The following is a 283,839-nucleotide window of genomic DNA, read 5'->3' on the forward strand; positions in this document are numbered from 1 at the left end:
ACTCTGAATGCTTCAGCATACCAAGAGATTTTGGACAATTCCAAGCTCCCAACTTTGTGGGAACAGTTTGGGGATGGCCCCTTCCTGTTCAAACATGACTGTGCACCAGTGCACAAAGCAAGGTCCCTAAAGACATGGATTAGGGAGTTTGGTGTGGATGATCTTGACTGGCCTGCACAGAGTCCTGACCTCAACCCCATAGAACACCTTTGGGATGAATTAGAGCAGAGACTGAGAGCCAGACCTTCAGATCCAACATCAGTGTGTGACCTCACAAATGCGCTTCTGGAAGAATGGTCAAAAATTCCCATAAACACACTCCTAAACCTTGTGGAAAGCCTTCCCAGAAGAGTTGAAGCTGTTAAAGCTGCAAAGGGTGGTCCAACATCATATTAGACCCTATGGATTAAGAATGGAATGTCACATAAGTTCATATGCAAGTCAAGGCGGGTGAGCGAACACTTTTGGCAATATAGTGTATGACATGGCATTTTGCCTATGTGAGTATTGTGAAGCCTACAGCCTAAACCTAAAACCAGTATAAAACAACAACGCTGATATTGAGTGGTGAAATTGCTAATAACACTAGATAATATAACAGTGGACGGCAGAAATAATCTCCACTCATGGAAAACAAGAGTGTTTCTGATCATGGAGAACAAAGCGCTGACTTCAAATTTCTGGTAAAATCCTCAACTCCTCGCCACCCTCTGGGTTAGTGCGTCTTAGCTTTCACCTAGTAGGGGTTAGGTGTAAAATTTAAGTTAGAACTTAAGCCTATGTTGAAACTATCACAGCTGCTGCAACACCTTCAATATAAGGATAGCGTAAACTCCATCATAAGTAAGAACTTACATTCAAACTAGGCAATGTTTGAACTTATGCACAGCTGATGCAACCCATAGCTGGCCTGTTCACCTGCTCAGCACCTGTCAGTCAGCTGTCACTGTTTGCCTGTCAGCACACTGCGCTGTCCGCGGTGCTTAAATATTTGAACTGGAATCTTTTTCCTCTTGTTACCCTCCTGTTGTTCATCAGAACAAACTTGGCCAAGTGGCCTTATTACATGTTTATTATAAGCCCTTTACGCTCAGGATTACCTCTGGGAATTTAGTAATCATGTAGGATGTCTGTGTTTTTGTTCCCATGCATTCCACCATCTCTTCATGTAAATATAAAATTCTAGGGAAAATCGCTGTCCATTTATCAGTAAACATAGAGGTCCACACAGGCTGGTACTGGTACTGATCCCATGTTTCTCGGTAATTTGGGGTGGTGGGTTTTTTTACGGTGCACTTTTATCTGATAGGAAAAAAAAACATTACTGGCTGGGACATGGTAAACAAAGTTATGACACTGGTTGTTCCGTTAAAGTAGTTTTATTTCAGTATTTTATTTATATTTAACATTGACTTTAAATGCTTTTGAGATTTAAAAAAAAGGTCAAAAGTTAAAATCATGATTTTTAACAGTGAAAGTACTAAAAAAGAAAATCAAAATCATGAGTTTAAATAAGTCAAAATATGGGATAAAATTCAAAACCATGAGTTTAAAAGGTCAAGAGATGGGATTTAAAAATTAAAATTTTGAATCTCAAAGATCAATTTTTGTGATTGAAAGTTATGTTAAGAAGTTAAAAAAGTAAAGATGTGAGAAAAAAAATTCTAAATCAAGAGTTTAGAAGGTGAAAATATTACATAAAATTCAAAATCAAGAGTTTTCAATGTCAAAATATGAGATGAAATTAAAAATATTGAGTTAAAAAGGTCCAAAGATGAGCTAAAAATTTAAGATTTTAAACAGAGAAGGTTAATGTTTGCGATTAAAATTCAAAACCAGGAGCTGATAATGTCAAACATCCAAAGATGACTTAAAAATCTAAATGGTCAAAATATAAGATTAAAATCAAAAATATGCTTTGAAAAGGTCAAAATATGATATGATATTAGAACATGCGAAATGAAAACACAAATTTCTTTTCCAACATTCCAGATTTTTAATCAAATTATTTTAACTCTTTACTATTTCTAATTCTTATGACAAGGATATTTTCAATCATCAAGGTTAAGTTTACATTGTTATACTGGAGGAAATCTGCACACCTCATACTGGCGGGCCAGTTATAATTAAAATATGAAATGATCTGATGGGCTGGGTATAACTGTGCCACGGGCCAGATTTTGCCCCCTAGCCTTGAGTTTGACACCCCTCGCTTAGACGAAACACCTACACAAACAGCTGCATAAAACAATCATATTTCTCCCTGCTATTGATCAGTTTTCCTAAGAGGTCTCCATCAAAGATTCCTTTTATTGATTGGTAACCTCCACAGCAGTAGTTACATCAACACAGTGGCCTGTCAGTGTTAATGACAGGACACCTTTAAACAGCATGAGGTGGCCAAACATTCACATTAATTGTTCTACTTTCATTGTTAATGGTGAAGTTTGAGTTGCAAACGTATCTGAGAATCCATCTTCTATGTAGTGGCTGTGAGCTGTTTGGCCTTGAAAGTACCCCCTCTCCCCAGCGTTATTAATAATTGAATGTCCTGTTGAGACTGTCTCTTACCTTGGCGCCCTAAATGACTTTCCTGGATATTGTAATCATACTTGTCATACTAAAGTCCTTCTTCTTATAGTCAAAGTCACGGTTTCATCCTCCACTCTCAAATCCCATGGCTGTGGTTGACAATTCAAAAACAGAAGTGGGACTACTCTTTTTGTCCTTGTCAATCACATCGAGTCTGACTCTTTTCCTGCAGGCCACAGTCAAGACTTTGGGGAGCAATTGTCAGGTGGCATTACTGTCCCACTAACACTGCTAAAAGCTTGCTTTTTTACATTACAAAAAAGTTGTTGATGCATTATTTAACACGGAGATCAGGCGCAATTTCTTGAAGGATCTTGAGTTCTGAAACGGAGGGTTGTAGCTAAGACTCCTGGGTAATAGTGTGGCGGCTACAAGGCACTGTGACAGGGCTGCTTCACTTTGTCTCTCTCACCCCTCCATTATCTCTCTCTTTCTGCCCCCCCCCCCCCCCACACACACACACACACACACACACACACACCCCCCCACACCCACACACACACACACACACACGAACACCCCCCCACACACCCAACGAAGGACAAATGAGTTCTAGTTAGGGATGCATGATAAATAGTTTTGGGCTGATAAAGATAGTCGATAATTTTCTACTCCTGGTGGACAATAACCGATAAGAGATGGTATTTTTTTTTAATTGTTGTTTTTTAAAGAAGTTTATTTCCTGTATTTATGCAGATCTGGGGGTAAGAGGGGTCAATATATAGCAAGATATTTATTAGTTTATCACTTACTGACATCACTCGTGTTTTTTTATTTTAACTAGTATATTTCTGTGTCAAACAAATACACCATGAATAATCCACATACTGTGGTCTTAAGAGTTTTTTTCTCTTCTGTTATGATAAATGTCTTGATAAACTGTCAAATCTGAGACTTCAATCAACTAGCATAATTCTGCTGATATACTGTACGTCGAATCAGGGATGTTTACCCATAAAAAACAGATAATAAAATAGTAGAGGGCATTCCTTATTTTAAAAATTGAGGAACAAAAACCTGTAGCTTTTTTGTCTGCAGATAAAACACATCAGTGCATCCATCATAACACGCTGCCATGTTCAATAATAACTGTTGTGTTATTTTTAGTGCTGTTAATTAAAAAATTTAATCAAGTTAATCACATCCCTTTAATCACAGCATTTATTTAGTTTTACTAATTTTTAGATTTTTAAACGTTCTCATTATCAAGTGTTTATTTTCATAATTTTAACTTTATGTACACCACTTTGAAAGCCCTTTTATAAAAAATGTATTTTATTATCAAGTGTTTATTTATAAGTTGACATTTAAAATACTACTATTTACTTGCATTTTTGTTTGAAATAAATTAGTTCAAGTATGGTGTTTAAATGAAGAAATATTAAACTAAAGTTTTTAAACTTATTTGTGGTTTGTAAATCAGAGTGTCTTAATTCACTGAGCAGTAATATTTATAAACTGCAATAGAGCCCAGCAGACAGACACATCAGGTAGAAAATAACTTGTGCTGTAAAGTGAATGATCAGGTGTGCTGTTACCTCAAGGTAGCTGAGGTCGCTGACTGATGTCCAGTGGTCTCTGGTCAGTGTAACAAATGTAGCTCAGGCCAGCTGCTCCATTTTAGTTGCCTTTTTAGCTGTCATACAGTTCACGGATTCTTGTGACAGTAGCTCTCGTAGGTGTTCTGTGGTACGGGTCATCTGAGGTGACCCGGATGATGTCTGGAAGCCCCTTATCGTCAACGATGTCGATGGTGTGCAGTCTCTGGCGACCCATTAGTGATCGCATCAGTTAGCTTAGATGTTGTCGTTTTGGGGAAAAATCCAGGTCTGCTGGACTGCGCTGGTGTAGCTTGATGTTATGACTTGACCCTGTGTTGTTGTTGGTGTCTTTATTAACATTAGCAACATGAGCTATCATGGCTTGACCATGTGTTGTTGTAAACGTCTTTGCTATCATTATCAACATTAGCTATCATGTCTTGATTCCGTGTTGTTGTTGGTGTCTTGCTAACATTATCAACATTAGTTATCATGGCTTGATTACATGTTGCTGTTAGTGTCTTTGCTATCATTAGCAACATTAGCTATCATGGCTTGATTACATGTTGTTGTTGGTGTCTTGACAGGTCATCACCGCAGTATGTACACACAACATTTGTTTCATCCAGACTTCCACTAGACACCTTTTTAAATCCAAATTTGCTGTGAAGCAGACCTGGGTCTGTCTCCTCACTCATTACTGCTGGCTGCGTTTGACCCGCCTTTAACCTTTTCACCCCAGGGACATAAACTTCCACGCAGGAGGACTTCGGGAGGAAACTGTGGTCAAACTTAGTCATATGATTAAATCGCGTCATCATTTTTTTCAACAGGTTAAGCTTTCCGCTTTAATCACGAGCCTTAATATTGATATCAATATTAACAGGCCTAGTTATTTTTGCTGACATTATCAATCAGACTGAATTAAATCACGTCCAACAGAGCAGGCAGAAAAAGTAGCAACTGAATCTGATTTAGCTTTTCCTTTTGGCTGTCTCTGACAAAAGTTCTGCAGTTTCAGATGCCTGATAAATCGACACTTTGCCTGGCAATAGCCTTAAGCTTGGTCCAAATGCTAGCAGTGCTAATGCTAACCGCTACTGCCGCTTCTACTGCTGTTAATAGTCTGTCGCAGGGATGAGGAGTCATGGGACTCATAATATCCACTCTTGAGTTTTTTCCTCTCTTCAGGATCTTTGTGAAGCAAACACATTCATGTTATCCTCCTCTGCAACACTGAAAAACTCCCACTCTAGTAAAGGAAAGCTTATTGAAGACTGATAAAGGCATGTGTAGTCAGCGCTGTGGTCTCCTTGCAGCAAAGGCTTCTTCTTCCCCTTCTTTGGGTCTTAATGGCGGGCCACACACCACAACACCACTGACTGTTTCAGAATGTGCCGTCTCATGAGTAGTAAATAAATAAATGCCTTTATTATCCCTGGACTTTATTGGCTAATATTTATTATTGGAATAATGAAATTAGTCAATGTGCAATATAGTCTGATAATTACCAGCCCAGCCAAGACAAAGCATGCTTTACCAGGCTAATGAGCACATGTTAATGCTAGCTCAGACACTGTATTCTGCTCGCAGTGTATTTTGGACTGTGTGATGCTTATAAAGCTATTTTATTACTGTACACAGTACATTACTGTGCTGCTTTTTTAAATTGGAAAATTCAGTAAAAGGAAAGCTAACCGTATCCAGGCGTCCTGTGTGTGGTCTTAGGCCAGCCACACACTACAGGATTTTAAGCCCGATTTGGGGCAAGATTTGCCTCCCCCAACGATTGTGGGGGCATATCCTGAGAGGAGCCTCGTCGCAACACGGTTGTTTTACTTCTCCAAACCGCATTGTAACCTCCAAAATCCCTAATCGTAAACATCAAACATGTTTAATATTTACTATTTTAGGTCGTAGTGCCGCTGACGGCGTACCCACAACAACCAATGAGAGCGAGCAGTACTTTCACCACTCACAACCATGAACACAACTTTAACTGAATTTCAGCCAGGATTTCATCCCGAGTCTTCCCCTTGTTTTATGATTTTTGCTTCAACTGTAACGCATGCCAGGACAGCCTGTTGTGGAGAGACAGCAAGACGGTTTTGTTTTTTTCTGAAGTCACGTGATCACGTGAGGTCATAGGCAGCTCAGCAGGTGTGTGGTCTCCAGTGATCTGACAGTCTGGCTAAGTTATCTGGTGTGTGCATTCGAGGTTTAAAGATAGAAAATCTTTGGAAATTGTCCTGCAGTCTGCGGTCTCCCACAGTTTAAAAATCGTTCCAGATTTTAAAAAATCGTCTAGTGTGTGGCCAGCCTTACCGGCACTGCAGAGAGAATATCACTGCTTTTCCCAAACATTTGAGTTTTATTTTGGATGCTGAAACTATTTTACTTCACACACAGAAATGAAAATATTCCATAAAAACAAAAAACTGCCAGGGTCAAAATTAGTAGCCCCCCTGGTGGTAATAGTCAATTGTGTCTCCTTTTTGCTGGATAATAGGCTGCAGTTGTTTGTTTTAGTTTTCAACCAGTCTCAGGCACATCTTCTGAGGAATACCAGCCCATTCTTCTTTGGCAAATCTCTCCAGCTCCTCCAGATTTTATGGCCTTCTGGCATGGCAAGTTTAGTCTATCTGACCAAAGGACATGCTTCCAGGATTCATAATCCTTCTCCAGGTTGTCCTTATAGCAGATCTCAGTCTGTCAGGAGATACTGAAATTTGGGTTTTCATAGCTGTGAGCTAGAATTATCAAAATTAAAAGAAATAAAGACTTGGTATATATATATATATATATATATATATATATATATATATATCAGTCCGTGTGTAATGAATCTAGAAAATGTGACCTTTTTGAATTGAATTATTGAAATTAATCAACTTTTTGAAGGTATTCTAATTTATTGAGATGCACCTGCATTTCCTCAGAAAACTGGATTAAGTTCTTCTGGACAGACTGAGATGCAAACATCACTGAAGTTCTGTGAGGGCTTTATTCAGTGATTGAAATATTGTGATGTTCTATAACAGTTACAAGTGCCTGAAACGTACCGTTCTCAGTGTTTCTGCAGTCATCGTGGGTGATTGAACGTGTTTCATTTTTTAACAGATGGAAAACTAAAAAGTCTGTACTGCAGCCTTACATGGTGATTATAGGTGCTGCCCTCTGGGCCTCCATGCCAGTCACATGACTGAAATATGAAAATTGTTGAGCTACCCATAAAGTTTACTCTTAACTTGTTTTCTGGTCTTTTTATGACTGTTTTATGACTACATTCTAACTAAGTCACTCTGTTGCTGCCAGAAAGATGGTTGTAATTTTCTTCTAAAGGGGAAATAGGACAGGACATCCTGTTAGTTGGTTTCTTCAAACTTTATTTTGATAGGAATCATTATTTTTAGTGGTGTTATAAATCAGCAGTATTCCCTATTGATCTGTTGATAATGTCAATACTTTTTAATTATTTGGAAAAATGAGACATGGGTGGAATAGATTACATTTTAATCTATTTCAGCAGTGGTTTTCTAATCCCAGCCAATCCCAGCTTTCTATGGGAGGGTTCACCCTGGACTGGTTGCCAATCAATGAAAGGGTTGACATGTAGAGAAAAACAACCATGGCCAGTTTTAGGTCGTTTTCACACCTGATAGTCCTGGGGACTCGGTCCGTTTTGGAACAGAAATGGCAACATTGTTGCACTTTCCTTTGGTTTGGTTCGCATTCACACTGCTGTCTTGGTTAAGCGGACCAAACCGTCTGAACACCTACAATCTCTGCCTGCTAGGGGCACTGTCACCATGAACAAACGGCGACTAAGAAGAACAGAAGGCGTGGAAGAAGATGAAACTCCTCCCGCCGGTCTTTTCTTCCTCATAAAAAATGAAAAAACACAGAATTTAAACTGTCTTGTGTTTTCTGCTCTTGCATTGGGGCATTATGAGCAGCTAGCGAGGTGGTTAGCTGTCCAGCATGTCGTCCTTTACATAAGACGAATAAATCAGCACAGACTACGACATGTTGCCATGGCTACACAGACGCCAAGCAAGGTACCAACATGTATTTGAGCATATTAAATCACATATAAATCTGTATATTTATGCCACTTCCTGCCTTTGGTTCACAACTTGGTCCGTTTTGCTTTCACACCTCTAACGAACCGTAACAGGGTTTGTTTGGAAGCGGACTGAGACCCCCTGTTTTTAAGCGGACCAGAGTCCATTTGTTTGGTCCACACCAGAGTTCGTGTGAGCTTTCGCACCACTCCAAACAAACCAGACTATCCAGGGAAATGGATCAGAGTTTGTTTAAAGAGGACCAAACAGCTCTGGTGTGAGTGCGCCCTCAGTTAAGCCACGTGCATGTTTGTAACCTTACAAAGCAGATGGCTATGCCCATTTCCGTGTCCCTCAACAGCGAATCCATCTTGCAAAGATCCCATCTGAACCGTGTGGCCCCAGTTAGAAAGTGACAGAACCAATCAGTGATGAGGGGTAATACATTCTGGCATGGCAGAATCAAGACGTAAGCAAGCAGCAACAAGAGGCTGGTGCAATTATGGTGGAAGACATTAGCGTGGATGCTGCTCAAGTGCCAGTTTTATCAGAACTTGCCGACATTTCTTTGTTAAAGGAAGAACAAAGAACAGCAGTGAGTTGTTTCCTTTAAAAACCAATAAAAGTCGTGTACTGACATGTCTACAGTTGCCATGGTATGTGTTATTCCTCTGTAGCTGCACATGCGCACCTCAGTCACTACTACGTCACGTGTTTTGTTGCTCTGATTGGCCAACAGAACAATCATCCCATCACACCGAGTTGTTTTTCAAAGGCTCTGCCCTCTTAAACGCTGTCTTTGAGAGGTTTACCAGAAGGATGTGTAAAACAAATCCATATGGTGTGCCAGGTTAGCATATTTGTGGACTGTGGGAGAAAGGGGGTCTTTGGTGACACACTCATACGCTGGTGGTGATTTAAAGCCAAGCTGTGGATGTTTGGATGGAGTGGCTCGTCCCTGATCTGCAGAGCCAAAGTGAGCTGTATCTGGGTTCAGGCCTGCCTAAAGACTTGGCTGGCCCCTCAACAACCCAGGGAAAAGGCCCTCTACATTTGTGATTTGTTGATGATATCAGTGTGTGTTGGATCAGTAGCAGTGGTGCTAGCATCCTGACCAACAGTTTCCTCATTTTGGACTTGAAAAGTGTGTCAAGCTATTATTGGGTTCTGATGTTCAAATCACTTATTTATGCCACTTTATAACCCCTCTTCATCATAAGAGTGCTTCTCTGTAATTGTTACTCTGCTGATTATTTAAAAAAGTAATGGAGTAATGCGATTATCAGTAACACTTTGCTCCCAACACTGGCGTTTCCACTGGCTGCCATGAGTGAATGAAGAGGACGGTTGCCCTACAGCAGTTGTAGCAGAAACAGTCAGAAATACAAATTTATTTAGACCACCACCCAAAGTAAGGTTTATGCCACAGCTGCCCTAAATTAACAGCATTGGTAATTACCAAAATCATTTTATATGTTTCTGCAATGGTTAGTACACCAATGTGTAGAAGCTCTTTAACCCAAATGATATTTTTAATGCTTAAATATAATTATTATTGTTATCCATGAATTTTCAAATTTACTGATTTACAAAAAAACTAAAAAAAATAGTAAAGCACATTATTATTTCTTGATTAATATGTCAAATTATAGTTATTTACTTGCATTCCTGAAGAAAAAATTGAGTTTTAGTGGTTGAATGTCATGCTTGATTCATTTCTGACTTCTCAGAAAAGCCCATTGAGCCGGCTCAAATTTGGGTTTAAAAAGGTGAATTCAGTTTGAAATCCCTCATTCCTGTTCAAAATGGTAGAACATGGAGAGCTCACTGAAAATGAAAGAGTCCGCATTAAAGCACTTCATGGTGCTGGATGGTCTCTGAGACAAATATGACAGGTGGTCTCATAAGTTTGTTAAGCACTCTATGTGTGTGCATGATATTTACAGCCAGATTTGACTGGACTTAAGGCAGGCCATCCCATTGGTCAACTCTAGTCATTAATGTCTTTCTGGGGATTTTCATCTTCAGCTGATTTGTTGTTATAGTGAAGGCGAGACCCTTGCAGAGCACTTTTCACACGCATCCTTCTGGTGTCCACTCCATGGTCCACCCAGCGTCAGTGTCTCTGGAGTTTTGGCGTTACAGCAAGAGGTAAGCTGGTATGGTCAGGTACTTCCAAAGTGGCAGCCTGACCAAATCCACAGACCAAACCGATCAGTTTTTCACTTGCAGCATGCATATGTATTAGGCCTGTTAATATTAACGCGTTAACACTCGTGATTATTCCAGAAAGCTTAACGCTTTAAAAAAATAATAACGCAATTTAATCATATGACTAAGTTTGACCACAACTTCCTCCTGTAGTCCTCCTGCATGGATGTTTAGGTCCCTATGGTGTAAAAGGTTAAAATTGGGTTAAATGCAGCCAGCAGTGATGAGTAAGGAGACAGACCCAGGTCTGCTTCACGGCAGACCATCGACATCGTTGACGACAAGGGGCTTCCAGACATCATCCGGGTCACCTCGGATGACCCGTACCACAGAACACCTACAAGAACTACTGTCACAAGAATCCGTGAACTGTATGACAGCTAAAAAGGCAACTAAAATGGAGCAGCTGGCCCTGAGCTACATTTGTTACACTGACCAGAGACCACTGGACATCAGTCAGCAACTTCAGCTACCTTGAGGTAACAGCACACCTGATCATTCACTTTACAGCACAAGTTATTTTCTACCTGATGTGTTTGTCTGCTGGGCTCTATTGCAGTTTATAAATATTATTGCTCAGTGAATTAAGACACTCTGATTTACAAACCACAGATAAGTTTAAAAACTCTAGTTTGTTTAGTATTTCTTCATTTAAACACCATACTTGAACTAATTTTTCTTAAACAAAAAGTAAATGGCAGTATTTGAAATATTAATTTATAGATAATAATAATGATAATAATAATAATAATAAAAAAACATTTTTTGTTAAAAGCACTTTCAAAGTGCTGTACATAAAGTTAAAATAATGAAAATAAACACATGATAATAATGTTTTAAAATCTAAAAATTACAAAAACTAAGAAATGCTGTGATTTATCATCATTAATCACAACATAGGGATGTGATTAACTTGATTCATTTTTTAATCAATTAACAGCTCATATATACTGTATATGTTCTATGAAACCTACTTTGTTTGAATACATTTCTAGTTTATTTTGGTATCTCATACTCTAAAAGTGTCAGGTGGTGTGACCATCCAAGTAAAGATTACAGACTCTTTTAAAAATGGCATTTTAATTGTGAGAAACTCAAGGTAGAAAAATGTCAGCACAAGCTAATGGTTGAAATCTTTGAAATAAATTAATGTTATTTAAATTTATCGATATAATGCTACAAAGGAGGTCAGAAAAAAATTGGTTGCTCCTAAATTTGCACGTTCTTAAATGTCAGGGTGGAGCAACCTTATTCAGGATATTTTATTTCACAATAAAAGTGATAAAAACAGATTGTAGCATCATTTATCATCCTTCTATTGTAATTGTAGCAAAAAATGACAAAGTATTAGGCTCATATAACCAGCCCCTTTCACATCGCTGAACTATGGAGTGCCTATTTTGATAAAATAACAGTCTGTTTATGTGATTTAATAATTTGATGGGTAGTTTTGGACCTTTCTTGAAATTAACTCATTAATGCTGACAACCCTGGTTAAATGTTCCTCTGTGAATTCTATCCCATTTCTCTTCTGTCCCACATATACATAAAAAGACACACTCAGAATAAAAGCACACACATTGAAGTCCACTACAGCCATGCTCAGTGAGCTGCAAATGCAGAGTGAGCGGATGTGAAGTATCACTAGTGCAGTCGCACTATTTTACAGCGAGCGGCATCGTGGACAGACATCCATACCAGATGCCGTGTGTGCCCTGGGCTCAGAGGCATCACTGCGAGGGGAAAGCCAGTGCGGGGAAATAAGCACCTGTCATGTGCCAACTGAAGTGTTAAGTGCACAAATTGTGGAGGCGAGGGTGATGTTTCCGCAGGGGTGACAGCTATGGGTCTGGGTGCCATGTCAGGCCCTGGCATATCATGGCGGGGCCCCCCTCCCCTCCAGCCCTTCCCCAGCCTGCTGCTTGCCAAGGGGCACAATGGCAACTATTATTTACTGGATGTCTGCCTCATTTCCTTACATTCATCCTGGCTGGCCATCACAGGGCCATAGGGGGTGTGTTGCCCCCCCCCCCATGTCATTGCTTTGGGGCGGCAGTGGCAAAACAATCTTTGGCAAGCATTTAGATCATTTATTCAGAGTGCCGGGTGTCAGCCGCAAACCAAATTGCTCACATTTGTGGGCTGGGGTGCTGCCCTCGCCTTTCCCTTCAGGTTGAGCATGAAAGCCGTGAAAGGTGCATCAGGCTGGGTGTCAAGGGGCCTCTTTACAAACTAACACTAATGCCACACGAAGTTCCTTCTGTGAACAGTGTGAAAGTGCAAAATGTATTATAAATTGAGTGTGCCAGGGGGCGTTATGGCCATGAAGAACTGTGGCTGATTGCAGGCATTGTTATGACCATTGCTATTTAGGATCATGGGAGTTGACAGTGCACTACTGGCAGCCATAGAAGTAAAAATTTGTCAGGGTTTTGTGCACCAATGAGCAGCAGTCACAGTTAGAGGGAAAACTGAAAGTTTGAGAACATTTCAGTGTTAAAAAGAACTTCAAGGACACAGTAAACACCAGACTAATTTTATTAGCTGAAAAGCTTAATCCTACAAGGTGACAGTATCTTGGAACTATCTTTCTTTTCATCTGACCACCTGTTGTTAAGGTGTTAGCAGCTGAAAGATATGACTAAAGAAACTACAAGGACTATTCAAGATGAATAGCTGCAGAGATAGATAGAAGGCAGGTAATCATTTTGGGCTAATGGTTTTCTGGTGTTGAAAAAGCGGTACATGACACCAGCTGAGCAGGCTGAAAACATCTGCAGGAGACAGATGAGAACAAAGCAGCTCTTCATTTGTCTTTAGTCTTTGCTGCCATCTACAGTACAATGGCAAAGCTGTGCATGCATTTCTGCACGCGATACAAAACATGCTGCTGAACAGAAACATGTCTGGTTCCTAAAAAGACATCTGCTGTAACAGGTGATGTACAAATAACGAAAATTAAATCGTATTAAACATACATGATAAGAGGAGGGAGGAAATTTCCTTCACCACCTGCATGAAAAATTAAACATGGTCCTTTAAGATCCAAAAAGTATTTCTGATTTTTAAAACACCTGTATAAAATAACACTGTTATAAATGTCGACCATACAAAGTAAGAGAAGACACCTAATGTTTAGAGAACAAAGTAAATCATGGAATGCTCTGATTAAAGTTAAACATGGAGTTATAGAGGTATATTTGAAAAAAGCAGCAGTGCTTTAGTGCTGATGATCGTTCATCCTGTGAAAAGCTTTTATTTATAACTCTCAGTGATATTTGGTTGGATCAGCTTAAGCAACAGAAAAGGTCTGAAAATTTTCACATCATCAAAGCTTTACTATTTATTTTTTACTACATTTTTATTTATTTATTTCAGGCTCAAATGCAACCCCCTACCATCAGAGATACAGGCTTTTGAATGAGAGACCAACTGTATAGTCCCTCTCCTCTTTAGTCGGCAGGACACAGGGTTCATGGTTCCCTAAATAATTTCAAATTTTGATTGATCTGCCTACAGAACAGTTTTCCATTTTTGCCCTTTAAATGAGCTTTAGCCCATAGAAGACGGTTTTTCTGGATCCTGTTCACATATAGCTTTTTCTTTGCATGATCCAGCTTTAACTTGTCTTTGTGAAAAAGATAACGGCTTCTGAAGTGTTCCTGAGCCCATGCAGCAATGTCCTGTACAGAATCATGCCTTTTTATGCAGTGCTTCCTGAGGGCCTGAAAATCACCAGCATTTGACTTTGTCCCTTGCTCACGAAGATTTCAATTTTATGTTGAGGACATTTTTTTTTCCTGAAATTGTTCCACAATTTTGAGATATTTTTCGCAGATTGGTGAACCTCTGCCCATCTTTACTTCTTCTTTTTTTAAGGTTTAATTTTGGCATTTTTGTGCCTTTACTTGATAGAGGAGGATAGTGGATAGAATCGGAAACAAGGATGAGAGGTGGGGAGAGACATGAGGTAAGGGGCCTCCGGCCGGATTCAAAACCGGGCCCGTCTGCGTACATAGGGGGCGCCATAACCACTCAGCCACCTGCACCCCCTCATCTTTGCTTTTGAGAGACTACGTCTCTCTAAGGTCCCGTTCACACAGAGACGAATTCTAACCTTGCGAAGCAGATGGGTACACCCATTTCCTTGTTTATCACCGGCGAATCCATCTTGCAAAGCTCCCATCTGAACCGTTTGGGCCTGGTTAGAAAGTGACAGGACCAATCAGCGATGAGGGGCAGTACTTTCAGGCGCAGCAGAGTCGGGATGTAAACAAGCAGCAGCCAGAGCTGGTGCAGTTATGGAGGAAGAGATTGGCATGGATGCTGCTAAAGCGCCAGTTTTATCAGAACTTGAAAACATTTCTTTGTTAAAAGAAGAACAAAGAACAGCAGTGAGTTGTTTTCTTTTCAAAAAATGACGAAAGTCGAGTACTTACATGTCTGTAGTCGCCATGTTTCACGTAATTCTTCAGTAGCTGCGCATGCACAGCTTGATAGCGGCTACGTCACGTGCTTTGATCCTCTGATTGGCCCGTAGAGATGTGACAGACAGAACGTTCACCCAATCACACTACAAGTTTTTTTCAAAGCCTCTGCCTTTTCTCAAACGTTTCCTATTGAAGCTTTCCTAGATGGATGTATGAAACAAATCCATCTGGCGTGTCAGGTTAGACGAATTCAGGATTATACGCAAAAGTCTTGTAGCGTTTTGGCATTTGAGCCACACGGAAATGCCGTTTTGGGAGGCTGTAAACGCTACTTTTTGAAACCGGGTCCCAGAGTGAACAAATCCGTAAACACTCATTGTTTTGTCTTATCGTGGACAGCCAACCGCATCTTTCTTGAAACGATTACATCACACATAACGTAGACACTTACGTCGCATGCGTGTCAAACCAAAACAACATGGATGTGTGAAACAAATCCATCTGGTGTGCCAGGTTAGCTGTTAGTGTTTCAGAGTCCGAATGATCTGCAGTAGCACTCCCTGCAGGGTGGAGGTCTCAGTCTGCTGCTGCTGAAGGATCTGCCCAGGCCCCCCTAAAGTGTCATGCAGTGGGGGAGTGGGCTGGTCCATGGTGGATGTTGGCCCACAACACTGAGCTGAAGGTTAAGTTTCCCTCTGACACACTATTATGGCCATAAGAGACTGTGTCCATGTTTTCTTCTCTATCACTTTTTTGTAGTGAAGTTGTAATTAAATTATACCCTTAAAACAGTAATACTTAACGTGTGGCTTTTGAAAGATTTTTCCCCCAGAAAACCTTGAAAAGGTAAACTTAAACCTCAGAAATTATCCATTGCAAGTTACATTAATCAGTATTTTTTCCCACTCTTAATCGTCAGTCTTCATTTTTTTTCTGTCTGTATGTTTCCATCGCCCTTATTTACAGTTTTGCCCATTTTTTCCTTTTTGTTGCCACTTTTAATCCATTTGTAAGCCAAAGTTTGCCACTTCTTTTTGCCCCTTTTCAGCAGTTTTTTCCTCTTTTATCCTGCTTTTTGCTATTTGCAATTTCCCCCCCTGTTTTTGGCCTTTTTTTGCCCCTTCTCACCCATTTAAGCTGCTTATCATTGAATGACAATTTATTCCCCATTTTTGCCACTTTTGCCCATCTCAGTCTCTTTTTACTCATTTTTGCACTCTTTTTTGAGGTCTTTTAACCATTTTTGCCACTTGTAACTCGTTTGTTATCCATTTTTTACCACTTTTCCTTCCAATTTTTGCTATTTTCACCCAGTTTTTGTCATTTTATGCATACTTTGCCCCGTTTCACCCATTTTTTGCCATTTCATTGTCGCATTTTGACCATTTCGCCACTTAACTTATTTTTTCTTTTGCCACTTAAACCCAGTTTTCCCACTTTTCACCACTTAGATTGTGGCTCCTGCAAAGGTATTTTTCAGCAGTTTGGCACTTTGGTTGAGTAACACTGCCTTAAAAGATAGAATACCTGGAGGAGGCGATGTTAATAATTAGCCAGTACCTGTCTGTAAGGAGCAGGCTCCGATCAGCATGCCAACATTACTGAGTTAGCGCCGCCACCAAGTGGCTGCAATCCAGCATTAAACTTTAGGGAGACCGGTGAAACAACTCAACTGAAGTTCCATGTCTCAGAAAGATTAAGGAAGATTTCCCCAGTTTTAGGAAATGTTGTCATTTGTCATATCTTGTTAACGGTTAACTAAATAGTGTTTTTTCAGAATGGCATGAGGCGAATTTCATCCATTGTTACGTGGAATGAAACAGCAAAACTTTACTCTGTGTTTAATTCTATTTCACAAGAAGACTTTCATCGGAGAATTTAAGCCAACGACTTGAATTAACGACAGGGACAAATGTGCGTCAGTATTGCTTTAATTTCGAAAGCGGAAGTTTGATTTTTTTTTGTCCTATTCTGACATCGTTTCTCACAGGTACCCTGCTGCTACTCAAGCCATTCTCCATTACGTTTACACCTGATTTTGTGCGTAAGAGGAAAGCCCTGTTTCAGGCCCCGTTTTCCGCGTCTTTAATTATTTATTTTCGTGTAAACTGCAGTCTTGATATAAAAACATTGATGGTCGATAATTTAGCCCTGCGCTGAGGGCCCCGGGGAGAACAGCAAAGGATTACAGTCATCTCAGAGCTCCGTTTTTATCCGGTGATATGGCTCGACCACGGCCGCGGGAATACAAGGCAGGAGATTTGGTTTTCGCTAAGATGAAGGGATATCCGCACTGGCCGGCGAGGGTGAGTCTGGGATGCGGCCGGGCTGGGAGCACAGGGAGGCGGGGTTCACTTACACAATACAGCCGCTGCTTCGCTGGGGTAATGGGGGGGATGCTTCGGTACCTCGAGTTAAGCTGAGACTGACAATTATTCTGCGTCTGTCCGTTCCTCACATCCAAATCGTCTAAAATGTGCCTTTGTTTCCGCCAGCCCGAGTCAAAATGAAGACATGTTAGACATGGGAAAATACGTAACCCTTAATGGGCTCCATTTCGCAAAGCTCCGTTCAGGTGTTGCTTTGACTCGTAAAGCATTTTCATGGCTTTTTTCTTCTAGTAAATAGTTCAACACGTGTTTTCCCCCTTAGGTTTGCATTGTGCTGTCACCCTTAGACTAAAGGAGTTGACCTCAGGTAACCCACAGCGCCTGTTTAGCGCTTCTATGAGAGAAACAGTCTTACCAGCAGTAAATCGTGTATTTACTGTTTGATTAAGTGGTAGTAGACAGAATATTCAGCAGCACATGGACCATCATGCCTCGTGTTATTGTGAATCCCCACAGTGCAGCACGCTGCTATGCCCCATTTTAACCTCTTACATGAAGTTATCACTGGAGTCTCTAGGCTACGAGGTTATTCAAATCTGATCAAGTTCTGTTTAGATCATCCATGCTTTATTATGACGCAAATTCGTGGTAGCCCTCTTGTAATGTGGGTAAAAGGAACTGATGACTGCTAATTTTAAAGATAATAAGGTAGTGTCATAGGCTGAATATTCAGTAACAATGCCTCTCTCTCTCTCTCTCTCTCTCTCTCTTTCAGATTGACGAGCTTCCAGAAGGAGCTGTCAAACCACCGGCCAACAAGTACCCCATCTTCTTCTTTGGCACCCATGAAACGTAGGCCCCTTTTCTGGGATGTGAAGCCTTCCACCAACAAACACTTACACTGCAGTAAACAAATGTTATGGAGAATTAATACAGCTGCACTATACTGGACCTTTACTGATTTCAGCTTTGCTGCAAATGTAGGATTTAACAAGTGTTGCTTGAAAACTTGAACTTGAAAAACTTAAAATGCTGAGGAAGTTGTTTTTATAACCTTCATTCTCGAAAGAGATTTTAAAAATTTCTAACTTATAGTCCAACAGCATTTCCCCACGTTTTCAAACACATTTTACAAACCTTACCCAAACATTGAGCGTGTGTAGTTGGTGGGGATTTGGGTCATGTGATGATGAATAATCCAAAACCACCACCTGTAACCATGTAGCCTTTACATATGTTCTCAAGCTTTTTTGAATTAACTATTTTTGATTAATCATTTAAAAATGTGCAAAAATATCACAGAACTGAGCAAGTCAACAACCAGCTTCAGTATTTCACCTATTTTAGATTTCATTCATATTTGTGAGAATACTGGTAACTCATGATGTCTTCTACTTCAGTGTAAAAACTAATAAAGTTGTTTTTGCTGGAATAAGTACATCTCAAAAAATTAGAATATCATGAAAAAGTTCAATATTTTTTATCACTCATTTCAGAAAGTTAAACCCATATATTATATAGACTTATTACACATAGAGTGAAATATTTCAAGCCTTTACTTCTTGAAATGTTGATGATTATGGCTTACAGATAATGAAAACCCAAAATTCTATGTCTAAGAAAATTAGAATATTACATAAGATCAATAAAAAGGGATGTTTCAAACAGACATGTCAGGCTCCTGAAAAGTATGTCTATTATTATGCACTCAATACTTGGTTGGGCCTCCTTTTGCATGAATTACAGCATCAATGTAGCGTGGCATGTCAATGACTGTCTTCTTGACATCTGTCCAGTCTGCAGTCTTCCCCATGATTGTGTTGCCTACTGACCCAGACTGAGAGACCATTTAAAGGCTCAGGAAACCTTTGCAGGTGTTTGGAGTTAATTAGCTGCTTAGGGTGTGACACCATGACTTCACAATATTGAACTTTTTCACAATATTCTAATTTTCTGAGACACAGAATTTTGGGTTTTCATTATCTGTAAGCCATAATCATCAACATTTCAATAAATGAAGGCTTGAAATATTTCACTCTATGTGTAATGAGTCTATTTAATATATGGTTTTACCTTTCTGAAATGAGTGACAAACAATATTGAACTTTTTCATGATTTTCTAATTTTTTTAGTTGTACCTATAGACTCTTGAAAGATCTTGTGTTTTTCCTGAACAAGTAGTAGTTGTAATTAACTCCCTCTTATCTTCTAGTGCCTTCTTGGGTCCCAAGGATCTTCTGCCCTACAAAGAATATAAAGACAAATTTGGCAAATCCAACAAGAGGAAAGGCTTCAATGAGGGCCTGTGGGAGATTGAGAACAACCCTGGAGTCAAGTTCACTGGCTATCAGGTCAGTCAAGAGTCTGTTACATCTGTGGTCTGGAGAGAAGACAGAGAGGTAACATTAGGGGGTAGTGGAGATATCAGATAGGCTTCATGGTCAAAAAGCACATTGTTGCCTTGCCAAAACCATGAGACACATGAAAAGGCTTTTTAAAGCAAACCGTGTTTGGGTAAGAGAGATGGATAAAGTCTACTTTAAATGTGGGATTTCTGACAGCAGCGGATCCAGGTTTTAGCTTAAAAACCATTGAATGTCATTCATATGCAGGCCATCCAACAACAGAGTTCTTCAGAAACAGAAGAGGGGGGAAACACTGCTGATGGTAGCAGCGAGGGGGAGGAGGGTGACTCTGTTGAAGAGGAGGATGACAAGGAAAAGCTGAAGGGAGACAAGACTGGATCCAAACGGAAAAAGATGGCTTCATCTAAGGTACTGTATATCAGTGAGTCAACATACCCACACTGCAGTAGAGAAGGATTGGGTCAAATATCTCTAAAGATGATGAGGCAATACAAGAAAGGTCATGAAAATGAAACCATCACCTTTGTTGCTAAAGTGCACGAATGTAAAGGCTAACTGATCAACTCCCATCTATTTTTGAATTTGGCATTTAATATGAATAGTACAGTTAGAGGTCATTGGATTTGTTTTATTTGTGACACCAAAATAGAAATCAAGCATCGCATTTTCAGACGACATGTAGGACAATGGACTTTGCCTTGCTGCACAAAATGCTTCTTTGGAGTTAATTCCTTACAAACAAGATAGGCTTACTCAATTTACCTGTAATAAATTTGTCTGCATGACTTATTGTCTGACCTGGACAAAAGGCCAACCCATTACTTTACCTGCATGAAAACCTGCTGTTTCTGTTGCACCCAGCACATACTCCTGTATCATCATTCAGTAACACACTGTTAATAATTTTGACCTGGTCCCTTTGGAAATATTTACTATAACATCATGATCCCTACCAGATGCTTTACTGATCCTGTTTGAGTATTATTAAAATGTAGAATGCCAAACAGTTTTATAAATTCTGAAGAGAAAATTGAATGCATTTTTGTTTTTTGTCTGGGTTTGGGTCTCCCAGTGAAGGCTGACATATTTCAATAGAGTGATCCATCTGATTTTCTTTCTGAAAATATGTGTGACATTTCATTCAGACTGTCTTGTCAGTTCTGTTGCTGATGTTTTTACCGTATTCATAACACCGCCCTCTCCTGTTTGACCTTTCTGTATTTTAATAAAAAGCTTTTCTGTTTGAATAGATGGAGCCATGTTTTTGCTGCCGACTGAGGACAGTGTGTAACTGTAGTGGTGCAAAAGCCATCGCTTCTGTAAATGGAAGCAGGTTGAAAAAGTCACTCGCATCCTGCTCTTCTCTTAGCAACCACTGTTGCCTAGCAACTGGGGTCCATTATGTACAGCACATGTGCATCCAAAGGAATCTGGCGCTGCTGGGGTGCGGTGTGCTGATGTGTGTATCCCATCACATCGTTCAAACACAAAAAGTGCTGGTTCTTATTACGAGCCTTACACAGAGGAGGTGAAGTCACCCCAGATTAGAAATGTAAAATGAGATAAGAGCTAGGGAAATTATTTGATCCTGATTCCCCTCGCAGCCCCACCCTCTTTCAAATGCACACAAACACACTAACCAGTGATTAAGCTGCTGACATTAAGATCAAGCTCTGAAGTATTTAAGCTTTTACAAAATGGCTGATAGTTTAAGTTACTGCTACTCCCAGTGCAAGTGCTGCTGTTTTTCTTACTAAAATGTAGAAGACCCTCTTAAATTGGGTCACTTTTGAAATAGTTAAAATTGGGAGGAAAACCACATAAACCACAGTCATTGAATGATTAATGCAATGGGGAAAACACCGCTGTGAAAAAGTAGCTCCACCCTCCTGATTTGTTATTTTTTACATACTTGGCACTCTTAAATGTTGAGATCTTTAAAAAACAGACAACGGTAACTCAAGTAAATACAAAATGATTCAAACCTTTAAAAAATTCAACCCTTTTAGCTCTATGCTATTTCTTAACCATTGTGTCTCGTCTGTGCTTTTTGTCTTAAAAAAGCTTGTAAAAAATCAACCCTGTGGTGCACGGTCTTAAAGCACTATCAAACAGCTTTGATCTCATACAAGTTATCAAAGAACCCACTAGAATAACAAACTCGTCAGCGACATGTATAGATGTGGTCTTCAGTAACAAACATGAAAGGATACAAAAAAATCTTCAACATGGTCACAGGACTGTCTGACCACAACATGATCCTGTTCTCAAGAAAGTTAAAGAAAAACAGATGTACTTGCCCCCCCCCCAGTGTCAAGTCAGAACAGTTGAGAATACCAAAGTGTGAAACTAAGAATTTGAAAAATTGCCCTGAGTGAAATAAACTGGTCTGAGCACCAGTTTTTAATTTGAATGAAGTCTCTCAGTTGGATGTAGATTGAGTGCTCTGTGGCTTGAAAAACTCTCAAGCCAAGGACGCATTTCATATGTACACAATGTTTCTTAAAATGCATAAACAATCACTCATTGCTCCAATGACCAGCATCATTAATAAATCTATAACTGAAGGTACATTTCCAAACTCATGGAAATCTTCAGTTATCACTACGATCTTTAAATCAGGAGACTTTGCAACAATCAGTAATAATAGACCGATAAGCATTCTCCCTGCAGTTTCCAAAGTAGCGGAAAACCTGGTGGCAGAGCAGCTTATTAAACATTTAAGTGACAGCCCTTACAACTTGAATCCAATGCAGTTTGGCTTCAGAAAAAAACACTACTGAGACGGCTATTTGCTTTTTTTTGTTTTGGAAAACTTAAAGTCTAAAATTGACATTGGTGGTATCATAGGAGCTGTTTTTCTTGTCTTAAGAAAGGCATTTGACACTGTGAATCATCAGACATTACTAATGAAGTTGTCATATTTTAACTTTTCTGTAAAAGCACTGCAATGGATAGAATCATATATTGGGCAGAGGAAACAGTGTGTTAGAATTCACAATACAACGTCCACAACTTCTGAAAATAATCTCGTGTACCTCAGGGCTTGGTCTTGGGACCACTTTTGTTTAGTCTGTACATTAATGACCTGCCTGATTGTTGTCCTTCAAATGTAGCTTTCCAGATGTATGCTGATGATGCATTTGTGTATGTGCACACTAAAACAAAAACCCAAGCTGCACAAGACTTATCAGCAGCTATGTCAAATGTGTCCAACTGGCTGAAACGTTCCCAATTGCATCTCAACGTGTCAAAAACTTTTTGCATGTTCTTTTCTTAAAAGGTAAATGTTGAAGTAGCCGCTGACGTGCTTGTACATGGAACAAAACTTGAAGTCTTACAGGAGTTTAAATATTTAGGAATTATTATTGATTCACACCTATGCTTCAAACAGCAAGTAAAAAAATTGTGAATAGAATAAGATTCAACCTGTCCAACTTTAGATACATTCGAAACAACTTAACTATTTACTCTGCAAAATTATACCTAAATGCTTTGATAATGCCGTGTATGACCTACTGTGTAACAACCTGGGCACTAGCATGCATACTAAAGCCTATAGAAATTGCATATACGCAGGCTTTAAAAGTTTAAGACAGAAAGCCCAACTCCCACCATCATTGTAACATCCTAAAGAAATATGAATTATTGAGTTGGGAAAATATGGTAACATATGCAGACGCCACCTTAGTCTTCAAGATTCTACATGGTCTAGCACCACCACCGCTAAAAGAATTTATGAAGATAAACACAAACAGGTCAACCAGAGCAGGGTCTAGAGGTGACTGGCTGGCTCCTTTTAGGAAAAGTGTCTTTGGGCAGTCAGTTTTTTCTTCTGAAGCATCTCATTCATGGAATCGAATACAAAGTAACGTACGTGACTTACCAACACTTACTTCTTTTGCTAAGCATCTAAAAATGTGGTTATTAGAGAATCAAAGCTGCAGTCACAATGAATGAATGGATATACTGTATTGTTATGTGTATTGTCAAGTGCACTAGATGTAATTGGTGTTATTTTTTATGTAATTGTTTGGTTGTTGGGGACTCTGTTTGTGACTAGCCAGTCTAGTGACCTTATCTGCTTACATAAATTTATGTATGCAAATCTTGTGATATAGTGCTTACATAATTAAACCTATGTATGCTAACCTGTGCAATAACACCTGCACACACACGTCTGTGTGTGTAAAATAAGTGCAATAGGGCAACGTGCAGTATACAACAGCACTTTAAAACTCTTGCACTCAAAGCACTTTAGCACGTAAAGCACTTTAACTGAACAAGCTAAATCCTCATGGTTTCTTTTTCCTGATCTGTCATGAGTCTATTGTCTGTCTAGGTTGTTTATTGTACTTTTCATTCTTATCTGTCATTTTATTCTTTACCTTTTATTTCTATTGTACCTCTGTTTTATTGATTGTACATTGTTAACATCAACCTGCCTAGGGTCAAAGGATGGAAATTAGCCACTGGCTACAATCCTACATATTTACATGCAAGTGTTTAATAAAATGTACTGACCCTGATATTTCAAATAAAAATAAATACAAATACAAATACGGTCAAGCACCAAACATGCTTTTTTTTCTAGGACAACCCGGGCTTTAAGAATATGTGTGCTGCAATAATGTCACTGTAATATTAAAGAAGTTTTGGGACCATAAAGACAAAAGCTAAAAGCAAACAGAAATCGGCATTCAAAGATTTTTATGTATTACACACAGCTAACAATATCACTAAGACTTTTTTGCACAAACATGTTCTCTTTATCTATTGGGGACTAAAAAATGAAAAATTTTCTCGGACAAAAAAAATATTCCCATAGTATAAAAAGTCCATGTACATTTTGGAATTAGCTTCTTTTGAGTGATTATTCATATCATTTCATGTCTGCGGAGATTCTGAGGGACACATCACAGACTTGCTGTGTCTCGTTCTCTCCATTATGAGTCATTAAGGCCGTTTCCTCCAGTTTTTAAGTGTTTACACGTGCTGTTTAGCTAAGCATGACATGACGACGGAAGACCCTCCCATTGTTTGTCACGGCCCGTCACAAGGCATTGTGGGAAATTGATATGGGTGGCAGAAACAATGAAAAAATGGATTATTAATGGATAAAACCATGTTCAATATCAGAGTTACTGGTTTGGATTTAATTTTTAAAGACCCTGGAAAGTCACCCAAGCTCCAGGAAACGCTCTGTAAGAGTTAAAAATGGCATGGATGACAGAGAGCTTTCAGAGGGAAAAAAGTAAGGGGCAATGTTCCAGAAGTTATTTAACTTTGAATAACGTGTCTCTTCTTTTCTTATGTGACATTGCCAGGCTCTGAGGGTTCATTTAAGAAAAGCCATCCAAACCTTCCTTATCCTATGTTGAAAAATTAATTGCCCCAACTAGTTGTGCCACCCTTGGCAGCAACAAGTGCAAGCAAGCATTTGTGATAACTGGCAATGGGTCTTTCCCATTGCTGTGGGGAAATTCGGGCCCTCTCTTCGTTGCAGAATTGTATTAATTCAGCCACATTTGAGGGTTTTTGAACATAAATGGCTGTTGTAGGACATTGTCCTGCTACTAGAGCACAACTTTTTGGGATTCTGGCCCCTTCCCCTCAGACACAAGTGAGTGCAGCAGCAGCTCTCCCCCACTCAGTGTTGCTAACTTAGCTACTTTGTCGCTATATTTAGCAAGTTTTCAGACCCCTCTAGTGACTCTTTTTCAAAAAAGGGACTAGCGACAAATCTATTGTTTGATGATCTGAAACATTTAAGTGGGATAAATATGTAAAAAAAAGAAATCAGGAAGGGGGAAGTACTTTTTAACAGCAGAGTATTACATTGAATCTGAACAGAACATCTAATAGTCAGTTTTCCAGAGTTTTCAACCACTTCTTTTGGTCTTAAAAAATTTAAAAATGTAATTTATTTAATTTTGTAGCACCATTACTCAAAATTCTTGATTGTTGTAGTACAAGTGTTTTCTTTTACAGGCTGAACTGATGCATTTGGGGCTTAAGAATACTTCTGTCCTGAAGCTTTACTTTGTTTGTTTGTTTGTTTTATTACGTGATGCCAAAAGTACAGGATGAGTGAAAAACGTAACAGTCAAAAATATGTGGACGGACACAATAAAACAATGTGAAAACAGTAAATACAACAGAGGGCAGGGAAAAAATTGTGACGAGCAGAACAAGTAGCATATCGTAGCATTTTTAGATGATGTTGTTGAATGGCTTGAATTTCCCTCTGGATTAATAAAGTATCTGTTTATCTAGCTTTATCTAAGTCTGTGTGTGTGCGCATCTTGGTGTGTCAGGTGGAAAAAATGTAAAATTATTTAAAGCCTATGGGGGTTTAAAAAAAGGAAAAATAAAAACAGAAGTACATATACTTATATATAAACATATATATTGGTATACACTGTAGGTATTTAAGATATATTCATTCAAGAGAAAGAGGAAAAAAATTAAACTGAGAAAATGAAAACCCCCTTCCTTCTCTCTCTCCAGTCCTTACCCTCTTCTGTTTCTCTCTTTAAGTTTAATTCTTGTTTTCCAGGTTTTTGTAATTTCTGTATTTCTTTTAAATTGTGTGACATGGAGGTGACCCCACCTCTTTTGCCCCCAGACCCATCAGAGGGAGCTGGCTGAGGGGTTCACTACCCAATAACCACTCATCCATCTGACCAACCCCCAAGTGGGAGGGAGTCTGTTTGGATGACCAGATTTAATCAGTTTATCAGATACATTTCCAGTCATAGTTGTTTTATTTCTAATTTTATAATTGTTGCTATTCTTACTGTCATCACCACAGTCTCTCTTTCCCTTTCACTGAAAATGGAGGAAGGAGGGCCTGAGGGGACAACTGGGGAGGCTAAGGAGGATTGATAATTGGATTCCAAATTTTTTCAAAGTCTGCAGTTTGTTTTTAAGAAAGGTGGACAGCTTTCCATTAATAAATGTTCCAGTAAAAGGTTTTCTGGATGGTTATGGTGATTTTTATTCCTTTATTTCATCAGGATGGTTTCCTTAGGGCTATAGGGATTAATCTGCTGGCTGGGATATTGAGGTTAATGTTTGACATATCTCCTATTAAAGTGTGAATGCTCGAGTGATGAAGCAGCTAGGGAGGGAGGAGAGGTAGTCAGTGATGTTCCAGGATTGTTTTGCCAGAGCAGTCCCATGTGGCATGCAAATAATTATCTGCAGTCTGTTGTGTACAATTTTGGCTTGGAAATTTGTAGAAGCTGTGTGTTTGTGTTGGTTGATATTGAGAATGTTTTTGCATATTTGGGTCCAAAAGTCAGCACCAGAGGTGATCTGCAGGTCCTCTTCCCATTTTATTGAGGGGGTTGAAAACTGTTAAGTGACAGTTGGTAAAGATTTCTTTGATTATTGAAAGTAGTTTTTCCATAAACTGATATTGATAAGATCTGGGGTTAATTCTGAAAGCTCTAAGTTGTCTAAGTTAAAATAGATTTTTGATATTATGGTGGATTTAATTTGATGGAATTCTGAAAAGTGGTTTTTCCTGATGCCGTTCTTCTGGACCAGTTGTGGAAATGCGGAAGTTGTGGAGCAGTTCACCGACCTTTGCAGTGTAATCCATCCATCTGCTGACTGCGAAGTGAGCTCAACTGCAGACTAGGACTTGTACATGGGGCGTTCACCTGGCACCTGGCACACTGCTGGGCCTGATGCAGCCCACCACATCCTGGGTGCCCAAAACCCGCTGTGTTAGTCCAGATGATGTGGGCGACTGTGTGTGTCATGGAGGGATCGGCTGGGAGGATACCTGGAGAACTGGGGCATGGACCTGGCACAGGCCTGGAGGATGGCAATCAGGAGGCTAGAGCAGGACAGGGTTGATGTGGCGAAGTACTGAACCAGCATATGCTTCCATACCTGACCCTGCCCTGAGAAATAGTGGCGTTAGTATTTGTTGAATTTTCCACCAGGCTGTCAGAGTTGTTTCTGTGGTTGGGTCCTTAAAACCGGGGTGGAGGTCTGATGAAGTCCATTTGTAAATGTGCTGAATTTGGTGAGCAAGACTTCCTTAGGTTTTGGACTTTTGCAGTGTTTCTAATTTAATTCTGGGTGTTTTATTTTTCCGGCAGAAATTTGTGATGGTAGAGTTGAGGGATTTGAACCAGGAAGGGGGATGGATTTATAGGAATCATGGAAAAGAGATTTGGGGTAATATGGTCCTTTTGATTGTTATGATCCTGCCACAAAGTAAGAGTTGAAGATTCATCCTCCATTGAAGGTCTGTTGTTTTTCAGGAGTGGGTTGAAGTCAACTAACTCTGACAGGCTGGGGGAAGTGTTGATTCCTAAATAAGTGATGTGAGTGTGATGAGAGGGAGGTGAGTTTCTGGCTGCCACATCCAGGGTACTAAGGTTAAGAGGGAGGATGGTGGATTTGGGCCAGTCAGTGGTGTAGTCAGAGATACAGGACAAAGTGTTGATGAGCTTAAAGGTCACATATTTTACCCATTTAAGACAAGTTTATATTGGTCTCAGAGGTCTCCAAAACATGCCTGTGAAGTTTGTTGCTGCAGCTGAGAAGAGGATCAGGAGAGGAGGGCGGAACTTTCTTCCAAACGGGGGGACCAACCGAACCTGGGGGCGGGGCTAACTCCCCTCATGACATCATGAGGGGATAATCTGAGAACGGCTTGTTTTAGCACACATTTTTTGGGGGGGGGGGGAGGGTGGATATGCAAAGTGTACTTTGCATAATATGTGACCTGTAATAACTTCAGGGAGGGATGATGATGGGTTAATTGAATATAGGAGGTCATCAATCATAGAAAGACTGATTTTGTTGTTTGTTTTGATACCTGCGATGTTTGGTTTCTGGTGAGTAGGTGCGGCGAGAGGTTCCATATAGACAGCAATTAATAACGGATAGAGTGGGCATCCTTTCCTGGTCCCCTCTGTGCAAAGTGAAGCACTGAAGCTTTTGTGAGGCTCTTTGAGGGGCACTAGTGTGTGTGAACGTTTCTCAGCAGTTGTAGTTGTACATCAGTTGATTTAAGTTTGAAGTTGACATAACTGAGAAATAAAAGATGTGGGGGAAATAAAAGGGAAAGTGATTTAAAAAGATTATTAAAGATTTTAAATCCTGCTGTTCGCCAGAACTTGGATTTTGTTGTTGTTGTCTGGATTAGACTAAATAAAAACTTAAGGTTGACAATGATCCATTAGCCATTGATGTTCTTGCTCCCTGATCTTCCTGTCTTTGGCAGAAATCCTCCAAACTATCCAGAATCTCATCTGGAGAGGATGACCTGGAGAAAGATGGGAAAGAAGATGACCAGAAGAGTGGTTCAGAGGGAGGAGACTGTGACAACGACATCATGCAAAACACCACTGACAGTAAGGTAGGATTCAGAATACAGTATATCAGGGCTATTCAATTACAAATTCAACTGGCCAAATTTGTGTGTTTCAGATACTGTTCTCCGGACTTTAAAAACTAAATTGCATCAAGAGATGTTATTGTAACGTTATATATGTTAATGATTTAATTAAAACTATTTAACTACACCTGTATTATTTAAACTAACTTTGTCCATGAGTTAATTCATATCATAATGCTGTATCTTTTTCTTTCAAAGACCCAGCTGCTCATAGAAGAACATTAAGAGATGGAAGCGTTAAAGGGAAATCATTCTTTGTAGCTCTGATACTGGAAAAGGAAATCTACAATATGATTTCTCATCAGCACCATCTACTGGCAGCCATCACCTCCACCACCTCTCTGTTGGACTTACAGTATGCTTTTGAAAAGTCATCCATACTGACACTGGTGTTATTGATCATGTGGATGCCTGGACACGTCTGAGTATTAGGTCAAACTTTTTTTTTTTAAATACAAAATCAAAAATCAGAGCAATGCATAGATTTCAAGGTCTCTAATATTGAAACAATTACTGATTTATAGAATTTTTAGCTGTAGACCTTTAATACTTGATACTGGTGTTAAAAGAAAGAATAGGATGATTGAGGGGGCATTAAGAACTTAAAGACTTTCATTTGTAACCATTGGGTGTTCTGATAACATTAAAAGCTTAACTCAGCGGTGTCAAACTCAAGACCTGGGGGCCAAATCTAGCCGGTGGCACAGTTATACCTGGCCCACCAGATCATATCATATTTTTAGTATAACTGGCCCACCAGTATGAGGTATGCAGATTTCCTCCAGTATAACAATGTAAACTTAATCTTGATTATTGAAAATATCCTTGCTAAGTCATAAGAATTAGAAATAGAATTAGAATAGAAAGAGTTAAAATAATTTGATAAAAAGTCAGGAATGTAGGAAAAGAAGTTTGTGTTTTCATTTTTGTATGTTCTAATTTGCATCTCACAATTATGACTTAAAGTTATGGTTTTGACTTTTTATATCATATTTTGACCTTTTCAAATCACAGTTATGACTTTAATCTCATATTTTGACCATTTAGATTTACAATTTTAACTTTAAAGTCATATTTGGACGTTTTAAAATCATAAAATTGAATTTTATTTTACATTTGGACATTTTTAACTCCTAACTCTCAATTTTAATCGCAAACATTAACCTTTTCTATTTAAAATCTTAAGTTTTTAGCTCTTCTTGGGACCTTTTTGACTCAATATTTTTAATTTTATCTCATATTTCCACCTTCTAATCTTTTGATTTGGAATTTTTTCTCATATCTTGACATTTTCAACTCCTAAATATAACTTATAATCCCAAATATTGATCTTTTTGATTCAAAATTTAAAATTTTTTCCCCCCATCTTTTGACCTTTTAAACTCATGGTTTTGAATTTTATCTCAGAATTTTGAATTTATTTCATATTTTGACTTTTTTAACTCATGATTTAGATTTTTTTTAGTACTTTAACTGTTAAAGGCCATGATTTTAACTTTTAACTTTTTTTCTAATCTCAAAATCATTTATCATCAATATTACATTTTTTTTCCCCCTATAATTCATTACCGCTGAAGATGAGGTTGACAGTTTATGGGAGATTTTTTACTCAGTTAGGCCCTCAGGTTAGACTCAGATTTAGAATTCGGCCCCTGCTGTGATTGAGTCTGACATCCCTGGCTTAACTGATGCTCTGCTGCCAGACTAACCTAAGCTAATACTAAAGACAAGTCCACAAGTTATTCTGAGTGAATCTACATGCTTTGAAAAAGTTAAAGAGGTTTGTGGCGGTTAGTTTTGACATATGATCCATGCAATCACCACATGTCCCATTGAGGCAAGATGAAAAGTGGACTGGAGAGTCTTGTGTTCAGTACTTCATTACAACACTTAGTGTAGTTAGCCATACTTGGCCATGTATATCTATCACAGTGTACCACTCATGATCACCCGTCACTGTGTACATATATACTCTCCTCCGAACTATGATATATGTTGGGTATTACAGTGAACTGATCACTCTAGTTGTAGCTTGAAATTGATTTTTTTACAATGATGATTATAGGAGAGACTAAATGAATATTTAGTAAATGTCAAACATTATCCATCACCCTATATGTTACTCTTTTATGTAATCCGAAACAGACGAATGGAAATACATAGATAAATGTATGACGTGTCGTGCACAACTGGGTTACACATTGTAACTCAATATTAACAATATCTGTATAATTTAATTTGTAGAATATAGGGCCATTATTGTTGGACTGCTCTAGGTAACAGCTCATCTTTTATGGACAAGTGATACATCTGTTCTTCTGTGTATCTGTGGAATAGATCACTGTATATTTCAAAGCTTTTTAAAGTGGCATGTTGTTCTCTTCTCTACTGTTGTACTCCGATCATTCTTTTATGAGAGTGTCCATTGGTTTGTACTATAAATGAGGTATTTTTTGGTTTACGAGGGACTTGAAAAAGAAGTGGAAAATCCTCTACTGTGTTACTTAAAAACTAAACCTGACAGCAAAGTGAACCACCTGATCATTGTAAGGGCACTGATGAGGTTCTTAATTTGATCAGTAGTAGAGCCGGTGTGATGCATAATGCATTAATAATGCATTTTGAAATATCCTGTTATCCCTGAAACTGTTTTCTTAGACCGATAAAAGATGACACCACGCTACATCGTCTTTTAACTCTGTGCCTGTTGCCTTTACTTTGCTTCTACTCTTGTTGTCATGAGATATAGGCCTATTTATTTTTGATGATAGCTGAATTAGACATCTACTGTATGTAAATTCATGCTTTTTTTATTGTTTCAGATCTTTGTTATGCTTGTATTTGGAACATGTTTTGCATTTTCAGAGTTTGTAATTTACTGTAAACTGTTTTTGCTGTTTATGGATAAGACTTTTGCAAAATAAACTCATTGGAATGCACACTGGGATGGCCATTATTCTTTACACACCATAAAAAATGTTGCATGTGTAAAAAAAGTACACACAATGCTTTCTCTGAGGGTGGGGCTAAAAACAAAGGTTTGTTGTTACCTGAATCAATCATGGTGATTAGATGGCTTGCTGTGGTTCAGTGGGAGAGGGGGTCCTGTCTAAGTTAAAAGGTTTGCAGTTTGATCTCAGTTCCTTCAGTCCGGATGTTGCAGACCGTGAATCTCATGTTGCCTCTTGAATAAACAATAAGTTCTGGTGAGCAGCCAGGCTCCTTCTTAGCAGCTTCTACAGCCAGTGTAAGTGTCTCTGTGAAATGGTATTCATGCAGTTATGGCGCTTTTACACTACACAGTTCCAGCCCTACTCGACTCGACTCGGCTCTACTCTACTCTACTCGGTTTGGGTACCTTTTCCACCAGCCCTAGTACCTGTTGTCGTTTTTTAAAAATGGCGGGTTTGATTCCTGTGTCGGGCGTCGCGCTCATGACTCTTCAGTGACGACATTCTCTGGCCAATCAGTGGCCGGCAGTTGGTCGACGTCACCTTTTAGTATCGGCTCAGCTCTCTTGGAACCAGAGCAGACCAGGTACTAAAAAATAGTATCTGGTACGAGGTACCGCACCCGTGGAAACTTAACACAAACCGAGTAGAGTCGAGTCAAGTCGAGTAGAGTAGGGCTAAGACGGGCCGGTGGAAAAGGGCCATTAGTATGTAGTGTTTTAGGTGGTTGCAGGAGAAGTGCTGCAGAACATCATTCTGACTGCTCTTTTAACAATTTTGGCTCAAATGCAGCTGGGTGCATCTGTGCTTGGGCCAAGTCTCCATACTTCCATTTGGATAGATACTGCACCTCCAGTTTACTCAGTGAACATGTTAGCTGATGCACTCCTACTGTTACGGACTTCTCTCTAGACCTACTTATAAACACAAGTATGGCTGGAATAAATATTTTTAAAACATTGTTAAATGAATGCAATTTATTTTAGGAAACAATAATGAAGCATCGCATTGTACAAAATGTGGACTGCTGAAGCCTTCACTGGAGGTTAGGGGCATATCCCAAACCCTAAAAAAACAGCCCCATACTATTACCCCTCCTCCACCAAACCTCTGAGCCAAACCCAGACTCAATAGTCTTACTGCCAAACATAGAAGCATGATTCCACGGCTCCACAGTATAGTGGTGTGCTGGCATTTTTTCTTTACACCACTCCAGCCGACACTGGCACTGGACTTAGTGATGTGAGGCTTGCATGCAGCTGCTCGGCCATGGAAACTAATTCCATGAAGTTCCCACTACAGTTTGTGTTTACAGTAATGCCTGAGGAAGTTCAGAACTCTTCAGCCACGGAATCAGCAGAGAGTTGGAGACTTTGACCATGGACCCTGCTCCGGGATTCTACGTGGTCTTCTACTTCGTGGCTGAGTTGCTGTTCCTGAATGTTTCCACTTTCTAATACTGTCACAGTTGACAGTGGAATATCCAGCAGGTGTGAAATTTCATGAACCACGCTTGAAGTCACTGAGCTCTTCAGAACACATTCTGTATCAATTGATTGAAACACCTGGATTTAATAAATAACAGGTGTGGCCGAATACTTTTGCCCACATAGTGTATGTATTTTACTTTTTGGTTAAGCATGGACCTCTCCAAAATATTTTTGAACAACTGACCCTTGAAATATCACAAAACTGGGAGCACAGATGGTCGAGTGGTTTAAGGCGCCACCCATGTACGCGGGCAGCCCGGGTTCAGATCCAGCCTGTGGCCCTTTACCGCATGTCTCTCCCCACTCTCTTCCCTGTTTCCAAGTCTATCCACTGTCCTTCCTCTATCAAATAAAGGCATGAAAAAGCCCAAAAATAAATCTTAAAAAAATATATATATCACAAAACTGTGCAATTTCCATTAATGGGACAACGTTTTTCGATCATAGCTGACACAAATGTAAAGTTTGAACCTTGGAACTAAAGGACTGACGCAAAGAAATATATTTATTCTTAATAAAAGAAAATATTGTGATTCTTTGTTTTAAGATTTATTTTTTGGCTTTTTCGTGCCATTATCAGAGAGAGGAGGACAGTGGATAGACTCAGAGACAGGGGAGAGACATGCGGCAAAAGGCCACAGGCCAGATTCGAACCCGGGCCGCCAGCATACATGGTGCACACTTTAACCACTCGATCATCTAAACGCCCTTATATTGTGATTCTGAGAATCAGTTACTTGAGGTTCTGAAATTCTGAGAAGATGTTTCATCATTTTGAAAGTGAAGTTTTAAGTCAGTAAACCGTAAAAAAAAACAAACTCTGAGAATGTTTCACATTACTTGGTTATTTTCAGTTATTAAGAGCTTTAGGATTTTCAGATTGTTCCAAGATAAAATAACTTAATTGGTTCTATTTCATTTTTTTGTAACATAATTTTAAAAAAAGTTCTTATGAAAATGCATCAGGTGAGATTCGGCTCATGATCTTTCTTTACATTTAGAACAACAGAAGCTGGCGATCATAAAATACAATTTTTCAGTTACCCAGTAATGGAATTATTTCTTGTCAAATTCACTAATGTTTTGGAAATGTCACACTTCCATTGTGCATTCCATCAACACGTCTTCCTTTGGTCTAAACTGCAACTTTGAAGCAGTTTACACCCAATCTACAACTTATTATATTTCAATAGGGCATTAATTACATAACAGGAGGAGGCAAAGCATAAATACAGTATTGTGCAGAAGTTTTAGGCATGTTTGGACCAAAATTTTAAGGCTGAAGTAAGGCGTGTAATGGCGAGTACGCCCACCTGAGGGCCCCATCGGGCGGCAAGGAGGATTGATTTAAGCCAGGTCTTGCTCTGGATGTCTTTGTACATTACCAAGGGCATGGGAAAATAATCTGATGAAAACAAAACAAAAACCACAGTTTTAGGGTGGAGTTATGGGTAGATGTGGTGCTTAAACATAGCCTAGGGTACTGTTAGGGCGGGTAGGAGGGTTGCAACAACCCCCCGATTGTCGTGTGTGTGTTCTAAGCACCTGAAAACTGTTGATGGTTGTTGTGCATATTACCAGGGGTAATATGCCCAGGACAAAGGCCCGGACAAAAGAAATGCTGTTAAGCTTGACCTTGGCTGCTGAACGACACATGTACATGTCAAATGTGTCGACACTGACTCTGGCTGCCCTCCCTCCTCTCTTTAGCCCAGGGTAGTGGAACATCAGGACCTGTGAAGAACCGTTAGCGCTCTACATGCCTAAAACTTCTGCATAGTACTGTATATTCAAAGTATAAAATGGGATCATGGGAAAGGTAAATCAGTGACAATAATTACTCTCTACATCAGGGGTCACTAACCTGAAGATCAAGATCACCTGGAAGATTTCTGAGACTTTAACACTGTAGTATGAGCATTAGGTCTAACTCTGAGTTTCTTTCTTCACCAGAAGCAGCAAGATAGTCAGACTGTCTTTCTTTCTTTATTAGGATCCTCGTTAGCACTAGCAAAAGCATTGGCTATTCTTCCTGGGGTCCAACACTGTGGCAGACATGATTGATGTTCTTCGCATTGTCCAGTCTAAAACTGGCATTTTATCTATTAAGAAAATTAGAAAATTTTTATATTGTATTAAACCAGGGTGCTTTAGCCCCCATTACCACTAGCCTCTGGAGGGACCCTGGCTCCCTTTGCAAAATGTGCAAAAATGTTTACATTACAATGGGATTTTTTTTTTAAATGTCACTTAATTCCCACTGTAATGTACTTTAATTATCTGATTCTGTCATTTTTCTTTCCGTCTTAAAAGAAATCAACAGTAAACAAGACCGGCTTAGAAAAAGGATGTACTGGCTTTGATATTTAGTGATCAGTTACATCAACAAGACCTAAATCTGAAGGATTTTATTAGTTGATCTTTAGACCGCATAAGTTGTGAAATTCTAAATGTTATCATTTTTAGAATGGCTTGAATGCACTTTCAGTTATTCCTTAATTTGTACCAGCCTAAAAACGTAAACCTTCTATAGGAGTTGCAATAGAAAAGAACTGTGATTATGTGTTTGACTCACTTTGATGGACTGAGGACTGTTTCCACTTGTTAGAAAGCAGGAAAAAATTAAATGACATTGATCGAAAAGTAAATACTAGTTGTTTTTTTCTCAGTGTTTTTTGCAGGTAGAGGTCTTGCTTCCTCTGTCAAACTCATAGTAGTCCTTTAGTTGGAAAAGACTGGTGTGCACTGCTCTACATGGTCAGTTGTTTACGCATCTATTCGACATGCGCAGGTCACGCGCAGCGTTTACCACCACTGATAAACGCGCGTACACGCATGCGTAGCATGCTTCGTATAATTAGGCGCTGAAAAGGAAGGAGCCTGACTTTAAAGTGACAGAGGAGGTATACTGCCAGTTAGGCGAACCGTTGTACCTTTTTAAACAGCGTCTTCGTAGTTACTTTGCTTCCGAGCATTGTGACAGAGCGCAGAGTTTGGGTGATGGCTGATAAAGAGGGTAGGTTTACCAGAAGTGACTAGTTAGGCTCCTTTTCCATGTGTGCCGCTTTGTGAGCTCCCCACGGCCGAACTGTGCCATATGTGTTAGCATGCTAGCATTTCCTATCAAGAGGCGTGTGGGCTGGATTTTAATTGAGTCGTTAAGTCGGTTTTTATCCCTAAGAACGCCAAATAATAAGCTCGTTTTCCTGGATTCACTATGGATTTAACGCACCGACAGGACTTATTTAAACTTATGATAGTTAGTCAGAACCGTAGCTGCTAAACTCCCCAAAACAATGATGTATTAATGTTTCCGTAGTGGATAGAAACCAAAAGAAAGTTATTTGTTCAGTGAGTGAAGTTGATAATAAAGAATGATCTACAAACTCATAATGCTTCTAAAGACATTGTTATATAAATTAGTGTCCTCAGTGTGAAGTTAAAGCTGGCACTGCAGTTATAAACAGGCTGGAACATTGTGCCTTGTGTCTGTAAAGTATTTATTGATTGATGCCCTGACTGAATCCCATATGTTTAATTGGAGCTGTCCGCTGGCCTTCATGGCCAAGCTGGTTATACCAGTTAATGGTAACCAGTTAACCGACACAGACTTTATACATAAATGTACTGAAGAAGAGTGCATACAGTCAACAGTGATATACCTTTGAGTAATCTCTCATATACCATGCTGTCTTGCTGAAGTGTATGACGATGCAGTCGAAGAGAGAGTCATCAATGAAGAGTACAAGATCTGGAAGAAGAACACTCCTTTCCTGTATGACCTGGTGATGACTCATGCGCTGGAGTGGCCCAGTCTCACCGTCCAGTGGCTTCCAGATGTTCACAGGTACTGATTATCCCATTCATTCTGCCCATAAACACTGTTTAAACCACAGCAGCAGTGTCATCATTGTTTTGTCAAGATACCTGCTACAGAGCGTGTCACTCAGAAATAACTACATTCAGCTTCAGGGGTTAAACTCATCTAAGAGTATGTCACTGTCCACCATCATGAGCCTGACAGTCTTTCACTGGTTTTTATTAAACTTCTCAGGCTTTACTTGTTTCACCGCTCTCTTTGCCAGCTTACAAAGCAACAACAAAGCGTAGCATCAACCTAAGAAGCCAACATAGCCTACTAATATATTGGCTATGTAGCCTCAAAAATAAACCAGTATGTTGTAAGGAAATTAGTGATAATGACTTATGGCAATATAGGAAAAAATAAACTTAAAAGCAGTTCCTCTGTAACCGCAGCTCGCAGTTAACTACATCTAAAAGGCAAAACAAAGCAAAGAGCATTTTCAATCCTTTTTAATGAGCTACTACTATTGATGACAGACTTACTTGAAGCAACAGTGTAGCAGCAGAAGTTCTGTGTTTGTAAGCTCTCTAGTCTCTTGTAGCCAAACCAATTCCACACCATTGAGATATGCTATTTTTAGGTAAGATTGACAGCTGCTTTCACACTCAGATGTTTGGGATTGAGCTGTTGTCACTGGTTGTTTGTGTCATGCTAGAGCAGTGTTTCCAAACCATTTTTCCTCAGAGCCCCCCTACATGTACCTAAGAAAAGCGGAGCACAGCATGTACATCCTCCTAGGACTCTGATTAAATGAAATAATAATGCACATATTGCACTTTCTATACAAGTACTTCTGGCCATCAACAGTAGGTGCCAGTGTGACGAAGCAAGATGCTAATACCCACAAGTGATCACTGCAGGATTTTTTTTTTTTATATCATGTAATCTTTGAAAAAAAAAGGTAAGGAGTTTTATGTTAGAGGTTTTACTGACTGCTTGCAGTAGGTGGTGCCAAAGAAAACCATAAAATAAGCATTGAATTGTGGAAAGGGGCTGGCCCTGAACATGCATTTGAGATTTGAAGCCAATCAAAAGTTTCACACAAAAGTTACAGTGACTTCCTGTCAAATGGCGACAAACAGAAATTCTTGCCATCGCCAGTGAAGCATTCTTCAATGAAACATGTCAGTGTTGTGGAGAAATATTGAGGCCTTTGTTCCAAAATCTAAGTTTGGTAGGTTCAGCCTAAAGAAATAGACAAATGGCCTATTTGTGTCACTTCCTGTTGCCAGTTGTGATCGAGCCGTATTTGTTTGTCTGGATGTTATACACGTGTACTAATTTTCGTGCATCTAGCTCAAGCTTTGTTTAGCCCCTGTGGGGTCATTTTTTGAGGAACTTGCACAAACGCATGGACATGAGTAAATTCTCAGCTGGACTGAAATATATGTGAATTTTGGTGAGTTGTGGAGCATGTTAAGGTCTCCAAGTTAAGAATATATTTGCCAGAATAATAATAAAAAGAAGAAGAATTGCTTAAGTCTCAGTAGAATCCTCTCTCTGAGGTTTGGTGATTGGGTCCAAATAAAAATATCAGAGGCAGTCAAACATGAACTTCCTTTTTACTTTAATGCTTTTTGTTTTAATAAAATTATTATTTTTTTTTAACTTAACGTTTATTTGGTTTGATTTCCTTTTTTATTAAAAGAAATATGTATATCGGAGAAAAAATATGAAAATTGTTGTTTTTTTTCAATATAGTTCACAAGATAATCCCATAACAGTTTCTTTATATATGGGCACAAACAGCCCATGAAACCATGCTAGCTATCAGCTACCCTCAGAGTTAACAAGAGAAAATTTAGCATAAAGGCTTGAATTTTTTCTTTGATTCAAGTGAAAATTTTTGAAAAGCAATAGCCAGTCCTATGGCATTTTTGCTTGTTTATTGGTCAGTCCATATTGTATATGAAGTGTGATTAATAAGTATCTAAACATTCTAGTGCATCACATTCTCTCCCTCATAGTTCGAGCTTATGACTTAAGCTTAAAATAATTCCATTATGACTGAGAGATTCAGATCTGAATTGTTTGTATTTAAGCCTAAAGAAACTGACTGCATTTATCTGAATTAATGTTCTGTATGTTGTCCAATAGAAAGTACAGCTACCTTTGCTAGTGTGATTTACAATAATTCACTGTTAAAGTCACACTACTGTTGTGGATCTCTGCAGACCTGAGGGGAAGGACTACACTGTTCACAGACTGGCTTTGGGGACCCACACATCAGACGAGCAAAACCATCTTGTGATTGCCAGTGTCCAGGTACCAAATGATGATGCCCAGTTTGATGCCTCACACTACGACAGTGAAAAAGGAGGTAAATAAACCACTTTTCTGGATATTCAACTACAATGATGTCTGAATTTTAACTTCCATTGTCTTTGCACAGTCAGGGGTAAAGGTTGTGACAAAGAATAAGTTTTCTACACATAATTATTCCTTCCAGAGATTATTTCCTAAATTTTGGCTTACTTACTCATTACTTATCAAAAATTTTCCCTTAAACTAAAATGTAAGTCAAGATTGAAAGTTTCTTTTCTGTCTTTTGGTGTTCATTTCTTTCACCAGAATAGATAATGCATACCCATTAAGGTAACATTCTTTTTAAGACACCAGTTCAGTCATTGACTATCCTTTGCTCCACTGAACAAAGGATCACAAATCTCATGGTTTGATTCACATCCCTGCTTTTTGTCAGGTTCAGATCAGTTGTCCAATGAAAAGGGAAACTTAAAGTAAAGCTTTATTACCACTGCTTGTCTAGCTACAACTGAATGTAAGCAGTTTTTAAACTTTATATTTTAATTAGATTACTTTTTACAACTCAGAATTGACAGGTGATCAAGGGTCATACAATACAGTTAATTTTACAATACAGTTAATTTTTTAGTTGTTCTGTAAGTAGAGCTTACTTTCTCAGGTGTCCAGTTAGTGTCCATCTGATCTTCTGAATGAATTAACATCAAGCAAAGGACCTTCACAAAAAGTTTTACATGCAAACCAAAGCAGTCTGCCTGTATTAGTCACAGAAAGATAAGGGGATAGACAGGCAATACCTGACAATACCTCCACTGTGTTTGTAGGTTTGGAATCATGAGCAGATCCTTTTTTTCTACAAATGTTAGCCTTTCTATCCCTTTAGTAAAGGTTCATTCTTGTCTCATCAGTCCATTACACTTTGTCCCAGAATGTTTGGAGGTGACCTCTGTACTTTTTTGGCACACTCCAGCCTGGCTTTCCTGTTCTTCTTGCTATTGAGTGGTTAGCATCTTCTGGTGTAGCCTCTGTACTTTTGTTCATGAAGTGTTATGTGAACAGTAGATAGTGATACCTTCACTCCTGTTCTCTGGAGGTCGTTGCTGATGTCACTAACAGTAGATGGTGATACCTTCACTCCTGTCCTCTGGAGGTCATTGCTGATGTCACTAACAGTAGATGGTGATACCTTCACTCCTGTCCTCTGGAGGTCATTGCTGATGTCACTAACAGTAGATGGTGATACCTTCACTTCTGTCCTCTGGAGGTCATTGCTGATGTCACTAACAGTAGATGGTGATACCTTCACTTCTGTCCTCTGGAGGGCGTTGCTGATGTCACTAACAGTAGATGGTGATACCTTCACTCCTGTCCTCTGGAGGTCATTGCTGATGTCACTAACAATAGGTGGTGATACCTTCACTCCTGTCCTCTGGAGGTTGTTGTTGATGTCACTAACAGTTGTTTTAGGGTCTTTCTTTACAACTTTCACAATGTCTAACCGTTCACAACTGTTACTGAGTACTGAGTACACCAGTGGTTTCTTTCTTCTTCAGGACATTTCTTATGGTTGTACTGGCTATGGTCAATGTTTTTGCTGTGGCTCTGATTGATTTTCCATCTTCTCTCAGCTTCACAATCATTTGTTTTTTCCCCATAGACAGCCCTCTGGTTTTCATGTTGTTTACACCTCTTACTATAAATGCAATCTGCACAGGCAAACCCCAAATCTGAAACTGAGCATAGACATTCAGTGCTATTTATTGTGTGAATAATCAATGTAATAGGACACACTTTGGCCACAAAACACACCTGTCAGCCACACGTTGCAATACTTGTGCTCACATTAATAAGGGGGGGGGCATGCCATCTTCTAAGCTGTGTATCAGATCCAGACCTAAATACCTGGAAATAAAAGCTGAAATGTTGTTCTGTTGTCTCATGTTCATGTTTTGATGTAAAACCCAAATGTTTTTAGTCTACAGCAGTAATACTTTTGGAGGGGACTGTAATTTTGGGAATAATTAAAACCTCTGTTATATTCTTCCAGGAAAATTCTCTCCATTGATCATAAGTGGTGGCAGTAGACTGGGTTTTGCAACTATTTGATCACTTGTTATCAGTCAGACAGTGCCATGTGATGAGTGCAGGTTTTTAAACAAATGCCTTGAAAACACCTACCCCTTTAACATGATAAAAGATATCCTGCTTATGATTTCATTTCAATTTTGCAAATGATGAAGGTGCTCAGAGCTATAACTCATGTGCTGCACACAATGGCCTGGCTCCCTGGCATAGCACGGGCATGGCGATGTGCTCCTCTCTACAGTCAGAGTGTTCAAGTGCGCTGCTGGCTGTTATGTGATCCACGGTATCATGAGTTTAAAAAACTCTGTAATTCTTCTTTCTGTGTGTAGATCAGTAATGAGAAATGTTAACATTTAGGCTATTAATAACCACAGGTGCTATGTGCTGCAGCAGCAGAGTCGAGCATAATTACCTCATTAACAGATTTTGCAAACATCTGAACTTTTGTTAAGCCCTTTTCTTGGACATGTAGATAAAATTGATCAATATTTGTTAGTTATTTAAAGCTCTAAAGTGGTCTGTAACTTTCTTTAAGCTTCCTATAAAGTAAACTTGCAGCAACAGAGCTCACCATGCTGCACAATACGGATATAAATAATTAAGGCTGATCTTTATCTGTTTAGAAGCACACGGGACATTGCTTCACACTCATAGATACTGTATAATAACAGTTAAAGATTTTTATTTTAATTTAACCTTGTACAATAGGGTAAAGATGTCATATATCTATCTATATCTATCTATCTAAGAGAGAGAGAGAGACAGGAGAAAAAGGAGATGAAGGATGATTTCATCTTGACATATCTCAGCTTAACTGTAGGGTATGAAAACAAAGGCTTCCACTTAAAGTCACTTCCAGCTAGGAATGAGCTGTAATATCATATACCGGGGTATTAATAAAAAGCCACGTTATTGCTTTGATCACTGTCATGACGTGAGTACTGCGTAAAAAAGCGCACATTTATTAAAAATGCCTTGAGAGTCTGTGTCCATTCCAACAGTAGCACTACTGTGTGTGTGTGTGTGTGTGGGGGGGGGGGGTGTATGTGTGAAGATGCTTCAGAGGTGATGACAGAATTTCTGTCAATGATGTCTGGCCAATTTGGCAAGCAGTGAATGTGCATATACATACTGGCATACTACCCTAAAGTCCCTAAAGTTTTATAAAATTCCTTATAGCACTTTATAAGTGAACTTGCAGCAGGATGGAGTTCGGCATTGTTGAAATATTATTAAAGCCCAGTCTTTATCTGTTTAAAAGCACGCTGGACATTACTAAACATTCCCATATCCTATATGATAATAGGTTATTATGTCTAATAATGGCTCTGGAAGTAGCAGAGGTAAGAGAGAGGAAAAAGTGCACGTCTGTGTGGAGAGGAAAAAGAGAGAAATGTTGTTTCTAATGAACCATTTTTTAAAATGAAGCGTTTTGATAAATGAATAAAGAAAGCACTGTGGAGGTGCACGCTGTCGGTCTGCTCAAGCGTTGGGGGGGGGTTTCAAACAACTTTCTTGACAATGTTATCCTTATATGCTTCAATGAAAATATTGATGGGAGCCAAAGAAGAGAGCTTTGTTGAACTGATTCCTTAGCTGCAGATATTTGTAAAAGCCTTGTTGAATCTAACCGATTTAACATCAAAATCATAAAGGAACCTGACATACCAGATAGATTGTTTCATAAATCTATGCCCAGGATGAAGGACATTGAGTCCTGGCCAATCTGTCTGCTTTGCAATGTTGCGAGAATGCGTCTCAACACATATTTATAAGGAATCACATCAGTTTCTATCCAGTGGCCATACTGCTGCAGTTCCAATTATAGCTAGATCTGAGGAGGAGCACGGAACAGGCCTTTGCACCTTTGTCCACGTCCAGGTTTGGTGCTCTTTGATTGCACCAAAAAAAAAAAAAAAGGTGAACTTCTTGGTGAGTTAACAGTGTGTGTCTATGAGGCTTCTATGATGGACAAGATACATGACTAACTTATTTTGCTAATTTTGTGGCAAAGTCAAGGGCAGGGGTGTCAAACTCATACTGAATCCAGATTTGCTCTGATGAGAAGTCCTGAGGGCTGGACTATTTAGGCCAGGATTGTGAAAGTCAATCGTGGATTCTGAATTTAGGCCTTAAGGCACAAAGTCTGAGATAAAAAGTCAAACATAAAATTTAAAGGCAAAATAATGTTTTTTAAAGGCAAATAAATGAGATTAAAAAGTCAAAATCACAAGTTTAAAAGGTAAAAATATGACTTAGAATTAGGAATTGTGGATCTTGAAAGTCATGAAAAACATGGAAAAAGTCAAAATCATAAGTTTAATCAGAATTGTGAGATGCAAAATTGAAAATATGAAGTGACAACTTTAATTTCTTTTCCCACCTCCTGACATTATATCTAACTTCTTTTACTCTTCACTTTTTTTAATTTAACAAGGATATTTTAAATCATCGCGGTAAAGTTTGCTAATTTACTGGAGGAAATGTGCAGACCTCATCTAGTTATAATAGAAAGATCTTATGATCTTGCGGGCCAAGTACAACTGTACTACCGGCTGGATTTGGCCCCCAGGCCTTGAGTTTGACACCTGTGGTCAAGGGCATGTCTACAGTTTTTGGACCCAACACAATGCTCTCTGAGGGAGTATGTTTTTCACTAAAGCAAGCTGCATCAATACCATTGTTAAGTTTCTAAATAGAGTAAAGCCTACAGACACCTGTCGTATCGTAATCTATTTATCACGGTACAGGAAAGTTGGTGCAAAAGATCACCTTTCAAAATGAAATCTCAACCCATATAAAAGTTCACAAAAGCTTGAAATATGTTCTAAAGGCTGAAGTCTTTGCACAGCGTATTACATGTGGTCTAAGTTGTTGGGGTTTATCTGAATGGATCTCAAATCAGCTGTGATCTGTTCCACCTCTAGTAGCTAATGAATCGTTCTCAGTCATGTTGACTTCCATGTTTCATGCTGACACTGTGTTTTTCTGTCTTCCAGCAGGTACGTTGATGGGTGCTGGCTGTGTGAAGATGTTCTGGGGAGTCACTACTCTTTTGCTAAATAGTCACAGGTATTATTTGTATTTTAGTATGGCCACAGAACAATTTCAAGATGCATTCCATGCCCAAATTTGAATGCGTGAGTATAAGGGTCCATAGTTTTCTACATGTTTGTTTAGGTCTTTCTCTTCCACCAAACCACATCTCTTCTTTTTTTCTAAGTGAACAGGTCCTGCTTATAAACTGTATGTGAGCAGTTCTGACTTTTATTAAGAGCTCACTGTTGATTTGAATAAATGCCTCCTCATAGACAGCAGGTGGGGCTGGGATTTGGGAAGGCTAATGTCTGACCAGCTACCATACTTGTTTTAAAAACGAGCACACACCCGTTTGTTACGTGAATGTTCCAGGGGAGGTGAGAGATACCACAAGCCTAACACATTTCCCTCCTGTTCTATCAAACTATTTTCAGAAGATTTAGATCACTAACACCAAAAGAAAAGAAGTTGGAACTACTTTTACACCAGCGTCATGTCTGATACATAATAACGGGTCTTTCACAGGGTTTAAACACCCTTCTTACATGACCTGCTCCACAGTTTTGAATTATGGAGTCTTTTCAATCTGATTATCACCACACGTTTATTTACTAAACTAGCATAGAATATTTTACTGTTTTCTTTGGATGGATGATTATGGCACAGACTACTGAGAGAGAAAAGTTGGAACACACTCTAAAAGAAGCAGCTGCAGGGTGGGGACAGTCTCGTTTTTTTCGTTCTGACACATCTTGTAGCGTATTTCAGGGATATTGTTGTTTGTCAATCTGAGCTTGTCTGCTAAAAAAACATTTCTATCTGCTGACTGGCCAGTTGAACTTTCAGGTCTATGGTCTGATCACATATGACTCTGTTTCCCTCATCATCATCCTCATGCCTTTCATAAATCTGTTAACCAGCCCTGTCATCATGTGTTACTTAGCCTACATTTTATGATCATTGCTGTGCATTTCCACTGATATTATGTTGGAGATCAATACATTTGTTAATCACTCTTTGGATTTATCAGCAGCTTCAAAAGTAAGAACAATAGTAGTAAACTTTAGGAAGTTGGCTAGTATGAACTGATGATTTGTTGTAATGTTTATTACCATGGACATATTTTCACTACCTAATATCTGTTAAGTTGCTCATCAGTCTCGTAGAAGTGAAATGCTTTTGTTGTTTGCTGTATTTTCATACAATTTAGAAACTGAACTACAGCGATTCATAGTTATCTTATTGATAAACAACATGTCAGTGTCATGTCAGAGGTGAAAGAAAGCTGTAAATATGGTCTATGGTTTTCTTTCATCATGAAACAGATTTGAACTCTGAAGTTTTTTAGTCTTAGTTTGGTTGTTTCCTTTATTCCCACTGGCCTCAGCAGCGCCAGACTGCCATCATGGCAAGCATTTAGGCAATCTATGGTAATTTTTTTTTTTTTTTAGATTCTATTAGAAATTAGGGATGAATGGTTTGAGAAAATAAACTTATTGCAATTTATTTCCCCAATTTTACGTTGCGATTTGATAAGAGATTATTTTTTTAGTCCCTCATCTTTTGTCTTTCTCAACAATCAAACAAAAAATCTTTTTTTTTTATTATAACAGCCAAATATTTAGAAGTTTAAAGAAAGGCTGAGCAATTTTGAAAAAATATCTTATGGATTATTTTGACTCATTGCAAATTTGATATGAACTGTATTGAAGTTATCAGTGGTTTTATGTGTTTATCATTTTTAATAAGACAAACACAAAAACAGAAAAGTGGGATCTTTTGCAAACTGTTCTAAAAATAAAAAACACTCTTGAATGTTTGCATGTTGATCATAAAATCTTAGCTGAAAAAAAATATATTAAACTAGCATTTTTAAAATGCATTTCAGACCAAATATGATAGGACATATTGTGATTTAATCTAAAATTTCATTTTCAGCCCTATTAAAAAAGCACTTGGTATATCATTACTAATTCCATTATAATGTGTTTTGAAACTTTTCTTTTTTGATATAAAACATTTTTATTGACTCAAGATTTTATTTCCTTTTATAAGTGATATGCAAAGAAAAACTTAACTTGTCTTAATGTCTTCCTTGCCAGTAATTTGTTACATATGTAAATAAATGAATAAATAAACATGCACCGAAAGAGCAGAGGAAAAACGAGGCATCATGGAAAAAAAATAACATTCAGAACTAATTAATCTCTGTGTTATCAGATACAGTAACTGACTGAAATGTCATCATTATTATAGTGTAAATAATTCTCATTCAGTATTCAGTAATATTTCAGTCAGGACTTCTTTGTATTTATTTTATTTAAATGATTTAAACAGGAGAACCTCACTGAGATTAAGAATGGCCAGGACACTCTTGACTCACTGATGAGCGAGAAGCAGGATGGAAGCTGATGCTGCTCTTCATTATCTGTCTCTGATGAACTACAGTCTCCGTATATTCTCTTGTCAGAGTTTGGTGGATTTGGTTCAGTAAGTGGGAAAATCGAGATTGAGATCAAGATCAACCATGAGGGAGAGGTGAACCGAGCCCGCTATATGCCCCAGAATCCCTGCATCATCGCCACCAAGACCCCTACCTCTGACGTGCTGGTCTTTGACTACACAAAGCACCCTTCAAAGCCAGGTAGGGTCTCTGCTGTGGTTAGTAACCTGTATGTAATGCATCTGAATGCTCACACTTCATCGTTCACATCATGATGGTGAATGCGCTCTGTATTTCTGTTTCAGATCCTAGTGGGGAGTGTAATCCTGATTTGAGGCTGAAAGGCCACCAGAAAGAAGGCTATGGCCTTTCCTGGAATCCCAACCTTAGTGGCAATCTCCTCAGTGCTTCAGATGACCATGTAAGTGATGACAAGACCAAACAGCCATTATTTGAAAGTGTATGCAAAAAAATACATTTCCTTTGATATGATTCCTGACTTTAAATTCCTCCATTTTTAAATTATGTTGTTGCAATAATAATAAACGTATAAAAATGAACTTTGGTAAATATCAAAACCATATTTACCTGCTGGTAAAGGTAAAGATACTGGATTAAAATTTTACCTGTAAAACATATTTAGTGTCTGAAAAGCATTCACTATGCAGCCAAGCAGCTCATTGTCATTGTGTTATACACTTACAGTCAGCATGTAAGGTGCTGAGGATTATTCACAGGGCCCACCGTGCTACAACCTGAGCTGGAAAAGAGGGTGGGGGTGGGGTAGCCAGATTCAAGCTCGACACGTGTCAGTACACACGTGAGCCACTCTCAGCAGCGAAGGTCAAGCTCGACGGGCTCTCTTTTGTGTGGGCCTTTTCAACCCCAGTAATACTGTATGCTTAGAGGAGGTTTTCAGGCCCTTGGGATGCCAACTCTACAACCAGGGGCTCATGGATACCCTAGTACCTGCTTACTCTCCACATCCTTCCTAACTCCACCCTAAAGGTGTAGACTTTATTTTTCAATAGCTTATTTTCACATGCCAATGTGGACATGCAAGGACATCCAGGGTATGACCAGGGTTGTGTCAATCCTCCTTCCCACCCCATTGTCAAAAAAAGAGTTTGTCCCACATGCCTTCCAGCTCCTAAATTTAGTGGACAAAGTCAACTATTTAGTGGCCCAAATTTTTATTGTTAAATTAAAATGCATAAAAAAAGTACATTTATTGAGTTGTAAACCATCATACTTGTTTTTATCAAAACAAACCCTATATTTAAATAAAGAAAACTCTGCTTTAACTAAAACATACAAACTCAGTGAAACCTCACTATCTCTACAGTTAAAAAAGCACAGATATAAATTAGTTTCATGTGTTGTAAAGCAACTTTATATATTGATATTACATTTTCCAGTCGCTAGGTCAGGGGTTTTCAAAGTGTGTGAGAGTGAGCCTAAAGGAGGAACTAGGTCCAGTTAGCTGAATGAGTCCACATAAATAAGGGGAGTGTTGTCTGAATGATGAGAACAAACAAGACCAAACCTGTTAAGAACCTGCGTCACATCTACTGCTGACTGTTTGTTGCTCTGACTTGATAAAGAAAAGCTGTTGGTGTTCCCACTGATGTAGTGTTTGCTTTCCCAGCTTCTAAAAGATGAATTCTGGTTCTTCCTCTATAGACCATCTGTCTATGGGACATTGGAAGTGGCCCAAAGGAAGGGAAGATTTTGGATGCCAAGACCATCTTCACAGGCCACACAGCAGTGGTTGAAGATGTTTCTTGGCATTTGCTCCATGAATCTCTGTTTGGCTCAGTGGCTGATGACCAGAAACTCATGATGTTGGTGTTTTCATTCTTTTTGCATGCTTTTGAGTCTGCACGGTGGATTCTAAGTTAGTACTGACCATTTCTGTATTATTATGGTTTCATTTTTTCCCTGCTACCACTGAACCCCCATCCTCCTCCAGATGGGACACTCGGTCCAATAACACATCCAAAGCCAGCCACTCAGTAGATGCTCACACTGCCGAGGTCAACTGCCTAAGCTTCAACCCTTACAGCGAGTTCATTCTGGCTACTGGTTCTGCAGATAAGGTAGAGGCAAAAACCCTGTATTGTCCTTGAGGTGCACAGTCTCTCAAATGCTTCGCTAAGTTCTTAAAGAGACAAAGAGAAACTGTAGTTTTTTTAATTGTAACATGACGTGTCTTTTTATGGAGGCTGCCATCGATTTGCTAATTTGATCGCCCAAACTCAACCTCTGTAACATGGAAATCCCAACAGTTGGCATTTCCACTGAGTTGAGACCAGCACTGCTCCCCGCTGCTGCATTCTCAGTATAATGTCTTGTTTTGAGTTGAGGAGTCTGTGCAGTAAAAATGGCCCTTCATATGGCGTATTAACTAAACAAAGAAAACCTTTTTGTTTTGATTCCTGAAGTTCACATAGTGAGGGAGAAATGCACTGAAAAGGGCACTTCTTCATTCATGCTGGAGGTGACACCAGATTGCATGTGCAACCTTGGATCTCAGAGCACATGGGCATTCTGGGACTGCTTCCAGCATGAACATGGAAATGCACCTGTAAATGCATTTCTCCCTCATTATGATTATAAAGTTGTGAATGAAAACAAAACATCAGTTTCCTGTTTAGTAAATGCACCTTATGAGGTGCTGTTTTTATTGAACAGAGTCCGTTCAAAACCAGATGTGGCAGAGCTTGTCTGTACTCCTCAAATTTTGTTTTTATCGTGATTGAGAGCCCCCTTGTGGTGGAATTTTACGTATCAGCATTGAAGTTAGTGTATCCACCTGCTGCATGGCACACTAGATGTCTTTCCTGGAGAGATGTTGAAGTTTGTCTTTGTTATTGTGTCATGCTATTTCAGCACTAAATGCAAAGGGGACTCTTATTGCAACATGACTTTATTTTTCTACCTGTAGAAACAGCGGTCTATTAAAAGCCACAGGCCACTTTATTGGCAGATTTATAGTTCATCCTGCTCTCTGAAATGATGTATTCACGTGATATTTTTTTTAATCTAAGGTTTGTTTTGTTTTTCCCAGACTGTTGCATTGTGGGATCTTAGGAATCTCAAACTGAAGCTGCATTCCTTTGAATCTCACAAAGATGAAATTTTCCAGGTAAGAGCTAAGACTACGAACTGCTTTGGTGCCCCTCACTCTGACCTTAATGCATGTCCTGTTTAAGAGTTGCGTGTGTGTTCCTCTGGAAGTTTGAAAAATAGCCGTTTATCTGTCAACAGACATTAATTTGATAAGTCATAACTTTAACTGTGTTCATAATAAACAGAATTTGTCTCTAACACTAGCCAAATGTCAAAGCCTTCTGAACGTGCAGTAGTTTGTCCCTGGGCTTTCAGGGTGTATTCTCCTTATTTTCACAATTATTTACCTAACTGCAGTGTTGAAGCATCAAACTATGCATAGTTAAGAAGTTGTGACTCTTTTGTTTCCTACCATGTTAACTATTTCAAGATCAAACCAACATCATAATCTACTCATTTGTCAGCAATTTCAGGTCATTAACCCCAACGTTTAAATTCTCTCCTGTGCTCCTCTGACGTCATATCTGCATCACAAAGGCTCCCTACTATCCAAACCTGTTCTAATGCATCCGTATAGATTCACTGATTACTTCAGTTTGCAAATGACTGAAGGTATTTTAATGGTCTGTTTTTATTCTCTCTAGCAGAGATTTCTATGTTTGAAATAATTTAAAAACAGCCAAAATAAGACAAAAAAACAAACAAACTTGGACACATGAATCATAACCACTATTAGTCCTGTGCTTGATAAGATTAACATTTGCAGTACCAGATGTGCTACAAAGCCTCGGGGGACTTTTGAAGGCCCTGGCTGCTGCATTACAGTCCCTACATTGTCTTTCTGCTCACCGTCTGCTTTATCAGGTACAATGGTCTCCTCACAATGAGACCATCCTGGCCTCCAGCGGCACGGATCGACGTCTCAACGTCTGGGATCTCAGGTAAAAGCAACCACCATAGCTGCTTGCATTGGGATGAATAGTTCTGCAAAGGTTTTTTTTTTTTTAACATTTCAATATATTAAAGGAAACCCTGATAAAGCATATAAACTACAAATAACATCTGGGATGCATCTGTTTAACTCCAATGTTGGCATGAAGCTATGTCAGTAGCTGATGTTTATCTGTTGTGTCTTATCATTTTCACCCTACTGCTGATAAAGAGAAGAGGTTTTCCATTAAGAATTCACCTTTTGGACAGATTGATGGTTAAACCTCAGAGTGTTGGCATTATGGGAGTCTTACACTAAAAGAAGTGATGAAAAATACAGCAAAAATATTTAAAACATCTGTCAGTATCAAACCTGATCTTAATAATCAGTGTATGGGTTTATCAAATGATTTAGCTTATTGTTGTCATGTCTTTCAAGAGAGTGAGATAAAGAGATTTAAGATATATAAAGAGATTAAGATAAAGAGATTAAGATAAAGAGATTGAGTAAAGGGATTAAAATAAAGCGATTGAGATAAAGACATTAAGATAAAGGGATTTAAAATACAGAGATTAATAAAAAGATATTTAAGATAAAGAGATTTAAAATATAGAGATTAAGATAAAGAGATTTAAGATAAAGACATCTTAAATATAGAGATTAAAATAGATTTAAATTAAGAGATTTAGGATTAAAAAAATTATTTGATTTGTTTGTGAAATATGAACTTTTTATCTTATTTTATTCATTACTTAAATACTTTTTTTCTACAGAACCTTTATTTTGTGTACACACCATTACAGAAACCCAAGTCTATTCTTTATTCTGACTGATGCCTCTGTAACTAAAGTGTTTTTTATTTGATGATTTGATATTTTTTCTCTCTAATGATCCCTAAAAATTCTGACCATTGTTAATGTTGGTGTAAGGATGCCTTAAAGGGACAAGAAGTAGCTGGTTCAAATGTTTATGATGTCACACTGACATGTCACATCCTGTTGGATTTTTTTTTTTCTTCCAGTAAAATCGGTGAGGAGCAGTCAGCAGAGGATGCAGAGGATGGCCCGCCAGAGCTGCTGGTCAGTCTGATTCTAGTATCAACATGAGTTTGTGATTTCATTCAGGTCGCTGTCAGATCTTTCACCTAAGATATGATGGTTTATATTTAAAATCAGGGTTTGTGTGATAAGTTCTGCTCTCCATTCCATATATGAGCACTACAGTGATGAATCAGAGTGAACTTTATGAACTGGACTTCCATAAAAATGTGTCATTCTGTTGGTATTGACTTTTTAACTCTACACTTTGTAGAATTCGATTTACATGTTTGAAAAAAGGGTGATGTCAAAACTCTGCTAAATGTAGCTCTTCTAGCTAATCAGACTTTAAGAAAAATCTAAGTCTATAAATATTTAGTTAAACTATGTTAGGATTTTTCTTTGTTCCTCTCAGAAATCCTCTTTCTAGGTTTTAACACTGATATTTCTCACTGGTTGGGGAAACGCTGACTACCATCGTCTTCTTAAACTGTCATTTACTGATGTGTCTCTTTTTCCCTCAAACATTTTTAGTTCATCCACGGCGGCCACACAGCCAAGATCTCTGACTTCTCCTGGAACCCCAATGAACCTTGGGTGATCTGCTCAGTTTCTGAGGACAACATCATGCAAGTCTGGCAGATGGTGAATAAAGCTACTAAAGCTACTGCTGATCACCTTTATACATTCACATCTCTGTGACGCTAGCTTTAAGTAGCACATGGCTTAATGATCTCTGTAAAATGTTGGGGACTTCTTAAGACATAATCTTTGACTCTAATTACTCCTTCAGATGTAGTTTGTATGATTAACCAAACTAACATGTTAAACTCTATGTAATTTAAGGTACTGTACATTTATCCACCCTCAGTTTGAGCAGCAGAAGCCACACTCATAAGTGACCAAAGCTGGTAAAAACTCCTGCAAGTCGTCCGAGGTCATTTTTGAGTTTTTTTTACACATTATGGAAGCGTAGATTCCAAGCTTTCAAATGGTGTATCATACACCTTCATCTGAGGATATTTCACAAAGATATGCTCATTTGAATGTTAACTTCTAGTTCCTGTTTGTTCAGGGAAAACCAGGTTCAGAGTTTCAGGACTTCTCCTACCTTCAGGCAGGCCGGGTGATGGCCGTGAACAACAGGGCCACATTTACATAAAGTCCACCCAAACCAAGCTTCTGAATCGGACTGGTGACACTCATCAAAATATTCCCATAGGATATCCGCCTTCATCAAACTTTCACTGTTGAGTGATCCCGAAGTTTTCCCAAGTCTGCTGATAATTCTTGCTGCTTCCTCTTCGTCTCTTCTACTTTTCTTCGCTGCAGGGCGCATCTTGAGGCTTGTTGATAAAGGTGATAACTAGAAACAGCTGTAGTTACGTGCCGACGGGGGTTGGAGTTTGAGCCATGCGGTGTTTGTTATCGTCCATCTCAATGGGCGAAACTGGGGACAATGGCAGGCTGAGTGGCCAATTATCACTCAGCAGTTTCGCTTTCCCCTCCCCTCAATCTCCCCGCTGAAACTACAAAAAGAGAGCATTTTTAAACACAAAATTAACGCTTTTAAATATCGTATTTGTGTTACTTTTTTCATCAAACGAGTAGTTTAAATGTCGGACTTGCATAAAATGAGAAAAGAAAGAAAAATGATCATTTTGAAGAAAACGACTTTGTATCCATTTTTCTCAACTACCGGAATGCCGACCTGCGGAAACTTTATCTGGCTTCGGTCACATATTTGATCTTTCAAATTAGATTTGGGTCCCTTTGTATGTGGATCCATTGAAGTGAAAGGAGATGTCTAGTAAAGGCCATATTTTAGGGGAAACGGTTGTTAACATATACATTTAAATCTGAGCAAAATCTCAGAATTGAGCGCAACAGCTGCAGTATGAAAGCAGCTATTGTCTCAAATACCCCATGACTGTCTAGAACAGTGGTTCTCAACCTTTTCAGCCCGCAACCCCCAAAATAAAGGTGCCAGAGACCAGGGGACCCCAGTTGTACCTAAAGGTGGTTGAACAGCCATGTACATACAAGAATAGTCATGTGCAGACAAGGCTACCCATTAGGGGGAAAAATGGGAGAGCTTTCTGGGGCCCAGCCAAGCAGTGGTAGTTTATATTTAACCTGAATATTAACCACTTTTATCAAAGAAACAAATATCGTTTCAATTAATTTGTGTAGTAAGTAGCCCTCTTAAAATGTAAATCCTTTTGTTAAAAACAAAATCAAAATGTTAAAAATAGCTAAAACAGGTAAATAAGGTCAAAAAATGGTGGGAGAGTTGGTGAAATTGGATAATAAAAGTAGCAGAAATGGGTTAGAAGTGCCAGAATTGGATAAAAGTGGCAAAAAATAACCAAAAAATTGCAAAAAAGGGTTGAAGTGTCAACAAAAGGCATACCAGTGCATCTCAAAAAATTAGAATATCATGAAAAAGTTCAATGTTTTTTGTCACTCTTTTCTGAAAGTGAAATTTATTATGTAGACTCATTACACATAGAGTTAAGTATTTCAAGCCTTTATTTCTTGAAATACTGATGATTATTGATTACAGATAAGAAAACCCCAAATTCACTGTCTCAAAAAATTAGAATATTACACAAGATCAATAAAAAAAGGTTATTTAAACAAAAATGTCAGGCTTCTGAAAATTATGTTGATTTCTATGCCTTCGAGACTCGGTTAGGCCTCCTTTTGCAAGAATTACTGCATCAATGCAGCGTGGCATGGAGGCCATCAGCCTGACCTGAACCCCATAGGGTCAGGCCAGTAGGCCAACCCCGTAGAGAATCTATGGGGGATTGTCAAGAGGAAGATGAACGACACCAGACCCAACAATGACCATGACCTGAAGGCCGCTATCAAAGCAACCTGGGCTTCCATTACACCTAAGCAGTGCCATAGGCTGATCGCCTCCATGCCATGCCGCACTGATGTAGTAATTCATGCAAAAGGAGGCCCAACCAAGTACTGAAGGCATAGAAATCAACATACTTTTCAGAAGCCTGACATTTCTGTTTAAAATAACCCTTTTTTATTGATCTTATGTAATATTCTAATTTTTTGAGACAGTGAATTTTGGGTTTTCTTGTCTGTAAGCAATAATCATCAATATTTCAAGAAATAAAGGCTTGAAATACTTAACTCTATGTGTAATGAGTCTACGTAATAAATTGGTTTCACTTTCAGAACAGAGTGACAAAAAATATTGAACTTTTCCATGATATTCTAATTTTTTGAGATGCACTAGTATTAAGTGGTCAAAGGCGAATAAAAAATGGCAGAAATGGTGTCAAAGTGGCAAAAATAGGTGGAAATTTGGTAAAATGGGATGAAAAATTAATATAAACTGGCAAAAAAGGGTGAGCTGAGGCAGAAGTGGGTTAACTGGCAAAAATGGGCATATGATATTGTGAAAAGTGGCGTAAAAAGTGGTAAAGGGGTCAATATTGGCAATAATGGGTCAACAAAGCCAACAATAGGCAGAGAGTGGTGAGATTTGGTTTTCGAGGTGGCAAAAACAGGCAGTAAAAAGTGGTGGAAAGGGTTTAAATGGACAAAAAAATGGTTTAGAGTGGTAAACATTTGTTTAAATTGGTGGGAAAAAAATTATGAAAACCATTTAAAATTTGGCAAAATTGTGTAAAGTAATAACAGTGTAATTTAAAAAATACATTTAGGTTTTTTTTAAGGCATCTCAGTGTCTCGCAACCCCCATTGGGGTCCCGACCCCAGCGCTTGAGAACCCCTGGTCTAGAAGACAATACCATTAAAAACAGCTTACTGCCACTTGTTATCTGTTAGTACTTGGAGGATATTTACAGTTTTGCCGACTGACTTGCTTTTTTTCCTCCAGGCTGAAAATATCTACAATGATGAGGAGCCGGACAACACCCCTGCGTCAGAGCTGGAGGCCCAGGGATCGTAACCCAGAACTCATCCAGTCCCATGCTCCAGACCCAGCCTAGTCTGTCGTATTCTCCTTTGGCTTTTCTCAAGCGCAAAATGAAACGTCTGCTCTGTGCATGAATCAGCTACATGGAAAGTTAAGAGGCAGCTTTACTCTTGCAGAACAGTTGGATTGGTCTCTTCCTGATTAAGCTTACACATGGCCCAGGTACCTTAAAGCACTTAAGCATTTGAAATTAAAAAAAGAAAAGGGTTCTAGCTGCTCAGGTCGTTCTATCACCCATGTTTGATGAATGGGATTTTGTAGAAAAGGGCCTGAGCAGAAAAATAAACTACAATGTCACTGTTCTCAGCAGTTATCTTAAAGGGCTACTGTGTGGAAAACATTTTATTTCAACGCTTGGCAGTATCAAGAAAACCACTGGAACAAGACTTTATTTAAAATGTGTGAGGAAACGAACAAAAGAAGATTTTTCTGTAAGTGAGCAGACTTTGGGGAAACTACATCGACACCTGTTCAAACTGATATGAAGGAAGAAGGACAATACTTTCCCTCCTGTGAAGCACTTGTGGCTGTTCTTTTTGTTCTGTAGTGTTGAACTTTGACGATATTCATGGCTGTTGTATAAAAACATTCCCTGCTCTCTTTGCCTTCTTTCCATGAGGTACAGAAACTGTCAGGCTAGAATACGTGGGGATCCAATGATTTTCCCTTGTATTCCTGTTTGTCGTCACAAAAATGAAGCTGGCATGTTGTTTCCTTTGACTCAAGTTGCAATAAACTTTTATAACTTTTCAAAAAGTTTCTTACTTATTTGATGTTTTCATACATACACTTCAAATACTTTTTGTCTTAGGACTTAATCTTATAATAATCTAATGATAATCTGCATTCATATTTTATAAATGCGTACAAATGACTCCTGCTGCTTCGCTGATGCACAGAAAATGTCAGATCTCATAATTTACATGCATTCCTAAAAATGGGATGTTTTTGTCTGATTTTTACGGTAAAATATTATAGATTAGGTACAAAACGTGAAATATTTCAAGCCCGACATTTTTATAAGTTGCAAGAAAAAAGATACAATTTTCTGTTTTTTCAAAATGTGCCTGAATTAAAAAGGAAATAAACCAGTGTTTGCAAATTCTACAAAATGTTTATTGAAAAGCAAGACAGGACTTTAAGAACATTGTACAATCAAAGAGGGGTCGTGGGCTCATCTTTCTTTTTTTTTTTTTTAGTAAAAATAAAGCTCTCCAAAGCTATGGTGACTCATGCCTCTTCTTTCACAGTTAGTCTCTCCTGCAGAGGTAGATTCTGACATTACCTGAGAGTCTATCCAGGGCAACGCCAAAGAAAGAGGAGGGGGTGGCAATATGTGTCCTGTCATCTTAGGGCCTGACTGCACCTGTCCTCTACTGGAATAATTATGTACACAGCCCTTGACCCTGTACATGTTCATGTCAATCATGTTTGAAACTTTAACTGTGAGAACATAATGCATGAGGAGTTTAGAGCAGGAGAAGTCACAGGTCAATCAGACAAACGCCTGGAAATATCAGACACAGGTGGGCGCTCTCTGAGTCTACTTCTTGGATTTTAACATAAACTCTGTTCTAATGAGCACTGAGCTGTTATGGACCCTAAAAATTTGGGATCACCCACCAGGAGGATGCTCGAGCAGTGAACTTCAGAAAGAGGCATTTTAAAACTTAGTGCTGTTATAAAGATGTCTGGCCTCTTGCAGAGCAGCAGATAAATTATGAGCTATTCCCTGACTGATGGTAGAAAAAGTTGGAAAAATGACTAAAAGTGTCAGATGACACTGCGGATCAATTATAGAAAGTGCAGAAAAGGAACAAGAGTTTGTTTTAGGGACCGTTTGTTTGACAGGACCTGGATGACAATAGATTTCTTCGTCTTACTTTATTTTATCACGTCTGTGCACACGCTGAAGTGTTCTAGATATCCTGGCAATGTGATGTGTAATGTTCTAGGTTTTTTGTAGCATGCTACTTCCAGCCTCTGCCTCCCTCTTTTGGTCCAATTAGAAACCTTTATACACACAAAGCATACGTGAGATGAAAATTCAAATCAAGTAGAGCATTTGTACATTCGCTAAGCTTTCATCTCTTCCCATGATTTAAATGTGGTGGTTTCATGAGTTTATGCACATTATATCCCAGAGTTCCATTTAACATGACCATGAACTCAACCACTGAGAACCGAAGAGAGAGAAAGTGTGTCTGAAGAGATCAGCACATCACACTGATTTATTACAGATGATTTTAGAGGACGTCAACTACTTCTTGTTCATCTGCCGGTTGTTCATGACTGTTAATGTAAGGCACAGCCTGTGGGGCTACTGCACTTCAGTATTTTGGATTCAAATATAACAAACCACTTAACATTCTTCTACACAAAGAGGCAGCTCTTCTAGCTAGCTTTCTAAGATGCTAACATAAGCAAGCCAGCTAGCTTGGTGGGCCATAGTGGTTTGCTGGTGTTAGCATGTTCCCAGCATGGCCACTTAGTCATCAGTACATCACCAGCTATTCCACACTAACCACACAGTTACAATGGCACCTTTGTAACAGGGGCAGGCTGATTAATTTCACTGTGACTCCTTCTGCTCTTATTAAGAGATGATGAACAACCATATGCCATGATGCAGCTACAAAGACAACACTCCGTTTCCAGTACAAATGCCAACATGGAGCAACTTTGCACTCAATCTGCACGGCTTCTAATGATCTCTCCCGGCTTTTTACATTACATTCTGAGTGTAAGGCTGCAGAATTAATGTGACCTGTGACTATATGTGTGTAATTTTAATCCAGCTACAACTGGAACAGATCATGTTCAGAGAAAAATTAAAGGCAAGTTTGACTGCATGGATTCTCCTATGAAAATTAATGGAGAGTAAAAGTGCTCACCATAAAGCCAATTATCCAAATTTGAGCTATGATTCAATCATTACATTCTTCTTCAGCTATCATGTGAAAAAAATTAGGGTTAAGTGGAAGACCTGGACAGACAGGTCTAGAATAAAAAAAGAAACATGAAGAAATAAATCTCTACTTCCATCAAAGATCATTTTTCATTTTTCTGGCTAGTTACTGAACTAGACTGAAGGGGGCGCCCTCACGTACAGACTTTCAGTCCTGCTGTGTGGGCGGCGTCTCTGCAGGCTGGCTGGTTGCCGATGTGGTCACAGCAGTGGTGGTTTTGTCAGTGTTGGCTGGTGTTGGGTCCTCTTCAGGTGGTCTGGGAGATTGGTGGATGCTCTCCGTCTCTAGCCCTTCACCCTGCTCTGAGCTCTCCTCATCCTCATCCTCCTCGTCTTCCTCCCTTGCTGAAGGCTCTCCTGGCTGGGCTTCAGAGGCTGCTGTGGTCCCTTTGTCTCCTTGCTCCTGTAGGAGGCTGAGGCGGTTGTTGAGGTCATTCCTCTCCTTCTGCAGCGCTCTGCACAGACGTTCCAGCAGCTCCAGCTTTCCCTGCAGCGCCTTGAAGTGGCCATCGCGCAGAGTTTTCTAGAACACAACACAATATTCCATGAGCGTCATTGCCAAAGCTTTGAAACCCCCAAAAAGGTGACTGAAGACAAAAAGGAAACTTCAACAGATAAAAACAACAGACTTGTGAAGAAAGTTGACTACAAATTCTGCCTTAAACTGTCTGACAGCACATTGAAACTTCATTAACTACGGAAATCTCTGTGGAGGTGCTGTTTAAAGCTGACTCACAATTCAAACAGCATTTATATTAGTTAACATTTTGTAGGGCAGCATTTTGCTGAGCTTTCTGTTTGCCTAAACAAGAAGTCTACAGCAGTGGTAGCACATAGAGCATGCTTAAAAAAATAGCATTTTTCAGACATCCTGTGGTTGAAAACCTTCAGTCCCCAGCACCTATAACTATACTAACTAGACTATTCCACATGCCCATTGCATGGGATATGTCTCAGCTTTTGGGAAGGGCAGAACCCTTTGAAAAAGCCTCAGTCTGTGATTGGATGAACGCTCCGTCTTGTTTATTACAGGCCAATCAGAGCAACCAAGCATTAGACTTGGTGGGCATGAGCAGCTCTAGAATTATTGGTGTTTTTTTCCATGTGACTTGGGATAGGGCTCATTCATTTTCACTGATATCAATACCTGTATGAATGCTCCTTTAATGTCTGAGTAAAGCGCTGTGCTATTAACCACCATTTCTTTGAGAAAACATCTCAAAGAAAATAAAATTAAGTTTCAATACCATGAAAAACGAGGTGGTAACATCTGCTCTAGGGTTCATGTTGGTTGAATATGCTGAAACCCCGCCAACTCATGAGAGAGACAACACCTTATCAGTTTATTTAAATGCTAAAACCTGATTGGGGGACTCATCTGTCTGCACTACTGGACCTGTCAGCTCTAAGTCTGAGACACATTCATGATATGACTAGCAGGTGTTGCAGTGCTAAGTTTTCTAGTTCTGTATTTAAAGACCTCAGGCATCCTAATGTATGTGCAGTATGAACCCACTTTGTCCTGTATTCTTATGTGCAGTCTGAGTTCTTAAGTTGATGAATACACTCCATTTCTAATGTTGCTCTTCAAAATAAAAACCTGTCATGAAAATGAGAAGCAGACACTTTTATTGTGACTGATTTGGCAGAAAATGAAAGTGTCTGTCGTAGGAAGCTTAACTGAACATTAGCATCGCAACACCAGCAGAGAGCAGGGAGTAACTCTGCTGCCATGAGAGACAAGTTGGTTCAAAAATGAATGACAACACGTTTGAACAGAATTGGTGTAAGCTAAATAAAGCTAGTATTAGGAAATAAAATAGTTTTAACTTGATACTCTTAATTCTATTTCTCAGTTAAAACAGTTATATTCACTGATGTTTTCTTCACAAAATAATAATTTTGTTTTTTTCATGACATTTAAACACATCATGCTAACATTTTATCAACATTCTCCCAAAAGTCGTTTTACTAAGACGAGCCTGAGCACATCACAGTCTAACCAAATGTTACCTCAATTAGTGAGAAAGTAACTTTTGACTATGGCTCAACTGACTGGACTTTTCACCAAGTTTGAGTACGCTTGTCAAAGTTAATCTGAGTGGATGAGAAGGATAAGTACTGCAGCAGTTAAACTACATTAGGAGTCTGCATGTTACTTAAAGCAGAAGCCAAAGTTAAAGGGATACTTCAACATTTTGTATAATAATACAAATAATAACGTATAACTATGTAACATTACGACGCATGAAGCAAACACTTGGAACTACTTTCCGAGTAAACCACTGGGCGGAGAGACACAGTGCGCACCTGTGGCAGTGCCGTAGTTACTTGGTAGTTCCAGCTTTGCATTTGCCCTTAAAACAACTCCGTCTTGTAATGTTCCATGATTATTTCATAGTGTGGTGAATGTGGAGGTCACAACCTGTCCACAAGAGTGTTTTGGAGTTGTTGGATAGTGTATTTAATGAGTTTGATGAGGGAAAGCTTGAATACCATAAGACTCCATAAGATTGGCAGAGCAGCTCATATCTCAGTCCCGCCAATATAAAAATAGCTTGCACCGGCAACTAAAGGTAACAAACCTATTACTAAGACTATAGGACTTATGGCAATGGGTGAATTTGCCAAAATGTTGAAGTATCCCTTTAAATGACCTGAGGACAAGTCAGAGGTTCTGCATTTGTTTCCCAATGCTGATGTTCTTGGACTCTTTGTTTCCCTGTTCATGAAGTTATGTACGATTTGTTTCTGTATTATAAAACAGAATTACGCCACGGACCCATGACACTTGGAATTACATTACTGATTTTCAGGTTTTAAAAATGTGAAATGAGTACCTATGGAACTGGGGTTAATCTCCACCCCTGCAAAGGACTGTCATTAGCTACATGACAAAGCATATAAACAACATACAAGTTACAGAGCACATGAGGTATTTGTGGATTCATCTGGACCAAGCCAGGATTGACTTTTGCCACTGCTTACAGTGCATTTGAATGGCTACACTTCTCCTGACCCATGCTCTGCACTATGGGGGGGAAAAAAAAAAAAATCACCTCCTCAGCCATCTGCAGCAGGGCCTGGTTGTTGCTCTCCCATTTTGTCCTCCACTGAGTTGTTTCCTTCTCCAGCTTCTTAATTTTCTTGGTCATCTGGTGGTTACATGAAAATATTTAACAGCTAGCTTGCAAAAAAGTGAGCTGATGCCCTGTTTACACGACAACGTTTTCAGGTGAAAATGCAAAAGTTTTGTAGTGTTTTGGCTGTCCATCTACACGAGAATGCCGTTTTGGTGCCTGAAAACAATTTGGAAACAGGCTCCAGGGTGGAAGTTTTTCAAAAAGCCCCCATCTCCATGTAAACAGGGAAAACGACACTTTCTGAAAATGCACATGTCCACTACGGCTGCAATCAGCTGTCAAGCACAAGTGTCGCAGCACTCTGAACCCAGCCATGGCAGCTCAAGCCGAGCCGTCTGATGTGGTTTACTGCTCGTCATGTCACAGACAGCTGGATTTAGGAAAGGGGACACAATCTTGTTTGGAGAGCTATCAATACCACATTCTTTAGATAAAGTCATGCCTATAATTTTCTAAAAGATTACATTTATCTTTTTATCGATCATCATGATAATCACCGTCATCATCATCATCATAGTGAGGCAGAGAAATTTCACGGCTCATATTAACACAAAAAATGCATTGCTAGATCAGTCTTTTATAACGTAGATAACCACTGAGAATAATTAATTCCCCGCAGAAAAATTCAGCTCCTATAGCCTTTAACTTCTCGTTGATTTTCTCATAAAGCGCGGCGCTGCACATGAGCGCAGCTGGAGCCCTTTTCAGAATGATATTTCTATTTTCCTATATATCTGCTTTTCTGAAATGATTTGGACTTTATCATTTATTCTTTAAGTTTTAATAACTAACTTCAGCCTGTAGACTCCCCTGTCTCCTCCTCCGCCGGCTACATATCAATGTGCAGCTGATGGAGGAGACAGGATTAAAGCTTCTGTGTTAAGGTTAAGAAAGTCAGTTAATCACTTCCAAGAAGCAGATACAATTGAAAAAAGGGAAGCAGAAATATTGTTCTGAAAAGGCTATCATTCTTTTGCTGCGCTAAAAACAGAAAGCGCTGCACTTTCGGAGAAAATCCACGAGAAATCAAAGATTTTAGGAGAAAAATTTGTCCCTGGAAAATCAAACAGTCTTAAAAAGATTTCCTTGTAATAAGACTGGTCTTGCAATGCATTTTTGTGTTTATATGTGCCGTAAAATTTTGTTGCCGTGCTACGATGGTGATGAGGAGGAGGATTTAGTGATGGATTACGTTCATGCACAAGTGTGTGATAAAAATGTTACATATTCTAGAAAACACATGAAAAACACTGTCCTTGTTGTAGGGACAGTTTTATTGTGCAGTAAATCACCTTACTATGGCGTTTTTCTATTTCCTGCGTTCTCGTGTAGATAGAGATTGTTTTCAAAATGTTGCCATGTAAATGTGAAACTTTTTGGAAACGTAAACGGAAAACTAAGCAAAACAACAAGGCCTAAGTCAACAACAGATAAATACAAGAAATGTCTTGGCCTCACCTTCTCCATCTCCTGTCTGAAAGTGGTGAAGACCTCATTGCTCTTTGCCAGAGTGCTCTGAAACTCCTCAAACTTGTCCATGTACATTGAGAGCTAAAAGATGAGAACAGCAGGGTGTCATTTACAAACTTTACAACTCAGTTGAGTTCCATTGAAGGTAAATATAATGATCCACACTATATTCCAGGTCATATCCCAGAATTTATCTCTGCGTTGTAAAGAAACATCTGATTCATCGAGAAATCCCACGTGTTTGTGTCTACCTGTTGTTTGAGCTGTGTTTCCTGCTCCTTCATCATCTCACACTTGTGTCTGGACTCTGTGGCATCCTTCAGCAGCTGAAACAAAGTAGAGTGTGTTATACAGCTATCACAGGTACAACAGACACACTTCATGTCTACTTTTATATCAATTAACACAAAAAACAGTGTCAGTGATAGAAGAGGACTGTTGTACTCACGAAGTCCCTCTCTCTCTGCTGCTTCTCCTCCACTTCCTTCATCATCTCGGTGATTCTCTGCAGCTTGGCGTCCATCAGCTGCTGCTGCAGCTCCTTGTGCTTGAACACTTTATCTATATGCTGCAAGGGTAGGGTTGGTTGGAAAAGATATAGGGTTAGCATTTGTTCTTAGCAGTTTCCTAATGTTTATTTAATTAAAATTAGGTAACTAGAATATTAGATGCCAGCCTAAATCTGATATGCCAGTATTTTCGAATGCATTTTAGCCCATGTTGATTCATTATGGTAGATTCTCTATATTTCCATGCTAGAGCAGCAGCCTGCACTTGAGGAACTTAAACTGAGGTGCTGGTAGGAAGACTTGCCTCCTCTCTTAGCTCGTATTGCTCGATGAGCTTTTTGAGCTTCTCAGCCAGCTCCATGTTCTCCTGCCTCAGCTTAGTGTTGTGGGAGCTGTGCTGTTCCATCTGCACCTCAATATCACTCAAGGTCATCTGGAAGTGCAGCATGGCCTCCTTCCGCTGCTCCTCATACTCCCTGGACCGCTGGGCATTTTCCTCCTGCCAGGTGACAAGACAGAAGGTCAGCAAGAATTCAACAAGAACAGAGCAGAGAGAGAAAACCTGTTCCCTTCACATAGACAGCAAATAAAATCACATTTCATTACTAAAAAAACCCACAAGTAAATAAGATCCTGCCTTACTGAAACAGGAACCTTATCGCAGCATTATGTTTTGATACTGATTTTAGTTCTGATTACAGTTTTTAAAATCGTAACTATTTTCTTTAACATTAGATGGAGTGAGGCACATAATTATGTTACCATTTTAATTAGAATTTTGACTTCCCATGATCATGAAATAAGATAATTGAGATAAATATTGTGCTACACTCATTTTGTCCATAAGTTTTGTCATGTGGTAAGTGTTTTAGTGTCTGCTTGGGATATTTTGGTCAAGGAAATAATCGTTTTTGTTTATTTACTGTTCCTGTATGTCAATATTTTACATATTTATGTTTTCACTTATTTATTTTCCTTATTGCTTCTTTTTCAAAGCGTTGAGTGTTTAATTTCAATAAATGCAATGCATGCAATGCATTTGTTGTAAAATCAATGAGTAATTGTGCTTAATAATCATGATCTAAATATCAATCACAATAATTAGGGATGTCCAATATCATTTTTTCCTTCTCGATATGATTCTGATACCAAGGTGTCGGGTGTCCACCTATACAGAGTACTGATCCGACACCAGTGTGAACTTTCTGGACTGACTGTGCAGACTAGCAAATCATTTTACACCTATATTTGACTCAACACATAGAATCATAATGTACAGCATCTCTGTGACCCTTAGTTGTTTTTCTACCGATTACTGAGTTTTACTGCTAAATATTAAAATAACAATAATACAAGGGGCTGCATCACAGGCTCTCTCTATCTCTCTATATCGTTTTCTATTCAGGCAGCATGACGTGATTATAAAACAACCAGCAACTGGCTGACACTGTTCACAATATAGTGGTTAGCATTTGCATTAGCATTTGAGCTAGCAGAAATAAATGATCGTAATTCCATTAAAATGGATAAAGTAGATGTTCAATGTCAAGTTTACTGGTGTGGATGTAATCATGTAAGTCCCCAAAAGTCTCACGAGTTCCGGGTTTGCTGAAAATGCTGCTTGCTGCAACAGATTCAAAGGCATCAGTAGTGCCAATGGGAAAGCACAATGGCTAGCTTCAAGAGGAAAAACAAGTAAGAGGCAACGATTTATGGTTCAAAAGTTTTTTAACTTTTGATAAACCGTGTCACTTCTTGTCGTGGCATTTGAGTTTGGAAGGGGGTGTAAAGCCAAAGATCAGCATAATTATCTTGTTGTGTGAGCCAGGCTTCACTGATTTCAGTTTTTATTGATCTTGGATCCTTCTTTTTTTAGATTAAAAAGAAAATCTTCAGAACAAAAAATTTGCTTTCTTTTATTGTTGGGTTTTTGTGGGTCTTACAGTGAACTATCAACTACAGCAGTTTTTTGTATTTCCCCGTCATTTACTATAATAAACATCACACTTTCTTGAGGAATAGAGCAACACAAAAATAAAAACAAAATTATCAAATTAAATCATGAAAAACATAAAAATATATCAATGTTTTTGCTACACTGTGTCAATATTTATGATGTACTACGATGGTAAACAGCAACAAACTTCCATCTATGGTACCATTTGCATGCCTGGTGACTTTACAGGCAAATGGGTCAAACAACTTTGTCTTAAATTTGATCACCATACAGCGAGATTCCTCCTCATTTCTCCGTCTTCTGTCCATTCATCCCTAAAGTGAACAGCATTTCTGCACTATGGGGTCTCTTTGTTTGGATCCAGGGGTGGAGATGTTTTCCCTAGATGTGCTGTGAATATGTAATTAAAATATCTGTGATTTTTTTTAAAAAGGGCTTATTGGGCAGAATCGTACACAGGGGCGAGATAGTGGGGGTTAGGCAGGTGGGAAGAAGCTGCAAGCAAGATTTGAACCCGGGCCGCACACACACACAGGGCATGACCCAACTGCCAGGCCACCTGTGCCCCACTATCTGTGAATTTGCTTACCTAAATATGACATAAAACCAAATGTGTGCTCAACTGTGTTCTGTACCCACAACACATAAAATACACACTGTGTTGAAGTAAATGCTTCATCACACTGGATTCCTCCCATACACTGTATGTCTTAAATGCGTGTTTCACTTTGCTGCAATGTTGTTGTTTTTTTGTGTCACAGAGCAAAATGTGATTGGCTGCTGTGATCTACCACAATCCTCTTATGCCAAATGTGTTACTTTGCCATCAGAATAATTCAACATAGGCACTGCAGGTCCTGGCAGGTACACCAAACCTTTATGGACTGCAAAATTCTCACTATGGTTTAATCCTGAATGATTTATGCTGTGATTAGGAGCCATAAAGAGGGGAATCCAAAATGTTTGAATCCACTTATGTCAGAAATTAAGAAGTACTTCTTCATATCCAAACCCAGCCAGCAGGGACTGACTGGCCACATTAGCAGTCTGCCCCAATAAACACTTGTTTGCCTTGCAACACAGTAAAAGTTGCTTGTTACTGACAAGCTAAGTAAGCGGATAAAAATGGTGTTGATTAATCCAGCTCTAGTGGGCAGAGGCGCACCTTCAGTGTCTTGTTGTGTCTCTGCAGCTCCCTACAGAGGCTCTCCAGCTTGCTGCGGGCCAGAATGGCCTTGCTGTGCTCCCCCTGCAGATGAATCTTCTCCTTTACAATCTGAGATTGCTTCTTCTGTAGCGCTTTCAGACGTTTCTGCATGCAGCGGGTCTCCTCCAGCTAAACAAATGAAAAAAAGTAAACATAGTTAAAACTCTGTATTACAAACTCACTTTATTCATTTGAAAGAAAGCTGTATCAAGAAAAACAATTAATTTACCTTGATAATGGTAACCTATAAAAAAAAATCTGGTATCCTGATCAAACAAGGGTTTTACTGCTTTAAAAATAAAGAAAATAAAAATCTTGAAAAATAGCACTATGCTGTTAGCCTGAGAAATGGACACCCTGACAAGGACAGTTCTAGATAATAATGGTTGAAATGACTGACAAGAGAAGTTAATCCATAGAAAGCAGGTAGCATAAACAACTGATCAATCTAAGTCTGGTTTTGAAAGAAAAAATTTTCTTAATACCTGTTAGGTTTAGACCTGTAAGGCTTTGGACAATACAGGTCATTTGTATGCTCTAGCTGAGTATATAAGATTTAATTCTTTCCTTTATTGTAGATATAGGACAGTGGATAAAGCCGGATCAGAAAATATTTGTGTTTACTGGTTTTAATAAACTAAACTGGATATTATATTGGAGGTCTTCTCACAATAACATATACAATTATCTATGTGCCTGACCATGGTATTTTTCTGGCTTCATTCAGGAAAAAGATACTCCATTCTTTATACCACCTACACACATACACATTTAATGGGCTCAGCTATTTAGTCAACAATCAGTTCAATAAACAATAGACTAATCTGAATAAGTCGGAGATATGATCATAATTCATGGGTTAAACCAAAATATCCACTGGTCTTGCTCACCAGGTCAGCATATTTCTTGCACAAAGCTGCCAGCTTCTCCTCAGGAGTGGCCAGCGAATTCAGGGCCTGCATCAAAAGAACCACCTCCTTCCCTGCAAAGTGAACCAGAACAAAATAAAAACAGACTTAATGTGTAGATGTGTATTCAGTCTGCAGCAGTGGTCAACCTTTTTATAAACTTCTGCTAGTATATATAATGAAACTGGTCAATATCTGGGGATTATCTGAAAATGTTGGTAATCTGACAGAAAGTGATTTATCTCAGCTTTTGTTCTCACTACCTGCAGCAAAATAGTTCTGATTAATGCCGAAAAGCATTAATCTACCTTGGGACTAAAACAGTTGCAAAATGACATTTAAATCAATTCAACTGGAAAATGAAGGAGAAACTTTGTGGAGTCTGTCTGTGGCCACCCCGCGCTATACGACACAACAGCCCATTTCACCATCACAGGAATAAAAAGGAGCTCACCGGAGGAAAAGGGAGTGAGGATGTCAGATTTCCTGCTAAGTTCTACAAACTTCTGTGACTTTGCCACAGCAGATACAAAGCAGCAGTCCTCTCAGTGTAATTATGTTAATTTAAAACTGGCCGAGTGCAAATTAATTTGACTGAAAGAAAAAAACAAAGGACTGTGTTTAGGATGACTGCCTATTTTCTGGTTTTAGCTTGGATACTGGAGAACAGCTGTGAGCGCCATTCATTTGCCCCTGCATCACGTGCTGTGTGAGAAACACATTTAACAAGGAGCATAACTTTATGGAATGTATCTTTATTTTTTTTTAAGTGCTGTAATGACAAGTCTACACCAGGATCATTGAAAACGTTAAGCTCGTTGATTTTTGTCAGTTGAACATCTTGACCCAGCTAAGGAGGAAACCTGAGGCTTTTAGCCGCCAAGAGAACAACTACAACATTAGAACTGAGTCCAGATTTACATGTTGTAGCAGAGAAGTTGTGATAACATTTCCTTTAAATTGGGTGGCGGCTCTCATTTTTAGAAAAGGGGACTGGAGGGTGTGCACTAGTTATTGGGGTATCGCACTACTCAGCCTCCCTGGTAAGTTTGTAGTCTGGAGGCCGCTGAAAGGAGGCTCCAGCCGATTGCCGAACCTCAGATTCAGGAGGAACAATGCGGAGTCCGTCCTGGTCGTGGGACAGCGGACCAGCTCTTTACTCTCTCAGGGCTCTTTGAAGGAGCATGGGAGTTTGCTCATCCAGTCTACATGTGTTTTGTGGACTTGGAGAAGGCTTATCATCACGTACCCTGGGGGTCATGTGGGTGATACTGCAGGAATATGGGATTCTGGGGCCGCTGTGGAAAGCCATCAGGTCCCTGTATAACCAAAGGGAGAGTTGTGTCTGCATCCTCAGCACAAAATCAGACACGTTTGTGATGCCTTAACTTACTTTGCCTGCTGCTACCACAACCAGACCACAGGTAAGTTTAAGAAGATGGATGGACGGATTTCCTTTATTAATTTCACAACATGCAGATGCATAAAGCAGATTCTTTGTCATAAAAAGTGTCATTTTAGAAGCTACGGAAACACTGACAAAAATTCATTGTCCACTAGGGGTGTTGGAAAATACTGATACACTAAAATATCACAATATTTGATGGAGCGATACTGTATCGATAATTTGAAATGTAGTAGCGATATCTTATCAGTTAATTATTTATTTTGTTGGTGAGGTAGTTTTGTGGTGTAATTTTAATTTCAGTCTGCTAGTTGACGGTAGGCACCACAGACCCTTCACTCCTCTTCTCTTTAGACAACGAGATCACGCGAGCCTTTTGGTCTGACCAAGCCGGTCACTCGTGTCTTCTCAGCAGAGTGGCTTCTGCTGAATTCATAGTAGATATGTGGACTTATTTTGGCTTCCAAAACATTAAAGACAGTACAAACTCTGACAGGAGTCAAATTGTATTTTTCAGTTCTTTCTCAGTAAAAAAGAACCAGACAAAGATGTACAAAAATTACAAAATAAATAAAACAAGTCCTAAAAGATGCTCCCACTGATATGACGAAAACTGACAGTAAAATAATAAATGAAAATTTTGAAACATATTATAGGGACTTTCACAAATCTGTTAAGACACATTACAATGACCCTGTACCCTTTTCAAAGGGCACAGATTCTGAAAAGCCTGGTATCCTAGCTCAAAATGTTAGATTGGTTCATCACTACTGCTACAGCAAGATTTATGCACAAGTATGGGAGTTTTACAGAAACATGAGTTGGGCAATAAAACATGAGAAGTAGCTGTAAATTTCATGTCACACAAATGGCATGTTTTTATATGCCTACAGGGTGTGCTGTAGTATTCTTACCAAAGGCTTGGTCCTCTACCGTCTTAGGGTCTCCTCCAGGGTCAAGCTCTGCCTCCCCAAGGTCACTGGGACTGTCCTCCCTGCCAGGAGTCTCCCCCCTCTCCTCATCAGCACAGCAAAGACCCAAACCAAACTCAGCAACCTCCTCCTGATAGCATATCAGAAATGGGAAAATCAATAAATGCCTTTAAATAGCAATTTCAAAAATTAAATTAGCCAAGAATTTAGGGCCCTGCTTCATGAACTCTCAAAGAAGCTGCTGATGGAGGCAAATGTTACTCACTGCAGTCCTTTAATTGTTCCTGCCTTCAGCTTTCAAACTAGTACGGTTCAGCATTCCAAATAGTACGGCCTCTTTCACCACCTCTAATCAACACCACAGTGTGATATTAAACATCAACTTCTGACTAGACTGATATGTCTAGTCTGATTTGTAATCAGATGTTTTGGCCATACAGTTCTTGACTTCAACCCAAATGTTACCCTTTTAAATAAAACAACAACAATACTCATAATAGTAAATAAAACACTCATGCTATTTATCTCTAACCTGACATGGACTATCCAGGTCTGGTGGTGACTCACTGCCTCCTACAATTCTCCTTGTGGCCACGTCAATCTCACAAACTCCTGCTGTCTCCATTGGTCCAGCTAACAAGCTGTAAAAACAAAGAAGAAAAAGAAAAGGAAATAGAAATAGTAGATGTCCAGCTTTCCTCCAGCCACTAAGAGAAGTAGAGTCCCTCTTCAATCAGAATGACAGGTACTAACAGAAAACAGCAAAGTGCTCCTGATTATTTGAGTGTGCTGTATCGGGTATCAGTAAAAGACTTCGGCATAACTTCCACATCTACATGGACTAAACCAAAGTTAAGACTGACACAAACACTGCAATGTAGTCAGCGTTTCACAATTGTGTTTTGGTTCTTAGAAACTTTTATTTTTTAAGTCAGTCCAATATTCTGTTTCAAGTAGATCTGAATCACCCAGCAAGAAGCCCAGCAATCATATAAAGGCAATTTGTTGCATTGGCCATTGAAGCTAGTGGTCAGATGGTTGCCAATTCTGACAAAATCGACTGCAACAGGTCATTTGTTTGAGACCAGGACAAGGAGCGTCAAAACATTTTTGCAATAAGTAAAAAACAAAAGATAAGGAAAAAGCAATTTATACAAAGCATTGCTGTCTCTATTTTTTCCAGTTACTTTTTTGTCTAGCTTCTGAAATAAAAACAGCAGATGATTTATTAAATACTTTAACTTTTTAAAAGGCTCATTTCCTAATGGCAGGAGACATACAGTTTAAGCATGAAATCTGAACTGAACATTAGGATCAATAACAGGTTAGTCGACGACATCTGTATGAAATGTGCATCACTATTAGTTCTGGAAAAAAACATCTGCTGATTTATCAGGTGAGTATTTTTGATGTTTGTTTTGCTTCACAGCCATTTGCTTCCATACATCCTAATTATTAAACATTTTCTCTGTACAGACTAGCCGAAAAGCTGCGTACAAGTGGGAACGATACTTCCTTTTGCTTTAATGATGTAAACTGAAACCATGCTGCCATACAATTGTATAACAATATGTTAAAGCTAATCTTAGTGATATGAGGAAATACAAGAGAACGAGGCTAGCCACCTCTGAACCCACTGGCTATAACTTAAGCACTTGTGTTGCTCAATTCGTGTGGCTTTTGGTATTCTATTCCAAAATAGACTCGGTTTTATGTAATCGGCGCATACCAATAGTGCTAAATGCAGTTATATATTCTATACGTGTTTAGCTGTTCTCAGGTGACGTTAGAAGTAGGAAGCTAATGTTAAACTTCAAAAAGTCAGAAAAACGCGGAAATCAAAAACAACCTGTGTAAAATGCTTTAGCCGTGTAGAAAGATAAATCATTAAGAATGTTAAAATTCGAATGACGTGCAATATTGGTGATGTGGTACTACTAATTTACACATTAAACCTTAAATTTCAGTAATGTAAAGGAAGTTTTGGATGGCGTCCTACAGATTCGGTACAGTACGGCGCGTACGGTTAGTGGTCATGTTAGCTACTTAGCTAAACGTTAAGCATACATGTTTAACCTGTCCCTAACCGTTTTCAATTCATATTCAGGTGGATGTTTTCAGTAATGTCAGTTGTTGTCTGTGTTGGTACAGAGCACCGCCGGCTAATTTATAGCAGTTGACCGTGAAAGTTGAAAGCAGGTATCTAGCATGAGCTAACAGTAGTTTCGTATTGTTAGCAGGGCTAATCCTTTGCTAACGACTAGCATGTGGCTAGCCCTGCTGTCCAACACTTACTAGTGAACTTTACTTCGACAAATACTAAACATTTGATTGTTAATACTAACACTACACATTCAGCCTACCAGTGGTAATCATACAACACAATAGGGTTTAAATTATGAACAGTAAACTCAATACATGCAATTATATGAAATGTGTCGCTGTAGAAGCTAGAGCGTTACCTGAGTGTTTTCAATGTGGATGGATACGGGACACGGCGATCAAGTTACGTTGTACAATTCAAATGTAGTACTTCCGATTTTCTTTCGAAATAAAACTGTTGATTTTTTTTTTTTGGGGGGGGGGGGGTATTTGCTAATTTTACTAGTGTTGGAAAACTGGATAACGTCGTACACCATGTAGGGCCATAAAAATCCAAGTTATTTATTGCACAAAAAGTAGTTAGCATAGCTGCTCTTCATCAGACTTTTGTTTTAGTCTTCTCATAATTTTCAAAATGCTTACTGTTTGAATAGTTACCTTTTTTCCCCCTCTGAAATTAAGGTTAATCAAACTGTTTCATCAAATCTTTCTAATGTTTTGTCAAACAAGTGAAAATTATATGCAATTTTGCATTTTTCTTCCTGTTTTGAGGATGACATACACTCTTGCAATTGATTAAACTGTTATTCATTACACTAACACATATTATCACAACCTTTGCTGTGCCATTGCTATAGATTGTGACAGAGTGTCCTTGAAATGCAGCTGAAATGTTATAATACAATGCATTTTACAGTTAAAATTTACAGCCAACAGAACGAGCCCACAGACAGCTATTTTTTTTTTTACTGTAATTTAATAGAATATGGGATTTATTAATTAATCTTTACAATGCTTTTGGAAATGCAAGCGGGTGTTTTCAGTGCCACTGATTAATTAAACTGAACTGTACGGCAGTGCATCTCATACACGCGCCATAAACCTTACCAATATCACACTTTTATTCTGAAAGAAGCCACTTCGTATTTCCGGTTACTGTAACGAGCTCGATTGATTTAAAGTCGAAACCAAAAGCTGCGCCATATCTGGGACGTCACAGAGACAGAGCAAGAGGTGTCCTAGAAAAAGAGAGAGATTGGGATTTTTTAAAAATTTTGTTTTATAACATAACTTTATTTGCCACTCTTACACAATGTATACATTTATATGAACCAATCAACATACTTCTTGCTGACAAAAATTACTGAGCAAACAACATAAGACTAGAAAAGCACTAGGAGAGCGCAGACCTCCGCAATTAGCCCTATCTCCCAATAGTAAAGAATCCTTTTTAAAAATTCCTGGATCCAGAAGGTGATCCGGATCACTCCCAAAATCTGATCAGTTCTTCTTTATGCCATTTCTGACATTTCCTGAAAATTTCATCAAAATCCGTCCATAACTTTTGGAGTTATGTTGCAAACAAACTGACAAACTAACAAACCCTGCCGATCACATGACCTAAATGAGTGCTTCAGCATCCTTATTTATAACACCAGCACATTTCCATTTTTCTGTCACAAACCTGTTCTATCTATCTATCTATCTATCTATCTATCTATCTATCTTGTCTATACACACACTTATTAACTATTATCGGTTTGGTATACTGTATATTGACAGATATGTTAAAATGGCAATATCCGGATCAAAATTTCTGCCAATATATATATATATATATATATATATATATATATTCTTTTATTTGAAATAAGAGGCAATTGATCCATCTCTGCTCTGCAACTGTGGTTTGGACAGTTCCTGTGGAACTGAAATGGTTTTACAGAACTCAAGGTGGACTTTCTCCACAGGGTTTGAGTCTCTGAGCTCTACTTTGATAAATTTGCCCCAAATTTCACTTCATGCCACTCTTAAATATGAAACTCAATAATTTAAACACAGCAGCTTTTAGATTTGATGCCATCAATTCCACACGCTTTTCCATTTTGAAGAACAGTTTGTCTGGTAGTCCTTCCATTGTTATAGACTGTCTATAAGTATTTTGATTCTTTTGTTATGTGTGTTTAAGCCAAACTGTTGGATTTTCATTCAAATTTGAGAATAGTTTTTCCAAATGTTGCAATTCTGTATAGTCATGTTTTTAGATTCTATCTTTGGGTGGGTTCAGTTAATCTGGGTCTGTATACTGCAAATCCATAACCAAAATTATTAAGACACTTTACAAAGAGGATGGGTAGACTGTACTCTCTGTTTCAGCCTTTTATAATGAAGACTAGCGTTAATCAACATGAGCACAGCAATTGCAGTATTCAGTCCTGCTACAGTGGTGACAGAATCCTTCCCTTAGGAAACATGACTGTCGATTGGACCAGACCGATACTGACAGCCCTCTGCCTGGTTTTAGTCATCATGATGAAAACTAAACTTACTTTTAGTCAGTTTTAGTCATCAGGGGTCTATTTTTGGCTGGTCTTAGTCTAGTCTTTTTTACGGATAAAAGGCTGTTGATGAACATTTTTTAATCATAGTTTTAGTCTATGGAATTAACACTGAATCTAGTCTCATATTTAACAAAATTCCCTGCAAAAATATCGTGTTGGCCCCGGATATCCAAGGGCCTTGAAAGATGGAAACAATGGGGGAGAAGTGTCAGTTGGTCTCATTTTCCCCATCAATCATCCACCCGTGCCATTGTCCTGTTTTACAGGAAAACAGCACAGAACTGCACGGGCAATGTTGGGAAGGAATTTCTTTTGAGGTAAAAGATGTTTATTCGACCACCAGAGGGCGGTGTTGTATTTCTACATTTTTCATACTCTTCTTAAAGTTAATAAAATCACGGGACTGATATGGGTTCTTAGACCAGCGCAAGGTTTTGATTAGTTAAGATTAAAAATGACTCTGCATTTCATGTTTTTTCCCACATATAGCCCAAAGTATACAAGGCCAAAGGGCTGATTGCATGAGGAAGAATTAGAAGCACCAGTAGAACGGAAAGCACTGGGGGTTCAAAAATACTAAGTTTTACCACTTGCAGAAAGTATAATAGATTCAATTTTCCTTTTAGCCAATTTAAGAGGTGTGTAAACCAAAATCATAGCCAGCTTCCAATTCATTTTTGTGGCGACTTACCGCTTTTCTCAGTTTTCTTTAATTGCTTTAAAACTGAGACCTGTGGATTATTAGGGGACAAATTAAAATGTTAATAGAACTTTTCAAATGATAAAGACGAAATAGCCAAAGTCTGATACAAAATCCAGTTGGGCCATTAGATTCTTACTATAGTGAGGCATATATGCCTCCGTACAGGAGTAGGCATTAATCAATTTAAAATAATTGATCACTGAGATAGTCTCCATAAATATATCCGTAAAGTCTTTATGTGTGTCAAAGTATTATTTTTTCGATGTACATTATTTTTGTGTCTTTTTAGCAGCTGTTTGAACCTGGGTGGACATGAGTGAGATCACATTCCTCCTGCTCCTCTCCCGGTGCTGTAGTAGTTTCAACTGGGAGGTCTTTGCGAATCCAGCCAATCACCGCACGCCTTTGTGTTGGAAACGAATCCCGATTGGCTCAGATGCGTAGATTGTTGTCATATCGTTGGCCGATTGGTTGGACGGATTCTCCGAACGCTCAGAGACCCTCCCATTCTCTCTTCTCAGTGGGGTCGACGTTTTTCCATCCAGGGGAGAAAACGCAAGAAAGAGGAGTAGCACCGGGCAGAGGTTAAAGAGGAAAAGGGGGAACCTTCAACGCTCCACTGGAGTAAAATTACGTTTTCGGAGGAGATAAGAGCGGCATTCACCAGCGCTTTCTTTACGGTATGTTCTGTGCTTTTGCTGTTTATAGTAGCTGATAGTTTGACTGAGTCAACTGCTGTGAGACACACTGGTGTCAAATGACACGAAAATCATGTTGTTCCTCTCCTTTCTTTCGATGCACGAAGAAGCCTGTCGGGTAGCTTATCAATTTATTGAAGAAATAATACTACCATAGTTCAGCGAAGCGCTAGTTACCCTATCTTAGTGTCCCCTGCCTATCAGATACACTGTTGCTATAAAGAGAATCACTTAGGGCTTTTGGGGCCGTAGTGAAGTTCATACAGTTCTGTAATTTCTTTCTTCTCTGAGGTGTTGAATGGTGCAACTTGTGCAAATGTGCAATAATATGCCATGCAGCGTAATATGATTGAGTTCTAGAGAGTAGTTTGTTGCACTCCTTAGTGGGGACCCTTTTGTATCTGAAGGCAGCACCACTGTCTGCTCCAGACATGGATCATGTGTCTGCTGCCATATTTTAGAGGAAAATACAATCTGACCATCTCTGGAAGTGAAGCATTGCTTAGTTTTGTGTGCACGATCTCCAATATACCTAAGCCATATTGTCATCCTTGACTGATACATGTGTTCATAGCTGCAGGGATGAAATAGATGATAAACCCAGAAGGCAGAAATCTGCACAGTGGTTTTGTAGATGGGGCCTGAGGATAACATGATGAATGCAGAGTAGTTCACTGAGTGAATCAGCTGTTATATGTTTAAGATGTAGTTTTCTCAGCCATGCTAGTCTGGGATCGGCTTCCTGCACAGTAAGTCATGGAGGCTGGGCTGGGGTTTCCCCATCCTGTGCCTCTCACAGACAGTCTAGTCACAGAGTTTAGCTGTTCCTCTTGAACGACTGATCTTCAGGTACCTTTAAAAGGAGCAGCTAAAATGTGGGGCCACAGAGTGTTATAGCTGGAGTATTATAGCATTCAAATAACGTTTAAACTTTTTAAATCTGATTGTCACTCTGACTGGTCAGCTTTTGTCTTAACTTTCTAGACTTCTTTAACTCTCCTGGCTCTTGCAAAGCTTCAGGAAACACTGAAGGACTGAAACATGAACTAAAAATGTGTTTGTGCTCACTGAAGTCAGGAGTTAGAATAAAGGCCTATTTGATTGGAAGCGTTTGGCTTTGATTTGCAAAAATGAATAACTTTATGAGCAAGTTTTGCTTCCATGATTTTGAATGGAACTTTAATTCATATTTTTCCGGTTTTTGCTGGCAGCCCATGCTGCAGGATTAAGGGTGAAGTCTGACTCATGCGTGGATGAAATAATTTCTTTTTTCTGAATGTGGAGTGATTCTAAACCATTTCCATGCAAGTTGTAAACATGTTTTCTTACTGGTAGATATTCGTGAAGGGCTGCTTTTTATGCACATGGCTTTATTACGTTAACAGAAGATTATAAAGAATGGTTGATGACAGTGCTGTAGCGCTGCAGACGGTCCTGATCACTACCCGAATACTCAGGTTGGAACACCTTTACATTGTGAGAATTTAATAGTCTGCAAAAGTGTTTTGTGTTCTGAATACATTGTTTTAATACTGCCACACTTTTGACAATATCCTACATCTTAGCAATAGTTATGAATGTGAGGCTTCAGTATTTTTAGCTAGTTGCCTTGGAAAAAAGGCCTCAAATAAGTTTGCTCCAGCCCCTTTTTATTTTTTCTTTAGGCTAAATACTTCATTGAAGACTTTCTTACATTCGTAGGGCTCTGAGCAACAGCTGCGAGGTATCTTAATGTTTTACATATTTGCAAATGTAGAGCTTCATATGTTGTCAGTGTAGGGCAGAATTTTGGTTAATCACAACCCATCCAACCCTACATTTACATTTTTTGTTCTGTAATTCATGAAGACACAAAATCACAGTAAAACTGGAACACGCTACGTAGCTCATTGGTCAGATTGTGCAGTGATTTGAGTTAAAGTTTCAAACTTCATGTGTCTTCAGTTTATCTCCTGTATGTTTATAACTCAAAGCAGAGGGATTGTCTATATTCCATGTCTGTCATCAGGCAGATCCACCTTGCAAAGCTCCAATCCGAAACAGTTGTGCCCTGCCTGAGAACCAACCAATCAGCGTCTTTGAGGAGAACAAGGCAGTAGCGATGGGTGTCGCCGTGTGGAGATGTAGCTCTAGTAAAACGGCAGTTTTAAAAGAACTGGACCACATTTCTTTATGAACAAGAGCACAGAACCTCACTGGAAGTTTTTCTCAGCAGAGAATATGCTTTTGCTCTTCTCATGACCTGCTTTGGCATGAATTTGCGAAAAATTCAGTTTGGGGTTTAGTTGAATTGCAACCTGGTAGCAATGACTGCCACTGGTGATGTGATTAACTCTGATGTAGCTTTAGCAGCTGTTCTGAAATCAGATCCGGGCAGCATGCCTTTATTGAAAGAGGAACAAAGAATACACTGAAAGCTTCTCTTGGCAGAGATGATGTGTTTTCCTCCTCTCCTGACCTGCCCCGGCAGGAATTTGATCCACAAACTGGTTCCACCATTGGTAAACTCTGAAAGCACCTGACTGCTGAGGTCAGGTTGCTGAGGTGTATGCCTCAATGTCATTTTGTCTTGTCGCTTTAATTGGCCTGTGATAAATGTGGCGGACAGGAGGTTTACCATATGGATGACCCATGCAGTTTGTGCCGCACACATTTATGCATTACATCTATTTATGCAATGACAAAGATGAAAATGCTTCTGTATATTATGTCTATAATGGCGTAAAGGCTGAACTTCTTTTAGTATTAAGTAGTAGTAAAAGTTTGCAAAAATGCCTTATAGTTTAATGCAACCTTTACTATTAAAAATGGGAAAAAGCTTGTACTTTTGCAGAACATGAGGTTATTTTGAAAGCAGTACTGTAATAACTTCAGGTTTTGTTTTTTTTAAGATGTTTTGACTTGAGAAATACAAACTTCCAAACTATTATTATTCTCTGCATTTCCCTAGATATCCAAGCACGATACCAAGTATGTATTATATTTAAATCACAGTTGCAAATTTTAATATTGTCAGATATGATTGCAGTTGTCTGTTACTGCAGGATTGTGTAGCACTACATGCAGTGGATATATGAAATAGTCTATCTGGCATGTTGGGTTATGGTTATGATGCTTTTCCTGCTCATGTTTCTTGATAAAGTCTTCCACTGTTTAGTAAATTAGAAGTTTATGAACTTTAAGGACTGAATTATCAGTCAGTAAAGGCAGTATTGAATATTTCTGAGTACAAACTTAGCACAAAAAGTAAGAAATTTGTGTTTGGTAGATCATTTCTTTGTTGTAACAATGCTTCTCTGCAATAAAACTTATACCGTTGGAAAGCCTGTTTATTACCCTTTAAATGATGCCACATTTGTAAGGATCATGCATTTGTGGGATGAGCAGCAGAGCTGAGTATCTGGGTTGCACCCATGAAAAATGTGCCAAATCTTCTTTGCCAATGCCAAACAGCTGATTCTGCCATTGATTCTTGTTGGGTGTTTGGTGGATTGGATGATTGAAGTTTGAAGAATCAAGGCATATTGACAATTTAACAATTTATTCATTTAACACAGGTGCTGCCAATCAGGCTCCTGATTGGCAGCACCTGGGGGTACCAGAAACTCAAAACAAGAGTCAATAGCAACAGCAAAATTAGCTGTTTAGCATTGGCAAAGAAGATTTGGCACATTTTTCATGGGCGCAACCCACATACTCAGCTCTGCTACTCATCCCACAAATGCATGATCCTTACAAATGTGGCACCATTTAAAAGGGTAATAAACAGGCTTTCCAACGGTATAAGATTTATTGCAGAGAAGCATTGTTACAGCAAAGAAATAATCTACCAAACACAAATTTCCTTACTTTTTGTGCTAAGTTTATATTGTGGTAATACTGTGACCTGTCTCGAGCCTGATGAGTTTGCAAAGACTAGCCTTAGTTTTTTACTCTTTCGTTGCCAACTGTGGTCACAGTTGGGATGTGTGGGAAGTGTTGGTTGTGTTGCCGTAGAGCTTGTGTATATATTTGCTGTGTCCCTCAGGACGATTGACACCTCTGCTGAGAGCCTTCTTCCTGGGTGATCTGATGTTTAGCAGATGGATCACATGGAGTAGCTGATGTTCTGGCTGTTCTCTGCCTCTGACTTAAAGAGCAACTAAATCATCTCCACCACACTTAAAGCCTTAAATGAACCTGAAGAAAGAAACAAAAATAAACAGGAGAGATGTAAAGGATGATGGGATTGTAAGGGGTATCGCTGCATTTCTCTCATTGCACATCATCCTGAGGTTTCAGGCAGCAGACAGCACCACGTGTTTAGCTGCCTGCAGCTGCCCGCTGTGTGGCTGTGATGGCGTTACCAGCCGGCTCTCTGCTCCTCCTCTGAACTCAGCTCAGGCGGCTCGACTGGCTCTGAATGCTGAGACATGATCCGTCTCTCTACAAACATTTATCAGAACTTACAAACAAACATGTTTACACACACACACACACACACACACACACACACACACACACACACACACACACACACACATGCTGCAGACCAAAGGGCGACATTTGTGTGTGGTTGTCATGGAAACAGAGTTCATGAAGGCAAAGAGAGATCAGAAGCCATGTGCTCCTTTTCAGACAGTGTGTGAAAATGTTTGTATGATGTTATCATATTTAGTTAATGTAAAATGACATCATTCCAGCCAGTAGAAGCATCAGAGAGAGATGTATTCTGTTTTTGCCGTTGTTTTGCTCCAGCTGATGGTGCGGGCCACACACCTGTATCTGAACCTGTGTGCTGCCCAGAGCTGCTGGACTAAACCACCAGATCTGGTCTTTCCAAGCCTTCCTGAAGTTAATGTTGTGATGAGGTGTTTAGTGGGAGCATGAAGCTGAGCAATTAGCCAAAGTTTAGATTTAACTGCAGCATGTTCTACTACAACTTTAAAATAAGAAAAGGTGCAATATTTCTGTCCTCAAATATGTCACAATACCAGTGCAATACAGATCTGTTTGCAGCAGCAGAGATGTCCCACTCTACACATCATTAAAACATTCAAATGTGTTTTTTTTTTTTAAGGTAGATTTTTGGGCTTTTATGCTTTCATTCATAGAGTAGGATAGTGGATAGAGCTGGAGACAGGGATGAGAGAAGGGGAGAGACATGGGAACGTAGCCATAGGCTGAATTTGAATCTGGAGGCGTCACACATACATGGGGTGTGTCTGAACCACTAGGCCATCTGTGCCCCAAATGTCATTCTTTAGATTACAAAACATCCTACTGTTCTTGGTTTTGTGCTTTTATTACCAAATTGAGAATGGCATAAAATGATCATTCCTTTTAATACAAAAAATGTCAAATTTGCAATATGAGTCAAAAAATCCCAACCAGATACGTTTTCAGATTTGTTCAGTTTAATCTGATATTGTGTTGGTTATTATACAGGATGAGTTATTGTTTGTGTTTGCAGAGAAAAAATAAGATGAGGAACTTCTTCACTCTAAAGAAGCTTTCTGGAGGAAAGATGAAACGTCCACAAACTCAAATCAAGTTTGGACCCCCCCCTTGAACCAGGATTTGGATTACCATGACCTGGATGAGCAAGAACCTGCACAGACACCATAGAGTAATGTGATGAAGCATCTAGGGCTGAAGTATTTCCAAAATAATCTAATTGCAATTTTTTTTCCTGATTTTGCAATTGCGATTTAATATGCAATTATTATTAGATGACTTAACTTGTGAATTTTTCAACAAATTCAAGCAATAAATCAATTCATATTATTACCTACATTCAGTCAGAAACACTCATCATACATTTTATCATTTTATTGCAAAATGGATATAGCCTACATTTTTACTTGGCAGAGAATGCTCTGCTCTAAAGATGCTCCCTGGGTTAGTCAAGCAGCATGCTTTGACCTTCCAGGGAGCACATGGCTAAAAACCCTCATATAAATGGATACATAAATGACAATGTGTACTGAAAAAAAGACATTATTACTGACGGAATTAATCCATAGTAGCATGAATCTGAATGAGGATGCAATAAGCTGTAAGCTATAAAGGAGGTGGCTGGGGTTGGGGAGGTAAAACTTGTAAAGCTGCTGCAAAAAATGAATATATTAAACTGCTATTTTGACATATTTCAAGTTCAAGAAATATTGCAACACCTGCTATTTGCAAATTGCAGCAGGCCATATTACAATTTAATGTAATTTGCGAATAACTGTGCAGCCCTAGAAGCATCTCCTTAATGGCAGATGAAATGAAGGCACTGGTTTGTGATCAGAGTTTTCAGCTCCACGCTGCACAGTAAAATCACAGCCCTACATTAACGCTCATTGTTCTTGCATCATCCCTTTAGCCTTGTTTTAAGTCTTTCAACTTATCAGAGGCTGTTTTCCAAAGACGCTCTGTTACAAATATGAGTCAGCAGCATTGATCTCACATGGTGTTTGTCCAGGGAAATGGTGACCTGCATTTCTGCTGTCAGCCCTGATATCAGGAAGAGCTGCATTCATCTAATCTTCACAAAGATATTGACTGTTAATGATGATAGAAAACAAACTGCTACTCAGCCAGTAGATGGCCTTTTTGGAGCGTCTTAGTCTCTCACAGTAAATGTAAGGTGTTGCAATCAAAAGCTGCTGTGAAATCAAACATTTTTTGTCACAAGAAGCTCAGAACAGCACAGGACATCCTGAGTGCGTACTGCTACACGTGTCCAGTCATTATTGCATGCTAATGTTCAAATAAAGAATACCTTTGAATAAAGTTGGCACAAACATGTGCTCAGCTGCTCTGTCAAAAATGACTCTGCGTGTAGTCGTATTTCTAAAAACATATTTAAATAAAGACTTTGTTTATAAAGACTCTTTTTCTCAGCATTAGTTTGTGGATTAATATCTTCATCATGACTAAGATGCTCTCTAAGCATCAGAAGTCCACAGTTAAAGATGTAAACATTGCTGTGTACCCATGTGAAACTGTATTGGGTCTTTCTTTCTAAGATGTGTCCTGTGTCGAACCAGTAGACCTTTTGTTTGTCTGTCTTCCTGTGTGGTATATCAACATCCTCTCATTTGTTGCTCCACCCGCTGAAACTCAGGCCAAACCAAAGGAGCCGAGTCCACGGGCTGCCTCTGTCTGCTCCAATATGTCTCTGTGTCTGCTCAAACTGTTTAATGTTTGCAGAAACGGCACTTGTCTTTGCCTTCCTCTGTGCCATGATTTCCCTCTTGATGGCTGTAACTCTGGGAAGAATGCTGTCATATTTGTTTTGGTGCAGTTGGAAGCCGTTGGTATGTATCTGACAGCCTGTGTGCCAGGCCGACTGTGTACCTTCAGTCACTCTGGCTGCTTAAACACATTCCAATCCCCTCACACTGTTTACTTTCCTCTCATCATCTCTCTCTGCCCCGCTGCCCTCTCTTTGTTTCATTTTTAACTCTCTCTTATTCTGCCTCTGCATCTGCTCCTTCTTCTTCTCCCGCTTTGTTTGCTTTTCAGTCCAGATCAGTGACTGTCATGCCTCTCAGAGGTCTCTAAGTCACATCGTTGTTAGCATGGAGTCTGTCACTGATTTACTGAGACTAAACTTCCACACCATTGTGGAAGCTTCATGAATAGCACCAGCTTTAATCTTAGAGTCTGTCCTGTTCTCCACTCATGCATACTGACAAAAGCAAGCTGATCTTTGATGCACATGCAACCGTAGCGAGGGAGGTTGCATTGGGGACCTGGGCCTGGATCTGAGCACACTTTACCCAAAGTCAGTTTGATCAGTGAAAAAACAACCATTCCAGACTAGGACACCATGCCTGAGTCTGCATGACATACATCTGGAGCATGGTCCATGGGAGTTGTGAACTCAAGCAGACTCAAGTCCAGTTTTCACCAGTGCAGGGTAAAAGCGCTTTGAGTAGCGAGACGACTAAAGAATCCAACCTCAAGTCCATTCCATGACCTTCTACCCTATCAGCACCTACTCTAGTGGACATACATACTATGGGCTCAGAACAATGTAACGACAGTGCTGTGAAGAAGAATCGTCTCCTTTCCTGATGTCTTATTTTTTTGCATATTTGTCACACTTGAATGTTTCAGACCATCAAACAAATTTTGATCTTAGACAGAGATAACCTGAATAAATTCAGAATGCAGTTTTTTTAAAGGATGATTTCATTTATTAAGGGAACACAGTCATCTAAACCTACTTGGCCCTGTGTGAAGATTTCATTCTCCCCCTTGTTAAATCATGAATAACAAAAGAGTTACAAAGCAGTTTCTTAGGTTTTGAGAATTCAGCCAACCATGAGGAGAACCATCATCCACAAAGGGAGAAAACTTGGAACAGTGCTTAACCTTCCAAGGAGTGGTCGGCCTACCAGAAGTATTCCAAGAGCGCATCTGAAACTCATCCACCGGGTCACACAAGAACCCAGAACAACATCTGTAGACGTGCAGGTCTTACTGACTCAGTTAAGGTCAGAGTTCATCATTCAACAATCAGAAAGAGACTGGGAAAAAAATGGCACCATGGGAAAGTTCCAAGGACAAAACCACAGCTGAACAAGGAGAACACAAAGGCCCATCTCACATCTGACTAGAAAACACCCTGATGATCCCTGAGACTGCTGGTTAACTCAGTCCAACCTTGCAGAACATACGGGTTTGCCAGACACCATCTGTGCACCAGGAAAAACCATCTTTAAAGCTCCAATCCTCAACGTTTGTGCCAAACCAAACACTGTTTGGACCAATCAGAGTGGTTTAAGGAGAACGAGGTGGGTTGGGTTAGTTGTACTTTAAGCTGTTTGCGATGGCTGCCTCCACTACGGCGATTGACTCAGATGTAGCTTTAGCATAGCATCAGTTTTACTAGAGCTGGATCACGTTTGTGTAAGAAATACCGGATAAAAACAACACTAAAAGCTTTTCAGATGTTTTCGATCTCCTGCTGACCTGCTTCATCAGGAGTATGTGATAGGGGATGCTGGTTAATTGAACTGTGAGTGCTTGTATACAATGGTTGCTAGTGGAGTGATTAGCTCTGACTTAGCTACAGCGGCACTTTTGTCAGAACTGGACAACGTGTCTTTATTAAAACAAGAGCAGTCAGCAACACTGAAAGGTTTCATGGCAGAAAAAGTTGTTTTTGCTTTTCTCCTGGTCTGTTTCAGAAGGGGTTTGCGATCGTTACAGGTGGGGTTTGCTGTTGCCAATGGCTGCTGTGGTAGCTGTTAGCTTGAGTGTAGCTGTAGGAGGCGAGTTTAATCAGAACTTGACCACATTTCTTTTTAAAACGAGCATAGAGCTACTCCAGAAACTTGTCTTGGCAGAGAAGGTGTCTTCACAGTCTCCCGACAAGACTTGGCATCAATTTATTCACCAGGAAGCTCCACCGTTAACAATCTATGGCAGTGATAGCCTGTCTGCTCAAGAGTAGCGCATTCTCACAATACATTGACAAATGTACCTTTACTGTCATAATAATCATGATGAATGCTACTCTAAATGTTTGTGTTTGGGTGTTGTGTGTTCTGTATGGTTGTGTGTTCTGTATGGTTGTGTGTTCTGTATGGTTGTGTTGCAGGTGGTTATGAAAGTCTGTCATTTATTTCCTCTGCTTCCGTTTAGTTTTAATCATCTGTTTCTTCTCCATTCAAAATAATCCCAAATGAAGAGGTGCCATTATTTTTCACCACAGTCTTTATATTCCATATTTTCCTAGCTTGTCTCTTCTTTCTCCTCAGGATTTTTCACTCAGGAAGTTTTCTTGCTAGCTGGTGGTCTGTGTCCTTTGTGACGTTTATTTGTTCACCTTTATAATGAAGTTGAAAACGCCATTAATTATTCAGCAGTAGATATAGGGATGGCACGATTACCCGTTTTCACGATTAATTGCGGTATTAAACTTTAGGGTTAGTTAATCATAATGTTTCCTAGATACCGTCAATTTACAGAAAAGATTATGCCGGGAACCATATTGGTACGTCAGCCGGAACAGAACCAAAGTTACACAACAACCACGCGTCACCGCCTCCTGTTGCTTGTGTGCAGTTGCAGGCGGAGGCGTGTCACAGTCTCAAACAAACTACAACATGGAAGAGTTGTTCCCTATGAATAAATGGTTGAAATCAGCCGTGTGGGATATTTTTGGATACAAAAAAAATGACCAGAGTGTAATTGTGGAAGACGGCCAGCCTAAATGTAAAACATGCCACAAAAAAAGTTGCAGTGAAATCAGGCAATGCTTCAGCACCTGCGGGATAACCACGCCAACGTAAAGGTAAATAGTAACGGGGTTAAGTCATGTCAATGTTGGGGATGGGGATCAAAACCTGGGTCCATAAGGACCCGGTTCTGTGTTTTTGAGATACCTGAAATCAATAATGTTTTAGCTTACCGATACTGCTATCAAGTCTCACAGGCTCTGTGATGTAACGTCATTTTAAGATAAGACTGGTGTAAAAACATACATCTGTTCTTACAAGGGGAACATAAACTAGAAGTGTCATGCATCACATCAAACAAGAATGTACCTTAAACTGTCAGCTTGAGGAAAAAAGACGCTGCCTGTGAGTCGCATGCTATCATACGGTATCCTGCCGCTATCCAGTGCTGGGAGTAACAGGCTCATATCCCTCACTTCAGCTGCTTCAGGACAGTTTTCTTCTTCAGCTGCTCAGATAAATGCTGATAAATGCTCCAAAACTTAGAGCCAGTCCTGTTTGTTAACAATATTAATCCTGTGTAGAAATCTGTGGTGGAATCGGCAGAATTGAAGTTAATTAGCGAACTTTATGAGCTGAAGACAAATATGATGTGTTCAGGTAACCTCAGTAAATTAGACAACAGTAGTCTATATGTTATGATCTGTTCAAATGCCAACTAAAAATGGGAAAATTTAGTTTTTGACGAGAAACTTTAATAAATACAGTTGTGAATATGAAGAATGTGTTTATATTTGAGGGATATAAAATAGATGTGATCGACTGAATTATAGCTTTTTTAGTCAAACACTACTCAGCTAAGACCACTCAAGTGGTCCATCCAAAAGGGATAATTATCATTTTTCTGGTAATTATTGGTTACTTTACATTGTTGATATATTATTTTGTTATGAGAGCATCCATAAGATGGAAATAAATTAAAATACAAGACCTTTAAGGAGTGTTCATGGTAGTGTGAAATTAATTAATGCAAAAATAATCGTGATATTCGTGATAATCGTACAATCGCAATTATTTCTCTGACAATAATCGCACCAAGAAATCTGTAATCGTGACTTCCCTATGTTTCAGGTTGTGTGTATTCTGGATCATTTTGTGGTTGGAAGAGTCCCTGACCTCGATCAGTCCTGGACCAGCATAAAGGATGTGTAGGCTATGTTTTTATAAGGATGTTTATGTGACTGACCTGAACAATCCTCTATGCTGACATAATCCACAAAAGGTGTGGAGAGAGCTAATCCGTCAGGGATTACCGTGTGAACAGTCAACATTGGCTTAGCGTGGATGGGATCCCAGAATAGAGAAACAATACAGTCATTTACATTAAGACAGAATGGATTTCTGCACAGCTCGTGGGTTTAGTTCTGTTCAGTTAAACCATAATTCCATCCTTACACACGCTGAGAAGCCCAGCAGCTGTTAACAGCTGTTAACCATACAGTGTAAAAGCAATAGGAGACCAAGCAGCAGCAGCAGAGAGCTGCTGTGTGGGTGTAGGCCGTTTTATTGTTGGAGGGAGTGTGCTTTCTTCTCAGAGAACAGAGTGTGTGTCTATGTTTAGCTCTATTTGTTTAGGACTTGGTAATTATGGCTGGCAGCAAAGTTTGACTTAGAGCGAGCAGAGGAATGTCTTTGGTTTGACCCCATCACTGAAATGCAGCCATGGCTCTGAGCGAGCATGCGCATCATTTCTCTATTACAGTTGAAATGGTTTTTGTTTGTAGCTTTGATTGGGTTTTTTGGGGTTTGATTTGTGTAAATGAGTGTTTTTTATTTGACCCTGTTTGTGTTTTTGAACATGAATTTCAATTAATATTATTTTAATATTTGGTTGGAGAAAATCTAGTCATAGGTGCAGCCATCGGATTTTTGAACAACTTTTTTTTTTTTTTTTGCTGTTAAAGGCAGAAGCAGCTACCCAGCTTAAGATCTTACCTATACACTGCTTTCCACGTTATTAAGCAAATGACATTTTTCTCTTATTTTCCTAAATATTAATGCAGATGACAGAATATTTTTCAAGTCATCAGCCGTTAGGGCATAATTCAAATGTTTTTGAACAAACTTCATACTTCAAACTTCATGTATTTCTGGGCCCACTGCAACCGTTTCTGCTTGTGAGCATTGGTTAGGGGTGGCTGAATAGTAGGTTTATACACGACTGCAAGCCTCTGGAGGATCCTACTCCTTGAGGTTGGTGGGACTCCAGAGGCACCAGCAGCTTCAAATACCTGTTTGCTGTTTTGTAATGGCATTTTAGCAGCTGCTCTCTGAATCCAATGTATTTGTCCATCAGAAACCTTCCTCATTATGCCTTTATCTGTATGAACCCGTCTGTGCTCTGAATCAGCCACAAATTTCTTCACAGTACAATGATCACAATTAATTTTTCATGAAATACCTCTTGTTTTCATTCCTTGTCCAAGGTATTACACTATTTAACACTTTTCGGCAGCAGAGAGATCCTTTTTCTTTCCCATATTGTTGAAACCTGTGGCCTGCATAATAATGTGGAACAGTGCATTTTGAGGTTTTTATTTAAAAAAAAATAATGGTTATCATTATGAACTTTGTTCAAAAACATTTGAATTATGCTCTAACGGCTGATGACTTGAAAAATATTCTGAGTGTCATTTGCATTAATATTTAGGAAAATAAGAGAAAAATATCATTTGCATAATAATGTGGAACGATGTGTAAAGATGAAACTTTTTTCGGGTATTCATGATAACCATGAGGCTGAAAATAAGAAAGAGAGACATCACAGCCAGGCTGTAAAAGTTTGAGCTGTTGAACTGAAAGTCAGAGATGATTTTCAAAGGCAAACCTCTTGCATACATTTAGACGTTTTAGGACACAAAGGTGTAGCTTCAGCCACAGTCATGTTGTTTCTTCTGACCTGAACTATTGCCTTTACAGTCAGTGGTTCATGTTTTCAGCAGCGATTGTTAGACTGAGACATACTCAGAAACTCTGGATGAGTTTGACGTGAACTAAAAAAGAAACTGTATCATAACCAGCAATAATGACAGATGAAAACTTGGCATCACTCTTTGTTGACAATGTGGAAGAACGGTGGGAACACTTCTGGTCATTTTTCTGATTGCTTAGGTTCCTCCAGCCAGCCTGCACTAACCTCAGAAGTGTTTATACCATCTCTCTCTTTTTAAAGCACCCTAGAAAAAGGCAGAACTTTTACACACTGGTGTTAGGGTGGAACCAGTGGATGACATCACTGCATGCCTCCAGCTGATCTGTCCTCCAGATGGAGCGAGTGGAGCGGAGGACAGCTGAGACTTTCACTAACCTGTCTCTGCAGCTTTTACCAACCACACAGGCGCTAACACGCACATCACCAGTCTGACTTTGGTAACCAAAATAATGACCTTAGGTCTGTAATGTTGGGTAAATATGGAGGGTGTACTTTACTGCGTCTTCAGACTCAGAGATAGTTTTTTGTTGTTGCAGTGAGGCAGACAGCTGCTCTGCTCTGATTGTTTCTTTCATGAGTTTCTAATCTAGCCTCAAACTGTCTATGAGAACTCTCTAGAAAACCCAACGTACTAAATCCTCTACTTGGTGTCTATATGTGGTTATTTATCCATGCTGGGAATAGTTACTGCACACTTATCCGGGTACACTGTGTGAGGTAACCCTGTCAAGAGAATGGATAGTACGGATTTTGTCAATTCGTTTTTGATGTACTCTAGCTTCATTAAATGTTCACACATTTTTATTGTTATCTTGATAAACAGGATTTCCACAGTGATGTCATAGGACGAGAAGCTCCCTCAGCAGCAGATTACCTCTGTCTCTATTATTGCTGGACCGTTAACGTGCTACGTTAAAGCGAGACTCTTATTGCGCGATAAGAAAATTATCGCACGTTAATCTATTCACTAAAGGGGCTTACAGACACACTGCCTAGCACATGTAGTAGGTTACCAACACGCCTCCAGTCATTTCCAATGGTAGGAGGGCGGAGGTTTGGGTCTGCTGTGAGCAGGCTTACGCTCCGCTGAACTGGACAACGTCTGTTTTTAATGAAAGAGTGGATGCTTGGGTATGTGATTACAACCAGTAGTCGATATTACATGTTGTTTGCACATAAGCACAAACCAGAGATTGCGCTGGGACACAGCGCCGTATCAGCTTTATGATATCATCGTAAAAACTAAACTTCTTTAAACAGCGCATCAGTTTGTTCACATTTTTACTCAATAAAGGGCGGAAATCATCAGAATCGAGTCAATAAATGGTGAGCTGTGACTCACCTTACAGATGAACACAGGCGGAAGTCAGTGAGAGGAGATGCAAAGGCAATAAAAGTCTCCTGTCACCCCCAAAACCGCTGTATCTTTGCAGTGTGAGCCCATTTAATCCTCTGAGCTGCATGTAGATGTGCAGATATGAAGAACAAAATTGCTGGCATCTTAAAAGTGATTTTAATCATCCATGGATGCCTGATGGACTTTTTGCCGGGTCAAAAAAAAAACAATCTTCTTCTTCTTTCTCCTCCTTTGCGGGGTTGTAAACCAGCTACATGCATACCGCCACCTGCTGTTTCAGACCAAGTAAATGTGCAAGTGCACCAGGGCACAGTTCAATATTGCTAGTGCCCTGCCTGCGGGGGAAGGGGGAGGGGGAGGAATCGCATGGTTCGAATCAACTGGGCCTAATGTGAAAGCACCCTAAAATCCCGCTGGATCCATCCTGACAGAGAGCTTCATACAGCACACGCTCATGCATCACAGCGCTGAGACAAGTTGGAGAGATGGAGAACAACTTTTTAATTCTGTCTCTGTTATGACCTGTGAGTAGGATACAAACGTATGCCTTTACTTGTTAGATTTTCATGACTGATATCATGGACACTACTGTTAAAGTGAGGTTCAGAGAGAGAGAGAGGGAGAGAGAGGAGAGTCGGGCGGTGGTGAGCGAGCAAGAGAGAACACATGTGCTGATCTGAATCATCCTTCACCATCTCTCTGTTATATTTCCGTGGTTGAAATCCTCGTGAAAAATGGCCAAACTTTAGTGTTTAAAGTGAGGGTTCAGTGGAGAGCAGGCGAGGTGTTCTCAAGCAGTCTGTGATGCATTTTCCTTAATATTTAGATAGGTCAAGCATTTTTTTAATGTCTTCGTCAAAATTCAAATCTAGCATTTTAATCTAGATTAATCTAGATTAACTATAGGGTTGCAGTGAGATTTAATCTAGATTAAAAAAATTAATCTATGCCCAGCATTAGTTTCTGTTAGTCCCTATCCTTCACAGTGGATGTGTGATGTGTAACACTGGTTGAGCGGCTCATGGTTAGAGGCTCCTTGTTTCACGTGAGTATTTGTATGGATGTCAGTAATACTACATTAAGTTTAGGCCATAAGAATCAAAGTCCATGGAGAGTTTCTAGTCTGAAGACTTGCAGTGCTGTGAAAAAACTATTTGCCCCCTTTCTTATGTCTAACTTTTGACCATGTTTGTCATATTTACATATTTCAAACCGTCAAGCCAATTTAAATGTTAGACAAAGATGATTTGAGTAAATATAAAAGTCAGTTCTTAAATGATGATTTTATTTGTTAAGGGAATAAAGCCATCCAAACCTCCCTGGTCCTAGGTGAAAAGTACCTGCCCCATAAACACAATGAGTGGTTGTGCCACCCTCTGAGGTTTCAGAGGTGGACTTGCTGCTGCTTGATCTTTCAGTCATGAACTGATGGCCGGATATTCTCCTTCAAGATTTGCTGGTAGAGAGCAGAATTCATGGTTCCATCCAGGTCCTGAAGCAGCAAAGTAGCCCCAGACCATCACACCACCACCGTGTTTGACTGTTGGCATGATGTTCTTCTGAGGAAATGCTGTTAGTTTAACTTCAGATGTAATGGTAATGGAAAAAAGTTCAACTTTTCTCTCATCAGTCTACAGAATATTTCTCCAAAAGTCTTGGGGATCATCAAGATGTTTCTTGTCGAATGTGAGTCGAGCCTTTGTGTTCTTTTTGGTCAGCAGTGGTTTTGGCGTTGGAACTTTCCCATGATGCCGTTGTTGCCCGGTGTCTTTCTTATGGTTGAGGCATGAACTCTGACCTTTGGCTAGGTAAAATGTATCAAACGGGCTGCTTAACCACAGCAGCTATGTATAAATTAGTGCTGGGTATTGCCACTGATTGCCTGAATCGATTCAATTCTGAGTCTTTCTCAAGGCCCCGATTTGATTCAATATTGATTCATGCTGGGATATTTTAGTAAAAAAAACTAAATAGCTTCTACATTTCAGAGATTCAAATAGATTTATTTGGAAATAGTACAAAGAATGTTTCAACTGGGCACATTATTAGAAATATCAGGGTTTGCATTAAAAATTGACCCTAGACCAGAAGTATTTATGCCACTATTTTACCTCCATGTGGCCCATCCTGGATATGGCTTCTTTTGTGCAGTTTGCCTCTGTCTTTGTAATGTTTGAATCTGAAATGCAGTCTGATCTCCTCTTTTAAGTCTGGAGGTTCCTTCAGTGGAGCAGAGCTGCCAGGCGCTACCATGTTTGTTTTTACAGAGATAAGTGACTTTCTGCAAGTCCAAGTTGAAACTCTTGTTGTTAAATTAATAAGAATAATTACATTTAATAAATTATGTTAAACTAAGTTTGATTAAGTCCATGATGTATAAATACACTGAAGCTTATGATGTGGTAGTAGTAGTAATAGTCACATTTTCAGATATAGTACATACAGCGTGGTACTTTAGTGTTTATCTGTACCTCTATCATGCACTTCTGTCTGTCTGTCTGCTGTCTGTGAGGTGTCTACTATAGATAGACACCTATGAACCTAACAGACAGAACCCACAGCGCTGATCAAAAGAAATACGCATCATGTTATCTGTCATATTATGTACATTGTATATTGTTGTAAATGTTATATAACGCTAACTTTATAGAAAATCTACATGGGAGGTGAGTTTATTACTCATATCTTTCTAAATATTAGACTAAGCGCTCCGTCATTTCCTCGTGTAAACAGTGAGGCAATGCATAATTTGCGCGGCTGTGAAACTGAGGAATAGGGGATCTTAAAATATAGCACACTGTGCAAATTATTGTTGTCTGATTTCCTGTAACCAAACCATTTCCAGATAATGGAGATAGCTCCTCGTTTAGCAACAAACTCATCCTCTGTTTCAACTCTGCCTTTCACCATGTTTGTTATGCTTCTGCAAGTGAGTTACGAGTGCGTAGCAGTTGATGACGTATGTGTGCGCAACGGTAGCAGACACGTCATCAACCATAGTTTATCGTTACTATCATTGAATGCCGTCTTCTCATTGTGGAAAGTTTTTTTAACGGTATGTCGCAAATGATAAGATATCGCCCATTCCTACTGACGAGACATTTGAACTTTCTGGAAGGTATGTGGCCCGTTACATCGGGAGAAAAAATAACACAGCATTTGATAAAAACAGCATCATACATACAGTCAAACATGGTGGTGGCAGTGTGATGGTCTGGGCCTGCTTTGCTTTGCTGCTTCAGGACCTGGACCACTTGCTGTGATTGATGGAACCATGAATTCTGCTGTCTACCAGAAAATCCTGGAGGCCAAGACCCAGCCATCAGTTCATGACCTCAAGCTCAAGCACTCTTGGGTTATGCAGCAGCAGGACAATGACCCGATACATACCAGCAAGTTCACCTCTGGATGGCTCAAGAAACTGTTAAGGTTAAGGTTAAATTAAGGTTTTGGAGTGGCCATGTCAAAGTCTGGACTTAAATCTAATTGAGATGCTATGGTGTGACCTTCAGGGGGCAATTACTTTTTCACATAGGGACAGATAGGTTTGGATTTTTTGCCCTTAATAAATACTATTATCATTTAGAAACTGCATTTTGTATTTTCTTGGGTTGTCTTTGTGAGATATAAAAATTGGTTTGATGATCCGAAACATTTAAGTGTGATAAATATGCAAAAAATCAGGAATCAGAAAGGAGGCAAATACTTTTTCTTACTGCACTTTTTCTTGTTCAGTGTTGAGAAAAAATGACTCAATAAATCTGAGTTGTTAACAGTGAAAGCCTTTATGATCTATTTTTTCAGCAAAGAAAATCCACAGGAAGGAATTGATGAGGATAAAGAAGTGAACCAATAAGCAGAATCGATGATGTCATCGATATCAGTAAAATCCCATATGTATTTACCTTAGCATAAAAGTGTTTTAAAAACCACTGGGACTTGCCTCTTCGATCTGGTAAAAAGTGTTTTTTTAAATAAAAAATAGAAATGAAACACACCGTGTAGTTTTAGATGGAATATTCTGGACTAGTGGAATCCCCTTCCTCTCAGACTTTACAGTCTGCATCATCCAGATAACAGTTTTTGGTGCTGGCAGAGCCAATGTTGGTGGTTAAAGCTTTAATGCTGTCTGCCCTGTTTTTATAATCTGTACTGTACAGGATGTGTGTGTGTGTGTGTGTGTGAGGTATGCATACACCGTAACAATAGTTGTTTGAGGCTAGCATGTTGTACTGGTTTTATGTACCACGTTGGTTTTTTGATGACTGCATTTTCCTTTTATTTTTAGGGTTGATCATTAATACAGGCATCAGTTCTGCTTTGTAGGTGAAAATGGAGGCTGGCTTTGACTCTGAGACCTGTCAGATGAAACCTAAAAGCATTTAGATGACAGCTTCTCATTTACTCGTGTGTCTCAGTTCAGATAAAGACAATAATGTAGTCCTAAGGCAGCTCTGCTTATTGAGCAGAAATGTTCAAGTATAGTTTTAGATGTCAAAGTAAGTTATGCTAAAGTCTCAGATTCATTGTTGAGGAGTCAGGAAGTGCCTGGATTGGGGTGTGGACCAAACAGGAAGTTGAGGTGATCCCCACTTTAAAGACTTCTCTGTATTAGCTTGACTTTAGTACTGAGAACAGCTGACTGTCTACAGCCACCTGGGAGCCCTTGTAGAGAACAACTCCCTCTAGTTGCAGACGCTCACATTCCCTCTGATGTGATACCAAGCCCACATGCTTACATGGACTATCATTCTCAGAAATCATAAGGTCTTATCAGGCTCTCGTATCTATTTCTGCCTCCATGACATGTCTTTAAAGAGTCACTATCCTTATCTCAATCTTTATGGTCTACACTTATCCACCATGATTCTTTACAGCTACTTAGACCTGGAAATGTTTTCTGAAAGAGTTTACACTGAAACAGAAGGAACAAAAACATGAAACTGACAGAAGTCTGCTTGTAGATGTAGAATTGCCCATAAATCAAACCAGGTAGTAACAAAAACCTTAAAACAGATTGTGAAGGACTCACTGCTCTTTTATTTTTTAAAGTCTTAATTTAAACGTTTCTGCACTTTAACTTTTCAGACCTGTGCGTGAAAAACAGATTCCTAATACCTGCTGTTGATGCTGATGTTTCAAATCAAGGCTGAGACTTATTTTACATAACAATTTAGCAGAAACTGATATTTGTTTCATGCTGTTTAAGGATGCGCTATATTGGATTTTTGCAGATATTTGATATGCCGATTTTTTACAAACTCATTTTAGCTGATAGCAATACTGAAACAATACATGCATGCCTTTTGGAGTTTCATTCAGGTGTGTAGCATCGTAGGCTTTGTGGATAAGGGGCAGCCTGTTCTGTTCACCTGTGCACATGGAGGTATTAAGGTGGATGACTCACTGTTGTTCATGCTGTTGTTTGTAGCAGAGGTGCTTCCTCTCAGGACTGAGGCTTGCACAGCCCGGCTTACCCTGCAGACAGAGTGCTAACAGTGGTCTACTTCATAGCTGACACTGTCTGCCAATATTGCACACACTGCCAGTTAGTGGAAGATCCACGCAAAGCTTTTTAATTCTACTTAAATTAAAGCCATATTTGACCAACCAGTGGTACCGAAGGCTGGGAAATTCTACTTACTGTACTGTTTGAAATACAAAGTACAGAAAAATTCCAAAAATGTAGGTATACCATGACATGCGGCCCTACTTGTGGGGGTGTTTAACTTGTGGAGTGAGGAGACTGAAACATTGGAAATGCACGTTTCTGAGGCCAAGCAAAGATCCAGACATTTTGGGACGCTGTGGATGCCGCCATTGAAGCCGTGTCTGGGGATGGTGAGAGTGTGGAAGTTGTGAAGCAGGTCACCTACCTTGGCAGCGTAATCCATCAATCCGCTGACTGTGAGGCTGAGATCAACCACAGACTTGGCCTTGCACATGAAGCAATGGTTTCGCTGAGCTAAGTGTTTTGGTTCTCACCGGATCTGAGCATGGGAGCAAAAAACAGAGTCTGACGATCCTTCGTCCTCCTGGTCTTACTATACTCTTATGAGGCCTGGACGTTAACTGGTGGCCAGATGGCTGGAGTACTTCGTGATGACTTCCCTTTAGTGCAGGTCTCATTGGAAAGACTGTTGAATGCTGATGTGCTCAGTAGCCCTGGATGAAGGAGGTGGGGAGGGTAAGCTGCTGAACACAGAGCAGCACTGGTGCTTCTACAGGCACTTCCATTAAACCCATTGTAGAGTGGGTGCACTGGACCTGATACGCTGGACCAGATAATGTGGGTGGCCGAGTGCATCATGGCGAGGTCAGCTGGGAAATTACCTGGAGAGATTGGGCATGGGTCAACACAGGCCTTGATGATGGCCAATGGGAGGCCAGAGTAGCACAGAGCCAGGGTTGACGTGTTGAAGTAGGGAACCTGATCTGACCTGATGTCATGCTGAGGATATCGTGTATCCCTAATTTCTTCCTCTGGTGTTAGACTCCCTCACTGCCGACATTTCTCTCCCCTCATTAATAACCTGTTCTTGGAACCAGCAGACAGGTATGAGAGCTTGAGGCAATGACCTGATAGAACAGATCAACAACAGCTCCTGACATCAGTTCTTCATGCCACATTTGGGGTTTATGGTGGGTTTATGTGGACCCGAGTATCCTATATGAGCCTTAGACCAGTCTGGATCAAAGTTAGGATGTGGCCCATACTGGGTGATATTTGGCATTCATACAGGATACAGGATAGATAAATGTTGTTGGTCTTTAGTAAAATCTCTGGTGATCATTGTCACCTAAATCGTGCTGTTTTTTGTCTGAATTCAACATGTGGACTGTCATTTACAAAACTTTACCGTCGATCTGGATTCAAAACTGGTCTTAAGTACAAACTAGAAAAATACTGTGGACTGATCAAGGCAGGGACTTTGATAGGGCTGGGAAATTATTTGCAAATTAGATTAAATAGCAATATGGCCTCCTGCATTTTTCAAATTTCAGAAGTTGCAATATTTCTTTAACTTGAAATGTGTCAAAATACCACTTTTAAGAAATCAATTTTCTAGGGATGCACAATATTATCGGCCTGATATCAGTATCAGCAGATATTAGCAAAAAAGCCAAATATCGGTATATCTGTATCTGTAGATATCAACATTTTTGCCGATATTTTGAGCCATGCATATCAGCATATCAACTGTAAAATCTGGCCATATACACTTATAAATTAGTGGAGTTTTAGGCTGGACCAACAGACCAATGTAAGTTGAGATCTTTTTCTTTATTCATTCTCATTCTTTAAACTTTAAAATGAGTCTTAAGAAAAAACTTTGTTTTTTTTATCCTCAAACCTAAAATTGTGTTCAAAGGACTGAATTTTTAGTTATGCAAAACATATTTAAATATCAGTTTCGATATCGCTATCGGCTAAAATGAATCTGTAAATATCGGCATATTGGACATCGGCAAAAATCCAGTATCATACAGCCCTACAATTTTCTGCAGTGGCGGAGATTTTATGCATATTATACAAACATTCAAGTGTCAATTTTTTTATAATGGTTTACAAAAATCCTCCTGTTTGTGATTTATTGTATGTTTTTCTTTATCAAAATGAGTGACATAAAAATGATAACACCCTAAACAAAGCAAATGAGATCACATCTGCAATACCAGCAAAAACAGCTCATTCTAAATAAAACTGATGAAGCCTAGCATTACCTCATGAAAGTCAAACCCCAGCTGGTAGCCAGCTTCACCTCCTCCACCCCAGCCACCTCCTTTATAGCTTAAAGCTTGTCTCACCCCCATATTCACATTCATGCTACTGTAGATTAATTGCTTCTGAAATAATTTCATTGTTTTCAACACATGCTCTTATTTATGGAATTATTAAATGCTTGAATTGGTCGAAAAATACAGTGCTTAACAAATTTATTAGACCACCCTAACCCTAACCAAAATAAGGGTTTATGCCACAGCTGCCCTAAATTAAAAGCATTGGTAATTACCAAAATCCTTTCTTATGTTTCTGTAATGGTTAATACACCAATATGTAGAAGCTCTATAACCCAAATTATATGTGTAATGCTAAAATATAATAATTATTGTTATCCATCAATTTTCAAATTTACTGATTTACAAAAAACCTGAGAAAATAGTAAAGCACATTATCATTTCTTGATTAATATGTCAAGTTATAGTTATGTACTTGCATTCCTGAACAGAAAAATTAGTTTTAGTGGTTGAATGTTCTGCTTGGTTCATTTCTAACTTCTCGGAGAAGCCCAGTGAGCCTGCTCAAATTTGGGTGAACTGAGTTTGAAATTCCTCATTCCTGTTCAAAATAGTAAAACGTGGAGAGCTGACTGAAAATGAAAGAGTCCGCATTAAAGCACTTCATGATGCTGGATGGTCTCTGAGACAAATATGACAGGTGGTCTAATAAATTTGTTAAGCACTGTGCATAAAAACCTGAAAATAATCACATTCTAAATCACAATCACAATATTTGGGGAAAAAAAATCGCAATTCGTTTATTTTTGCAAATCGTTCAGCCCTAGGCTTTGATTGCTTCAACATGCATTTTCTTCAAATTGCCTGAATGATGAATCAGATAATGATAATATTAACAGCCTGTAGTGAGTGATTGGACATTATTATTCTGTTGTGTGTGAATGTTTGCTAAGTGAGACAAATAGAAGTGAAGTTTTTCCTTTTGTTTGTAAACTGTGTAAACTTGCTGGGTCTTACTCGGCCACAGAGACCAGCTGGCCCACGTGAGCCCACTATAGCGGGACAAGAGACCGCGCTATGACACATTCATGGGGTTGTAAGTTTAGTTTCTGATATTTTCTCAGTAAATCAAATAACCTCCTACAAACACAGCTCTGCCTTCTCTATTCAATCTGTTTGTCATTAATCGCTGTTTTTAATAGCTGGATTTATGCTGGAGATCTGAATTTGCCAAAATAGCCCAGTTAATCTGTTTCTGAGTTTGACTTGTTTTCTTCTGTCTCCTGGAGTAAAGGGGGGCAGAGATGAGCCTGGTTTATACTCCTACTTGGATATACAGTCTAGTCACACAGGATCTCATAGAGCGACTCAAAGAAAGGAGGAGTATGGATGAGAGGGCACTAACACCAGAGATGAGCAATTAATAGTTTCAATTTCAGGACACTTTTAGCTTCCAATCATGAAAAACAAGATAATCAGGATTACATGATTACTGTGCTACATGCTGTGTTGCTAAGAGGGCTGTGTTGGTGTGTTTGTGCGTGTGCGTGTGTGTGTGTGTGGTGGTGGTGGTGGGGGGACAGTGCCGTCACATCCATATCCCCTTGTTCTGAAGGTCTGTAAGTCACTGCACAAGCTCCCTTGTGTCTTCTTGTTGTGGTGTAAGCTTATTTAGCTCATAAGTCTTGATTGCCTTTAACCCCCCACCCCCACATTCACACAATGTTGTGTATAAAGATTGGGGCCAGACAGATTCCTGGACATCTAAGGCTTTTCAGACAGTGTAAGAGCTCTAAAGCTTCTCAGCTGAACCTCAAAGTGACGAGTGTGGCAGTCTCATCCTCTGTTAACACTAGAACCACCATGGATCTGTGTTTACCTGAAACAACCAAAGTGCCTTAATTTTAATAAATAGCACTAGTCAAGGACTGTTAGTTAACCAGTGACAAACAGCTTATTAACCACAGATAGCAAACTAGATCACTGTTGGAAGATGGTCCGTCACATAGAAAATCGTCTTTGGGCTGACTGCTAATCCCAAAACTTCCTCATCACCAGATTCTTCTTCATTAGAAACACTGAGATTACCTTTTGACATTTGACAACGGTCATTTTTTTTTCTCTGTTGTATCCATGTTGAAGGTTGATCTATGACTATTGATTAGGCGTTGCTGCAGTAGAGAGGAGATATTTCCATTGCACCATTTATTTATTGCCGTTGTGAAATAAAACTGTGCGAAAATCAAGGCTTTTTTATGGGGTAAATTTGACCTGCATGGAGGTTCTAGATATAAATGTCCATGAAAAAATTTGGGTTTAGGCCTAGATGTATTTTTATGACACCAGGTGATATTCAACAAGCTTTAAGGAAAAGTCAAATACTGACAGTCTTTAAAATTGTAAACACATAAAGTAAGGTACAGTTAAAGAACAGCCTTGGGTGAATTTTACCCATGGCAGCTTTAGTGTTAACTAAACTCAGTCACACTGACTCAGGATTTCTGTCAGACCTCTTAAACTTTGACCTTTGGTACCTCAGTGAAACACTTTTTAACCGTCCTCCTCGATAACAAAACTCCTCAAAGCTAGACCAGTATGGATCTTAAACTGTTAATTCCTGTGGGATGTGATGAGCGCTGGGGACTTTTTAGATGTTCTGATCCTTTATGTAAGACTCAACCAGAACAGTCAGATTGTTGGATGTGAAAGCAATGAGCTAAAAGAAGCCAAATCTCCCTTTAGGCTGGAGAGACTGCAGAGTTGGTTGATTGTTCTCTGAGGCCACATCGCTAGCATCCTCCTTATATTACATAATGCCACTGAATGCATTAAACCAAATATGTAGCGCAGCATTGCTGGACAAACATAGAGATTTGGCTACAATCATTTTCTGTTTGAACAGAGAATATGGAGACTGATTTTTGACTTTTCCTTGGTTGTCTTGTAAAGACGTCATGAATTGTTTTTCTACTTCTGTCCTGGAGTTTCATCATCTCCTCCACTTCAGCAGCTTCTGTAACAGAGGAGAAAAGAGCTTCTTCTTCATCTATTTACCTAATTGTGCTCATTATGCAAACCCTCCTCAGCTTTATTCCAGGGGGGCGAAGCTTTGAAGCTGCGTGCCCTGAAGAAAAGCACCTTCTTTTAGCTCGAGTTTCTCTAGAGCTGAGGCGTAAGAAAAATGCCTCTGTAGGCTTAAATACTGTCAATGATAGAGGTGACAGTAGGCAGGTTTTTCAGAACAAGACTTTGGGTCTAATTGGGAATCTGTTCTATGAAAAAGCGGACATGAATCAAGTGGAGAACTGTGCTGACAGAAGTTTTATAACAAACAAATAGAAACCTCCTCTTGTTGAAGTGAAAAAACTGCTGTTGCTGTGTGATTAATTGAGGCTGGCTGCAGAAACATTTGGAAATGCCTGTTTAATTCAGGAGAACTGAGCATGTTTGAAGCCTGGCTCATAAAAAAGCACGTGGCTTACCTGACTGATAGGCAGTGCCATGAAGAAGTATTTGCACTCTTTCTGATTCCTGAGTTTCTTTTGCATATTTATCAAACTTAAATGTTTCGGATCATCAAATCAATTTTAATATCTTACAAAGACAACCCAAGTAAATAAAAAATGCGGTGCAGGGTTTCCTCCAGGATTTTTTGAAACTCTGGGGGAGGACTTTGCCCCCCCCCCCCCCCCCCCAGCGAAATATTAACATAACATACAGTAATATTCCAAATATCAAAGCTGTCAAAATGATGTTAGAGTTTAAATGTCTATATTCTTAAAACTAAAAGAAAACAACATTTTTTTGTTCTGTTGAATTAAATAACTTAAACATGCAACAGCATAAAAACACTCAAAACATGTTTCAAAAAATGAAAATGATATTTTTTACGCTTTTACTTTGCCTCCCTTCTTATAAACATACACCATCAATTTAAGATCATACTAGTAACAACAGCCTGGGGATATGATTTGAATGAAAGACTCCTGCAATGGGAATCTGCTTTTATTAAGTCCTCTTTCAACTAGAAAGGTTAGGGTTATATTATATATAACCAATATATTGTTTATATTATTATTTTGGCGTGGTGGTGTGCCACAATCAATTACATGTAGCAGAAACCCTGCAGTGTTTGGATGATTATTTATTTTTTTAAGGGGGAAAAAGCATACAAACCTATCTGTCCCTGTGTGAAAAAGTAATTGCCCTCTGATCCTAATAACTGGTTGTTCCACCCTTGGCAGCAATAACTGAAACCAAGCGTTTGTGATAAACTAGTGATGAGTCTTTCTCATTGCTATGGAGGAATTTTGGCCCTCTCTTCTCTGCAGAATTGTTATAACTCAGCCATATTGGAGGGTTATCCAGCATGAACTGCTCGTTTTAGGTCACACCACATAATCTCAACTGGATTTAAGTTTGGACTTTGACTTGGCCACTCCTTATTTTATTTTTTATTTTGTGAGCCATTCAGAGGTGAACTTGCTGGTATGTATCGGGTCGTTGTTCTGCTGCATAGCCCAAGAGTGCTTGAGCCTGAGGTCATGAACTGATGGTCGGTCGGACACTGGCCTTCAGGATTTTCTGGGAGACAGCAGAATTCATGGTTCCATCAATCACAGCAAGCGGTCCAGGTCCTGAAGCAGCAAAGCAGCCCCAGACCAATGCTGTGTTATTTTTACTCCAGATGTAACAGGCCACACACCTTCCAGAAAGTTCAACGTTTGTCTGGTCAGTCGACAGAATGTTTCTCCAAAAGTCTTGGGGATCGTCAGGATGTTTCTTGGTAAATGTGAGACGAGCCTTTGTGTTCTTTTTTTGTCAGCAGTGGTTTTGGCCTTGGAACTCTCCCATGATGCCATTGTTGCCCAGTGTCTTTCTGATGGTTGAGTCATGAACTCTGACCTTAACTGAGGCCAGTGAGGCCTGCAGGTCTTTGGATCTGGTTCTGGGTTCTACTGTAACCTTGGATGAGTCGTTGTTGCACTCTTGGAGTCATTTTGGTTGGCCGAGCACTGCTTGGTTTACCACTATTCCCAGTTTTCTCCATTTGTGGATAATGGCTCTGACAGTAGTTCGCTGGAGTCCCAAAGCCTTGGAAATGTCTTTTTAAACTTTTCCAGACTGACAAATTTCGGTCACTTTGTTTCTCATTTGTTCTTGAATTTCTTTGTATGGTGGCATGATGTGTTTCTTTCTGAGATCTTGTAGCCTACTTCACTTTGTCTGACAGCTTCTATTTAAGGGATTTCTTCATTCAACAAATCTGGCGGTAATCAGGCCTGGGTTCGGCCAGTGAAATTGAACTCAGCTTTCCAGGAACTGTGGTTAATCACAGTTAACTCATGATTTAACAAGGGGGGGCAATTACTTTTTTCACACAGGACCAGATAGGTTTAGACCCCCCAAAAAAAAAAAATTAAATAATCACTTCTACACAGCATTTTGTATTTAATTTGGTTTAGTTGCTTTGTGAGATATTAAAATTGGTTTGATGATCGAAAACATTTAACTGTGATAAATATGTAAAAAATCAGGAATCATAAAGGTGGCAAATACTTTTTCACGGTGCTGTAGCTGTTTTTTAGGAGGCTTAAGACTCCCAGCTCCTCCTCTTTGGCTTGTGTTAAATATGAACATGTTCTCTCGAATGCCATAAGTGATAAGTTAATAAACATCAAAATCATTTTTGAAGAAAAAGAATGAAAATCAGGGCTTATTAAGATAATCCTAGTCTTATCCAGTCTTTAATCATTAAAAATACTTGGATTAAAAAAGTGAACTAATGTTTTCATACCTCACATCTCCAATTCAAAGGAGCAATAGCCTTGTTATAATTTACTCCTTTTTTACTGGATCATTATTGTGATGTTTTAGTTCAAAAAATGCAGAAACAAAAACATTGAAATTTTAATAGAATGCTCTGTGTTTGTTTTTATACTTTAGGATTTAGAAATAAAAGCTAAATATCCTTAAAGTGAAAGTGTCTGTCTACGCTCAGACTCCCATCATCAGCGCCATCGCTGGCATCCCCTCCACTCCTCTCCTCCTCTCTGTCCGTCTGTTTGCTTCTTGTTGAATAAATAATGGCAATATGATACTGCAGCAGCCGCCTGTGCAGAGCTGGATACTGACACTGATGCAAGCCCAGTGCTGAGACAGCAAACACATCAAAACAGAGCATGCTTAGAGTGCATGTGTCTGTTAACATGACAGACCTTCGCTTTGAGGAAACTTAGCATGTACACTATAGTGCCAAAAGTATTCGCTCACCTGCCTTGACTCACATATAAACTTAAGTGACATCCCATTCTTAATCCATAGGGTCTAATATGATGTTGGACCACCCTTTGCAGCTATAACAGCTTCAACTCTTCTGGGAAGGCTTTCCACAAGGTTTAGGAGTGTGTTTATGGGAATTTTCACCATTCATCTAGAAGCGCATTTGTGAGGTCACACACTGATGTTGGACGAGAAGGCCTGGCTCTCAGTCTCCACTCTAATTTATCCCAAAGGTGTTCTATGGGGTTGAGGTCAGGACTCTGTGCAGGCCAGGCAAGATCATCCACACCAGACTCTCTCATCCATGTCTTCATGGACCTTGCTTTGTGCACTGGTGCACAGTCATGTTGGAACAAGAAGGGGCCATCCCCAAACTGTTCCCACAAAGTTGGGAGTATGGACTCGTCCAAAATCTCTTGGTATGCTGAAGCATTCAGAGTTCCTTTGACTGGAACTAAGGGGCCAAGCCCAGCTCCTGAAAACAAGCCCACACCATAATCCCCCCTCCACCAAACTTTACACTTGGCACAATGCAGTCAGACAAGTATCTTCTCCCGGCAACCAACAAACCCAGACTCATCCATCAGATTGCCAGATGGAGAATAACGATTCGTCACTCCAGAGAACGCGTCTCCACTGCTCTGGAGTCCAGTGGCGGCATGCTTTACACCACTGCATCTCGACGCTTTGCATTGCACTTGGTGATGTATGGCTTGGATGCAGCTGCTCGGCCATGGAAACCCATTCCATGAAGCTCTCTACCCACTGTTGTTGAGCTAATCTGAAGGCCACATGAAGTTTGGAGGTCTGTAGCGTTGACTCTACAGAAAGTTGGCCACCTCTGAGCACTATGTGCCTCAGCATATGCAGACCCCGCTCCGTCATTTTACGTGGCCTACCACTTGGTGGCTGAGTTGCGGTCGTTCCCAATGGCTTCCACTTTGTTATAATACCACTGACAGTTGACTGTGGAATATTTAGGAGGGAGGAAATTTCACCACTGGACTTGTTGCACAGGTGGCATCCTATCACAGTACCATGCTGGAATTCACTGAGCTCCTGAGCGCGAGCCATTCTTTCACAAATGTTTGTAGAAACAGTCTGCATGCCTAGGTGCTTGATTTTATACACCTGTGGCCATGGAAGTGATTGGAACACCTGATTTTAATTATTTGGATGGGTGAGTGAATACTTTTGGCAATAAAGTGTATGTCTATGTAGAGACAGTGAGGATGGAGAGTCGTGATTCAGGAATGTTGTGCATAATAAGTTTACAGACGCTGCAGGCATCAGCGTTTGATTGAGATGAGTGTCAGTGGCAGTTAGGTCTTCTAAAATCTGCCTCTGCCACCAGGTTCATTGTTTACGGTCATAAACATGATTAAGGGGACTTTTTGGCTGGAAACTTTTCACCATCACTCATTTATTAGCATAAATCAGATTCATGCTGTTGTAAAACATAGGAGTTGGCAAAAACACAATGTACATTTAAAAACGTGTATTTTAGAGCAATGTATAATTTTATCATTGCTTAAGTGTGCTGTGACACTAGAGCTGGGCAATTCATTGCAAATTAGATTAAGGCCCCGTTTATACGACGTTTTCGAGTGAAATGCAAAAGTTTTGTAGCGTTTTGGCTGTCCGTTTACACGGCAACGGTGTTTTGGTGCCTGAAAACGAAACTTTCTGGAAACAGGCTTCAGAGTGAACGTTTTTGAAAACGCCCCAGTCTCCGTGTAAACAGGGAAAATGACAGTTTCTGAAAATGCACATGCGCACTACGGCTGCAATCAGCTGTCAAGCACGAGTGTCCCAGCACTCTGAACCCAGCCATGGCAGCTCGAGCCGAGCTGTCTGTTGTAGTTTACTGCTCATCATGTCACAGACAGCTGGATTTAGAAAAGGGGACACATTATTCTCGTTTAGACAGCTATCAATACCACTTTTAGATAAAGTCATGCTATCAATTTTTGAAATTATTACTTCCACCTTTTTATCGATCATCATGATAATCACCGTCATCGTTGTAGTGAGGCAGAGAAATTTCACGGCTCATATTAACACAAAAATGCATTGCTAGATCAGTCTTGTTATAATATCCGCTGAGAATAATTAATACCCCACTGACAAATTCAACTCCTACAGCCTTTAACTTCTCGTGGATTTTCTCATAAAGCGCAGCACTGCACATGAGTGCAGCTAGAGCACTTTTCAGAATGATATTTCTATTTTCCTATATATCCGCTTTTCTGAAATGATTTAGACTTTTTCTTTTATTCTTTAAGTTTTAATAACTAACTTCAGCCCGTAGACTCCCCTGTCTCCTCCTCTGCCGGCTACATATCAATGTGCAGCTGATGGGGGAGACAGGATTAAAGCTTCTGTGTTAAGGTTAAAATAGATCGATAATCACTTCCAAGAAGCAGGTAAAATTGAAAAAGGGGAAGTATAAATATGGTTCTGAAAAGGCTATCATTCTTTTGCTGCGCTAAAAGCAGAAAGCGCTGCACTTTCGGAGAAAATCCACGAGAAATCAAAGGCTTTAGGAGAAACATTTGTCCCTGGAAAATCAAACAGTCTTAACAGGATTTCATTATAATAAGACTGGTCTTCCAATGCATTTTTGTGTTTATATGTGCCGTAAAATTTTGCTGCCACGCTACGATGGTGATGAGGAGGAGGATTTAGTGATGAATTAGTCTCAGGCACCCATGTATGATAAAAATGTTACATATTCTCAAAAACACATGAAAAACACTGTTCTTGTTGTAGGGACAGTTTTATTATGCAGTAAATCACCTTACTACGGCGTTTTTCTGTTTCCTGCATTCTCTTGTAGATAGAGATTGTTTTCAAAATGTTGCTGTGTAAACATGGAACTTAATAGAAAAGAAAACGGAAAACGAAGCAAAACGTTGTTGTGTAAACAAGGCCTAAATCGCAATATGACCTGCTGCAATTTTCAAATCGCAATTTTTTTTTCCTGAAATGTGTCAAAATATAAATTTGATACATTTTTTGCAGCAGAGATTTCATGCGCTATACATTATGCATACATACAAGTGTCTTTTTTTCAGAACAGTTTACTAAAATCCTGTTTCCTGTTTGTGTATATGATTTTCTTAATCAAAATGAGAATAGCATTAAAAAAATTATTATCCCTTCAGTATAGCAATCAATATCAAATTTGCTGAATGAGCCAAAATCCCAATTAGATATTTTTTTTCTAATTGTTGATTATAATATAGAATGGTTTATGTTTATGTTTGTTGAATAATGCAGAAGATGAGGAACCTAAAAATAATTGCAAATTAAATTGTGATCGCAATATTTAGGAAAAAAATCGCAATTAGATTATTTTCCCAAATCATTCAGCCCCATGTGACACCGTTGTTAGTAAAAAGCTGTTGATGTGGTTACCTGTGAAAAATCCTGATTCTGACTAGCTGATGTTAACACAAGATGGGACATTGCAACAAAGCTAGAGCAGAGCACTTAAATGCACGCTTGTGGCCCATGTTATCTACTTCTACAGGTTTGTGCATTGCCTCTAACATGAATTAGCAACAGTAATATCTTTGAGCTGTTGTAATGACCAAATTTCCCCCAATGGGGAATCAATAAAGGTTCATCGTATCTTATCCCCTCTACATTCACCCCCGAGGCTTTTGAAAGCACGAAGAGATTAGAGTAAGAGAAAAGACCAGTGGCTCTGTCTGCGGGGGCAAACTTTTCTTCTTCATGTGTTTTGTCTTGCTGGCTGTTTCCTCTTCTTCATTGGCTGTTTAATAGCAATTAGCATGCACTTATAAACATGACTGCCACCTAGATTTGCGGTAAATACCCCCCCCCCCCTCGTATCAGTATCAATCTCAGCGGACCTTACTCATTATTGATTGGTGATCAATATCAGCTGCAGAATAAAAAAAAAAAACAGGGCACCTACCAAAGTCTCTGATAATGACAGTAAATGTAAATGTTGCAGGAACTTTAGCATGCATTTGTCAGCTTAAAGAAACTGAATAATAAACAGTTACAGAGCACACAGGTCGCTGTATCACACTCATTTAAAGAAGGCCTCATCAGGAAAGCTCTGTTCAGCTTAGATCCATGTTACTCACAGTGATGGACCACACAGATGACTTTTTCAGATGAAGGGAAGAGAGAGATGGCAGGTATCCAGGGATTTATGTGCTCTCTAGAAAGGTCAGACCTACTGCTGCTGCTGAGTAACTACAGTATCACAGCGTGCATCCACAGCATGCTAATAACGGACAAACTAACAAACCATTAAGATTTAAAACACTGACCCTGGAATCCAAACTGAGTGAGTGTCCACATTTGTCTCTACAATATTGTATTGCACTTCAGAGAGAACCAGGAGCAGCTTAACAACATCATGTAAAATGGTCCTGCTCTTTAAAACTAAAAGAGATGCTTCTACAGTGATACAGTACAATTTGACCCAGTTCCCAGTCCAGGCCTTTTTTTTAATCCACTGAGCTACTTTTTGGAGGCCGGGTTCGGGGCCCAAAGTTGGACTACTTTTTAGTACATCCATCTCTGCCGTGCTTATGGTAAATGGCTTGCATAGCACACAGAGTGCTTTTCCACCACAGGCCACACCTACCCATTCATGGCAGAGGTTGCTATGGAGAATTTACCATTACAGTATTAGCTAATTCCATTCATACACATCCATACCCATTTACACAACAACGGCAAAGCAGTGGGAGCAAGTGTCTTGTCCAAGGACTCATCCACATGTGACTGCAGGAGCTGGGGCTCAAACCCATGACCTCCATAGTGCGGGACAACCAACTCTACCAACTGAGCCATAGTTGCCTCATTTATTCAATCATCACCAAATGTCACAGGAATGTTCACACATGGAGCCGGAATATCTTTATGGATCAAAATCCTTCATTTTTTCCCCCTGTGACATTTTCGTCTTATGATTTGACCTTCGAAAACATTTTAAACCCTCAGCAGACAAAAAAATCAAACATCTAGGATTTTAGGATTTTGATCTTTGGCATGCATATGATCATGATTACACCTACAAAAAAGCCTCCCAGACCCATACCCAAATCCTACCAGGAAGTCCACCAGCTTCATCTTAGTTTTAAATCATTCTTTAGGAATGCTGTTCAACAACTTTAACCTGTTGTTACTTTTGCATCCATGCATTTTTTTCTGTCTCATCGTGATACATGGGTGTGTACTGATTTTTGTACATATAGAGCTTACCCAGCCCCCTGATTTCTGGGGCCTTTGTAGCCCCCCCCCCAGGATTCACTTGCATGAAACCACCAAAACATGTATTTCCACAGGGGATAATTTCCTAGAAAGTTTGGTGCATTTTGGGGCATATTAAGGCCCCCTCATGAGCAGTTTTTTGATAGAAAAATAGTAAAACCAAAGCCTTCCATCAGTCCTCACTGCAAGGCCCTTTTAAAGCATTGTGATGAAATGTAAGAAGTCTCTCCATCCAGAGAACGTTTAGAATACGGCTAACGTCTCCCAAGATGCTGGAGTCAGTCAGGTTATTGGCTGTTGCAGTTTGGATGGCAATCTTTGCATGTCCATTTTGTTTTTTGACTAGAATAATTCAAACCTAATAAAAATAATAATTAGAAAAAAGCCTTTTATTAGAATATTCTTTAGTAAGATGATGTCAGAATTCTGCATGTGATTATTCAGTGTGCCAGCTGTCAGTTTGGGCGCTTCTGTCACACCTGGGTCTTCTCCATTGATGCATCTTTTTTTTTTTTTTTAAACTTTCTTTTTATTTTGTTTTGGTCTGATGAGTCTTGATTTCTGCCATGGCATGTGAACGGTAGGGTTAGATTTGGCAAAAACAACATAATAACCTGTCAAACTACTTACAACCATGGCATGTTCAAGGTCACTTAAAACGCTCATCTCCCTTGTCTACATGGCTACATGTATTGGTTACTGCTGTGTGACTGGCTGATTAGATTTTTGTGTCAGTGTGTTGCTCACAGCCCAGTGACTTGCATGATTTCTGATAGAACTAAAGTATGAGTGAACAGTGTAAAAAGGCCTGTGTCAGTATTGGTTCAGCATCAGCTGATCACTGCTGTGGCGTTTCTCCAGCTGTAGAGGTTGAGTAGTTCAGAGGTCCTGCCAGTTGTGCTTATCACATTGGTGCAGCTAAAATCTATCAGATTTCCTTCTTTGATAGTTTCATGAACTTAATTATGCTTACAATGATGTCTCAGGTATTAGACTTTTTATAAGCCTTCATGTAGAGAACTCTAGAGTTGAAAAACCTCTGTTATTTCAGTGAAGAGAAAAAACCCTCTCTGTGTCTGCTTTGATGTTTGGAAATCTCCCACTGGCTCTGTTTCAGGACTCCCTGGCTTGGAGAGGAAAGAGGTTTGATGTGGAAGTTTGGAGCCAGAGCTGAAATGATTAAGCTTTCATTAGAGCTGGAGAATTGTACTGTCAGCCATTTTCATAGAATGGGACGGCTTCCAGCAGCTTTGTTCTTTCTATCAAAAGAGTTATTACTCCACTTTAAACTCTGTGACGCTTTCACAGTTGGATACAGAAAATGCCACATCTATCTCTGAACTTTATCCCTGATGCATTTGTGAATTAATTCAGGAATGGAGATGAAATGTTTTAATGAGTGTACGCTTCAGATACAGCAGACCGTCCCATACACAGCGTGGGTCGCTCGTTTCATTGAAGCTTTTTATTCACATCATCTGTAGTTTCATGTAAAACATGGAAAAGCTATGTTTTTGTGTTGGCTTTGTAAATTTTCAATGAATCATCTTTTTATTTTGACAGCTTGAGTGTGAACCAGGACTCAGCAAATCTTGATCAAGGATCAGCAGGATACAGAACACACAGTCATCAACGAAAGTACTGGTGCCCCTGGAATTTTTCCAGAAAATACACCATTCTCCCAGAAATTGTTGCAGTTACAAATATTTTTGGTATACACATGTTTATTTCATTTATATGCACCGGAACAAAACAAAAAAAAGCAGAAGAGAAAAGCCAAAATTGACATAATTTTACACAAAATTCAAAATATGGGCTGGATGAAATTGTTGGCACCCTCAACTTAAGATTTGGTTGCACACCCTTGGGAAAAAATAACTGAAACCAATGGCTTCCTTTAACCATCAACAAGCTTTTTACACCTCTCAACTGGAATTTTGGACCACTCTTCTTTCCCAGACTGCTCCAGGTCTATTTGAAATGTGCCTTGTTGCAACAGCAGTTTTGAGAGCTCTCCATAGGTGTTCAATTGGATTTAGATCCAGACTCATTGCTGGCCACTTGAGAACTCTCTAGCTCTTTTTCTCCAACCATTTCTTGGTGCTTTTTGAGGTATGTTTGGGGTCTGTAAAGCCACATTATGTAATAACACTGCATTATGTAATAACCCTAACCATAGGACTTAGTGTGGGCTCCAAGGTATGCCCTACCCAACTACCTTGCCCTATCTCTAACCGCTTAGTGGCTTAGAAAATGCAGCGTTATTACATGATGGATAGAAAATATATTACATTATTACATAATGCAGTGCTACAGGGTCATTGTCCTGCTGGAACACCCATGACCTCTGACGCAGACTCAGCCTCCTGACACTAGGCCCTACATTGCTGCCCAAAATCTTTTGGTAGTCTCCAGATTTCATGAATCCGTGCACACAGTCAAGGCACTCTGTGCCAGAGGCAGCAAAACAACCCCAAACCATTTCTGGGAGAAATGGTGTATGTTCTGGAAAAATACCTTGGATGCCAATACTTTCGTCCATGACTGTAGCTGCGACAGAGACACATTTTCAGGTTTATATAGTTACCACTTCTATTCAGTTATAAGCCATTCCAAAATGACACCTGGCCCCATCCTAGCCACCCCACGGAGAATGGTCTAGTGCCAGGTCAGGATCTGACCAGGTTCCTATTTTCCTGTTTGGCTAAATGCCCATTTAAATTGTGTAAAACTACTTCTCTAAAGAGAATTAAAAGCTCAGCAACAGTCAGATTCATCACAGGCTCATTGTGTCAGCAGGTATGACATAAGGCTGCTGAGCCAAGGAGTAGGGCTAAAGTTAGCAGCTGGCTCCGCCAGCCTTTGTTCCTCTTTGCAGATTAATAACATGCTTAATGTGGTACTTCATCACTTCATTTGAGTACATGTGTTACCCTCAACAGCCCACATACAACTTTCCATTTTCTACTTCAAACATTGTCATTCGGGGCACAGGTGGCCTTGTGGATTAAGGCGCGCCCCATTTACGAGATCGGCCCGTGTTCGAGTTTGGCCTGTGGCGATTCTATCCACTATCCTTGTTTGTCAATAAAGGCATTAAAAGCCCAAAAATAAATCTTAAAAAAAAAAAAAATTAAAAAAACATTACCATTGCACGCTGTTTCCACATATTAAAAGCTACGCTCCTCATGTCTGCTGGCAAAGTGCCAGGGGAAGTCTCTGGCAGGAAGTTAGTGGCCATTAACTAAGCTACAGTGACTGCCTGTGGCGGGGGGCTTCATTATAGTTTCAGGGCTTTGGAGCTAGCTAATTTGATAACCAAATTTAGAGGTTTAGCTGGCTAACTGCGTGTATCCCTAGTCCTAGATGCTTTTTGAGCATTCTGCAATTTTCCCAGCCTTTCTTCCTTCCCAACTTTTTGGAACACATCGCAGGCATCAAACTCAGAATATTTGTTAAAAAATATAAAAAAGATCAATATTTCAACAGTTTATTATAACAAAGATTGCCCAACCCTCTCCTAAGCTATGGGAGCACAAAATGGTCTGCTTTGATTGGTCAGGACCTCACACAGTGAGGACTTTAGGTCTTGAGTTGTATTGAAATATCAAATTTAAATAAAACAGAAAAGTGAAGAGTAGCCTATTTGAAACTATTTGTTTACTTTTTCTGAGCCTTATATGTCTCACCCCTGACAAGTGTCCTTATCACTGACAACAACTAACACTAACTCTGATAAAACTAAAATTAAAGTGAAGCTTTAACTGAAAAAAACAGCAATATTAACTACTTAAATCTTGACTGAAATTGAAAATAGAAATTAGAAATAAAATATAAATAAAATCTGTTGAAAAATTTAAAAAATCTCCATTTTCAGCTGGTCAGCTAACGGTCACTGTGACTCTTCAGCAGTCAGTAAATGTGAGTAAAGCCCCAAACATCCCACAGTTCATCACTGACACTAGCTGTTCCTCCCCACAGCCCCTCAGGAGCCACATACCAAATATCTGTACAAAGAGAAGCATTCCTCTCTCCATGTATCATCAGGGAAGTCAGCAGCCCTCACACGGGAAGGGAAGCTTGTCTCTGTTTAAAATACATGCAGCTAATCTCAACTTTTAATCTGTATGAGATGCAGGACCAAAAAAAAAACCTCAGAGGAGCCTGTTAGAGCTGAATGAGAGTCATCTGAGAAATGTTGAGCGCTGCTTCACCGTACTAACTGTGACATTAAAGGGAGCCTGCGAGTCATCCTCATGTGGTTGAACCTCTCAGGCCCAGCCAACCCTGCTGGGCACTCCACTTCTGGAGCTGATTCTCTGTTTTAAAATAAAAAGGACACACGCTCTGACTCACTGCTAGACTCATAATTGGATCCAAACATCCACCCAAATGTTGGAGAGCAGTGGGGGAAATCCTTTCTAACGTCATGTTGTATCATTTTGTAGTCACATAAATCTGTGAGGTGAACTTTGACCTTGTCTATCGTCAGTTTTTGGTGTTGGCCGTGACCTCTCTGCTCACATCCTGAGTGCTGCTCTATTCAACAAAGTAAACAGACATTCACAGCAACTGATAAACTGGGATGTGTGTGGTGGGGTGGGGGTGGGGGTCCCTGGTGACGTTTTAAACCGATGATTTGTGTATAACGTTGAATTTATGAGCGTTTAAGTTGAACATTAGTGAAATTACGGGCCGTATAGCATATGGTCGGAGAGGACAGATGTTCTGTCAAAGAGTTTATTAGCTCAGTGGCTTGGCCCACTGACTGGCAGCAGTTTATGGGCCCTGTGAAGACAGAAGGTGGAGTTCACATGGAGGATGAGCCATAACAGGAGAGAAAGAGGCAAACTGAGACGGGACAGAGGGAGAGACAGCTGGGACGCTAGAAAAGGGTAGTGGAAATAAGACAAAAAGCAAAACTAGTAGGGATGCACAATATTGGATTTTTGCCGATATCGATACTGATAATTAAATATGTTTTACATAACTAAAAATTCAGTCCTTTGAACACAATTTTAGGTCTGAGGATAAAAAAGAAACAAACTTTTTTTTTCTTAAAACACACTTTAAAGTTTAAAGAACCTCTGTCTAAGTCTATTTGTTTGCTGGACTTTGGTGGAGGAACTGAAGCTGTGTATGTTAATCAACATATAGGCTGTTGTCTTTCTGTCTTACAATGAGCCACTTAATATGCAAAGTATGTTATTTTTACGCCGTTTTCTCCTTTATGACAAGAAGTGGTCTGTTTATGATTTAAATGTCATCTGCTCTGTTTTTACAAATGATAAATGGTTTGTTGAAAAATGTTTAGGAAAAAAAAAAAAGAAAGAAAATGCATGTGGTATTCCTGATCTGTTCCATTGTATCCTCCATCAGAAGTGCTTCAAGCTCATTTCCCTAAGGAAAACATCTGAATCTAGTGTGGAAACCTAATAATCGGACATGCCAGAGCCAGATAGACGGTTTCCTACAGCACATGGTGCAATTCTGATGAAACTGCCGGCTACATCCATGATAAATTCTACACACTAGTGGCAATCATTGCTGTCTGCCTTCCACGTCCGTATCTGTTGCCTCATTTTCCTCAAACACCTACTGGTCAGAACTTTTCTGTGTGGTACAAATGGTGTGGACTGGAGCTTTTCAAGTTGGATTTGCCAGTCCGTCAGTCAAATCCATCTGTTCTGCAGGGGTACAGACCTAACAATGAATTTTAACTATACATAGATCCTCAGAAGTCTCTTCTTAGTCACAAATGCTCTTCATTTAACTTTGCTGACTCACAAGAGTCGGATGGAAAATTTGCATCAGAGGAAGAACTTTTCATGCCTTTCAAAAAACTGCATCCAATCATTCCCATGTTGCAACTCTACAACCTGATTACTATAAATGCAGGGCTTAAAAACACCTTTATTTGAGATTGTGGCTTTGCATTCATGCTGATATTCTCATCAGGTACCCGGTCCATCCTCTGTAGAGTCACGGAGATGAAATAGCTCTGACTGGCTGCATCCCAGCGAGAAGTACTGGGGCCCCATCCATCAGTTTAATGATCGAGTGATCAGAAATAAATTGTGGTTTGGTTACACAGTCGTGACATTCGTCACAGTGCTGGCAGAGGGCGAGGAGAGGGGGAGGAGGTGGGAGAAAAATTGTGTAGTCTAAACAGGCCATTAAGGCTCCTGAATGTTGAAGCTTTTGTTGGATCATTTGTTTGGTCTTCTCAAACATATGAACGACAGTCTAATCCTGTTCTGTTTGTTAATATATTGATCTCTGTTACCAGCTTCCTAAAGGCGTCATCAAACTTCCAAATCCATGCCTTGGCGGCACTGCAGGCTGCGGGGGGAAAGGATTTTTTTTTTCCCTGACATGGATGTCCTGCCCAAACATGAGACTGTATCTACGGCTGATGTGTGACTGCAGCTCCAGAAAATCTAGGGCAGTGCTGGGGGTGTTACACTGAAAACCAAAGAGGGTCTGGTTAGAGAAAAAGATGCCGCAGCAGAGGTCAAGGATGTCCTGTGGTACAGTTTGCATCATGATTTAGCAAACTGAAATAATCTCAACATTTTGACTGCTGCCTTTAGACATGAGAGAAAATATGCAAGCAACACACAGTCACACACACACAAATATACTTGAGGGTGATGAAAAAAAAAGAGTGCAGTGCAAGTTAGAGCAGGTTAACAATGAATGACAATGTTGGACACATTCCTACATGGATGTTAATGTCAGTACAAAGTTCTGTCAGCAAGACAGCATGGAACTTTAACATCCACTCCTCGCTTTATCAGTTGCTCCCTGGCTGATGGGCTGACTGTAAATCAGTTATGTGTGTGTGGGTGGGTGTGTGTTTGTGTGTGTGTGTGTGTGTAAGAAGGCAGGCAGACTCTTGGCAGTAAATAATGCAGTGAGGGTGTTTATGACCAGAGGGGAAACCGTGTCAGTGGAACCCTGTCCTTTACCATCTGCTGTGTTTAGAGAGCCCCCCACCACCACCACACCCAGCAGACCCCTACTAGGTTCTAAGCCCCCCCCCCCCCTCCGATTTTGATTTTTGTTAATTTCTCTGTTTTGTTAACATCCACAAGGCGCATTTATGCTGATGCAGTTTCTAAAGCAATCCAGTTAGAATTACACAAACATGGAAAATAAATCTTGACCTGAAATTATGACTAAAATTGTTAGTCTTTGTCCATGCGGAGACTAGACTCAGACTGAACAGTAAGTTTATGTCAGCCAAGGAGACGGAAATGACATTAAAATGTAGTTTAGTTTTTGTTGGACATTCCAAACCTATGATATTCCTCTACTGATGGTAAATCTGTCTTAACACATCATATCACATCATATCTTCAAATATTAGTTCATAAAGTCAAAACACAAATGAGTCAAAATAATGTTTTGAAAAGGCAGACAAATGAGAGTAAAATCATAAGTTAAAAGTTCCAAATATGAGTTGAAATTTTTGTTTGTGAGTCTTAAGTTCAGAATATGGGAATGGGTCAGAGTTAGGAGTTGATAAGGTCAAAATGTGAGATAAAATTCAAAATGATGAGTTTAAATTTCTTTTCCACATTCCTGTCTTTAACTAATTACTTCTCCTCTTTACTTTTATATTTTATATTTTATATTACTATTTATTTTTAAGTTTACATTTTTATACTGTAGGAAATCTGTACACCTCATACTGGTGGCCAGTTATCATAAAAATATGATAGGATCTTGCAGGCCGGCTATAACTCTACCATGGGCCGCATTTGGCCCCCGGGCCTTGAGTTTAACATCCCTGTGTTCCCACAACAGCCTGTGTTCATTTTTCATTATTATGAACAAACAGGTGTAATGGATGAATCCTCGCTGTGTAACTCAGCTGTCCTCACCTGTTGCTCTGCTCTTCAGGAGTTTTTGGTTCTGTTCAGTAAAACATGCTGTTGGCTGAATGAGGATGACTTCCTGTAATCAGGTTACTCTTCGTATTGTCCCAGTGCTCTACAGAGCTAAGAGTTGAAGATCATTAGAAAGCCCACTAATATTAGTGTTTAAAGACACCAAAGTGTCTTTCATTCATGGAGGGTTGGAGTCTGTTGAGCTGGACTGACTTTGTCCCTGCCTGCAGCTTCAGACTGATGGTATTCTGATCACGGCTGCTTCAGTTTCACCACTGATTGGATCCTCTTTAAAGATTCATGACTCCTCTACAGTCCGCCTGTTTCCTGGCCTCCCTGTCTCGTAGCAGAGCAGTCATCTCCTCCCTGTCATTATGATGCCTTCAGGCGCTTTTATTTTCTCACATGCTTCATTACTGTGATCTTGTACTAAACACCAGGCTGTCAGAAGCTTCCATTAATTCACTGTTTATTTTAGGACATCATGTTATCAGGGTGGGAGAAACATCCTCATCTCAGAGAGAAATCTCCTGGGGAATATCACATGACTAGTTTGATGCTGATAGAACAATGAAACAGCTTTTGTAGGTTTGAGGTGCTGTTATCACTGATGTTGGTCCACAGAGCCATGACTGTCAGTTTTTTAAAGAAAGAAAGTTTCTGAGCTTTACTGTAGTCTGCTGTGACTGAATGAACATATCACTGCTAAAATCAGCGTTTTGGCCACAGGGACGTTTCTTAACGGGTTTATATTTGTCATGGTTTAACCCTCCATTAAGCCCCCAGCTCCAGTGACAACCCCGGCCTCATTTCCTCTTCTTCTGCTTCTTTGGGTGTTGTTCCCATAGCTCCAGATCTCCTCAGGACCTTCCTCTCCCTCCTCTAGAGGGGACCGAGGAGCTAGCAAGGGGAGGGAGACAGGAAAGAGTAGAGCTTTTCTTGGCCCAGGGATTGTGGTTTAGCTCTCACCACAGCCACATTTTTTCACAAGCAGGTTTCAACTTAGAGCCGGAGCTGACGGCGGCGATAAGATCGAAGTTTGACCACAGAATTCAGTCCGGACTGCACTAATGAGTTTCATCAGGGCAAATAAAGAGACCATGCACTGCAAAGGGATGGAGAATATGAATAGACATATGAGAATGAGCAGAATTAAGAGTTTGACTCACTGATGCTCAGGTAATGCCACATAATGTTTTTATTGTGTGTAGGTGAACATTTCCGGTCCTACTCAGAGTTTCAGTGATAATCGCCTTAGTGCTCATTCTTAAAAAAAGGATTATTAATCAGAATCCTGATTGTTGCTTTTCCTCTTTTAAACACAGTTTGAAATCAGAGTTCATGCATCCTCTGTTTACATTGATGGCATTCATCACCTTTAGAAAACCAAACTCACTGATTTAGATTCTTTATCTGTTCCATTAGAATTATGCCACACATGTCTGTGTTTCTAATGATATATATATATTTTTTTTGCCTGGGTTGAAACATAAGTTGTCACTAGGTGCTGTCCACGCAGAGACGAGTTTCATCCACATGTTAACTCTGATGGAAAGTTCCAGATCATACTGCAGTGTCGTAGGGTTGTAGTACTAGAGAATGGTCACATTTTGAATGTCTCGGTCTCAGACTGACCAGACTCTGAGTTTTCCACCAAGACCGGTCGAAACCAGCGCTGATCTGCTATTCTTCAGCTTCATTAATGTGATAATAAGGAGAAGCACTTGCTAAAACAAATATCTACACCTGCAAAAACTCTGACATCAGTCCATTTTATTTCTAGTCAGAAATACCTCTGAACACTTTAGGCCTCATTCAACTGACAAATCTAGATAAACATCTCATTTTCAGATATTTAAAATAATTCAGGACTTGTCAGTGGCTTTTAAATATGTACAAGGATTTATTTTTTTACAAGAAGTTAGATAAAAAATTTGTTAAGATTTGAGATTTTTGGGTGTGCTGTGAAAGAGTTGCAGACACCTTGTTTTTATCTGTCAAATTTATTAAAATGAAAACTAAATCTAAAGAGAGAATGCTCTTTAAATACTCAGCCTTGTCATGTTTTTTTTTTTTTTTAATTCAGACTTTTAATATTTATTCATGACAACAATACACACAGGTACAGACCTTGACAAATACAAACAGACAACATTAACATATTCACAACACCACATTTAAAGGAGACCGGTGCATGCTCATACTTAAATAAATATTCAATTCATTGTCAAAAGGTTCAAAATGTCCTATACAGGGGTACACCCGGTTTCAAAAACAAGACAAAAACGAACGCAACATTTCTCATATTAACCAAATTTAACAGTCAATCAAATCAAATTAAATCAAATCAGTATTTGCAACGATGATATGTGTCTCCACACCTGCTTCCAAATGGTTGCAGACCTAAACTGAGTGTCATTTAGTCTATCTGTTATTCGCTCCATGCTTAGAAGATTACAAAACTCAAATATCCAGAAGCATTTTGGTTTGTGAATTTTCCAGTTAGACAAAATTTTTTTTTTTTTTTTGCAGCCTAAAAGGCTAAACCAACTGTCTTCCTTTCTTGTCTTGTTTTTAATTGTATAGCCCTATGACCCAACAGACACACAGGTGGACATGGAGAAATATTTACATTAATGATCACTGAATAACTTGAACTTGAATGCAGGGCAGAGCCATAACAAATGAATCAAATTTCCCACTTGTCCACATTCATGCCAACAAAGACTTGAAGCACTTGGGTCAATTCTTTTAAGTCTAGAGGGAGTAATATAGGCTCTTTGAAGAATTTTCAGCTGTATTACTCTACCTCTGACTGATTTTGAGGTTGTTTTAATGCCATGCCAAATGTTTTCCCACTCTGCAGAAGTAAATTTGACCCCTAAATCAAGTTCCCATTGTGACTCTGTCTTTGAGTTCAGGTTGGGGGAAGAATAAAGCAGCAACTTACATAAACCTGAGCCTGCTCCTCTGTTTGGAGATAAAGATCTGAATTTTTAATCAAGGTCATGATTAGAATCAAAATGTTCTTTGGGAAATTTGGAAAAAATTGACTTTAACTGGGAATACTATAAAAAACTATTTGTATCCAAGTTATATCTTCTTTTAAGTTCCTCAAAGGGCAGAATCTCTCTGTTCTCTACAATTTGAGAAATTTCTGTGATGTTGTGATTGCACTATACCATATAGGCCAGTGGACTCCCCGCATCTTTAAAAGCATTGTTATACCATACTGGGGAGAATGGAAGAGCTGAACTTGTAATGTCCATTCTTTTATGAATTTTTCTGCTAATGTCACATGAGAACTTAATAACACAGTTGTCCAATTTTTTAGGTGGAGCAAGGGTGTACCAGAGTGAAGCCAATGACACATGGTCATGGTTTTTTTAATTCATTTTTATGGTCTTGGTCTTGTGTCAGTCTTGGACTTGACCCGGTCTCGACCCCCAAAAGTCTTGGTCCTGTCTTAGTCACGGTGCACTCTGGTCTTGGACAAGTCTTGGTCGGATAATGTGGTCTTGAGTACAACACTACAGTGTCAGGGGAGTCCTGGGGAGGCGGTGTGATGTGGGTACCTTGGTGAATTACCATTTTATAAAAAACGAAGACAGGACCTCCAGATATTTCTTTTCCAAGTTCCCAAGCCACAAAAAGGGACATGTGAGGTGAATATTAAGGCCAGAGCCTAGTTCACTGAAACGTTGGGAAACATGGAGGCTAGAGCAGAGAGCTTTTGAAGACAGACAAAAGTTTTCCTGCACAAAATAGCATCACATATTACAATAAATGTAAGTTTAGGCTCTAAATGCACTTGTTTATTTCTCTCTTGATTGCTTTCCAGGGAGTTCCCTATTTTTTCTGTATGCATGCATTCTCATATTTATTCCCTGGTATAAAACAGGCAGAACCTACAGTAAACTGACCTCACCTCTGTGTTTTCAGGGTTGAGTATTTGGGGTTCGTTAATTAATGTTCTGCAAAATGGTAGTAGTGCTGGGTTCCTGTTCAACACAGCTTCCCTTATTTGTGCAGAAACAACTGTCTAATCATGTCCGTCAAGCAAAGTACAAGGGGGTGCTGTGTTTGTTTGCACCTCCAGGAAATGACCATGCCCTCAAATACCCGTCTGTGTTTCTGAAAGAATACGAACAAGGGCATCTCTTCTGAAAGGATCCCGCTTTAGTTCCCTTAACCTGCATGTGCTGACCCCGCCAACAACAACAATAACGGCTGCTGACATGATTGTGTTCGTGCAGCAGAAGCTACTACGCTTATTACAGATTTACAGTAAAATCTTCTCTATGACCACCCTGAGCAACAGTGGTCATGGAGGACAGCAGACGCTGCATGTTCTTACATCTGCCACACAGTACAAAAAGAAGGGCAGCCAGATAGGGTTGGGTTATCGTTAGGTATTTACCTGATAGCGATGCTAAATCAATACTTTTTATATGGCACCGGTTCCTGAACCGATACCTTCAAGAAAAAAAGGGTGTTGAAAGTAGGGCTGGGCAATGAATCAAAAATTAGATTAAATTACAATATGGCCTGCTGCAAATTTCAAATCGCAGAAGATGCAATATTTCTTTCACCTGAAATTTGTGTCAAATAGCAGTTTAAACCGGTTCTTTTTTTGTTTTTTTGTTTTTTTGCAGCAGAGATTTTATGCATTAAAGATCATGCAATCATCCAATCCTACTTTTTTGTATGTTTTTCTTCTCAAATATGAGAATGATGTAAAAATAGCTCCCTTGAAAGCATCAATTACGCCAATTTCCCTTTGCGGGAAAATAAAGAGATTCCGGTTCAGTTGCTGTCAAATTTGCAATACAAGTCAAAATCATCACAATTAGATATTTTTGGAAATTGTTCAGCTCTAGTTAGATCTAATCTTGTGTTGGTTATAATATAGAATGATTTATTGCTTGTGTTTTTTTGTTTTGTTTTTTTTTCAACAAAACATAATATAAGGAACTCAAGAAATAATCGTTTATCAAATTGCAATTGCAATACTGTGGAAAAAATTGTAATTAAATTATTTTTCCAAATCGTTCAGTCCTAGCTGAAAGTCAGCTGAGTCTTGGTATCATAAATGATTTGCAGGAATATCTTCAAAAGATGCCAGTTAAACATGGGACAAGAAAAGTGGAAAGTGTGCCTGTTATAGTGGTGACAGTGAGTTGCGCTGGGGTAGCGGGGTATTGGAATGGAGTCTCTGTTGTCATTCAGTCCAGTAGGTTTTGGTTGTTTTGGTACCGATACTGGATTTCGATACTCATCCCTGCAGCCAGGAGAAAGTTATGGGTGTGCTTGCTCCACAGTCTTCTTCTCTGTTTCTGGTGTATTTCTGTGGCAGCATTACAGCGCCACCTCGTATACACTACAGTGTTTTTCCGCCTATGCAGACATTTCTTGGTGCCATGTTAACAGCAAACTTTTTTACAATGAAAAGAAACGGATCATTTTCGTCTTCTTGTGAAGAATTTGTTGTTTATTTTGCTCAAAGTGAAAAGCCGTACTTAATTCAAATAACAGATAAATATGCCACACATAAGGCAATGAGAGGGGCTTGTGAAGAAAGACGGGTAAATATAAAGTAATTTACTCAAGAGTTCCACAGCACACCTCCCTGGAAAAAGTCACACATAAATTAGATTTAGCCAACATGCTGGGTCAGATTATGGGTTGGTGAACTGAATAGTTCCAAAGCCCACTCCATCATGATTTAGTAAATGCTTCAAAATCATCTTAGTCTGCACCTCGGCTTCTGTAGCACACTTTCCTCCTTCATTACTTCATATACAACATGTCATAGATAGTTTTGTTTAAGTACTTTAACATGTGAGAGGTCAGCATCACTGCTGAACAGAACACACTGTAAGAAGGCAGAAAGAAACTCAAACATGCTAACAGTGATGTTGGAAGGATGTGAGGCGTCCCAGATGTGGTCTTGACTGTCATTCACCTATCACTATGATACACTGTTCAAGATAAAGTGATCTATTTTTTTAGCCTGACAGCCTCTGAAACTCTGTGACCACCAGAATGTGCCTTAATTGTGTTTATAACGTGTAGTCTGACACATTAGAGTGTCTGTGTGGTGAAGCTCTGTAGGTTTTCAAATCCTGAGGCTGGGTGGTGGAGCGAGAGCAGCAAGAGAACAGGATTTGAGGAGATGTGGATCAAGGAATAATATTCTTGCAGCTGATGGACATTTTTTGGTGAAGTAAAAGGGATTTTAGTCAAACCAGGGGAGAATGACTAATGAGCAGTGAAGGTTCAAGCTGAAACACACAGTGCAGATTTGCGTTTGTCTGGTTGGTCAGCTTGAATTAGCTTTCTTACAGTTTCAGGTCACTGTTTAAGACCTGACAGCATGATGTCTGGTGTTTTTTCTGTTTGTACTGGTTTGTGTAAGAGTTGTTTTATAAGGCAGCAGAGTAAGTTTAAGTCTGGTTCTGTGTAATAGCTGGCCATCCTGCTTGTGCCCCCCCCCCCCCCAAAAGGTGGCGTGTCTGTCAGTGATTTCCTTTGACAGTGTTTATATTCATCATTAAACTGTTTTATCCTCTTGTCTCTGTGTTTTTGTCTCCAGGCTGATCTTTGGCTGATTAGGATGATTCTTTCCTGAGTCCCTCTCTAACGGCCCCCCCCCCCACCCCCATTGTCCTCTTCAGTATCCTAACCCACGCCACTGCAGCCATCATGAACCACACCCCAAGTCCCCACCTGTCCGAAAGTGGGAAGTCAGCTGGAGGGGGCCTGATGTGCAGCCTTGGTCTGGGGTCTGAAAGGGGGATCCGTTCTCCAGACAGTCTCACCCACACCCCCAGCCCCACTGGAGGAACCCCCAGCTCTAGCCCCCCGCTGCTGCTCTCCCCGGGCCTCGGAGGCCTTGGGCTGGGTTCCTTGGGGGCCATGTGTGAGGGAGCTGGGGCTGACTGGGAGAGCAGGGAGGAGCTGAGGCTCAGGGAGCTGGAGGAAGCTCGAGCCCGAGCAGCTCAGATGGAGAAAACCATGAGGTGGTGGTCAGACTGCACCGCCAACTGGAGAGAGAAGTGGAGCAAGGTGAGACGCTCACCTCCATGTTTCATAAATACCCTCTTCTTCTAGTGCACAGTTTTATAAACCCTCTTAACAAAGACATGTACCTGTTTATGATGCATTTCTGGATTCAAACATTTTAGCTGTTTTTTTGACTACTCTATATACATAGAAATGAATGAATGACTGCATTTTCCGTCAATAATATTTAATTTAATTTTTTTAATACTTCAAAAGTACTGAACATCTTTTCATGAACATCATTAGTGAAAGAAAGTGTGATTGTCAAAGTTTTAGAAATCTTAACTTTTCAAAGTAAAATGTGTATGTGTGTGTGTCAGGTATTCGGACATGTTTTAAAAGATTGGCATCCTCTGACAAACCAAAGATCATGCTGCTGATGACTTTATCTTTTTATTATTCTCATTTTTTCAGGTTCGTGCAGAGCGTAACCGTGCACGTGATGAGGTGCGTCAGCTGAGGCAGCGTCTGGACACCCTCACCAAGGAGCTGACCAGTGTTCGACGGGAGCGGCAGGAACTGGCCTCAGAGAACGAGACACTACGGCAGGAGACCCTGCGCCTTCGTGGTGACTTCACGGCTCCTCCTCCATCTGCCACTTCGCCGTTATCCTCCCCTGCACACCCATCCTCCTTCTCCTCTCCATCCATCCCTCCGTCTTCCCCTGCTTCCTCCTCCTCCTCGCAGGTCCACACTGAAGGCAAACTGGACAGGGTGGGGGAGGGACCCCCAGGATCTCCGGAGCCAGAACCAGTTAGAGACGTGGACTTGGACAGACAAAAGATGGGTCAACAAAAGGTCAGTGCAGTGGTCATTTAGATCATTTGGAGGGATTGTGATGGATGTAAATATCCATAGGAACACAGGTTACTGTAATCTACTGCAGCTCTAATAACGCTGCCTTAAAAATCTTAGTTTGTGTGAAAAAAAATTGTTTTTAGCCTCATTGGTGACTTCATTATTCAGTTTGTCTGTCCATTGCTAAAAATACCTCAGAAATCCTCCTAGACTGTGTTATTTTCATCAAAATTAGACATGAAATTTAAGACAATTCACTTGGGAGTCAAGCTGACTTTGGTGCCTGATCGTGTGTCGTTTGTCTGCTGTGCACTGGGGGACACCATTGCTCAATCCACTGCTTCTGAATGGTCTGATGGATCTCTGTCATGTTTCATGTCTTGGTCGTACCACTGCGTTCATGCCCACAGTAACAGCATAACTGTGAGCAGAATCTCCAGCTCTAAGGGTTTTTGTTTGTGTTGCAAAACTGACAACATTTTAAATCACCATGACAAAGGCAGGAATGCCAGTTAATGTGCCTCCCATGACTATAATAAAAGAAATAAGCAGGAAAAGCCCTTCCTGTGGACCAGCTGACATGAATTGTATTTGTTATTTACTGTATGTCTATTTAGTCCAAGTTTAGTTGGCTGGCAGTGCTGTTTGTGTGTGGGAGAGATGGCAGGAGCATTGTTGTCACTGTTTGCAGTGTGAAAACTGCTTCAGTGTGAGATTTTTCAAAGGAAATGCTGTTGGCTCAGGTCTTGCCCGACCATTGGACCGTACGGTGTGATCACATAAACTGTGATGGTTGTGCTCAAGTGTGAGCTGATATTTTATCATGGCTGTTGCAGAGTTGGTTTGAAATTTGAAAACACAGGCATGCCTTGCTTTAAGTGGAGACAGTCACTTAAAGTCAGTCAGTCAGTGAAGAAATGAAAGAGATGCGAGGAGGAGACAGAAGATGATGGACTGGTCAGCAGATTCACCCTCATAACCCAAATATTAGCAGACCTGTATTTAAAATCATTCCTAAAACCTTTACAATGACTCACCATAAAAAAAGGTTAAAAAAAGAATTTGCCATAAAATGTCTTAAGAAGAGCATTTTTTACTTTAGGGATTTTTCGAGCAGATCAGTGCTGTAAGAATAAAAAAGCTGTCATGCAGAGGTGTGGCTTTTTGGCTGCCCCCTCCAAACAAATCACATTGCACCTTTGGTAAAAAAAACACACTTCTGTGGAGGATAGACTGGGATTCCCTCAGTCTGAGCTCCTCCATCCTCGCCTCCTCCAGTTGCTTTTAAGGAATTGGAAGGGTTAGAGTTAGGAATTGGAAGATCCTTCATTATGGCAGAGGGAGAATGATTTCAGGGTCAGTAGAGGAGAGAAGGGTTGACAGTTGACAAAACTTTGTAATGAGAGGCACCCCATGTGTTTTCACTTCTTCGCTCTCCTCCTCCTCTTCTTCTTAAAATTTGATTGGTGGTTGGCAAACAACAAATTGATCCATCAATGCCACCAGCTATGTACACTATATTACCAAAAAATATTCGCTCACCTGCCTTGACTTGCATATGAACTTAAGTGACATCCCATTCTTTATCCAAAGGCTTTAATATGATGTTGGTCCACCCTTGCAGCTTTAACAGCTTCAACTCTTCTGGGAAGGCTTTCCACAAAGTTTAGGAGTGTGTTTATGGGAATTTTTCACCATTCTTCCAGAGGCATATTTATGAGGTCACACTCTGATGTTGGACGAGAAGGCCTGGCTCTCAGTCTCTGCTCTAATTCATCCCAAAGGTGTTCTATGGGGTTGAGGTCAGGACTCTGTGCAGGCCGGTCAAGTTCATCCACACCAAACTCTCTCATCCATGTCTTCATGGACCTTGCTTTGTGCACTGGTGCACAGTCATGTTGGAACAGGAAAGGGCCATCCCCAAACTGTTCCTGGAAAGTTGGGAGCATGGAATTGTCCAAAATCTCTTGGTATGCTGAAGCATTCAGAGTTCCTTTGACTGGAACTAAGGGGCCAAGCCCAGCTCCTGAAAAACAAGCCCTCACCATTATTCCCCCTCCACCAAACTTTACACTTGGCACAATGCAGTCAGACAAGTACCATTCCCCTGGCAACTGCCAAACCCAGACTGGTCCATCAGATTGCCAGATGGAGAGGTCACCCCAGAGAACATGTCTCCACTGCTCTAGTGTCAAGTGGTGGCATGCTTTACACCACTGCATCCGACCACCATCTTTATGCATAAATAAGTGATAATACAGACAAAATGTAGACTATTTTATCAGTAAAAAACACAAACCTTTTTTTTAATCTATCAGTATTTTCATTTTTTTGTGAAAATATGTCACGTTTAGTATTAGTTTTCAGAGAATTCTACCGTTAATTTTAATCCTCAGTTGTTGTCATCCAAATCCATGAGCCGTTGTTGCTGAACGTTTTAATTGTGAGACGGCGATGACGTCATTGCCAGAGTAGTGTCCAAAATCATTTTTGTGTTTTACGGTTGAGTCCACTGTATAGTCCACTATACGCTGCTCACTATGTAGTGGATAGGGAGTAGGGAATGAGTGAGTGGTTTCATACACAGCCTAACTGCCTGTACTGATATTTTTAAGCTTGGCAAAAGAAGCATTCTATAAAATAATTAAATACAACGCATAAAAGGAGCCCCCGCCAATGCTTGGTCAGAACAGCTTCTTGTATTTTGTGATTCTTAGTCACATGGCACTCACTTCATACTGCAGGAAATTTTAGGGAGGTGTAATAATTTTTAAAACGGGATACTATCCAGTCCTTGTTGTGATGTAAGGCTCCCTGGTGAATAAAGTTTTAAAAGTTTCTTTTTTACTTCTCTCATTTTCAACATGAATTCTCCATAGTGATTTTAGCCTCCAGTCCACTATGAAGCCATACTGATGCTTTATTTGTGTTGCTATGGACAAAGCTGAGAGTGAGGCAGTGTGTCAGGTGTGTGTGTGTAGAGATGTTAAAGATGCTCTGCATAGGACTGCCTGACAGAGAAGAAGTACTGCAGCATTATAAAGCCCTCAGGGATAAAAAAAGCATGATGAGCCTGTGTGTGCATGAGTGTCTAACTCTCTCTGTAACTCTGTCTCTAAAATAGGACAATGCTCAGATACGCACACTTTTGCTGAGAGAGCTGGAGAACAGTAGCCAGTTTGGCCCACATTCATGAGGCTCGGGTCACATTGTCTGTTTACCAGCTGAGAACACGGGCACAGTGATACCCGTTTAATTCTTTCATTAATCCATCTGTCAGGGACTCTACAATAAATGTGCACCAGGAAACAGATATCAGATAGAGAGAGGAGCTTGGAAGCGTGAATCTGTAACTGATGGCAGCCCCCTTTAAAAGACACATCCTGTTACAATTAGGACAGTTAAGAATTACCCTGGTTTTTAAAAGGGTTAGAAATATTAAATAGGAGTAGTGATATTTCAAATAGATATAGAAATATCAGTGTAAAAATTCTACATATTGTGGCCTAATAGTGAAAAAGAGGCAAAACTATGCAGCAGAATTTCTGTTTCTCTTACATTTTTGACCTTTCCTCTTAAAAGCTGGTCGGAGTCTGTCCTCCTGGAAATCAGTTTATTCGCTGGATTAGCTTTAAGAGTAAACGCCCCTAGCAAGTACTTGGTTTCTACTGAGGCCAAAGGGCCATGTTCAGTGTCTATGGTTATAGCTCAGCCATTTAACTGGACTGCTGTCCTTGACCCAGTCTGCAGGCACTGGGAGCAGAAGTAGGTCTGACTCTAATAGGTGGTGATACACCCCCTTTCAGCAGGTTTCTACTGGGCCTCCTTCAGGTTGATCAGGCTAACCCGCTGTATGTTAAACAATGAGAACCTGGAAAAACCTGACAGCCTTTTACACATTATGTCCCTGACCTGTGTTTTACTTTTGGTGTTTATAGGATGTGCACCATCATTCTAACTGAAGGGCCCATCAGAGCTGTTGATTATGTAGTTACATCCAGTCACCTTAATACAAAATAATCTGAGAACAAGCACTTGGACATAAATGAGTATTATATTAATAACTATTACCCATCTGTCATCACAAGAGGCGGAGTTTGTGACCCAAACTGCAGTCAGCCAGCAGCTAAAGCACTGAATATTTTGGTTTTAGGTTCTGTAGGCTGTTGCTCCATCCATCTTAATAGACAGTCCATGATAACCAACTGTCCACTGGTGTTTTATAGCACTAGAAGGTCCGGTCTACTCTATTTCATGACACAAACACAGAGATGAGGCTGTAGTCTCATCCTGATGGTGCCCATGTCCGAGCAGCAGTGTATAAAGATTCCTGTCACTGCAGAATCATCAGACTTGACCTTCAGCAAGCTCAGGCAGAGTTTCCATGGTAACATACGCAAATCCACACTCACATATACAAACACTACCCACACAGTCGGGTAGAGCAGCAATGTAAACTGTGATGAAACGTGCGTGAGTGGGCGCAGCAGTTGTGGTCGTGAAAGAACGGTGAACTTGGTGCTCAAACACAGCAAAGGCTCATTTCCTGTCTCTCTCCATTGTTCTGGTTCCCTCACAGACACTGAGTGCTTCCACATGTGGCACAGGATGGTCCTCTGACTGACATCTGCTACACACTGGGGCCCTCTGCTGGGCGCCATGTGTAACGACAGCGTGAGCCTTACGGCCTTGTCTCCATTTGGCTGAATTATTACAAGTATTTTCCCACAAATGTGGAAACAGCTGTGTTTGCTTGTTAGCATGAATTCAAACTTTGGAAGAGTTTGAATCATCATAAAAACAAAACATTATTTAAAGTCTGATATATAAATAATATAATATGAACATGTCAGAAACTACATTCAAAGAGAGATTTGTCTGCTTAAAAAGTTTGACTGGGCTTTGACTGAAACTTGAATAACAATAAAAGACTTACACTGACAGAATCTTAGAGAGAGCTTTAATCATCCAATGTTTACCAAATCTGAGGGGTTCAGACATAGAGAAAGGAAACATCAAGAAATCTCATATTTATTTGGGTAAACAAAAATATCTGTTCAGTTTATGGAAATTTTTATGGTTTAGTATCCAAGCACCCCTCCTATCAATTACATTTATAATGAATAAATGATTAGAAAAATAAAGTAACAACAACAGCAATAATAATAATAATGATGATAATAATAATAATGATAATGATAATAATAATGATGATAATGATACTAAAAATAATAAAAAAATAATAATATGCATAACAATAATAATGATGATAATAATAATGATAATGATAATAATAATAATGATGATAATGATACTAAAAATAATTTAAAAAATAATAATATGCATAACAATAATAATGATGATGATAATAATAATGATGATAATGATACTAAAAATAATAAAAAATAATAATATGCATGACAATAATAATGATGATAATAACAATGATAACAATAATGATAATAATAATATTCATAATAATGATAATAATAAGGATAATAATAAGGATAATAGTCCTGTTTTGGTGCTTTCCCTCTCTCTCCCTCTCTCTGTCTCTCTCTTCAGTGTAAGCACATTATACATTTAATTATAAATTATCTAAAATCCAGCACACTGATGTCTTGATTGCAGTGTATTTTTCAAAAAGTGTTAGCTTCCCAAATAATTTGATAAGACTTATGTTGATTCACACCAATTAAATAGAAACACTATTGCCACAGACATTGACTGAGACTAAATAGGTTAAAGTTCATCATCGCAGAGTCAGGATTGAACAGGTCACAGAAGCTGCTTTATCCAGTAAAATGTGTGTTCTCCATGTCAGTGGATTGTCTTAAAAGTCAGATTATTATTTGTGGATGAACTCACAAACAAAGATGTTCAAAAATTAAAAGTTAACACACTTTGAAAAATCGACTATATTCCTGTAATCTAAAGGTTCACCTTTCAGACACCATCAGATCGCGGTGTGAGTGATGAAACTCTGTTCTTGCTAGAATGAGAAATATTACACTCATGTATAAAGTAGAGGATGTTGAAATGATTGTGTCCCTTTACTTTAACTCACTGAGTGCCAGCCCTATACGTATATACAGTGGTGTGAAAAAGTATTTGCTCCCTTTCTGATTCCTGAGTTTTTTGCATATTTATCACACTTAAATGTTTTGGATCATCAAACCAATTTTTATATTTCACAAAGACAACCCAAGTAAATAGAAAATGCAGTGTTTGAATTATTTATTAATTTTTAAGGGGGAAAAATCCAAACCTCTCTGGCCCTGTGTGAAAAAGTAATTGCCCCCTGAACCTAATAACTGGTTGTTCCACCCTTGGCAGCAATAACTGAAATCAATCGAAGGGTTATCCAGCATGAACTGCTGTTTAAGGTCACACCACAGCATCTAAGTTGGATTTAAGTCTGGACCCTGATTGGCCACTCCAAAACCTTAATTTAGTTTTCTTGAGCCATTCAGAGGTGGACTTGCAGGTGTATTTCGGGTCATTGTCCTGCTGCATAACCCAAGAGTGCTTGAGCTTGAGGGCACTTACTGATGGCCGGACGTTGGCCTTCAGGATTTTCTGGTAGACAGCAGAATTCATTGTTCCATCAATCACAGCAAGTGGTCCAGGTCCTGAAGCAGCAAAGCAGCCCCAGACGGTCACACTGCCACCACCATGTTTGACTGTTGGCATGATGTTCTTTTTATCAAATGCAGTTTTATTTTTACTCCACATGTAACGGGACTCAAACCTTCCAAAAAGTTCAACTTTTGTCTGGTCAGTCGACAGAATATTTCTCCAAAAGTCTTGGGGATCATCAAGATGTTTCTTTGAAAATGTGAGACGAGCCTTTGTGCTCTTTTTTGTCAGCAGTGGTTTTGGCCTTGGAACTCTCCCATGATGCCATTGATGCCCAGTGTCTTTCTGATGGTTGAGTCATGAACTCTGACCTTAACTGAGGCCAGTGAGGCCTGCAGGTCTTCAGATGTCATTCTAGGTTTTTTTGTGACCTCCTGGATGAGTCGTTGTTGCACTATCAGAGTGATTTTTCACTCCTGGGAAGGTTCACCACTGTTCCTTGTTTTCTCCATTTGTGGATAATGGCTCTGACTGTGGTTTGCTGGAGTCCCAAAACCTTGGAAATGTCTTTGTAACCTTTTCCAGACTGATAGATTCCAATCACTTTGTTTTTTCATTTGTTCTTGAATTTCTTTGGCTCATGGCATGATGCGTTTTGAGATCTTGTAGCCTACTTCACTTTGTCTGACAGTTTCTAATTGAGGGATTTTTTGATTCAAAAAATCTGGCGGTAATCAGGCCTGGGTGTGGCCAGTGAAATTGAACTCAGCTTTCCAAAAACTGTGGTTAATCACAGTTAACTCATGATTTAACAAGGGGGGCAATTACTTTTTCACACAGGGCCAGAGAGGTTTGGATTTTTCCCCCCTTAAAAAATTCAATAATCTTTCAAACACTGCATTTTCCATTTACTTGGGTTGTCTTTGTGAAATATAAAAATTGATTTGATGATCTGAAACATTTAAGTGTGATAAATATTCGGGGTGCACCGATTGAAATTTTCTGGCCAATCACCGATCTTTAAAAAGCCTTACCTGCTGGTTCCGATTTTGGCCGATACCGATTTTTTTATAACTGACAGCATACACCTTCAATGTTCCAATCTTAGTTTATTGAATAACATTGAACAATACCCAGGAAACAATACAAACTTGTTGTTTTAACTGCACATGAGGTAGTTCTCTCAAATATAAATCAAAAGTTTAAAGCGTTGCTGTCCAAACTACTAAATTATATCAGTTTCTTTAGTCTTCCATTTTTCACATTCGAGTAGAGGCATATGAAACCGATCATATCCACCGATCTTATTTACAAGGATCGGTCGATCGCTGATCTCCTAAAATTAAGGAAATCGTCGCCAATACCGATTTTGGCCGATCGATAGGTGCACCCCTAATAAATATGCAAAAAACCCAGGAATCAGAAAGGGGGCAAATACTTTTTCACAACACTGTATACGCCAGTGGCACTCAATGAGTTAATGACAAATTGGAAATAAAAATAAACTATTATAGAAGAAATGAAGTGTTAGCACCCAAAATTTCCTGGGAGAGGATCCCTAAAACCCCAAATATGGGATAATCTAATGTAATTATTTAACTTCCTTTCCTTGTAACTTTAAGAAATGTAAACTGTCATCAGAACTTCACTGCACTTTGTAAAATATATAGAAGTAGTTCATTTGGGACCCAGCTTCTTTTCTCATTTGTCTAGTACTGTTTCTCTTGAAAAAGCAAAAATGACTGATTAAAAAAATGCAATATTTCTTATTAGAGTACTCGATTAATCATCAGAAGAATCTATAACGTACTCAACTACAAAAAGAATCTATTGCTGCTGCCCTAGTTTGTATTAAACAGTGGGAAGTCTAAATATTCACAATAAAACGGATTTGCAATGGGGGTTGAATAATTTGTTTGTGAAGCTGCATAGTTCCAGAGGGTCTCTCTTGGCTTTTATTTGATTTTTTTTTTTTTTTCACTTCCAATGAAAGCCAAGAGGATTTTGATGTATTTTCACTGAGGAAAGGCTTCCTTTTAGCCACTCTGCCATAAAGCCCAGATCAGTAGAGGGCTGCAGTGGTGGTTGTGGAACTTTGTCTCATCTCCACACAGGATCTCTGGAGCTCAGTCAGAGTGACCATCAGGTTCTTAGTGTCCTCTCTCTCCCTCTATTGCTCATTTTGGCCAGGTGACCAGCTCTTGAAAGAGTCCTGGTTGTGCCAAACTTCCTCTGTTTGAGAGTTATGGAGGCCGCTGTGCTCATGGGAACCTTCAGTGCAGCAGGATTTTTTTGTAGTCTTCCCCAGATCGGTGCCTGTTAATATTCCTGTCTCTGAGCTCAGGGACACTGTCCAGCTTGGTTTTTGCTCTGTTTTCATTGTCAGCAGTGAGGCCTCGTATAGAGAGGTGTGTGCCTTTCCAAATCATGTCCAACCACTTTAATTCACCACAGGACGCCAATGAAGGCATAGAAACATGTCAGCATGGATTGGGAAACACCTGAGCTAAAATTCAAGTGTTTTTACACAGAGTTTGAATACTTGTGTAAATGTGATATTTCAGTTTTTAATTTTTAACAAATTTGCAACGATTTCTAAAATTCAGTTTTACTTTCTCAGGGGGTGCTGAGCGAAGATTAATGACAATAAAATGACTTTTTAAGCTGTAGCATCATGCTGAGCAAAAAAAAAGAGAGAGAAGTGAAGGGGATCTGAATTCTTTCTGAATGTTGTATATCTCTCAGTGCAGCACAAAGAAGCCTGTTTCTGTTTAATTTCAAAATGCAGAATTAAATAAAATAGTCTCAGAGGGTCATTCATGCTCTACTTTTCAACCACATTTTCTTTACTTCTCTCAGTCAAAAAGTTTGATATTTATGAGGTGCCTAAACAGCAGCTAGATGATTATCCTCAGTCACCACACAGCATGATGGTGCCTGTGGGAGACACAGACCTCCCACTCTGCCTCTGGCAGGGGCTGTGAGTGATACAGGGTGGGGGAATATTTAGACCTTCACTGATGCAATGCCAAAGCGGATATATTTACTATACTGTGAGGAGAAATAGCTCATTGTTGCCAGTTTAGTTTTAGCCTGGGCTATTAAATTGAAGAAGATGTGAAAATCTTTGGTCACAAAAATCCGTGCTGTGGTTTCAAGGTTCTGTTCTAACAGCTCATCAGCAGAAACTGTAGATCAGGGGTGTCAAATTCAATCACAGCAGGGGTCGAAATCTGAATTTAAGTCTAACCTGAGGGCCTAACAGGGTCAAGATTTAACCAAAAACTGTCAGTTGTGTTTTCACAGATAATAAATTACAGGGGAAATTAAACAGTGATGATAAATGATTTTAAGATTTCTAAATAAAAGTCAAAATGATTAAATATTACAGCATCAATGTTACTGTGTGTCCATGTCAAATGAATGCTAAATAAATAAATAAATGACTTTAAAGGCTCAAAATCTGAGATAAAAAGTCAACTTTATAAATCCTAAAGCTCAAAATACAAAATTAAAAGTTAAAATAAGGTTTTTAAAAGGCAAATATAAAAGATAGAGAGTTAAAACCATGAGTTTAAAGGTCAAAATAGAAGATAAAATTCTCGATCAGGAGTTAAAAAAGTGAAAATATGAGATTAAAAGTCAAAGTGAGGAGTTTAAAAGGTCAAGATATGATTTAAAATGAAAAACTGTCAATCCAAAAGGTCACAATATGACTGTAAAGGTCAAAGTTATGAATTTTAAAGGTCAAAATATGAAATGAAAAGTAAAAATCCTAAGTTCCAGTCATAATCTTGGAATACAAAATAAAAATATTAGAACACAAACTATTTCTTTCCCTCATTCCTGACTTTTTATCTAATTATTCCTACTCACTACTTTTTCAGATTTTTATAACTTAACAAGGATTTTTTTTTTAATCTTCAAGGTTAAATTTACATTTCTATACTGAAGGAAATCTGCAGAACTCATCACTCATGAGCCAGTGCTAATTAAGATATGATATGATCTTGTGGGCCACGTAAAAGTGCACCGTGGGCCACATTTGGCCCCTGGGCCTTGAGTTTGACACCTGTGCCGTAGATGATCTGCTGGATGAAAGAGATTTATTTTGCCTTACTGTTGGGGACAGTGGGTGGAGTGGAGTGTAAAAGATATTAGAGAAAAATGTTAGCACATCTCCAACCCTTAGAGACTGTGCAGCTTCACAGATATCCACATGGGAAATGTGGGTAGGTAGGAGGAAGAAAGGCTCTTCAGCTACTGGGTCTGCACTCTGGAAGTCCCTGCTAACATTTTAGGAGGAGTGAGGGATTATTAGGAAGGGCGATGTTCACTGTTTCTGAAAGTGTTATTCTTGGAACATGGAGGGGAGTGAGAGCCTCTTCCACACATACAGCCCAGCACTAGTGAGGCTTATTTGCCATTTAAATAAAAAAAAAAAAATTCACTCACTCATTTCTGTTATAATAAAAGCTATTTTGTTTACCAAAGTGGGACACTGCTCTAGTAGTATTTCTTTGGAGTTTAGGATAATTCCTACAAACTAAATTCTAAACACATTCTCATGATTTTTCCATCATTTGTTTCTTTTCTGTCTTATCTAGTACCCCAATCTACCAACATCTGTTCTGATCTCCTGTTCTCCTCTCCCCTTTCAGAACCTGGAGGCTCTAGAGTCGGCCCTCGGTTCGGGGGCTCAGGAAGAAGACACTCCACAGGCCTGGGAGAGTCGTGGTGGTGTTAACCTGCCCAGCTCACGCTCATCCACGAGTTTAAGCCGACAGGAGCGCAGCAGACAGCTATGGGAGGACATCAGCGCAGTGGAGGAAGATTCCAGTAAACTCAATGCCCTGCAGCTCCGGTTGGATGAGTCCCAGAAAGTCCTCCTGAAAGAGAGAGAGTAAGAAGGACAGAAAATCCTTGACTTGGTCTTGGATGTCAGTTTTATGATTATGGACTCAAACACAGAGAAGCACTGAAATTCTCAGGTGCATTACAGCAATGCTCTCACAGCTAATACAGTCAGAACATAAAGTCAGAAAAAGCTTCTGGTCATTTGGTGAGGAGGAGGCACTCAAACAGGTTGTGCATTATGCTGTGTTTAAACATTGTGAGAAAATACTGCAGACAAGCAGGACTACTGTGATGAATAAACAGCATGAAACCAGATAGAAAACATCCTGTATGTATACAGTGCTGGGAAAATGTATTTGCACCCTTTCTGATTCCTGAGTTTTTTTGCATATTTATCACACTTAAATGTTTCGTATCATCAAACTGATTTTTATATTCCACAAAGACAACCCAAGTAAATACAAAATGCAGTGTTTGAATTATTTATTTTTAAGGGGGAAAAAAATCCAAACATCTCTGACCCTGTGTGAAAAAGTAATTGCCCCCTGATCCTAATAACTGGTTGTTCCACCCTTGGCAGCAATAACTGAAATCAAGCGTTTGTGATAACTGGTAATGAGTCTTTCTCATCGCTGTGGAGGAATTTTGGCCCACCCTTCTTTGCAGATTTGTTTTAACTCAGCCATACTGGAGGGTTATCCAGCATGAACTGCCCATTTAAGGTCACACCGCAGCATGTAAGTTGGACTTAAGTCCAGGCTTTGACTTGGCCACTCCAAAACCTTAATTTAGTTTTTCTTGAGCTATTCAGAGGTGGACTTTCTGGTATGTTTTGGGTTGTTGTCCTGCTGCATAACCCAAGAGTGCTTGAGCTTGAGGGCACTTACTGATGGCCGGACGTTGGCCTTCAGGATTTTCTGGTAGACAGCAGAATTCATTGTTCCATCAATCACAGCAAGTGGTCCAGGTCCTGAAGCAGCAAAGCAGCCCCAGACGGTCACACTGCCACCACCATGTTTGACTGTTGGCTTGATGTTCTTTTTATCAAATGCTGTGTTGTTTTCACTCCAGATGTAATGCGCCGCACAACTTCCAGAAAGCTAAACTTTTGTCTTGTCAGTCGACAGAATATTTCTCCAAAAGTCTTGGGGATCATCAAGACGTTTCCTGGCAAATGTGACGAGCCTTTGTGTTCTTTTTTGTCAGCAGTGGTTTTGGCCTTAGAACTCTCCCATGTTGCCATTGTTGCCCAGTGTCTTTCTTATGGTTGAGTCATGAACTCTGACCTTAACTGAGGCCAGTGAGGCTTGCAGGTCTTTGGATCTGGTTCTGGGCTCTTCTGTGACCTCCTGGATGAGTCGTTGTTGCATTCTTGGAGTCCTTTTGGTTGGCTGACCACTCCTAGGAAGGTTCATCACTGTTCCCAGTTTTCTCCATTTGTAGAAAATGGCTCTGACTGTGGTTTGCTGGAGTCCCAAAACCTTGGAAATGGCTTTGTAACCTTTATAGACTGATAGTTGATAGATTTCAGTCACTTTGTTTCTTTTTCATTTGTTCTTGAATTTCTTTGTATCGTGGCATAATGCGTTTCTTTCTGAGATCTTGTAGCCTACTTCACTTTGTCTGACAGTTTCTAATTAAGGGATTTTTTGATTCAAAAATCTGGCGGTGATCAGGCCTGGGTGTGGCCAGTGATATTAAACTCATCTTTCCAAAAACTGTGGTTAATCACAGTTAACTCATGACGGGGGGGGGGGGGGGGGGGTTCGTTTTTTAACACAGGGCCAGATAGGTTTGGATTTTTCTCTCCTCTTGAAAAATTTAATAATAGTTCAACTTCTGCATGTTTTATCTACTTGGGTTGTCTTTGTGAAATATAAAAATTGGTTTGATGATCTCAAACATTTAAGTGTGATAAATATGCAAAAACCTCAGGAATCTGAAAGGAGACAAATACTTTTTCACGGCACTGTGCATTTGATTAAGCACTGATCTGTATGTTGTCTTTGTGTTTCCATAGAGACAAGCTGGCACTGAGTAAGAGCATCGAGAGGCTTGAGGCTGAACTCAGTCAGTGGAAACTTAAATATGAGGAGCTCAGCAAGAGCAAACAAGAGGCGCTCAAACAGGTGAGACTTCCATGGTGTCATTCTGACTTCTGAGTATCTGTGCGGACCATAGTTGGACACCAGGTCAGTGCTTTACCATGGCACAAAGTCCTCTACTCTGGCAGAAGTGGCGACTATGTGGTTACCATGGCAAGTTTTTGTCAAAAATTTTGGACCGTTTTCTTTCAGCTGAACTACAGAATTTCAACAAAACTACACGTTTTTAATCTGCTTAAATCAGAATAACAGTGCTTGTAACTTTTCCAAAATTTTTCTTTAAGGGAAGTTATTTGTAAGGGACCGTGTAAAACGGGACATCAAGTGGTGCCTTCATGCTGCTCCAGCCTAAATCTGCTCCACTCTTCTCAGGATTAGTACTGTTTTTTTTGTGATGAAATTTATATTGTCATTTTCAAAAATATGCATTTCATTGTAGTAACAACTGAATGATACAAGCCAAGGCATATCAAATTAAAATAAAACAAAACAGAGCAAAACAAACAAAATAAACAAAAGGCGACGCCCCCACTCCTCGCTCCCCAGATAGATCTCAATGAAATATAGTAAAATATAATATGATAATAATGATAAATACTGTTGATAAACTGTGTACTAATAATAATAATAATAATAGTAATTATTAGTAATACCAGGTTTCAGGCAGCTTTCTGTTCTACCATTGGTACAACTAAGTCCCCACACTTGCATCCCGGGGCATACAGACATTGCAGCGGTAGGCAAAGACACCGCAGGTGGATCCTCACCTGAAGAGTCCCCACCCACCACTGCCATGCCAGCATACCTCCACCCTGCCACTGAGAAGAAGTACCAAAGAGTTAAAAGGCAGAGATTGTCCCCACAGCAAAACACACATTAACACACTACCCTTCACAGAAGGTCAGAAAATTACATGAGAGAGATCAGATGCAGCAACAAATCACAAAAAATTTTGGATCATGTCTATAGATCTTTCCCAAGATGAAATTGTTCTTTCAGTAGCTCCATGTAACCTAGCCACTGAGAGCTCCATAACAGCAACATCAAGGTAAATATTTAGCCATTGAGGTTTTGGGAGAGAATGCGGTGGTTTCCACCGTGTGGCCAGCAATTTTTTGCTGCTGTTAGGCCAGCGAATAATAAACATTTTTTAGAGAGAGAGATATTTAACGTTGACAAGTCATTCAGGAGCAAGATGGGGGGGTACGTGGCACTACATAATCCAAGATTTCTGTAAGCAAAGAGCTGACCAATTTCCAAAAGTGAGAAACATCTTTGCATGTCCAAAACATATTTATGAAAGATCCAACAAGTCCATCAGAACACAAAGTACATCTTGGCAATGTTAGAGGATTAGTACTAGGCATTTGGTCATTTGCACCACCTTGATAGTTCCCATACCCTTAAATTAAAACTTGTGTGGATGCAACAGCATGCAGAAGAATGTGGTGATAATGTATTTTGATTCTCTATGGGACAGTGCCCCATGTTTTTAGATTTTTATACATGAAAAATAACATTTTGCATCTTAAGTTAAATATTATTTCCTTTTCACTCTTCCTTTGGAGCAGTATCTATCTTTATCGTCCCCACAGAGCCAAATCTCTGAAAGTTAGATCAACACATGGATGAATCATTATTATGACACAGGCTGTTCTTTAAACAGGCCTCTGGGAGAAACCTGTGTAACGTTTTAGCAGTGTTACACCACTAGGGGGCAGTCCAGGTCTGCAGAGAGGAGAATCATCAGGGTGAACATGAGCCAGCAAACACAGTTCTTACATAAGACTCAGTGAATTGTAAAGCCACTAAAGGGGGAGAGAAGAGGGGACGAGAGGGGATCTGAGAGTCGATGGTGATGATGGAGATAAGTGAAAGAAGAGATAACAGAGACTGGATCAGGTTAAGGGCTGAAGGTAGGACCATGACGTGCTTCTCTGATTCTGCAAAATATACAAATAAACTGGCTTTTTAACTTCAAAGTTGTAACAACTTTATAGTGATCGTGGATTATCAGTCAGCACTTTCAGTAAAATGAGGAGTTTGAATCATTTGGTTTTTCATGAACCTAGCAGGATGGATGTAAAAGATTTAACAAACACCAACAAAGTGACAAACACAACATTAGCTGTTTACTGTTCACCTGTACAGTTTGCAAATAATAAAAAGATCTAACAAATTATTTTGGTGTATTTGAATGAAAGGGTTTATCACTATAAAGGAGAGTTTGATGCTTTGCTGTTCAAACTCTGATCACTTTATCTGATGATAAAACGCTACTACACATGTGATAAACAGTGTCTTTAAGTCAGCCAGTTCGTTTTCAGCTTTGGAGCGGCACCATTAAAATCAGGGGATGTTGTAGGGGGGTTTAAATTGATATTAATGGTCTTTCAGTGTTGTCAGGGAAAATTGTAAATCATTAACAACAAATATCAAGCTGAAATGCCAAACTCTTCGACATTTTGTCTTATCTATCCTCTTTATATTAATTCCAGCTGAACCTGCTGAAGGAAATTCATCAGGATGAACTCGGCCGTATATCTGAAGACTTGGAAGATGAACTGGGGGCCCGAACCAGTATGGACAAGAAACTTGCCGAACTACGAGCAGAGGTGAGGAACTATGGAGCGCAGAAAAATGTTGAAGCCAATAAAAGAGTGGGAGGAAAGAGAGTTTGGGCAGCTTTTTATAGCTTTATAGCTGCCTAAACTCCCTTTCTTTCAAAAGAAATCCATTTTTTTCCTGTACAATAATTTGATTTTGTCAAAACATAGGATGACTTTTTATGCTTTATTAGGATTTTTGTTATTTCTACAGGATATTTCAGAAGAATATACTGATTCCTTGCCTGCTCTTGCTTTCCATTCAAAAATTTCTCACCTATACTGCCATCTAGTGGTTGCCCCCAGATTTTATTCACCCTGCAGTGCAGAAATGTTTTTCAGTGTGTTAGTTCTATCCTCACCTTGCAAAGCAGATTGATTTGCCTGATTCCGTGTTTCTCACTGTGAAACAAATCCATCTGGTGTGTCCTATCCAGGTCTGAAAGTTAAATATCACAGTATGTAATCACAGGGTAATCATGCACTGGTTAGCAATGTTACATGAATGATTTTTATGTAGGCTCGTTTATGAACATCAGACTTTGTGGCTAGTGATTCCCAGAGGTGGACACAGTTATTCAAAAATGTAACTTTGTTAACCACTAATTTGTTAATAAAGACTTTAAGTATGACTGAAGCCAATGACTTTATCCTGATGATGGGTAACTGAAGTTAATAATGAAATTTATATTAAATGTGGAAAAAAAGCATTAGCTTTTGAAATTCAGTAGATCCAAGTTCCAAAAAGTCATAATTTCTTAGAAAACAGGAAGTCATATACATGTCAGTGCTAATAATCTACAAGTCTGCAACAAATAATCTAAAGTCATTGACTTTATCGTGGCCTTCCACCCTCAGAAAGATTGCCAAAAGCACATAGCTACCGAGCAGCAGACTATAAATAAAGCACCTGAAGCAAAGATGGACATTGCTGCAGGTTATGCTTAACAAACAAACAGTGGGCAAACTCATCTCAGCTTCATTTTCTCACTGCCTCCTGCAATGCAAGTCACTAAACAGTGATGCCACCTAGTGGTGAGATGTTTTATCATTTTATCAGACTTTTTTCTCTCCTCTCCATGGCCAGCAGTCCACGTGGTACAAATGAATTTAAGCAACAATCATAACTTGAGTGGACACCAAATTTACCAGAAGTTGGAATTACTGATAATCTTTTTTCAATTAACATTCTTTTAAATAATGAATAAATTTATTCCTAAGTAGTGATAAGCTATGAGAGACATGCTCTCAACTCTGTTCAGAGCCTCACTGGCTGCAGGCTGGTCAACACAGAACAGCAAACAACCTAAAACTAACTTCTTCCTGAAGACCCTGAACCTATGGCCATATGTTCAGTATGTTCCTTCCTTCACGATCCAAAGCTCTTGATCCCAAGTGGAAGTTGATAAAGAACCAATGAGCAAAAGTTTGATCTATTTGTCCCTCTCTCTCTGCAGGATGTTTGACTGGAACTGACGTCACTTCAGTCAGCCTGTCTGCACAACAATTTCGTATTAGTTTTGGTCATTTGTACTGCTTTTATTGTGGATCAGTTGTGATAAAACAGTTGATTTGTGTTCTGAGTGTAATCAGACTTAAAATTAGACTAAAGATATTAATGTGGCAGCGATTTTCCTCCACTAAAGATTAAGTGAGCTTGTGTTTCCCCGTTTATAAAGGTTTAGTCATGTTCACTGACTGACCTCATCTGTTTATCTCTGAAAAACTCAACTGGATCCAGCTCTGTCTTTAACCGTCAAGCCGTTAAACTGTACCCCTAATACCCATTCAGTCTCCTCAGCATTCTCTTCTTTCCACTTCCTGTGTCAGATGGAGAGGCTGCAGGTGGAGAATGCTGCAGAGTGGGGTCGAAGGGAGCGTTTGGAAACAGAGAAACTGGCCTTGGAGAGGGACAATAAGAAGCTGAGGGCTCAGGCTGAGGACCTGGAGGAGCAACTGGCAAAAAAACGCAGACAGGCCGCCTCTGCACTTGACACCGACCTCAAAGCGATCCAGACTGAGCTGTTTGAAAGAAACAAGGTGGGCAAGATTGTCTTTTTTAAAGTCCCTCAGCTGAGGCTGTGTTAGGCACACTGACTTCATAGTTTCAGCTGAAAGCAGACATCTTCTCTTCTCGCTGCTGTCTGTGTGTGAGAAAAGCTAAGAGCTAGATTGATTTTGTTTTGTGTCTTGTGTTGAAACTATGGTATTGATCCAGACACAGAATGAGAAACAAGAGCAGCCGATTAAGATGCTAGATTCACCAGCACACACTCTAACACACCTATACACACACACACACACACACACACACAAAGAGGAAGATGCATAAAAACACACTCAGGTGGTGATTGATGGTAGAATCATCTTTAGAGCTTTGGGAACTTCTGCTCTGATTGATGTTCGCTGTCACATCGCGACCCTGGAGGAGTTACAGGACGAGTGAGAGCTGAAGATAATATTTTATATTTTAAGGGTTGTGATTGTATGTTGCTCTCTATGTTGGATCATCTTTTGGCTGGTGATCGATGTAACACACCAACATAAGGTTTCTCTACAGTATGTGTATGTGTGCATACTTGTAGCCTAAGGCCCCTGCTTTCCTGGAGGCCTCATATGAGATAAGAAAGTGTGGCTAACAGTGTAACTCTTAATGCACCCACCGATGGTAGCAGGGCTGAATACTGACACCTGCTAAATGCGGTGGATTCATCCACGGAGGGTGAGCCACTTTGGAGGGTTGACTTTATCAGCATCTCAAACTCTTCCTCCCTCTAACTGTGCTCGGCTGTTAGCGCCAGTGTTTGTGAATTAGATGCTTGTTTCAATGAGGCTGATTAACACTGAGAAAGTATTTTTTCCAGAATAACTGCCAAGTGACTAGTTTATCTATTAGGGTGTTAGAAAGTATCAATACACTGATATATCACAATATTTCACAGCGCAATACTGTATCTATATTTTAAAATGCAGTATTGATATATTTTTAATGAATAATTTACTTTGTTGGTGCGGTAGTTTGTGGTGTAATTTCACCCCCTGACCACTAGTCGGCGGCAGGCACCCGCAGCCGGCTGCAGGCAGTTGACTCTTCCCTCTTCTCCTCTGCATGGACAACGAGATAACCCAAGACTTCCGGTCTGAGTGAACCGGTTGCTCAGGTCTACCCAGCAGTGCAGCTTCTGCTGCATTCATAGCAGTAGCTTAGCGGCTAACAGCTAATGTGAAAGAAGCCTGCTGAAGCTACCGCTGATTTTTACTCATGTCACCATAATTGCCCTGTCAATACTTTGCTTTTTGTTTTTGTAAGGACTGATAAGGAAATTTCCAATATTCTTAATATTTCTACTGATTCATAGATGTTCTGTTAGCTAATTCAAGGTCCCAGGTCCCACTGTACGGTCAGGAGTGGAGACTCTAGGCGTCTCTCCTCTTCTCCTGGGTTGATAGTCTAAACTCACATTCCTGAGTGGGATAAAATGCTGTTTGTTCCTATAGTCAAGGATCGTTTACTCACAGTTTGAACCTTAGACAGAGACATATGTCAGAGTCTGTGTATCATATTTTGAGTTATGATCAAGATTAAGGGTTACCAAAAGGTATAATAGGGTGAACTACTTTGGGCTTCGTTGGAAATCTGGCTTCAACCGCTCTCTGTGTTGATGTCACTATTTCTCCTCAGCCTAGACAAAGTATGCAGCTCAACTTGAGTCATCTTGTCTCTCGTGTCTTTCTCTCACCTCAGTTTTGGAGTATTTATGAAATATTTCTTTATCAAGGACCTGCACCGTCATAGTTTCCCAAGAATGACGGCTTCCGTAGTACAATAAAAACAGCACTGGACCGCCACGTGATGCCCTCCTCACAACACAGTCCATCAGTCTTTAAAGCTGGCCATGAGGATCAGTCTTCCTCCACAAGCCCTTTGTCATTATGTTAAGACATATAAGCTGATGTACTGTGAAATATAAAAGATTTACTCTATATTGATTTATTTTTCCACTTTTCTTTTAAAAATCCTGAAAGCATTTTAATTCATTACAACAAAGGGAAAATCCTCATCTTCAAATTGCAAAAAAAATGTGACTGATGAATGATGTGACTGTGTCTCTGTCTCTGTCTGACTCTCACCTTCCTCAGGCTTTCTTTGTCATCTCACCTCCACATTATGACAAACTGGTGGAGTTATTTTCAGGTAGGTTGGGCTTCAACGGTAGAAACTTTTGAGTCTGCAAATCAGACATTTAGAAAATCACTTTCAAACTTAATTTTGTATAAAATCTACTGAACCATATTCTTATCTCATTCATATTCATGTCTGGACAGAAAAACAGAGTTCATGCAGATTCAGTCAAATAGGGGATGTGACTTTCCTGCGGTCACAAGGTGGGGGTGTTTACTCACTGTGAGTCTCTGTCTGCGAGAACTCCACTCAGAAAACCTGCTGTGTCTGAGATAAATCTATACTTAATCTGGACATTTCTAGTTCTTCAGACAATGCTTGTGTGTCTGTAAACATTTTAGATCCTTTCACCTTCATCAACTTTGTGGTAAATCTTTAATGTGCAATTTTTCTTTTTCCATATTTGACTTTGACATTCACATCACTACCACTGTCCTGTGCAGTATCTCTTCCTAACTTCCTCTCTTCCTTCCTTCCTTTCTTCCTTCCTTCTTTGCTTTCTTCCTTCCTTTCTTCCTTATTTCCTTCCTTCTTTCCTTCCTTCCCAACTTCCTTCCTTACTAACTTCCTTCCTAACTTCCTTCCTTCCTTCTTAACATCCTTTCTTCCTTCCTTCCTTCCTTCCTTCTTTCTCAACTTCCTTCCTTCTTTCTCAACTTCCTTCCTTCCTTCCTAACTTCCTTCCTTCCCTCCTTCTTTCCTAACTTCCTTCCTTCCCTTCTTCTTTCCTAATTTCCCTCCTTCCTTCCTTCCTTTTTCTTTCCTTCCCTCCTTCTTTCCTTCCTCACATTGTAAACTATGTGTGGTCATTACCTGGAGCGTGACTGACTGAGGCTGACAGTGGCAGAGATGGTTGTATAAGTTTATAGTAGTTTATATGAGATTGTTGCATGAATCACCTTGAGATGAAAACAAAAGGCCGTCTACAAATCCCTCAGTGGCTAACATAGTTATAGTATTATCTCAGTGGTCTGTGCTGTCAGGAAGGACTCTTATGAAGTAAAAGCTTCTATTCTTCTGAAATTAAAGTTTGTCATGACTGTTAGAGCAGCGGACAGTGCCACAGGTTCTTCAGCATGCCCTCTACATCACTGGCGTTACACTGATGTTAAGAGAATTACAAAGTTCAGTTGGCTTTCTTTCTAATGTGTGAAAGTGAAATGGCACTGCCGTGATGGCTGCTTGTCTTCTGTCATTTCCCTGGATTTGTTTCTATATCATCATGGCAGTATTTTTGGTAGGTAGCTCTGAAATGACATCATGACAAGGCCCCAGCCCTGTGTGTGTGCGTGTTTGTGTGAGCTGTGCATGGATATGTTTGACAATCTCCTGTCTCCTTAAATGGCTCTAATAGCAGCCGGCCGACTCGGCAGCCATGGCTGTAGCAGCAAGTATGTGTGTAAGTGTTGGTCAATATAAGTGCCCCCCCCCCCCCATTAGCATTCCATCTAACAGGGCGATTTATGATGCTCTCAGGTTTACTTAAGATAATATAAACGCTAAAATACACAGGTTTGAAAATGTTCTTTTTAACCTTAACCTGTTCAAAAAAGACAAAGTCAAAAAGTTTACCACAGTATTAATTAGATGAAAGCACCATGGTTCAGAGATGTGTACAAAAATGAAACAGATCTACACACACGGTAGGACAGTATTTCACAGAACAACTCAAGACAGCCTTTTCAATATACAACAAGCAGGCTACAGCCAGGCCCCGCTCGCTATTAATAATTAAAAAATAATTATATCCAATCCCAGTACAGTCAGAGCAAGAAAGGAGGAACATCATTGTGTGTATGTGAAGCTCCTGCGCTCTGCTTCAAAAAAGAAAAAGAAAATAAACACCTTTAGCATCGGATCTTACTGACCGGTGTCTAAGCCCTATAAAGTAATGAGGTGGACAACATGAGGGCTTTGAGCAGGTTTCAGACTTTAAGCTTTGGTGTGACCTGTGGTCAGATGAGTAGAACAGCTCTGCACAAGCTCAAGTCCATTTACTTGGACAAAGATAGACCTGCCTATGCTAGCTAACATAAGGTTAGAGTTCAGACTCAGAAAACTTTTTTTATCCCAATTCGGGTATTTTTTTTATCTACAAAGAACAGCTGACCTGAAACGTCAGAGGCTCTCCATTAACAGTCAGTACTTTACAGAGGCGCTCATTGGCATGTTGACCCCCTGTGGCCCCTGTTAGGATGACACACCCGGCCAGACAAAGATTCAACCAGGTAGAGCTGCTTTGGGTCGCATGCTGTGAAGCGATGTGGAAACCTGCAGCGTTAATTTTGGCAAGTATTTTCAATTTTAGTCTTAGTCTTGAGATGAAATGTCTTTTAGTTTGAGTCACATTTAGTCATTTAGTCTTTATAGTTTTAGTCTAGTTTTAGTCGACGAAAACTCCAAACATTAGCCTTTACTTTTAGTCCAAGCATTTATTCTCTTGCCTAAATCTGGTACTAAATCATGGTAGTGTGTTCTCTGCGCTCTGCCAAACCTGGGGTCCCTGCTTTCTACAGCTGAGAGGGTGAATAGCTACAGATGTATTGTTTTTTTGACAGATTTACCCACAGTGGAGAAACATCACGGATTTTGAAGTGTGACAAAAACTACATTACATTTTAGTCTAGTTTTAGTCATCTTGATAAAAACTAAACTTACTTTTAGTAAGCTTCAGTCATAACAGATCTATTTTTGTTAGTCTTAGTCTGTTTTTTGTCATGGACACAAAGACTGTGAACAAACATTTTTAGTCATCATTTTGGTTGATAAACACGTGAACTCTGCTGTGCCACCCGTTTCTGTTTATTCAGTGAGGGGAGGCATAGATACCATTGTTAGGTATCAGTTCTGATACCAAGCTGAAATATTCGTACTCATGAAAAACTGTAAATACCATAGTCCGTGTAATTTAAAAGCATGATGTTAGTCTCTCATTATGTCATAAATGAGGATGATGAAAGTAGAGGAGAGTGGAACTCTGCACTGATAAATGGCCAAAAGAAGGAAAGAGCATGTGATTAAAATAAAACAAACTTTAACATAATTCTAAGAGCAGTAATAGCATTTTTAAGTTATAATATTTCTACTTGGTTTCAGTGAGTTTCCAAAAGTAAGTACTGGAAATCGGTGGTGCTTGTGCATCCCTAATTCAATGCAACGATTTTTATTCTTGTTCTATTGTTACAGTGTTTTTTTTCTACTCTGGTTTGACTTAGGCTGGGCAATTTAGATTAAATACAAATATGGCCAACTGCAATTTCAAATCGCAGAGGGAGCAATTTTCTTAAACCTAGAATGTGTTATCTGTGTGTCCTTTCATTTTTTTGTAGATCAGGGGTGTCAAACTCAAGGCCCGGGGGCCAAATCTGGCCCATGGAGCAGTTAAATCCGGCCGGCAAAATGACCTCATATTTCTGTTACAACTGGCCCATCAGTCTGAGGTCTGCAGATTTCCTCAAGTATAAAAATGTGGACTTATCTGTGATGATTTAAGATATCCTTGTTAAGTCATAAAATCTGAAAAAGTAAGGAGTAAAAATATTTAGATAAGAAGTCAGGAATGTGGGAAAAGAAATTAATTTGTGTTTTAATTTCATATTTTCCATTCTACATCTCACAATTAGGACTCAAACTTAGGACTGTTACTTTTTATTTTGTACTTTGAGCACTTCAACTCATAATTTTGACTTCTCCTGTAATATTTTGAGCTTTAATATTCATAATTCTAATCTTAGGTCTTATTCTGACCTTTTTAACCACTTATTTTGTATTTTATCTCATATTTTCAACTCCAAACTTTGACTTCATAATCCCATAGTTTGAACTTTTAGACTAACAATTTAAAATTTTAAATCATATTTGGACTTTTAATTTCATGATGACAAATTTCTAATATATTCGCCTTTAAAAAATATTTTACAAATTAAATTTCATGTTTTGACCTTTTTGAATGAATAAATTTACTTTTCTCTGATTGTGAGCCTTTAAACTTATCTTTTTAACTTTTTAAATGTCAAAATCATTTATCATCACTGCTAAGTTTTTGTTTTTGTGTTTTATTACTGGTGAAATGAGGTTGACAGTTTCTGGTTAAAAAGTTGACCCCATTAGGCCCTCAGGTTAGTCCTGAATCCAGAATCCAGCCCCTTCTGTGACTGAGTTTGACACCCCTGTTGTAGATGTGTTTCTAATTTAGAAGAAGAATGACATAGAAATGATCATTCCTTTAAATACAGTTCATATCACATTTGCAGTTTGAGTCTAAAATAATTGTAATTTTTCTTTTTTTTCCATTATCATTTAGCCCTTAACTGCATTTTTTTTAACTTTCCCTCATTTTCGGTCAGAGCAGTCCCATCAGTCCTTCTCCCACTGCATCACTCTTGGGCAGCTCTGATGATTAACCCAAATCTTCAAACCCCTGACCGTGTCTGTGTGTGCAGAAAACACTGTTCCATCTAAATGAATGCTAAATCCAGAATAGGAGGGGGAAGGGCGTGTTTCTTCTGTATGTTTGCATAAAGGCATATATAGGTGTTATATTATTGTTTTTTTGTTTTTTTTTACAAATCTGCTTCATTTTACATTAAAATATTTGATTTATGTGCATATGTCTCTGAGCATAAGCTTGCAATATGTTGCGTGTGTTGTATATGCCTCTGTTTTAGTGGAACAGATGTAGTGCCAGACTTCAGGGTCTCTCCAGTCAAGAAGAAACATTTAACAGGCAGTTTGGCACATACGAATACACACAACATACGCACATACGCACACAAGTATTGTGACATAAACAAACCCTGAACTGGGCCTCTGCATGTGAACACCCTGTCAGAGGTTTGGCACAAACACACGAGCTGATTTACACGCACGTTTATAAGAAAGATGGTGAAACGTGTAGACAGAGGCACACAGACACACATTCATGCTCATAGATCATTCAGTAATCTGTTATGTTTCATAGAGGAGGGGGCTCCCATCTTCCCCTCCCCCTCTGCTCCTCACAGACATTTATTACATGCCTTGAAAGATAACGCTGTAGGGAATATGGAGGTTTCCAGCCTGTGTTTGCTGTGAGGTGTACAGTAAAATCCTGACACATTTATTGTCTGACAGAAAACAGATCAGAGAGCACAGCCAGGATGTGTTTGTGTCACGCTGCCTGTCAACAACCTCAGAGACCCCTGCTTTCTAGATTTTTTTTTTGTTCTTTTGGGAAAAATGTTTGGCTTTCTTTTTTTAACTTAGGGTTTGCTAAATCTAAATCTGGGTGAAATTACGGGAGTAGAAATTAGTGTTCTTTTTTGAATGTCTTCCCCTGTCCCTCTAATTTGAAATGGGGGTCTCCTGGATGGTTATCTAGGCCGATATTGGGCATCGGGCTGATTATCTGTATTGACTTTTTATCTAACCAACACTATAAAACATATGAATACCAAAACCTACACCTGGCTCTGCTGTGATGTATCAGCCTTTGTCTGTCTTTGACCTCTTCTCAGTTTTACCTGTTGTCCCGCCTGCAGCACTATCTGATTAGCCAGACGTCAGAATAAGCCAATGGGCCATGCACCCTCCCCATTACTCCCTGATGCCCACTGCTCATGCTGGGCCATTTCTAGTGTCGATAGAGCTTCAGTGTTCATGTTGCTTTGTTATTATTATTTTTTTTTTCAATCCCTGCGGCTGCCCTGCCTGGCGAGCCATTTGATTTCTTAACATTTAGACATAACCAGTTGTCATCAAAATAGTTTTCCTATGAACTGCAGCTTAGCTCAGGGGTTCTCAACCTTTTCAGCCCGCGACCTCGAAATGAAGGTGTCAGAGACCGGAGACCCCCACTGTACTGGTGGTTGAACTCAGCCATGAACATTCAAGAATAGTCATGTGGAGACAAGGCTGCCCATTAGGGGGCAAAAATGGGAGAGCTTTCTGGGGCCCAGCCAAACTAGGAACCAGCAAAACCATGGTCCATTGTAAAGTTAAGCTGTGGTATTTTATATTTAACCTGAATAATAATCACTCTTATCAAAGATGCAAATTTTAATTCATTTGTGCAGTAAGTAGCCCTCTTAAAAATGCCAATCCTTCTGTTTAAAACAGAATTAAAATACATTAAAAAAAGCTAAAATGGGTTAATAATGGCACAAAATGATGGGAAAGGTGCTAAAATTTGAATGTAAAAGGAGCGGAAATGGGTTAGAAATGGCAAAAATTGGCTTAAAGTGGCAAAAAAATAACCAAAATGGGTTAAAGTGGCAAAAATAGGTATATGAAGTGGTAAAAGGGGATTTAAAAAGTGGCTGAAATGGCGTTAAAGTAGAAAAAATAGGTGGAAATTTGGTAAAATGGGATGAAAAATTGATATAAACTGGCAAAAAAGGGTTAGCTGAGGCAGAAATGGGTTAAAGTGGCAAAAATGGGCTAGTTAAATTGTGAAATGTGGTGAAAAAAAGTGTTAAAGAGGGGTTAATAGTGGCAATAATGGGTCAATAGAGCCAACAATAGGGCAAAGAGTGTTAGGATTTAAATTAAGAAGTAACAAAAACAGACAGAAAAAAGTGGTGGAAAGGGTTTAAAATGGACCAAAAATGGGTTTTAGTGGCAAAAATGTGTTAAAGTTGGCAAAATTGGTGTAAAGTATTTAAATATTCCTAGTTCCTATAAGGCATCTGGAAACCCCCTCTCAGGGTCTCGCAACCCCAAATAGAGTCCCAACCCCAACATTGAGAACCACTGGCTTAGCTTATCTTAACTGCTTCTGCCTCTCCTGCAGGTTTGCAAACTGCTTGGTTCCTCCTCATCCTTTTTATTGAAAATGGTACATTCATCGGATGTAGTGTAGCTTTAGTAGTGAGGGGTTTGAACTGGAGAGATGGCTCTACATCACTGATGCAAAGACTTCACTTTCAGCCATTAATCGTCAATCTAATATTAAAATTACTGAAACTAACGGCCCATTTTTACTTTAAATGCAGGTTGGTTGTAAATATCAGATATCTCTCTCATGAACCACTAATAATCAGAACTGGCCCTGGAAAAAACTAACTTCAAAGAATATGTGGATGAAATAAATTCTGAAACACCAAAAATTCTTTACACAATCAAAAAATGAAAGATCAATAAACAATGTTTTTTAAAAGTCAGTGTTTATTCTTCTGAACTTTATTTGAAGTTGAACACATTAATGTCAGTGTCCTCAACAACGCCTCCCTTAGGTAAATGGCATCATCGTTTTATCGTATAATTTTGGTATAGGGTTGAAAAAACGAAAAACAGGGTGGCAGTGCATCGTCTTTTCCAGCACTCTCAAGATAGTAGCATGTCTCTTTGCCACTAAGCTGGCCTGATGCTAAGTTATCAAACTGGTGAATTCTTAACACAGTTGCATTGGAAAATTCTCTGCTGGTTTCTGTGTTCACTGCTTCAGTTGGATTTCACTCAGTTTTGTGCAAACTCCGAGTGGGTTTTCATGTTACCATAGCCATGGAGCCCAGATCAGTGGAGGCCTGCAGTGATAGTTGTCCCTCTGGAACTTTGTCCCATCTCCACACAGGATCTCTAGAGCTCCAAGTGACCTTCAGGTTCTTGGTCACCTCTCCTACTAAGTTCCCTCTCCTCTGATTGCTCAGTTCGGGCCGTGCAACCAGCTCTGGGAAGAGTCCTGGTTGATCCATTTGAGAATTCTGGGGGCCACTGTGCTCTTTGAACCTTCCAGATCTGTGCCTGTCAACAATCCTGTCTCTGAGATCTACAGGCAGTTCCTTTGACCTCATGGCCTGTTTTTTTTTCTCTGAAATACATTATCAGTTTTCCAAATCTTATCCAATCAGTTAAATTTACCACAGGTGAACAGGTAAAAAAAACCCTAAAATTCTATTTTCACTTTGTCATGATGGGGTACTGAGTGTAGATGAAAGAAAATAAACATGTAAACATGATATTTTTTTACTGTAGGATCAGGCTCAACATAACAGAACAAAAAAAAGCGAAGGGGTCTGAATACTTTCTGAATGCACTGATAGCATGACCACTGGACTGGCCACTCCTCTTTCACTCTCTAGAAACACTCCTTCACACCAGTTTAGCACAGCTGATGATTATTTCAAAGAAACAAAAACAAACACATTTGGAGAGTGATCAGTGAAGACCTCGGTTCCATCTTCATCCTGCTGGCAGCCATGGACACTGTCAGTGTGGAGATAACTGATGGTCAATCACATTTCCTGCTTCATACTCATTGTCAGAACTTGTCATCATAAAGACATGCTGCCTGTTATGTTGGAATTAAAAGATCATCAGTACTCAGTCAGTCTAGAGCTGAGGATTATTAGTTTAAAAAACTAAGCTCCACTATAGTTTTACTGATGTGGCTCAAAACTATATAAACAAACTGTGGCAGCATTTCCTGTATTCAAATGTCCATAAAAATGACTAGCAATGCAAAGGTTTAAAAAAACACAAAATGAAAGAATGAGGAGCTCTATGTGCAGTCAGTATTTGCAAAACATTAAGTCACTCCATCTATATGATTGATTGATTGATTGATTGTTTTGTTGCATGAAGAAATTTGACCCCAGGAAAGTATGAAGCCAGATAGGGCTGATAGACAGAGCTTTGTTTGTTTTTTACTTATTCTTCTTAGCTGTAGGTTAGATTTAGAATAATGTTTGACTCATCTTTTAATGTGGTTTTCTTTTTCCATCACCAGGTTTAGGATGTGCCATGTCTGACATGTTTTTGTCTAGATTCTAGACGTCTGCCTTGTATGCCGCTCGTACTCTTTAATGTTCTTTGTTCTTATTCTTCACCTTTATTGTCCTATAAAATACAGCCCCCACAATTACTACTCCCACCCCCAACCCTTTCTCTCCTCCTCATCCCTTCATTCTCATCTCCTCTTCTGGAACCCACCCCCCTGATTTTTAATTATTCCCTCCTCCATTCCCCCGCTGCTGTCTTTGTTTGATCTGGTTCTGGGGTTACACTAATATTTAAGCAGCATTCAGACATTTTGGCTTGATTAACAGGAAAATATTCACTGATGGGGGAGGGACTACATGTCTCAAGGAATTTGTAATTATTTGGACAAAAGATAAGCTCCTGTTCCTCTTTTAACTACAAGTTTCCTCTGTGCACGTGAAAATAAATTTCTGGTAGAAAAACCAAAGAAGCTTAATAAAATATTATTATAATGAAATAAAGTTAAAATTATTGATAACTCAAAGGATGAAATAGTAAATGCATTAAAAGGTTAAAGGTGAATCTATCAGAGCTATTAATTAATGCAAATATATAGATCATTTCCCACTCCTTGGTCGGGGCGTTTTTTTTATTGTTCCAGTAGATACTTGCATTTCTCTCCATCGTGCAGCTTTATAGGCTCAGAAAGCTTCTTGGAAGCTGCTCTGTCTGGGGAGCCATTAGGTGTGAGACAGCAGAGAGGGAGGCTGAATCGCCATCAAAGCACATAAAATGCTGTGAGTGACAACAATGCATTATTGATGATGCCATTAGCTTCAAGTGCAGACTTTCCCCAGCTAATATACAAACTGCTGAAGTTTGGAGCACAGGCAGCGTTAATGTTGCAGGAAATAAAAGGCACTTTTAGCCATTGTTTTTTTTTTCTTATTAAAACAGGATGTAACTTTGTATCAGGTCCTTGGATTCAGTATTCCAGAGCCCTCATTTATCACCAGCATAGATGTATTCATACTGAGGGATGTGTTCACTCAAACATAGTTGTGACCATGTCAATGTACAGAATCTAGAGGAAGAAAAGTGAATCATCTTTGTTCTTCAATTTCAGTTTTTTTTTCTGCATGTACAAAATGTCAATGTGCACGAGAACATCCAGACAAATAAAGACTGATTGATTGATTAACACTGATCACCTACAGATATGTGTACAACTTGTGTGCACATGCTCAGTTAATGTGCATGTTTTTTGGCACAGTTTAAATTTTATTCTTGAGACAAAATCTAGGACATTTTCTAAAGTGTTAATAAATGAGAGCCACAGATGCTGATTATTTGGTCAAACAGAATTGATGCTTTTTGGGTTTATTTTCCATGAACATTTATTGGATTAAACCCACATAAATAAGACTGAAAAATCAGACAGAAAATGCTGGTTGCCCAGAGTCTGTTCTGGAAAACTGCTGAAAAACAAAACTCAATCAGTCCGTCCTCTCTTTCTGTCTGTCTGCCGTGTCCTCAGGAGCTGGCTGACCTTCGCCACATTCACTCCAAACTAAAGAAGCAGCTCCAGGAGAAGACAGCAGAGCTCGCCCACGCCAACCGGAGGGTGGAAAGCCATGAGGCCGAGGTCAAAAAACTACGACTGAGGGTGGAGGAGCTGAAGAAGGAGTTAGGACAGGCTGAAGATGAGGTAAGAACATGGCTGTACATGGAATCTGATACTAACCTCTTTAAGCCTTTTAAAGCCATCATTATCTGCTTCACTTGATGGAGACATCAGCAGGGGCTATATCTCAGAAAAAGTTATTCAAAGCAGCCAACATTAGATGCCAATATAATAATAATAATAATAATAATAATGATAATAATCAGGACAATGATAATGAAAAAATGATACTGCTCATGTTACTCATTTTGACAAAATGGTCATACCAAGTTAGCATCTTTTGACACCCACCGCACCTACGATATTTCTGTTATCATTGGTGCTGCTCTGGTGAGCAGCAAAACACGCAGCAAGTCTGAAATGGTCATAAGGCAGTCATTGTGAGCATTCTCATTTATTTAGTTAGTACTATCAGCTAAAAATACTAACCAAATACCAAAATCTGTGTTGAAATCAGCAGGATTGAAGCTAATCAGCTAAGTAAATGAGGGAACATAGGTCGATTCAGCACAGCCGTGGTTTAGGACATGCAGAGTCCATGTGCCATACAAGGATCTGTGCACACACTCAGTCAGCAGCAGGTATTGTGAAGTTTAAAGACTCCGTCTTTAAACAGCCAGGGTTAAGGTGGTAAAGATGAGGCCAAGTGCCAGCACCCAAAGTCAAAAGTTAAATGAGTGATGATTTAAAATGTGAGTTTGCTTTTGAAAAAAAAAAAAAAAAAATCATGTTAATGCGTTTGTGTGTGTGTGTGTGTGTGTTTGTGTGTGTTTGTGTCCAGCTGGATGAGTCTCACAACCAGACCAGGAAGCTTCAGAGGTCTCTGGATGAGCAGGTGGAACAGACGGAGAACCTGCAGGTGCAACTGGAACACTTGCAGTCAAGGTGAGACACCCTCGCACAGAAACACAGGCATGCACATGTAAACACAGTTCACACATATATTTATTTAAAAAAAAAAAAAAAAACTAAATGGCATCAATATGAACAAAATCCTGGTGAGTATTAAGGACGGGTTAACAGCAGGAACAAGACAGGACATTTGAGTTACAGCAGAAATGCTGATCTAATGTTCTTAGCCAGTGGAGTATTTCCTCTGTGGTATTCTGGTCTATAAAAATGTATTTCATGACTTTAGCTTATCACTAACTTCAGTGCATGGCATAGTGTATTATTGGTGTAAGGGCACACCCATCAGGGTTTTTACTGATCAGTGTTATATATTGTAGGTTCTTTTTTGCCAAGTATTCCTGTATTTGAGTTTAGTGTCCAAAGATTAAACTACCAGGAGCAAATGTCACATTACATTTAAAAAACTACATAATATATGCAAAATGTTATTTTCTTTATTGTAGAAGTCATTTTGAAAAAAATGACCAATAATTGCTGAAGTTAAACATATTTCTCTCTCTACTTCTGACAAATATTATACCTCACAACGCCTCCACCCTCCCAACCTGATATTTTAAAATCCTGATCAGCAGAAATGGAAAAAGTACCAGAGTATTGCACTCAAGTAAAAGCACAGTTACTTTAATAATAATTCACTTAAGCAGAGGTAAAAGTGCTCTTAAAATATGTCTCAACAATGAGTAGTTTTATCTAACACACTGAATCCCTTTGTATTTTTGCAACACAGCATATTCCATGCATTTTTTACAGATTTTTTTGGTGTAAAACTCATGTTTCTGCATGTTGATATAAATGCTTATTAACCATGCATGTAAGAAGAAGTTTCTTCTTGTCCTCAGAGTGATGGATTTAGTCAGAGGATTATACACTAGCTTGTAACTTTACACATCAGTTTCTTTAGGGCCAAGGTCTGATCCTGAGTTTGCCCCTTTGGGCCAGAAAACTTCTTTTTAAAAGCAGAAATGTTGAGAGAAACACAGGAGAACATCTGTCTGCTGTAACTGTGGTCAGAGAGAAAGAGGAAGAACTGGAAAGAGATGGGCAAAAGCAGACAGACAGGAACAAAGGAGACTTGGAAAAAATAAGATATCCTCTCTATGAAATATATATTACAGTATGAAAATTACAGGAAGTTGATTTAAATAATTGAAGTGGTTTCAGTAAGTTTACATGTGGGCAATTAACATTCTAATTAAACATGCATACTCTGAATATTTAAACTTTAAACCTGTGTCTATGTTATGTGTGCATGATATGAGGAAGAATATGATGCATGTAATATTTTTGGATATTTGGATGAAACGAGTGCAGACACTGAGTTCATATCAAATAACTTATCTTCATTTTTAGCTTATTTGGACCACACATGTCAAAGATCCAAAACAAACCGACTTTTTATTTGTTTGTTTTTTTAACCACAGTTAATCCAAGTGTCACCAACAGCTAACAGCTAGCTTGAGTTCCATTTGGTTGCAGGAAAATGTTGTAAAAGTGTGTTAACTGCACCCATGCTGAGTAGAAGAGCACTGCTTGTTTGCATTAAAATTATTAATTTGCATCTTAACACTCTAAATATGTTGGAATAAGGGTGCTGTAAACGTGAAACATTGAGATCTGTGTGACTGAATGTTGTATTTAGACGGTTAGAAAGTCATTCACCTCTTTACTGGCTGGTTTTAATTTGAACAGGGCAATTATCTGAGACCATGACATCATTAGTCTTGATGGGGAATGACCCTGTTCCCCCAACAAGACAAGATAAAACCACAGCGCAGTTCATCTCAGTTCAGTCTGATGTTAGCCGATGTTACTTCCTTTAGTGACAGTTAACTGCCAGCTACATGCTGTGCTTTTGTTCACTGTGAGGTAAATTATCCAAATCTATCAGCCATGGTGGACTACAGGTCATCAAAAGGATCATAACGGTGAAATTTGTGCCAGAAAACAGCAATCTTACCTTCAACTTCTGTCTCTGCTCTGGCACAGAGCCAGGCAGCCTCATTCTGATCAGAGTTCACACTAAGGTCAGGGGGCAGGCTAAATGCTGGAGTGCTCATCTGTTTTTTCAGTTGAACCAGATGCAGCAGTGTCTTACCTGCTGAAGGTGCATGGTGATGCTAAAGTTTATTAAAGTATCTGTTGATAGACAGATAATATTCCTGCAAAGTCTGTCACAATAAAAGTCTCCAATGCAAATCATCATAGAAGACTTTTATTTTGAACAGCAACATCAGGAAATGCAGTGTTTTCAGCTGCAAGTCAACATTGCAGACGTCTCATAAACAGAAGAGAGACTTAGCTTCACATAACTCAGAAAATGAGATCTAAGAATACCTGAAGAGTTAAATATAGGAAGAGAAAATGAAACAGAGACCTTTTAGCTCTAACCTGTCTGCCTTAGACATTACATAAACATAAACATGATTGTTTCTATGGGGATTTAAAAGAGGATTGTGATATAGCGTCATAGCAGACAGATGATTCCTCCATTCAAGTCACAGCATTTTTTTTAAATTTATAACTGGGTGTGGCTCCAGCTCAGTCAACCAAACTGCCCACATCATCCCAGATTGATAGAAACAGAACAATGACGTTTACCGCTCTCCAAAGTGGCAGTGCCTGTGTTTGTGTGAAAACGAGCTCCGTGTTTGAATGGCGGTAGAAAGAAAAACACTGATAGCAAAGCGATATAACACTATTGTTGTGTTTTGAGCATAAGACACATAAAAGCCATAATTTACCACAGAGAGAGAGTAAAAGAAGAGCACTGCGTCTTCGGGCCAAAACCAGAGAGGATTGCCCACAATTTCCACATAGGTCGACTATACCGCGCACTAAAGTGCCGCGGGTTTGGTCTCACTGAAGGCAAGCGACCTCGCCCACTGGAAGCATGTCTAGAGCGCTGCACCACCGCATGCAGCCCTGATCAGCAGGAAGAGATCAGGGAGAACTGTGAGTTCACGCAGGAATAGTATGTTAACAGTGGACTATTTTGCCTTTGGGGCTTAAGTTATCATCCTTTCTGGTATCAATCCATGATAATATTGCTTCCGCCACTGGGTGAGTACATTAGGAAGTAAAAAGTTAATGTTTGCTTAAAGCATCTGTGGTTTTATGTAGAATTCTTTGGCTAAATATCCCCAAAAGTTAACTTTTCCTCATCAATCATGCTGTTTTAGCTCTGTGACCTACTGACCTCTCGGTGATCCTTTGCTCTCGCTGCACTGTGTTGTATTTTGAAAGAACCGGATATTCTACACTTGTGACTTGTTCTTCTGGAGCTTTCTGATCGACAGGTATTGATGCAGTTTGGTAGCAGCCAGCGATGAAAATAGACCTGCAGCATATCTTGAACAAAGCGGAAGTTGTCGAAGTGTCAGTCCAGCCACGCATTGCTGCCGGTCCTGAGCACTGGCTGTAGAGATGCTCCAATAGACTAGAGAGGGAGCGATTTGCTCCACAGTACGAATCGCCAGCGGTTCATGGCGCGTTGACTGTATGTGGAAATTGGAGGTTAGTGGTCAAATATTGGACTGTTACTGTGTTTCTGCTGACTTTCACAGCAAGAGCAGCAGTCTGTTTGTCTATAAATAGATTTTTCATACATTCATCAGCACACTAATGACATTGTTAATGTTTAGAATCATCTCATCAACAAGAGTTAAATACATGCATACAGGCTGTTTGTCCGGTTTGACTAAGAGTCTTAGCAGAAACTCGTATACACCTAAAACTTTGTTTTTGATTTGAAGATGCCAGTTATTACTCTGAAATGTCAGATTTTTTTTATACACACCCCACTAACTATTGGATTTGAACTCCAAATAATTATTAGTGTGTACGGCTTTCATGTTTTAAGCTTTTACATCACAAATGACTCAAACTTTATTGACTGAAATTTTCCCTGGTGGCTTATAAAACAGTGACCTGTCATACAACAAATCTGAAATACAGATTTTTTTTTTGTCACAGGAACTTTAACTTGTTTATTGCAGTGAAGTCAGACCCAGTTTGTTTGTTGCAAAAGTGTATACTGCAATAAGCACTGAATTGCAACTGTAGCCGGCTGAATGTACACATGAGGCCAGAAAATGACAATTGCTATTACAGCTGCTACCAGCTAGCTAACCCACAACACTGTCTTTGCAAAAACTAGCAGTGATGCTTTCAGATGTAGTCTTCAGAGCAGGTCTGGCTGCCCAATCACCTGGAGAGAAAAAACATTTTCTCTGTTTCTTCATAGAAAACTGAATATCTTACTCCTGTAGCCAAAACCTCAGGATTTTCAACACTGTAGATTCTTTTTCCAAAATTCAGTGGTAAGACTTTTCTAATGTCTAATTGTACTCAGAGGTAGCTGCCATGCCCAGTCTCTGCATTCTGTCCCAAACACACCTTGACAACCATGAAGGCTCTACCTCCATGCACTACCTCTTCAGGTGTGTCCATAGTGTGTGTGTGTCATGTGTGTGTGTGTGTGTAGCTGCATGGCTGACTGTTAGCCCCACCACTCACTTCCCTCACTGTGTGGAGATTAACTTGTTAATGTGTGTGTGTGTGAGTGTGTGTATGTGTGTGCAGGCGATGCTCTCCCTCTCTATCAGCTCTGCTCAGTCCTCACATGCTCGCTCTCTGCCTCTCCATTTTCTCCACGTCGCTGCTCTGCCACACGGCGGCCAATCACAGAGCTCCCAGTTGCAGGTTACCGTAGTAACAGAGAGCTCTCTTGTTGCTCTGCTCTGTGGAGGAGTGACAGGGGTGTCGGCATGGTAACCACTTCAGAGACTGACACAAATCTGTGCATGCTCCTGTAGAGGGTGTCAGATTAAGCTCTTCTTCATTCTGAAATTTTCTCATTGAGTCTGTCACACACTACTCAACTCTGGTGTGTGTGTGAGCAGGAGTGTGCAACGCTCCACGCTGGTTCTGTTCTACCACCTCATTCATCCTGCTGTCATCCTGCGCCTGTTTGTGCCAATAACACGAGGGAGCAGAGTGTGCTGAGTTTGTGGCAGGCTGTGCTGTATTTGCTGTGTCATTTAGTTTGTCAAACCAAATAAAAGGTGGAGGGTATGCTAAAGACAGCGGGGGAGAGGAGGGCAGATGGTAAAAACTCAGAGGGGGGACCATGGCCCCCAGCAGCAAATCTGTTTAAGAGAAGATTCCACTTGGCCCCCTCAGGGTCCCCCCTGTTACCTGGCTAACAGTCCACTAGTAGGCAGTGACGCTCTTCACTGTCCAGAAATGAAAGCTTGCTTCTCAACAAACTCGAAATAAAAAAGCCAGGTGGGCTCCCGTGTGTTTAGCACTGAAGAGAGGCTTCCATCTAACCACTCTGCCATAACCCCATACTAGTGGCAGCTGCAGTGATGGTTGTCCTTCTGGAACTTTGTCCCATCTCCACACAGGATCTCAGTCATCAGGTTCTTGATCACCTCTCCTACTAAGGCTCTCCCCCTGACTTACTCAGTTTTGCTGAGTAAAACTCTTCTTGGAAGAGTCCTGGTTGTACAAGAGCTCTTTCATATGAGAATTTTGGTGGCTATTGTGCTCTTAGGAACCTTCAGTGCAGTGGATTTTTTCTGTATCCTTCCCCAGATCTGTGCCTGTCAACAATCCTTTTTCTGAGCTCTGCAGGCAGTTCCTTTGACCTCATGGTTTGCTCTGATAGACATTATGAGCTGTGAGGTCATCTATAGAGAGACTTGTGCCTTTCCAAACCATGTCCTATCAATTTAATTTAGCACAAGTGGACTCCAACCAGGGTGTAGAAACATCTCAGCAAAGATCAGAGAAATGGGAGGAACCTGAGCTACATTTCAGGTGTTTCTACAAAGGGAACTTTTGTCAGTGTGACATTTCAGGTTTTATTTTTAATACAATTGCAAAAAATTCTAAAATTCTGTTCTCACCTTGTCATGATGGGATACTGCGTGTAGATTAATGAGCATAATTTTTTTTTAGCTAAAAACATAAGAGAAATGAGAAAAAGTGAAGGGGTTCGTGCCTGCTATGAAAGCTGTGAAGGTGTGTGCCAGAGTGGACACGCGTGTCAGGTGCACACAGCAAAACATCCAGGCAGTCTGAAACAGGTGTAAATGAAGTCTACAACTACAGTACATCTCTACCAGCGCCTCAAACACCATTAATGTTCTCAAGCCTCTTCATCTTAGCACTGACAAATGTCTACAGTTACCTGAAGGGGCTTTAAGACAAATTACAAATTACACAATTAGTTGATCAGGACATTGAAGGGACTGTGTCCTGTCTGTGTAACAGCTGGATGAAGTTCTGTGTAACTGCAGCAGAGTGTTCACACAGTGGATGGTTGATTGAATAACGCTGCTCACCTGCAGTTTCACTGCTTCACACTCTTTCTACAACGCCAATTCCAAAATAGTCTGGGCACCAGGGCCCAGACCCCAGGTTGGGAACCAGGGATCTGAACACTGTAAATGCTCTGACAGGTCTATGCTTGGGTTAACAATGAGGGTGAAGAATGCCTCAGTCATAGTTGCTATGACTTAAACATGAGTGCAGATGCTCCACTTTAAGACATAGCAAGGCAAGTAGAACCCCCATTCTAAAGAAAGATAGGGTGCTGTAAATAAAGACAGCAGGCAATGATGATTTGACAACTCATCAGTGCTCAGTGAGTGGAGCAGGTGTGTATATACAGAGGCGGGATTGATTTCTAGTCCCTGTGCTTTGAGGTGCATGTCTTCCCCAAAATGCTATCACCTACCATGGCTCATTTTGAATTTGATGGCAGCAACACATTCTCATTGTTTTTGTTCTATTGTAAGATGTGTTTATAAGATTTGCAAATCATTGCATTTTTTTTATTAACATTTTTCACAGCGCCCCAACTTTTTTAGAATTGTGGTTCTACAGGCCTGTGTTGTTAAGTTCCAAAGCATCCTCAATCATGTTAAAGTCATATCAGCCATGACTGAGGTCTTCACCCTCTCTTGAAATTCATTGTTAACCCCAGCATAGACCTGACTACGAAAGCCCGAAAGGGCCATATATTCACATATATAATTTCCTCAGTTTTCCTGTGATAACAAATCATTTCTCACCGTTTTCTCGTGATCTCGACTTACTTTGGTTGTTATCTCGAGATAGCACTGGTTTTGTCATGGTAATGACTTAATTTTCGTGTTGTCTCGGGATAACGTTTGTTTTCCCATGATAATGAATGTATTTATCCTGTTATCACAGGAAAACTGAGTAAATATTATATGTGAATACATGGCCCTGTAGGGCTATGATAGCTGTCAGAGCATTTTCAGTAGTATACTTACTGGTTCCCAACCTCAGAGCAGACAAAGCAGGAGGCTCTGTCTGCTCTGAGGTTGCCAAAATGAGGTTTGCATAGATGAACTAAAATCAATGTCTAGTGCCTCTACTGTCTCAATGACTGTGTGGACGGTGTCCACTCTCAGACAGGGATACACCTAAAAAAGCAAACAATTTTGTATTGTCTTCTACTTCCTTTTTCTAAACTTAAACTTGTCTGTTAGAGCATCTAAAAGCTCCACAGGTTCCTCACCACATCCCTTACATCACTGTTAAATAGAGCATAGAAAGTCTTGTTAAATGAAAGTCAGATGTTCACATCCTTGGTCAGCTTTCATTCAAACACAGATATACCTAGCTTCTGAGTTTCCTTGCATTCATTAACCAATTATAGCTTGCCTTATTGTTATTTAATTCCTGGCCGAATTGCTGCCTGTTGTTTAACATTCTCAATGATTGTAGACAGCAGAACTTCAGTCCTCTATGTTGTCTGATGTCCCCTGAAGAATTCAACTCAGTGATTAGATGGCCTTTTTCTTGAATACCACTAGTGTGTTCTGTACAGTTTTTATTAAATAGAACTGTGTGGTAACCACAAAGCTGACACAGAGGCAATCCACACAAATGCACTTCGATCTGCAGCTCCTCAGGTTTCTGTTTGTGGTTTAGGGACTTGATCGTGTGCCCCAGGGACAGAGTGGGCCATAATCACAAAAGTCATCATTCATCTACATCGTTCAGGGAAGCAGTGACCAGATCATCGCAGATGTCCAAAATCTCCCTTACCTCTGGTCTCTTCCTGTGGACTGATGGCCATAATTCATATTTGTAGCTTTGCTGATTGTTCATAGGCTCAGTAGGAAAGCTTCTCATGGCTGGGCTTGTGCTGAGGCCACAGGGTTTTAATGATTTATCTCCATTAGTTGCTCTGAGACTGATCTCTCCTCTGACTGACAGCTGTCTAATATAGTAGAGAGAGAAAGACTGCATGAAAAGGAGTAAGGAGAGAAAAGAGAAAACCAGAGAACAACTCACTGTCACACTGACCTGTCAACCACACAACCACAGCCAAAGACAACAGCAGCCTGAATGTTCCCAGATAAAAGTGTCCTGTTCAGGAACACTTTGTTTTCCAGTAAAATACACAGGTGGACTAATTCTAAATGCGTACCTACAACTGTCTAAGAGGAGAGGGAGAGGGGCCTCCTTCATGTCTGCAGCTGCGTCATAGGTAAAGTTATCCTCAGATTTCACACGGCTCTGACCCATTTAGATGGGCTGTGAAAAGTTCTACCAAACTTTGTAGTAGGTCCCATTGGTTAGAAAAGTAATCCAGTGCTTAAGTTTGTGTAAAAATCAGCAGGATAGACGCTAATTAGCACAATTGACCAGCTAACTCAGGGCTGTATGGTGATGTGTTGTAATTGGCTGGGAAATTTGAGTATTTAAAAAATGGGTGTAAATATGTCAATATATCAATTTAAAAAACCTATTAATTAAAAAATATATATATTTATTAATATTTTTATTCATTGAAGACCCTTTGGAAGGAGGTTGCAGCATTATTAATAATTTAAATGTAATTTTTTCAGCCTATTTATTTTAATATAATTTAATTACCCCCCCCAAAAAAAGTTATTTATTCGCTTTAATTACCGTACGGAGAACGTACCGAACCGTGACTTCAAAAGCGAGGTACGTACAGAACCGAATTTTTTCCGTACTGTTACATCCCTGGCTGAGATGTCCGTCTCTGCTCTGATCTTGATCCAAATGTTCTTATAAATCACTGCATATATTTCCACAGCTACAAAAGCTTACAGGAAACCAAGAACAGCAGCATTCACTGTCCATGGTTCATAGGGCCCTACACAGTGATCAGAAATATGATTGTTGTTCATATCTTAAAGATCTTTTAAATCTCTGTGCCAAGACTGGATTAAAGATTTCTAACTGACATGATTGTCGAGCCACTGATCTGTAAGGATGGAGGGATGGAGAGCACCGGAGCTCTAGGGATGTCAGTGAACGGCTGGTCCACCACTTTTGTTTTAACTGGAAGACTGTAGCAGAAGTTTAAAGGTTACATGAAACTGGCACTTTTCTTCAGGTGTTTTTAGAATTCATTACTGCTCCAGCACCACAATTTAGCTCGGCCAACAAACATTCTTATGGATTCCACGTGGCTTGGTGTTCCATCTGTTAGTCCACATTGCATTATGGGACAGCAGGAGCTCCACGTGCACACCCAGTCAAGCCTGACTACTTTCACATTGAAGCTGCACCATTTTTTACGCAGTAGGTCTGTGCAGCCCTTAACCTCATATTTGTAGCCAACAAGCAACTGCACCCCCTGAAAAAATGTATTTCTGTCTGAGTATTTTCTCCAGGAACATTGGCCCTCATTTATCAAACACCAGAAATGTGGATGTACCCTCATTTCCACGCATTTATCAAACTGAGCATGGGCGTACGATATGCTCAAGCCCCACACCAGCACTGCAGCATATTACTGTTAAAATGCATTTAGCATTAAACCAAACCTCTGGCAACACCTGTGAGCAACATCGCTTTTTTAAATGATGTTGAGCACGGCGAGCTTTCAGCTGATTTCCTCCTTCGTCTTTGATGAACAAGCATTTCTTTAGGCTGTGGACAGGCTGTCTTCAATAATTGCTAAAGTTCCGCTGTACTCCGTTATATCACTTGGAAATATTGTGGGAGAATAAACCAGAATAAACTTTAATTTCTTCAAGGAGGGGAAAAAGAGAAAACTGGAGAGGAAACAAACTAAATATTAAGCTTCTTAAACAGGAAATAAATTGTGATTGGGTGAAGGGTTAAACAGGAAGAGGAGTCATTTACTCTAAACTATTTATCTGTATAAACTGGGTTTGTGTGATCAAGAGCTGACATAAACAAACACAAAAATAACTTCACATTAGATTGTAATCTGTCGGCATGTCTGGAGTATTTAGGAGCGTGTTATTTAGATAATGATCGTTTTCAGCCGCCTTATTTATCAACTACTGCTCAGTCTTACACTGTTATTGGCCTGACATCACGTGGACTTTGTGACGTCTGACTGCATGCATACAGAGCAGATGGGTGAGAGGAACACAGAAAGTGTGAATATAGAACTCAGAAACACAGAAACGTTCATACTGGAGGCTTTTTTATCTAACTCTATAATCTCATTCTAGACGTTTATGCTGTACGCATAAACAAACGAGATAAGACATGAAAATGTGCATTATTAGTTTAACCATTTTTTATGAAAACACTGAATATATTATTATTTTCCAGTAAGATTCTAGTTATTTCTACTCCACAGCTGTTGTCATTGATATGAGCCAAAGTTCCAACAGGCTTCAATGTTGCAATGACAACAAAGAGGGGGGGCCACGGTGGGAGGAAAAAGGGAAAGTTTCTAGGGGCCCAGCCACAAAACATGATCCATCCTAAATTTAAGCAATGATAACCAATTATTTTTTTTGTTTTTTGTTTGCAAAAACACCCAACATTACTCATTAAAGCAACAAACACATGTATGACTTTTCTTCTGTCTTTCTTTTGTAATCTAAATGTCTTGGCTGACTGGAACTGAACTATTAGGTATTTTTGTTTTAGACTCAGTGTGCCAGGACCAGAACCAAAGCTGGTATACAGACAAAGAAGAAGAAAAGGAGATGCACTTGATCCCAAATCTAACTTTTTGACAAACTTTTTGCTGTCAGTCTCAAAGTTGATCTGGGCCAGGTCTTGGAGGTGAATGGTAGCATAAGTGTTGCAGTTCCATGCGTTGAGTCAGATTTTAGGAGGACCCTTCAATCTGGCCTATGAGGGGCCCCGTAGTCTCTATGGGCATTCCTGTCAACAATTCATCTGCCCACGCCTAGAGGTTTGTTTGTTTTTCATTGTGCTGATATGTGCACTATAGAATAGGCAGGTTGGAACAAGGTAGTAATAGTTTTGGATTTTTCATTAGTTTTTATTAGTTTTATGTTTTCACTTTCTGTGTTCAATTTCAGTTTAGTTTTTATCAGTTTTACTGCTGGTTTGTTAGTTTAGTTTTTATTTTGCAAAAATGCTTCATTTTATTTTAGTTTTTATTAGTTTAGTGTTAGCTTTTTATGGATAGATGTCGGGGCTGAGTGAGTGTGGTACATTTTTAAAAACATTAAACCAGGTTACTTTTCACTTATCATTGTATTTACTCAATGATGATTTTTGAATACAATTTCAGATGTAAAACTACCACTATGGGAAGTCTTAACCAATCAGATCAGGCAATTTTACACTCCCCAGACTAGTGTAGGTGCCAGTCAGTCTGGTCTTGACTAAAATTAAGGATATTTTGTCTCCATTTGTATTTGATTTTAGTTAGTTTTGTAAACGTCCTATACAGTTTTAGTTAGTTTTCGTTTTTTTGGTAAAACTTAGTTTTTATTTAGTTTCAGTTAACTAAAATGATTTTTGAATTTTGGTTTTCAGTTATTTAGTTTTTTTAGTTTGGTAAACTTTTAAAAGAAATGTTATGACCTTAGATTTTAAATATTTAAGACCTCTCAAAGAGAAACGCCAACCCTGTGACTTCAACTTTACTAAACTTATAGGAGTAAAGATTTCCCAACTCTACTTCAGAGGGTTTGTGTGTTGATTTTTTTCATCAACATGCTTTAAATGTTACCTCAACTTTGAGATTTTTAGGCCTATATTCACTTCTTTTGTTAATAAGACTTTTAATTACACTTTTTTTTTAAATATGTCATCCTTTTTCAGCAAAAAAAAGTTACTGTCATGATGGCCACCATCAGTTATAAAACATGCAGACTTAGCATCAAATTTAAATCTTAAACAGGCAGTTTTTTAGTCCATTTTAATGCCTCATGTTTTACCCCTTTAGCTACAATACATCAGGCTGTTTTAGAGAAAAGATCAATCTTTCACATATTTTTTGCTTGTTTTCCCAAAAGACATTTAAACATGTCTTCAAACCCTTTTTCTCTTTTGCAGAGGTGGAGCATAGCCTTTTTAATAAGCAATAATACAATAATCTGCAGATCTGTAAAAATACCAGGATTCATGTATGATTTTATCACATACTTTGTCTCTTCCAGATTGCGACGTCAGCAGCAAAGTCCGGCTCTGTTTGGGAAGATCCGATCAGCTCGGTTCGGTCCTGAAAACCCAGATGGTCCCGCCAGTGACATGGATGAGGAAGAGGAGGAACTGCAGCTCCAGATTCCATGACACCAGTTAAACAGGATCGTTTTTTTAAATGAACCTCAGCCGTCATGAGAGGAGGATTGTTGCCCTTTGGATCTTCTGTAAGGGAATCTTTTTGCTGCAGATTACAGCACTGCCTTCATTTTGACCAGCAAGTGTTTGAAGGACAAACCCAACTTTTGAGGAATTATTTACCCAAAGTCACATTTCAAGGTCAATACCACTCTTGAGTGAGTTTTTCACTTCTTTTGGGGGTGGATGTGTTAAACGCTGTCCTCATAATTGAATGCTATCTATGTTAATGCTCCAAATATGATTGAAAAAAGATTTACAATTAATGTTTAATGAGAAAATAACTAGGGATTAAGAGAAATCACACGGTTGTTATAATCTGGAGTTTAAATATGAAAGTTCATGTGACAAATTCTCCTCCCAGCAGTGATATGACAACACACCTAATCCCTCAGCAGAATCCACACCTTCTCACTCTCACACACGCTCAGACTGACACATTCTTGGATGTTCTTTCTAAACCGACACGGTAACAAGATGAAACCAGCAGGAGTGTGACAGACTTTGACAATGTAATGCTGAACGAAAGGATCTTTTTTGAACTTCCACAAATTACTGGCAGAGGCGTCATCCTTTCACTGTACTCACTCATTCTTACCTCATATCATCTCAAGCATTACAGCTGTCCTGTCTGAACTGTGCTACTGCATTCAGAGGATCCAACCTCAGCCCAGCATCTTCATTCCCAGTATTAATGCTGTTCTCATAGCTGTCAGCTCTGAGGAAAAGTGGTTTTAAATTTATTATGAGGGAATATATTTGTTCTAGGGAATGACATGTAATGCCAAGGTCAGACTGCACTATGTTTTTGTTGTTACAATGGTCGCTGTCAGATCAGACATCACAGAGCCGTACATTTATGCCATAATTTGACCAACAGGCATGACAGACTACACGTAAGAACCTGACCAATCATCATGATGGACATGATGGAAGGGACAGGTCTCCATTATAAATAAACATACTGTATTTACAGGACTATACTGTATGTCTTCTTTTATCTAGACATTATGATGAATGAGACATTTTCCCAATGCTAAAAATAAGAACAGTTAGTTATTAGATTGCTCTTATTTCTGCCAACATTTCTCTTTTTCAGTCTGTCCCCCGACAGAACGTCATAACAGCCGGGATGTTGTTGTCAGAGCTCAACAAACTTTGTCTCAAAATTTCACCTAACAGCACCAACTTCATCGTTTGTCTTTCAGTTTGCCTTTTGGTGTGTTTACATGAAGGCAGACGAATTCAACGTGCTTGACCTCAACCCTGTTGAAGGCTGTGACGTGTCCAAGATGTGGCCTTGAGTGTTGTTCAGAATGACAAATAAAAACACTTGATCTCCATGATAGATGGGTTCAGCAACCCTGTGATGCCACTTAAGGCTGTAACTGACCCTTCGCTAAGCCCCTCCCTAGAACGGCCACTGTCCAATCCTAGGTTAGCAAATGTATCCATGCACCAGAGGCCTGACAGGCTTTCAGCAGACCTTCAAATCTTCACAGCGGGGTGTTGAATTTTCACTTTCACAAAACCAAAATAAAAGAAAAAAAAAATAAGAGGAGAGATGTCAGATACGAATAAAACCGTGTGGACTGAGACCGCATGAACAGCAGCAGTGATTCAGTTTAGTTAGCAAATGGCTAACGTAAACACAAGTATATTAAAAACTAACAACATCAGCTTAAAATGTCTATCTTAAGTTGCTTTGCTAAACAAGAGTGTTGTAGATTCACTGTGTTTGGCCAAGTAGACACTATAAAAACTATTAGAACAAACAGCTAACCAGCAGTCTGTTCTCACCAGATACCATGTTAAACCTCAGCATTTCATTAAAATTGGGGTCTTACCGTCTGATTCCTCATAAGCTGAAGAACTCAACTGCAGCCTAACCTTGCAAAGCAGATGGATACGCCTGTTTCCTTGTTTTTCACTGGCGAATCCATCTTGCAAAGCTCCCATCTGAACCGTTTGGGCCCGGTTAGAAAGTGACAGGACCAGTCAGTGACAAGGGGCAGTACTTTCAGGTGCAGCAGAGTCGTGATGTAAACAAGCAGCAGCAAGAGCTGGTGCAGTTATGGAGGAAGAGATTAGCATGGATGCTGCTTAAGCGCCAGTTTTATCAGAACTTGACAACAATTCTTGGTTAAAAGAAGAACAAAGTACAGCAGTGAGTTGTTTTCTTTTCAAAAATGACAAAAGTCGAGTACTTACATGTCCATAGTCACCATGTTTCACGTTGTTCCTCAGTGGCTGTGCACGCGCAGCTCGATAGCGGCTACATCACTTGTTTTGTTGCTCTGATTGGCCCATAGAGATGTGACAGACAGAACGCTCATCCTATCACACCCTGAGTTTTTTTTAAAGCCTCTGCCTTTTCTCAAACGTTTCCTATTGAAGCTTTCCCAGATGGATGTGTGAAGCACAACCATCTGGCGTGTCAGATTAACTGCAGCTGCTTTTACCTAAAACTATAAAATCCAACCAAGGTGGTTTATGTGGAGAACAGAAATATAAACGTCCTCATGGCTCCTCCTTCATGCTAATGTTGCTAATCTGTCTGCAGTCCTCCAGGTTTCAGCTTCATTATATCCTCCATCCATGATTAAGTCAAAAATCCATCCATACCATTATTTTCCTGCAAAGTTGTCAATTTTAATATCATGGAAGATTTTTGCATGGTGTCCTCAGTCTCAATCTCATGCATATTTGCTGTCTAAATTAGCATAATGCTAACATATCTGCTCACACCCTTCAACCAATGATATCGTGAATGTGGCTTTCACAAGCGGGTTGTGGACATTTCTGTCTCCTCTGATATTTTAAACCCTTTTCACTACAAATTTGATCATATTTCCTCCAGAATACCCTCTTCTTACACTGTGGAAACTACATATCCAGCATGAGGGTGTGAAAACTTACCTGATGTAGCAACAGAAGCCAAAGGGGGCGGGGCTTAGCGAAGGGTCAATTGTGCGTAAAAGGTGTAGTCTGACTTTGACTTAACTGAAATGATCTGAAACATTTTACCAGAAGAGTATTTTTAAATATAAGATTCAAAGTCTTGTGACGTGTTTAAAAACAAAACCAAAACTGGGATCTCTCTACATTAAGTGACATTATAGCAAAGACTTAAACAGTAAACATAAGACCACAGGAGCTACCGTAAAAGTATTATTGCTGCATCCGTTAGCTGCTCAGCAGGTTAACTCCAGCAGCCTGGGCTGTTTGCTGTTCATTCTCCTCTCACCCTGACTCCCACACTGACTATTCAGCTGTATCTATCAAGACAGAGCAGAAATGCCAAACAAGTCTTAAGCAAGAGGTAACTCTAACCCATCAACTTTGATGGAGGCAAAAAGGAGGCACAGATCAGAGGGCAGTGTGAATCTGCTGCTGTGATGACTATCAGTTGTAAACTGTTTTTTTTTTTTTTTTTTTTTAACCAGATGGTGGTAGGTACAGCCTCTCCTCATCTGACAGCGCTGTCAGCAACACAGCAGGAATGACGGTCTGTGGCAAGCTGTGATTGTTAGAACAGACAGGAAACTTGGTGTTATTGAAGAAAGGTGTTAGAGTTGGACTGAACTGGATTCTGAACTACAGCTCTAAGATGGATGGCACTGCAGTTTGGGTAGAGAAAAAGTCTGCTGCCTTTGGAGGTGTTTAATCCCAATCAGCCTGTGCTCAAACTGAGAGAAAAGCTGCTCTAATTTGCTCAGAGGCTAATGTGGTTAATGCTGCCCTTCAGTTTCATTATGGATTACAGCGTGAAGCCTGTGTTCAGAGGCAACGTGAAATTTGAGCATGAAATTTAAACATAAAAGAGTGAAGTGACACCAAGTCTGTCAGCTTCAGAAATGTGTTCACACTTTTCCAAATGTTCACTTTTGTCTGACAATGACTACAGAGTCATTAGTGCAGAACCAGGGAAATATTCTTATCCTGAAAACTCCTGCAGAGATGTCAGATGTGCATTTAAAAAAAATAGGGGCAATAAATGTCAGTAAAACAAAAATTTGATCCCTAGGGGTCAACTGATGGTTTTCAGGTAGCTGATCCAATTTTTAGAAGTTCATGACTTGAGATTTGGAACCGGTATGTGTTTATGACAACAAAATGTACTTCCTGCGACAAAGGTTTTTAAAAAAGCCAATTAAGTAACTTAGCACAGAGCAACACAGTAACTGCAGGAAACAGGAAGTGATTCCAAACGCTCACCGTGTCAGTGGCACCGAGGCTTCAGTGGTGATGACTAGGACTCCTGGGATATCCTGCCGGTCAGATAGTGTTGTAGGTGGACAAAGGAAACAAAAGAAGGAGCAGATTACTTTTAAATATTCCACTCAGTTATCAGCATATTTTTAAGTAGATCGAAACATTTTAAAGCTCAGCAGGATCCTTTTTTCTTTCACTGTGAGAGCATGATGACGCTACAGTGAGCTGCATCCAGCTCTGTGCACCTTTAAAGGAAAAGAACACAATTAAATGAGGTTAAAAAAAACAATCATGAATCCAGACCGTAATTGCATCACATTAATGCTGACAGTCCTAGATTATAGCATCAAGTGAGAAATGACAGAAATATGTGTCAGCAGATATTTCTGCCCATAGAAGGGTTTCAAACATCTGTCTCTGAGGTTAGCTCCAACCTGTTAGCTTACTGTATGTCATGGCATGACAGGGAGGGAGAATAGGATGATCTAAGACTACATCTCTGTCAATGATTTATTGAGCAGGTATAACTGATCTGATCACTGAGTCTAGCAGTAATGTCGTTACGTGATGGGGTTTTCCTGGATGCAGACTTTACGATGAGCCTTCATACTGTAAATCTTTGAAGCTGAATGATGTTCCTCCATACATTTAAAGGGAAGAATAGAGCTTGCTTCCACATTAGGACACAGTTTTCGGCCTGTATTAATGTTAAATTAGACTAAAGATCTGATTCTATTGAATAGTTTCCATTTAAACAGTATTTGGAGGTCCAGTATACTTACCTGTAGAACTTCTCCTTTTCAGACTGCTGATGATGTGGCTGATGTTTGTTGTGCAGACATTAATAAACTGTTTGTTCTGATAGTTAGTATTTTAGCTTATATCCTGTCCTACAAATCCAGAGTGTTTTTGTTTAGCTCTCCTCTCAGGTGTGTATGAAGTCAGGGTTGAAACACCCCCAAAGCAGCATTTGGAGCATCATGGATCAATGAAAACTGAAACCCAGGGGATTCAGATTCCTGTTGATATTTTTACTCCCAGACTTTTTCAAACAGCTGATGTATAGAACTGTAGAGGAAGGTTTGGGTCACACTGGGTGTTGGACTAAAGAGCTGATTCATTTGATTAGACTAATCTAAATCTTCTGCCTGTGAAGAGTTTCAGTGGGTAGATGACGTCTTAAAAGCAATAAAACATTAATGTGCCCCCTCCCTCATACTCTCTCCCTGCCTCGGCCTCCATCTGACGCTGGAACGGGACCAAGAAATTTTTACTGATCAGCATTCTGAACTATTTATGTTGTGGTTGTTATGGTTTACTTTTTATAAATGAAATGTACTACAGTGCTTTTGTATGACCTTAATAAATGTCAATTACAGATATAAAGAGAGGAGTTGATCTTATTTTTATTTAATGTAAACACTTCCAGAGGGGTGTACTGTGGAGCCAGCTCAACAAACCCAGACTTTCTTTGTCCTATCTGACCATGTTTAAAGGTATCAGGTTCCATGAAGCTTCTCTGTTAACTCTTTTTGCTCCAGGCTCTGAGAGAGCACTCATGTCAAAGAGGACATTTAGACTAGTGCACCACTTGATGCTTCTTTCACACAATAAAGGAGCATCACCTGCAGCCTGCTTCTGTCAGATCAAGATAATGAGAGGTAAATGATGAATAGATAAAAGTCAGTGTGGTATAAAAAATCACTGCTGCTGCACAGAGGGACAAGGACACAGCAGAAAACATTGTTTTCATTCATATATAGTAATTTCAGTTCTTAATTCACTCATCTTTTGCATATTTATCCCACTTAATATTTAAGAGAATCAAACAAATTTTAATATTAGGCAAAGATAACCCAAGAAAATACAAGCAATACAACCTACCTGGCCCTGTGAAAAAGTCATTGCCTCTAAAGCCTAATAACTGGTTGTTTCAAACTTGGTGGCAACGCCTGGAAACGTTTGTAATAGCTGTCAATGAGTTTTCTACACCACTGTGGAGGAATTTTGGTCCATTCTTCTTTACAATATAGTTTTGATTTAGCCACACTGGAGGGTTTTCCAAGGTCACGTCACAGCTGCTTAAATGGACCGACCAGGCTAATCCAACTTGGACACTTTTTTAATCCATTCAGAGGTGGACTGGTGTTTCTGGCAGAGATCCATCAATTACAGTAAGTCATCCCCAGACCATCACACTACCATGGTTTTGACTGTTGGCATGATGTTCTTTTTATGAAATGCTGTTGGGTTTATGCCATATGTAACGGGACACACACCTTCCAAAAAGTTCAACTTTTGTCTCATCAATCCACAGAGTATTTTCCAAAAAGTCTTAGAGATCATCAAGATTTTCTTTTTAGCAAAAGTGAAATGAAGCCTGCAGGTCTTTATAGGGATGTTCTGCTACCATTTTTTCCTTCCCAATATGATTCTGATACCAAGACGTTGGGTATTGGCCGATACCGAGTACTGATCCGATATCAGCATGAACTTTCTGGACTGACTGTGCAGCCAAGTGAAATATTTTAGTCCTATATTTGACTCAGAACACGGATCAACAGATAGAATCATAATGTATAGCATCTCTGTGAGCATCAAGTTGTTTTTCTGCTGATTATTGAGTTTTACTGCTTAATATTAAAATAACAATAATACAGGGGGCTGCATCACAGGCTCTCTCTCTCTCTCTCTCTCTCTCTCTCTCTCTCTCCATTAGGCTCTAATGTCCATTAGGCACATTTCAGCAACAAGGCAATTCAAAGTGCTTCACACAGGACATTAAAATACAATGACAAAGGGAAAAAGAAACACAATGGAAACATTTCAAACAAAACATGTAAAAGGTGATTAAAAACAGCAAATAAGACCCACAGAAGATAAAAACCTGGGTTCCTCTCAACATTGGTCCAGAGACCGAATTCTGTCCCAGACAGTTTCATGTTTCTGGCCGATACCAGATCCTTATCTGAGCTCCAAGCTCTTAACTTAAAGCAATTTAAAAGAAGAATGTAAAAGGTGATAAAAACAGCATGGCAGCATGACGTTACTACGAACAACCTGCAATTGGCTGACAGACCCTGACAAAGGGTGACCAATATGGTGGTTAGCATTCAAGTTAGCATTCGGGCTTGCAGAAATAAATGATCGTAATTCGATTAAGATGAATAAAAATACGTCCAATATCCAGTTTACTGGTGTGGATTTAATCATCTAAGTCCCCTAAAGTCACACAAGTTCCAGGCTCACTGAAAATGCTGCTGCAAGGGATTCAAAGGCATCAGTAGTGTCAATGGGAAAACACAAAGGCTAGCTTTAAGAGGAAGAACAAGGCTACGATTTATGGTTCAAAAGTTGTTTAACTTTTGACAAACTGTGTCACTACTTGTCACGTAACAGTGTTGGTCCTGAGGGCATTTTAATGACCACATTCAGAGAAAAACTGTTACACAGCCTCCATTCTTTGCTGCTGCAGTGGTTCCTGTGGTTCTTTTTCGTTGCTCTAAAAACGGTAGCCCCATAGACTGTAGCCCATGTATTCTGTGCTTTCGGGCAGCGAAGAAGAATTGATTTCTGGTTTATAGCGCTAACATTTAGCATAGCTAAATTGAGAAAATATAAAGCTAAACCAAACGACAAAGTAACAGACGTTTTTCCCGATACTGGTATCGGTATCGGAACAACCCTAGGTCTTTAGATTTTGTTCTGGGTTCTTTTGTGGCCTCCTCATATACTCTTGAGGTGATCTTGGTACCACCTTATATCAGATGTGTTTGATAGTTATGATTCAAGGTCTTGGAGGCTGCAACATGATTTGGAGCAGTAAAATAATCACCACACCCTTGGGGATTATTCAGACAAATAATCGTTTGCATCGAGCCTCCACTTGGGATACGCCCCCACAGTTGTCTAGGGAGGCAAATCTGGCCTTGAATCTGGCTTAAAATCCTGTAGTGTGGCCAGCATAAAACAAACCTGTGATGGCATACTGAACTCATGTCTGAGTATAAGATCACAGAAAAATGTTCTTCTAAGTTTGTTAATTTCTTTCTTACTGCTCCTATAGAACGGTTTGGCCTCTACCATGCTGAGGTGGTTAAGCTGCTACATTCTACAGCACTTTACCTGATATAGGCGTTCACAATAAAAGCACTCAAGAAAGAAAAACAACTATACGGACTTCTATTGTAAAGAATACAGATGGGAATCGAAGAACCGGTTCCACTGGTTCAATCCATTGACACTACATTTAATCTTAAAGATTCCTCTGTCAATGCCTTACTTCCAGGTGTCTTGAAAACACAATATTGTGTGAGGCAGTCAGCACAGACAAGACCAGAGAAGTCAGGAAGTAAATATGGCAGACCGTCACAAAAACAGGCTAAAGTGGTCAGAAGTCTGGCTTCATTTCTCTAAAAATGATGTGAACAGACAGACATGCAACGTCTGCTGAACAGTGAAAGTCGTAACGGAACAAAAAAAAAACTAGTCTGCTAGCGCACTTTCTGACAGGATTTATCAATGAAAAGGCATGAAGACGAGTGAGACGGAGAGTAATCTGTGATCAGACTACAAACCTGTATGTCAGCATCGACAGTCATCTGATAGAAAGCCTAGTTTTATCACACCAGCTGTTTGAATAAACAGAATAATTCCTCCTTCTGCACTACCAGGTCACAGAGATAAAACGGAGCTGTCCACGCCCAGCAGGTGCTGATTCTCCATTAGAGACATATCAATATTTATCAGATATTATCATGCTGATTTATCAGAGGTGTTTCCTTTGGCTCTCCAGACAATAATAATGGCTTCTTTTCTTTTGTTTTATGCTATTTAAATATTTTGAAAATAGTTTATAGAAGTTAGAACAGGAGGTATGTGAGTTTTTTTGCAGCACTCACCTCTCAGTGTTAAGGTAAGGCTGGAAACAAGGCATACGTTGAAAATAGGAGATAATACTGTCTTGCGTTACTGGTCTTAAACCTGTAGTCTGTCATTATATTTATCTTAGTTAAGCTCTTTAGGCTGGTGACACTGTCCTCCCTGCTTAGAAAATATGACTGCATCAGGTTGCTATGGTTACTCCCATCATCTAACCGCTATGGGTCAATAGGTGTCCATATATCAGAAGTTAATGGACACTAATGGAATTTCCAGAGCCAATAAGAATCAAGTATTCACCAAGACCATGGTATAATGCTGGTAAATGTATTGCTGTTCATTGTTGTGTACTGTTGTGTATTGTGTACCGTTATGTAGTGCACAGAGCAGATGCAGTAATGAGAATGAATGCCAGCCTGAGTCTCCACTCACAGTATGGGAGGACAGCTCACACCTCCTACAGAGATCATATTCATTACTCTGAGTGTGAGTGTGTGCGCTAAATGTACATAAACCAGAGAGCTGCGGATTGTGTACATCCACAGTTTAGATGTTCAAACTTCTAAGTTTTCAGTATGGTGCCCTGGGGATAATGACAGACCCACAACACACCCACACACTTGAGCTGCTCGCTGTGGATGTAATGTGTTAATGTTCTGGATCCCATGAGTACAGTAGAGAAGATAATTCCTAAAACTGTTGGCTAAGCATGACACGCTCTGTGCTGCACTGAGGCTCTGTACACTGTTCAATGTATGTGTTCGGGGTTCTTCTTTTCCCTGCTTGATTTTCACAGATGTGTGTATGTGTGTGTGTGGGTCTGTGTGTTCACAAAGCCTGGAGCCTAGTTCATTATGCTAATTTTCTCTGTGTCTTTATTAGGCCAGTAATGGCTGACAGCAGGAAGGCAACCCATTACACTGATCCCTCTATAATTATTCTGCAGTTACCACAGCGTCTCCATGTATGTATGTTCCCTGTATGTGTGTCAGTGTGTAAAGAGTGTGCTTTCAGGTGCTCTCCGTCTATCCAGTCACATTAATTGTTCTGTTTTAGGGTATGAAGCTGGGATTTAAAAGGAACCCAACATGATCAGACAAATTCACCTGATCGGATAGATGTGTGTATCTCTCATATATATACTGAATTAAAAAACTCACTACATATCTGCATTTTGAGTAAATAAGCTTATAAACTCAGAAGGAGGCCGCCATTCTTTGGTCCGCATTGCTAGTATTGTATATATGTGTATATATATTATATGAGGTGGTTTGCATTACAGGTAGATTTAATGAAAATAGATACGAAACCATCTAAAATAAAATGCTCCTGAATGGCAGTGGAACTTTTTACAAGACTTTTAAACACCAACATTTCAACAGAGAAGACTGTACATGTGCGGATCTTGGTAGATGGTGCAGACAGGCACAGGGAGAGAAGGGACCGAGGAACACTGATTAATCATTCTCATATTTTGCCCATTTTTAGGAAAAATAAAACAATAAAAAACTAAGAGCAAAAGGGCTCTTTTGATCAGACGTGCCACTTGGACTGTGTTACATATCCCTCAGGACTCTCCTTTCTTAAGTCTGGGTCAGGACCCTCTGTTCGGCTAAGGAAGGTTATTTTTTGAGTCGCCAAATAAATTTTCAGAATTATAGACTAGAAACATGTTGTTCCAGACCAGACAGCTACTGAAAGCCAAAGGGGTGGAGCTTGAAGACAGGTGAAGCGGCTCTTTGCAGGTTAATGTTATCTAAGTTAGCACCCAACATCAGCTCAACCTACCAGCTGTTAGGTTGAGGTTATAAAAAACAAAGGGTCGCGATGGCTTTTACCTTGTAACAAGTGTGTGACCAGCAGAGTTTGGGGATATGGGATACGTCTCACATCCATATGTGCAATCACTCATTGAAAGTGTTTTGAAAGGACAGAACCTTTGAAAAAAATCTTGGAGGGTGATTGATCAAACATTCTGTCTAGCTCTTTTTATCAGAGCAACAGAGCATATGACACAGTGGGCATGCACAGTTCTGGAGTGACCTAGCCACTGTACTATGGTTGTTAATTATTATTGGAGCCAGTAGATGTATTCAAAGCCATGCATGAAGTCAGTCATGAGAAGAACAAAAACATATTTTCCTCCAAGAAAAGCTTTCACTTCGAGTCTTTGCTCTTTTTGATAGAAATGTTGCCCCATTCTGATCAAACTGTTGCGGTAGCTACATCTCAGCTGACCGCTCCATCAGCAGCCATTGTATACTGCCTTACAGTACTACTAAACCCCTGCAGAGCTCCTGCCCAAGCTGGTTGGATGGAGAGAAAGGCTTCTTTTCCACCAAGAGAAGCTTTCAGTCTTGTTCTCATTTCTTAATGTTTTAAGAATGAAACTGCTGCTTTACTAAAGCTACATCTGAGCTAAACGCCATACCAACTAACCTGGCACACCAGATGGATTTGTTTCATACATCCATCTGAAAAACCACTCATAGACCGCATTTGGGAAAGGACAGAGCCTTTGAAAAAACACTTGAGGGTGATTGGATGAACATTCTCTCTGTCACTAACCTTGCAAAGCAGATGGATGTGTTTCTCACTGGTGAATCCATCTTGCAAAGCTCCCACATGAACCGTTTAGGCCTGGTTAGAAAGTGACAGGACCAATCAGTGACTAGGGGCAGTACTTTATGCTTTCAGGCATGGCAGAGTCGTGATGTAAACAAGCATTAGCAAGAGGCCGGTGCAGATATGGCGGAAGAGCTTAGTGTGGATGCTGCTAAAGCATACGTTTTATTAGAACTTGATGACATTTCTTCATTAAAAAACGAACAAAGAACAGCAGTGAGTTGTTTTCTTTTCAAAAACGACAAAGTCGAGTACTAACATGTCTATTGTCACCATGTTTTGCGTTATTCCTCAGTAGCTGTGCACGCGCAGCTCGATAGCTGCAACGTCACTTGTTTTGTTGCTCTTATTGGCCCGTAGAGATGTGACAGACAGAATGTTCATCCAATCACACCCCGAGTTTTTTTCAAAGCCTCTGCCTTTTCTCAGAAGTTCCTATTGAAGCTGTCCCAGATGGGCGTGTGAAACAAATCCATGTGGCGTGTCAGGTTAGTCTGTCACATCTTTACGAGCCAATCAGAGCAACAAAACACATGACTTAGCTGCTACTGAAGTGCGCTTGCGCCCCTACCGAGGAATAGCGCAAACCATGGCAACTGTAGACATGTCAGTACCTGACTTTTGTCATTTTTGAAAAGAAAACAACTCACTGCTGTGCTTTGTTCTGCTTTTAACCGAGAAATGTCATCAAGTTCTGATAAAACTGGCGCTTTAGCAGCATCCATGCTAATCTTTTCTGCCATAATTGCACCAGCCTCTTGTCGCTGCTAGCCGAAAGTACTGCCCCTCGTCACTGATAGGTCCTGTCACTTTTAAACCGGACCAAAATGGTTCAGACAGGAGCTTGGCAAGATGGATTCACCAGTGAGAAACACAGAAAAGGGCGTATCCATGTGCTTTGCAAGGTTACATACCAGCAGGATCCACTGCTAACAGCAGGCTATTAATCCTGACCTGTATCTCTTACGTTGTTCTGCTCATATGACTCTGATTTGTCTGGTCCATTTTTAGACCTGGTAACATTGTTTTAAATAAGGCGGTACAGTATTGATATACGTGGAGATTTAAACACTACTTTGAATTTGTTGCACTAAAGGACAAGAATGTGATGGTGAAGTGTAAACTGTGCCAACGGCAACTCTGCATCCCATCTTCACACCTGCAAAGCTACCTGCTAAAACTAGAAAACCTAATAGCTGCTTTTGTTAAACTTTTAAACTATTGAATGTAACAGGACAAACGTGCTTGACTGCTGACTCATTTCTTGTGGAAATAAGTTCTGTCTAGTAACATCACTTTTTTGCGTTGAGATCACTCACGCATCCTTACGCCTTGTACATCATGAAATAGTGCCATTACATTATATTACTCTAATGTGGGAACATGCAAGGTTTAATGTTGAATTTTTTAAACAGCAAGGAACTTATAGAAGATATCAGGTGACAAGGAGTAATGTAAAAGTAATGTAGCTAGCAGTGTAACTAACTACTTGTTGCTGTGAGTGACTAAGTTATGTAATGTATTACTTTTTAAGTAAGTAATTACTAATGAGAAGTGGATTACTTTTTTAAGTAACTTCCCCAGCACTGCTGATGACAGGCATGGAATCTGGCCAACCCATCAGCTTTGTGTTCCACATTTACAAAAGTGCTACAGGTGTGTGTGTGTGTGTGGGGGGGTGTGTGTGTGTGTGTGTGTGATGTCAGAGTGAAAATCATCAGCATTCTCTTTACTTGGATTTTTCCACTTCTGATGAATTCATCAAACTAGATTTTTTTGACAGCACTAGTCTTATTTTTGACAACTATTTTTAATCTTAGTCTTTTGATGCTACTGCCTTTTAGTTTTAGTCACATTTTAGTCATTTTTACCCTTTTTAGTTTTATGCTGGGCTAACACCAAAAGATTTTCACCATCACAGACTAAAAACTGAAAGTCTTTAGTAAATTTTAGGAGTCTTACTGGAGTCATGGCGTGCTCCCGTCATCTCTATTCTGCGCTGTGTTATATCAGTCTTTTCCTAGTCTTGGACTTGCAATCATATCAAACGTGTTTGATGTGTTTGCAGTGATGTAACACTATCAACAACCAATAGATGAGCTCTGACAAAACCGGAAACAGGGAACCTGCTGGTCAAAACAACCACAAAAGCAACAGAGTGGCATGGACGAACAAGAAACACTGGCAGTGAAACGTCGAAGGTCCCAACCAATATGGACCGTCCAGAGAGAGGAGCGGCTGGTGGAGCTGTGGGCAGATCAGCCCAGCCTGTTCAATGTGAATTGTCCAACATATCACGACTTTGAAAAAAATTTCATGGTGGGAAAAAACTGCTAAAAGAATCTAGTACTAGTCTTGTAAATAGTGACCCTGCAAGATTCACAGTCTTTGTAAAATCTCAGTCTGAGACTAGGCTGCGGCTGAAAACTCTAAAAAACTTGTCTTTGGATGTGAGCAGGTGTGAGCAGATAGTTTTCCAAGAGTCTTTTCCAAATCTTTTCAAAGTCGTCTGATGTATGGATAGCTTTAGTCAAGGTCCAGTTGACAAAAACGCCAAAACATTTTGGTCTAGTCTTAGTCCATAAAAAGTACTCACATTTTTGTCTTTACTTTTAGTCCAAGCATTTATTCTCTTACCTAAATCTGCAATACTAGACCCAGAGCCCTACGCTGGTGGGGTCTACGCTATTAAAACCGGAGTGGTTCGGTTTAGGCATTAAAACCCGAAGGGTTAGATTTAGGGTAAGCCATTGGCCAGCGGCTAGAGCAGAAAATTTGGCTCAGGTAATATACGTCAGCGCCCCAGCGTAGAGGTCCACGGCTAGGGCAATGTACGTCACGCCCCAGTGCCGAGGTCCGCCCCAGCGTGCAGGTCTGCGGCTGAACACCCCAGCGTAGAGGTTTGCTCGAGGTCTGCAGCCAGATGCCTCTCAATATTTCTGCAGTGTTTGGGGTAAAGAGGAACTACTGTCAGCCCTCTGCTCTCCACACTGGTAGAAGGCATATATTTACAACACTGATACAAACTTAGCTACAAAAAAGATGAATTCTAAAACCGATTTAGAGATGCTTTGCAAAAGGAGCAAGCAAAAGCCATATTGAAATAATGAACTATTAAAGTTATGGATGAGCTTAATATAACTCTTTTTACAAGTCTCACATTGAGTTGGTAAACTTTCACGGTTGTCTGTTTATTGGCAATCTTGTGAAGGCTGAAGCTGGTTTTCCATGGGTCTGCAGTAAAATCCTGCAGTTTCATTCCAAGCACGTTCCATTATTTTAGATAAATATCAACTTCTGTACTGGACATACACTCTGCATTTGTTGACGAAGAGAAGGTAAAGGTGAGCGGACTGGGAAGCCAATAAAAATGTTGAGACGCAAAAGAACCTCGTCAACTGGCGAGGTACGGTAGTATTGACATATGCAGAAATACGATTCTGCTACATTACCAGCCTGTTGTCTGCAGACTGTTGACATGTGGCTATATGATATCTGCTACATGACTAGATTGGAGATGCTTATTTATAATGTGGTAGGTTTGTAAGGTTCCACATAGCTTGGATTAGATCTGCCCTCTAAACATGAGACAGCAGTGTCACTAACTTTAAAACTACTATTCTAAGGTGGAAAAGTTAGATACTGTTACTTTAAAGGAGCGCTGTAGGATTCAGCCAGCAGGTGGTTGCTCTTGTGTGTGTGTGTGTGTGTGTGTGTGTGTGTGTGTGGGGGGTGTGTGTGAAGAGTTGCTGCTGTTCTCCTCCACCATGCTGGGACACACCGTGAAATGACATAAATATTACACCAGTGCTGTATCAATATGTCTGAACAAAGGTGCAGTTTGTTCCAGCTCTGCTGTGAAAAAGCCCTGAAAAGGCTGTATGAGGAACTTTCCATTCATTTGTTTCAGATTTCTTTGTGAGAGCAGTTTCTTAAACACACCCATCAGGCCGGCGTGTCTCTCGTCTCTTTTAAATGTGTCCTCTGGTGCATGCTGAAGACAGGCTGTCTGGTATCACTGGCTGTAATTACAGGTCCTGTCACCTGGCTGTGCTAACCCACTATTACCAAACACAAACACAAATGAGTGCACATGCAGCACAAACAGAGCTACAACACAAATTGTAGCCCAAACGCTGTTATCAGTCTGACTCCTCCTGAAACGACCAAACATCACAGGACCCACACAGACGCGCGCTCCTGCTGCATCCTCACGGCTGAAAGAAATGTTTTATTTTGATGTCAGTACTTTTAACAATAACAACAGCGATTTTGTACTGAGAACGCTGCTGCCTTGTTTACATTTAGAACCTAAGAAAGGACATAAAAACTGAGCAAGTTCAGCAACTTGAAACTGTGAACATTAGAGGATGCAGTTTAATTCCAACATTCACATTAACCTCATTTTCAGTACTTTTATATTTTCCCTTGGCTTCATCAGCAAAGAGATTGTCTTTATGGATCTTCACTAATTTTGTCTTTGTCTACAACAGTAGTTCTCAAATGGTGTGGCAAGGCACACTAGTGTGCCATAAGGCAAGTCTAGGTGTGCCGTGGGAATTTGTACAATACAATGTGTTACTACAACTTTATGCCAAGTACTGTAACCAGGCCTGCCCACATATCTGGCTGGACCCCTGAAGTACCCAAGAGAATGGGACCTCCCCAGTTGGGATTTATTGATGATATCAGTGTATGTGTGTTGGATCAGTAGCATTGGTGCTAGCATCCTGGCTAACAGTTACCTCATTAAGAGCTGAAAAGCATGGCAAGCTGTAACTGGGTTGAAACTGGTGTTGAAATTATTAATTTATGCTATTTTTAACCAACTTAACCTTATTTTCAACCAATTTCTGACACTTCTTTTGACAACTTACACAATTTTGCTGCTTTTTTTGTATTTTTGCCACTTCTTACTACTACTTTTGACCTATTTTTTACCACTTTTTTTTGGACTTTTTGCCACATTTAACTCAATTTTTTTCTACCTTTGTTGCAACTTTTTGGCCATTTTTTTTACCACCACTTTTAACCCTTTTTTTGCTACTTTCCTGTCACTAGTGATCTATTTTGCCACCTTTTTTTCAAATTTTTGCCCACTTTTGCCTTTGTTTGACCACTTTTTTTTTGCCCAATTTGCCCTTTTATCACTTTTAACCCATTTTCACCACCTTTTTACAACATTTAACCCTTACAGGCCACTTGTAACCCATTTCTGCCACTGTTTTGACACTTTCAACAAGTTTTTGCCAATTTCAACCCATTGTTTGGCCACTTTTTTCCAATTTTCACCAATTTCTGACTTTGTTTTGCCCCTTTTTGCCCAATTTTTCCTTGCTTTTTCATCACTTTTAACCCATTTTTGCCACCTTTTGCCATCTCCATGATCCCCCAGTTGGCTGGCCCCCAGAAAGCTCTCTCCTTTATCTCCCCTTATAGGCCACCTTGACTGTAAAATTATTTAAAAAGCCTTTTTTGTATTGATTTAAATATGGTGTGCCTTGAGATTTCAGCTTAACCTTAGGCGTGCCTTGGGTGAAAAAAGTTTAAAAACCACTGGTCTACAGTATGCCCTGTGTACAATACTTATTCCAAAAAAGTTAGGGCACTGTGAAAAAACAGCATGTAATCATTAGCAAATCTCAAAAACCTGTAGAAAACCTGCCTGTTAAGACTCTAACGAGGCTAAATACTGCTGGTAGCTCCTGGTGACTAGAGTCCAGTCTTTAAAGTGTCATGAGATAACTCTGGTTATGAACTGGTGCAATTAAAAAGATCACAGACGAGGTCTTGAGAGTAACAATAAACACATCTAGTTCAGTATTCTTCTTGGGGATTTTAGTCTGGCCAAAAAAAAAAAAAAACAAAAACTGACATGAATGAATAAGGATACTGTATTTGACAACTCAAGTCTGGAAGTTAAACCATTCATCAAGCAAGCAAAGGAAAGACAATAACCACATCTTATATAACACCCTGAGACTCCCCTCCCTGCTCTGCCATGATTGTCTCAGTGAAGTTTGAGCACTGAAATAAAACTTTCACATAATATTCTGTTTCATTTACACAGTGCCACAGCTTTTTTGGAACTGGGGTTGTACACATGAAGTTCTGTAGATAAAGACAAATTTAAAGCCGTGGGAAAACAGAGTAAAAGCACTGAAAATAAGGTATGCTTTTTTTTACCTTTAAGAGTGGATGAGTACATATTTGATCTGGCTTTAGGTTACTTCAGTAGTGGCAACTCAGCGCCAGAGTTCACTGAGCACCAACATTTACCCTGATTTAGTCATTTCCTTTATTCACTCCTACACTCAGACTTCTTTAAAGTGTGTTTCAGCTGCCTTCAGTCCCTTCCTGTTCTGATGGACTTGCCAGAAGAGGTCACTGGTCACACTGGGCAGCTGTTTGTGTAAAGCAGGAAGTTAACAGTAATGAGAATAAAGCAGAGTCAACTGTTCCAAAAATTAAAACCACATAATGGAACCCAGAGATAGCAGGACCTGGAGGGCACTTAGCAGCTTTCAGGGTTTGTTGTTCCTTTCTGTGTGACTGTTAGTCGTCCATCTGTTCACTGTGGATGGGACATGCTACGAGTCCCAGCAGTGCCAGTGTGTTTAGGCTTCTAGAAGGCATTTAATGACAGCTGTAACATCACTCTGCTGCCTGCTGATGATTCTCCTGGTGTGTGTGTGTGTGTGTGTGTGTGTGTGTGTGTTTCTTCCATTAAAGCCCCATGCATCACATCACTTAGGGTTGCAGAAGCCTTTATGATCGGAGTTCATGGTTTTATGAATTCTACATTATGATACTAATCAGCTCATTCACAGGCTCTCTCTGGGCTGTTGGCTTTGGAATTAGCTGCAGGTGATGTGCACAGCAAAAATAAACGTTAACAAGAATTTTGCTCTCATATCCATATTATTATCCAACTAATATCCATACTACTGGATTAAAGTAGATGAAGTAAAACTAATCTTTGTATATGTTACATTTTTATATGTTACAAATGAAATTTCCAGGTAAAACAAATTTGATTTCATTGTGTAGATCAAACAAAACTATCCTTTCTTTAAAATATTTCTCATATTATTGAATTCCTGATTGTTTGAAAAGCTCTTTATGGCTAAATTGGAAATGCCCACAATGCACCACAGCGGAAGCTAGGTTCATGGGTACTGTAGTATTTTGTATTTTAAAATACAGAATGGAACAGAGTAAATATCATGTTTTAGAAAGTGGATGGCCTTAGGAATATTGGCTTACATTACATAAAGTATTCTTATTGAGGGATAAATTCACAATGTCTGTTTTTTTTAAACAAATATAGATGCATTTGTGTAAAGCTAGAAACTTGTGGGTTTTTTGTAGATATGACAGATTCAGTTAAGTTAAATGGATTTTGCCCACATTTATTTTTCTCAGTGCACACATGCAGGATTCAGAGGGAGGTCAAGGCAGAAAGATGCATTTCTGCAGGTTGGAGACTATAGAACATTCCAGTAAAACTTTAAAAGGTTATTCTAGCAGAGAGGAGCTAAGCAGAGGAGGTCCTGAGCCAGAATAAGAGCAATCTGATTGATTTACCACAGCTGAGGAGTATGGTTCATAGCAAACAAGACAATATTTACAGTTCAGTTTAATCAACTATTTTATAATTTGACTTGTCAACCATTAACAATCATTCAAATACTAACACCTATCTCCACCTGACCAGGTCAGGTAGGTGCCACTGATATAATTGTGTTCCTCTAATGAGGATTGCTTGACAACATGTTCAGAACTGGCAGAGCTCTCATGTTTTTAATTGAAGGTTTTAAAACAATATTACTGATGTTGTTTTTTTAGGTAAGCCTTTAACGATGAAAGACTCAATGGTAAATTAAAAGTGGTCTCTGACTTTTTACATGGCTGAGGACTGAGGAGTTTTTTACCACAAGAGATGAGGCAGTACCAAGCAAAGTGAAGTTTCTGGTAATGTAAAATGAATAGAAAATTTAGTAGGCTACTGCTTTGTTTATTCTATTTGTTTATTTAGAAGGGACATTATACACTATACTGCCAAAAGTATTCGCTCACCTGCCTTGACTCACATATGAACTTAAGTAACATCCCATTCTTAATCCATAGGGTCTAATATGATGTTGGTCCACCCTTTGCAGCTATAACAGCTTCAACTCTTCTGGGAAGGCTTCCACAAGGTTTAGAAGTGTGTTTATGGGAATTTTTGACTATTCTTCCAGAAGCCCATTTGTGAGGTCACACACTGATGTTGGATGAGAAGGCCTGGCTCTCAGTCTCCGCTCTAATTCATCCCAAAGGTGTTCTATGGGGTTGAGGTCAAGACTCTGTGCAGGCCAGTCAAGCTCATACACACCAAACTCTCTCAACCATGTCTTTATTGACCTTGCTTTGTGCACTGGTGCACAGTCATGTTGGAACAGTTCCCACAAAGTTGGGAGCATGGACTCGTCCAAAATCTCTTGGTATGCTGAAGCATTCAGAGTTCCTTTGACTGGAACTAAGGGGCCAAGCCCAGCTCCTGAAAAACAAGCCCACACCACAATCCCCCCTCCACCAAACTTTACACTTGGCACAATGCAGTCAGACAAGTACTGTTCTCCTGGCAACCGCCAAACCCAGACTGGTCCATTAGATTGCCAGATGGAGAAGCACGAGTTGTCACTCCAGAGAATGCGTCTCCACTGCTCTGGAGTCCAGTGGCGGTGTGCTTTACACCACTGCATCTCGACGCTTTGCATTGCACTTTGTGATGTATGGCTTGGATGCAGCTGCTTGGCTTCATGGAAACCCATTCCATGAAGCTCTCTACCACTGTTCTTGAGCTAATCTGAAGGCCACATGAAGTTTGGAGGTCTGTAGCGATTGACTCTACAGAAAGTTGGCGACCTCTACGAACTATGTGCCTCAGCATCCGCTGACCCCGCTCTGTCATTTTACGTGGCCTACCACTTGGTGGCTGAGTTGCTGTCATTCCCAATGGCTTCTACTTTGTTATAATACCACTGACAGTTGACTGTGGAATATTTAGGAGCGAGGAAATTTCACCACTGGACTTGTAGTACAGGTGGCATCCTATCACAGTACCACGCTGGAATTCACTGAGCTCCTAAGAGTAACCCATTCTTTCACAACTCCTATTATCTCTACAGTCTCTTGGCAGGTAACAAAAACAATACTTATAATGCGCAAACATGCAATAATGAGATTAATGTCCACTTTAAAGGTCATAATACATCATTTGTTTGTATCGCGAATATTTTTGTAGGCTCAAAATTTAAAGACTATGTACAGGTTTGCATGTGTGTGCCTTAACCAAATGGTCCAAAGTTTCGTTACAGAGTATGTGTGTGTGTGTGTGTGTGTGTGGGGGTGTGTGTGTGTGTGTGTGTGTCAGCAGAATGGAGCTCAGCCCCAGCTCATTAGAGCAGCTATCAGGCTCAACAGTAACAGATGGTGCTGACTGCACCATTCAGCCCTTTGTTACTCAGAGAAATAAACACATAAATAAAAAAACATTATCATGCTGATGCCTGTGAGACCAAAAAAATGTTTAAAGGTGTTCAGAGGCTACTTGGAGGTGTGTTTTTGTGCTTGCGTGAGTGCGTGTCTATATGTGTGGGCAGCAGGATAACGGCATCTTTGGGTGTCCAAAGCTCAGAGCAGACATCTCAAATGCGGCCGGATGATTACAGTGAACGGAGCAGCAGAGTAGCTGTAATACAGGGACTCATATTTCAGATTTATTTCCCTCTGCTGAACGTGATTAAAGTGATTCTTTTTTACAACCTTCAGTCTTTTTTTAAAGTCAGCATGTTCCAAAGATTGCGTTTAGCTGTTTACTGATGTTTTGAATCACTCACTTCTGTAGAACCACTGTCATGTAGACTGTGTTAAGGTTAAAGGAGCTGCTAAAGCAAGCCTACCACAGACACAGCTATTAATGTGTGTTTAGACTTACTGTGTGAGAAATGACAGAGATGTTGGCTTTCATTCAAATGAGAAGAAATATGACATTTATATAGAAATTTATTCAAGCTCATTCAGGTTCTGATAAACGCCACACAGACAATCTATTGAGCAGCAAAGTCCACCACCAGAAATGTTTGTAATAAAGTCAACCTGCCGAGCTGCTTTATGTCGAAACGGCAGATCTACAGTGGAGCAGTATGGGCTTTTTTGAAGGAAACCAAGTAAAACAACACCTAAAACATCTTTTTATTCTTTGGAGCATACAACACAATCAGAAAGTATTCAGACTCCCCTCACTTTTTTCAATTTTGTTATGTTGCAGCCTGATGCTACAGTTAAAAATCCTTTTATTCTCATTAATCTAGACTCTAGACTCCATCATGACAAAGTGAAAACAGACCTTAAACTACTGCTAATTATTCAAAACTAAAATACTGAGATATCACACTGATGTGTCTTCAGACACTTTGCAAAAACACTGTAAATATAGCTTAGATTCCTCGCATTTCTCTGGATCTTTGCTGAGATGTTTCTAAAACTTGACTGGAGTCTAGCTGTAGTAAAATAAATTGACTGGACATGATTTGGAAAGGTGCACACACCTCTCTATAGAAGGCCTCACATCTGGCAGTACATATAAGTGCAATAAAACCAAGACTCCAAGGACGGCTACTAATTTCTCCTGCATTGAAGATTCCCAAGAGCAACAGTGGCCTCCGTAATTCTCAATGACACAGCCAAGACTCGCCTAGTCTGGCCAAGACCAGCTCTGGGAAGAGACCTGGTTGTGCTAAACTGTCATGAGGGCGTACTGAATGTAGATTAGTGAGAATTAAAAAAGTGAAGGGGGTCTGAATGCTTTCTGAATGCACTGTAACTAATAGTGCTATTACATTGTCTGTTTTTACACACAGTTATATCATACAGACGTAGATCTTGCATGTACCAGATCAGGGCTGGAGTGGGATGAAAATTTGGCCCTGGCATTTTGGCTCGAACCAGCCCCTCATAGATGGTATAATTGAAAAAACACCATTCTTTTGTCCTCCAAATAAGTAGAGTTACTAACATTTAAGTTCACCAAAGAGTTACCTAGTTCAGAGGTGAGTGGTGCAGACTAGTGGTGCTCCGATCAATCGTCCACCCATCATAATCGCCTGATTTCCATGAAAAAGTATGTGACCGGCTTATCTCGATCAATGCCTTCCATTGACAATCACAAAAAGCGATCACCTGTAGCTCATACTCTGCAGCCTGCTGTCTGTAGAGGCCCTGTGTGCAGTATAGTTTCCCCCTCTCCCTTTTCTGCAGCAGCAAACCCAAACAAATCTGTCTGCCGTTATACGCCATTTGTTACCTGATGTAAAGTTTGTATCCAAAAACACGTAAAAATACCTCACAGGGGAAGCACATTAGTAAGCTTCAACACAACAAATTTAATCGGACATCTGAAGAAGATTTTTGAGGATCACAGCAGAGAATGAAAAGAAGGCAGGCGGAGCAGCAACAGTCAACGGCAACTAACGCAGCTCACACTGGGTGAACACTGGCCCGTATGAGCATGACAGTTAGAAGGCTAAGCAAATAACCCAAAATATTTGAATTCATTGGGCTAGAGGACCAGCCTTTCTCAGAAGAGCTCCACCATTCACAACAACAGCAGCAGTAGCCGATAAAAATGTGCACAAGCACATTTTATCTAGTCGCTCTGATTAGCCCGTCACTAAGGTGACAGACAGAATGTTCCTTCAATCACCTTTGAGAATGTTTTGAAAAGTCCTGCCCTTCCCAAACGCTTTCTATGGGAGCTTTCCCAGATGAATATATTCATGCAGTAGATACAGTATATGAAACAGTCTACTTTGTGTTTCAGGTTAGCGTTTTTGAGATACTGGGTACATAAATGCATACAATCTGACTGATCTATGACTTCAAAAATCTAAGCAGTTGACCCTCTAATCAAAATGCATGATTAAAACCCATTAGTACAATTTTAAAAAACATTGTGCTTACAGATTTGAGTAAGTTATCTTGATCTTTTCTTCTAAATTGTATGCAGAGTGAGCAAACTTGGAAAGTTTGAAGGAAACCCCTTGCAGCATCCTTGAGATTACCTGTTCAAAAGCAAGGAAAGGGACGAGCAAAGGACAAACAATGCCAGCCCTGGTAATCTCTGAGGCTGGAGCAGAATCAAAGTGGAACCTTTCAAAGAAAAACAAAACGAAATTTTTCTTTCACCTGTGGAGCAGTTGAGTATTACGAAGGAGCGCAGCTGCAGATGAGGCAAAGCTGTGGTGCTGAAAAATGATGTTGTTGTTTTAGTCAGAAGTCAGGCTGACTCTAAAGGTTAATTACAGCTATAACCTTTCCACTTTTGGCTTCCTCCTCAACTTATTTCTCCATCTTCCTTCAGTATTCATTTCATCTGATGACTTTGAAGGCCAAATAAGACCAGGAATAAAGCTAATAGGACAAACAGACCTCTTTTTTGCTTCCTGTCAGATCTTTTTTTTTGTTGTTGTTGTCTTTTTCTGATCTTCCTATCCTTTCACCAGCACCAACCCCCCTCCATCATCTGCCTCTAACAGTCCAGTCATTAAATCTTCCATCCCTGTGCTTCGTGTTTATTTGTTTACCTTCCCTCTTTTCTCTCCTGGCCGAACTGACTCATCCTCCCAGAGAGCGATAACATCTGTGTGTGTGTGTGAGAGAGAGAGTGTGAGAGAGTGTGTGTGTGTACTCTGTATGAATCAGTCAGAGTTTTTTATTACATCACCTCAGTGAAGAGTTGTGATTACTGTAACTCTTTAGCAGTGTTGGGGTTGACATGTAGAGGCCTTAGATTACTTTTTGTTGTAATGGGTAACTTAAAGCATTATTCTTGGTACTCTAGTACTGCTGTTTAGTTTATTTTCACTAAAGTAATCTTTGGGAACACCCACAATAGGCAGTGTGTAACAAGGCAAAGCATGGACACTTCCTTTGCCTTGGAATGTATGAAAGAGGTAGGCTTTGTCACGGTAGAATTGCTTAAACATCCACACAAGCATGAGTGTACAACCTGTTCATGATGTAAAATCATCACAACTCAACCATCATTTCAAACAACTGTAGCCTACTTGTATCCATGTTTGACCAAAACAGCTTAAAACAAGTCACAAGCTGCTGTCATGTTGTCTGTGGCCATTGTACAGACTAGTGATGTTCCTAGGTGTATAGTTTCCTGACAGATTAAACACAAAATATTCCTGTGTTTAGACAACAGGTCTAAAGTGGAGTAAGTACATTCTGTAAAGCAACTTCACACTGTGACAGTTAAGGCTGGCTCAGACTACACGATTTTTTTGGTCGTTCACGATGACACCATATCAGACTATGCGACCAAAATCTTGTCCCGTCTTGGCCGACAGCCTGGCCACACTACAAGAGTGGTCCGGACCGCTCAGCGTACGCAGACGTCACCAATATCTCCGCGACTGAGTGCGAGTTCACAGGTTGTCGGGGGGCTGGTCAAAGAGTGTCAGTCACTCTACAACAGAAGAACTCTATGTGATTGTAGCGGTCTTTTGCTCAAAAAAGGAACATAAGAAAACAATTATGGATTGGATTATGGATAACAAGTATGGATGTATCAAAAGGAGGACACTATGGACTGGCTCTCCTTCAGATAGACCTTAAGGTATGCATGTGATAACGTAAATAAAATAAAATAACATGTACACATTAGTTTTAGGGAATAAAAGGTGGTAAATCTTGTAAGTGATGGTGCAAAGACAATGAGCAAATGTTCTCCTGTTGTTAGACGTCAGGATTCATGTCGTTGATGTCAGGTCAGGGTGTCAAACTAGACGACGATGTACGAAAAATTCTGACACGCTAGTGTTGTTGTATTGTGGTCATGAGGAATCGTAAGGAGTTTTGGACGCGTCTTTAATTATGTCATACTACAAGACCTTTTGATGTTCCCAACTCTCAAAATCCAGCCCGATTTTAATGATGAGCTTCGATGTCGCAGTCGGTCTTAAATCTGGCTGAATTCGTGTAGTCCGCGCTGGCCTTTAGACAACATCACACCATAACATTATGGAGTTGGATTGCATGTTACACAGTTACCCATCCTTTCTGCAGATCAACCTCCACTGAGCTGAATTAATGTTGCCAACTGTCCAACTAGGATGTGTTTTGAGCTAAATTTGTTCGTCCCAAGCGGGACACCCCTTGCCCTTTATTTTGGCGTTACTTCTCTGTAATCACTAGACAACACTTCACTGATCCTGGGTCAGATCATCTGACAGCACGAACCAATCATGCTCTGATCGCTTTAGTCATGTGACACCTGTCGATCAATCACAGCAATCTTGCAAACATCAGCCTTACCTACAATATCAAAAGCAACAAATCCTTCAGAGATAAGTTTTGTTTCTGGATGTTTTCTCGTTCACAAATATAAATTAGAAACATGGATGAACTTGCAAAAAAAGAAACAGCTTTACAGCTAACATGAAAGCATGGGAGCAACGAAGGCGTGGCTTACGCAGGTCACTGGGGTCCGACCAAAACTCGCCGCACTTAGTTGGGAGTTTTCAACAGGCCATGGAGATGAGCATGACCACAAGCAGGCAAATGCCACAGACATGCATGAGAAGTCCATCCAAGCATAAGGTGCAAGGAATGTAAGCACATTTTTAGACATCAACACCAGAAAAAAAAAGCAGCATGAGAAAACAGCATATGTGTACTAAAAACACACCTGCAGCAAGGGAACTGAAAGTGAAGAGTGACTTGTCATGTAAGGAGATTTCTTTAGTATCTGAAAGGACTAAAGACTCCTTAAAGCTGTTAAAAGCAACAAGAAATATCCACAGATAGGGAACTTGGCGAGCCAAGCCTCTCTTTTGGATTTAAAATCATACAACTATCATTGGTGGTGTGTCTGGGTTTCTGTCTGTGTCGATTTGCATGCAGCACCGTTGTTCAAATTGTCCTTGATATCTCTAAGAGGTCTTCTTGGATGTACCAGTTCAAAGCTGGTGCCATAAAGAAACATGTATATGTACAGATTACACTCCGCCACAAAAGCAAAGAGGGGACAGCCTTCACTCTCAAACACAGACTGGTGTTGACAGCTCTCAGATGAAGCTGCAATCGGACCTTGACCAAATTTCTCTACATTACAAAAGCAAAGAGCCAAACAGAAAGCTTCTCTTGGAAGCAAAGATGTTTCTGCACTTCCCCTGATAGGTTTTGGCATGAATTTTAGCCACCCACAAGCTCCGCTTTTTATAAACTACGGCAGCTCTAGCCCATATAGCTCACACTTGTACTTGAGCTGTACGCCTCTATCTCATTTTGTCGTGTCGCCCAGATTGTCCCCTCATGAATGTGACTGAAGAAGTTCATCCAATCACCTGAGAGTTTTTAAAAAAACTTTTCTCTATGGGATGTTTCCCAGGTGAATGTGAAATATATCCATGATATGGAAATATGAAACAGTTCATCAGGCATATTAGGTTACACTTCTAATCTGATTGTCCAAATCATTTAGGTCATTAGATGCAGATTCAATTCTGATTGCTTACAGAACTGAAGGAACTTGAACCAACCTTCAGAAATGAGTGTGGTTCAGACAGCACCATCTCATCCTGTTTTAGTGATTTCATGATCTACAGGTGCTTCTCAACAAATTAGAATATCATTAAAAAGTTCTCTATATCTGTTTAAGTAATTTTTCTCTGGTAATGGTTGGATTCTCTCGCTTCTTGTAAACTTATGGCCCATAGATATAAATATTAGCACATGTTCATGCCCCCCTTGTAGCTGAGACCTTTTTGTCCAAAGCACACTTTCAAAAACTTGATTGAATTTCTTTTTCTGTATAGTAATAAAAATATTATGGAAACTACTGCTGTGGCTTTATTTCCCTATGTTCAGAAATGTTCATTTTCATGCACTTTTCTTCAGTTAGAGCCAGTGCCCAGAAGACTTTCTGCTCCTCTGGAGACTCCCAGCTCTCTGTGCTGCTTTAGATCTGTCACTGAATGTCTTTATTGGCTTTTATGATCTCTAATCAGCTGTCTGCTGCATATCTACACGAGGACGATGTCTGCTTTAGTGTGTGTTGCCCTGCCTCTGTCATTAGATAGCTGCTCTAACAAGCATTGGTTTAGTCAGCCTGCAGTCATCCCTTTGTCTCTGTGTTTTTGTGGTTTCTACTACAGCCCAGTGGGACCAGTTAGCAGCTGGACTCTCCTCCTTCTAAAACATGCTGGAGAGTCGATAGGAGAAATCAGTTTCTAGTCTAAAAACTCTGCATGCTTACATAAAAGGTTTAGCCAAGTTATATTTAATTCTCAAAGGGAACATTTAACTTTACCAGTGACCCTGTCCCAGTACACTAGTAGCACATGATAAATGATTTATTGGAAGAGAAGGAGGCGATATTTCTCCTTTCAGCTTGTTTCTTCTTTTGGGTCTCCTTGAGAAAAGGTCAGCAGGCAGCAAACTGGAGTTAAACACAGACAACTTAACAGATCGGTACATTTTTTACATAGTATATGCTTTACTTCAGGCACACATACAGGTGCCTCTCAAAAAATTAGAGTATCATGAAAAAGTTCAATATTTTTTGTCACTCTTTTCTGAAAGTGAAACCCATATATTATATAGACTTGTTACACATAGAGTGAAATATTTCAAGCCTTTATTTCTTGAAATATTGATGATTATGGCTTACAGATAAGAAAACCCAAAATTCAGTGTCTCAAAAAGTTATATAATATTAAATATTGATATTATATAAATATAATATTAAATATTACATAAGATCAATGAAAAAAGGATATTTTAAACAGAAATGTCAGACTTCTGAAAAGTATGTTCATTTCTATGCCTTCAATATTTGGTTGGGCTTCCTCTTGCATGAATTACTGCATCAATGCGGTGTGGCATGGAGGCGATCAGCCTGTGGCACTGCTGAGGCGTAATGGAAGCCCAGGTTGTTCTAATGGTGGCCTTCAGCACTTCTGCGTTGCTGGGTCTGGTGTCTCTCATCCTCCTCTTCACAATACCCCATAGATTCTCTATGGGGTTCAGGTCAGGCCAGTTTGCTTGTGAATCAAGCACAAGGACACCATGGTCCTCAGACCAGGTATTGGTACCTTTGGCAGTGTGGGCAGGTGCCAAGTCCTGCTGGAAATGGAATCAGCATCTCAGTAAAGCTTGTCAGCAGAAGGAAGCATGAAGGTCTCTAAAATGTCCTGGTAGATGGCTACGTTGACTGTGGACTTCAGAAAACACAGTGGACCAACACCAGCAGATGCCATGGCAGCCCAGATCATCACTGACTGTGGAAACTTCAAGTAACATGGATTCTGTGCCTCTCCACTCTTCTAGGTCCCAAAGTCTGGAGGAGGAGTGGAGAGAATCCACACTGCTTGAAGTCCAGTGAAAAGTTTCCATAGTCAGTGATGATCTGGGCCCGCTCAGTGTTATTTGCTAGTTTGTAACTTTGATTCAGTAGCTGTTTTGACTGTCTCATTCTCATCCCACCAAGTGTGTCAGTCACTGATCTATCAGCTGTTGGCCAAAACATCAGTCAGAAACTTCACACAACAAGTGCAAAGGACTGTTTTAAAGTCTACTGCAGCGGTTAAACAATATGCATATTTATCACACTTAGATGTTTCCCATCATCAAACTAATTTTAATATTTTAGAAAGACAACCCAAGTAAATAGAAAATGCAGTGTTTAAATGAGTATTAAATCTTTTTTGGGGGGGGGGGTCCAAACCTATCTTGACAGCCCTAGTTTGAACATTTCTGTATAGCCCTGAACCACTTTGCATTAGACTTTAAACGGTATAAAAGACAAATTGTCCACTCATGTATTTGCTCCAAAATTTTAAAAACAGTGTAAAATCTCGTCTTGTCTTGTGAGATTAGAGTCTCATCACACCCCTATGACTAACAATAACTATTAGTGGTTATTTAGTCACAAACATAGCCTACTGGCACGTGGAATGTGTGCCTGTGTCAAGGATCTAAAGAAAAGGGACAAGAATGAGCGTAAGGAAAGAGAAAGTGTGTGTGGGTAAGTGCGTGTGTGAAGCACTCAGTGCAGGAAGTGCTGTGCAGCCAAGAACCTTTTTAATACATACTGCTGCTGAAGTGGCTCTCCTCCTCTCCTGTCATTCATCATCTGCATAGACACACATACACACTCACTAAATCACACACCGCAGATGCCCTTATGATCACAAAACAGAACCCCTGTCATGGTGATGGGTGTAGATACAGCACTGAGGGGAAAAAATATGAGTCTTGGGCTTGGCCGGTTGTGCAGACTTCCATTAATATCACTGATGAGCTGAGGTGGAAGCTATTTTATCAAGGCTGGCAGGCAGACAACACTGAACATCAACACCTGCACTGTCAGTTCAAAATGTTTCATACTGTCGGGCTTTTATTTTTGAACAGTCTGTGTATCCAGTGTGGTTTATTCTCTGTAGGCCTTGCTGCAGATATACCCCCTCTGTGCGTTAGTATGCCAAGGTCAAACTTATGCATCACTCTAATAAGAGCAATAATTTAAATAAGAAATGCACATTATGGGAGAAGGAAATGCTACATGGACTTCTTTGAGGGAGAGACTCTTCTTCTTATGTTTTACAATGTTAAATACAGGACTGACCTCCAAGGGCCAATGAAACAGAGTTTTACATTTTTAATGTTATTTTCTCCACTTTTTGATTAACTTTGATTTGTTCTCAGATGGAAATTAAGAAAAGGTCAGGAAAACAGGGAATGTACCCAAGGACAGACATGTTCATTGACTGTCCTATGTACAGAGCAGCCAAAAACCTCAGCACAACATGGAAGCTCATGACAGGACATTCTCTTGAGACTTTAAGATCAGGAGCTGTGCACTGCCTGGATTGAATACAGGATAGTCTACAACTTAATTCCACACTCATGGATACTGGAATGCTTGGCGCTGTATAGCATCAACAGAACATTAAGAGGCTTCATCAAGAGCTTAGTGGGACAGTGGCCGACTACTTTCAGGTGCTGTATCAACCAAGGAGATGTAGCCCCTGCTGTTCTGCATAAGTATAAATCTGTGATGTTTGTGTATGGGTTGAACTCAGGTGCGGTGACGGAAGCAGTTTTAAACAGTTTATTGTGCGGGTAAGTGCAGAGGGGAGAGGGATTCCAAGAGTCCAGGAGGGAGTGAGAGAGTGCTGGAGCTGGCTGTGGTGATTTGAGCAGGAGGCACTGGAAAAAAGGAGGAGAAGCACGTTAGCGACAGTACAAGAAAAAATGCAAACACTGGAGATCACTAGAAACATCAAAAGCACAAGAAAACTTCTCTGGAGGATCTTGAGAAGGAGCCTGGAGACGACGTTTACCGTGTGGTAAGGTAGACAAGACTCAGGCGCTGTAGAGAGCTGCAGCTGGTCTTAAATAGCAGGAGTAATTAGTTGATTCGCTGCAGGTGAGACTCTCCACAGCACCAGGGGGGCAGGGTGAAAGCCTCAGGAGAAACAGAGGATAGTTAGCAGCCAGCAGCCAGCTCCGGAAACCGGAAGTTCCACAAAATAAAATACTCAATACAAAATAAACACCACAAAATCCCCGTCATTAACTCAAGCCATCAGAGAAATGACTGTGGGTAGTGGTTCAAAAATGGGGAAACAATCAGCCACCTCTTCTACATGAATGACAGCAAGCCGAACGCTAGATGGCACAACGCACTGATCCATCTCATCACAATCAACAGCAATGGCATCAGAAGTCATTCTGACCAGAAAATGGGTTGAATGGTTTTAAAGACGACTCTAAAAGTGGCCCTAGGTGTGAGTGTGAGAGTGCCTGGTTGTCTGTCTCTAAATGTCAGCCCTGTGATTGACTGGCGACCAGTCCAGGGTGTACCCCCACCCCTGCGACCCCAAATGGGATAAGCGGTATAGAAAATGGATGGATGATTCTTAAGATGGGAAAACATCACAATGGAAGGGACTGAACTACCAGAAGGCAACATAGGAAATATACAAATACCTTAAGATCCTACACAGAAATGGCAACCATGAGGAGGCCATAAGGAGATCAACCACTACCAAATACCTAAAGAGTAGGGGTGTGACAATGCTTCTCTCATAAGACAAGACAAGACGAGATTTGGGCAAACCAGACAATGATTTTACACTTTTTTTTTAACTTTGGAAAAAAATATATGAGAGGAAAATGGTGGTGTGTGTGTGTGTGTGTGTGTGTGGGGGGGGGTCGCCCCCCCCTTGTGGCCCAATTGGTGAAAAAGTACCCTCTTGGGAGCCAAAATGCGTGTTAAGGTGCCCTCTATGGAGCCAAAACACATGTTAAAGTGCACTCCTGGTTGGCAAAACAAACTAAACTGCGGAAGACCATTAGGACCAAGAAATTCTATGAAACATTACTGTTGCAATAACTTTTATGTTGGGCTCTTTTTAGATCTATATTGAGCCAGAACTATATCTCACAGAACCAGTTTGGATTATCTGGTGCTAATATGTTGTTCAAATGCACTAGAATACAGGAAATGGCAGACCCCCAGACCCCCTAGGGATTTATTCATTTATTTCTGTGTGTTCTTCACAGTCCAGCGAATCTACACAGTTCTTGTGGATGCTGATCCTAACTACAAACTTACTTGAGATGTCTGTCTAGTTAGTCTGTTTTAAGGCTATATAATGTGCTGTGTGTATAACATATAAACATGAAACTTAGTGCCCTCTTCAGTGGCGAGAACGTGCTGTATGTGCCCTTTTTTTTCCTTTGGCCCCTGCCCTTGAAAAAGTCTGTGCACGCCACTGGTGGAAAATATGTCCTTTATAGGGCTGAAAGATAGAATTGCAAAGCATATAGGTCTATGCAGATATGTTTAAACTAACTGCTCTTGCACTGAATAGGGGATCAATGCTTACACACAGTTTATCTTGCCTAACTCTGAGTCAAACTGTACATTATAATGCTCTTCAAATCAAACCTTTCATTTTAATATTCTACCACATCTTTATTTTACTACACTATCCACCCATTGCTTCAATTTTAATAATAATAAAAGCATTTAGATTATTTTGAAAGTAATCTAAAAACTATTCACAGCAGACCTAAATATAAAGAGCTGCATCAGTAAAATCAAACTATTTCTTATCCTCTTTATGGGCATCCATATTTACACTCAAAATAAATCTTTCTGTTAATAACATGTTTGTTTGTTTTTACAGTAATTTAGAGAAATAGATTTAATTATCGTTTTCTGGTCTTTTATTCTCACATGAGCTTTGACAGTGTTGGACACTAGTTACAGATCAGCGTGTGTTAATGTGTGTGTGTTGGTGAGTGAATGTGTCTCTGCTCTGTCTGCAGTCAGACAACAAACATGGCGTGTCTAACTGGGGCTAAAACTTTGTTTTTTGGAGCTAACAATGGACTCTATGGTGTTCAGACTGTATTAGTTTTGCTAAGTTTACCGCTTCACGACTCATGTTAAACTTCTGACTGATGATAGCACAGCTAACAGCTGATGGATGAGTGGCTGACAGACGGAGACATGATGAAGCAGCGACCGAATCAAAGTTATAAAGTCACAGATACCGGCACTATGAGCGAGTTCTGCACGCATACACAAACTAATGGAGACTGCACAGATTTCCAGCAGCAGCATTTAATCATTTTGGACTGTTATGATGAACTTATTATGCATTTGTGGATCACATATGGCACACGGCGTACGCAGAGGAGGGGGCGGGGGATGGAGCATGATCTGAATGGGTCACGGATCAGCTCTGTTTCTTCATTAACTGTCAAACCAACAATTTCAAAGTGTCCAGGACATCTTTGTAATCTTTTATTACTTCCAGTTAGGTATTGTTTTCTGTCAGGAGAGCTGCTGCTCCTGATGTCTGGACAATATTGATCTCACGAGATGATTTTCACCTCGATGAGACATCTTGTGACATTTTGGCGATATGGCCTAAAAATCATATCATGGTATTTTTCTTGTCTTTAACAGTAATGGTATTATATAGTGGTACAAAATTAAAAACAGATAATGCTTTTCAATCCAAAGTCAAGTTTTATTAACCCCCTTCTACCCTTAAAACAAGCCTTTACTATAAATACTCAATTTATGTCTAAGCATAGGTGCATAGAAAAAAAAAATGTTTTTTTTTTTTAAGTCTCTCTAAGTTTACTTCAGTCTAACTGCACTCCAAGTTTCACATTTCATCTCTATCCTGATGAGGTGTGTTGAGCTGCTAATGACTTGAACAGGTTTCCTGGTGAAGGCCTTCACAATAAAAGCGTTTCAGGAAAATAACAGCAGCAGACTTTTATTGTGAAGAGCTTCACAGAAGTAGCATTTAGTACTCAGTTTAGCATTGAGTTAGCTTAGCTTTGGCTGCCGTACCGGCGAGTTTTTGCAGCTGGTTTACAGCAGCTTTTCTGACCTCATGTAAGATCGCAGCCTAGATCTTTGACTCATTATGGACTTAGAAAAGAAAGTTTAAAGGTAAAAAAGACTTTTAAATGGTTGTTTAAGCCCTTTTAAGATGAAGAGCTGCAGCGCTGGGCTCTCTGAGACCAGCCAAAGCTCTTAGCTTGTGTTAAAGCCCCAGGCAGGCTGACAGAGGCGGCACACTGACTTTGTTGCGGTACAGCCATCAAACTTTGAGAGGAAAGAACACGTGTATTTTTCTACTAACTGTTATTATTAACAGCAAAAGCGAGTGACATTCGGTTAGTTACCTGGCTACAAGTAATACTAGAGCTAAACGTGCTATTGACTGGACTCAGCCTGAGCTGTCCATCATAAATCACTCGCTCTGCCAGCTGTGGGAGCAGATATGCCCCGCGCGTGAATCACAGCACAACATAGGCATCTATACCGGTGATGACGGTGTTGCAGAAATCCATTCTGCGGCAAAAATTTTACCAGTAACGGTATTAATAACGGTTTACCGCCCACCTCTAATCTCGTCGCACCCCTACTAAAGAGGGTAAGGCAGGTCCTGAAGAGTCAGCTGAAAGAACGGAACAAAATCCAAGCTATCCACACCTGTGCCCTGCCAGAGATCAGATACCCAACTGGCATGAAATCCTGGCCAAGGGAAGAGATAAAGGCCATTGATATAAAGACAAGAAAGTTCCTCACAATGCATGGAGGGTTTCCCAGGTCAGCACCAAGTACACAAATTCATCCAGATTTTTGCCGCACTGCAACCTAGTTTGGCCAAATCGGGCTCATTGTCAAATCTCTGGGCTTGATTTTGCACGTCAGGAATGAAAATTACTCTTGTAGTATGACATAATTTACAACACATCCAAGACACCCACAACTACTCAACGAGACTAGCGTGTCAGAATGTTTCTTACACTGTCATCTAGTTGGACACCCTGACACAATGTCAAAGACGTGATGCCTACCAACATGAGTGCATTCACTTCTTGTCTTTGTATTGACAAGTGTCCTCACTTTTTCTCTCTCCAGGGAACAAATGTGTACATTTTATTTTATTCTATTACGTTATCACATGCATACCTTAATTTCTATCTGAAGGAGAGCCCGTCCATATTGTCCTTCTCTCAAAACAGTCATAATTTATATCCATAATCCAACCCATAAGTATTTCTTGTTTGTTGTGTTCTTTTATGAGCTTAAGACCACTAGAGTCACACAGAGCACTTCTGTTGTCAAGTGATTGACGCTCTTTGACCCCTCTGCCCACCTGACAACCTGTGAACTCACAGCCGCAGAGACAGTGGTGACGTCAGCATATGATGAGCGGCCGGGATCACTCTTGTAGTGTGGCCAGTCTGTTGGCCAAGACAGGACAAGTTTTTTGTCCAATAGTCTGACATGGCGGTGTCCTGAATGACCAAAAAATCATGTAGTCTGAGTCTTAAGTCAAGAACCCTGACACTATCGAGGATGGAGGGAGGCCACAGACTAGTGAGTGTCAGACCTGCTGTCCAGAATGAAACGACAAACATCTGAAAGATGCCCCCCAGTAAAGATCTGCTATGTAAGTACCTCAGGCAGCAGAAACCCAAGGGGGTAGGATGAGGAGCCAAAGGAGCTGTCCTGGAAGGACAAGCCTCTGCACCGCATGATGGACAGCACAGAGGCACTCATCATGGCTGCACAAGAACAGATCCTAATCACAAGATCAGTAGAGGCCAGGGTCTACCACATCAGACAGGACCAGAGGTACAAAGACGGCCCTGAGACGGTGCAGTAGGCCACTGCAGGGTTCAAGATGTTGGCAAAATTATGTTACATTGCATGTTAACATGTTTTTTCAAAGAGTTGATTCTCTAAAGATGCCATACAATGATTTTACCCTGATAGAACCCCCTCTGTCTGTAAAGAATCCTTGTTATTCCCCATTGTAATGACATAAATCTTGTAATAAGATCTAAATAACTAATGTTAGCATATACAGTCATTTTGTATATTCAAAAGTCCAGGTGGCGCTTCTGTCACTCTTATTTTTGGGTCTTACTTTTGTTTCTAGGGGTTTATTTTTATCTATGCATTATACGTCATATCAGCATTTTCAACTAGTTTATTTTAACTATGTTAATGTCCTGTTACTCTTTTTAAAATCTAATGAAAAATGATTACAGAAAACAGATCTTTAGTCTTGTGGTACTTCAGAGACATCTCAGTAATTCTCAATCTCAGACCACCTTTATTGATTTACGAAGAGAGAGAACAGTGAAGATCAGAAGATGCTGAATCAGTTTTCTTCCCCACTGTGTTCAGGGACAGAATGATGTCTTCATCATTTTATCAGCTGCTGCTGCCAGCACTGCAAAAACTGGCCATTTCAAAAGAAAATCACATATAAAAAGAAGACACAGCCATTGTCCACTTCAGATCCCATGAAGTTAGTAAAGTAAGTGGGAGCAGTAAAAACAGCGAGTATATATCCATAATTTAATGTCTCAATTAAAAACTAAAACAGGTCTACCCTCTGGCAGCCAACAAAAGCCATAAACTATCCATTAAATTAGTGCAGCCCGCTTGTGCAGCATCATATGACCAGACTCATTCACATGTTCACCTTTTTTATCTGTTGCTGGTCTTCCAGTCTTGTGTTGTAAAAGTGCAGACACAGAAATCAGTCTGACATTGTAAAGTCATTTTTTTCAGTCAGGTTTACTACACATTTAAACAATTAACTATAAAACGACTAAATAAGACCTTTTCTCTTAGACTGGAGCAGGACAAGTCTGGGTTATCTGGAAAACTGGATTGAGTTTATATAACCAGTTAGACCTGATTCTAACTGAGTAAAGACGAAAGCAAAATGTACCTCCGAAGATCCCCTTGGCTCACAGCTACAATGTTTAAATTAGTACTATGGCGGATAACCAATAAGAGACCATCATTTTTTTTCAATTGTTGATTTAAAAAAAAAATAAAATAAGTTTGATGGAAGCCATTTATGCACATCTAGGTTTAAGAAGGGGTTAATATGTAGTGAGCAAAGATCTCTATAATTAATTCTAACTGACATCACTGCTATTTACATCAAAAAACAAAGAACTATTCTGGCTTTATAACTGTTAATATAGTTAACTTTATTTTAGTTAAACATTTGTGTACCAAAGTAAAACAAACACACACAAAAAAAAAATGACATGGGTTTCCCCCGTTTACCATGAAATGAATTAAAGCAGTGGTTTTCAAAGTTTGAGGTGGGCCTCCCCTGGGGGGGGCTTCAGGGAGGTGTGAAAAAAAAAAACAACAAAAACAGAAAAAGGTGGTTTGCTTTGCGAACCTGCGCTTTGCATTGTGCAAAATGGATAGACTTATAGTTACTATAGGGACTATGCTATAGAGCAGTGTTACTCAACCAAAGAGCCAAATTGTTGAAAAATACCTTTGCAAGAACCACAATCTAAGAGGTGAAAAGTAGCAAAAACAGCTTGAAGTAGCAATAAAAATAGGATAAAGGTGGCAAAATGGTCAAAAAGCAGCAAAAAATGGCTGCAAAGCGGCAGAAATCAGGAGAAAAAGTGGAAACATGGTCAGAAAGTAGCAGAAATGGGGAAAAAGTGACAAAAAAATCAGTGGAAAGTGACTTCAATAGGCAAAAAACAGTCAAGAGTGGCAAAAATGGGCAAAAAAGAGGAAACAAGTGGTATGTAATGGCAAAGGGTAGTTTAAATGGACGAAAAGTAGCAAAAAATGGTTAAAAAGGGCAAAAAGTGGGATAAAAGTGGCAAAAATTTGGAAAAAGTGGCAAAAAGACGTAGCAAAAATGAGCAATAAATTGGAAAAAAGGGATATTTAAGGATGAAAGGTAGCTTAAATGGACAAAAAGATGAAAAAAGGCAAAAATGGGATAAAAGTGGAAAAAATGGGAAAAAGAGGCAAAAAGAAGTTGTAAAATGGCCAAAATATGTGGCATTGGGTATTTAATGCCATTATAACTGAATAAGAGGGAAAGGCAGATGTTTAAGGACATTTGCAAACTGATGATTTTGTCAGTTGTTAGCGTTGCACATTTTGGCTCGGGCAAACTTTAGGCAGTTTCCAATCCTTGCTGAAACAACACATCCTAGCTTTGGCTTGGTCCCAATGCCCGCAGCTAGCTGCTACTGCTGCTTCATTTTAACCTCGTTAGGATAAAGACTTTTAAGCGACTTATAAGATCTGTTGTGTTAAACTTCTTGTGTTAGGACTTTTTTCCACAATGAGATCTTTGCAAGGCAAATTTTACAAACACTTTCTTGTTATCCTTCCCGTAAATACGGAATAACTCCACCGTGTTGTTGGCCTCTTAACACTGAGGCTGCTTCCTCTTCTTCTCTGGTGCTTAACAGTGGGTCATGAACTCAGGCGCCACCTATATTGGTTAATATTTTATCATTAGGATAATGAAATATGTAAAATATATGCAATATCGGCCGATATTTTATCAGTGCAGATAATTATCGTGCCCTAATGTGTTCCTGTAGTTATTTTTAGGGTCCTCGGACCCCTTCTAGCAAGAGCTAGAAGGGGTTCTTGCCCAAAGGTCAATTGTATCTGGTCCGTTTCTTTCTTCTTCTTCTTCTTCTTCTTATTATTTCACCAGCTCTTTAAACCTTAATTTGACCCCCTAAACACGCTCAAAAACTCACCAAAATTGGCACACACCTCAGATTCTGCAAAAAATTTGATAAAATGAAAAAATTAACTCCAAACATGCCAAAATGTGCTCTCTAGCGCCACCTAGGCACACTAAAACGGCCCTCACGGCCAGTAGGAATGTTGTACAGAGATCAAACCAACGTTGAAACGCTCATCTCACTGAGACCCACAAATCACACACTGACCCCCCTAACCTATCTCAAACAGGAAGTCAGCAATTTGCCTTTCAAAATAACAACACGTTGGAACTGCTGTGGCAGTTAGGCCTCTACACAAAAAACCAAAGGTCCTACAGCTTTAAAAATGACATGGATGGATTCCTGACAAAATTTACTACAAAAATATCTTATTTTCAGAGAGATTTGGTCAAAATTGTGGCATCTGTGAGGTGAGGTTCAAAAAAATTTCAGTCAATTTGACTCCTGAAAAAAAGAGCAGTTGGTGATGATGTCACTCACTGATTGACAGTTCAGTGCAGCTGGTCATGTGACTCACTGAAGGCGGGAAAATGGAATGTGTAATACACACCCATTATAAAGTCTGAGGCTCCTGGCAGAGCTGCAGGTACACACCTCAGTCTAACTTTGAGCAGGTCAAAGGGTCAAAAAGGGATGGAACCCTTAAAGTGGAGGTCAAACGGGCATGAGGGACGTGCGACAGACCGAGGACCTGACCAATGCTGCTTGCAGCTTTAATCAGTATTATTATTTCATTAAGATTTAGAATTAGAAAAAAGACAGTAAAATGAGTTTGATTTTAAAACTAAATATATTTTTATCCTTAGATATCCTTCACCAATATATCCCTTCACTCCTCTATGTCTGCCTCCTTTTGGTGTCTCTGTGGGGATCGGCCAGAAAGGCCGATACTTTATGATGTCACCTGAGTTAGACTTTACAAAGCTGGTAGGGGAGAGTGGGGTGAGTTGTGCCAGTTTTTACTCAAAGTGACTTTAAAGTGAGGCCATGACAGTAATGCCTCCAACTTAAGTATGTACATATATATCAGGATGTGGTGCATCCCTGGGAACAATAACTTTGGATCTGAAATAAACTGTTTAAGAAATATAGCTTTCAGAAGAAAAGTGGTTTTGTGGCACAACTTGCCCCCGGTGCGGGGTAAGTTGTGCCTTTGGTTAGAATACGTTGGGGTAAATTGTGCCAGTGATTACTGAAGATTACTGAAGTAAAACAGAACATTTTAATCTCATAAACTATAATGCTGAATAAAAGCAAGACAAATTCAAAACAAAATTACTCATTTAGGTTTTATTAAGACATAATAACCCTATTAAACTAAAGGCATAAGTCATATTTTCTAGTTTTTGGGAAAACACAAAAAACTTAAATACACAATATTGACATTTGTGAATCATTCCAGGCAAAAAGGCATTGGCAATAGATTCCTGTTGACATACAGTCTATCTTATGCAACATATATGAATAAAGTGATTTAGGCCAATTGCTGAACATCTCATTGTGACTTAGGCCACTTAAAAACTGAATAAAACTGCTCTTTAATAACATAGCGTGAACTCAAAACTGAAATCAGTGTTAGCTAAATTAAATGAATGGCAGGTAAATCAAACACTGATGAGGCATGCCCATCTCCTCTCTCCTCCAGCTGTTTTTGGTCCTTCTTTGTTGGGTACTAGGTGTGTAGGTCTAGGTGTGTGATTGTGTGGATTTGTTAGGGTAGGTGTGTAGGTGTGTGGGACTGGGTGTGTGGGTCTGGATTTGTGGGTATTTGGGTCTGGTTGTGTGGGTGTCACGGTTTGGGTGTGTCTGTGGGTCTGGGTTTGTGGATGTGCCACTGGCACAACTTAACCCAGGCCCTTTGGCACAAATCACCCCAGCCCCACTATTTTGAAAAAGTAGCATGATCCAGCAGTTTAGAGCTAACATCATACCAACTGTATAGACTCACTGTGTAGCCTACTAAAGCACTAAAACATGTGTGAAATGTTTTCAAAGCTGTCTATAATTGTTCAGACATAACAATCAAAAAAACCTTGATCATAGAAATTTTACTTTGAAAGGCAAAAAACATTTTTTGAGCTAAAATGTGCTTACTTCTCATGCCATATGTCTGTATTTTATGCAGGATGAGTAAAATGGATGGCTCTTCAAAAATATGTGGTCACATGACCAATTTCTTCTATGGTTTTCTTGAAACAAGGGGTGGCACTACTTCCCCGCTGGCACAAATCCCCCCACTCTCCCCTACACATTTTCTTTAGAGTATGTTCCAAATTAAAACCCTTTACCCACTTTATCTTACTTATTTTCTGCAAACTTCAGAAAACTTATCTGTGGTGTGATTTCCCTTCAAGGTTGGGATTGTAGTTCAGGTTTTATGCAATATTTTTGTAGGCATTTATATTTATGTATTGACCTTTTAAAACACAGCAGCTAATCTTTTATACTGACGATTCAATCAGTAGAATTTCATGCCTATTCAGCTTACATATATTTAATGCACAACTGAATGCCTGAAATATCTTTACACAGCAGAGCCAGGTGTGCTAAAGGAGGTGCAGTAAAGAATGAACATTCGCTTTCAAGGCTGAATCTCCATTATGAGCCCTGATAACAGTCTTTTAATGCCATGTTTTAACCTTTCAACCTGCATTTATTCCAGTCCACAGAGAACAGAAGCTCCACTCTCAGTGTGCCACTGAGGGCTGCCTGAGCAGCCAGCTTTTACTATGAATTTCCAGAGTGTGAGGAAGAATAAAAGAGGAGGCAGAACAGGAGGAGCTGGCAGACCGGTGAATGTATGGAAAGAAAAATTGACTGTACAAGTGCATACTGCATACACTATTCATCTCTGTGGACTGAATTGGCATAGCTGCAGATATAAATGGGATTGATATCCAACAGTGCTCCTGGAATCTATATCTCGGTGCTTTCCATTTTCAAAAACTCATGCAAGGCAATATTGCTCTAAATGAGGCAATGTGGCACAAACAAAGGAAACTAATGGAATGTGCATGGTTGGTTTTGTTTTCTTTTCAACAGTCTGCTGGCTGGCTCTGTGGTGTATGAATGATGTATACACCTGAATGGTCTGCTGTACGCTGGTGGCACATGGCTGAGGTGAATAACTGAAGACTCTTTAGCAAGAACGGAAAACTCAAGAATTAAGAGTAAATAAAACAGCTTCTGTCATCTAAATAATCAAAGGTTTATGAAAGTAATTGTTGGATTTGTCTGTGTTTTTGGCTTTGGTAAGCCCTGTCATGTCGGTTGTAACAATGTGTAGTATAAAGTTGAGTTTCCTTCCCAGGAACACCCCAAATGATCGTTATTTTGAAATAACTGAAAAGTTTAACAACCCCCCAGTAAATAAAGGATGAAAGTAAGTTATAATGAACCAAAACCATCCACCAAAGATCAATGAAGCTACTTTAATTAAGACATGCAGCCGTGTTGTTTAAATCTTGTCCCTTATGAGCAAAATGTTTCAAATGTCACCCCCCCCCATTTCATCCATATGTAGGTTGTATAACTTTAGCTTGATGTTTATTGTAATGCCATTTAAACCCACATTACAGAGCAACAACACTCCATAAATGTGTTTACATATTTATTTGCAACAATTGTACCACCATTTGTAGTCTTGCTATTCATTTGATCTGATTTTTGTTACTGATTGTCCTGAAATAATGTTCCTCTGCTATTAGCCCTATCTCCCAATCGTACAGAATCCTTTAAAAAATTCCTGATGGTGATCTGGATCACTCCCAAAATCTAATCAGTTCTTCCTTATGCCATTTCTGATTTCCTGAAAATTTCATCAAAATCCGTCCATAACTTTTCAAGTTATGTTGCTGACAAACTCACTAACTGAGAAAACTGAGCACTCATGATAAATGGTTTTCAGAATTAAAAAATTCAAAATTACAAGTTTAATGGCTGAAAATCTGAGATGATAGTCAAATTTATTAGTTCAAAAGGTCAAAACACAAAATTCAAAGTCAAAATGATGATTTTAAAGGGCAAACAGAATATGAGATAGAATATCAAAGTTGGGAGTTTTAGGTTTTACAAAAAATTCAAAACCATAAGTTTAAAAGGTAGAAACATGACTTAAAATTTTGAATTGTGAGTCTAAAAGGTCAAAATGTGGGATTTAAAAGTCAAAGTTGGGAGTTGAAAAGGTTAAAAGGTGAAATCAAATTTGAAACTGTAAGTTGAAAAGGTCCAAATATGACTTTAAATTAACAACTGTAAATTCAAAAGGTTGAATTTTGATATAAAAAGTCAAAATTGTGAAATTAAAAGGTCAAAATATGAAATAAAAAGTCAAACAATAAATTTGATTGTGAGATGCAAAATTGAAAATATGAAATGAAAACAAATTGATTTATTTACCACATTCCTGACGTTTTATCTAAATTGTTTTACTCTTTACTTTTTCAACTTTCAAATGTTAAGTTTACATGTTTATACTTTAGTAAATCTGCAGACCTCATACCAGTGGGCCAATTACAATAGAAATATGGTATGATCTTGCGGGCCGGGCATAACAGTATCGCGGGCTGGATTTGGTACCCGGGCCTTGAGTCTGACACCCCTGCCATAGAGTCTTCCTCGCCCCAAAACATAGTACAAATATGTGCAGTAAAATCTACAAAGATTTCCTAAATTAAATTCTTGATCTTTATCATCTTGATCTCCAAAGTGAATATCTGCAGATAAATTTTGATAGTATTGAAGCCAAAAAAATTGACATGACATTAAAGAAGTTAGATTTTAAAAAACAGTGATATTACTTTACATAATCCTTGTTGTGTTTACAACCCCAATTCTACAACAGTTGGGGCAAGTATAACATTTCTGAAAACAGAATGCAATGATTTAGAAATGGCATAAACCCATATTTTATTTACAACTGAATAAACAACAAACTAGAAGCTGAGAATTCGACATTTTACCATTTCATGAAAAATATTAGCTCATTTGAATTTGCAAATCACTACATGCTGTTTTATGTACATTTTACACAGCGCCCCAACTCTTTTGGAAATGGGGGTTGTTGTGCTCCACACAGTGGGAGTCACGCGAATAAATTGTTTTCCATTTTCCAGACTCAGATCCAGATTCTGTACTTGCTTCCTCGCCACATGAACGATCATTTTCTGTTTCCTTCTAATCATTTCTATTTGACAACACACTGCACCAACACGAGAACGCCGTCTGGAGTCACAGCATCTTTATCCCCACAGGAAGCTGTAATATCTGTGTGTGTCTGTGTGTGCATTAGCTCAGCGGTGTGTGAAAGGTGGAGACAGGGGTGATATTTCTCCCAGACATGCTCTGCTCCAGCTCTCCGACTTCACCATATGGAGCCCATTACACCCATTTATGAATGTTCCACACTTACAAGCAGCTCTGTCAAATACACAGCACAGACACGTCTGACAGTACCGCATAGAAGCCACACGTTTGTTATGTCATGTAGTAAATAAGAGTGTCATTCACCCCTGCAGTCTGTCTCTGTGTGTGTCTGTGTGTTTGGGTTATGTTGTCTTGTAGAGGCCTGTCAGTGCGAGTCATCCTATCTGTGTGTTGTCTCTTTCGCCTCACTTTGTCAGTGTGTTATCACACACTTATCAGCTCACAGACTCCAAACCTCTCTGTTTCCTAGACGCCGAAACACTCGGTCTCATTATGTCCCATCCCTGCTGTTCTGTGTTTTTATTTTCTGTCATTTGTTCTGAAGGATGGTGAAGGCCTCTTCAGCTGATGCAGCAGTTTAAACTCTATTAGTTCATGTGTATTCAGTTCATGTAGGGAACATTATGTGTGTTATCTGTTCGGGGTTGTTTTACCCTTTTCTTGGTGTACTTGTAAGACTCGGCTGCTCTGTCATGCTTCATTTCTCACGTCTGTGGTGCCAAGGAGTTTTGATTGCCAAATTCTGTGTGTGAGAGACACTCACCCCCACCCACCCCCACCCACACACACACACACGCACACACATAGAGCAACCTCTATGTACTGTACCAATGATGGTTTGTTATTTACCAAACCATAACTCCTGTAATAGAGCAGCCCTCTCTTTTCAGCCTGGCTGTTTGAATGAAGCTTTTACTCTTAAAAACAAAATTAGGGCAGTAGTCTTAATTTTGGCAAGTATTGTTAATTTTAGTCCTAGTCTTTAGATAAAATGTTTTAGTTTTAGTTTTAGTCACATTTTAGTAATTTCTACCGTCTATAGTTTTAGTCCAGTTTTAGTCCGTAAAAAGTCCTCACATTTTAGTCTTTACTTTTATTCCAAGCATTTATTCTCTTGCCTAAATCTGGAACCAAATCATGGTAGTGTGTTCTCTGCACTCTGCTAAACCTGGGGTCCCTGCTTCCTACAGCTGAGAGACAGAATTGTATTTTGGCAGAATTTTCCACAGTGGAGAAATATCACGGATTTTGAATGTCAGTCAAAAACTACATCACATTTTAGTCTGGTTTTAGTCACCTTGATGAAAACTAAACTTCCTTTTTGTCAGTTTCAGTCATCACAGATCTATTTTTGTTAGTCTAGTTTTTGTCATGGGAAAAAAGGCTGTTGACAAACATTTTTATTCACAGTTTTAGATTTTGAATGTCAGTCAAAAACTACATCACATTTTAGTCTGGTTTTAGTCACCTTGATGAAAACTAAACTTCCTTTTTGTCAGTTTCAGTCATCACAGATCTATTTTTGTTAGTCTAGTTTTTGTCATGGGAAAAAAGGCTGTTGACAAACATTTTTATTCACAGTTTTAGTGTTTTGGGTTTCGGCTAATAAATTAGATTTTGTTAAAAACCCCAGTCACCCCTTTGCCAGGATGGTTTGACCCACACTGGCACCTACCAAATGAAATCAACTGTCAACATTACGAGACGGAGATATACTGCCAAAAGTGGAACTACACTCCAGACATGGCTGCTGCACTGTGTCACTCCGCCCAGTGGTTCACTCAAGAAATAGTTCAGAGTATTTGCTTCATGTGTCGTAATGTTAAATAATTATACGTTATTATTTTATAGCGTGGTGAATGTACAGGTCACAACTTGTCCATGAGAGCGTTTTGGAGTTGTTGGATTTTGTATTTGATGAGTTTGATGAGGGAAAGCAAAAATTCCGTCTGCTTCCATAGCGTTAGCGGTGCAGCTGATATATCGGTCCCCCCAGATCTAGAAACAGCTTGCACCGACAACTAAAGGAAACGAACCTATTACTAAGACTATAGGAATTATGGCAATGGGCGACTTTGCCAAAATGTTGAAGTATCCCTTTAAGTGGCATTCCATTCTTAATCCATTGGGTCTAATATGACGTTGGACCACCCTTTGCAGCTATAACAGCTTCAACTCTTCTGGGAAGGCTTTTCACAAGGTTTAGGAGTGTGTTTATGGGAATTTTTGACCATTCATCTAGAAGCGCATTTGTGAGGTCACACACTGATGTTGGATGAGAAGGCCTGGCTCTCAGTCTCCGCTCTAATTCATCCCAAAGGTGTTCTATCAGGTTGAGGTCAGGACTCTGTGCAGGCCAGTCAAGTTTATCCACACCAAACTCTCTCATCCATGTCTTTATGGACCTTGCTTTGTGCACTGATGCACAGTCATGTTGGAACAGGAAGGGGCCATCCCCAAACTGTTCCTACAAAGTTGGGAACTAAGGGGCCAAGCCCAGCTCCTGAAAAACAAGCCCACACCATAATCCCTTCTCCACCAATTTTACACTTGGCACAATGCAGTCAGACAAGTACCATTCTCCTGACAACCGCCAAACCCAGACTGATCCATCAGATTGCCAGATGGAGACGCGTGATCCATCACTCCAGAGAATGTGTCTCCACTGCTCTACAGTCCAGTGGTGGCGCGCTTTACACCACTGCATCCAACACTTTGCATTGCACTTGGTGATGTATGGCTTGGATGCAGCTGCTCGGCAGTGGAAACCCATTCCATGAAGCTCTCTACGCACTGTTCTTGAGCTAATCTGAAGGCCACATGAAGTTTGGAGGTCTGTAGCGATTGACTCTGCAGAAAGTTGGCCACCTCTGCGCACTATGCTCCTCAGCATCCGCTGACCCCACTCCGTCATTTTACGTGGCCTACCACTTGGTGGCTGAGTTGCGGTCGTTCCCAATGGCTTCCACTTTGTTATAATACCACTGACAGTTGACTGTGGAATATTTAGGAGCGAGGAAATTTCCCCACTGGACTTGTAGCACAGGTGGCATCCTATCACAGTACCACGCTGGAATTCACTGAGCTCTTGAGAGAGAGACAATTTTTCACAAATGTTTGTAGAAACAGTCTGCATGCCTAGGTGCTTGATTTTATACACCTGTGGCCATGGAAGTGATTGGAACACCTGATTTTAATTATTTGGATGGGTGAGTGAATACTTTTGGTAATATAGTGTATATTAGATATATATCTATATGTTAAATGATCTATTTTTGTGAAGAAATGTTCATTTGTAGCTAAGATCATGATTTCAAACTGAGAAGAGATCATTTCATGAGCCCAAAAAAGGGGCACTAAGCTGTTAACTATTTTTTGTGCACACAAGTCTTTATTTATTTTTAATTATGTTTATTATTTTTTACACAGGTTTTTAAATTTATGTTTTTATTTCCAAATAGTTCAAAAGAGACCGTTATGATTGTAATGTCTTTCTTTTCACCCAAAAAAGCTTTGTGTTGTTAAGGGGGTACTTGGCTGAAAACAATATTTCACTGGGGATACATCACTAAAAAAATGTTTAGAACCACTGGGATAATATACAGTGCTTAACAAATTTATTAGACCACCACTCAAAGTTAGGTTTATGCCACAGCTGCATCATGAAGTGCTTTAATGTGGACTCTTTCATTTTCAGTGAGCTCTCCACGTTTTACCATTTTGAACAGGAATGAGGAATTTCAAACTGAATTCACCCAAATTTGAGCCGGCTCACTTGGCTTCTCTGAGAAGTCAGAAATTAATCAAGCATAACATAAAACCACTAAAACTCATTTTTCTGTTCAGGAATGCAAGTAAATAACTATAATTTGACATATTCATCAAGAAATATTAATGTGCTTTACTATTTTTCAGTTCTTTGTAAATCAGTAAATTTGAAAATTCATGGATAACAATAATAATTATATTTTAGCATTAAAAATATCATTAGGGTTAAAGAGCTTCTACATATTGGTGTATTAACCATTGCAAAAACAAAAAATGATTTTGGTAATTACCAATGCTGTTAATTTAGGGCAGCTGTGGCATAAACCTTACTTTGGGTGGTGGTCTAATAAATTTATTAAGCACTGTATATTTTTTTGTCGCGTAATTCTCACCGTAAGGGGAAAATGTAATTTCCATAACACCACATAAACTGTGTTTTTAAACAAAATTACGAATGTAACCTGTGTTATCCCAACATTTAATGACATTTCACACACAGATGTACCTGAATGTAGAAATGTGTTAACCTGACACGCCAGATAGATTTGTTTCACACATCCATTTGGGAGAGCTTCAATAAGAAACGTTTGAGAAAAGGCAGAGGCTTAGAAAAATCCTTGGAGTATGATTGGGTGAACGTTCTGTCTGTCACATCTCTACGGGCCAATCAGAGCAATAAAGCACGTGACGTAGCCGCTAGCAAGCTGCGCGTGCGCAGCTACTGAGGAATAACGCAAAACAAGGTGACTATAGACATGTCAGTACTCGACTTTTGTCGTTTTTGAAAAGAAAACAACCCACTGCTTTTCTTTGTTTTTCTTTTAACAAAGAAATGTTGTCAAGTTCTGATAAAACTGGCGCTTTAGCAGCATCCACGCTAATCTCTCCCTCCATAACTGCACCAGCTCTTGCTGCTGCTTGTTTACGTCACGTCTCTGCCGTGCCTGAAAGTACTGCACCTTGGTTGCTGATTGGTCCTGTCACTTTCTAACCGGACGCAAACGGTTCAGACAGGAGCTTAACAAGATGGATTCACCAGTGAAAAACAAGGAAATGGGCGTATCCATCTGCTCTGCAAGGTTAAGAAAACACAGGATGTTATCAACAAGGTGGATGTCAACCAGGGCCTCTAAGGTTAACTCATCAGACCAAGAAGGATCCGTCCCATCCAAGTAGGTGATTTTAAAGCATTGCTAACTGACTCTGCAGGCCAGGACTAAACAAACAGATTGTGAGGTATGTTGTTGATAAAATGCTCCCCATATAAACACTTAAAGGTGTGCCTTCAGCACGTTAAGATATATTGAGGATGTTTTTTCTGTCACCCCAAACAACGCTGAAGTTAGAGTCAGAACTAGACTACTAATTCCTTTTATAATGTAGTGACTGACAGAAACTGATAAATTCTTACCACTGTCTATAAGAGACAATAGATCACAAACTGTTCTTAAAATAGATTTCATTTACACATTCATTAATACTGCCAAACCTTTAAATGCACGATCTCTTAAAACAGAGGCATGGCCCCTGCTGTTAGAAACCTTTCCTTTGCACTACTCTCTCTTGGTCGATACAGTTGTCTTTCTGTTGCATCACCACAAGCTAAGGTGCACAGCTGCAGCGCTAAAGGGTCTAAGAAATCAATTTTCAGGAGATGCCCTCCACGGGGGGCCGCCTTCAAACCAACACATCAGTTTAAGCCTTGTTTGGACAACTTTGACTTCAAACTTTAAATTGGCAGTTGTAAATGATGAAACCCTGAAAACGACAGACCTGACCTCTCAGTGCACAGCAGGTGTTCACACTTTCAGCACCACCAAGCATCATGTCACCAAGCAGCATTTTTCACTCATACTCTCACCCGATTGGCTGGCTAATTGATTGGCTGTCATAGTGACTGATGGCGTTGGTGTTCATATCCAACACATCCAAGGTAACGCACTGACGCGATGCCCCAAAGCTCCCCAATCAGCATTTCTCAGTGAACAGAGCAAGCAGGAGAGAGCCATTCATCTATCACTGTGATGGTAACTGGTACAGCACCCCTGGGTCTCACAGTTGACCCCATTCAAAGTGTCTATTAGTGAAGCTGTACTGTCACCACACGATTGATGTGTGAGGAGAACGGAACCTTACAATAGCATGCCCGTCTGTTAACAATGACTGAAATGCCATTAATTCTATAGAACAACCAGTGTTTGAATCATACAGTGGCTTTCAGCGGAGCCTCCTTACCCGATGTGCACCATGACTATCCAAATTACATACACCACATGAACATACAGATACATCTCAGTGAGTTAGAATATCATCACAAAGTTCATCTATTCCAGTAACTGAATTCGAACAGTTAATCTCACATATTAGATTCAAGACTGATATCTCAGAAAATTAGAATATTGTGACAAAGTCTCTTTGTGTCACACTGTAATCAGCTACTCCAAACACCTGCAAAGGTTTCAGAGCCTTTAAATGGTCTCTCAGTCTGGGGTCAGTAGATACACAATCATGAGGAAGACTGCAGACTGGACAGAAGTCCAGAAGATCACTGACACCCTCCACAAGGAGGGTAAGACACAGGTCACTGCTAAAGAAGCTGGTTGTTCACAGAGTGCTGGATCCAAGCATATTCATAGAAAGATGAATAGAAGGAAAAAATGTGGTAAAAAGAGAAACACAAGCAACAGGGATAACTGCAGGATTGTGAAACGACGCCTATTCAAAAATTTGGGGGAGCTTCACAAGGAGTGGACTGAGGCTGGAGTCAGTGCTTCAGGAGCCTCCACGCACAGACGGATCCAGGACATGTCACATTCCATGTGTCAAGCCACTCTTGAACAAGAGATGTCAGAGGCATCTTACCTGGGCTGAGGACAAAAAGGACTGGACTATTACTCAGTGGTCCAAAATCTTCTTTTCAGATGAAAGTACATTTTGTATTTCTTTTGGAATTCTAGGTCCCAGAGTCTGGAGGAAGAGAGGAGAGGACCAGAATCCAAGTGTCTTGAGGTCCAGTGTGAAGTTTCCACAGTCAGTGATGGTTTGGGCTGCAATGGCATCTGCTGGTGTTGGTCCACTGTTTTTTCTGAAGTCCACCGTCAACGAAGCCATCTACCAGGACATTTTAGAGGCCTTCATGCTTCCTTCTGCTGACAAGCTTTATGGAGATGCTGATTTCATTTTCCAGCAGGACTTGGCACCTGTCCACACTGCCAAAGGTACCAATACCTGGTCTGAGGACCAGTCCCTGTGCTTGATTGGCCAGCAAACTGGCCTGACCTGAACCCCATAGAGAATCTATGGGGTATTGTGAAGAGGAGGATGAGAGACACCAGACCCAACAACACAGAAGAGCTGAAGGCCACCATTAGAACAACCTGGGCTTCAATTACGCCTCAGCAGTGCCACAGGCTGATCGCCTCCATGCCACACCACATTGATGCAGTAATTCATGCAAAAGGAGCTCAGACCAAGTACTGAGTGCTGCACATGTTCATAGTTTTCAGTAGTCCAACATTTCAACAAAAAAACACTAGAAATTTATCAGTTGGTGCGTAATCTATTTAGTGTATGGGTTTACCTTTTTGAATTGAACTACGGAAATAGATCAATTGTTTGTGATATTCTAATTTTTTGAGATGCACCTGAATGCAGCATCAGTGACAGCAGTCAGTCTGTACTTCTGCAGCAGGGAGCTAAAGCTGTTAGTAACCTGCTGTTTAGGCATAATAATGAAAACTAAAGCATCATGCTGCAAGTTTAATCAGAGAAAAGCAGAGTAAAGAATACATAATACACAAAAAAATCCTTGAGCATAAAAAGCCAACTCTCTGATAAGTTCAAGTACCTCTGTAATTCTGAGCATTATTTCAGTGCAGCACTGCCACGCTGTGTGGCTGAAAATGGTGATTTATTATGTAATGAACAAGTAAACAAACAACATTGAGATGTTTATAATATTGGTATTATATTTTAGGAAACATACTGTACATAAAATAACGACCTACATGATGACAACTTTTAAGAGCGACCCCTAAACATCTCACTTGAGGCTGTCAGAGGAGCTTGTGCCCTTTTCAGGGGAGCCGAGTCCCCCTTGGCTGTCTGTAATTTGAGCTTGAGAAGTAAGTTTTGTTTTACTTTTGCTGAAGAGAAAAGGCTTTTTTTTTGGCCATGGCTCTGGCTGCCTCCTGTTTTCTGTTCCCCTTGTGTCCTCTCCCCCTGTCTTTCTTTGAGTGTTTGTGTGCCACACCCTCCTACAATCAGCAACCAAGCACCTGGCTGGATCACCTGGAACCCTCACCTGCATCCCATCAACTCATCTGTCTCAGTATAAGAAGCCTGGTTTCAGCTCCATTCTTTGCCAGATTATTACATCCTTTCTGTGGTATCGTTTGTCGGCCACTTTGCACGGTCTGAGTTCAGAGTTTTTTCTGCTTTTATATTTCTACCAGTGATTCAGTGAACAGCCATTTTTCTCTGTTTTCAAATCCTGCAAATGTTGCCATCAAGACGACGACTCTAGTAAAACGCTGGAAAGCCACCTGTCTCCTCAGCCCTACCCGAACCAACCAGCCAGCCAACAATAAACCACCTTAAAACTGTCCACCTCGTCTCTTTGCTTCTGAGTCCTACAACAAAAACTTCCAAACCTAACATTTTTGCTGCCACTTTTATGCCTTTCATTGATTAAGGTGATGCTCTGTGCATGCATGCATCCTTTCAATGCCTTAAATCTTCAGACACTGAGTACCACGGGACACTGGGCTTTAACAAACCTGAAGACTCTGTATGGTCAAGTCAGTTGGCTTTCTTTGACCCCCACATAGACTAAATCATGTGCATATCCTTATCTATAAGGCTTTATTAAACCTTTTTCCATCATACTTTTATGATTTTATACATGTGAAAAGTTCTGTAGGGCTCCAGTCTTCACTGTGTGACTCAGTCACAGGAGTTATGGTTGCTCTCTTTGCCCAGAGTCTGTCTTGAGAGGAGTAAAGAAGTTTCAGGTAGGCTGCTCCTGCAGTCTGGAATCTTCTGCAGGAAAATGGATATTGGATATGGATACGGATATTGGGGAGCTGGTCTCTTTAAATTCTTTTGAAAGTAGATTGAAGGCATTGGAGAAGATGCATCAGATTATAAATATTTTGGCTGATGACTTTCTGACTCAGGATTGGTTGAGCTGTGTTTTGTGGTGTTTTTTACGTTTAATGTCTATCTCTGTTAATTGTGCTCAAATGAGATTCTTAATGTCAATGAGGCTTTCCTGGTTAAACAAGTCTAAATGAGAAATAATCTCCTATAAATCCAATCCTGTAGAATCCAGAAATCCCTTAAATAGAACCTGTCTGACAAAGGGAAGTAGGCTACAAGATCTCAAAAACAAAACATCATGGTGCCATCTAAAGAAATTCATGAACAGATGAGAAAAAAAGTCATTGACATCTATCAGTCTGGAGCCAGGAGGTCCCCAAAAAACAGAACAAGATCTAAAGACCTGCAGGCCTCACTTGATTCAGTTAAGGTCAGAGTTCATGACTCAACCATAAGAAAGAGACTGGACAAAAATGGCATCATGGGAGAGTTCCAAGGTCAAAACCACAGCTGCCCCAAAAGGAGACAAACACCCATCTCACATTTGACAAAGAAATCCTGATGATCCCTGAAACTCTGTGTAAAATATTCTGTGGACCAACAAGACAAAAGTTGAACCTTTTGGGAGGTGTGTGTTCTGTTACATCTGGAGTAAAACTAACATTTCATCAAAAGAACATCAGACCAGCAGTCAAACATGGTGGTGGTAGTGTGACCGCCTGGGGACCACTTGCTGTGATTGATGGAGCAATGAATTCTGCTGTCTACCAGGAAATCCTGAAGGAGAATGTCTGGCCATCAGTTTGTGGTTTCAAGTTCAAGAGCATGCAGGCTACACAGGAGGAACTGATCCCAAACACACCAGCAGGTCCACCTCTGATTGGGTTAAAAGACATGAAGGTGTTTGGAATGGCCAAAGTCTGGATTTAAATCTGACTGAGATGCTGTGGCATGACCTTGAACAGACCATTCATGCTGGAAAACGCTCCAGTGTGACTGAATTAAAACATTTCTGCAGAGAGGTGTGGGACAAAAATTCCTCCTCAGTGGTGGGAAACACTTCCAAGGGTGGCACAGCCGGTTATTAGGTTTAGGGGGCAATGACTTTTTCACATAGGTTTGGATGACTATTTTTCCTTAATTAATGAAATCATCATTTAAAAACTGACTTTAGCATTAACTTAAGTTATCTTTATCTAATATTAAAAATTGTTTAATGATCTCATTCATGCAAGTGTGACAAAAAGGCCTATGGAAAAAAAGAAAGGGGAATCAGGATGTATGATAGTATTTTCAGACAAACATATACTTAATATATATTTTAAAATGTATTTTTTTCTGAGATAATTCTTTATAATTTTAATTATGTTTTTGACAGACTTGTCCTATATTACACAGTTTTCCTGCTCACTCTTTCATTCTGCTGCTCTAACTGCCTTGAATTTCCGAGAGGGACCCAACTGCAGTCAAGATGGCCGACATGGGCGTCACCATACATCCAATCCAAGGGGAAGTTTTTTCTTCGTGTTGGACTCAGCTGCCAGTGTTTGTCAGTCTTTTTCGCGCTTAAGCCTAACCCTTGGTGCTGGATCTCAAATATATCATCTTCCCCACTGCCTTACCCTGAACCTGACCACTCAGGTTTTAATGCCTAAGCCTAACCATAGACGTACGGACTTCCAGTTGAGACTTCTGGTATGGATTGGATGTATGTCAGCCATCTTGTCTGCATCAAGGTTGGAATTTTCCCCTGGAGAAGTTGTTTTTTTAATTGAATTAAATAAAATAAACTGGATGACTCTACAAAAACCATTACATTTCATGACACCAATGTAAAAAAAAAGTAAAATATTGTAGCCAATCTGAAAATAAGCAGACCGTTTATTTTTGACGCCTAAAAGCCGCAGTAAATAGGCTAAAAGATACTTCTATCATTGAAATGTTTGATTTTCTGGATGTTCATTCATAAATCTTTTGCTGGAACCACAGTTTGCTTTCTTTTTCGTTTTTCTTTAAATGAAAAGCTCCAGTTATAACATTTTACACCACTGATCATCAACTGGCAGCCCGAGGGCCAAATCAGGCCCCTCAAACCATAAATTCAGAAAAGGAGTAAAAGCAGATGTTGTGGTATATTTTGTCTTTAAATGTCTACAGGTGTTAAAACCACCCCAAAAACAATATCAAAATAGTTTTTGAATGATTTAACATCTGATTTGTTTTTACAGAAATGCACTTGTCAAGCATTTTAGCAAATGTAAAAAAATGTTTTGAAACTGGTAAAATGGTCAGATTAAGTGGTGAAAAAGGGGTTAGAGAGTGGCAAAAATGGGTAATAAGTGTCAACATGGGTTGTGGAGCGGCACAAAGGAACAAAAACTTGCAGGAAATGAGGTGAAAAGAGGTTCAACTGTGGCAAAAATGGGTAAAAAGGGTAAAAAATGGTGAAAAAAGTAATGAAAAGTGGCAAAAAATGGATGGAGTGGTACAAAAGGGATAAGACGGACAGGAAAAGTGGTTAAAAGAGGTTAAAGAATAGCAAAAAAATTAGGTTAAAGAGGCAAAAAGTATCAAAAATGGGTTAAAGTGGCACAATGGTGCAAAAAAGCCAATGGCAAAAGTAGTGGAAAGGAAGGAAAGGTGGTTGAAGAGTGATAAAATAGAAAAAACTGTCAAAATGGGTTAAGAGTGTCACAAAATGTTGCAGAAATGGCAGACTGAAGCAGAGAAGTAGTGAATAGTGTCAAACACAAGTTCATATTGGTGCCAAATCACAGCTGAGGAGGGTCCATTCTCTGAGGATTGTCAGGGGCCCAGCAAACTCAGTGGGCATACCTGTCCTCTTTTGGCCTACCGCATTCTAGATATTAGGGATAGATCTTACTGGTAATTCCTAAAAATGTCCTGCGTATTGACAGGAAATACAAACACTGATAAAATAATGTTAATCAGACAAGAATACTGATTTAATTTTTCTTTATTTGAAGGTACCTCAAGACTCTGTCAAGTCTAAATCTGGCCCTTGTGCAAATCACTTGATGACCCACGTTTTACACCTTCCCACCCTGCCTCTGTAGTGCATTTCAGCAGAATATTTCCGTTAGAGTTTTTCTCCAGACCCTCCTAAATGTGGTCTAAGCTCCGGGCTTTAACATGTTTGACTATGGCGCAGTTAGCAGACTCTTCCTGATCTCACAGTACAAGTTCAGGTCCGTGTAGATCTGTTCCTGGCCTTGCTGTCTTTTCAGAGTATTACGGTAGTGGGCGGGTCTTATTGGAGCGTGGATCGCCGGCTGGGCGTGTTTAGTCTTTGTGTATGTGCTGTCCTGTGGACTCCTGACCGCCTCAGCCCGGCACAGCACGGCTCGCCTCAGTGTCACATATGATCTAAATGAGAGGGAGGGTCGGAGAGCCGTATCCGCGCTGCCGCCGCGCCCACACCAAACCATCCTTCAGTGAGTCAACAAACAGCGGGTAGCATTTCTCCTCCGGTCCCGTTGGATTTACTGAAGCGTCTTCTGCAGCTGTAGGGAGGACAAGCACAGCTGGAGGAGCCTCCGCAGCAGGAAGGTCAGCAGCGGAGGACGGAGGGCAGCCAGGGAGGCAGCGCGACCCTGTCCCAGCACCGGGACCCCGCCCGGCCGCTGCAGCCTCCCCCGCTGCGCTGGAGCTCACCGACGGACAGCTGTGGCCAGGTAAGGTCCCGAGGCATGTCTGCTCCGAGTTACTGACGAGACTCCGAGAGTTCACTCTGGAATGTTCCTCTATCTTTAGTCTGCTGCTGCTGACCTGCGCTCTATTTATCAAAGTTTCGACACATTTCTGTCAAACCTGTCTGTCTGAGAAGACAGCTCTAAACGATATTTGCTCACTTTTTGATCCTAAGGATTCTTTAGACACAAAACACAATGTTCGAGTAGGCGATCCAGTTTTAAAAACAAAATATTTCGTTTATTTTTGCCCAGACAGCAGGGATGTTTAACTGGCCTTAAGATAACTTAAAATGTTAACTAAAGTCCAAAAAGTCAGCTCATGTCTGGTCAAAGTGAATTAGAGAGCGAAAGCTATCATTTAAATTCATTTAATCATTTTAAGGTCCAAATACCAACATGTGGAGGCTCATGCCTCCATCTTCAAACAAAAGAAATGCTTTTTAATTTTACATCTTCTCAAATATCCTGCTGTAGAACTGTTAGTTGGTTGAAAGACATCTGATATATAACAACTTGAGTTCCACTCTCTGTGATGGGTTTTGTTCATTGTTTATTTTATTAAGAGAGAGTCAGAAGAAAAAATATTAAGAAAAAAAATTTAGATGAAGAAGCTAAAAGCTAGTCTTTAATTTCTACTCTATTGAATGTTCTGCTCCAGGCTGAGATCTAAACAGGATCCTCTGGACAGCATTAAGGGAGGGATGTCAGAGCGAGGCTGCCCATTAGGACTGTCCGAGCGCTTACGGGGGTCAGTGCCTTGCTGAAGGGCACCTCTGCAATGGCATCAATGAATAAGAATACACGTGGAGATAACTGAGGTTGGGTTGCTCAGTGAATCGAAGTTATCTTTGAAATTGACCTAGTCTACCTTTTGATGTGACATATTTATCATCCACCTGGGCAGCAGCCCATAGATGGGGTTCAGGAAGGGCTGATAGTTGGACAAATGTTCTGTCTCTCCACCATCAGTAAAAACCAGTCTGTAAATCACCATCCTGCTGAAGCCAGCTCTGACAAAACTGCTGCTGTAGCTGCATCCATGCTAATCTCTTCACTCACCACTGCTGTTTTCAGGCTTGAGTACAACTAAGGCCCCGTCCACACAGGGACGAATTCAAGAATATACACAAAAGTTTTTTGTCGTATCAGCGTTTCATCCACATGGAAACGCTATTTTAGGAAGTCGTAAACGCTACCTTTTGAAACCAGGTCCCAGAGTGAAGATATCTGTTAACGCATTGTCTCAGTGTGGACAGCCAACCGCATATTTCTTGAAACGATTATGTCACACGTAGCATAACGCATTTCAAACCAGAACAACAATGGCGGATTACAGGGTTGTGTTCGTGCTGCAGAAGCTACTGAGCTTGTTATGGCTTTTACAGCAAAATCTGATGCTCCTTTACCACCACGAGAACAGGATACACCAGATGTTCTTAAATCCACCACAGAGAACAAGCAGGAGCGCAGCTAGGAGAATGTTTGTGTCCGTTTTCTGTTATCTTCTTCTCTCTTTTGGTACAGTTCTGTGGCAGCGTTAGAGCACCACTTACAGGTTTGGCATATGTACTACAGCGTTTTCAGTGGTTCTGTGCTTATGCAGACTTTTCCTGAAATGATTCCGTATTTACGGAAAACTTTTCAAAACTAAACGGCACTATAACGTTTTTGTCTCCCTGTGTAAAAGGCCTAAACCAAATCCATAGGTCAGAGGTCATCAATTACATTTGTAGAAGGGCCAGCTTTCCCCTTGATGGATGCTTTGGGGGCTGGACTTTCAAATGAACTAGAAAAAATGAGACATTTTGGTCTGAACATATTTTCAAAAATTATCTTTGTTTTCTTTCAAATGTACGCCATCAGCCTCTAAAAATGAGATTAGTCCAGCCACAAGAGGTCGATTGAGATGTTTTTGCTGGATTTTTTATGTTCTGCTAACGTGCCGTGTCCTGACTGGTGAAAAAAACATGCAAGACACAGGTCTTTAGATTTGATAGAGGAAAACACCTGAATTTAAAAGAAAATTAAAGTTTTAATCAAGAATGAATCAAGAGTGATAAGTATGTGTTCATCATGCATCCTTTGGCCAATAATGGCTGACAGGTAGGTTTCTGTAAAATTGATCAAATATTAAACCAATCCAAGGATTTTTTTCAATCTCACTTTTTTTGGAGGGCTTTGGTAGCTGTTAACCTGATAGCCAGATGGATGTGTTTCACACAACCTTCTGGAAAACCTTCAATAGTTGGTGTTTGGGAAAGGGCAGAGGCTTTGAAAAAAAAACTTGGGGGATGATTGGATGAACGTTCTGTCTGTCACATCTTTACGGGCCAATCAGAGCAACAAAACACGTGACGTAGCTGCTATCGAGCAGTAAACTCCATAGAACTGCACAACACGAACCATGTAGACATGTCAGTACATGACTTTTGAAAAAAAAAAAAAAAAACTCACTGCTGTTTTTTGTTCTTTTTTTAACGAAGAAACGCCATCAAGTACTGATAAAACTGGCGCTTTAGCAGCATCCACGCTAATGTCTTCCGCCATAATTGCACTGGCCTCTTGTTGCTGCTTGCTTACGTCACAACTCTGCCGCACCCAAAAGTACTGCCCCTCAATGCTGATTGGTCCTGTTACTTTCTAACCAGGCCCAAACGGTTTAGACAGGAGCTGCAAGATGGATTCGCCAGTTAGAAACACGGAAACGGGCGTATCCATCTGCTTTGCAAGGTTAAATAGTTGTAGGGATTTTAAAAAAAGACGCCTGATGTACATGCATCATATTTCTGAATTTGATAATGTTCTGGGGACCGGATGGGGACTGTCAGTTGATGATCAATGCTGTAGGTAGTGCCCCTTAATCCTCAACTGAAGCTGCATGGTCAGGTCATTCTCTGACTGCGAACAGGCATTTAGCTTTGAAGCTTTGCAAGATAGTCACATGATGACGTACCTGGAATCTGGCCAGTCCGTCTGCTTTGTGAGGTTAAATGATAATGAAGTCAAACTCAGAATTCAGAGGCTACAGCTCTGGATGAAGGTAGAGATGGTGACAACAGCATGACATTGTCCTGTATCAGGACAGAGATGCTTTGGCTGGGAATCTTGTTTCATGTCTTTCATACAGAGTCCAACCCATGCCACGTCTTTTTTAAGTACTATTTAAAAAATATGTACAATATACAAAGGTAGCATTTTCAATGAATATGACTCATTATCCATGCGATTGACTGGTGATCAGTCCAGGCCATACCCCGCCTCCTGCCCAATGACAGTTGGGTTAGGCTGCAGCCCCCCATGACCCCCAACAGGATAAGAAGAAAATGGATGGATGGATGACTCATTATGGAATATTTTTAATGATCTGAATATTTTTTTTTTACCATACAGCCAGTTAGAAACAACAGCAGCTTAACTGAAGCGGAGGCTGCAGCAGAGGCTGAACTTGTTTTCTGTCCATTCGACCATGATACAGACTTATTTAAAGGATGCAATCAGAGTTTATCAAGTTGACATTGTCCAAGGACAGCTCTGATTCTTTGGATTTCTATAACAACTACAAATTGCCTGTTGTGTATCTCCTGTGACTGAGGTTTAAGTCGTAGCCTGTAGTCTGATCATCACATGACCAAATCTGCATACTCTGTCTTTCATAAGGCATAGTGGTTTTAATGGTTGTGGTTCTTATTTAATATTTTCTTGAATTCTTCTTCTCTTGAACACTAGATGATCTCATGTTTCCTGGGAGGACTTCTCACTAGCTGATAATGGAGCTTCTGCTTTAGTGCTGTTCATGATCTGCTGGCTTCTGTTATCTCAGCGGCCATGAAATGATCCTGCTAATAAGTGAGTGTGATAATGCTGGAGAGGAGAGGAGGACTGTTAGGGGTATCGAGGTGAAGGATGATATGTGCCACTAGAACACATTAACTGGCGGTGCACGCCGGCCTGGTATGCCTGTGGTGAACCTATGAACAGTAGAAGAAGCTGCCACTCAGAATGTTTGCTTTCACAGTGAAGTTGAGCTACACTTAGATCTCACTTAGGCAGTTTAACTGGACTAATGTCCTTGTCCCAGTATAAAACGCACAGCAGGAGGATGGAGAGGAGCATGTCTGCCTCCTCCAGGGTAGATGGCAGAATGCCCCCTTTCAGCTAGTTTCTATGGATCTTTATCCTGTAAGCTTTAACTGGTGAAGAGTGAAAAAATGCAAGTCATACCAGTGTTAATTTTCCTAATTAAAACTATGACTAATAGGCTCCATCAACAACCTTTTTACCATGAGGAGGCCTAGACTAAGGGTGAATCCCATTTCTACCCTTGGCCCTTACCTTAGCCCTATCCCTTGGTTTTCCTGATATTTCTCCACTGTGATTAGTAAAAGCACAATGAGCGACTGGGGGTGAGTGTCCAGAGTATTTTAGTTTTTCTTAAGACTAAATTTAAAAGTAAATCAGGTATTGAAAGTGTGTTAATATTTATGTTTTAGATTTATTTTATTTTAATTTTAAAATTTGGCAATTAAATTAGTTCAAAGAAAATAATTGCTTTGAAGCCAAGACTAAAATGTGGGGACTTTTAATTGCTGAAAACTTGTGACCAAAAGGCATTTAAATCTAAAGACTAAAACTAAGATTAAATTCAAAGTAGCTGCTAAAATGGCCATGGCTTTATGCATTCTCTGCATTTTACTTTGGGTGAAAAGGCAGTTCAGGCTCTTTGTAGCTCGTGGTAATATCCAAAAGCAGATGACAATGTGACTTGTGCACTTATGCCAGGGATGTATGATTTTTGATACTTGTTTATATCCAATATTTCATAACTCATTTTATCCAGTACTGATACCAAAATACCTTTTTTAGTGTAAAAACACCGCCGTGTCTACAGTGCAAAGAGAAGCAGAGTCCAGCAGAGCTGAGAGAGGAGTGTGGAGATAGACAGTCTGGTTGTTGTTTTACATTTGGGCCTTCATTCAGAATATTCAGGACTCAGGGTGGTCCCCATGAATGCTTAGGCAGGCTAAATCTGACAACACTTAGGGCAGAACAACATAGGAAAATAATCTAATTGTTTTTTGTTTTATTTTACCCAATTGCGATTTAATATGCAGTTATTTCTTAAGCTCCCAATCTTATGTATTTTCCAACAAACACAAGCAAATAATCTTTTTATATTATAACCCACATAATAGATTAAACTGGGGTTGAACAATCAGAAAAATATGTAATTGTGATGATTTCATCTCATATTGTAAATTTGATATGGATTGCTGTATTGAAGGGAGTGATCATTTTCATGTCATTCGCATATTTAACATGAAAACAGATAAAAATGAAGAAATTAGGACTTTTATAAACTATTCTAGAAAAAAAGGCACTTGAATGATTGCATGATATGTAATGCATAACATCTCTGCAGCAAAATACCATAAATCCTCAAATAAAGACCAGGGCCTTTATTCACACAGTTGATGAGGGCACCAGTCCTTTATGAGAAGGAGGCTCTTTATTTAGAGCCAGGCCTTTATTTTGAAGAGTCTTTGTCTGAGCCAAGGTAACAGCTCATATTTTCATCCAAAGTGTTACGGGCTAAACCTGGGTAAACCCTAACCAGACTAAAGCCCTAACATCCAGTGTATTAAAAGAAAGCAGGTGAAAGAAAACAGGACTGGTTTTCAGTATGGGTTAGCTCACCTGCATGCCGTTGTCATCAGGGCCTCCAGCCTAGTTTGCTGTTGAAGCGTTGCGTGGTTCGGCGAGCCCAAGCTTCCTTTAAGTTCAGTATTAGTTTGGTTGGGGTATAACTCAGAAAACAATGACAAGTTTCATTAAAGTCCGTGGGAACGGGTTTGCTGTAGAGTCTGAATTGGCGTCTTCTTCTTCTCTCAGTGGCAGCATTCCCCACTACCTGAGTCTTCTGATGTCATTTAAAGGTGACACAGCTGCAGCTTTGCGCACACTGCTGGCATGGTGCATTCAAGACTGTTGGACATTACAACACAGCTTAACCCATTATTTATTTCCCACATGAAAACCTGTCCAAAACAATTTACAACGAGAAAAGAAAAGAAAGAAAGAGGGACTCTATCTATCATGCTTATTCCTAACACAGAGTAAATAACACTGATAATAAAACTTCAGCAGCTGGACATATGAATATATTTTGACCATAATTCATTTAGGTCCCAATGAGATCCATTTTATTTTTTGCCAAATTCCATTTTATTCCTTTGAAATTCCATTTTTAACCTTCACACTAACTTTACCATAAAAAGAATGTCTTGTTTAGGTAAATGAATAAAATGTTCACTAATTAAATATAACCTTAAATTTATGGAAAAAAGGGCCACAATTGTCTCAGGAGCCGTTGTTTGGATGACCCTGATATAAAATAACAATAACCAGTGAAATAGATATTTCCAACATTTTAAGACACATCCACGTGTATAATCACATCCTAACTGATATTTATAATGTAAATGAAGTAATCCTTATGTTCTCTCTAACACAGTGTTAGTAACTTAATAAGAAGGTCACATTAAAGTTCAATGGTTAACAGTAAGCCTGTTACCTAAATGTTCTTTACTCTCACAGTCTGTAACAGTGCACGCAGTTTGATGCTGCATTGTGTTCTACTCCTGACTGTAACTTTTCTCTCCTTATCTCGCTCCATCCTCGCTGTCTGTCCATCTGCCTCATATCAGACAGATTCATTAATAGAGACACATGTTGGCTCGTTAAGCAACCAAAAGGAACTACAGAATCTACTGGAGGAATTATTAAGCTAATTGATACTCGAATGTAACATCATTTAGACTGCAGGACTTCATAAAATCTCGAGTCCATCTGACTCGCACACAGACACTCCTCCCTCTCTCCTCTCTCTGGTGTGGTGAAATCAAATAACTTGAAGCATGGATGTGTTTTCTTGTAGGTGCAACATTATGTCGCCCTGTACTGCCGGTGTTGATTGCCGGTGTTTCGAGCAGCTGCTTTGACATGCTGTTATTGTTTAGGAGGGGGCAGAGTGAGTGTTTGTGAAGTGAGGCACACATTGTGCCACGCTTTAGTGTTCCCTGGAACGTATTCCCCAGATAAACGTTCCTCTTTCTTTTTTTGTACAGATTTATTTTTGGGCCTTTGTTAGATAGAGGAGGACAGTGGATAGACTCAGAAACAGAGAAGAGAGCGGGGAGAGACATGCCGGAAATAGTGCCACAGGCCAGATTCAAACCCGGGCCGCCCGCGTATGTGGTGTGCAACTTAACCACTCGACTACTGGCGTGGCCCGAACGTTCCTCTTTCTAAAAAACACATAGCATTACAGTCAAATTCATTCAATTTCCACGATTTCCGCATTAAATAGTAGATTCCATTTTTATTGGCCAATCCCATGTTCCATTAATGTGGAAATCATAGGGCCCTAATAGTGGTCACATAGTCGCAATTTACAGTTGAAAACATTGTGGCCGGATGCTTAATCACCCGGCCACAATATAAATACTGGCCTTTATATGCTCATGATGTGCGTAACACTGGTCATTAAAAGGGGCCCGGACACAGATTGAATCTTGGCCTTTATTATAGGATTTACTGTAAGTTTTAATCTGGTATTTTGGCACAAGTTTCAGGTTGAAGAAATATTCCACCTTCCTTGATTTAAAAATTGCAGCAGGCCATGCTGTGATTTACTCTGATATTGGATTAATTTTCCAGCCCTAGATAGCACAGTTGTAGAAGCTGATGTATGATTTACACTGCGGAGTTATACGACCAGAATATTGGCTGTGAACTCTTTAAGCTAGCATCTGCTGACACTGATATGCCGATTATATCGTGCATCCCTAATTCATGTTAACTACATCCGTCCAAATCCAGCATGGAAACTGAGGAGCGTGCGCAGAAAGCCAGCGACAGTTTGGGTCAGATTCAGGAGTACACATGCAAAAGTCAAACGATCTCCAACTACACTGTCTAGGAATGTTATTCTGGATTTGAGAAATTTGATTTAGCACCATTTCAGCTGGACTAACGTGTCTACATGTTGAATGATTCTGAAAGAATATCTAATGCCATTACTCTGACTCTTATTGCAAATGCAACGTGAATTGTTTTATGGAAGGGAATGATAGTTTTCATGTCATTTTAATTTGATATAGAAAGCATTCAGAAAAGTAAGAAAGTTTGTTTTTTCTAGAAAAATGACACTTAAATATTTGATCATGTGTAGAGCGCAACATCTCTGCTTGTATTAGACTGGCATTTTGACAAACATTTCAGGTTAAAGACTATTTCAACTTCTACGACATGAAAACTGAAGTGGGATATATTTTGATTTAATCAACATTTTGATGAATTATACCATTTTTTTAGAAGTCCAGATTTGAACACAATAATTCAGCTTTTTCATATGCTCACATGCAGTTGGGTGTGTTTGTGTGTTGGTTTTGTGTTCATGTTACCTGAAGTGTTAAAGGTTGTCTGTCTCCTGGTAAACTACAGCGGTGTCCTCAGATGCATGCATTGGTTTTGTGTTGTAAGGATGCACAAATACTCACTCTCACATTTATCCTGCTGATTGTGTGCTCACAAACACACTGACGATGAAGCCGTCTTGAGAGTGTGATGGCTCTTTCTCAATGCAGAACCTTCAGCAGTGAATCCTTCATGTGGTACATGTGTATTCGTACATGATTTGTATTCCAGAGTCTGGCTGTGTGTGTGTGTTTTGCTCGGTCTCGGGTGAATGAGGAGGGAAGACGGTGGGGAGCAGAGGAGGAGGAAGGAGACTTCTACTGGGTGCTTTTTCTGCTCTAATTTGCTTTGACAGCTGCTCCGATGGCTCAGGCTCTGAAGCCTTTATATTAAAAAGGCGAGGAAGAAAAGAGATAATAAGTATTCCTACAGTCTCTGTAGCTCGGTTTAATTGGTGATGTATAGCAACGGCAGTCAGGCTGGTGCAGTTCTGTCATTCCACTCCAGACTGTTCATTGTGGACACTCCCTTAATTGTCCAACACTGCCTCTGCCCTGTGTCACAAACTGATGATCAATCTGGAAGGGCTTATTTTCTAATTAAGGGATACTTTCTTTGTAAATGGACAGTTTTATTGTAAATGTTTTTTTCCGGATATTTCTGAAGCAGCCATCAGGGCTAGATTTACTGCACAGACAGTGACGTCTGCTACCAGCAGGGAAAACAGACAAAAAAAAAGTGAATGCAAAATCATTTTCTTCTAATGTATGTTTCAAGGAAAAAAATGTAAATTTTGAAGCAAAAACTGGGAAATGATGGTAAAGGTTTCTTCAGCTCTAAACGGAGTGCACTGCCATTAGATCAGCCCTATCAGTCAGTCTTTATTTGATTCCAATTCACATCAGATTTCACCTCAAGACTCTAAAAACAGCCGACCTGGATGGTGCCCAGTGCTACATTATTTACAGACACCAAACATTAATGAGCACAGCACTTAACATTTAGCAAAGGACAAGGCAAGGCCAGGAAAATACGCCTTTTAAGCAGGACCTTGAGGCAGAACCAGACCCTTGTTGAAGTCATCTGCTGTGACTGAGTGAGATTGGACGGTGTGTTTGAGGGAGATGCAAAAAAGGGGAAGATGGATAGAGAAAGAATGGTGAAGAAAAAACGGAGATCAATAAAATAGATTCATGGATACAATGCCAATTCTAGTGGTTTAACAATGGTACAATAATGACTACTCTGGTATGAAAATAGAATGGCCTTTATTATTACCAGTAACCACTGTAATGACAACCACAACTACCACCTGGTGGTCTGTAGCTCTCAGTGTTTCCAGTTGTTGGACAGTGAAATTTGCCGTTGGAGCCAAGAAGAAGGGCTGAGGTGTTTTTGTAGAAATTCTACAACAATGAGGTACCTCAGCAGACATTTGAGGAAAAGTTTGAAAAAACATACCTCAAAGCATTCATATTGTAAGACGTTGCAAGAAATAATTATGAAGCCCAGTGACCTTGACCTGTGATCTATGACCTCCAAATTCTACTAGGTTCATTTTTACGTGTGTTTCCCACATGTCATTACTCACTCTCCCCAATTCAATAATCAAATATAGGGACCAAAGTAAAAAAGTAAACCTTTGATATAAACATTTATAATTACAATAACAGATGTAAAGGTGATATTTATAGTTGCAGCAGGTGGAGAAGGGCAGGTCCAGCAGGAGGCTGTCTGCATGAACGACCCAGAGGAACCTAACAGGAGAGCTCAGGAACTTCAAAGAAGAGATAAGAGTCCGAAATCGTTCTCTTCCCTAGGAGACTTGAACGAGAAGTTCTCACAATGTCTACACATCTTGTTTAAGGCAGGAATGTTCTGCCTTTATTCTGTGTTAATGTTTGATATAAAAGGTTTAAAGATGAAATGAGGGCCACGTTGTTCCACCTTTAGGGTGTGTGAAGACACTTTAGGTGAGATGAGTTAACGTTTGATTTAATGGGACTGTAAAGAACTGAACAGGGTTGTAATGTTTTATGATTGCCACCAGTTAGGCCTGTGTGTCAGTAGCCTCTCACTCAATACCAGACTGTAAAAAGAAAATATATTGCAACTCAAATTCCAAAAAAGTTGGGACACTGTGTAAAATCTAAATCGAACTAGAAAGCAACGGTTCTGTCAATCCCATAAGCCATTAGTTTAATCACAATATAACATAAACAACATACCAGGTGGTAAAAATGACATATTTTACTGTATCATAAGAAATTATTAGCTCATTTTGAATTTAATGGCAGCAACACATGTAAAAACAAATGTAGTGACTGGGCAGTAAATGGCTGGAAAAGTAATTGGTACTAATGAAAAACAGCTGCAGGAGCATTAGTCAGGTTAACTGGCAACAGGTCAGTAACATGAATGGTTATAAAAGGAACATTCTAGATAGGCAGAGTCTCTCAGAAGTAAAAATGGGCAGAGTTTTGCCAATCTGCAAAAACCTGCATCTAAAAATCGTGGAACAATCTCAGAAAAATGTTCCTTTGCATATCCCACCATCTACATTACATATCATCCAGCCTACTCAGTTCTAAATCCTGCGTCTCTGATGTTATGGCGTTACATTAGTGCCTATGGTGTGGACAGCTTATATCAATGCTGAAGAGTGGATAGTAGGGGTTTTAGAGTAATATGCTTTAATCCAGACAACTTTCAGGTAATGCCTAGCAAATCTCTTCAACACAGTGCTAAACCACATACCACATCCATTACAACAGGCTGGCCTTGCAGTAGGAGTCCAGGTGCCTGCAGTTCAGACCTTTCACTGTAGAAACAGTTGGAGCATCAACCAGAGCTGTTGAACAGCTATAATCCTACATCATACAATAATGGGACAACATTCCTCTCCCAAATGTCCGGCAACTGATCTCTTTACTTCCTAGACGTTGACGGACTGTTGTTAAAAGGAGAGCGGATGTTACACAATGGGAAACATGGCCCTGTCCCAACTTTTTTGTGATGTGTTGCTGCCATAAAATTCAAAACTAGCTAACAATTTTCATGAAAAGGTAAAATGTCTCAGTTTCAACATGTCATGTTGAAACTGATAACTGTTGTTTATGTTCAATTGTGTGTAAGACAGTCAAAAACATGTCATTTCAGCAATTAGAAGTGTTATGAACCCTTAAAATAAATATGTTAAATGTTTAAGAGAGAAGAAAATGCTAAAAATTATTCAGAAAAAAATGTTCATGACAGAGAAATGTGTTGTCATAGTTAATGTAAGTCTTTAAACAGCTCGGTTTAAACCAAAACTATGGCTCTTTATCAAAGTGTGTGTGATTGAGACAAAGAAGGTTGTTTAAAGAGCATTGAAATGTAGCTTGGTCAGTTCGCAACCTATACCGGAGGATGCTCGGCTGTCTATCCTTTGTTTTTGTTGACTGTATTGGCTGTTTTGTATCCTGTTGCCCTATTAGAAAGGTAGAGGGGCGGGGCTTAATAGCAGGTACTTAGTGAACAGTTAACTCAGAAGACATCGGTGCACAGAGGTAGCCATCAGTGGGAAGATGCAGAGGATTGAAGCCGCTGTCTAAAACTTGGGTATAGGCAGAGTAAACCAACGAGTTATGGACATTAATAAGCTTGCATATGGTAAATATTTTTGTATGAGTATTCTCCTTCTGCAAGTTGTAGTGTGTGTTAAAATGGGATGCTAAACATAATTAGCATGCTAGCACAATTAGCATGTATCTGCAATATAGCAGCTTAAGTGGTTGTGTAGCATAAGTAAGTCATTACGCTAGCTACTTTAAATCTCAAGCAGACTCAGTGTGATGGTTAAAGGGGTTTTGGATAAATTAAAAGAGACTGACATGTTTTAATGCACACAGTGGATCAGGAAGGTCGCTTTGGATTAGCTGAAGTCTCCCAGTCTGCTGTCACCGTGTCCACACTGTTGCCGCTTGCCCTTAAAGCTCACTGACTGTTCTCGTTTGTCATCCATTGCCCTGTCCTTGCCCTCTGACCTACTGCAAGCAGAACTGAAGGATTCGTGACTTAAAACTATTATACTTGCTTTTTATTTTCATTTGTTTGCTGCAGCAGCCTGAAGAAGCCATTTGTTTCTGGTAAACCAAACTAAAATCTAATCTTAAATGGTACCCTTGATCAAAATTATGCAGCGTTCCACTGACCTCTGATGATGGAGCTGGGAATAACATCACACCTGAGTTGAATGCTTTACATTTGTTAGGAGCTTGTGCCTGGAGGTTCAGGGGGGTTGTTTCGACTTTACGAGTTCAGAGTGCAGTTTGATGACATTAACTCAGAATTTCTGAGTTTGGAGATAAGACGGAACTTACCATAACTTGAACTGAAAGTCACTGAAAAAATGTTTTTATTGAAAGAGAAAAATTGGTAAAGATTCTGAAACATTTTCTGTAGTTTTTGTTTCTTCCATATCTGACGTCTTTTTATTTTAACAAAATTTAACATATATTTGAAGTTAACTCTTTGTGCCACATTTTTATTTCATTAAATCGTGTTTAAAATTAAAGGGAATATTGTGTTTAAAAACTGTTAATGACATTTAAAATTGATCATTTATATTCTTAGAAGTTCATAAAGTATAAAGGGTTTAAAAAGTTAAAAGCCGTTTATATTCCTTTTCTGTTACACAATTTAGCACAGTTAGCCATGAACATTGAAGAGAGAGAGCCCTGCCCATAGTACAACATCCCTTTAATATGACATTGATCATATAGCTTCATGGGTCAGGTGCTGCATGTGGATAAAATTTTGGATTTGCAAATCATGCATTATTTTTTGTTTAAACGTTTACCCAGTGCCCCTACTTCTGAGAATTGGGGTTGTAAATGTCAAAACAACAAAGACAACAGCAGCAGACCTAAAATGAACAAAAATCACCATCAGTGTGGGAGACTGAAGGTTCAGCAGCACCTCAACCTCTTAGCTGATGGTGATGAAGGGATTACAGACATCAAGGGCAGAAGGCCAGATTGGTCCATAGAACAGTGTGGGAGGACTTAAACTTCATATACCATGCATGCTCTACCACGCATCATTGTTAGGAAAGAAATGTCACTGCCCAACATGTGTGTGTCACACTATGGAGACCAACGCTGCACCTACCTTAAACCCTCTGTAACCCTGGCATGCTGTGTAAGATTACACACTGCTTTAGACTGTCAGTTCAAAGAACAAGACGGAACAAATACTGTAAGATCATGTCAGGGGCTTGTGGCAGCTCACCTGGACAAAGAAGAACCAGTGCAATATAAAAACACTTAGCATTCATAATGATCAAACGTGAGAAATTTCCAGACATGAACAGTAGTTAGGGGGTGGTCCTCTTCTTCTAGATTTTACATATGAACAGTTTTTATTGTTTAATGTTACACTGAGAGCTTCTTTAAAAGATGCCTCTTTGGGCTTGTGTGTCTTTATTTGATAGGAGAGTGAATATATGAAACCAGGGAGAGAAGGTGGGGCATGGCATGGGAAAGGAGCGGCAGAATTGACAAGAGCCCAGGCCACCATCTTGAGGACTATAGTCTCCGTACATGTGACCTAACGACTAGGCCGTCAGCACCCCCTTCAGCTGTTTTATGACTGGAAGTGACAAAGAGCTACTTTTTTTTTTTTTACATTACACTCCCTAGCTAAGACTTGCAGTTGTAGCTTTCTAAGCCAGAGTACAAAGCATTATTGCTAAACATCAGAGATCACTGAATGAAAATTCCTCGTTCCCCTGTGTTTTCAGTGGGAATAAACTGGCTGATGAAGTAGAGACACAGATGGAATAAGCAGTGCTTTGGGACAGACGTCAATAGGGGTGTGTATTGGCAAGAATCTGGTGATATGATACGTATCGCGATACAGGGGTGCCGATATCAATATATTGTGATATAGTGCTATACCATGAGCAAGGCAATATATTATGATATATTTGCAATTTAATGTGTATATATGTATGTATATGTGGGTATGTATATTTATGTTTATTTATATAAATAAACAACAACTATGTAATTTTAAGTTAGTATGGAATATAATATAACAGAATTAAGCTATTAATAAAAATGTATTAAAAATATATGTATGCTATATATATATGGTATATTATAAAAATACATGGTCCTGCATCATCTAGAAGTTTAATTTGTTTTTTTGCAATTTGAAGATGAGGATTTTTCCCTTTGTTGTAATGAATTAAAAGGCTTTCAGGATTTTTGAAAGAAAAGTGGAAAAATAAATCAATATAGAGTAAATCTTTTACATTTCATGGTACATCAGGTTGTATGTCTTAACGTAAAGACAAGGTGCTTGTGGAGGAAGACTGATCCTCATGTCCAGCTTTAAGGACTGATGGACTGTGTTGTGAGGTTGGCATGACGCGACGGCCCGGTGTTTTTTTTTATCGTACTACAGAAGCAGTCATTCTTAACGACACTACGATGGCACAGATCCTTACAATAACAAAAAACAAAGTATTGACAGGGTAGTTATGGTTCCATGAGTAAAATTCTGCAGGCTTCTTTCATGTTTGCTGTTAGCTGCTAAGCTATCGCTATGACATCTCGCGCTCGGGTTCGTCATGTCGTCCAAGTATTTCTCTCTGGCGTGGCATATCTTGCAAATGACTTGACTCCTGTAGAAGTCTGTACCGTCTTTAATGTTTTGGAAGCCAAAATAAATTTACATATCCGCTATGAATGCAGCAGAAGCTGCACTGCTGGGTAGACATGAGTAACCGGCTCGCTCAGACCGGAAGTCTAGCATGATCTTGTTGTCTACGCAGAGAAGAGGGAAGAGTCAACTGCCTGCAGCCGGCTGGCGGTGCCTGCCACCAACTAGCTGTCAGGGGGTAAAATTACACCACAAGCTACTGCATTACTAAATAAATTATTAATTAAAAAAATATCAATACTGAATTTTAAAATATCAATACAGTATTGTGCCGCAAAATATCAGGATATATCAGTGTATCGATACTTTCTAACAGCCCTAGAGGACAATGAATAGTTTATCTGAGTATAATGGTTTTAGTGACAGAAAAATAACAGACTCCGTAAAAGAATAAAGGGCAGAAACAAAAAACCCTCAAACTGAAGGCAGTATGAAGTAATCAGTTAATAAATACTGACACAAAAAAGTCTACATTTAAAGAATGTGACTGGAGTGCTTAGTCACCTTCAGGTGATAATATGTTACATGTTAGCGTGTTTGTTTCGTCCTCAACACTATTATTTCAGCTTATTACAGCACACAGCCGGTTTTTACATGCAGACAAAGTTACAATTAGGCTTTAGACACAGCTCTACTTTATGATGCCAGATGTGTGTTCACACGCACACACATATGTGCACACTTCCAGTGAAGGCTTTGTCTAACTGAAGCTGTTTGTGAGGATTTTATTGTGTACTTTCTATCAGTAAATTTGTACTCTTGCAGCAACAGGCAGCAGAATAGCAGCTTGAGCTGATTGATGATGGGAGGAGAAAAAGAGAAAGAGGAGGCATGGATGAGAAGAGAGCAGCAGACAAGGGACTGACAGAATATTGTGACAGATAGCTATGAGACAGAAGACAATATGCTGTCATGTAGAACCCTGTGGGCGTCATATGTCAACTGTCAGAGCATGCTGTACCTCATCCAGCCTCCCTGCCATAATTTTCTCCCATCCACACGCTACATGAGATAGTTTTGTCATGGAGATGGAACAGACATTTTGGTAAATGATTCATAGTTGTTCTAGTTTAACACTAGTTTATTTTTTATCAGCTTAGTTAAAAAAAAAGCTACAAAATTGTAGTTTGACAGTTTTTCTCCAAATGTGATTGTTAAAATGCCTGCCAGACCGGCGCTGTCGTACACGACAAGAAGTGACACAGTTAATCAAAAGTTAAGTAACTTTTGAACCATTAATTGGTGCCTCTTACTTGGTTTTTCTCTTGAGGCTAGCCGTTGTTCCTTCCCATTGACGCTATTGATGCCTTTGAATCTCTTGTGGCAGCATTTTCAGCGGGCCTGGAACTTGTTTGACTTTTGGTGACCTGAATGATTAAATCCACACCAGTAAACCTGATATTGAATGTCTTTTTATGAATTTTAATTGGATTGCGATCATTTATTCCCACTAGCTTGAATGCTAACCACCATATTCTTTACTCTTAGTGAGGGTCTGTCAGCCTGTTGCAGGCAGTTCCGTAATCACTTCATGCCGCTGAAATAGAGCAGAATGAAGATAGAGAGAGCCTGTGATGCCGCCCTCTGTATTATTGTTATTACAATATTTAGGAGTAAAACTCAGTAATTCCTGATACGATTCTGATACCAAGGTGCTGGGAATCTGCCAATACCGAGTACTGATCTGATACCAGTGTGAACTTTCTGGACTGACTGTGCAGACTAGCAAATCATTTTAGACCTGTGTTTGACTCAGAACATGGCTCAACAGATAGAATATTAATGTACAGCATCTCTGTGACTCCAAAGTTGTTTTTCTGATTTCTGAGTTTTACTGATAAATATTAAAATAACAGTAATACAGCGGGCTTCTTTACAGGCTCTCTCTCTCTCTCTCTCCATTAGGCTCTATTCAGGCAACATGACGTGATTACAGAAATGCCTGCAACTGGCAGACAGACCCAAACAAATATGGCGGTTAGCATTCGCGTTAGTGTTCAAGCTATGGGAAAAAAAAGATTGCAATTCAATTAAAATAGATTAAAAACATAATCAATATCAGCTTTAGTGGTATGGATTTAATAAATAAAGTCCCCAAAAGTCACACAAGTTCCAGGCTTACTGAAAATGCTGCCGCAAGGAATTCAAAGGCATCAACAGCGTCAATGGGACGACACAACGGTTAGCTTCGAGAGGAAAAACAAGTATGAGGCAACGATATATGGTTCAAAAGTTATTTAACTTTTGATAAACTGTCACTTCTTGTCGTGTATGATAGCACTGGTCTGGAAGGCGTTTTAACGATCACATTCTGAGAAAAACTGTCATGCAGTCACCATTCTTGCTGCTGTAGTGTGTTTCCTTTTTTAATTCTTTGCTGCTCGAAAACGGTAGCTCGTGCATGATGTGCTTCCTGGCAGCAAAGAAGAACTGAATTCTGTTTATAGAGCTAACATTTAGCATGGCTAAACGAAGCAAAATATAAAGCTAAACCAAATGGTATTGGACTGGTGGATAAAATTGTGTACTTGCCAATACCAACACCTGCATTTTAACCAGTATCGGATGTATTTCCGATACTGGTATCGGAATCGGAACAACCCTCTCACTTTCCCTCACTCCTTCCACTAAACAACGACCCTTCAAGGCTGGCCAGATTTCATGTCTGCCATCAGGTGGATCAAATTAAAATGCTTCCCTCTGGCCAGAGCATGGTGTGACCAATCAGTGTTATTTTTGAAGAAAGAGGCAGTAACATTACAGTGTTGTTGAAGCGGTTGCAAACCCTTTTGCTGCAGAGAAATTAGATTATGTAGCTATAGTGGCAGTTTTATCAAAGCTGGACAACTTTTTTAATTAAAGGAAGAGTGAACAACACTGAAAGCTTTTTGTGGTTTCACATCACAGAATTATCCATCTTAATTTAATTCTATTCAAGCCAAGACAGAAGTGTTGTTACTGTAAGATTTCCATGGTGTTTTTGTTTTTGAAAGATTAATGTGAAATTTAATGGCAGCTATATAAATTAGAGACAAAGTGTGTGAACATTATCCAGTCTGTTGATTAATTCTGTCTATAATACAAATCCATAACAAAAATGTCAGTAGTTAAAGCCGTATTTGTGGGCAGCTTGTTTGTATTTAAATTCTTTATCCTGTGAACAGACTATGCCCTCAACTGAGCAAACCAGAAGTGTTTTTGTGTAAATGGAGTGTGTGTGTGTGTGTGTGTGGTGGTGGTGGTGGTGGGGGGGGGGTTGTTGGTGTGTGTATGTGTGTAAAGAATCATGGTTATGCCTGTGCCTGTTTTCTGTCTCCAGAGACTGCAGTTTGGAGCAAAGGATTGTGGGTGCAGTCTGCTTTTGGCTGACTGGCCCTGAGAGAGAGAGAGAGAGAGAGAGAGAAGAGACAGAGAGAGACAGAGAGAGACAGAGAGAGAGAGAGAGAGATGGTCTGTAATTATTGCTCTTAGCCAACCGGCTGCCACATTCCACATCTGTAAATGACAGAGTGCAATTTGCTCTCCCTCTGTCTTTCTCTCTCTCTCTCTCTCTCTCTCTCTCTCTCTCGCTCGCTCTCTCCCTCCGTTTGAGTCTCTTGCCCTACTGCTCCAGTTTTGTAGACAGTCTCCAGTTGTTTCCACATCATAGCTTTTAAATCTCCAGAGGAGCAGTAGATGGAGACAGGCCCTCCTTATCCCCCTCCCCTTGAGACTTCATACTCCTGCTCCTCATCCTCATCCTTCAGTGGCATCGTTCCTTCATCTATTGCAGTCATTCAGCAGAGACATTAGAACAGGTGATATGACCTTATGAAAGGTGGCCATAATGGTGCAGATCAATCCCTCAGGTCTGTGAATACTTCTGTATCTCACCGTTTGAATTGATTTGGATTCTGGGGTCTGATAATGAATGCTGTACAGTGCTGTAAAAGTATTTGAGCCCTTACTGATGTCTTATTTTGATGCATATTTGTCACACTTAAATGTTTCACATCATTAAACAAATTTAAATATTAGACAAAGATAACCTGAGTAAATACAAAAGTCAGTTTTAGATGCAGATTTCATTTATTAAGGTAACAAGAGTAGGTTAAATGGCTGACCACAGCTCTCTGGGATGCCTGTTGAAATGCCGGACAGGTGAGAGGAGGGGCTCCGCCTACTCCCTTCAACCAGGTGTCCACAGTGCTATAGACAGAGCATTAATCTGACATGCCAGATAGACAGCTTCATATATTCATTGTATGGATGTATCTCACATTCATTTGGGAAAGCGTTTGGGAAGGGCAGGACTTTTAAAAACTTCTAGCACGGTCACACTCATGACGGGCCAACCAGAGCGACAAGACAAAATAACATTCTACGTGTGCACATTGATGTGCTAAACGTCAGCTTTAGATAAGGACAGCCTAATGAGAATGTGTTTATTATACATCATATTCTGACTTTTGTAAAAAAGATGAGACATTAAGCCAATGTTTTAAAGCTTTAGGGATTTTATGAAATAAAATACTCAGAATACCACAAAATGTTTTTCCTCTGTACATTTTCTGATTTTAAAAATCTTCTCAGGGCCAGATGGGAAGCTGTAGAAGTCCTGATGTGGCCCTCAGGCTGCCAGATGATGATCATTGATCTAGAGGGATAATACTGCACTATGAGCTCTTTAGGATAGGTTAGTGCCTGACCATTAAGAGCTTTGTAATTGAGAAAAGAGATTTTTCTAGATTTTGTGTAGGGTTGTTGCGATTCTGATAACCAGTATCAGAAATACGTCCCATACTGCTTAAAATGCGGGTGTTGGTATCGGTGAGTACACAAGTAAATGCACTGATCCGATACCATTTGGTTTAGTTTTATATTTTGCCTTATTTAGCCATGCTAAATGTTAGCGCTATAAAGCGCTCTTCGCTGACAGAAAGCACATCATGCACGGGTTACTGTTTTAGAGTAGGGAAGACGAACCAGAGGACCCACTGTGGCAGAAAAGAATAGTGGCTGCGTGACAGTTTTTCTCTGAATGTGGTCGTTAAAATGCCTTCCATACCAGCGCTGTCATACAGGACAAAAAGTGACACAGTTTATCAAAAGTTAAATAACTTTTGAACCATACATTGCTGCCTCTTACTTGTTTTTCCTCCTGAAGCAAGTCGTTGTTCCTTCCCATCGACACTATTGATGCCTTTGAATCCTGTGGACAGAAGTTTCAGCAAACCTGGAACTCGTGTGACTTTCAGAGACTTTAATGATTAAATCCACAGCAGTAAACCTGATATGGAACACCTTTTTTTCTACTTTAATCAAATTCTGATCATTTATCACCTCTAGCCCGAATGCTAACCGCCATATTTGTTTGGGTCTGTCAGCCAATTGCAGGCAGTTCTGTAATCACGTCATGGTGCCTGAGTAGAGTGTAAGAGAGAGAGCCTGTGATGCAGCCCCCTGTATTATTGTTATTTTAATATTTATCAGTAGAACTCAATAATCATCAGAAAAACAACTTTAGAGTCACAGAGATGCTGTACGCTATGATTTTATTCGCTGAGCCATGTTCTGAGTCAAATATAGGTCTAAAATGATTTGCTAGTCTGCACAGTCAGTCCAGAAAGTTCACGCTGGTATTAGTTCTCGGTATTGGCTGATATACAACATCTTGGTATTGGAATCGTATTGGGAAGGAAAAAATGGTATTGGAACATCCCTAATTTTATAAAGAGCCAGTGCGGAGAAGCTAAGACAGAAGTGATATGATCTCTTTCCCCAGCTCTGATCAGTACATGTGCTGCAGTGTTTTGGACCAGATGAAGGGTCTCTAGTGACTCACTAGGATGGCCTGATAGGAGAGAATCACAGTAGTCTAACCTAGAGGTGACAAAAGCATGGACAAGCTTTTCTGCATTGCTTTGAGACCAGATGTGTCTGATTTTAGTGGTATTGTGAAGATGAAAGAAGGCTGTCTTTGAAACATTCTTCATGTGTGTGTTAAATGACATATCCTGATGAATAGAACTCTTAGATGTCTCACACTGGAGCTGGAAATAAGCTAATACCGTCTATGGCTGTTACATTCTTAGAAAAAGCCTCTGGGAGGTTTTTGGAGCAAAGCACAATAACCTCAGTCTTGTCCGAGTTAAGAAGAAGGGAATTTCTGGTCATCCAAGTCTTTAATGCGTGCTCCTAGTTTAAATAACTGAGTTTTATCATCAGGGTTCATGGATACACACAGTCTGGTATCATCATTATAACAATGGAATTCTGTGACATGGTTCCTCATAATGTCACCTAGAGAAAGCATATAAAGGATGAAAAGAATCGGTCTAAGCACAGAACCCTGGGGAACATCATCGCTAACTTTGGTGTAAGTGGAAGGCTTATTAATATGAACAAACTGAGACTGATCTGAGAGATAGGATTTAAACCTTCTCCCCGTGGAGCAGTTACTTGGTTTTCTGCCATTTCTTCTCTTACAGAGAGGGTTGCTTTAACAAGTGTGTGTGTGTGTGTGTGTGTGTGTGAGAGAGAGAGAGAGAGAGAGAGAGATGAAGAGAGAGAGAGAGAGTAAAGTAGAGTAATATGTTATGGTCAGATGATTTGCTGCACAGATGAAGTCCCATGTCTCCTACTCAGTCTGATGGATAGCTGAGTTCTGGCTCCCCGTCCCCCAGGTCAAACTGTTTTCTGATTGGCTGGCTGTCCTTCTGTGTTTATGTTACAATCCCTGTAGAAAGAAAATGGTTAATATCAAATCAGAAAATCACCCTTCTATGCAACAAGGCACAGAGTATCTGTCAGCTCTAAACCCATTTTGTTTGCAAACACTGAAGAAAGAGCAGGACCATGACTGGTTTGAACATCACCAAATATAAAAAAAATGCTTGTTAAGTTCAAACAATCTTATCTGTTTTTTTATTGGTTTGGATGTTTTTGTTGCTATCATTGAAACACCTTTGTGAAATGTCTTAAAGTTTGTGATCTGTCTAATGTGAGAGTGAACCTACATCAAGATTAACTTATAAAGTTAATCACCTGCTGACCTTAAAATGTGTGTTAAACCATATATGGAGAAATAATAAAAGGAGAAAAGAGTGGTTTTAATTGTAAAGGAGGGAAAGTGTTGACATTTAGTTAAAGTAAGAAGTTGACAGAAATGTTCTGTTTTAGTGGAGAACATTGATATTCAGGATGAGAATACAAACTAGCATACCAGAGCATCACAGTGCTCGCAGCGTTTCCTCATTAGCCGTTTCCTCTGCGTGTCTCTGTGTAGGTGCGTGTAGACATTCATTAGTTATTAGCGCTGTGCCAAGCTGGATCTTGTTGCTTTCTAGCTGAGAGGTTTCTGCCAGTGGCCGGTCACACTCTGACGGTCAGGTGGAGCAGGAAGGAGGCGTGGTGTGTGTTTTGATGTCTGACATTTATCTCACCTGTTTTTGTGATTGAGTTTGGGGGTCGATAATTGTTGCATTAGAAATCACAAGTAGAGAAATTCCTGTGTTATTTGTCCAACCATGCTCCCGCTGATGAGATGTCACTGACTGTGTGATTGAAGCAGCTGCTGCCTGTCTGAGATGTAGAATGACAGGAAATAAGCTTGAGCCAACCAACCAATGAGAGGAAAACCATCCTCACCAACAGACTGAACAACAAGCTGCCTAACTGGTGTGTGCATGGGACATGGATGCCAGGAACCTGTGTGGGTATTTCTCTGAGTTAAATACAGCTTAACAGTCATTTTTATTGTTTTACATCATATTTGAATTTGAATTGGATCAGGCATGTGGCTAGCATTTACAGACGGAGCTAAATTTAAAGATTGAGAAGATGTTTCCTTTTTTTTTTTTAAGATTTATTTTTGGGCATTTTGTGCCTTTATTAGATAGAGGAGGACAGTGGATAGAATTGGAAACAGGGTCAAGAGTGGGGGACACATGCGGTAAAGGGCCTCCCTTGACGCCCTGGACGCTCACGTACATGTGGAGTGCCTTTAACCACTAGGCCAACTGCTCCCCCAGAAGATGTTTTTAAAGATGAGAATAAAAATGCAATGTCTGTCTTTTTAGCGTTGGATAAATGTGCAGTGAAAAAAAATGAACAGTGAACATTTTATTTTGGCTGTTTCATTTCCTGCCTGGGGTGCAAAGAGTTAAACTGATGCAGCAGCCCATTCATAAGTTGTAATGTTTAAAGATTAAGATTTACACAGAAGCAGCAGTCTGATAATCTGTCTGTTGCTGGAGAGCATCATGGGGCATTGGATCTTAGCGTGCCACAGTAATATCTCTGTTCAGGTGAAATCTAAGATTGCTCGTCTGGTGCAGACTGCCATGAAGGTTATGGGGAGACTAAAACCCTTTCCCTGCGGTACATGAGCAGTCTGTTCTCAGGCAAACACAGATTGTTTGACATGCCTCACATCCTTCCCTCTGAGTATGAGCCTCTAACACCTGGCAGATGATACAGAGCCCCCCAGTGTAAACTGATCTCATTTAAAAACTCCTTTCTGCATGCACTCTTGAAGCTGGTGGATACAGGCCAAACATTGCAATACCACTAGTAATTGTGTAGGCAGTGTTGAGCAATCTAGCAAACAGTCCAAGCTGCAGCAGCAAGACACAGCAGAGAAGAACAATGTCAAAAATGGCATAACTATAACTTTCTGAAGAATACTGCAGGATATTAACCTTGCAAAGCAGATGGATACGGCCGTTTCCTTCTCACTGGCGAATCCATCTTGCTACGCTCCTGTCTAAACTGTTCAGGCCCGGTTAGAAAGTGATAGGACCAGTCAGCGACGAGAAGCAGTACTTTTGGGTGCGGCGGAGCCGTGATGTAAGCAAGCAGCAACAAGAGGCCAGTGCAGATATGGCGGAAGAGATTAGCTTGGATGCTGCTAAAGCACCAGTTTTATCAGAACTTGACAAAATTTCTTTGTTAAAAGAAAAACAAAGAACCGCAGTGAGTTGTTTTCCTTTCAAAAACAACAAAAGTCGTGTACTGACATGTCGACAGTAGCCATGGTTCGCGTTATGCTGTTCTGTATGGAGTTCACTCCTCAGCAGCGGCTACATCACATGATTTGTTGCTCTGATTGGCCTGTAAAGATGTGACAGAAAATTCATCCAATCACCCACTGAGTTTTTCTCAACGCCTCTGCCCTTTCCCAGATGCTGTCTATGAGAGGTTTCCCAGATAGATGAGTTAAACACATCTGGCTTGTCAGGTTGACAGGATATTATGTTAGAAACTACAAATATATTTGCCGGTATGTAATATGTGAGTTCCTGACAACACTGACTCACAGCTGCTGTCTGACTGTCTGTAGCTTCATACTGAGGAGCTGCAGAGCTTGGCTGCTGGTATCAGTGGGGTAACTTTTGTCTTCACGTTTTTATTAGTTTGTTTGTGTGTGAGGGAGTGATGGAGGGCACAGAAGGCTGGCTAGTAGGGGTGTGATGAGCCGCTTATCTCACGAAACAAGACGAGATTTGGGCCAATGAGACAAGAGAAGATTTTGCACTTTTAAAAAAATTGGGGAAAAAATAAATGAAAAAAAAAATCCTAAATAAGGCTGAAAGTCATAATTGCGAAGAATTCAGGTCTATTCAGAAATAATTAAACTAACTGCTCTTGTACTGAATAGGCTATCAATGCTGACACACAGTTTATCTTGCCTAACTCTGAGTCAAACTGTACATTTTAATGCTATTCAAATCAAACCTTTCACTTTAATATTCTACCACATCCTTATTTTACTACACTATGCACTCATTGCTACAATAATGATAATGATGATAATAAAAGCATTTAGATTATTCTGAAAGGAATTTAAAAACTATTTACAACAGACCTAAATACAAAGAGCTGCATCAGTAAAATCAAACTATTTTTCATCCTCTTTATGGACATCCATATTTAAAACACTCAAAAGAAATATTTCTGTCAGTAACATGTTTGGTTTTTTTTTCAGGAATTTAGAGAAATAGCTGATTATTTCATTTTGTGGTCTTTTATTCTCATATGAGCTTTGACAGTGTTTGACATGACGCACAGATTAGTGTGTGTGTAAATATGTGTGTTGGTGAGCGAGTGTGTGTCTCTGCTCTGTCTGCTGTCAGACAACAAGCATGTTTAACTGGGGCTAGAACTTTGCTTTTTGGTTTTACCACTGGACTCTGTGGTGTTCCGACTGAATTAGTTTTGCTAAGTTTGCTTCTGCAGTAAATAACGACCCGTTGTGCCACTGATGACAGCACAGCCAACAGCTGACGGATGAGTGACTGACAGACTGTGAGACGAGGAGACATGACGAAGCAGCGACCGAATCAAAGTTACAAAGTCACAAATACTGGCACTATGAGCCATCTGCCCGCATACACGAACTCACAGAGACTGCACAGGTTTCCAGCAGAAGCATTTAATAATTTTCCACATTTCCATCTCATTCATGCCCTGCTTGCATTCCTAATGTCCTTCCCCTGGTGCTGCCATGTTTGTTGTACTAACTTTCTCCTGCTCTATGACCGTCACCTCTGCAGACCTCACTGGACAAACAATTGAATTTATTTTTCCATTATCATAGGCTTTAGTTCATGTAAGCAATTCATTTTTAAAAAACTGATACTTGGTGGATGAGATGATACGAGACGATATATCACCAAACAAAATATCGCGATACTATGCTGTATCAACTTTCTCCCACCCCTAGTTATTACAGGCTGGTAGACACATACACACGACCAGACCTTTGAAATGACTACGCAAGACTTTCTCTTATTTGTCTTTGTGGTGGTTTAAGCAAGAAAAAAGAAAGTTATGAGCTTTTCCTTACACACGCAGTCAGCTGCACAATGTACGCCTATGTTAAACACTTAAACATTAGCACTTAGCTTCACATTAGCACCATTAGCCTGTTAGCACGTTAGCCACTACCTTAACAGCTTACAACAGCCACTCAAATCCTCTACTGACAACAACGAATCGTCTAATCAGATAACTCACCAGTGCTCCATTAACTAGACACCACATTGAAACAAATGATAAGTCTTACCGTCAGTTGTCCAATATTAGACCTCATGATGATCTCAACTGTAACCTCTGCTAAAGCAGTAAATCCAACCATCCTGGTTTATTGGGAGTAGTCCTGAAATGACAAAACCTCTACAGCGGACAGTTTGGTCCAGTGCTCCTCTCATCAATGGCTTATCCTATGTTGCTGCTGGTAATTAGCCAGGGTACCCTGAGCAATAACAACCTGATACGAGGAAGAGCGATGGAGCCCTCGCTATCAGCCCTGAATGGTCCATTCTGTTCTGAATGATGTGATTCTGTGTTGACTACAGTTCCACTCTGAGACTTGATCACAGGTAGATTTACCTACTCATCCAAGTCCACTACAGATCTGCTCGGCGTAGGCCTTTCTCTCCCAGCAGCTACATTGGAAATGACACCGCTCATCTGTCTACAGCTCCCTTTGTTTCAGCTTCTTTATTACCTGCAGCAATGACTAACTCTAAATCCTTCCATGCCGCTGACTTTATTGAACCTTTATTTTACCAGAAAAACCTCACTGAGATTAAAAAATCTGTTTTTAAAGAGTGCCCTGGGAAAGATTTCCCTACATAGTTTCCAGGACCTCTAAATTCCCTCAGAGATAGGCTTGGTTTGGCGTCATCCACCTCAATGTTATGAATATTCTTTAATTAGCCATGTGCTTGCTGCCTGAGTAGATAAATTACCCCAGCCCTGCACATAAAGTAGGTGTAGTAAGATTACTTTGAGTTTATATGAAAGGATTCTTGCAATATATCCTCTAGGTAACACAATATAGAATATTTAAGTATTCATTATATAACTTGTCTGGTAATTAGCATATTTTCAGCCTGACATTTTGACAGGTATTTTTTTTATCTGCCGGACATCTGCCCCTGAAACCGGCCAAAGACTGGCAAATGCTGGTGAACAGAAACTCAGGGCTGACTGTGTAAGCATATCTGAGCATGTAAAATAATTTCAGTGCCTCATGTTCACAAACCATGGACTGTATATAAAGAGTTCTCCCTGCCAACTGTCTGCAGTAGAGGCCATGAAGTCACATCCCCCATGTTAACAGATGGGAAATGGGCCAAACGATTAAGTTAAAATACACATCACGTTGTTTTTTTCATAAAACTATCAGGGTGGTTAGTTATAATCATGTTAATTTATGCCAAAATTTTCCTCTTTCTGAGTAGTTTTATTTTATAAAGTGACCTTATTAAAAAGAAATGAACCCCAACATCATGGTTGTTACTAAATGCAGGTCCTTTTTTTCCTTTTTTTCATGGACAAGAAAAGATTAAAAAAATTGGACAAAAACAAAACAGACATTGACCTTTCCAAAAGCTTGTCTGCTCATGACGAACACAAAACCACAACAAACACACTCAAAATACACAAAAGGGACTCCGACCAGACACTGATGCTGAAGAGCATCATTGTTCCCACTGTCTGGAAGTTTGATGACTGTGGCTCAGCTGTGCCATGTCAGCCTTTATAAAAGGTTAGTAGTTAGATCTTTTGCTTCTTCTGTAAATATAGCACTTACAAAATTCTAGTTTAATACCAGTTTATGCCTCTGCTATTCTTAGTCAGTGTGTAACCCACAGAGACAGAAGGGTGGGGCAATGATGTTCAGGCCCTGGTCTGCAGGGTGTAATGAACAGTGTTGGGTAGCGTTACTTATGAAACTAATTTACTGAGAAACATAACTCATTACGTTACTGTATAAGCTACTGAGAAAACTAACGTGTTAGAGAGCAACCAAACATTAAAGGGACATATTATGCAAAAATCACTTTTTCAGGCTTTTATAACAAAAATATGTCCATTCAAGCGTGTTGGATTTAAGAACATCTGGTGTATGCGTTTCACGGTGGTGGTAAAGGAGCATCCGATTAGGGCTGCAGTAATAGATTCTTTTTGTAGTCGAGTATTCTATCAGTTCTTCTGACGATTAATCAGGTACTTTAATAAGAAATATTGCATTTTTTTAATCAGTCACTTTTGCTTTTTTCAAGAGAAGTAGTACTAGACAAATGAGAAAAGAAGTTTGGTCCCTTAAATAAACTACTTCTATATTAAAAATTGGTATTAACAGGTTCTCTAAAGAAAATATATTTTACAAAGTGCAATGAAGTTCTGATGACAGTTTACATTTCTTAAAGTTACAAGGAAAGGAAGTTAAATAATAACATAAGATTATGCCATATTTAGGCTTCTAGGGATCCTTTACCAGGAAATGTTTGGTGCTAACACTTTATTTCTTTCATTGTAGTTTATTTTATTCTCCAAGTTGTCATTAAAGTAAAGGGACACGTAATCATTTTAAAAACCTCTATTTTATGCATGAATGTAATATTTCACATTATGGCAAGAATAAAGTTCCATCAATCACACAGCGGTCTGATGGTGTCTGAAAGGTGAACCTTTAGATTACAGGAATATGGTCTATTTTTCAGAAGGGTGTTCTCTTTCAATTTTTGCACAATTTATTGTGAGTTCGTCCACCACAGAATAAAAATATGATCTTGTCAGACCATCCACTGACATGGAGAACACATTTTAAGGGATAAAGCTGCTTTGTGACCTGTTGAATCCTGACTGTATGATGATGAACTTTAACCTACTTAGTCTCTATCACTGTCTGTGGCAATAAGGTGTTTCTATATGGTGTCAATTTATGATCAATATAAGGCTAATCAAACATTTTAAAACATTTTGAAAAATATGCTGCAATCAAGACGTCAGTGCGCAGAGAGAGAGAGAGAGAGAGAGAGAGAGAGAGAAAGAGAGAGAGAGGGGACTTGAATCGTGAAGCCTGACTGTGTTCTGATGGATGACTCTGTTCAGTCTCATGGCCAGTGGCTGCATAAAAACGCATGACGAGTAGCCTACCTGTAAACATCACTGCATCAACTTCTCTTCCCTTGTGATTTTCACGCCTCGTATCATGCATGTTACGTTATAGTTACAGCGAAAACAAGGGCATTGTGCCACAAAAATAGCCGTCTGTGCAAAACACAGCACGCCGTGCAACACACGGTGCGATGTCCAGGCTACAGCATGGACGTATATGGAGAGGCAGATAAATTTGCCTCGAGGAATTTTTTGAATCGAATTACCCGGATAATTCAAGGAATCGTTTCAGCCCTACATCAGATTTTGGTGTAAAAGCCATAGCAAGCTAAGTAGCTTCTGCAGCACGAACCCAACCCTGTAATCCACCATTGTTGTTTTGGCAGGACCTGCACAGGAGTCTTAAGAAAGCTATGTTATGTGTGTTCCAGGAAAGATGCGGTTGGCTGTCCACACGAAGTCGTTTATGGATTTGTGCACTCTGGGATGACAAAAAACTTTTGCTTATACTCATGAATTCGTTTCCATGTGGACGTTTCCGTGTGGACGGGGCCTTAATCTAATTTGCATTGACATTTTACTTTTTCTAATGTTTATGACTTAACAATGATATTTTAAATCATCATGGTTAAAAGTTTACATTTTTACACAGGAGAAAATCTGCAGAGCTCAAGTCTGTTTCCTTTTACTGAATTTTGTGCACATGCCAGCTCTCAGAGCATGTGCTCATACTATCAGTGAGTGTGTGCAGATTCCAGTGTTTCTTTTAACTAGATGTGCTTCTGTAAGTGAATCTATAATCTCTCCTCAGCCTCTGCAGGTTAATCATCTCTATTAACAGATGATACAGATATTACCCATGTGGCATGGCACTGCAGCAAAGCTCATAACAAGTTCAGCTTCCCTGACTCGACAACACTGCAGGCATGAACCGAGATGCTTTTACTGTGTAGGTGTGCACAGATGGAATTAATAAAACACACTTATTAAAGGTGTCGGCCTGTTTTACACTTCTGTCTGTGAGGATTGTGTAATGAATTCTAATTCAGGGGCTTTTATGTCATCTGATCCCCCTGTTTGTGTTCCTGTGTCTCTGACAACACACAGGACAGGCGCCAGTCTCTGTTATATCAGTAGACAGCTCAGCCGACCGTCCCAGCAATGGCAGATGGTGCTCATTGACCATTACCCCTTCCTCCTTCTCTCCTTCCTGATCCTCTCCATCCTACCTCACCTCCTTCCTCCTTTTTTCCCCATGCTTTCTGTGCTTCATTCTATCCAGATAAAAAATGAGCCGCTACAGCCTTGAACTCTGAAAGCCCTCAGCAGACAGTCACTTCTTTAGAGGATTTAGTGCTACACGCTGCTGGGTGTGTGTGCCAGTGGATTTACCACAGCAGAATGTCTGTGTTTTTGTCTGTGCTGTCCACAGATGACTCTGTTCAGTCTATTGAGCAGCATAATTAGATGTTTAACAGTGAAAATGGCTGTTTTATGCATGCCGTTGCATTTCACTTCTGTTTCTTCTCCAATTAAACTCTTCAAGTTTTGGGTCCATTTTTGTTCTTTTACACCTCTAAATGACTTCTGAAGTCTATTGAAGTTCTCCTACCTTTGACAAACTGGAACAAAGTACAACAGAAGTAAGAGAAAATATGCACATTAGGGATTAAAAGGATACTCTGGTATTTTTGAAGTTGGGTTGTAAGTGGCACTGGAAAGTAGAAGTGGCATTAGCCCCCAGAGACTTCAGTGTTGCTCCTCAAAGAGGAATATGCAGGAGGAAGCTATGCTTTACAGCACTACAGGTACAGTTGATCCATGTGATTTAGTGAGTTTTAAGCAGAGATGGGCCTAGAAAACAATGTTAGCTCAATTTTTATAAAGCCCTGTTGGCAAGAATCAGCAAACCTGACACGCCAGATCAACTCATATCTATTGCATGAATATATTTGACATTCATCAGGAAGATTCCATAAAAAATGTTTAGGAAGGGCAGGACTTTTGCAGAAAATCTTCAGAAGGTGATTGGAGGAACGTTCTGTCTGTCACATTCATGACGGGCCAATCAGAGCAGAGCTCAGAGACTGAGCGCTGAGCTACATCATCCCCCCTCACCTAGCTTTTCTTTTATTTCATCTTATTTCTAGGCTATGTTTAAGTACCACATCTACCCATAACTCCGCCCTAAAGCCGTGGTTTTTGTGTTGTTTTCATCAGATTATTTGTCGTATGCCCTTGGTAATGTACAAAGACATCCAGAGCATGACCTCCTTCCCGCCCGATGGCACCCTCAGCCTTAAAATTCCAGCCCAAACATGCCTAAAACTTCTGCACAGTACTGTGTATCTGAGGTATTTACAGCAGTGGAGGCAGCCATTACCGACAGCTTTGTTTTCTTAAACAACTGAGCTTTTCTAATTATCAGCTGTAAACAAATGGGATGACAAATTTCCTTTCAGCTCTTCTGGTCTGGGTCAGTTTTCCGATTTCTTTCAGGAAAGTTGAAACAGGTCTGTGTAACACTGGCATTCAGTAAGGAACTCTGGATGGGGAGTGATGCAGGCTGCAGATGCATGTTAGCTGCTGTCCTCAGATCCAAAATGTCCCTAAGAAGTGTTGATAAGTCCCCCTCTCAACAGCTGCAGCTCTAAGGGGTTCTTGGTATGGGCTCACAGTTTACACACCTGCACAACCAGGTAACTTCTCCAGCTCACCAGTCTCCATCTGTAGAAGTTGTTCTTCTGTTTACTCTGACTCATGAAGTATCCCTGTGTATCCACATGGCATGCCATTGTGTCTTGAGTTGAATCGCTCATTTTTAAGTTTGTTTTAGTTTAGTTTGTTGTTATCTCTGTCTAAGCCTACATGCTAACAAAGCTGATCAGACAGCGACACACTGAGACAGAAGACCATGCAGCCAAAGGTTGCATTAAGAAATAGTGCCAAACAGTAGGCTTTCTGCATAAGATAAAATGCGTCGAGAGATCATTAGACATATGTCCTTCATTTGTTGTTTGATATTTTTTACTCCAATCAGCATAATGTCCTGGACTTAAACAGATTGCTGTTGGATTTCCACTTACAAAGTGAAGTCACGGCGGTTGATGGAGGTTAAATAGCTGAAACTCAGTGTGCTGCTGATGTTGCACTCACTGTAAGTCACTCTGCACATGAGTGCCAAAAAAATGCCTGAAACAGAATAGTAAAGCAGGGCCGATGGCAGAGCAGAGCTCATTGAGTCCCACTGCCATTAGCCAGGTTGGCACAGACTTGGCCCTGTATACGCATTACAAAAATGCTATGTAGCATTCATCAGCAGACAATCATTGGTCAGTTCAGGAGGACGAGCAGTTATCAGTGGCTTGGCTCTGTTTATTCCTTCTTCTAATATTGTCTGTATGTGAAGGTGTCAAAAGCATTGTTCTCCTACCTGGAAGTGGCTCAGTGGACAAACCTCAGTACACAAACATCAATCAGTCATTATTTATCCAGTAACAATTCATAACTGAAGTTATCAGGACAAACTTTCAAAGAGCACAGCGCCTCATGCCACTCATATTTGCTGGATGTAAATTTATGTGTTGTAGATTAAAGGCCAAGCTAGCTCATTCATTAATCTTCTGATTTGCATGCATTCAAAATTTCTGTTTTCCAATGAGGTGATTTGTTTTTTCCATGGTGAATGCACAAAAAAGCTCTGTAAGGCTTTTCTTGATATGGTCCACAATAACCTGCTTTGAAAATTGGCATGCTGCCCAAGTTAATGTAAATGGATTTTAGTTGGGTGGGCTTTAGATAAAACCTTTGGCTACAGTTAGCCCTGGGGTGTGATAGGGATGGGTATTTCCCACAGCCTCACGATAAAATACATATAAAGATACAGAGGCCATGATGTGATATGTATTGTGATACCCGTTGATTCAAGATAATAAACTATCTTAAACAATATATCCTTCACAGACTTCACCACAGCTGCTGTTCTTTATCATAGACAGTAACAGAAAAGGCATAACTTTAAGGATCCTAGCCTTTAAATCTCTTAAATTCAGATCCTCAGAGATCCACTAGCTACTGATAAATCGAAATACAGTAACATTTACCTTCTGAGGTTGTTTTCACACCTGATAGTCTGGGGAATCGGTCCGTTTTGGAATGGAAATTGCAACATTGTAGCACTTTCCTTTGGTTCGCATTCACACTGCTCTTGGCCAAACAGACCAAACCGTCTGAACACCTACAACCTCTGCTCGTTAGGGGCGCTGTCGTTGCAAACAAAAGGCAACCAAGAAGAAGAGAAGTCGTAGAAGAAGATGAAACTGGAAATCCATCGCCTTCTGCCTGTCTTTTCTTCCACATATACAATGAAAAAACACAGAATTTACGCTGTCTTGGGGTTTCCGCTCTTGCATTGGGGCATTATGAGCAGCCAGCGAGGCAGTGAGCTGTCCAGCATGTTGTTCTTTACATGAGATGAATAAATCAGCACTGACTACCACGAGTTGCTATGGCTACACAGATGCCAAACGAGGTACCAACATGTATTTGAGTGTATATAATCACATATAAATCTGTATATCATTACGCTTTATGCAACTTCCTGCCTTTGGCTCACAAGTTGGTCTGCTTTGCTTTACACACCTCAGACGAACGGCACCAGGATTCGTTTGGAAGCGGGCCAAGACCCCTGTTTTCAAGCGGATCAGAGTTTCACACCACTCCAAACAAACGGACTATCCGGAAAAATGGACCAGGGTTCATTTAAAGCAGACCAAAATGCCCTAAAGTTTGACAAAGTTTAACAGTTGAAGAGCTTTCTCTCTTAATTTTAGTTTTCTTTTTAATACATTTGACAGATAAAAACAAGATGTCTGCAACTCTTTCACAGTACAACATGCAAAAATCTCAAATCTTAACAAATTTGTTCAACTAACTTATAAGAAATAAATCCTTGTATGTATTTAAAAGCCACTGACAAGTCCTGAATTATTTTAAATATCTGAAAATGAGAGGTTTATCTAGATTTGTCAGGTGAATGAGGTCTAAAGTAAGTGTCAGAGGTATTTCTGACTAAAAATAAGATGGACTGATGTCCAAGTTTTTGCAGGTGAAGCTATTTGTTGATTTAGTGCTTCTCCTTATTATCACATTAATGAAGTCGAAGAATAGCATATCAGTGCTGGTCTCAGCTGGTCTTGATGGAAAATTCCAAGTCCAGCCAGTCCGAGACCGAGACAAGACCGAGTAAAAATGTTCTTGAGCCCGAGACAAGACCAAGACATTCAAAATGTAATCTCCTAAAGTCTGAGGAGGAGACTCGCATCTTTCTTGTGGAGGGTTTTCTACTTTACACTGACACCCTTGACTAATCTGCCTAACCAACACCTCTTACCTCCATCCCGTCCCGTATAAAGAATGATATTAGAGGAAGTTCTCTTGGAACTACTTGGTGCCAAATCCTCCCAGTTTGTTCAATGCCCCAGTCTGGTGCTCTATGTGAAATACAAGAACATTGAAAAAGCCACCAGATCATGTTCAGAATGACTTTGTTTGCTGATTAGAACAATCTCTTCCAATCTCATGTTGTAACCTTGAGATCAGAGTTTAAAAGCATTATTCCAACCACACAGCGAGCCCACAACTAACAAGTATAGACAGCAAAACAACAAGACATTATGTAAAGCACTATCTCAGGGAAGACTACAGTGAGATCAATATGTCACTTACTCTTTAATGGACAGAATGGAGCGCTGAGGTGCCAGGAGAAGGATAGGAGCACAGCAGACCGCAGATTTGACTGCTTCTGCCTGCAGATTGATCGGGGAGATCCCAGCACTCAAGACCTGGTAGTTAAACATGCAGGGCACTTTCCCATATCCTAAAATGACCACAGCCCGCCATCAGCAGGGGATTTTATTTTTCTAAAGCTTTGGGAATCCAGCTTAAACCAGAGACTGCCATTACATTTCTATTATTTGGCTAATTTAAAATTACAAATACTCAAGAAAAACTTGGAAACAGACTAACAGTCCTTTTCCCAAGCCCAGAGTCCAAACCAATGACTTTGTGAAGTAAGTCCTAAACAGAGCAGTTCCTTGAAAGATCTCTTGAGGCTGGAGCTGAATGAGCTGCTTTTAAATGATTATTTGTTTATCCTTGCCTGTCATTCCTTTATAATTTACCAGTCATTCAGCCTTCTGTTATTTTTGATTCTTTTTTGTTTTCTAAGACTGTTTTTGGGCTTTTTTTTTCTTTATTCTGATTGGACAGCTGAAGAGAGACAGGAAACAGAGAGAATGGGGAAGACCAAACAGCACAGAGATGGGGAATCCATCCAGCACCCACTTACTCCTCTGTTGTTGACATTTAACTCACTTGTATCCTGCCACACATACAGTTTACACCCTTTGGCCTGTTCAGATTATGCCATGTCCCTGTTTAGCACCCTGTAGTATTAGCACCCTGTTTGTATGGACATGAGCCTGTGTGCTGCCCTGTGTGCTTCAGAGCGAGCAATGCCATGACAGGCAGTGAGATGACTCTGATTGGAACTTCCCTGTCACTGTTCCCTCTGAGCTGTATAAAAACAGGCTTTCACTAGTCTCCCAAAATAATTAAAATACCTTCAATGTTTTAACATAGTGACTTAGCTGTGATCATTTATGATCATTACACATGATCTGATGTAAATTCTGCCACCAGGAGGCTCTCAGTTAAAATTAAAGCAATTCATAATGACCAGGGTAGCAGGGAATCATGGGAGTGACCACCTGCTACTCCAGCCCTAGCACACAATTAAAGCAAAGTGATACATAAAAGTTCCTTTTTCCATTAAATGAAACAATTTAAGTGTCTGAATCAGTGCACTGCGCTATCATTATAATACATAATGTCACCCAGTTATATACTTTCTATTAACACTAGCCATACTGAGGCCAGCTAATGTTTACTCTTAGATGAGCTCTCAGCGTCAGCACTCTAACTGAAGCTCTGGTGTGCCACTGTGATGGTGGATTAACTGGTGATAGTCTGGTGCAGATAATCTGAGGGTGTGGCTTTCATCATCATCAGCAGCACCTGTCACATTTGTCTCAGAGACCATCCAGGATCATGAAGTGCTTTAATGAGGACTCTCTCATTTTCAGTGAGCTCTCCACGTTTTACCATTTTGAACAGGAATGAGGAATTTCAAACTGAATTCACCTTTTTATACCCAAATTTGAGCCGGCTCACTGGGCTTCTCCAAAAAGTCAGAAATGAATCGAGCATAACATTCAACCACTAAAACGAATTTTTCTGTTCATGAATGCAAGTAAATAACTTTAATTTGACATATTAATCAAGAAATAATAACGTGCTTTACTATTTTTTCCATTTTCTTGTAAATCAGTAAATTTGAAAATTCATGGATAACAATAATAATTATATTTTAGTATTAAAAATATGGGTTAAAGAGCTTCTACATATCGGTGTATTAACCATTGCAGAAACATAAACAATGATTTTGGTAATTACCAATGCTGTTAATTCAGGGCAGCTGTGGCATAAAACTCACTTTGGGTGGTGGTCTAATAAATTTGTTGAGCACTGTATGTTCCAACATGCAAGTATGCATGTGTTTGTGAAGCCACAGAGTTCAAGCCCGTATTTGAAAAGAAAACATAGGTGACTGGGCTTCCTGTTCAAAACAATGCCAACACGAGGCACACTGACACATGAAGAAAAAATCTTAGTTTAGTGGTTTTATTTTGTATGGTTGTGGTCATGATTCTGATGGGTTTGGGAATGTTTATTTAACTGTAGTCTCAATCGAACATGAAATAGTTGAGACACACACTGTGCTAACTTGTGATTTAATGTTAACTGGTCGTACGGCCTGTGACTTAGTGAGCTTTGAATGAGTTCAGACAGACTTGGACATCATTATACAGGAAGTGCGTTGTCATAATGGCTGCCCTAACCAGACATGCTCCATCACAACCATAAATGTGAAGGACTTTTCTGGATTGAAAACTGTCAGAAATATTTTAATTAAATTACAAAATAATGGGACACTTTGTAAAATGTAAATTTGAAAACAATGCAATGATTTGCCAAATCTCATAAACCCATATTTTATTCACAACATATTAGATGTTGAAACTGAGACATTTTACCATGAGAAATATTCGCTCAGTTTGAATTTGATAGCAGTACCAGAAGAGGCAGGGCAACAAAAGGCTGGAAAAGTAGGTGATACTAATGAACAGCAGGAGGGGCACTTTGCAACTAATTTGGTTAATTGTCAACAGGTCATTAAGAGAAGAGAAGTAGAGATAAGCAGAAGCTCACCAATCTGCAAAACTGTCTCTAAAAGTTGTGGGACTTTTTTTAGAGAAATGTTCCTTAACTTAAAAATGCAAAGAATTTGAATATCATCAAAAGATTCAGAGGATCTGGAGAAATCTCTATGTGCAAAGGACAAGGCTAAAGGTCAGTATTGGTTTTACTAGTGATCTTTGGGCCCTCAGGGGCCACTGCATCAAAAACAGGCATGATTCTGTTCTGGAAATCACTGCATGGGCTCAAAAACACTTCCAGAAGTCTTTGTCTGTCAAAACAGTTCACAGTGCCATTCACAATTTCAAGTTAAAGCTGTATCATGCAAAAAAGAAGCCATATGTGATCCAGGATCCAGAAAGTCTGCAGTCTTCTCTGAGCCAAAGCTCATTTAAAATGGACTGAGGCAAAATTAAAAACTGTTCTGACATCAGACATCCATTTTTTGTACCACGGGGCTGGAGCCTATCCCAGCTGTCATTGGGTGAGAGGCGGGGTACACCCTGGTCTGGTGACTAGTCAATCACTGGGCTGAAATGTAGACAGACATGCTCACATTCACCCCTAGAGCCAATTAAGAGTCCCCAGTTAACCTAATGAGTATGTCTTTTAAGGTGGGAGGAAGCCAGAGTACCCGGAGAGAACCAACACATGCACAGGGAGAACATGCAAACACCACACAGAAAGGCCCTGACAGGGAAGCGAACAAGGAAACTTCTTGCTATGAGGCAACGGTGCTAACCCCTGTGCCACCGTGCAGCCCTGTTCTGACGTCAGATGATTTCAAATCTTAATTTCTTTTTGGAAACCACAGACTTCATGTACGGACTAAAGAGGAGAGGGACCATCCAGCTTGTTGCAAGCACACAGTTCTAAAGCCTTCATCTCTGATGGTATGGGGTTGCATTAGCACCTATGGTGTGGGCAGCTTACAAATCTGGAAAGGAACTATCAATACTGAGGAGTATGTAGAGGTTTTAGAGCATCATATGCTCCCATCCCACGCCTCTGTCAGAGAAGGCCTTTACCATTTCAGCATGACAATGCAAAACCACATACCACACCCTTCACAACAGCATGGCTTCACAATCGAAGAGTCCTGGTGCTGATCTGGTCTGCCTGCAGTCCAGACCTTTCACAAATAGAAAATATTTGGAATATCATAAAACACAAAAACCAACAAAGAAGACCCAGGACTGCTAAGCAGCTAGAATCCTGAATTATACAAGAATGGGACAACATTTCTCTCCCAAAACTCCAGCAACTGGTCTCATCACCTCCCAGATGAAAGAGGGGATGCTACACAATGGCACATGGCCCTGTCCTGACTTTTTTGAGACGTTTTGTTGCCATCAAATGTTAAATGAACTAATATTTTTGATGAAATGGTCTCAGTTTCAACATCTGATATGTTGTTCATGTTCTAATGTGAATGAAATATGGGTTCATGAGATTTGACAATCATTGACTTCTCAGTCACTGGAGAAAGACGAAGAGCTGTCTCGTATATATTTTTCCTTTTTCTGAGCACGTCAGTGTTTGGGGTTTGATGTAAATGGATAAATGTGGTTTAAAGATTAAAAAATGAGTTACATTTTAAAGTTAGGATTTGAAATATGGGATCATGAGATTTCACTTCCGTTTTATATTTTTATATTTTACACAGTGGTCCAACATTTTTGGAGTTGGGATCGTCTATTCAACAGCTGTCATGGACCAGCTGCTGTTACAGGATATGCTGTTATGTGTCTGTTTGAATGGATTTATATTCTTTTAGTGACTGTAGGACAGAGTTTCCCTTCAGCAACAATGAAGCACATCTTACCTTCAAACAAGAAACAAATGCTTTCTGCTGATGTGTCAGATAATCATGAGTGCCTGTGGCTCTATGTACAACGCTGTGTGCGTGTCTGTAGCGTGTGCATACAACCATCTGATATGATCTGGAGACGGGATGTCTTTTCCCCATGTCCCAGCTGTCTTGGGACATGTTTGTGGCTGCGTGTGGGCGTCAGTCTCTTTGTGCATATGTGTGCTAGAGTGTGTACCTTTCCCCACTGTTATCTGTGACAGATAGTTCCCAGCAGACAGACTGACGCTTCCCCAAGTGTTACCCTCAGGCAGACTAGAGACATGAGGGTGTGTGTGGAGAGGGGAGGAGATAAACATCTGAAAAGTTCAGTTTTATCTCCAACTCCTCTACCTTTGCTTTCATATTTGTTTTTCCCATCACTGCAGCCTTTGTTTGTCTGTTTGGCTGCACAGGTATTTATATAGAAGTCTTTTCTGCTTCATCTCTAATCCAGGATTTTAACAGTGTTCTGGCTGTATACAGAAAATGTCCAATGTATAAATCATGCTGACTTCACACTTAGAGGATGCTGCTTTAGAAAATACGCCTTTTATGTATATAAATTGTCTCCCAGCACCTTAAAGCTTACTAATGAACATGACACAACTTTTACCAAAAGCTGGTTTAAGTATGACAACTTTGGTTTGAACGGATTGATCATCCTGTTTGCTAAAGCCATGCCTCCTGTTCACCCGGTCTCCAGTCTGAGCTTACTGGATGCTAGCTCACAGTGGCTTGCAAAAGTATTCATACCCCTTGAACTTTTCACATTTCTTCACATTACAACCACAAACATAAATTAGGGCTGGGCGATATATTGAGTATACTTAAAGTGTCGTGGCTTTTGCCACGCACGATGTGTAAAATGTCTATATCGCGAACATCGAGTATAAATTGTGTGGAAGTTTTGAGCCGTAAGCGAGCATTTCTTGCTGGAGATTTACTTCTCCCATTGTCCCTGATCTTACTCGCTTCGCTTGCTGCCTCTCACGATACCGTGTTTTTCAAGGCACAGTGAAGTATGAGGCACTGATAAGGGAATTGTTCAAATAACGTAATTAATGTCGATGGAAGGAACCAACTGGAACAGGTTCTTAACTGGAACCGGTGCTCAACTGGAACAGGTTCTGAACTGGAACCGGTTCTCAACTGGAACAGGTTCTTAACTGGAACCAGTTCTCAACTGGAACAGGTTCTTGAATTGTACCAATTGGTGTTTACATATTTTAATCTCCAAATCCAATGACTTATAGTCAGGATTAGCATCTTATTACCAAGCAAAATCCTGGTTTGATAGAAGGCACTGGAAGTCACTCCCATAATTCACACAAAGCATCATGGGGACTAGGAATAATTTGGATAAGGATAAATAGAAATAAAAACCAAACTGTTTAATTAAGAAGAAAAGACATAAAAAATAGTGTTTTAGGAGTATTTTGTCCTGTCCTCTGATGTTATTCTGTTAACTGTTTCAAATTACTATGAAAAGACACAAAAATTTAAACAAGGCTTAAATCATATTAGTATAAATACCCAGATATCGATTATGTATTTTGTATATTTAAATGCTGCTGACTCAAAAGTGTAACGGGTTTAACTCCTCACCACACATCTATCACTGCAGGTGGGCATCCCTCTTAATCTCCCTTTATCTCATCTCTTGTTAATCCATAGCAAAAAATATTGAAAAACATATAACATGTTTGTTCAGATACGTATGCATAGAAAGCACATGGATGCTTAAAGTAGACTGGCATGAATATTTAAATATAAGTATAACACCCTGCCCTAACTGTTTCTGTGTGTTCAATTTTTTGTTTCTGCTTTTTTGACACCTGAGACCATCTGTAACCACACTGTCAATAAAACTACAATGTTAAAACTCACGTATTCCTACAGTATTGTTATATAATGTAATGGCACCATTTCATGCAGTAAAATGCGTAAGGATATGTGAGTGATGTCTGCTGGGAAGTGATGTTAGATGATGGGATTTAGTAGGCATGTGCTCCAGTGCTCCATGAGAGGTTAGTGGTCAGTCGAGTACATCTGTGTTATGTCAGGTCTTGTTAGTAAAGTCAACGAAAGACTTTCGCTGCCTCCTGATAATTCTGCACGACTCTACAGGTAACATAATCCCTCTAATAGGGATGACATATACAGTCATGGACAAAAATATTGGCACCCCTGGAATTTTTCCAGAAAATACATCATTTCTCCCAGAGATTGTTGCAATTACAAATGGTTTTGGTATACATGTGTTTATTGCCTTTACGTGCATTGGAACAACACAAAAAATCTGAAGATAAAAGACAAAATTGACATAATTTTACACAAAACTCAAAAAATGGGCCGGACAAAATTATTGGCACCCTCAACCTAATATTTGGTTGCACAACCTCTGGAAAAATAACTGAAACCAATCTCTTCCTATAACCATCAACAAGCTTCTTACACCTCTCAACTGGAATTTTGGACCACTCTTCTTTTGCAAACTGCTCCAGGTCTCTCAGATCTGAAGGGTGCTTCTTGCAACAGCAGTTTTGAGATCTCTTCATAGGTGTTCAATGGTATTTAGATCTGGACTCATTGCTGACCATTTCAGGACTCTCCAGCGCTTTGTGTCCAACCATTTCTTGGTGTTTTTTGAGGTTTGTTTGGGGTCATTGTCCTGCTGGAACACCCATGATCTCTGACACAGACCCAGCTTTCTGACACTAGGCCCCACATTGTGGCCCAAAATTTTTTGATAGTCTCATATTTTATGATTCCTTGCACACAGTCAAGGCACTCAGTGCCAGAGGCAGAGGCAGCAAAACAACCCCAAAACATCTTTTTCCTCTTCCATGTTTGACTGTAGGCACTGTGTTCTTTTCTTTGTAGGCCTCATTCCGTTTTCTGTAAACAGTAGAATGACCTGCTTCTCCAAAAAGCTCTACCTTAGTCTCATCTGTCCACAAAATGTTCTCCCAGAAGGATTGAGGCTTACTCAGGTACATTTTTGCAAACTCCAGTCTGGCTTTTTTATGTCTCTTTGTCATGGTGGGGTTCTTCTCGGTCTCCTGCCATAGCGCTTCATCTCATTCAGATGACCACGTATGGTCCCAGCTGACACTTTTGCACCCTGAGTCTGCAGGACAGCCTGAATTTGTGTGGAAGTTGACTGAGGATGTTTATCCACCATTCCAACTATCCTGCATTGCATTCTTTTGTCAGTTTTTCTCTTCCATCCACGTCCAGGGAGATTAGCCACAGTGCCATGGTTATAAACTTCTTGATTATTATGGACAAAGGAATTTCAGGATCTCTGGAGATGGTCTTGAAACCTTGAGATTGTTCATATTTTTCCACAATTTTGCTTTTTAAGTCCTCAGACAATTCTTGGCTCCTCTTTCTCTTCTCCATGCTTGGTGTGACACACACGGGCACACAACACAAAGGTTGAGTCAACTTTTACACATTCTAACTGGCTTCAGGTGTGATTTCTAGATTGCCAGCACCTGTTACTGCCACAGGTGAGTTTAAATGAGCATCACATGCTTGAAATAAAATGATTTACTCACAATTTTAAAAGGGTGCCAACAGTTTTGTCCGGCCCATTTTATGAGTTTTGTGTAAAATTATGTCAATTTTGTCTTTTTTCTTCAGATTTTTTGTGTTGTTCCAGTGCACATAAATGAAATACACATGTATATCAAAAAAGTTTGTAATTGCAAAAACTTCTGGGAGAAATGATGGATTTTCTGGAAAAAATCTAGGGGTGCCAACATTTTCGTCCATGACTGTATGAGTTCTCTCCTTTCTGCACTTTAATACAAAAAGGTGAAGGCAAAGTTGTGAAAATCAGACCAAAACAGCACCTCACAGAGAAATATGTGGAGAACAAGGCCACAGTAGGTAATTAAACCTCCACCATATATGCTGCCACAGGCCTTTTTACCTCTGCTTTAGTGGTCACCTGTTGTTGAAAATCGAGCTTCGGCTGCTTGGTAGATGGCGGCATCAGGCAGTTACTCTGAGCCTCACTTAGGCTCTAGTTGAGTTTTTGTTTTAGTCTGCTGCCTGACTTTACCGTTTCTCTCTCCCTCCTTTGTGTGCTTGAGCCAATGTGTCACCTGAGTCAGCAAATGTCACATAAGTGAAATTTACAAGGGATGCTTGGTTTGTTTTCTCTGTGCTCCTGTTTACAGGTAGTTGGGCGATTATTTTACACCATCAGTGATGTGATGTGTCACACTGCTACGTTACAGACAAATTTATTGTGATGATAGGTACTGAGGTGTAAAAGTACATAAAAGCTTTGCTGGTTTTAAAGTCACGGTTTGCTTTGTTTTTGGTACGCTGGTTGAAGCAAATGCAACACAAAAAAATATTTACTTTTAAATCAAGAATAATGCTGCCGCCTACTGTTAAAAGGGTCTTCAATTATAAACATTGTTACATAAATAATTCAAATTCTAGTTTATTTATTTATTATTAATATTGACATGTTGATACCCTTTTCTGCAATTTTTAATTTACCAGCTGACCTTGAACACATCGTAATAAAAACCGTTAGCTCATTAAGTGAGCTAATTAACACCTATCCTGCTAATTTTAACACAGACTTCAACGCTGTATCACTTATTTAAATGATACGACCTACTACAAAATTTCGGAGCTCTTTTTACAGCCTATCTGAGCAGATGACGGGGTTAGAGTCTGTCTGGAGTCTAAGGATAGGGTTAACCCTCACCCTGACATGATGGTCAATACGTTCATGTTTTAGATGGACTCATGTGAGAATAGAAGGAAATGATTGAAAGAAACAAGATAGACTTAGATGATGGAAGAGATGGAAAGTGAAGAAGAAGAGAGGAGAAAGGCGGGGAGGGCTGATTGCCTGACTGATTTCATGAGTCACCTCTCCTCAGGCCAGAGGCTGCAGAGACAGGTGGCTGTGTGTGTGCGGGTGTGTGTGTGTGTTAGCGTACATGATCTTCAGATGTTCAGAAGTGTCAGTCTGAGACGGAAAACACAGGAAAGGAAAAAGGTCACATAACACAAACATGTAAATATGATGTAGACATGCTGGGCTGTTGCACCAGCTGTGCCTGAGAGATGGTGTAAAGGCTTTCCTAAACCCTACACTGAAACCAGTCTGGTTGGACCTAGATGTAAGGTTCATCTGTGACAACCAAACCTGCTGAGATATGTCTCAGATGTGTTTTACTTCATTTGGTTTATCAGTTACAGTGCTGTCTCTCATGTATAATTGTGTCTGAAAGACTGGAAGAAAATTACTTCCATTAACTCCTGTAAATCCTAAAGCTGTTTATAAAATCGACAAGTTGTCATCATGAGTTGATAACTGAAGCCTCTAGCCTTGTTTACAGTGTAAATAATAACAGCAGCCCTATTCACAGTGCTGTTTAAATTCATGATAATTATGTCTCTGTGACATTTCACCTTCCCTGGGAACGCCCCAGTCGTGTTTTAGGGTGGCAGAGTTCAGTAATGAAGAGAAATGAGTTGAACACATTCACACATATCACAGGACTAGTTCTGCCCAGGGACTCCTGGTAATTCGTAATAATGCATGGGACGTCTGTGTTTTTAATTGTGTGAACTGACATTGTTTCGTAGTAAAAATTCCAGGGCTTATCGTCTACCATATTTCAGGTCTGTTTTCTATGGTCCGTGCGACTTTTTCTGATTGAATAAAAAGTAATAGAGGCTGGGTAGGTTGTCTACTAATTTTTGACATATATGGACCATTCTAGTAACCTTGCAAAGCAGATGGATATGTACATTTCCTTGTTTTTCACTGGCGAATCCATCTTCTTAAGCTCCCATCTGAACCATTTGGGCCCGGTTAGAAAGTGACAGGACCACTCAGCGACGAGGGGCAGTACTTTCAGGCGCAGCGGAGTCATGATGTAAACAAGCAGCAGCAAGAGGCCGGTGCAATTGACCTATGGTTAAGTCCCGCCCTCAAATGCGATGAGCCAATCACAGTGTGTATACCACTCCAATACACTTGGACATCAGCTGCCTGGACATCCATTGAAATGAATGGGAGAAATTCTGTTTTCGTCCGGTTTTATGAGTTTTTTTGAGATTTTAAGTTTAAAAATGGTCAAACGGTGTTCACAGGGTACATGCAACTCCAACACAAGGTATCCTGAGAGTCTGGGTGACGGAGTGTATTTTTTACTCTTTCCTAAGCCACATCTAAACCAAGAAAAGTGTCTTCTCTGGATTCAAGTTTTGCAGTAGACCACAACATCAACTCAACATGGATAAAATTAACAACACCTGTTCTAAGGTAAGCCAACATCGTATTTGAGGCAACATATTGTCACTTTGCTGTAAAGAAATATAAAGTTATCTTTAACATCTCTAACGTTAGCTAAAGTTAGCCTAACGTTAGCTCCTAGCTGCATTGTTCGTTGTGTCACATTGTTTGTTGTGAGTTTATTGGCAGTTTTTGTTCTAGTTTTTGTACTTTGGTGATCGTACATGGTTGTTAGCTGTTGTCCAAAGGGCTCTAGTTAAACTAACATTAACTCCTGGAGCTTAGCTTCATTAACTTATCTGTAATAGCCAAGATAACAAAGGTTGGCAACCGTTATGCTGAATGAGTCAATGTAAATACTGTAGCAACAAAACTAACGGAGAGACACTCTTGGTAAAGATGGTAAAATGGCCGTTATATTTTTGTCATATTCTCAGCCAAAAACCTGAACTTCAGTGGCACTTTGATGCTGATCCTCTATCTTGTGGTCTGAGATTGTTATGGCAACGAGATGCGGTTTATCATGTTTGCACTGGGACCTGTGAATTTGGGCTTGCAACTGAAGCTTTTTATCGACCTTCTCGACAATAAAATGATAAATATATCCCTCCAATGCGTAGTTTAGACCCTTTTGGTGACTTCAAGATTATATGTGATCTTTCTGTCTCCAGAAATCATCAATGGCCTCCTGTGAAATGTCTCCTACTGTGACACCTGCAATAGCGCCCGTCACTGATTGTTCATTGTTTGTCCGAGTGAGTGGAGGGGGCGTGGCTTAGCCATAGGTCAATTATGGCGGAAGAGCTTAGCGTGGATGCTGCTAAAGCACCAGTTTTATCAGGACTTGAAGACAATTCTTTGTTAAAAGAAGAACGAAGAACAGCAGTAAGTTGTTTTCTTTTCAAAAATGACAAAAGTCAAGTACTTACATGTCTATAGTCGCCATGTTTCGCGTTATTCCTCGGTAGCTGCGCATGCGCAGCTCGGTAGCTGCTCTGTCATGTGTTTTGTTGCTCTGATTGGCCTGTAGAGATGTGACGGACAGAATATTAATCCAATCACACTTCAAGTTTTTTCAAAGCCTTTGCCTTTCCTCAGACGTTTCCTATTGAAGCTTTCCCTGCGTGTCAGGTTACCATTCTAGTGCTTTTCTATCAGTTGATTTCATCCTATGTTGACATTTATTCTGCTTGATTTATTCATTTAAACTCTGTGATCCAAACTCACGTGTACACACTGCTGCTCTCTTTACATGCACAGGGCTTCTGCTCTTCCATTTCACACATCACTCAGTTTCTGTTTTGAAATGTGTTCAACATTCAGTGATTAGGTTATAGCTGCTGATTTGGTTCATATTTAACATGGGATGTCTTACCTTGATACGTGCTGGGAGAGCCAGGGGAGATTGTTCACTTGTTTATTAATCATCGGTAACTGGCTGCAGATTATTAAAAATGAAAATAAAAAACAACACTTTAGCCCATGTTATCTGCTGTGAACTCTGGGAAACTGTGTGTGTAGGATAGGTTCCATGAAGACAATGTCACCTGCACAACGCCATATGCACAACATTGCACTAAATAAAAATTTACAGTGTGTTTTCATTGCTGCTTTTGTGCAGCTCCTCTATGTTTTTCTTCAGTAAATTTGAGGACATTACAGTCGCCACTTATCCTATGTGAATGCACCATGAGAAACACTGACGTCAGGGGGTCATTCACAAATTACAAGAGGTCCACAGGTAATACTAACCCTGTGTGATTAGTGCTCTAGTGTACACTTGTTTGAATCTCTTTTTTACCTCCGCCAAGGAAGTTATGTGATCGGCAGGGTTTGTTAGGTAGTTAGTTTGTTTGCAACATAACTCAAAAAGTTATGGACAGATTTTGATGAAATTTTCAGGAAATGTCAGAAATGACATAAGGACGAACTGATTAGATTTTGGGAGTGATCCAGATCCCCGTCTGGATCCAGGAATTTTTTTGAAGGATTCTGTACTGTTGGGAGATAGGGCTAATGGCAGAGGTCTGTGCTCTCTGAGTGCTTTTCTAGTTTTACCACAGTTTTCTCTTTTACAGCTTTGAAAAGACAACATTGTTTTAACTGTACTTCTCTCCATAGATGATTACAGTCAGTCTTCCAGAGTCTGTGGCCCCTGAAACTGTATAATTATTTAGTAAAGTGAGTTCCTCTGAACAGTGGTCTACTATAGAAATATACCAAACTGATGTGGTGTTGTTGGCTAATCAGAATGAAAAATTCAACACAAATCTGCAATAAATTCAGGAAGTTTCCTTTTAGCTTGAATAATAGAACTAGAGCCATTTATCTGAGGAAGGATTCGGAGCCAGGCGGGCCTGCCTGTCAGGAAAGAATCAAGTCTCAGCAGGCAGCGAGATGACAGAAGAGAGGATGATTTAATGTGCAGCGACTGCAGAGCCTGAAATTTGATTGTTTTAGAGTGCAGAGCCACTAAAACAGAACTGACTGAAGTCCTGCTGCTGATAATGATGGAGGCTGCCTTCTCTTTGTTCAGACTCATTAAAACAATACACAAAGTCCACTGACGACTATTTACTGATGGGAGACACTTCAGGCAGCACGGCCGCAGCGAGAGGAGGCTCAGCTGTAGCCGAGTGTACTGCTGTGGCGGCTGTGGGCCTTTAGACTGTGAACACTTTATTGACTCAATGTCATCACTCACAAATACACAGACCCGTGGAAAAGCCCCAGCAGGATCAATGGAGAGCATCGTGAAATCAATTTAGTGTCCTTGTTACACTTTGTATCTCACTGTGACAGGATGCTTCCCATGTCTTTATGTCTTTATATTGAGAGTTCACTCTACAACCAGTCAGTTGCCATCAAACCAGTCTTAAAGTGGAAAATGACAAAACTAGTGCTGTCAACCAAAGGGAAATATTAATCTGATTAATTACGGGCTTTGTAGTTAATTAATTCAGATTCTTTGAATATTTGAATGTTAGCTGAGTAATTCAGGGATAAACTCCATAGTTTTAATAATAAAAAAATTGTCTGTAAAATTTGTTATTCTGTTAAGTAAAATTAAAAAAAATGTCACTAATTTTTTTTAAAGGGGACATATCAAACTGTTTAAGACAAGTTAAGACAAGTTTGCTTTGGTCTCAGAGGTCCACGAAACATGCCTGTGAAGTTTGTTTCTGTAAAAACACTCCAGTATTGTTTTTTTTGCATGTCTGAAACTGCTTCTGTTTCAGATCTGCTCTGAGCGAGCTGTTTCTGTGTCTGTGGCTTTAAATGTTAATGAGCTGTTTGACTCTGGCCTTGACTCCTCCCCTCTCGGGAAATGGATGTGGCTTGATGGATGTGGCTCTCCTGATCCCGAGAGGAGTATCAAGAGTGGAGGGTGGAGCTTTTTCCAGGTGGGGAGGGCCAACTGGACAAGCAGGCGGGGCTAACTCCTCACATGACATCATAAGGGGAAAATCTGAGAACCGCTTATTCCAGCGCACATTTTCTGAAAGGTGGAGAAAGAGAGGAGGGAGAGAATGGATTTTTCTGATTCTTGGGGGGCCGTGGACAGGCCATGGGCACAGATTTTTGCTTGAAAAGCCTGAAAAGTGTATTTTGCATAATATGTGACCTTCATTTACACTCTTGACATGCATGTTAATGAGGTCAAACACCATGGAAATGTTAATGTTTGCAAGCATTTGAAAAGGGAAGGAAAAGAACAGGGTGTAATTTTGGGAGAATGGTATTGATTGGTATTGATGGTATTGATCACTTCCTCTTTTTCCCTGGGATGATGGAGCTCTCCAAGGTATGGTCATTTAGGCCCTTTTATGGGGATACAGAAGCTCACTGGTTTCATTTCAGTGGACTTAACTACACACTATCAAATCAGGTTATGATAGCTTAATCAAAGGATGGCTGATCTTTACAGGGCACATGACCTGAAACAGAAATACTAAAGAAGGGGACATAAAATGCACTGGTCTGTTTTCATGAGCTCATCATTTAGAGACATTAAAATGAGATAAAGGCAAAAATCCATGTCATGAACACCACATTTTCCTGCTCCTGCATTTTTTTAGTTTAGGTCCATAAAACCTGCGACAGATTCTTCAACATGAGAAAATTACAACATAAACGTGGACAGTTTGACATGCTGCTGTTGTTCTCTGCTAGGGTTAGAGAAGAATGCAAGATGACAAAACTGATATTTTGCAATAGGCCTGCAAAATATGAGAAACTTGCAATACATAAAAAGATTTTTCAACACAGCAAAAACTATAAGATAAATAGACAAAACATTGATGAGTACACTTCTGCCTTTTTTATAATGCAATAATGAATTTTGATAAATTGTATATATGGATAACTGCAGACACATTCTTTGGAGTGACGAATCACGCTTCTTTATCTGGCAATCTGATGGACCAGTCTGGGTTTGGTGGTTGCCAGGAGAATGGTACCAGTCTGACTACATTGTGCCAAGTGTAAAGTTTGGTGGAGGGGGAATTATGGTGTGGGCTTGTTTTTCAGGAGCTGGGCTTGGCCCCTTAGTTCCAGTGAACTCTGGAACTCTGAATGCTTCAGCATACCAAGAGATTTTGGACAATTCCATGCTCCCAACTTTGTGGGAACAGTTTGGGGATGGCCCCTTCCTGTTCCAACATGACTGTGCACCAGTGCACAAAGCAAGGTCCATAAAGACATGGATGAGAGAGTTTGGTGTGGAAGAATGGTCAAAAATTCCCATAAACACACTCCTAAACCTTGTGGAAAGCCTCCCCAGAAGAGTTATAGTTGTTAAAGCTGCAAGGGTGGACCGACGTCGTATTAAACCCTATCGATTAAGAATGGGATGTCACTTAAGTTCATATGCCAGTCAAGGCAGGTGAGTGAATACTTTTGGCAATATAGTGTATTTCAGTTGCTTTTGTTTGATTTGTTCATTGCAGAAAGCAGAAAGTCTGTAAACTTTCACAATAAGCCTGATTTTGAATGGGGGCTGAATGATTTTGATTGCTACTGTTTGTAGTGATTCTGACTGCAAATATGTAGAAATGATCCTCCCTGTCTTCCTGCTCTCTTCCTTTTCTCTTTTCCTCCTCCTCCTCCTCTGTCTGTTTATCTCTGAGTGTCAGGGTCACTGTCAGAGGGCTGTGCAGTTTGCTGTTAGAAATCCAAAAATGACTTAAATTATGAAAATATTATTGATATGAACATAATAAATGTACATAGAAGGTGCTTCATTATCAGTTTGAATTTCCTTGTACAGTATTTTAAAAAAATCACAATATCAATCGCAGAAAGAAAAACTACAACACTGCCTGTTACCTCCAGTAGGGTTTAGTCCTAAAGGCCACCTGTGAGGCTTACAACCTGGAATAGTTCAAATGTCTAATTTAAATATTTGCAGAATAAATCCCTATTTGATATTTTCACAAAGTTTTCGACTTCTGCCTTGGAGAATTTTTAGTAAACGTACAAATAAGAGAGTTGAGCTCATACAGGTCTTCTAGTGTCGCGGGCAGTGTGTTGAATATTTATAGCAGAGCTCCTAATGCCCACCAATGACTGCGATGATCAATTATTCATGTTATTATTTATGAGTAGCACACCTTGAACACATTGTTTTTTAAACAAATTATTTATTTTAGGCGATTTAATTGAAAACAATGATCCCTCACATGAATCTGTTATTAACATTCACATTTTAGATGTTCTTCCTCACTTCTCTTTTATGGGTTTAATGTTTAATAGTCTTTTGTGTCTGAGCCACTTAGCTGAACCAACAGTGCTGTAACGATAAGCCTCTCTGCACCCTCCTCTGCCTTCTGTGTGTGTGTGTGTGTGTGTGTGTGGGGGTGTGTGTGTGTGTGTATTAATGATCCCCTTGTTAAAGTTTAATGTCTCTGTTCCACTGTTGTCAGGGAGATTTACCACTCAGCCTTATGGGAAATGTTTGCCCCGCTGCTTTGAGCCTGGTAGCAAACACACCCCCCAGTATACACACACACACACACACACACACACACACAGCACAGAAGCGTTGGACATGTGTGTATACATGTAAAAAATGCCGACACGTTCACATGTCTCTTCATCACTCGTAGATCAGTTTTGTTTCCACCATTGAGTCGATAAGACAACAAGTGTGGCGGCTCTCTGGAGAGGAAAAGTGTCTTTGTGAATGTTGGGCTGTTCTTCACACATGGTTACGTTCAGCTCTAGATCAAGCTCGCTGCTGTCTCGACATCCCCGCGTGTCTCTGCTGGAAGCTCACCATGCTCACTGAAGCTGGGATTTGCTCTTGAACTGAGTGGTTTGAAAACAGCTTTCTTATACTCCACTTTGAGCCGAGTGTGACAGAGATGGTTATCTGAACTTAGATTTTGGGCTAAGCTCAAAATCCAGAGCTAAAGAATTTTACACAGCCATGCTGCTGTGATGGATGTGGTGTGTGTGTGGTTTAGCATTGTCTTGTTGAAACAGTCAAGGCCTTCCCTGAGAGAAACTTGTCTGGATGGGAGCATATGTTGTTTTAAAACCTCTCTCTACTTTTCAGCATTGATAGTTCCTTTCCAGATGTGAAGCTGCCCATGCCGTAGGCACTAATGCAACCCCACACCATCAGACAAAGGCTTTAGAACTGGGCTAGATTTTGACTGGGTGTCTGTGGTTTCCAAAAAGAATTTCAAATTTGGATTCATTTTACCACAGAACAGTTTTCCTTGGCCCAGAGAAGACAGCAAAGTCTCTGGATTGTGTTCACACATGGCGAGAGACCCTGCCTCTCTAAAATGCTTATTTTATGCCCAGTCATGTTACTGATGTGTTGCCAATTAGCCTAATTATTTGCAAAATGATCCTACAACTGTTTTTCATTAGTACCACTTACTTACCCTGTCTTTACTTTTTGAGATATGTTTCTGGCATCCCCAAGAAACAACTCCTGGCCCATGTAAGAATGGGACAGCATTCCTCTCCCAGGTCTCCTCACTTTCAGGTCATCTACAGAATTTTGTTACGAGAATGTCCTACACAATGGTAAACATGGCCTCGTCCCTACTTTTGTGAGCAGGTCTGTTTCCTAACAGAAGGTCACTTAGTTTAGAATCCAAAATGAAACAATAAAAGTTTGAATGCAGAAGAGTGGAATTTTATAATCGGCTAAATAAATATAATAAATTGTGATTGAATTCAGAAACTCTGAGATTAATCTTGATTTATAATTGTAAACTTTTGACAACCCTTATAAAAACACTTGCTTTTGTGTCTATTGTTGGCCTGTCTGTTCTTTATATCTGCTTTCTGATTTTATATGATCCACATGTCCACAGTGTTTGTGTCCGGCAGGAATCAAAGGAAATGTATTAAAAAGGATAACTGCAACACCATGAGGTGGGACGGGGAAATAAATGTGACAGATGATCACACAAATGTCATAAAAGTACATTATTTTTTAAAAACCCATCTTTGAGCATAAGTAGTCTACTTTCAGGGCCATTAAAGATGACATTGGGGGCCTTCTGGGCCCCAGGGCCTCCAATTGAATAGCATGGGTCTAAGGGGGGTGGCCCAGGCTGGGGCCTTGGCAAATTGAGAGGCCCATTAAGGTCGACTAAACTGGGGTCAAAGGGGTACAGTTAAGCTATCATAACCATATTTTATGTTTTGACCTGAATAATAACCACTCTAATCAAAACAATAAACACTTTTTCAGTTATTTATGCTGTAATATAAAGCCTTCTTAAAAATGTAAACCCCTTTTCAAATATCAGATTTAAGATAGGCTACATGTAGCAAAAATGGGTAAAAAAGGTGATGAAATTGGATTTTAGCAGAAATGGGTTAGAAGTTGCAAAATGTATTTATAGTGACAAACATGGGTTAACAGGGGAAAAAAATGGAAGGAAAATGGTGACAAACAGGGTAATAGGTGGCCGAAATGGGTTTAAAGTGGCAACAATGGATATAACAAATAGTGAAATGTGGTTAAAATGGCAAAAATGAGCGTGGATAAATGGTGAAAAGGGCATTAATAGTTGAGAAACTGGGTCAACAGAGACATCAATGGGTGGAGAGTGGCAAAATGGCATGAAATGGTGGTGAAATAGGATTAGAAAGTGGCAAAATGGGTTTGAAGTGGCAAAAATGGGCAGAAAAGGTGGTGACATGGGAATTTAGAAATAGCAGCAAAAGGTTACGAGTGGTAAATATCGAAATAGAAATTATGAATGGGAAAAAAGTAAAGAAAAGGGGTTAAAATGTGATGAAATTGGTTTAAAGTGGCAACAATGAGTAAATAGCGGCAACACTGGGGAAAATTGTGCAAAATTTGAAAAGTTGCAAATAAAAGTGGAAAATAGGTGGAAAAGGTGATTACAAGGGGTTAAAAAGTTTTGAATGTCTTGGTCTTGTCTTGGCCTTGGACTGGGTGGACTTGTGTTTCATCAAGACTGGTGGAAACCAGCACTGATCTGCTATTCTTCAACTTTATTAATGTGATAATAAGGAGAAGCACTTGCTGAAACAACAAACAGCTACACCTGACAAAAACTCAGACATCAGTCCATCTTATTTCTAGCCAGAAATACCTCTGAACACTATAGGCCTCATTCGCCTGACAAATCTAGATAAACCTCTCATTGTCAGTGCTTTTAAAATACATACAAGGATTTATTTTTTAAATAATAATAATAATAATAATATCTTGAATTTATATAGCGCCTTTCAAGAAACCCAAGGACGCTTTACAGGAACACATATATATGGACAAACTATGTGAGGGGTAGGATGAGTGTAAGGGGTAGTTTAGTGAAGACTGTAGGCTGTGGTGAACAGGTGGTGCTTGAGACATTTTTTGAAAATGTCCAGAGATGGAGCGCTACGAATGTCTGCAGGAAGAGTGTTACAGAGGGTGGGAGCTGCAGCACTGAAGGCTCTGTCTCCATAGGTTCGGTGTTTGGTTTTGGGCATGGAAAGTAGGCCAGTGTCTGAAGATCGAAGGTTGCGGGATGGTGTGTATGGATGGAGGAGATCAGAAAGGTACTGGAGAGATTTGTATGTGAGGAGGAGGACTTTGTGGTTGATACGGGACTTGATAGGGAGCCAGTGGAGGTGGATGAGGGTCGGAGTGACGTGTTGCCAGGGTCTAGTGCGAGTGAGAACTCTAGCTGCAGAGTTTTGGACGTACTGAAGCCTGTCCAGGGTTTTGTTGGGAACTCCAGACAGGACTCCATTACAGTAGTCCAGACGGGAGGTTATGAAAGCATGAATGAGTGTTTCAGCCACAGAATCAGGGAGTGATGGTCGGAGTCTGGAGATGTTCTTGAGATGACAGAAGGCAGATTTGATGACAGACTTTATGTGGGACTGAAAGGAGAGGGTGGAGTCCAGGATGACGCCCAGGTTTCAGACCTCGGAGGACGGACAGATGGAGGTCCCGTCCACATTGAGCATGAGATCTCCAACCTTCTGCAGCAGCGCTTTGGGGGCCACCACCATGAGCTCTGTTTTATTGCTGTTGAGTTTGAGTTGGTTAGATGTCATCCAGGCTTTGATGTTGTGGAGGCAGTTTACCAGGGAGTGGGGAGGGAGCTGGGTGGATGGTTTGGTGCTGAGATAGAGTTGGGTGTCATCTGCATAAGAGTGGAAGCTGAGACCGTGTTTGTGAGTAATCTGTCCAAGGGGAAGCATGTAGATGGTGAAAAGGAGAGGTCCAAGAACAGTGCCTTGAGGCACGCCCTGGTTAACTGGGGCAGGGGATGGGTGAGAGGTGCCAATAGTAACAAACTGTTTTCTTTGTGAGAGATATGAGTGAAACCAGGAGAGAGCTGTACCAGTGATGCCAAGATGGTGAGACAGGCGGTCGAGGAGGATGGTGTGGGATATTGTGTTTTACAAGAAGTTAGTTAAGAAATTTGTTAAGATTTGAGATTTTTGCATGTTGTGCTGTGAAAGAGTTACAGACAGTTGTTTTTATCTGTCAATTTTATTAAAATGAAACTAAAATTAAAGATAGGCTGCTCTGGTCAACATTGTCATGGTTTGTTTAAATTGATTTTTATGGTCTCAGGTTGCTTCGGTCTCAACCCCCAAAAGTCTTGGTCTTGTCTTGGTCTCGGTGCACTCTGGTCTCAGACAAGTTTTGGTCTCAGAGGATGTGGTCTTGAGTACAACACTACAACTGATCCAACACACATGCACACCGTCATCAATAAATCACAGCTGGAGAGGGTCCATCCTCTGGGTTTGTCTTTGGCCCAGCCTGTGGTAGCCTGTGGTCAACTGTGTAAAAATCAGCGCTGATACTGAGTTAAACTAAGGGTAACTTTTGACACATCACTGCTTAAGTGACTGTAGTTTAGACTTTAAGACATGCAGTGTTACTGCTGTAACACTGGTGTGGTCAAAACAAACTGTCAAATGATCTGTCAGTTAGCACCTCACCAAATGTAGATATCAGTTTGAGATGTGGAACCAGTCTAAAAGTATCTGAGCAAACAGGATGAGAGGCAGTATAAAGCTGCAGGGAGCTGCTGAGTTTATGAGTGACACCTCACATTACACTCAGTAATGAGATCAGTGCAGCTTCAACAAATGAGAACATCTAAAGACACCAGATCCATGTTTGCCTAGAGGTGTTAATCCTGTAACCTCATATCCACTACTGCAGCAACATCAGCAATGCTGAAAAGAGAGGATTAAGACATCAGGCTGATAGAAATGGAAATGGGACTAGACTGAAGCTGACAATAAACTCTGTGGCATCATGGGTAAGCACTCTCTGATCAGAGTTTACCCCTCGTACGTTTGTGTTTCCCAGTACAGAAGCTGTAATAGATGCTTCCTCCTGTGATATCTGCTTTGTAGAGCATCCCAACTTCATGTCACAGCACTGCACAGGCTCACGTGAGCTTTTCAGCTCCAGTTAAAACATGCAGGCTCAAAGAGAGAGGCCAATAAATACAGACGCACAGAGCGGACCTAACATTACAGCACGAAGGCAGGTCACTAGCAGCCGTCCTGCATACTTGGCCTCAATAACAGTGTCTGCCACTAGCATGAATAATGGACGATAATGTTGTCTCCTCACTCTTCTATGAATAAAACATTTCAACTGTATATCCATTTCTGCCTCTCTCCTTCTCTGTCCATTTCTTAGAGATGTCAGCGACGGAGACCAGGGGAGACCCGTCTGGTGAAGAGTGAACAAAAAAAAACCGATAAGGCAACCAAGAG

At 39.9% G+C, this 283,839-nt stretch overlaps 4 protein-coding genes across 6 annotated transcripts; 3 read left to right on the forward strand and 1 right to left on the reverse strand.

Annotated features, from left to right (window-relative positions):
• The first annotated feature begins 16,827 nt into the window (after positions 1-16,827).
• On the forward strand, positions 16,828-29,930 carry LOC121512724 (hepatoma-derived growth factor-related protein 3-like). Of its 2 annotated transcripts, XM_041792148.1 has the most exons (6): positions 16,832-17,144; positions 17,944-18,020; positions 19,381-19,519; positions 19,781-19,942; positions 28,785-28,919; positions 29,157-29,930. In XM_041792148.1, the coding sequence occupies exons 1-6, from the start codon at positions 17,061-17,063 to the stop codon at positions 29,181-29,183; spliced, it is 624 nt and encodes a 207-aa protein (XP_041648082.1). In that variant the 5' UTR covers positions 16,832-17,060; the 3' UTR covers positions 29,184-29,930. The 2 variants fall into 2 exon arrangements, with proteins under 2 accessions (XP_041648072.1, XP_041648082.1); XM_041792138.1 differs by lacking the exons at positions 28,785-28,919; positions 29,157-29,930 and adding an exon at positions 20,785-24,054 and having other exon boundaries at positions 16,828-17,144.
• A 6,336-nt stretch (positions 29,931-36,266) lies between these two features.
• Positions 36,267-56,832, forward strand: LOC121513817 (histone-binding protein RBBP7). Of its 2 annotated transcripts, none has more exons than XM_041793813.1 (12): positions 36,267-36,415; positions 37,102-37,246; positions 39,439-39,584; positions 47,121-47,294; positions 47,399-47,514; positions 48,777-48,937; positions 49,066-49,192; positions 50,164-50,241; positions 51,030-51,106; positions 52,118-52,175; positions 52,668-52,778; positions 56,002-56,832. In XM_041793813.1, the coding sequence occupies exons 1-12, from the start codon at positions 36,400-36,402 to the stop codon at positions 56,071-56,073; spliced, it is 1,281 nt and encodes a 426-aa protein (XP_041649747.1). In that variant the 5' UTR covers positions 36,267-36,399; the 3' UTR covers positions 56,074-56,832. The 2 variants fall into 2 exon arrangements, with proteins under 2 accessions (XP_041649747.1, XP_041649739.1); XM_041793805.1 differs by having other exon boundaries at positions 47,118-47,294; positions 56,002-56,830.
• Positions 56,833-57,250: 418 nt separating this feature from the next.
• Positions 57,251-73,139, reverse strand: txlng (taxilin gamma). The gene is made up of 11 exons (XM_041793792.1): positions 73,062-73,139; positions 71,132-71,240; positions 70,582-70,729; positions 68,245-68,336; positions 67,313-67,483; positions 64,495-64,689; positions 64,130-64,249; positions 63,933-64,007; positions 63,670-63,762; positions 62,128-62,223; positions 57,251-59,591 (listed from the first exon to the last, which is right to left on the reverse strand). Exons 2-11 carry the CDS (start codon positions 71,222-71,224, stop codon positions 59,217-59,219), a joined length of 1,458 nt encoding a protein of 485 aa, XP_041649726.1. The 5' UTR covers positions 71,225-71,240; positions 73,062-73,139; the 3' UTR covers positions 57,251-59,216.
• A 3,363-nt stretch (positions 73,140-76,502) lies between these two features.
• Positions 76,503-171,395, forward strand: ccdc102a (coiled-coil domain containing 102A). Its single transcript, XM_041785674.1, has 10 exons — positions 76,503-76,646; positions 124,945-125,417; positions 125,829-126,212; positions 137,453-137,694; positions 139,669-139,777; positions 142,252-142,368; positions 144,190-144,399; positions 156,756-156,926; positions 157,684-157,787; positions 170,237-171,395. Exons 2-10 carry the CDS (start codon positions 125,055-125,057, stop codon positions 170,367-170,369), a joined length of 1,833 nt encoding a protein of 610 aa, XP_041641608.1. The 5' UTR covers positions 76,503-76,646; positions 124,945-125,054; the 3' UTR covers positions 170,370-171,395.
• The last annotated feature ends 112,444 nt before the right edge of the window (positions 171,396-283,839 follow it).

This window comes from Cheilinus undulatus, linkage group 1, assembly GCF_018320785.1.
Source record: "Cheilinus undulatus linkage group 1, ASM1832078v1, whole genome shotgun sequence".
In the NCBI taxonomy this organism is placed as follows: domain Eukaryota; kingdom Metazoa; phylum Chordata; class Actinopteri; order Labriformes; family Labridae; genus Cheilinus; species Cheilinus undulatus.

Coding starts and splice junctions, on each gene's coding strand:
- LOC121512724 (XM_041792138.1), top strand. CDS start 17,061: ATGGCTCGACCACGGCCGCGGGAATACAAGGCAGGAGATTTGGTTTTC. Junction 17,145..17,943: donor ATCCGCACTGGCCGGCGAGG/GTGAGTCTGGGA, acceptor TCTCTCTTTCAG/ATTGACGAGCTTCCAGAAGG. Junction 19,520..19,780: donor TCAAGTTCACTGGCTATCAG/GTCAGTCAAGAG, acceptor ATTCATATGCAG/GCCATCCAACAACAGAGTTC.
- LOC121513817 (XM_041793805.1), top strand. Junction 37,247..39,438: donor TGGCTTCCAGATGTTCACAG/GTACTGATTATC, acceptor GGATCTCTGCAG/ACCTGAGGGGAAGGACTACA. Junction 47,515..48,776: donor TCAGTGCTTCAGATGACCAT/GTAAGTGATGAC, acceptor CTTCCTCTATAG/ACCATCTGTCTATGGGACAT.
- txlng (XM_041793792.1), bottom strand. CDS start 71,224: ATGGAGACAGCAGGAGTTTGTGAGATTGACGTGGCCACAAGGAGAATT. Junction 68,337..70,581: donor GGTAGAGGACCAAGCCTTTG/GTAAGAATACTA, acceptor TTCACTTTGCAG/GGAAGGAGGTGGTTCTTTTG. Junction 59,592..62,127: donor TGCTGCAGATGGCTGAGGAG/GTGATTTTTTTT, acceptor GTTGTGTTCTAG/AAAACTCTGCGCGATGGCCA.
- ccdc102a (XM_041785674.1), top strand. CDS start 125,055: ATGAACCACACCCCAAGTCCCCACCTGTCCGAAAGTGGGAAGTCAGCT. Junction 125,418..125,828: donor GGAGAGAGAAGTGGAGCAAG/GTGAGACGCTCA, acceptor TCATTTTTTCAG/GTTCGTGCAGAGCGTAACCG. Junction 137,695..139,668: donor GTCCTCCTGAAAGAGAGAGA/GTAAGAAGGACA, acceptor GTGTTTCCATAG/AGACAAGCTGGCACTGAGTA.